Genomic DNA, 288358 nt, shown 5'->3' with positions numbered 1-288358 from the left:
TGGGGGCGATTTCCCTCATGCTGTTCTCCTGATAGTGAATAAGACTCATGAGATCTGACAGTTTTATAAGGAGTTTCCGCTTTCACTTGGCTCTCATTCTCTCTTTCTTGCTGCCATGTAAGATGTGCCTTTTGCCTTCTGCCATGATTTTGAGGCCTCCCCAGCCACGTGGAAATGAGTCCGTTAAACCTCTTTTTCTTTATAAATTACCCAGTCTTAGGTATGTATTAGCAGTGTGAAAATGGACTAATACATCATCCTTCGACAGATATGGAACATGATTCAGGCTTGATTAATTGTAATTCCTTCCCCCAGCCATGGAGATTGGCTCAGAGATGGACACAGCATCTTAGCCAGGCCAGCAAGAATCTTCCAGGACTTTTGGCATTATCTAGAAAGAGGTTTGTTCTTCCACTTGAGCCACTAAGCTGGTGGAATGTGAGCCTGGAGCTTTGACAACTTTGTCTCCATGTGTTTCCACCTGAGGACAAAGCCAGGAGGGTCTTGAGAGGTCACTTAAGACTCTGGCTATTGCTTCTTCTGAAGCTAGATGGCCTTCCCAGTGATATAAATTCATACATTTCCTTCTTTGCTTTAACTAAATTGAGTTTCTGTCACTTAATACAAAATCAGTGCTAATACATGATGATAAGCATATGCTACCATTTGTTAGTATCTACCATATGCTGCCATTTGTTAGTATCTACTCTATATATATATCTCCCCAGTGATATAAATGAATACATTTCCTTCTTTGCTTTAACTAGATTGAGTTTCTGTCACTTAAAACCAAATCAGTGTCAATACACGATGATAAACATATGCTACCATTTGTTAGTATCTACCATATGCTAAGCACAGTGCTAGGTACTTAGAGTGTCTCACAATTGTACTCTTAGTTGGGTAACATTCTGTTTTAGAACAGAAAAATAAGAACAAGATAGTAAGATTAAGCAGCCTGTACAAGGGGTTATTAAGTAGTTCAGGCTCCCAAGTCCATGCTCTTGTCACCCTATCCTGACAGTAGGCAATAGCTGAAGCATGGTGGGAAATGAAATTAGCATCAGAAGAATGAGTCACTTAGTAGTGACTTTGGATGTTCATTTACTTATTTCATAATACCTCGTGAAGTAAAGAATATGAACAAGATTGGCAAATGATAAGTCTATGCCAATTATTTTTTTAAAAAATAGCTTTATGGAGATATAATTAATATACCATATAATTTATCTACTTAAAGTCTACCATTCTGTGGGTTTTAGCATATCCATAGATATGTACAGACCTCACCGCAGTCAATTTTAGGACATATTCCTCACATCAAAAACCCTGTACCTTTTAGCTATCATCCCCATCTCTTCTTATTCCCCCACTCCCAACCTAGCCCTAAGCGATCACTGATCTACTTTCTGTCTCTATAGATTTCTTTATTCTGGACTTGCATATGAATAAAGACATATAGTATGTGGTCTTTTGTGGCTTCTTTCACTTAGCATAATGTTTTCAAGGTTCATCCATGTGGTAGCATGTATGAGAACTTCATTCCTTTTTATTATACCAATGATTCTTGACCTCTCTTGGGATTAAGGGGTCTTTTGAAAATCTGCTGAAAGCCAAACATTCCTCCCCCTGCAAACATACATATGTAACAGTTTCCAAGGCTTCCTAGATCCTTTGAAGCTCATTCACAGAACTCAGTATAAATGTATGAACATAAGTATCTCCAAAAGTCAGACAAGACTTTAAATGGCACTTCTTTTCAATGTGCTGTACTCTCTATGTGTGTGTAACTCTGGCCAAAATAGGCCCCACTAAAGCAGTATCTGTTAGGAGACAGCTTGCCTGGGAACCTAGTCCAAGCAGGGCCACTGGGTACACACCACCACAACCACCAACAGCTGCAGAAGTTCTTGATGGACTTTAGGAAGATACAAAAGGATTAAATGAGAATGACTAAACACACTATGAAATAAGAACTGTGTACAGTTTACTATATAATAAACACATACAGTATGTGTGTGTAATAGGTTATAAATGATATACAAAGGGTTCTGGTAAGAGTTTCCAATTCCTCTTCACTAGTTACTGGTGAAATCTTATCAGGTGTGGCTGAGAAAATAATCTCTTTTCTGGATGAGTTGGAGTTCTGTTGATCTGTGGTTTCCCATACTGTCCCTGTAATCCAGCAGCCTGTACTTGGAATGTGTGGCTTCTATGTATCTGGGCCATTGGTACCATCAGAGAATACTTCTTATCCAATAGTTAATATGGTGGCTATCAGATAATTGAAAAAATTGGTTTAAGAGGAGAATTACATAAGAAAAATATATGTATTACCCATAACATTTTATTTTTACTTAAAACATATTAGGTTCATATAAGCATATGAAAGTGTGAATAGTCTACTATTTCTGACATTCCAAATAGAACTTTCATGGGTTACAACCTGAAATGAAGATCTTTATTTCATACAGGTTTTCTGATCAGGGTTCTAAACCATTTTACTTGCATTATCAGCTACACCCATATTGCATCACCTACATTTTTTTCAATTTTTGTTGTTGTTGTTGTTGTTGAAGTGGACCAGAACTTAAAGGCATTTGCTCTAGAATCTGAATACAGAATCTGTTTCTAGGTTTTTTCCCCTCTAATTTTTTTTTTTTTTTTTTTGAGATGGAGTCTCACTCTGTTGCCCAGGCTGGAGTGCGGTGGCACGATCTTGGTTCACTGAAACCTCTGCCTCCCAGGTTCAAGCAATTCTCCTGCCTCAGCCTCCGGAGTAACTAGGATTACAGGTGCGTGCCACCACGCCTGACTAATTTTTGTATTTTTAGTAGAGATGGTGTTTCACCACATTGGCCAGGCTGGTCTCAAATTCCTGACCTCAGGTGATCTGTCTGCCTTGGCCTCCCAAAGTGCTGGGATTACAGGCTTGAGCCACCACACCCAGCCCAGACTCCTCTCTTAAAGGAAGCCTTTGCAGAATTCTTTTCTACTACAACTAAATTCCTCCTAACATAACTATTAGCATAGCTATTAAAAATCATCAAGTTGGTCAGTTACCTTCAGTGGATTTCTTCCTAACTACCCTCCTCACTTCACACTGCTCATTCAGGTCAGACCTGTCAGGGATGTATGTGCCAAGACCCACCTTCTCAGGGTGGGATGTGATCCTCACATGGCTGTATTGCATGCCTCTGCCCTGTCTTTGTGACCTGAGGCATCTTCACTGTTAATTTGTCTACAGATATTAAGATATTTCTGCTTCTTTTCAATCTTGCTGTCACCACCTTGGTCCAATCTACCATTGTCTCTATTCAGATGTCTGCAGACTTCCTTCCTGTTTCCCAGAATCCTGTCTGACTCAACCCAACACATTCTTTTTTTTTTTTTTTTTTAATATATACTTTAAGTTCTAGGGTATATGTGCACAATGTGCAGGTTTGTTACATATGTATACATGTGCCATGCTGGTGTGCTGTACCCATTAACTCGTCATTTATATTAGGTGTATCTCCTAATACTATCCCTCCTCCTTCCCCCCATCCCATGACAGGCCCCGGTGTGTGATGTTCCCTTCTCTGTGTCCAAGTGTTTTCATTGTTCAATTCCCACCTATGAGTGAGAACATGCAGTGTTTGATTTTTTGACCTTGTGATAGTTTGCTGAGAATGATGGTTTCCAGCTTCATCCATGTCCCTACAAAGGACATGAACTCATCCTTTTTTATGGCTACATAGTATTCTGTGGCGTATGTGTGCCACATTTTCTTAATCCAGTCTATCATTGATGGACTTTTGGGTTGGTTCCAAGTCTTTACTATTATGAGTAGTGCTGCAATAAACATACATGTGCATGTGTCTTTATAGCAGCATGATTTATAATCCTTTGGGTATATGCCCAGTAATGGGATGTCTGGGTCAAATGGCATTTCTAGTTCTAGATCCCTGAGGAATTGCCACACTGTCTTCCACAATGGTTGAACTAGTTTACAGTCCCACCAACAATATAAAAGTGTTACTATTTCTCCACATCCTCTCCAGCACCTGTTGTTTCCTGACTTTTTAATGATCGCCATTCTAACTGGCATGAGATGGTATCTGGTATCTCATTGCAGTTTTGATTTGCATTCTCTGATGACCAGTGATGATGAGCATTTTTTCATGTGTCTTTTGGCTGCATAGATGTCATCTTTTGAGAAGTGTCTGCTCTTATCCTTTGCCCATTTTTTGATGGGATTGTTTGTTTTTTTCTTGTAAATTTGTTTGAGTTCTTTGTAGATTCTGGATATTAGCCCTTTGTCAGATGGGTAGATTGCAAACATTTTCTCCCATTCTGTAGGTTGCCTGTTTACTCTGATGATAGTTTATTTTGCTGTGCAGAAGCTCTTTAGTTTAGTTAGATCCCATTTGTCAATTTTGGCTTTTGTTGCTATTGCTTTTGGTGTTTTAGTCATGAAGTCTTTGCTCATGCCTATGTCCTGAATGGTATTGCCTAGGTTTTATTCTAGGGCTTTTATGGTTTTAGGTCTAACATTTAAGTCTTTAATCCATCTTGAATTAATTTTTGTATAAGGTATAAGGAAGGGATGCAGTTTCAGCTTTCTACATATGGCTAGCCAGTTTTCCCAGCACTATGTATTAAATAGGGAATCCTTTTCCCATTTATTGTTTTGTCAGGTTTGTCAAAGATCTGCTGGCTATAGATATGTGGTGTTATTTCCGGGGGCTCTGTTCTATTCCATTAGTCTATATCTCTGTTTTGGTACCAGTACCATGCTGTTTTGGTTACTGTAGCCTTGTAGTACAGTTAGAAATCAGGTAGCATGATGCCTCCAGCTTTGTTCTTTTGGCTTAGGGCAATCCAACACATGGCAGTCACAGTGGGTCTTTCTGAAATATGAATCTGATCATATCACTTTCCTTTTAAAGTGGATTCTTCAGCACTTCTCATTCTCTTAGAGACCAGACTTTTCAACAGTACCCTTCAGATCCTTTGTAACATGGCCTCTTCTACCCTTCCAGCCTCCTTGTGTCACAATACTCTTCACTCACTCTTTATGTTTTAGCTATTTTCATCTTCTTTCAGTTTCTTGTGTATCCTATACTCTTCTCTACCTCCAGATCTCTGGTTCCTTCTGGAACATCACCTGCATTGTCACTAAGTTGTCCCAGGGAGCCCTTCTCTGACTGCCCCCTGCCCCCAGCCTAAACTCCCACAGCATCCTATACTACCCCCTTTTTAATGTTCTTCAGATGGAGAGTTCCTAGTCCAACAACTGACTCTCCCAATAGACCTTAAGATCCATGAGGGCAAGAGGTATGTTTGTTGTGATCATTACTGTATCTGCAACCCAGTATCTGACACTCAATAGATGCTAAAAATTATTTGTTGGATCAGTAAATGTATATCACACTCTTCTCAGTTATTTATCTTTGAATGGGGGTCTCTAGGTAACACAGAACCCTAACCTGTAAGCACCCAAGTAGGCTAATTAGTAAGGAAACTTTTCATCTGCCCACTAGATTACAATGGGGAACTAGGAGTCTTGCATGCCACCAAGAACACGTTTTGAATTCATCTGTTCCCAGTTCTCTTATCTTTATATCTCAAATTCATCAACCTGTCTAAAGAGTCCTGGGTTCATTCTCTTGAGAAGGTTCTGGGGGATTCCATAGTTTAATTTACATTTGTATCTGCCACCTGTAGAGCCCATTAAAGATAAAATGACAGTGGCAAGAACATGGCTGTGGAGAAACTTCCTGAAATCTGCCAGCGATTATAGTCAGAGTGACTTCAGTGTTTTTTTAATGTTTGGATCTCTTGGCTCTCCATGAATGTAGTGACCTTGTGGTGACTTCCACCTTTCATTCAAAACTGACTTAGAGACAACTTGGGTTTCAAAGACTATAGCGATAACTTTAGATGTGGGACTTGAATTTCCTTCTCTGTGCGCTCACCTGTTTTTTGTTTATAGCTACACACATTTTTCTTTTCTTTTTTTAACCTGGAAGAGGAGAGGCATTGTTTCAGGTATTTCAAACAAGGTTGAAAAATGTCTACAGTCAATTCCCAGGAAAAATGACCCTTTCTGTCTAGTAGTCTCTCTTATTTTAGTTCCTTGTATTTATATGAATTTTCTTCCTTCTCTTGTACTTCTTGATTTTCATGAAATGTGTACCCAGTACCTACCTGGTCATGAAATCTGTACTCAGTATGCTCTCTGGCCAACTACTTCCTAGTCCCCTGAGAACACAGCCAGTCACATTTCGGAGGGATGGAGAAGCATCTCCTCTCTCCTGCCATGCAGACTGACTTCAGTCTCCTCAACATCATTTCAGTCAACTCTAGTCTTAGGCTTTGACATAATGTAACCGCCCAATGTGTTCACCTTGCCCGCTGCCTAGACAGAGCTGATTTATGAAGACAGGGGAATTGCAATAGAGAAAGAGTAATTCACAGAGCCAGCTGTGTGGGAGACTGGAGTTTTATTATTACTCAAATCAGTCTTACTGAGAACTTGGGGATCAAAGTTTTTCAGGATAATTTGGTGGGTAGGGGGGTCAGTGAATTGGAAATTCTGATTGGTCAGGTCTGAGATGAACTCATAAGGAGTTGAAGCTGTCCTCTTGCACTGAGTCAGTTCCTGGGTCAGGGTCACAAGACCAGATGAGCCAGTTTATCAATCTGTGGTGCCAGTTGATCCATTGAGTGCAGGGTCTGCAAAATATTTCAAGCACTAATCTGAAGTTTTGCAATAGTGATGCTATCCCCAGGAGCAATTTGGGGAGATTCAGAATCTTGTAGCCTCCAGCTGCATGACTCCTAAATCATAATTTCTAATCTTTTAGCTAATTTGTTAGCCTTGCAAAGGCAGTCTAGTCCCCAGGCAGAAAGGGGGCTTGTTTTGGGAAAGGACTGTTAACATCTTTGTTTCAAAGCTAAACCATAAAGTAAGTTTCTCCCAGAGTTAGTTTGGCCTATACCCAGAAATGAACAAGGACAGCTTGGAGGTTAGAAGCAAGGTAGAGTTAGTTAGTTCAGATCTTTCACTGCCTCAGTTATAATTTTGCAATGGCGGTCTCAACAATGTGAGGCTATATCTTTAAAAGAGAAGGTAAGTCACAAAATAAAGTATAACCTTATATTTGCAATGATAATTGAAATGAAGTTGCTTTGGTATAGTGAAGACTAATTTTTCACTTCATTTTCCATTGTAGGGCCATCAGTAACTTCCTGTATCTTCTTTTTAGCAGACATCCTTGACCACAGAGGAGAAACTGGCAATTTAAAAACAGCCAGATATCTGGTGCTATTTCAAAGTCATAATAGAGACCTGTGATACCTTGCTGTGGTGTTAGACTCAGTTTATGTCTTCCATCTTCCTTTGGTAGACAGAAGAATTACTCTGGTTTATGATGAATTTTGTATATGTTTACTGGAAAGTGTTCTGTCTTAAAGACACTTTTCTTTTTTATTTATTTATTTTTATTTATTTTATTATTATACTTTAAGTTCTAGGGTACATGTGCACAACATGCAGGTTTGTTACATATGTATACATAGAAACTTTTCATCAAAGCCAAAAGCACATTGCAGGAAGATGCCCTGCATAGACCTGTGTGTGCTTGTAATGTGGCAAATTTCAGACATCGGAGAATGTGGCTTTCTCTTGTGTTTGAAAGTGCAGAGAGTTTTATGGATTCCCAGATGCCAGGCTAAGGACAATTAATATATAGTCTGTTGGCCTCAATCATCTCTAGCTATTCATCACCCGATGATACACTCAACCATGTTCATGAGTTTAAAGAATCAGAAAGTGAGAAAAGGGTAAGGGCAAATGATTTGAAAGACATCAATGGAAGCTAATTTCTAATTGGTGCTATCATTTAGGTTTATGACAGTTCTTCATAAACCACTATGTGTGTGTACAATGCATCAGAGACTTCTCACACCAGACCAAACCAGACTAGACAGAGTTATTTCACACAGTAATCACAAAACATTCCGATCTTTTGAATATAAGGAGTCAATCTATTGTAACCTCCTCTGCAAACACTGTTGTATTTATTCTTTCTCTTTTAATGCTTTGCACTTAACCTGAATGGCTTCTTTTATGTGTTCAGTTTGACAAAACAGGATATAGAAAGCATCATTTGATTTTTAAATTTCCATTCCTGGGTAGGTGTTTTGGTTATTAAAAAAATAGCTCAACCCTATTTGTTTGAGACATATATGCAGGTAAATGGGTACATTTATTATTTATTTATTTTTATTTATTTTATTATTATACTTTAAGTTCTAGGGTACATGTGCACAACATGCAGGTTTGTTACATATGTATACATAGAAACTTTTCATCAAAGCCAAAAGCACATTGCAGGAAGATGCCCTGCATAGACCTGTGTGTGCTTGTAATGTGGCAAATTTCAGACATCGGAGAATGTGGCTTTCTCTTGTGTTTGAAAGTGCAGAGAGTTTTATGGATTCCCAGATGCCAGGCTAAGGACAATTAATATATAGTCTGTTGGCCTCAATCATCTCTAGCTATTCATCACCCGATGATACACTCAACCATGTTCATGAGTTTAAAGAATCAGAAAGTGAGAAAAGGGTAAGGGCAAATGATTTGAAAGACATCAATGGAAGCTCATTTCTAATTGGTGCTATCATTTAGGTTTATGACAGTTCTTCATAAACCACTATGTGTGTGTACAATGCATCAGAGACTTCTCACACCAGACCAAACCAGACTAGACAGAGTTATTTCACACAGTAATCACAAAACATTCCGATCTTTTGAATATAAGGAGTCAATCTATTGTAACCTCCTCTGCAAACACTGTTGTATTTATTCTTTCTCTTTTAATGCTTTGCACTTAACCTGAATGGCTTCTTTTATGTGTTCAGTTTGACAAAACAGGATATAGAAAGCATCATTTGATTTTTAAATTTCCATTCCTGGGTAGGTGTTTTGGTTATTAAAAAAATAGCTCAACCCTATTTGTTTGAGACATATATGCAGGTAAATGGGTACATTTATTATTTATTTATTTATTTATTTATTTATTTATTTATTTTGTCCTTCTGTTTCCCTGTCCACATTTGTGTTTGTAGATCTGTGTCTCTGGAGATCCATTCGCTCAGCCATCAGATTAAGCAGACACCCATGGTTTACAATGGTAAGCAAGCCCATGTAGTTAAAAAAAAAAATGTTGGTGAGCAGGAAGAATATACAGAGGTATGAGTCTGCATTGAACAGAGCAGGAGCAGCTTGCCCAGGGAAGTCAGAGTCACACCAGGGGTGTGGCGGGAGCATCTACCACAGGATGGTTGTGTCTACCAGGGTCACTAATTATTTTGCAGTCAGAAAGTGCCTGGTGAAAGGCTTAAAGGAGAAATTCAATGCAGTTTCCTTTTATCTGCCTCTCCAACTGATGTCTATACAGAGCAAACAGGGCTCCCCAAATACGCCAGTCTGTTTCAGATACACAAGATTAAGTAGCTAGTGACATTCAAGACCAATCGGCCCACCCAGGAGGACTGAAACCAGTGGAAAAGCTGTCAGATTTCGCCTTTTTTCCATTAATCTTAAAGCTTTTCAGTGGTGCCAGGTCGCATCTCCATCAGACAAGCTGCGAAAAGTGTCCTGCAACTTTCTACACCCCCAACCGCCACACCAAGGAGAGTAACCCCTTCATTGCTGAGCTGATCTCTTAGGATATAGGGGATTCGTTTCATGGCCAGAAACAGATCTTCACTGGCTCCACTGCTTTTCAATACTAGAGGAAGCTGGAAGCAGAAGGTGGGGTCCTTCTTCCTTACAAGTTCGTAGCTGGTCCACTCCCTGGAGGCTGTGCCACACAGACCCCAGAAATCAGCTGCCCTTGAGAAGAGATGGCTTTAGGGGTGACCGTGGGACAACTAAGGAAACAAGTGTTCCCCTAGTAGTCTGGAAGCTTCACCTACCTGACACAGTGCGTGGAAGGAGAGAGGGAAAGCCAGAGGGAGAGAATGCAGGGAAAGATGAGGGAAAAGAAGAAAGAAGGTGCAAATAAAGAGAATGAAGTATGAATTTGTAATGGTCCTTTCCCCATGCCTCATTTTAAATCCCTTTGGAAGCAGGTGATGACCTGGGCAAGAGGTCACCAATAAGGAGCAAAGGGACCCACCAGCCACTCTTAAGCAGGGTGCCTGCTGAATCAGGATTTCCAAGGCTACAGCCAAGTGCCTGACTGGGGGCTGTGTGTGCAGATGCCACAAGACAGACAAGACTGAGGATGCAGGCGAGCATTTCTCCGTGTAGTCATGGGTGGGAGAGGCCGGTGGCTTCCAGAAACCCAGCTTTGCCTTTGGAGGCAGAACTCAGAGACCTGCTGGCTGGAGGGGGCCAGGGTCTTTTCCTGCTTTCTATTTACCCCCGAAAGCCTTTTCTGTGGTGTTTATCTCACTGTCAGCCTGAGTCTACCCCAACAATAGGTGTCTGAGACAGCTGTGGGCCCAGTTCCTACAGCTGGGGTTGATTTATACCAGCAGGTATAGACTGATCCCGTTCAAAATCGAAACTCTGGCCTCACTAAAATCTTTCACAGCTCACATAGTTTTAATACACACACACACACACACACACACACACACACACACTTAGTTACAAATCACCCATCCTTGAGCAGCATAGATCACTCTCTGGATGGGTTATCTTTATCTTGCTCCTGTTAGTAGGTTTGTGCTTCCCCCAGCTCCCACCCCACCCCAGATGGCTGCTGGCAGCAAGGCCTCAGCCTGTTTCCCATGTGCAGGGTTTATAAAATAGACCTCTGGGTGACTTGTTTTAGGGCAACTTTCCGTACAGTCCCTAGACTCGTTTACATATCTTTTGTTACATCAAAGAAGTCACCCTCCACAGCAGTCCTGGGGAACTAGGCCATCACCCAGAGTTATAGCATCACTTATACATTAAAATGTTAATAAGCATAAAACTATGCAAAGGTAGACTTGTGGTATTGTCAGTCTCACCTCACCTGTAGGGAACAAGGGAACAGATGTGCCACTGTTGTGTGTATTAATATCTTTTCTCAAAGGAATATTAACTCAGAAGGAAACAAATAGGCATAATTATATCTAGGCATAATGACATATATATTGAATACTACTACCTTTGTCAGTATTATGCAACCACATTTATCCTAACTGACCATTGTTGAATACTTTGATAAACACCCGCTAGAAAAAAAGGTGCCCAGCACAAGACTGTGCATAGAGTTGATGCTCAATAATTTTCCAATTTATTATGTGCATGTCCTGACTAGTGCATTCATTATACAAAGCACTTAGGTATTTGTATGGAATGTAAATTCTAGTATCAGCATCATCAACCCTCTAATATTACAGTTAAGAAAAAGATAAGGACTCCCACAAAGGGAACTTAAAACCCTGAGGCCAGGTGTTTTGTCTAGGAATTTAACAGAGGCTTTGTGTGATAAGGGTCTTTCTAGGAAGGGCCAGCACTCAAGATTGTATTACCATTACAATGGCAAAAACCTCAATTACTTTTGCGACCTATATAATCACCCTGCACGGCTGCAGTCCCGTCTGTGTTGCTGGGCCAGCAGATCATGCTGCTTAACATCTACCCCACAGCATCTCAAACTGAGGACACAGGAGATCCCAGATAGATAACTGGTGAAGGAATTGAATGAGCATCTGAGAAGGTAGCCAGCTTCTGGACACAGGTGGCCAGCAGGATATCTCCATAGGAGCAGCCTCTACTACCTTTTGCTTTTAAATGTGTGAACACATGTTGGCACTCTTGCAGAAATTCAGAATTGGGCCAGTACTGCTTCCTGTTAAAAGGAGAAAGCAATCACTCCTTAGCTGCTGGTGACTGGGGAAGAAAGGTGAAGGTCCTGACTCTGCCATGTGTGGACCTCCCCACACAGACCCTTACACAGCAGGTTGCTACAATTGCCTCCTCACCATAGAAAGGAAAGAGAAACGGGGCAGCTTTCTTCTGTCATCTCTGTCTTCATCACAGGCCCTCACATTGACAGCTACTCAAAGGGCTACTGTACCTTGCTAACCAAACTCTTGGGCCCTTCCAGGTGGATAATAAGATATTATTTCTTGATCACTCAATATAGGATTTGTATGTTTTGGCATATGTGAATTTAATGTCAGTGTTATAACTTTCTCAGCGATTTCCAAAGAAATCTATGGTTTAACTTTATTTGTATTATGAAAGGAAAAAAGTTGTAAGCAGTATAGATTTAGAAATAAAGCAGTGGGAGTGGAAAAGCCAGCAGCCTAGCATCACTTGTTTAAGACTCTTTCTACGATTGTGAAGAATCTGCACTTTTCCAGAACTTGTCTCTTTTACCTCCCTTCCACCTCGTTCTATATTTTGACCTTTCATGACCACACCTCCTACCATCTTTATAGTCTATCTTGTGTGGGTAGGGACCTGTTTTGGCCAGATCCAGAATCATCTGGCTCCTTCCCTTTCTTGGTTCTTTTTACTTTACATATTATTCTGAGCATGGCTCACCCCTCAGCTCCCTTCTTACCTTCTCCTAATCATAGTCACAGGACAATTATTGTCAGAAAGAACATCTAGTTTTAATCACATTGAAATATGCAGTAACATCCAGTTGAATAATTTTCAATAAATCTCTACTAGGAATTGAGCTATTTTTGCCCTTAACTTTCTTGATAGCTTCCTCAGATAAGCAGCTCATTTAAAATAAAATGTGTTGGGGGCATTTGGAAACCATCCCTGCCCTCAGCATCTTCTAGGCCAGGCCTCGACTTCCAAGGCTTATCATATGCAAGTTAGAAGTTTCAACTGATAACTTGATGGAACAGGAACAAATGGGGCAGGGCTTCCAGATAAAAGGCCTTAGCCAGCCTGGGGTCCTCCCTGAGGGTGCTGATACAAGTTGGATTCTTTATTGCTCACATGAAACAGCCTTTATGGTCCACACACTGAGCCTCCACAACGATGGATTTTCAGTCAACAATCTGAGGGGGTTATGGTATTTGTTAGATGCCTTAAATGTATATTTTCTGGCAAAATCGTTTCTGTCAAAAGTCAGGATAAGTCAAGGGATATTCTTGAGGGGAATTTAACGCAATGGAGAGGCTTTCAACATTTCAAAAAGTGTTGGCAGTAAAACATTTGTTCATAATAAGAGAGGAACATTTAAAAATATTTAAAAGTGCATTTGTTTAGTTGGCAAGAAGTGTTTCAAACTAATTGACTCAGTTGGATCTGAAGAAGTTAATAAAAGGGGTTTTTGAGGGTGAATATGCCCAATCTGAAACACAAGTGACTTTAGGAGCTTGCAAATGCTATCCCTATGTTAAGCACCTAGATCACCAGAAAACTTCATTTTTGTATTATATTTCTCTGGCCCTAGAGACTCAACTTTACAGAGTCAGTCTTTAAAAGATCTTGAGAGACTGGACGTGGTGGGTCACTCCTGTAATCCCAGCACTTTGGGAGGCCAAGGCGGGCGGATCACCTGAGGTCAGGAGTTTGAGACCAGCCTGGCCAACATGGCAAAATGCCATCTCTACTAAAAACACAAAAATTAGCCGGGCATGGTGGTGCTTGCCTGTAATCTCAGCTACTTGGAAGGCTGAGGCAGGAGAATCACTTGAATCCAGGATGCAGAGTTTGCAGTGAGCCGAGACTGCACCATTGCACTCCAGCCTGAGCAAAAAGAGCGAAACTCCATCTCAAACCAAAACCAGAAAAGTTTGAGATAAGCTGTGGGGGTTGTGGGGGTGGAAGGGAGGTGGTATAAGAAAGGCGCCGCTCTCTTTCTCTCTCTTTATATGTGTCTGTGTGCACTCAGAACTGCCTCAGTGAAGTTGCTTACTGCCTCATACCTAAGTGTAGTTCAGGAGCAATAAAAAGTTTGTCTAGCCTCCTCTGAGTAGACATCAAGAATGATATAATCCACTGTGTTTTGCCTTAGACTTGAGCTTGCTAGCATCTAAAGCCAGGATTTGGGCTCCATTGCTGTTATCTTTCTTTGCCAGAGCTGCTTGATATGATTTCCCTCTTTGAACTTGCTCTTGGTCATGCCAAGGTACTGATATATCTGTTCCAATGCTTGTAGTGACCTTACCATCAAGACTTTGCATGTTATCTGTGGTATATAGAGTGTAAACATGCTAGGAAGTGTTTGGATGGATTGGAAGGATTCTGAAACCACTTCTTTTGCTTTAGAACAAAAAACATCTAGAACTATGTGCTGTGGAGTACCTGGAGAACCTTCCAGAGGCCCACACAGAAAAAGACCTTTGATTTGGTCACTGGAACTGCTCTCAGCATACAATAGTCCTAACCTCCTTTGGCTGCTCTGCCTCTTTGACTCACTTCCTGACCCAGACTTCCATTTAGAAAGGAAAACGATGTTTCTGGTCTTTTCCCAATAGGCTGTTCTGCCTGGTTGGCTGTTTAAAGATGTGGTGCTTTGTGATGTGTTGCATCTCAGGGCATCTTTGAGGCATTTCTCCTGACCACCCTGCTTGCAGCTGCCTACTTCCTCTCCCCTTCCAACAGCTGTTCTGATGTCCTGCTGTCATCCTCTCTGTGTACAGCAGACAAGCAGTCTCGCTGCAGCTAGCATCCATCCTGTCAGTGTCGGTGGGCTGGCTGCATTCCAGGACATGAGTAGACGGATACAAGAGGACAAGCTTGGGAACCAAATGTTGGCAAGGGAATGGAATGAACACAAAGCCCTTTGCTAGTGATCATCAAGGAGGGGTGATAGGAATATCTCTCTCAGTTGATGACCTTTGAATTCTCAGTCTCTGGAAGAACTTTGACATCCAAGGAGCCTTTGTGGGATAATGTCCCCTAAAAGGAATCTTTGTGTGATAGTGTCCTTTAAGGGCACATGTTTTCTTTAAAGGCTTGTTGTTTTGCAAACTCAGAAAGGTTTCTCCTAGCTCGAATAAGCCTGTGGCTTCCCAGCAACCTGGACTTAGCCCCTGTATATTCCAAAAGCAGTGATCATAGAATTAGACAAGCGAAGAAGCTAATATGATGGTGTACACAGTTTGTAAGCATGTGTTAAACTTCAGGGTAAGGAATGTGTAAAGTGGAGAAGAAGTGGCAGCTTATACCTTTCTACCCATCTTTCAGGATGAACTGAGAGTACTCATGTTCCTTTCCTTTCAAAGCTGGCACAAGGAAAATTTTGGAGAAGAAATTGGAGGTCATGCCACAAATCCGGAGCTGGGGAACCACATGCTGTGGTGGAAATAGGAGCACAGGGGCTAGATTTCCAGGACATTCTGCAGTGGGAGGTGGATGGGACATTGTGATAGCTTTAGTTTTCAGGAAACAGGAATGAGAAACAGATGGAAAATGGTGAGACAAATGCAATTGACATTTGTCACTTTTGGCTACCTAGTATATGAACTACCTTTTGTGTTTGAGAAATTTCCTCTCTAAAGACCAGAAAACCCCCTTCACTAGCCCTCCTTGCAGCTGAAGTGTAGGCGTGTACCTTAGGGTGGATCCCTCAGATGCATCACCGCAGCCTTTGAACAGGGAGCCAGTGGCACAAAGAAGCAGAAACAGGAGAGAACCCATTTGGTTGTAGAGGGGGCAATACTGCCAACATTCAGCTCCCCGTGTTCCATGGGAACTGGAGAGCCTCACTGGTCTTGGGTCTCTGCTCCCAGCTGTCTTCTAAGCCCAGTGTTCTTGAAGAGTTTGTGAGCTACCTCATATCCTTTGAAAAAAGTGTATTTTCTGCGTAAGTCAGACATAGTTTCTGTTGCTGGCAAAATGAAACTTCAAAATGAAACCAGAGCTGCCTCTGACTCTCACCCCACATATTTGGATCAAACTCAGATATCCTACAACAGCAGCCTTCTGATGCCCAGGCCTCAGTTCTGAACTTTGGAGGCTACAACCTGGCCTGCTTATAGACCGGGGACCAAATGAAGGTAAAGAGGAGATGGGTGAGGAGAGGACTAGCTGGCAGGGACATATGATCTGGTCAGGGAACAAGAATAAGCAAGTGGCAGCACTAAGGGTTCAACATAGGAAGGGTCTGAGAAGATTGAGGTGTGGGCAGGGAGGCGGGCATGGTTTGTGACTCTGCCAGATTCAGAAGGTTGGGGATGAGGGACTCACCCTGAGTTGTGTTTGCCCAGGAGGCCCAGACTGGCTGAGCAGGGCAAGCCCAGGGTAAAAAGAGAAAAGTATGCCAGTTTTCTAGATGAGGAAGGCAATGTGTCAAAATCTCTCACTTTGGCTGAATCCTAGAAATAAAAATGGGCATTAATGAAAACACTGTTCACATTTGAGTAAAGTCTGTTGTTAATAACAAAATACCAATGTTTCTCCCACGGGAGAAAAGCAGAACTCTATGAAAGACCATGTTCTCTTCTTTCCTGTGCTTTGGGGGCTAATGTTGATAACTGGGGTTTAGCACATTAAAGAATAAGCCATGCAACCCACCATCTGGAGAATCTATGCAATTGCCCTTCAATCGGAGCTGACTGTACACACACACCTTGAGACCTAAACAACCTAATAGCACCAGATAGTTCCGTAGGAAGCAAATTAATTAGACATTTCTCTAAAGATATAGTCCAGTTGGGGTTAAAAGTTGGAAAAGTCCTTTATAGTACTGGGGGCAAAGGAACCAAGGTTGTATTTGAAGTAGAGAGTGGTTGAAATTACGGCACAACCTGCAGGCCAGGCAACATTCTGGAGTTTTGTTTTAGGCTAAGGATAGGTGCTTGGTTACCCAGTTGCTGGAATTAGTACTCCAGCTACCTATACAGCCCTCCAATATTTAGAAGAGTGGCCCAGGTATTAGGAAGAGCATGGCAGAGACTTATGAATTTTCAGAGGTAGAAGAATTCATTAATTTATCTACGCATTTGACAAATACTTACTAAACACTTTATACACTTTCTCAGCGTGAAAATTGAGATAATGCTCTTATTTAATCCACACAATAGCCTGAGATAGAGCTATTTGTTATCCTCATTTTACAGATGAGGAAACTGAAGCAACTGTTCAAAAAGAGGATATCAAAAAGAATAGGCATTAATGATGTTATCAGAGCTTCTTTCTAGGGAATCTCAGCCTCACTTCGTGGAGTATGACCAAAGGAAAAAAATAAGGCTCTCCACGTACTTTCTTGGCAGTCAATGAGGGTCAGGGTTGATTTTGTATCCCTAAAATGTCACATGAAGTTCATAGGCACTTTCAAAGGGGCAGTCTAGCAAGTAAAAAGTAGATGTGGGGAGGCTGTGTGGAGTCTATTGTTTGGGTAATCTTTTCCAAACAGTAGGAATATACCAGCTTGTAAAGATTTGCCCACTTAGCTTCAAGTCTCTCTGAACACATTTCCCTCTGCTCTATGAATAGATGGAGACATACAAATGGAACTCTTTTGATATTCTTAAATGAAAAACATGATATGGAATAGCAGATAAATACAAACAATTTCTTATCCAGCAAAGAGCTCCAGAAATATTTTGACTTCATTTAAAACAGTTATATAAATATGTGCTGGTGGAATTTTTTTCTAAACCAAATACCCTGAAGGATTTTAGTTGTCTATATACAGCTTCTTGCTTGTGGAAAATGTTGACTTCCTGGTTATTTTGACTTGTTGTGTTCACCTGAAATTTTGCTTTTGCAAAGTAGCTTTTCTTATGGTTTAGTGGCATTGCCTGTCCAGTGACAGGAAGTGGTGTTCTTATTGGGACTAATGTGTGTTATGGCCCTAGAACCAGCAGAATCTACTCCTGCTTTTTTCCACATTCTTCTTTCTGTAGAAGAGAAGGGAATGGGATCCCACATGGCATTCACTGCCTTGGGCATACCGAGATTTCGTTGCAAAAGGAGAAATAGCACCAGCAACTAAGCATTTTAGCCCATTTTATTTTACTCCTTCTATGATTCTTTGCCACTTAGCAATGCCAGTCAATTGATTTGGGACTGGAAATACATTTCTTCTACAATCTTCAAGTTTTCTTTTATAAGAACATAACTTTCATCTGATACTGTTTCCCACTACTCTCCTTTCAAATGTCATATTTGTGTCAGTCCTTGAAAGCGAACTGAGTTGAGTTCTCATGGCCCATAAAAGAACATATTCAAAATGTATCATTTTCTTTATGTCACAGATAAAAATAAGATCATTAATTGTATATAAAATTTCCATATGATTAAAAAATTTTAATTTTGCAATAATTTATGTTAGATTTCCATTAAAGTTGCAAGGAAGGTACAAAGAGTTTCCGTATGCCTTTCACTCAGTTTCTCCTAATGTTAACATCTTACATAATCATGCTACCATTTTCAAAACTGAGAAATTAACATTGGTATTTTGCTGTTAACAACAGACTTTACTCAAATGTGAACAGTGTTTTCATCAATGCCCATTTTATTTCTAGGATTAAATACACAGGATACCACAGTGTATTTAGCTCAAATGTACTCTACAACTTTATCAAATTCATGTATTAGTTTTAACAGTTTTTTGATGGAGACTTTAGAGCTTTCTATATATAAGATCATGTTGTCTGCAAGTCAAGAGCAGTTTAATTTCTACCTTTCTGATGTAGGTGCTTTTTATTTCTTTCCTTTCCCTGATTGCTCAAGCTAGGATTTTCAGTACTATGTGGAGTAGAAGTGGCAAGAGTGGAGATCCTTGTCTGCAACCTCCACCACCCAGATTCAAGCAATTCTCTTGCCTTGGCTTCCTGAGTAGCTGGGACTACAGGCACGTGCACCACACCCAGCTAATTTTTGCATTTTTAGTAGAGACGGGGTTTCACCATGTTGGCCAGGCAGGTCTTAGACTCCCGATTTCAGGTGATCCACCTGCCTCAGCCTCCCAAAGTGCTGGGATTACAGGTATGAGACACCACCCCTGGTTGGTTTATGATACTTTTTAATGTGCTGTTGAATTCAGTTTGCTAGAATTTTTTTGAGGACTTTTGCACCTATGTTCATCAGGGAAATTGGCCTGTAATTTTCTTTTCTTCTAGTATCTTTGTCTGACTTTGATATAATAGTAATGCTGGCCTTGTTCAATAAATTGGGAAGTATTTCCTTCTCTTCAGTTTTGGGAAAAGCTTGAGAAGGATTTGTATTCTTCTTTTTTTTTTTTTTTTTTTTTTTGAGACGGAGTCTCGCTCTGTCACCCAGGCTGGAGTGCAGTGGCGCGATCTCGGCTCACTGCAAGCTCTGCCTTCCGGGTTCCCGCCATTCTCCTGCCTCAGCCTCCCGTGTAGCTGGGACTACAGGCACCAGCCACCTCGCCTGGCTAGTGTTTTTGTATTTTTAGTAGAGACGGGGTTTCACCGTGTTAGCCAGGATGGTCTCGATATCCTGACCTCGTGATCTGCCTATCTCGGCCTCCCAAAGTGCTGGGATTACAGGCTTGAGCCACCGCGCCCGGCCGGATTTGTATTCTTTTTGCTATTGTGTAGAACTCAGCAGTGAAGCCGTCCAGTCCTGGGCTTTCCTTTGATGGAAAGCTTTTTATTATTGATTCAATTCTCTTACCCATTATTGCTTTGTTCAGGTTTTCTTCATGATTCAGCCTTGATAGCCTGCATGCATCTAGGAATTTATGTTTTTTCTACGTTTTCCAATTCATTAGTGTATAATTATTCATAATAGTCTCACAATTATTTATACTTTAGTTGTAATGTCTACTTTTTCACTTACAACTTTGAGTCTTCTATTCTTCTTCTATCTAAAAGTTTGTCAGTGTCCTCTTTTTGAAAAACCAACCCTTAGTTTCATTGATCTTTTCTAGTCTCTATTTCATTTATTTTTGTTGTGATCTTTATTATTTCCTTTCTTCTACTAACTTTGAGCTTAGTTTGTTGTTCTTTGTCTAGTTCCTTGAGGTGTAATATTAGCTTGCTTATGTGGCCTTGTTCTTTTTGATGTAGGTATTTACTGCTGTAACATTACCTCTTAAAAGTGGTTTTGCTGCATCCTGTAAGTTTTGCTATGTTTTATGTCTACTTTCATTTATCTTAATGTTTTTTCATTTCTTTTTAAAGTTCTTCTTTGACCCATTCATTGTTTAGGAAAACGTTGCTCAATTTCTATGTATTTGTGAATTTCCCAAAATTTCTCCTGACATTTAGGTACTTTCCTACCATTGTGGTAAAAACATGATACTTGATATGATTTAAAACTTCTTACATTTTTAAGACTTGTTTTGTGGCTTAACATATGATCTATCGTAGATCATATTCCATGTGTGCTTGAGAAGAATATGTATTCTGCAGTCATATGAAATGTTCTATATATGTCTATTAGTTTTATTTGGTCTAAGGTATAGTTTACATTTGATATTTCATTACTGATTTTCTGCCTGAATGATGAGTCCATTGCTGAAAGTGGGATGTCAAAGTCCCCCACTATTATTGTATTATAGTCTTTCTCTTTCTTCAGATCTATTAATATTTGATTTATATAGTTAGGCACTCTGATGCTGGGTGCATTTATATTAACAACTATATATTGTCTTATGAATTGACCTCTTTATTATTATATAATGAAATTCCTTGTCTCATTTTACAGTTTTTTTACCTTAAAGTATATTTTATTTGATATACGTATAGCAAATCCTGTCTCTTTTGGGTTCCAGTTGCATGGAATATCTTTTTCTCGTTTCTTCACATCTTCGGTTTGTCCATAAAGGTGAAGTGAGTACTTTGTAAGTAGCATATGATTGAGTCCTGCTTTATCCATTTATCCATTCTATGTATTTTAATTCAAGAGTTTAATTCATTTACATTTAAGGTAATTATTGGTATGTAAGAATATATTACTGCCATTTTATTGTTTTTTGAGTGTTTCCTTGATCCTTTGTTCCTTTCTTCCTCTCTTGCTGTTTTCCTTTGTGATTAGGTGAGTTTCACTAACAGTATGCACTGATTCCTTACTTTTTATCTTTTGTGTTTCTTTTTGTTGTTGTTGTTTGTTTTGTTATTTATTTATTGATATTTTTTATTATACTTTAAGTTCTAGGGTACATGTGCACAATGTGCAGGTTTGTTACATATGTATACATGTGCCATGTTGGTGTGCTGCACCCATTAACTCATCATTTACATTAGCAATATCTCCTAATGCTATCTCTCCCACCTCCCCGCACCCCATGACAGGCCCCAGTGTGTGATGTTCCCCTTCCTGTGTCCAAGTGTTCTCATTGTTCAGTTCCCAACTATGAGTGAGAACATGTGGTGTTTGGTTTTCTGTCCTTGCAATAGTTAGCTGAGAATGATGGTTTCCAGCTTCATCCATGTCCCTACAAAGGACATAAACTCATCCTTTTTTATGGCTGCATAGTATTCCATGGTGTATATGTGCCACATTTTCTTAATCCAGTCTGTCATCGATGGACATTTGGGTTGGTTTCAAGTCTTTGCTATTGTGAATAGTGCTGCAATAAACATACATGTGCATGTGTCTTTATAGCAGCATGACTTATAATCCTTTGGGTATATCCCTAGTAATGGGATGGCTAGGTCAAATGGTATTTCTAGTTCTAGATCCTTGAGGAATCGCCACACTGTCTTCCACAATGGCTGAACTAGTTTACAGTCCCCAACAGTGTAAAAGTGTTCCTGTTGCTCCACATCCTCTCCAGCACCTATTGTTTCCTGACTTTTTAATGATCGCCATTCTAACTGGTGTGAGATGGTATCTCACTGTGGTTTTGATTTGCAGTTCTCTGATGGCCAGTGATGATGAGTATTTTTTCATGTGTCTGCTGGCTGTATAAATGTCTTCTTTTGAGAAGTGTCTGTTCATATCCTTTGCCCACTTTTTGATGGGGTGGTTTTTTTCTTGTAAATTTGATTAAGTTCTTTATAGGTTCTGGATATTAGCCCTTTGTCAGATGAGTAGATTGCAAACATTTTCTCCCTTTCTGTAGGTGGCCTGTTCACTCTGATGGTAGTTTCTTTTGCTATGAAGAAGCTCTTTAGTTTAATTAGATCCCATTTGTCAATTTTGGCTTTTGTTGCCATTGCTTTTGGTGTTTTAGTCATGAAGTCCTTGCCTATGCCTATGTCCTGAAAGCTATTGCCTAGGTTTTCTTCTAGGGTTTTTATGATATTAGGTCTAACATTTAAGTCTCTAATCCATCTTGAATTAATTTTTGTATAAGCTGTTAGGAAGGGATCCAGTTTCAGTCTTCTACTTATGGCTAGCCAGTTTTCCCAGCACCACTTATTAAATAGGGAATCCTTTCCCCATTTCTTTTTTTTGTCAGGTTTGTCAAAGATCAGATGGTTGTAGATGTGTGGTATTATTTCTGAGGGCTCTGTTCTGTTCCATTGGTCTTTATCTCTGTTTTGGTACCAGTATCATGCTGTGTTGGTTACTGTAACCTTGTAGTATAGTTTGAAGTCAGGTAGCATGATGCCGCCAGCTTTGTTCTTTTGGATTAGGATTGCCTTGGCAATGCAGGCTCTTTTTTGGTTGCATATGAAATTTAAAGTAGTTTTTTCCAGTTCTGTGAAGAAAGTCATTGGTAGCTGAACGGGGATGGCATTGAATCTATAAATTACCTTGGGCAGTATCGTCATTTTCACGATATTGATTCTTTCTATCAATGAGCATGGAGTGTTCTTCCATTTGTTTTTGTCCTGTTTTTTTTCATTGAGCAGTAGTTTGTAGTTCTCCTTGAAGAGGTCCTTCACATCCCTTGTAAGTTGGATTCTAGGTATTTTTTTCTATTTGAAGCAATTGTGAATGGTTGTTCACTCATGATTTGACTGTCTGTTTGTTATTGGTATATAGGAATGCTTGTGATTTTTGCACATTGATTTTGTATCCTGAGACTTTGCTGAAGTTGCTTATCAGCTTAAGGAGATTTTGGGCTGAGATGATGGGGTTTTCTAAACATACAATCATGTCATCTGCAAAAGGCGTCAATTTGACTTCCTCTTTTCCTAACTCAATACCCTTTATTTCTTTCTCTTGCCTGATTGCCCTGGCCAGAACTTCCAACACTATGTTGAATAGGAGTGGTGAGGAGGGCATCCCTGTCTTGTGCCAGTTTTCAAAGGGAATGCTTCCAGATTTTGCCCATTCAGTATGATATTGACAGTGGGTTTGTCATAAATAGCTCTTATTATTTTGAGATACATTCCATCAATACCGAATTTATTGAGTTTTTTAGCATGAAGGGCTGCTGAATTTTGTCGTAGGCCTTTTGTACATCTATTGAGATAATCATATGGTTTTTGCCTTTGGTTCTGTTTATGTGCTGGATTACATTTATTGATTTGTGTATGTTGAACCAGCCTTGCATCCCAGGGATGAAGCCCACTTGATCATGGTGGATAAGCTTTTCGATGTGCTGCTGGGTTTGGTTTGCCAGTATTTTATTGAGGATTTTTGCATTGATGTTCATCAGGGATATTGGTCTAAAATTCTCTTTTTTTGTTGTGTCTCTGCCAGGCTTTAGTATCAGCATGATGTTGGCCTCATAAAATGAGTGAGGGAGGATTCCCTCATTTTCTATTGATTGGAATAGTTTCAGAAGGAGTGGTACCAGCTCCTCCTTGTACCTCTGGTAGAATTCAACTGTGAATCCGTCTGGTCCTGGACTTGTTTTGGTTGGTAGGCTATTAATTATTGCCTAAGTTTCAGAACCTGTTTTTGGTCTATTCAGGGATTCAACTTCTTCCTGGTTTAGTCTTGGGAGAGTGTATGAGTCCAGGAATTTATCCATTTCTTCTAGGTTTTCTACTTTATTTGCATACAGGTGTTCATAGTATTCTCTGATGGTAGTATGTATTTCTGTGGGGTTGGTGGTGATATCCCCTTTATCATTTTTTTTTGTGTGTGTGTCTATTTGATTCTTCTCTCTTTTCTTCTTTATTAGTCTTGCTAGTGGTCTATCAGTTTTATCTATCATTTCAAAAAACCAGCTCCTGGATTCATTCATTTTTTTTGAAGCTTTTTTGTGTCTCTATCTCCTTCAGTTCTGCTCTGATCTTAGTTATTTCTTGCCTTCTGCTAGCTTTTGATTGTGTTTGCTCTTGCTTCTCTAGTTCTTTTAATTGTGATGTTAGTGTGTCAATTTTAAATCTTTCCTGCTTTCTCTTGTGGGCGTTTAGTGCTATAAATTTCCCTCTACACACTGCTTTCAATGTGTCCCAGAGATTCTGGTATGTTGTATCTTTGTTCTCATTGGTTTCAAAGAACATCTTTATTTCTGCCTTCGTTTCCTTATGTACCCAGTAGTCATTCAGGAGCAGGTTGTTCAGTTTCCATGTAGCTGAGTAGTCTTGAATGAGTTTCTTAATCCTGAGTTCTAGTTTGATTGCACTGTCATCTGAGAGACAGTTTGTTATAATTTCTGTTCTTTTATGTTTGTTAAGGAACTTTATTTCCAACTATGTGGTCAATTTTGGAATAAGTGCGATGTGGTGCTGAGAAGAATGTATATTCTGTTAATTTGGGGTGGAGAGTTCTGTAGATGTCTATTAGGTCTACTTGGTACCGAGCTGTGTTCAGTTCCGGGATATCCTTGCTAACTTTGTATCTTGTTGATCTTTCTAATGTTGACAGTGGGGTGTTAAAGTCCCCCATTATTATTGTATAGGAGTCTAAGTCTCTTTGTAAGTCTCTAAGGACTTGCTTTATGAATCTGGGTTCTCCTGTATTGGGTGCATATATATTTAAGATAGTTAGCTCTTCCTGTTGAATTGATCCCTTTACCATTATGTAATGGCCTTCTTTGTCTCTTTTGATCTTTGATGGTTTAAAGTCTGTTTTATCAGAGACTAGGATTGCAACCCCTGCTTTTTTTTGTTTTCCATTTGCTTGGTAGATCTTCCTCCATCCCTTTATTTTGAGCCTATGTGTGTATCTGCATGTGAGATGGGTCTCCTGAATACAGCACACTGATGGGTCTTGACTCTTTGTCCAATTTGCCATTCTGTGTCTTTTAATTGGAATATTTAGCCCATTTACATTTAAGGTTAATATTGTTATGTGTGAATTTGATCCTGTCATTATGATGTTAGCTCATTATTTTGCTCGCTGGTTGATGCAGTTTCTTCCTAGCATCGATGGTCTTTACATTTTGGCATGTTTTTGCAGTGGCTGGTACCGGTTGTTCCTTTCCATGTTTAGTGCTTCCCTCAGGATCTCTTGTAGGGCAGGCCTGGTGGTAACAAAATCTCTCACCATTTGCTTGTCTGTAAAAGGTTTTATTTCTCCTTCGCTTATGAAACTTAATTTGGCTGGATATGAAATTCTGGGTTGAAAATTCTTTTAGTTAAGAATGTTGAATACTGGCCCCCACTCGCTTCTGACTTGTGAAGTTTCTGCCAAGATATCTGCTGTTAGTCTGATGGGCTCCCCTTTGTGGGTAACCCAGCCTTTCTCTCTGGCTACCCTTGACATTTTTTCCTTCCTTTCAAGTTTGGTGAATCTGAAAATTATGTGTCTTGGGGTTGCTCTTCTCAAGTAGTATCTTTGTGATGTTCTCTGTATTTCCTGAATTTGGATGTTGAACTGCCTTGCTAGGTTGGGGAAGTTCTCCTGGATGATATCCTGCAGAGTGTTTTCCAACTTGGTTCCATTCTCCCCATCACTTTTAGGTGCACCAATCAGATGTAGATTTGGTCTTTTCACATAGTCCCATATTTCTTGGAGGCTTTGTTCGTTTCTTTTTACTCTTTTTTCTCTAAACTTCTCTTCTCACTCCATTTCATTCATTTGATCTTCAATCACCAATACCCTTTCTTCCAGTTGATCGAGTTGGTTACTGAAGCTTGCGCATTTGTCCTGTAGTTCTCGTGCCATGGTTTTCAGCTCTATCAGGTCATTTAAGGACTTCTCTACATTGGTTATTCTAGTTAGCCATTTGTCTAATCTTTTTTCAAGGCTTTTAGCTTCTTTGCGATGGGTTTGAACTCTTCCTTTAGCTCGGAGAAGTTTGATCATCTGAAGCCTTCTTCTCTCAACTCATCAAAGTCATTCTCCATCCAGCTTTGTTTCATTCCTGGTGAGGAGCTGTGTTCCTTTGCACGGGGAGAGGCGCTCTGATTTTTAGAATTTTCAGCTTTTCTACTCTGTTTTTTCCCCTTCATTGTGGTTTTATCTACCTTTGGTTTCTGATGATGGCGATGTACAGATGGGGCTTTGGTGTGGATGTCCTTTCTGTTTGTTAGTTTTCCTTCTAACATTCAGGACCCTCAGCTGTAGGTCTGTTGGAATTTGCTGGAGATCCTCTTCAGACACTGTTTGCCTGGATATCAGCAGAAGAGGTTGCAGAAAAGTGAATATTGCTAAACAGCAAATCTGGAAGCTTTGTCTCAGAAGGGTACCCAGCCATGTGAGGTGTCAGTCTGCCGCTGCTGGGGGGTGCCTCCCAGTTAGGCTATTTGGGGGTCAGTGACCCACTTGAGGAGGCAGTCTGTTCCGTCTCAGATCTCAAACTCCTTTCTGGGAGAACCACTACTCTCTTCAAAGCTGTCATACAGGGATGTTTAAATCTGCAGAGGTTTCTGCTGCCTTTTGTTTGGCTATGCCCTGTCCCCAGAGGTGGAGTTCACAGAGGCAGTCAGGCCTCCTTGAGCTGTGGTGGTCTCCACCCAGTTCGAGCTTCCCAGGGGCTTTGTTTACCTATTCAAGCCTCAGCAATGCTGGGCGCCCCTCCCCCAGCCTTGCTACTGCCTTGCAGTTAGATCTCAGACTGCTGTGCTAGCAATGAGGTAGGCTCTGTGGGCGTGGGACCCTCCAAGCCAGGCATGGGATATAATCTGGTATGCCATTTGCTAAGACCCTTGGAAAAGTGCAGTATTAGGGTGGGAGTGACTTTATTTTCCAGGTGCTGTGTGTCAGTTTCCCTTGGTTAGGAAAGGGAATTCCCTTACCCCTTGTGCTTCCTCGGTGAGGCAATGCCTCGTCCTGCTTCAGCTCTCGTTTGGTGGGCTGCACCCACTGTCCTGAACCCGCTGTCCAACATGCCCCAGTGATATGAACCCAGTACCTCAGTTGGAAACACAGAAATCACCCATCTTCTGTGTTGCTCACAGTGGGAGCTGTAGTCTGGAGCTGTTCCTATTTGGCCATCTTGGAACTGCCCCTTCTTTTGTGTTTCTATTAAATATTTTTGTTTTCTGGTTACCATGAGGCTGACATAAAACATGTCATAGTTTCAACTGGCTGTTTTGAGATAATCACTTTGATTGCATGAACACATTTTGCACTTTTATTCAACCCTCCTCAATTCTTTTGTTGTCACAACTTACATCTTTTAGTATTGTGTATCCCTTAACAAATTATTGTAGTGATAGTTATTTTAAATATTTTTGTCTTTTAATCTTCTTACTGAAGATATAAGTGATTTATACACCACCATTACAGTATAAGTGTATTCCAAATTTGGTTCATTTTTTCTTTTCTTTTTTTTTTTTTTTTGAGATAGAGTCTTACTCTATTGCCCAGACTGGAGTACAGTGGCATGATGTTGGCTCACTGCAATGTCTGTCTCCCTTGTTCAAGTGATCCTCCTTCCTCAGCCCGCCTAGTAGCTGGGATTACAGGCACTTGCTACTACGCCTGGCTAATTTTTGTATTTTTAGTAGAGACGGGGTTTTGCTATGTTGGCAAGGGTGTTCTCAAACTCCTGACCTCAGGTGATCCACTTGCCTCAGCATCCCAAAATATTGGGATTACCAGCATGAGCCACTGCACCTGGTGGGCCATTTCTTTTACCAGTGAACTTTATACTTTCCTATTTTTTGTGTTACTTACTAGCATTCTTTTCTTTCAGCTTGAAGAACTCCCTTTAGCATTTCTGGTAAGATGAGTCCAATGGTAATGAATTCCCTCAGCTCTTGTTTGTCTAGGAAAGTCTTTATCACTTTTTCTTTCCTAAAAGACAGTTTTGCCAGTTAAATTATTCTTGGTTGAGAGGATATCCCCTCCTCCCGCCCATCCAGCATTTTGTATATATACCATCTATTCTCTCCTGGCTTATAAGGTTTCTGCTGAGAAATCCACTGCTAGCCTTATTGGAACTCCTTATATGTGATATACTTCTTTTCTCTTGCGACTTTCAGGATCCTATCTTTGTCTTTAATTTTTGGTAGTTTGATTATAATATGTCTTGGTGTAGTCTGCAATTTTGTTTGTATTGAATCTGATTAAAAACCTTCGACCTTCCAATATCTAGATATTTCTGTCTTTCCCCAGATTTGGAAAGTTATTTGCTATTATATTTTTAAATAAACCTTCTTGCCCTTTGTCTTTCTCTTCTACTTCTTGAACTCCTATAATCTGAAACTTTGCTTTTTTGATGCTATCCCATAAATTCTATAAACTTTTTAAATTCCCCTTTTTTCTTTTTCCTTTTGTTTCTCTCACTGGGTAATTTCAAATGTCCTATCTTTGAGCTCACTGATTCTTTCTTCTGCTTCATTGAGTCTGTTATTGGAGCTCTCTATGGAATTTTCAAGGTCAGTTATTGTGTTTTGTTAGCTTTCAATTTTTTTTATAGTTTCCATCTCTGTTAAACTTCAAATTTTGTTCATATATTGTTTTCCTGATTTTGTTTCATTGTCTATCTGTATTCTCTCATAGCTCACTGAACTTCTTAAAGATGATTACTTTGAACTCTTTGTCAGGCAGTTTGTAAATCTCTGTTTCTTTAGGGTCAGTTTGCTGGTGCATTATTTTGTTCCTTTGGTGGTGTCATGTTTCCCCAATTGTTCTTGATCCTTCTGGTTATACATCAGTGCCTGTGCAGACTGGAAAACTCTTTTTCTGGGAAAACTCTCCACCAATCAGTCTGTCCAGAGATTCTGGGCAGGGCTTCTGACATGGTCTGCAGGTGGGCTTGTGCTGGAATCTTATGGCAGGTTGACCTAGGTGCCTGTGTCAGCAAGTAGGTGGGCCTGGTGTCTCCATCTCTAGGGCTAGGACTGGAGCCTAGATCCACTGGGATGGATCTTTTGATTGAATCTGCAGGGGTGGGCCTGGAGCCTACAGGGGCCAATCTGAAGCCTGGCTATGCAGGGGTCAGCCTGAAACCTGAGTGTGCAGATGCCAACCTGAAGCCTGGGGATATGGGGTCATGCCAGCCTGGGGGTGGTTTGGAACATGGGGCCACTGGGGATGGCCTGGCGCTGGGGTGTTCAGATCAGAGCCTGAGTCTGTGAGGGCTGACCTGGTGCTGGAGTTTGCCTGGGGTGGGGCAACTGTGATGGGCCTAGGGCTTCTGGGTCCAGCCCATTCCTGGGGCCAGTCTGGAACCTGGAGCCACTGGGGTCAGCCTGGTTGTAGGGGAGGCCTGGAGGCTCAGTCTGTGGGTACTGACCTGAAGTCTGGGGCTATGAGGACCTGTCTGGCACTGGATTTTACTGGGGCAGGCCCAGTGATGGGGTCGAAGGCAAAGTCCAATGCTCACTTCCCTCTCTTTCCTCCAGGTATCTCAATTCACCTGGATTCAGGAAGGGATGATGTGAGTAATGTGTAACTGTCTTTCTTATCCTCTTCAATGCATTGTTTCTTATTTCTGTGTTATACCCAGGTGCTGTAATCTCCTAATTTCCTCAGCTCTGCGAAGGTGTTTTTATACATGTTATTCAAATTGATGTTTTCTGGAAGAATGAGTGCTGGAGAGTCCTATGCTGCCATTTTGCTGATGTCTGTACTCCTGTTTAGTTATTGAAATTACTGATGTGGTTTGATTCATTTTTAAATTTTAATGTGTGAGATTTTATATATACACACACTGCTTTTTTTTCCCTTCTTTCTTGCTGTTACATAGATTCATTAAGGTTTTCTTATTTTGTCTTCTCTCCCTCTGCTAGTTTAGAAGTCTCTTTTTCTATTATTACAATATTGTTCATTTAAAAAATGCATACTTGTCTTAACAAAGTCTAAAGTTAATATTGCTTCCCTCCTCCTGAGAGTTAAACTATTCACTAATCCCCATCTTCCATATTATTGTTGTCTAATATAGTAGTTGCACCTTGTTTTCAACCCTCTCAAATTAGCCCTTATTTTTATTAACAGTCAATGCTGATTTGTATATACTTACAGTTATAAATGTATTAATTCATCATTGTTCCCAGCTTCTTCCTTGGTTCTTAAAAAAGGTCATGCGTTAGTGGTTCCTTCAGAAAATGGTTCTCAAACTTTGCTTGAAATCTTATTCATTTCTCTCCAGTCTTGAATGATAAGTATAGAATTTTGGATAGTTATATTTTATCTGCATTTGAAGAAATTTTTATATTATCTTCTGGCTTTTGATGTTGCTGATAGAACATCTATTATTATTATTATTATTATTTTTTGAGATGGAGTCTCGCTCTGTTGCCCAGGCTGGAGTGCAGTGGCCGGATCTCAGCTCACTGCAAGCTCCGCCTCCTGGGTTCACACCATTCTCCTGCCTTAGCCTCCTGAGTAGCTGGGACTACAGGCTCCCGCCACCTCGCCCGGCTAGTTTTTTGTATTTTTTTTAGTAGAGACGGGGTTTCACCGTGTTAGCCAGGATGGTCTCGATCTCCTGACCTCGTGATCCGCCCGTCTCGGCCTCCCAAAGTGCTGGGATTACAGGCTTGAGCCATCGCACCCGGCCCTATTTTAATTATTTTTAAGGTAGGAAATCTATATTTCCCTTCTGGTTGTTTTGAAGATATTCTTTTCTGTTTGACATGTCTAAATGTGAATGTCTTTGTATTTATCCTATTCAAGACCTATGCTTCTTCAAACTGAGGACACATCTCTTTAACCATTTTGAAAAATTCTCAGATATATTATTTTCAGGCCAAGTGTGGTGGCTCAGCCCTGTAATCCCAGTACTTTGGGAGGCCAAGGCAGGTGGATCACTTTAGGTCAGCAGTTCGAGACCAGCCTGGCCAACATGGTGAAACCCCATCTCTACTAAAAATACAAAATTTAGCTGGGTGTGATGGCAGGTGCCTGTAATTATAGCTGCTCTGGCAGCTGAGGCGGAAGATCGCTTGAACCTGGTAGGTGGAGGTTGCCGCAAGCTGAGATGATTCCACTGCACTCCAGCCTGGGAGACAGAGTGAGACGCTGTCTCAAAACAGTTTTCTATATATATAATTTTCAAATATTCTATTCTTTCTGCAACTCTTGTGGCATACATATTGAGTATTTTAAGTCTCTCCTTCATTTCTTTTAATATTCTTTTATATTTTTGACATCTTTCTCTCTCTGCTTCATTTTGCATAATCCTCAGACAGATCCTCAGATAGATCCTCAGATCTATCCAACAGTTCACCAATTCTTTCTTCAGTTTGTCTAATCTGCCTGCTGTTTAGTCTTCCTATAAATGTTTTTTCTTTGTTTCAAAGTCTTTTCATGTATAGAAGTGATATTTGGTTCTTTCTCACATCTTTATATTCTTTGTACATAGTATTTTTTAAAGTTTCTCTTCTTTTTTAAAATCACCATAATAATTCTAAACATAGCTATTTTATATTTTCTTTCAGAATTTTCTATTATCTTCAGAAACTTTAATGCTAATACTTGTGTTTGTTGTGTCTCCTTATGCTATGTGCTTTATAGTGAACTGTATCCTCATATAGTTTAATTTCTTTTCATTATGAGTGCATCTTTATCAGTGGTGTGTGTGTGTGTGTGTGTATGTGTGTGCGTGTGTATAGATATTCAACATGCCTGGGTTGTAAAGATACTGCTACAAGAGGAGTGTCAGTTGTTCAGGATTCCTTTGAACAGTAATTTCTCATGGAAGCTCTCTTCCCCTAGAGCCTTAGGCGAATTTATCTCTATTTCTTTAGATTGGGAGTGTAGCCCTTTTCATCATTGTTTCAAAGAAAAGGTAGTCTTTCCAGGGTAGGAGGGCTTCAATTCTAGATTGCCATCATCTGTAGGCCCATGACCTCATTTAATCCCATCTGAACATTAACACTCTCTTCCTTCTACCACCTTATGGGAGGAGCGTCCCAGCCACTGCTGACAACTCAAGCTATAAGTTCCTCTTTTGTTTCTGGCTGAGGACTTGTCTTTTCTTTTTTCATTCAACTATTTAGTTAATGTTTTGTATATATTTTTTTCTGATCTGTTTATGCATTTATAGCTGAAGAAGGGTGTCTCTTATCTCAATCTGTATTTTGTGGAAACTGAAAATTCCCTAATTACATTTGGGTGAGTCTTACCTCTCTTTGTACCTATTGTTCAGACTATTTCTAAAATCTCTAAATCTTTGTGAAGCCTTTCTAGTTTTTTCAAAAGAGTGTTTTTATACAAATAGCTAACATTTAGTGAGAACTATGTACTTGACTAGAGTCTGAGCACTCTACATTTTCTGTGTAATCTTCACAAAATTCTATAAGTTCATTCATACAATTATTATCCTGATTTTCAGATGAAGATAATGAGGCATTGAGAGGATACATTTTTTCAGGGACACACAGCTATTGAGTGATGGGTGCTAGGATTTAAATCCATGTCTGTCTGTTGCCAGAGTGCCCTAACTCCCAATGTGACTAAGTCTTTAGGGAGGTAATTATAGTTTAATGAGGTTATAAGTGTAGGGTCCTAATAAAACAGGACTGATATCCTTATAAGAAGAGAAAGATACCAGGAGTACATGTACAGAGGTAAGGCTCTGTGAGGACACAGTGAGAAAGTGGTCATCTACCAGGCAAGGTGAGAGGTCTCTCCAGACACTAACTCTTCCGGCACCTTGATCTTGGAATTACAGCATCCAGAACTTTGAAGAAATAAATTTCTGTTGTGCCACCAATTTGTGGCATTTTGTTATGGCATCTCTAGCTAACTAATACATGCTCCTTTCCTTTCTACCACAAAGTATTTGAACACTTAATGTATAATATTCTATCTAAGCAAAATACAATTCAAGCAAGTGTATTAGTCCATTTTCACACTGCTATAAAGATACTACCTGAGACTGGGTAAATTATAAACAAAAGAGGTTTAATTGACTCAGTTCCGCATGGTTGGAGAGGCATCAGGAAACTTACAATCATGGCGAAAGGCAAAGGGGAAACAAGACACGTCTTACATGGTGGCAGGAGAAAGAGAGACAGTGCAAGGGAAACTACCACTTTTAAAACCATCAGATCTCATGAGAACTCCTTCACTATCACAAGAACAGCATGAGGGAAACTGCCCCCATGATCCAATCACCTCCCTCCATTCCCTCCCTCGACAGGTGGGAATTACAATTTGAGATGAGATTTGGGTGGGGATACAGAGCCAAGCCATATCATCAAGTAAACACTGAAAACAAACTACCCATCAATCAGCCTGAACTATATATACAGTGAGGAAATTTACATTATTGTGACATAGAACATATCAACAGTGTAGCCAGATACGTTCAAAAGCACTAAATTATTTCTCGAATTTTGAAGTTACATGGAAATCCTTCACACAGCAAGTATTCTGAAAGGATGAAAACTAGAAACAAGCAATTTTCATTTATAGACATTAAAATAATTATTTTTTAATAAGTCACTGAGAATTTAACAAATTTAAGATTTCATAAAAGTAAATGGATGTTCTCTTCTTCACTTAGGGGCTAGTCCAGTGTACCAGTGAAGACAGCTGCCTTTAAGTGCATATATTTTGAATATAAACTATGTGAGCAAGAATCTGACTTCTAGCCAGTCCTTGGTCATGGAAATCAGGCCTAACATATGTCGAGACATTTATAGCTTCCCTTCAAGTTGGAGTAATTTAAGTTCTGTTGATTTGACTTACTGCTAAGGAAGTTTCTTCACCAGAGATCAACACTTGTATGTTCTTTAGAAACACAAGCCATTTCTACCCAAAGACTGCGATTTGCTTTGCATTGAATGTAGCTAGGAAGAGAAAAACTCCAGTTTCTTTATTCTAAGACCAGAATTGGTTTTGAGTGGGACTTGAATGCTGGTGCTGTGTAGCTAGAATAGAATACATGCCAGTCGTTCACATTAGTAAATTGTCTCTGGTGAAGATGCTTTTCCAGGTGGAAACATGTTTTCATGAAGAAGGAAATGTTTTTCTTTTTGTAAAGCATGGAAAGATTTCATCTTAATCAGAAATTTTCTTAAGCTTGGGCTTGCTTTTCCCTCTTTGCTCTGTGTCCTAGCTGATGCTCTGCTGCAGAGGCTCCTGGGTGAACTTTGGTCTGTAGTAAACACTCTCCTGCCACTTCTCATTTGCTCTTCACCTCATGATTCCTCTGGCTGCTCCTTGCTTTTCTCCCTGGAAGCTGGTTCTCAGAAGCTCTGTCATGTTTTTCTTTACTGCTTGTTGGACACCTACAAGATACTCCTGGGCCAATAATTTACAAGACCAAATGACATAATCCTTGACTCTAAGGGCCTAATGGCCTCAAAGGCCTGAGCCAACTGGCAGAAAAATGACATTTGTGTTCTTCTGAAGTGTTTATACTCTCCAGAGCACTGACTAGTCCATTGACATGGTCTACATCTTTCCCCTCTAAATAGTTCACAATGCAGCACCAAGATTTGGTAATGGAGCCAGATCTAGCTTAGAGGGAACTATCATTTGCACTGAGAAAGACTCTTTGTTTTGTTTTGTGGTACATTTTCTATGGAGGAGAGGGCTTCGAACACAAGTCATAAATAAACCTAGACAACAATCCCTATACAATAAGTAGAAATTATGGTCTCTATCAACATTCATGAATAATGAGGCAGATACGTGGTATGATTTTGAAAGTGATTTTAAAACTCCTAAACAAATACTCTAATCCCCTAAATATTGATGCTCCACTTGCCCCAGTGCCTGATTTTCCGCCATGAGTTAGCTAAGGAAACAGACTGGATAATGAGAAGCCAGGTCATGCTAGGGTGTTTTGGACACTTAGGCCTGATCAGAAAGTGGTAAGTAGATGATTTTTTGTTTTTGGAGGGGAGGGACTGAAGGTGGAGTTCATTTGAGCAGGGAGTTGGTAGGCGGGTAAGTGGTAAAGAGTAAGGAAAGACACAAAAGGGAAGAAGAAAATATGTCAACAGGCTAGAGTAAGATCTTTCAAAAGCTTAAATGCCAGAAATAAATGTAAAAATATTTATAAAACACAAAATATTAAAATAGCCTTTTTTTTTTTTTTTTTTTTTTTTTTTTTTTTTTTTTTACATATTCTGGTTGCAACATTCTAGAAAGTACATCCAAGCTGGATAAACTTTTCTCTTTTTCACTGGTCCTCCCTTGCTGATGCTGTCACCCAGGACTAGGTCAGTGTAGTGGGCATTCATAGAAGGGAAGTGTGTCTGCTGATGTACAGGACACAGTGTAGGTCCTTAAGCACTGCGCAACGTGTAGTTCCAGGGAGTCCCGTTCAGAAGGGCTATGATATGAATGGCTGCCCATGGAGTCATGCAACATGGAGGCCCTAGGATTCAAGCTCTGATTAAGATTGACTACACTGAACAAAGTGTAGTCAGAAGCCTCTGCCATAGACTCACTAGAGCACTTGTTAAAATGCAGATTCCTACAGGTTTAAACTGGGTGGGAGTAAAGGAGAGCTGGAATTTCAATATTAAAATAGAATTCTTGAGCTCCCTGGCAACACATGGTAACTACTTTTACATGAAGTTATTACCTGCTGCTTCCCTTTTTCCCCCAGGAAAGCTCCAAGTGAGAGAGGCCTGAACTTCTGCTCTGGGAGCCAGTTCTGGCATGGCCTGCCCCAGCATCTGGTCAGCCACCTGCAGCCATTCCATATTCTGACCTAAGCCAAAAGAGCACACAACCCATGTCAAAGAGCTATATCAGGAGCTCTGGAGCACAAGGTTTTAAGATTTGAGCCTCAATTCCAGCTTTGCCACTGAAGTAGTTTGGATATTTTTCCCCCAAAATTTCATATTGACATTTGATCCCAGTGTTAGAGTTGGGGCCTAGTAAGAGGTGTTTGGATCATTGGGGCGGGTCTCTCATGAAAGACTTGGTGACCTCCCCATGATAATAAGTGAGTTCTCACTTTATTAGTTCTTGTGAGATCAGATTGTTTAATAGAGCCTGGTCTCGCCTTCCTCTGTCTCTCTTCCCCCTTTTCTTGCCATGTGACATGCCCATTCCCCTTTGCCTTCCACCATGATTGGAAGTTTCCTGGGGTCCCTCACCAAAAGTGAAAGCTGGTACCATGCCTGCGGAACAATGAGCCAAATAAACCTCTTTTCTTTATAAATTACCCAGACCCAGGTATTCCTTTATAGAAATGCAAACTGGCTAAAACATCTAACTGTATGGTACTATTTAAATTCATAAAATTTCTCTGGACATATTTTCTTGTGTGCTTGATTGGAGTTTAAGTCAGAATGCAACTTCCACGCCTTGATCTAAACCACCTCTCTTTTTTTAAGTTATGAGGGTGAAAAAAGTACACCCCATAGGTCCAAAATTCAGAAACTCCTGGAGACAAATGTGTTTTGAATTCAGAATCTGTTGTGTTTTTTTGAAATGTAATATAATGTGTATATATTATGCAGTACCTTTAGCAGGGTCTGAGCAGGATCTGTAATTAAATATGTTAATTATTTCTATAGCAAAATATGTGAATGTTTGCCATTAATGTGATAAAGCTATAGATAGTCTTTATTCAGGTTTTGCTGCCAAATTAGATATGTCGAAAACTTCAAAAACCCTTCTAGATTTTAGAAAATTTTAATTTTGGAATTTTAGGATAAAGTATTGTAGACTTTTACTAATGCCAATTCTTTTTGTTTTGCATAGAATTGTTTTATTCAAGTCAAATTTACATAGCGTAAAACACACAAATCAGTATATAAGGCTTTTGACAAACACATATACCTATATAATACACACTTCCATCACTCTATAAAGTTCCTTTCTAGGCAGTTCCCATCCCCACTCTCTAAGAGACAACCACCATTCTGCTTTTTCCCCAAAGATTAGTTTTGCCTGATTTGATAAGTGAGCTCATATACCATAGTATTTATTTTATAAATACTATGTGTCTGGCTTCTTTGACTTACATTTTTTAAGTTCTTCCATATTGTTGTGGAACAACAGTTAATTCTTTTTTAAACTACTCAGTAATATTTCCTTATATCAATATACTATAAATTATTGTCTATTTTTCTGTTGGGGCTAGTACGAAGAAAACTGTTGTGATAATTCTCTTTTATTATTATTATACTTTAAGTTCTAGGGTACATGTGCACAACATGCAGGTTTGTTACATATGTATACATGTGCCATGTTGGTGTGCTGCACCCATTAACTCATCATTTACATTAGGTTTATCTCCTAATGCTATCCCTCTCCCCTACCCCCTCCCCGCAATGGGACCCGGTGTGTAATGCTCCCCTTCCTGTGTCCAAGTGATCTCATTGTTCAATTCCCACCTGTGAGTAAGAACATGAGGTGTTTGGTTTTCTGTTCTTGCGATAGTTTGCTGAGAATAATGGTTTCCAGCTGCATCCATGTCCCTACAAAGGACATGAACTCATCCTTTTTTATAGTATTCCATGGTGTATATGTGCCACATTTTCTTAATCCAGTCTGTCACTGATGGACATTTGGGTTGATTCCAAGTCTTTGCTATTGTGAATAGTGCTGCAATAAACATATGTGTGCATGTGTCTTTATAGCAGCATGACTTATAATCCTTTGGGTATATCCCCAGTAATGGAATGGCTGAGTCAAATGGTATTTCTAGTTCTAGATCCTTGAGGAATCGCCACACTGTTTTCCACAATGGTTGAACTAGTTTACAGTCCCACCAACAGTGTAGAAGTGTTTCTATTTCTCCACATCCTCTCCACATTTCTCCACAGTACCTGTTGTTTCCTGATTTTTTTAATGATTGCCATTCTAACTGGTGTGAGATGGTATCTCATTGTGGTTTCTCTGATGGTGAGTGATGATGAGCATTTTTTCACGTGTCTGTTGGCTGTATGAATGTCTTCTTTTGAGAAGTGTCTGTTCATATCCTTTGCCCACTTTTTGATGGGGTTGTTTGTTTTTTTCTTGTAAATTTGATTAAGTTCTTTATAGGTTCTGGATAGTAGCCCTTTGTCAGATGAGTAGATTGTAAAAATTTTCTCCCATTCTGTAGGTTGCCTGTTCACTCTGATGGTAGTGTCTTTTGCTGTGCAGAAGCTCTTTAGTTTAATTAGATCCCATTTGTCAATTTTGGCTTTTGTTGCCATTACTTTTGGTGTTTTAGTCATGAAGTCTTTGCCCATGCCTATGTCCTAAATGGTATTGCCTAGGTTTTCCTCTAGGGTGTTTATGGGTTTAGGTCTAACATTTAAGTCTTTAATCCACCTTAAGTTCATTTTTGTATAAGGTGTAAGGAAGGGATCCAGTTTCAGCTTTCTACATATGGCTAGCCAGTTTTCCCAGCATCATTTATTAAATAGGGAATCCTTTCCCCATTTCTTGTTTTTGTCAGCTTTGTCAAAGATTAGATGGTTGTAGATGTGTGGTGTCATTTCTGAGGCCCGTGTTCTGTTCCATTAGTCTATATCACTGTTTTGGTACCAGTACCATGCTGTTTTGGTTACTGTAGCCTTGTAGTATAATTTGAAGTCAGGGAGTGTGATGCCTTCAGCTTTGTTCTTTTTGCTTAGGATTGTCTTGGCTATATGGGCTCTCTTTTGGTTCCATATGAACTTTAAAGTAGTTTTTTCCAATTCTGTGAAGAAAGTCAGTGGTAGCTTGATGGGGATAGCACTGAATCTATAAATTATCTTGGTCAGTATGAATGCCAGCTCTTATATCTTAGCTAAAGCCTGTATGTTTGGTACATTATACATTTGTGAAGTTTGAGGATAGAGCATTGAAGTGGAATACAGGTGCCAGTGGGCCACAGCATCATGGTTATAAGAACAGTACTGCAGCTTAAGTTCACAAGCCCTGTCTTGCCTCTAATAGACTGTGACCTTGGGCAAGTTTATTAACCTCTTTGTACCTCACTTCTCCCACCTGTAAGTCATAGAGTTGTTGTAAGGATGAAATAATCTATTATATTTTAGGCACCTAGAAGACTGCTTGGCACATAGTACTCCACAGGTGTCAGTTTTCATTATCCTAGGAATTGTGCTAACTTGTTTTATTTGCTTATTTTTATGTAGGGGTGGGGCCAGGGAGATGAGGTCTAGAAAATGAGAGATTATTTGACAGAGGGCACTGGTCAAACCATTCTCCTCCTTGTATTTGTCCCCCAGTCCTGCTCCAGGTATACTGTTTGGTAACCCCTTTCTGCCCATCTCTGTGCTTGACTCCATCTATGAAACTGGAAATGTCATTCTACTTACTGATAAGATTATGTAAAGGAAACAGATTGAATTTTTAGAAAGGGAATTATTATTTCCTTGAAAGGCAAAGCTGTATTTATGTCACTAATTTTAGCAATCTATGGGTTTCTGGGAAAAATTAAGCAAAGTAGGGGCCTGAAGGACCTGCCTTGTACTTAAACTATGTGTCTAATCCAAATGAATTCAGATTAAACAATGAAAATGTTTAACTGAAGATGAAATGTAGTGAGTTTCCACGAACTCACTTATCTTCCCCACAGCCCAGGAAACTGCATATAATTTTAAAGCTCACAAGCCAGAGGTTCGTCCTTCCTCCTAATCCTAAGTTTTATATGGGTTGTGACTCATGTGGCCACTGAAGGCAAATCACTGATTTATATTCAGCAAGAGCAGAATATAAATCGGCTCCAAACCAGAGCTCTGGGTGGAAGCTACAAGCTAGGCTGAGTAGCATGTAAGCATTGGACATGGTTTTAGTCTCATTGAGAGGATGTTTCTTCTCAATCTGATATTTATGTGATGAAAGTGTTTTCTTTTTTCCTTCCTTACAGAAATGCAGTTCTCACGTTAAGTGATTGGTAAGCACCATAGCAGCAGATGTTTTAATTTACATATGCACCACAATCTAAAGCTTCACTTCTGCCACATAGAATCCAGTCATTTGCTGGAGTCTTTCAAATTTATTTCTTAAAAAAAAAAAAAAAAGACACGAAAAATACAATTACACTGAATGGGTATTATTCTGCCTGAGGAATAAGGATTGCTAAAGGAAGATATGAAAAGAGGGTTTTCTTTTCATTAGTAAATTCCAAAAAATTTGCTTACCTTCTCATCACTGCCAGACATGACAAGGCCTTTGAAATGGAAAAAATTCTTTCTGTGGTTTTAGATCAGCCATTTTTAACCCCCTTTGCTGCCTAACTTAATTAGATTTTCCTTAAAAAGTATTGCCCTAGGCTAAATATTTGTATGCCAAGTATCAGCCTTTAGCATACTTTCACTATGAAATTGTTAACCTCTGAGAAACTTAATAGAATTTTAATTGTACTGATGCTTTTGGGAACTCCTATAATAGGCTTTGATCCCCTTCTCTGTCTGTAACTTCCCTGGGTTTGATTTACATTTATTTTAACCAAGGTCATTAATTCATAACCTTATGAATCCCCACCCACAAGAAACCACAGTCACAACCTAAAGAATCTCTGATTCAATGATTTTTAAACACTCTGTAAATACATTACAAACTCTTAATTACCTACAAAATTAATTTATCCATTATTGAAAGATACTTTCTAATGAGGTAGAAAATAACCAAATCACTATTTTCTAGGATAGTTGGGCAGGCAACAATGCAAGAAAGCAGTAATTTTGATTTTGAAAAACAATGTTTGCTTTTTTAAATGACCACAGCTAAGCAAATCTGCTAGTGAAATTCCACCAAACAGTTGCTTGCCCCTTGGTAAATCAATTAGCTTAGACCTCTATCATGAAGGTGTCTTTTGGTTCTAACAAGTGACCATAGAGGTAAAGTATTTCTTTACATCCTTCTAACTCTAGGATGGGATTGTACAGATCTTGAAGAAAAAGCAAAGCTGTATAAACCTACTTGTAGTTAGAACTGTCCCTAACCCTTCAAGATGGATCGGACTGCATGTGATGGCTCACGCCTGTAATCCCAGCATTTTGGAAGGCTGAGGTGGATGGACCACGAGCTCAGGACTTCGAGACCAGCCTGGCTAACATGGTAAAACCCCATCTCTACTAAAAATACAAAAATTAGCTGGGTCTGGTGGCATACACCTGTAACAGCTACTCAGGAGGCTGAGGCAGGAGAATTGCTTGAACCCGGGAGGCAAAAGTTGCAGTGAGCCAAGATTGTGCCACTGCACTCCAGCCTGGGTGGCAGAGCGAGACTCTGGGGAAAAAAAAAAAAAAAAAAAAGAAAAGAAAAGAAAAGAAAAATGAAGGAGAAGAGAGGGAGGAAGGGAGGAAGGGTCGACGTTGGCTCACGCCTGTAATCTCAGCACTTTGGGAGACCAAAGTGGGTGGATCACTTGAGTTCAGGAGTTCCAGACCAGCCTGGCCAACATGGTGAAACCCCATCTTACTAAAAATACAAAAATTAGCCAGGTGTGGTGGTGTGCACCTGTAATCCCAGCTACTCAGGAGGCTAAGTTGGGATCCGTTGAACCTGGGAGGCGGGAGTTGGAGTGAGCCGAGATCGCGCCATTGCACTCCTCATGGGAGACAGAGCAAAACTCTCTCTCTCTCTCAAAAAAAAAAAAAAAAAAAAAAAGGGCTTTTTGCCATGTTTATATAAATTATTATGGCAGTATCACCATGATATATTTTTGTCAAAAATGTTAAACCTGAGTTTTGCCAAACCTTAAGACTGAACTTTCAGTTTATAGAAAATATGGGGAGCCAGGCATGGTGGTGCATGCCTGTAGTCGCAGCTACTTGGGAGGCTCAGCTGAGGATCCCTTGAATCAGGAGCTTAAGGCTGTAGTGAGCTGTGATCTTGCTGTTGCACTCCAGTCTGGGTAACAGTAAGATCCTGTCTCAAAAAAAAAAAAAAGCTGCCCGTGGACGCCGCCGAAGAAGCATCGTTAAAGTCTCTTCTCCCTGCCGTCATGTCTAAGTCAGAGTCTCCTAAAGAGCCCGAACAGCTGAGGAAGCTCTTCATTGGAGGGTTGAGCTTTGAAACAACCGATGAGAGCCTGAGGAGCCATTTTGAGCAATGGGGAACGCTCACGGACTGTGTGGTCATGAGAGATCCAAACACCAAGCGTTCCAGGGGCTTTGGGTTTGTCACATACGCCACTGTGGAGGAGGTGGATGCAGCTATGAATGCGAGGCCACACAAGGTGGACGGAAGAGTTGTGGAACCAAAGAGAGCTGTCTCAAGAGAAGATTCTCAAAGACCAGGTGCCCACTTAACTGTGAAAAAGATATTTGTTGGTGGCATTAAAGAAGACACTGAAGAACATCACGTGAGAGATTATTTTGAGCAGTATGGGAAAATGGAAGTGATTGACATCATGACTGACCGAGGCCGTGGCAAGAAAAGGGGCTTTGTCTTTGTAACCTTTGACGACCATGACTCCGTGGGTGAGATTGTCATTCAGAAATACCATCCTGTGAATGGCCACAGCTGTGAAGTTAGGAAAGCCCTGTCAAAGCAAGAGATGGCGAGTGCTTCATCCAGCCAAAGAGGTCGAAGTGGTTCTGGAAACTTTGGTGGTGGTCGTGGAGGTGGTTTCGGTGGGAAGGACAACTTCGGTCGTGGAGGAAACTTCCGTGGTTGTGGTGGCTTTGGTGGCAGCCGTGGTGGTGGTGGATATGGTGGCAGTGGGGATGGCTATAATGGATTTGGTCATGATGGAAGCAATTTTGGAGGTGGTGGAAGCTACAATGATTTTGGCAATTACAACAATCAGTCTTCAAATTTTGGACCCATGAAGGGAGGAAATTTTGGAGGCAGAAGCTCTGGCCCCTATGGCGGTGGAGGCCAATACTTTGCAAAACCACGAAACCAAGGTGGCCATGGCGGTTCCAGCAGCAGCAGTAGCTATGGCAGTGGCAGAACATTTTAATTAGGAAACAAAGCTTAGCAGGAGAGGAGAGCCAGAGAAGTGACAGGGAAGCTACAGGTTACAACAGATTTGTGAATTCAGCCAAGCACAGTGGTGGCAGGGCCTAGCTGCTACAAAGAAGACATGTTTTAGACAAATACTCATGTGTATGGGCAAAAAACTCGAGGACTGTATTTGTGACTAATTGTATAACAGGTTATTTTAGTTTCTGTTCTGTGGAAAGTGTAAAGCATTCCAACAAAGGGTTTTAATGTAGATTTTTTTTTTTTTGCACCCATGCTGTTGATTGCTAAATGTAATAGTCTGATCGTGACGCTGAATAAATGTCTTTAAAAAAAAAAAAAAAAAGCCAAAAACAATGTACAAACCCCTTTTTTGGATTCAAGTCCCAAATATTAACTGTAGAATTAAATTTGGTGGTGGTGGTAGGGAACCATTGGGGAAATCTGAATATGAACTAGATGTTAGAGTATAATAAGGATAAAATGCTATGATGTCTGGAATTTTCTTTAAACAACTTGAACAATATGCTACCAAATAATAGCAAAATATTATCTGAATATGAACTAGATGTTAGAGTATAATAAGGATAAAATGCTATGATGTCTGGAATTTTCTTTAAACAACTTGAACAATATGCTACCAAATAATAGCAAAATATTAATTTCAGTTGAAATAAGGCATACGGGGATTCACAATACCAGTCTCTCTAGTGATTATTTGAAAGTATTCATAATAAAGATTAAAAATAACACTTGAAAACATATGAAAGAAAAGAAAATTCTACAGCTTTTTTCAGAGACATACTTTAATTTCTTTATACCACTCATAGTCAGGATGTGTTTGTATAGGTAACCTAACTCTCATGCTCTTTCCCTTTGATTCTGCTTCCTATGAAAATATATAACAAGTAGGATTATAATTTGTGTTCTTGAAACAAGTGTTCCATGGACCCCTGAATTTCCTTGAGACCCTTTCAGGAAATCTATGAGGCCAAAATTCTTTGGATAGTAAGAGTAAAATGTTATTTGCTTTTTTATTGTATTGACATTTGCATTAATAGTGCAAAAACAATAGTGGGAAGTTGCTCTTTGAAAATTAGGTTTCCCTCAAATAATATATTCAAACATTATGGTCATAATTAGCAGTTTTTTAAACTAGAAAAAACACGTTTGTACTATTTGTATATAATATTAAATATTCTTTAAAGGAGAGGAAAACTGCTGGTATCTGAGCATGAGAGAGAGAGGCTGGGGGGAGATTTTTTCGAAACCATTTGAGAATAAATTACATATGTCATGGTCATTTACTCCTAAATAATTCAATATGTAATTCCCATGAGTATTCTTTCACAATTATGGTACCTTTGTCAATGTTAGTAAATTTAACTTTAATTATAATATTTTAACCTAATCTCTCTGCATTCCAATTTTATCAAATGAATACTAATGCTCTTTGAAATATTTTACCCTAGTCTAAGATCAGTGTTATATTTAATTGTCATGTCTCTTTAGCTTCCTTTAATCTGGAATATTTCCATAGATTTGTTTGTATTTTCTGACACTTTTGAAGAATATATCTCCTCTTCCTTTAATTAAACATTCCTCATTTTCAGTTTGTCTGATGTCTGATAGTGTGTCCTCAGGGTATCAGAACTGGTGGTATCTGATGTCCGTCTGACTTTCATTGGTGATGTTATTTATTTATTTATTTATTTTTATTATACTTTAAGTTCTAGGGTACATGTGCACAATGTGTAGGTTTGATACATAGGTATACATGTGCCATGTTGGTTTGCTGCACCCATCAACTCATCATTTACATTAGGTGTTTCTCTTAATGCTATGCCTCCCCCAGGGCCCACCTCCTGACAGGCGTGTGATGTTCCCCGCCCTGTGTCTAAGTGATCTAATTGTTCAATTCCCACCTATGAGTGAGAACATGCGGTGTTTGGTTTTCTGTCCTTGTGATAGTTGGCTTAGAATGATGGTTTCCAGCTTCATCCATGTTCCTGTAAAGGAAATGAAGTCATCCTTTTCCATGGCTGCATAGTGTTCCATGGTATATGTGTGCCACATTTTCTTAATCCAGTCTATCGTTGATGTACTTTTGGGTTGGTTCAAAGTCTTTGCTATTGTAAATAGTGCCTCAGTAAACATACCTGTACATGTGTTTTTATAGTAGCATGATTTATAATCCTTTGGGTATATACCCAGTAATGGGATTGCTGGGTCAAACGGTATTTCTAGTTCTAGATCCTTGAGGAATTGCCACATTGTCTTCCACAATGGTTGAACTAATTTACACTCCCACCAACAGTGTAAAACATTCCTATTTCTCCACATCCTCTCAAGCATGTGTTGTTTCCTGACATTTTAATGATCACCATTTTAACTGGCATGAGATGGTATCTCGTTGTGATTTCGATTTGCATTTCTCTGATGGCCAGTGATGATGAGCATTTTTTCATGTGTCTGTTAGCTGCATGAAAGTCTTCTTTTGAGAAGTGTCTGTTCATATCCTTCACCCACTTTTTGATGGGGTTGTTTGTTTTTTTCTTGTAAATTTGTTTGAGTTCTTTGTAGATTCTGGATATTAGCCCTTTGTCAGATGGGTAGATTGCAAAAATTTTCTTCCATTCTGTAGGTTGCCCGTTTACTCATGATAGTTTATTTTGCTGTGCAGAAGCTCTTTAGTTTAATTAGATCCAATTTGTCTATTTTGGCTTTTGTTGCCATTGCTTTTGGTGTTTTAGTCATGAAGTCCTTGCCCATGCCTATGTCCTGAGTGGTATTGCCTAGCTTTTCTTCTAGGGTTTTTATGGTGTTAGGTCTAACATTTAAGTCTTTAATCCACCTCGAGTTAATTTTTGTATAAGTTGTAAGGAAGGGATCCAGTTTCAGCTTTCTACATATGGCTAGCCAGTTTTTCCAGCACCGTTTATTAAATAGGGAATCCTTTTCCCATTTCTTGTTTTTGTCAGCTTTGTCAAAGATTAGATGATTGTAGATGTGTGGTGTTATTTCTGAGGCCTCTGTTCTGTTCCATTGGTCTATATCTCTGTTTGGTACCGGTACCATGCTGTTTTGGTTACTGTAGCCTTGTATAGTTTGAAGTCAGGGAGCATGATGCCTCCAGCTTTGTTCTTTTTGTTTAGGATTGTCTTCGCAATTTGGGGTCTGTTTTAGTTCCATATGAACTTTAAAGTAGTTTTTTTCCAATTCTGTGAAGAAGGTCATTGGTATCTTGATGGGAATGGCATTGAATCTACAAAGTACTTTTGACACTGTGGCCATTTTCGTGATATTGATTCTTCCTATCCGTGAGCATGGGATGTTTTTCCATTTGTATGTGTCCTCTTTTATTTCCTTGAGCAGTGGTTTGTAGTTCTCCTTGAAGAGGTCCTTCACATCCCTTGTAAGTTGGATTCCTAGGTATTTTATTCTCTTTGTAGCAATTGTGAATGGGAGTTCACTGATGATTTGGCTCTCTGTTTGTCTGTTAATGGTGTACAGGAATGCTTTTTTTTTTTTTTGAGACAGAGTTTCACTCTGTCACCTGGAGTGCAGGCTGGAGTGCAGTGGTGCGATCTCGGCTCACTGCAAGCTCAGCCTCCCGGGTTCATGCAATTCTCCTGCCTCAGCCTCCTAAGTAGCTGGCACTACAGGCACCTGCCACGACGCCTGGCTAATTTTTTGTATTTTTAGTAGAGATGGGGTTTCACCGTGTTAACCAGGATGGTCTTGATTTCCTGACTTCATGATCCACCTGCCTCAGCCTCCCAAAGTGCTGGGATTACAGGCATGAGCCACCTCGCCCACCCGGAATGCCTGTGATTTTTGCACATTGATTTTGTATCCTGAGACTTTGCTGAAGTTGCTTATTAGCTTAAGGAGATTTTGGGCTGAGACGATGGGGTTTTCTAAACATACAATCATGACATCTGCAAACAGGGACAATTTGACATCCTCATTTCCTAATTGAATACCCTTTATTTCTTTCTCTTGCGTGATTGCCCTTGCCAGAGCTTCCAACACTATGTTGAATAGGAGTGATGAGAGAGGGCATCCTTGTCTTGTACCGGTTTTCCAAGGGAATGCTTCCAGGTTTTGTCCATTCAGTATGATACTGGTTGTGGGTTTGTCATAAATAGCTCTTATTATTTTGAGATAGGTTCCATCATTACCTAGTTTGTTGATAGTTTTGGCATGAAGGCTGTTGAATTTTGTTGAAGGTGTTTTCTGCATCTGTTGAGATAATCATGTGTTTTTTTTCGTTGGTTCTGTTTATGTGATGGATTATGTTTATTGGTTTGCATATGTTGAACCAGCCTTGGATCCCAGGGATGAAGCCAACACGATCATGGTGGATAAGCTTTTTGACATGCTGCTGGATTCCGTTTGCCAGTATTTTATTGAGGATTTTCACATCGATGTGTGTGTGTCTCTGCCAGGCTTTGGTATCAGGATGATGCTGGCCTCATAAAATGAGTTAGGGAGGACTCCCTCTTTTTCTATTAATTGGAATAGGTTTCAGAAGGAATGCTACCAGCTCCTCTTTGTACCTCTGGTAGAATTTGGCTGTGAATCCTTCTGGTCCTGGACTTCTTTTGGTTGGTAGGCTATTATAGCCTAAATTTCAGAGCCTGTTATTGGTCCATTCAGAGATTCAACTTCTTCCTAATTTAGTCTTGGAGGGTGTATCTGTCCAGGAATTTACCCATTTCTTCTAGATTTTCTAGTTTATTTGCATAGAGGTATTTATAGTATTCTCTGATGGTAGTTTGTATTTCTGTGGGATCAGTGGTGATATCCCCTTTATCATTTTTCATTTTGTCTTTTTGATTCTTCTCTCTTTTCTTCTTTGTTAGTCTTGCTAGTGGTCTATCAATTTTATTGGTCTTTTGAAAAAACCAGCTCCCGGATTCATTGAATTTTTTGAAGGTTTTTTGTTTCTCTTTTTCAGTTCTGCTCTAATCTTAGTTATTTCTTGCCTTCTGCTAGCTTTTGAATGTGTTTGCTCTTGCTTCTCTAGTTCTTTTAATTGTGATGTGAAGGTGTCAAATTTAGATTTTTCCTGCTTTCTCTTGTGGGCATTTAGTGCTATAAATTTCCCTCTACACACTGCTTTAAATGTGTCCCAGAGATTCTGGTACGTTGTGTCTTTGTTCTCATTGGTTTCAAAGAACATCTTTTTTTCTGCCTTCATTTCATTATTTACACAGTAGTCTTTCAGGAGCAGGTTGCTCAGTTTCCATGTAGTTGAGTGGTTTTGAATGAGTTTCTTAATCCTGAGTTCTAATATGATTGCACCATGGTCTGAGAGACAGTTTGTTGTGATTTTTGTTCTTTTACATTTGCTGAGGAGTGCTTTACTTCCAATTATGTGGTCAACTTTAGAGTAAGTGCGATGTGGTGCTGAAAAGAAAGTATATCCTGTTGATTTGGGGTGGAGAATTCTGTAGATGTCTGTCAGGTCCACTTGTTTCACATTTGTGTTCAGGTCCTGGATATCTTTGTTAATGTTTTGTGTCATTGATCTGTCTAATATTGACAGTGAGGTGTTAAAGTCTCCCATTATTATTGTGTGGGAGTCTAAGTCTCTTTGTAGGTCTCCAAGGACTTGCTTTATGAATCTGGGTGCTCCTGTATTGGGTGCATATATATTTAGGATAGTTAGCTTTTCTTGTTGAATTGATCCCTTTACTACTAGGTAATGGCCTTGTCTCTTTTGATCTTTGTTGGCTTAAAGTCTGTTTTATCAGAGACTCGGATTGCAATGCCTCCTGTTTTTTGCTTTCCATTTGCTTGGTAGATCTTCCTCCATCTCTTTATTTTGAGCTTTTGTGCATCTCTGCATGTGAGATGGGCCTCCTGAATACAGCACACTGATGGGTCTTAACTCTTTATCCAATTTGCCAGTCTGTGTCTTTTAATTGGAACATTTAGCCTATTTACATTTAAGGTTAATATTGTTTTTTTTTTTCCTTTTTTTTCTTTTTTTTTCTTTTTTTTTTTGAGACGGAGTCTCGCTCTGTCACCCAGGCTGGAGTGCAGTGGCCGGATCTCAGCTCACTGCAAGCTCCGCCTCCCGGGTTCACGCCATTCTCCTGCCTCAGCCTCCCAAGTAGCTGGGACTACAGGCACTGCCACCTCGCCCGGCTAGTTTTGTATATTTTTAGTAGAGACGGGGTTTCACCGTGTTAGTCAGGATGGTCTCGATCTCCTGACCTCGTGATCCGCCCGTCTCGGCCTCCCAAAGTGCTGGGATTACAGGCGTGAGCCACCGCGCCCGGCCTAAGGTTAATATTGTTATATGTGAATTTGATCCTGTTATTATGATGTTCGCTGGTTATTTTGCCCGTTAATTGATGCAGTTTCTTCATAGCATTGATTTTCTTTACAATTTGCCATGTTTTTGCAGTGGCTGGTACCAGTTGTTCCTTTCTGTGTTTATTGCTTCCTTCAGGAACTCTTGAAGGTAGGCCTGGTGGTGACAAAATCTCTCAGCATTTGCTTGTCTGTAAAGGATTTTATTTCTCCTTCACTTATGAAGCTTAGTTTAGCTGGATATGAAATTCTGGGTTGAAAATTATTTTCTTTAAGAATGTTGAATATTGGTCCCCACTCTCTTCTGGCTTGCAGAGTTTCTGCCAGGTGATCTGCTGTTAGTCTGATGGGCTTCTCTTTGTGGTTAACTCAACCTTTTTCTCTGGCTGCCTTTAACACTTCTTCCTTCACTTCAACCTTGGTGAATCTGACAGTTATGTGTCTTGGGTTTGCTCTTCTCGCGGAGTATCTTTGTGGTGTTCTCTGTATTTTCTGAATTTGAATGTTGGCCTGCCTTGCTAGGTTGGGGAAGTTCTCCTGGAAAATATTCTGAAGCGTGTTGTCCAACTTGGTTCCATTCTTCCCATCACTTTCAGGTGCACCAATGAAACGTAGATTTGGTCTTTCCACAAAATCCCATATTTCTTGGAGCCTTTGTTTGTTTCTTTTTACTCTTTTTTCCCTAGCTTGTCTTCTCACTTAATTTCATTAATTTGATCTTCAGTCACTGATACTCTTTCTTCCACTTGATTGAATTGGCTATTGAAGTTTGTGCATGTGTCACGTAGTTCTTCAGCTCCATCCAGTCATTTAAGGTCTTCTCTGTACTGTTTATTCTGGTTAGGCATTTGTCTAATCTTTTTTCAAGGTTTTCAGCTTCCTTGCGATGGGATCGAACATCCTCCTTTAGCTCGGAGAAGTTTGTTATTACCGACCTTCTGAAGCCTGCTTCTGTCCACTCATCAAAGTCATTCTCCATCTAGGTTTGTTCCATTGCTGGCAAGGAACTGCTATCCTTTTGAGGAGAAAAGGTGTTCTGGTGTTTAGAATTTTCAGCTTTTCTGCTCTGGTTTCTCCCCATCTCTGTGGTTTTGTCTACCTTTTTTCTTTGATGTTGGTGACCTACAGATGGGGTTTTGGTATAGATGATATTTTTGTTGATGGTGATGCTATTCCTTTCTCTTTGTTAGTTTTCCTTCCAACATTCATGTCCCTAAGCTGCAGGTCTGTTGGAGTTTGCTAGAGCTCCACTCCAGACCCTGTTTTCCTGGGTATCACCAGCAGAGACTGCAGAACAGCAAATATTGCAGAACAGCAAATATTGCTGCCTGATCCTTCCTCTGGAAGCTTCATCCCAGATGGGCAGCTGTCTATATGAGGTGTCAGTTGGCCCCTACTGGCAAGTGTCTCCCAGTTAGGGTACTCGGGCCCGGGTCAGGGACCCACTTGAGGAGGCAGTCTGTCCTTTCTCAGAGTTCAAACACCATGCTGGGAGAACAACTGCTCTCTTCAGAGCTGTCAGACAGGGACATTTAAGTCTGTAGAAGTTGTCTCCTGCCATTTTTTCAGCTATGCCCTGCCCACAGAGGTGGAGTCTAGATGCAGTAGGTGTTGTTGAGCTGCGGTGGACTCCACCCAGTTCGAGCTTCCTGGCTGCTTTGTTTACCTACCCAAGCCTCAGCAATGGTGGGTGCCCCTCCTCCAGCCAGGCTGCCACCTCGGAGATCGATCTCAGATTGCTGCACTAGCAGTGAGCAAGGCTCCGTGGGCATGGGACCCACCGAACCGGGCATGGGAGAGAATCTCTTTGTCTGCCAGTTGTTAAGACCTTGGGAAAAGCATGGTATTTGGGCAGGAGTGCCTCGTTTTTCCAAGTCATCTGTCACAGCTTCCCTTGGCTAGGAAAGGGAATTCCCCTGACCCCTTGCACTTCCTGGGTGAGGCAATGCCCTGCCCTTCTTCAGCTCACCCTCCATGGGCTGCACCCACTGTCCAACCAACCCAGTGAGATGAACCAGGTACCTCAGTTGGAAATGCAGAAATTACCCATCTTCTGTTTTGATCATGCTGGGAGCTGCAGACTGGAGCTCTTCCTTTTCGGCCATCTTGGAACACTGCTCTGGTGATGTTAATTTTGATCATCTGATCAAGATGTTTTCTGATTCTTCACTGTGATAATTACTGTTTTCACTTGCAATAAAGGAGGAACCTGTGGAGAGACAGTCTAACACCATGCAAATATCCTTCTAGTCATCAAAATGTCTCTCTAGATTTAATATCTAGTGATGAATTTTGCCTGATCCAACCTTATAAAAATGGCTTTCTTAAGGTATAATCTGCATGCCATAGAATTCATTTTTTATACATGTCCAATTCAATTAATTTTAGTACATTTACAGAGTTGTACGGCCATCACCACAATCTAATTTTAGAACATTTTCATCATCCCAAAAAGAAATCTTGTGCTCATTTGCACACTATTTTTCACATTTTATAATTTCTTAAGGTAGAAAGTTAGATTATTCAAAAATTTTCTTCTTTGTAACATAGACATTTATAGTTATAAATTTCTCTCTGAACACTGTATTAGCTATATCCCATCAATTTGGTATGTTGTGTTTTTTATTCAGTTCAAAATATTTTATAATTTCCCTTGTTCTTTGTTTTTGATCCATGAGTTATTTATACATGTGTTGTTTAATTTCCACATGTTTGTGGGTTCCCCAAATTTGCTGTGGTGATGATTTGTAATTTCGTTCCATTGTGGTCAGAGAACATTCTTTGTATAGTTTCAATACTTTTAAACTGAGGCTTGTTTTTATTACCTATGTGGTCTATCCTGGAAAATGTTCCAAACACATTTGAGAAGGATTTGTCTTCTTCTATTGTGGATGGAATGTTCTACAGACGTCATTTAGGTCAGTTGGTCATATAGTGTTGTTTAAGTCTATTATAGACTTTATAATTTTCCATTTAGTTGTTCTACTCATTGTCAAGAGTAGGGCATTGAGATCTCCAACTATTGCTACAGAATTGTCTATGTCTCCCTTTAGTTCTGACAGTTTTTGCTTCATTCTGGAGCTCTGTTGTCAGGCCAATATATACATTTATTGTAATATCTTCTCAATGAACTGACTGTATTTTAAGATACTTCTTTTTGTTTCTAGTAACAGTTTCTGTCTTAAAGCCTATTTTGTCTGATATTAGTATAGCCACTTAGTTCACTTATGCCTGCTGTTTGCTTGGCATATCTTTTCATAACCCTTTTTTTTAAACCTACTTTAGAAAAAAACCCTAAAGTATGTCTCTTGTAACATCATAAAACTGAATTTTGCTTGTATTTTTGTAATCGAGTCTTACAACCTGTGCCTTTACTTTGGAGTGTTTAACTCATTCACATGTAATGCCAGTATTGATATAGTTAGGCATATGTCTTCCATTTTGTTATTTGTTTTCTACAGGCCTTCTATCTTTTTGTTCCTCTATTTCTCCTCTATTGCCTTGTTTTGTATTACATGATTATTTTCTAGTATACCATTTTAATTTCTTTCTTAATTTTAAAAATCAATTTTAAGTCATTTCCTAATGGTTCTTCCAAGGGCTTACAAGATACACCTTGTCAGAATGTACTTCAGTTTATAGGAATGTAATTCCAGTAAGATAGAAAAATTTTATTCCAATATAGTTCCATTCCCTCTCCACATCTTTGTGCTATTATATACATACAAAAATATAGCATTATAAATATTATTTGAGCTCGGCCTGGTGGCTTGCACCTGTAATCCCAGCTGTTCAGGAAGCTGAGACAGTAGATTCCTTGAGGCTAGGGGCTCGAAACTAGCCTGGACAACACAGTGAGACCTTGTCTCTAAAACATTCTAAAGATTAGCTGGACATGGTGGTGCATGCCTGTAGTCCCAGCTACTTGGGAGGCTGTAGTGAGAGGACTGCTTGAGCTTATGTTGAGCCATCCTTGCATCCCAGGGATAAATCCCACTTCATCATGATTTAAACTCCCTTCTAATGTGCTGTTGAATTTAGTTTGCTAGTATTTTGTTGAGGATGTCTACATCTATGTTCATCAGAGATACTGGTTTGTAATTTTCTTTTCTTATAGTGTTCTTGTGTGGCTTTGGTGTCAGGGTATTGCTGGCTTTATGAGTTTGGAAGTATTTTTTCTTCTTCAATTTTTCAGAAGAGTTTGAGAAAGATTGACATTTATTCTTTTTTGAATGTTTAGTAGAACTCATCAGTAAAGCTGTCAGTCCTGGGCTTTTCATTGCTGGGAAGTTTTGACTACTGGTTCAATATCCTTACTCATTATTTGTCTGTTCAGATTTATTATTTTTTTCATTATTCAGTCTTGGTAGGTTGTACGTTCTAGAAATTTGTCCTTTTTGCTTAGGTTTTCCAATTTTTTGGCATATAATTGTTCATATCAGTCTCTTATGATCCTTTGTATTTCTGTAGTATCAGTTTTAAAGTCTCCCTTTCATTTATAATTTTGAGTTTTCTTTCTTTTTTTGTTAGTCTAGATAAGGGCTTGCCAATTTTGTTTATCTTTTCAAAAAACTGTAATTGATCTTTCTACTGTTTTTCAGGTCTCTATTTTATTTAATTCTGCTCTAATCTTTATTGTTTTCTTTCTTTGTTAATTTTGAGCTTACTTTGGTCTTCTGGGTCCCTGAGGTATAAAATTAGGTTGTTTCAAGATTTTTTTTTTCTGAATGTTGGCATTTATCACTATAAACTTTCCTCTTGGAACTGCTTTTGCTGCATCCCATAAGTTTTGGTGTGCTGTGTTTCTATTCTCATTTGTCTCAAGATGTTTTTGATTTCCCTTTTGACCCATTTGTTTAGAGATGTGTTAATTTCCCATTTATTTGTGAATTCTCAGTTTTTTCTCTATTTCTAGTTTCATACCATGGTAGAAAAAAAAGATACTCAATATGATTTCAAACTTCTTAAATGTGTTAAGACTTGTTTTGTAGCATAACATATGATTTATACTGGAGAATGTTCTTAAGATTATGTTTTCTGCTGCCGTTAAATGGCATGTTTTGAATATTTCTGCTACGTCTATTTGGTTTATATTGTTTTCTAGTCTACTATTTATTGATTTTTCTGTCTGATCTGTCCATTGTTGAAAGTAAAGTATTGAAGTCCCCCACTATTATTGTGTTGCTGTCTTATTTCTTCCTTCAGTTCTATTTATTTGCTTCTTATATTTAGGAGCATAATTTTGGGTTCATATATATTTATAAGTGGTATATCCTCTTGATGAATGGACCCCTTTATCATTATATTATTATTTTGTCTCTTGTGAGAGTTTTTGACTTGAAGTCTATTTTGTCTAATATAAGTATAACCACACTGCTCTGTGTCCTTAATGCTAAAGTGAGTGCTTTTTAATCCATTCAGTCACTCTATGTCTTTCGTTTAGAGAATTTAATACATTTTCACTTAAAGTAATTATTGATAGTTAAGGATTAATTTTGCCATTTCGTTGATTGTTTTCTGACGGTTTTGTAGTCCCTTTGTTCCTTATGCTGTCTTGCATCGTGATTTGACAGTTTTTTTTGGTAGTGATAATGGTTTGATTTGTTTCACTTTATATGTCTACTACAGGTTTCTTTTCCTTTGTGATCACCTAAAACATCATATAACAGCCTGTTTTAAGCTGACAACAACTTAACTTTGTTCACAAAAATTCTACACTTTCACTTCTCCCCCATTTATGTTTTTGATATCACAATTTACATATTTTTATATTGTGTAGCCATTAACAAAGCATTATAGCTAGAATTATTTTTATGACTTTCGTCTTTTAACTTTTATACTAGAGTTAAAAATGATTACATACCACCATTACAATATTACAATATTCTTGATTTGACTATATACTCAGTGTTACCAGTGAGTTTTATACTTTCATATATTGTCTTTTTTAAAAAAATAGTTATTTTTCTTATGGAGACCATCTCTAGAATCTAGGAAGTCTCTGGGTCTGAGGGATGGAAAGTTCTTCCTACTATGAATGAGAGTGGACTCTTCCCCTCACTCCCAACTGAAACCACCAATACCCAGAATCTTCTAGAATTCTGACTTAGAGTCCTTGTTATAGAAGACCTTGTTGCTATGGAACATGAAACTGTGTCTGTCAGATGGCGAGATTCCCTTAAGAGCCTTAAATAGCCTTGAAAGTACACCGGGACAGTTTGCAATGGAATTAAAATTAGAAGTGAATATTTTTGGTTCCCTTGAAGCTTTCTGGGAACTCAAAATTATTAAGAGTCAGGGACAGTCCAGAGGAAGAGCATCTGCAAACATGGGTTCCTAGAAGTACAGACGGACGTGGCTTTTTGTAGAACTTGGTTGGGAGCAGTGCCTCGTGTGAGCAGAATGGCCTGGCTTGGCCAGTGCTTCCCGGCAGCACGCGGCTCTGCCGGCCTCCAGAATTTCCCCGTTCTGAGCTTGATGCCCCTAGCCTGTCCCCTACCTACTTCGTCCCCTCCCCTCTAGCCTTCTCACAGGGGTGATTGCTACCTCTCTCTTTTCTTAGGCCTACGCAAGTTTTAGGGAGTTCCCAAGCATTGTCACAAGGCCAGTGTGCTGGAGGCCAGTGTGCTCGCTGGGCAGGATGGCCTGGGCTTGTGTGTGGACCGAGGGCTCTCCTGGGGCCTTCCCTTTTCCCAATCACTGTCTGAGCCACAGAAGCAGTGCACTTATTGTATGTCTGTTCTTAACATAGCTTCTCTTTCTACATTAAAAAAAAAAAAATCATTATTGCATTTTGGAAAGCAGTGCTCATCAAAAGCAACTTTTAAAACTTATTTTATTGTTCCTTTAAATGTTCTCTCCCGCTGAAACTGCCCTAGAGAGGCTAGCTGCTACTCTTTCATTTCCCCGCATCAGGATATTCACCACCTCACTGAGTGGAGATGACTCCAGATGTGTTTAAAGACTGGATAATTGGCCGGGCGCGGTGGCTCAAGCCTGTAATCCCAGCACTTTGGGAGGCTAAGACGGGCGGATCACGAGGTCAGGAGATCGAGACCATCCTGGCTAAGACGGTGAAACCCCGTCTCTACTAAAAAATACAACAAACTAGCCGGGCGAGGTGGCAGGCGCCTGTAGTCCCAGCTACTCGGGAGGCTGAGGCAGGAGAATGGTGTAAACCCGGGAGGCAGAGCTTGCAGTGAGCTGAGATCCAGCCACTGCACTCCAGCCTGGGCCGCAGAGCGAGACTCTGTCTCAAAAAAAAAAAAAAAAAAAGAAGACTGGATAATTTACCTATACTGTGTAGGAAATTACCTCCTTAATTACCTGGTAGAATTGTCAGCAGACATGTTCATCCGATGATAGTACTGCAGTTTTCTATTAATAATTTGCAGAGTTTTATCTAACCTACACTCATGTGCAGATTTTTAAAAGTGTTAAAATGTAACTGATCAGTATTGATCAATCATTGTCTTGATTTTTTTTACAGTGTATATTTCTAATAATATTTTTTAAAGCCAAGAGAACTGGTTGAATGAGTGTTTATTTTCCTGAAGGCATTTTTAAGATAAACCTTCCTAATGGCCTGTAAACTTTGCATATGTATGTAGTTTGATACATATTGTCACATTTGAAAATCTTGTGAGTTGTAACTGGTTTTATACAAAATATCAAATAGTGGATATTATTTAATTAAATATTAATGCTGAACAAATTTATTTTTAATTTTTATTTTTCCATAAGTTATTGGGATATTGGGGTATGGGTAGTATTTGGTTACATAAGTTCTTTAGTGGTGATTTGTGAGATTTTGGTGCACCCATCACCCAAGCAGTATACACTGCACCATATTTGTAGTCTTTTATCCCTCACCCCCTCCTACCCTTCCCCCCAAGTCCCCAAAGTCCATTGTATCATTCTTATGCCTTTGCATCCTCATAGCTTAGCTCCCACATATCAGTGAGAACATATAATGTTTGGTTTTCCATTCCTGAGTTACATCACTTAGAATAATAGTCTCTAATCTCATCCAGGTCACTGCAAGTTCTGTTAACTCATTCCTTTTGATGGCTGGCTGCATGGTATTCCATTCTGTGTGTGTGTGTGAGATATATATATCACACACACACATATATATATATACATATATATGTATATATATACACACACATACATACACACATATATATGTGTGTATATATATACACAAACATACATACACACATATATATGTGTATATATATATCACAGTTTCTTTATCCATTTGTTGATTGATGGGCATTTGATTGGTTCCATGATCTTGAAACTGTGAATTGTTCTGCTATAAACATGCATGCACAAGTATCTTTTTAAAATAATGACTTCTTTTCCCCTGGATAAATACCTAGTAGTGGGATTGCTGGATCAAATGGTAATTCTACTTTAAGCTCTTTAAGGAATCTCCACATTGTTTTCCATAGTGGTCGTACTGGTTTACATTCCCACCAGCAGTGCAGAAGTGTTCCCTCTTCACCGCATATATGCCAACATCTACTGTGTTTTTTATTTTTTATTTTTATTTTTTGATTATGGCCATTCTTGCAGGAGTGAGGTAGTATTGCATTGTGGTTTTCATTTGCATTTCCCTGATCATTAGTGATGTTGGGCATTTTTTCATGTATTTGTTGCCATTTGTATATCATCTTTTGAGAACTGTCTATTCAGGTCCTTAGTCCACTTTTTGATGGGATTGGTTTTTTCTTACTGATTTGAGTTCATTGTGGATTCTGGATATTAGTCATTTGTTAGATGTATAGATTCTGAAGATTTTATCCCACTCTGTGGTTGTCTGTTTACTCTGCTGACTGTTCCTTTTGCTGTGCAATACTCCTTAGTTTAATTAGGTCCCAGCTATTTATCTTTGTTTTTATTGCATTTGCTTTTGGGCTCCTGGTCATGAAATCCTTGCCTAAGCCAATGTCTAAGGGTTTTTCCAATGTTGTCTTCTAAAATTTTTATAGTTTCAGATCTTAGGTTTAAGTCCTTAATCCATCTTGAGGTGATTTTTGTGTAAGATACGAGATGAGGATCCAGTTTCATTCTCCTACACGTGACTAGCCAATTATGCCAGCACCATTTGTCCATTTGTTGAAAAGGGTGTCCTTTCCCCACTTTATGTTTTTGTTTGCTTTGTCAAAGATCAATTGGTTATAAGTATTTGAGTTTATTTCTGGGTTCTCTATTCTGTTTCATTGGTCTATGTGCCTGTCAATGCTGTTTCTATACCAGTACCATGGTGTTTTGGTGACTGTGGCCTTAAGTATGGTTTGAAATCAGGTAGTGTGATGCCTCCCGATTTGTTCTTTTATCTCAGCCTTTTTTGTCTATGCGGGCTCTGTTTTGGATCTGTATAAATTTTAGAATTATTATTTATAATTCTGTAAAGAATGATGGTGGTATTCTAATGGGGATTACATTGAGTTTGTAGATTGCTTTTGGCATATGGTCATTTTCACAATATTGATTCTACCCATCCATGAACATGGGATGTGTTTCCATTTGCTTGTGTTGTCTGTGATATCTTTTAGCAGTGTTTTGTAGTTTTCCTTGTAGAGGTCTTTTGACTCCTTTGTTAGGTATATTCCTAAGTATTTTATTAATTTATTTTGCAGCTATTGTAAAAGGGGTTGAGTTCTTGATTTGATTCTCTGCTTGGTTGCTGTTGCTGTATATAAGAGCTACTGATTTGTGTATATTAATCTTGTATCTGGAAACTTTGCTGAATTCTTTTATCAGTTCTAGGAGTTTTCTAGAGGAGTCCTTAGGGTTTTCAAGGTAAACAATCATATAATCAGCAAACAGTAGCAGTATGACTTTCTCTTTGCCAATTTGGATGCCCTTGATTTCTTTATCTTGTTGAATGCTCTGCCTGGGACTTCCAGTACAATGTTGAAGAGGAGTGATGAGAGTGGGCATCCTTTCTATTTCCAGTTCTCAGAAGGAATGCTTTCAACTTTTCCCCATTCAGTATTATGTTGACTTTGGGTTTGCCATAGATGGCTTTTATTACATTATGTCCCTTGTATGCTGATTTTGCTGAGAGTTTTAATCCTAAAGTGATGCTGGATTTTGTCAAATGCTTTTTCTGCATCTGTTGAGATGATCATGTGATTTTTGCTTTTAATTCTGTTTTTGTGGTGTGTCACACATTTATTGACTTGCATGTGTTAAACCATCCCTGCATCCCTGGTATGAAACTCAATTAATCATGGTGGATTGTCTTTTTGATATGTTGTTGGATTTGGTTAGCTAGTATTTTGATAAGAATTTTAGCATCTATGTTCTTCAAGGATATTGGCCTGTTGTTTTCTTTTTTGGTTATGGTCCTTTCCTGGTTTTGGTACTGGGGTGATGCCAGCTTCATAGAATGAATTGGCAAGGGTTCGTTCTTTCTCTGTCTTGTGGAATAGTGTCAAAAGGATTGGTATGAATTCTTCTTTGAATGTCTTGTAGAATTTTTCTGTGAATCCATCTGGTCGTGGACTATTTTTTGTTGGTAATTTTTAAATTACTATTTTAATCTCTCTGCTTGTTATTGGTATGTTCAGGTTATCTAATTCTTCCTTATTTAAGCTAGGTAGGTTGTATTTTTCCAGGCATTTTTTCATCTCTTCTAGGTTTTCTAGTTTATATGCGTAAAGGTGTTCATAGTAGCTTTGAATGATTTTTTGTATTTCAGTGGTGTCAGTTGTAATAGCTCCTGTTTCATTTCTTAGTGAGATTATTTGGATTTTCTCTGTTGTTTCTTGGTTAATGTTGCTAATGGTCTATCAATTTTATTTTATCTTTTTAAAGAACCAGCTTTTTGTTTCATTTATCTTTTTTTTTTTTTTGGTTTCAATTTTATTTAGTTCTGCTTTGATCTTGATTATTTCCTTTCTTCTGCTGGGTTTGGGTTTGGTTTTTTCTTGTTTCTCTAGTTCCTCAAGGTGTGACCTTAGATTTTCTGTTTGTGTTCTTTCAGACATTTTGATGTAGGCATTTAGGACTATGAACTTTTGTCTTAGCACCACCTTTGCTGTATCCTAGAGGTTTTGATAAGTTGTGTCATTATTGTCATTCAGTTTGAAGAATTTTTAAATTTTCATCTTGATTTCATTTTTAACCCAATACTCATTCAGGAGCAGGTTATTTAATTTCCATGTATTTGCATAGTTTTGAAGATTCATTTTGGAGTTGATTTCCAGTTTTATTCCACTGTGGTGTGAAAGAGTGCTTGATATAATTTCAATTTTCTTAAATTTACTGAGGCTCATTTTATGGCCTATCATATCATATGGTCTATCTTGGAGAAAGCTCCATGTGCTGTTGAATAGAATGTGTATTCTGTGGTTGTTAGATGAGAGGTTCTATACATATCTGTTAAGTTCATTTATTCTAAGGTATAATTTAAATCCATTATTTCTTTGTTGACTTTCTGTCTTGATGACCTGTCTCATGCTTTCAGTGGAGTATTGAAGTCTCCTACTATTATTGTGTTGCTGTCTATGTCATTTCTTAGGTCTATTAGTAATTGTTTTGTAAATTAGAGAGCTCCCGTGTTAGGTTCATATATGTTTAGGATTGTGATATTTTCCTGTTGGACAAGGCCTTTTACCATTATGTACTGTCCCTCTTTGCCTCTTTTTACTGCTGTTGCTTTAAAATTTGTTTTGTCTGACAAAAGAATAGCTATCCCTCCTTTCTTTGGGTATCTATTTGCATGAAATGCCTTTTTCCACCCCTTTACTTTAAGCTTATGTGAGTCCTTATGTGTTAGTTGAGTCTCCTGAAGGCAGTAGATAGTTGCTTGGTGAGTTCTTATCCATTCTGCAGTTCTGTATCTTTTAAGTGGAGCATTTAGGCCATTTACATTCAATGTTAGTATTGAAATGTGAGGTACCATTGCTTTCATTGTGTTTTTTGTTGCCTGTGTACTTCAGTTTTTTGTTTTTGCTTTTTAACTTGTATTTTTGTTTTATAGGTCCTCTGTGATTTATGCTTTAAAGAGGTTCCGTTTTGATGTGTTTCCAGGATTTGTTTCAAGATTTAGAGCTCCTTTATGCAGTTTTTGTGGTGGTGGTTTGGTAATGGTGAATTCTCTTGGCATTTGTCTGAAAATGACTGTATCTTTCCTTTATATATGATACTTAGTTTTGCTGGATTCAAAATTCTTAGCTGATAATTATTTTGTTTGAGGAGGCTGAAGATAGATCCCCAGTCCTTTCTAGCTTGTAGGGTTTCTGCTGAGAAATCTGCTGTTAATCTGATAGGTTTTCCTTTAACGTTACCTGATGCTTCTGTCTCACAGCTCTTAAGATTCTTTCCTTTGTTTTGACTTTGGATAACTTGATGACAGTGTGCCTAGGTGAAGATCTTTTTGCAATGAATTTCCCAGGTGTTCTTTGTGCTCCTTGTATTTGGATGTCTAGGTCTCTTGCAAGGCTGGGGAAGTTTTCCTCAATTATTCCCCCAAATATATTTTCTGGACTTTTAGAATTACCTTCATCCTCAGGTACACTGATTACTCTTACATTTGGTTGTTTAACATAATCTCAGACTTCTTGGAGGCTTTGTTCATATTTTCTTATTCTTTTTTCTTTGTCTTTGTTGGATTGGGTTAATTCAAAGACCTTGTCTTTGAGCTCTGAAGTTTTACTTATTCAATTCTATTGCTGAGACTTCCCAGAGCATTCTGCATTTCTAAAAGTGGGTCCGAAGTTTCCTGAGTTTTTCATTGTTTTTTCTTTAAGCTGTTTCAGTGAGTATTTCTCCCTTTACTTCTTGTATCCTTTTTTGGGGGGGTTTCCTTGCACTGGGCTTCACTTTTCTCTTGTCCCTCCCTGATTAGCTTAATAACTAATCTCCTGAATTCTTTTTCAAGTAAATCAGGAATTTCTTCTTTGTTTGGATCCTTTTCTGGTGAAATAGTGTGATTTTTTGGGGGGTGTTGAAGAGTCTTGTTTTGTCATTTTGCCAGGGTTGGTTTTCTGATTCTTTTTCATTGGGGTAGGCTCTGTCAGAGGGAAAGTCTAGGGCTGAAGTCTGTTGTTCAGATTCTTTTGTCCCATGGGCTCTTCCATTGATGTAGTATTCTCCCCTTTTTCCTATGGATGTGGCTTCCTGTGAGCTGAACTGCAGTGTTTGTTGTCTTCCTTCTGGGTCTAGTCACCCAGTGAATCTACCTGGCTCCAGGCTGGTATTGAGGATTCTCTGCACAGAGTCCTGTGACGTAAGTTGTCTATGAGTTTCTGAGCTGTGGATACCAGCGCCTATTCCAGTGCAGATGGCAGAGGGTGCAGTGGACTCCATGAGGGTCCTTAGCTTTTGTGGTTTAATGCTCTATTTTTGTGCTGGTTGGCCTCCTGCCAGGAGGTTTGTGCTTTCCAGAAAGCATCAGCTATCGTAGTTATGGAGAGGGACCGGTGGTGGGCAGGGCCCTGGAACTCCCAAGATTATATGCCCTTTGTCTTCCACTACCAGGGTGGATTGGGAAGCACCATCAGGTGGGGACAGGGCTAGGCATGTCTGAGCTCAGGCTCACCTTGGGTGGGTCTTGCTGCAGCTGCTGTGGTGAGTAGGGGTGAGATTTCCAGGTCACTGGAGTTGTGTACCTAGGAGGATTATGGCTGCCTCTGCTGAGTCATGCAGGTTGTCAGGAAAGTGGGGGAAAGCTGGCTGTCATAGGCCTCACTTAGTTCCCATGCAAACTGAAGGGCCACCCTCACTCCCACCATGCCCTCAACCCTGCCTGCTAAAAGCCCCAAGTCTGTTTCCAGGCAGACTTTGAATATATTATCCCATTCTGCAGGTCTGCACAGTTTCTGTTGAGAAATCTGCTTAGTTTCTTAAGGGGATTTTGATTGCATGAAATGAATTGCTTTTCTCTTGTTGCTTTCAAAATTCCCTCTGTTATCAACTTTATTTGTTTGTTTATTTATTTATTTATTTTTGAGATGGAGTCTTATTCTGGCACCCAGGCTGGAGTGCATTGGTGTGATCTTGGTTCACTGTAGCCTCCACCTCCCAGGTTCAAGTGATCCTACTGCCTCGGCCTCCTGAATAGCTGGGATTACAGGTGCATGCCATAACACCTGGCTAATTTTTGTATTTTTAGTAGAGATGGGGTTTTGCCATTTTGGCCGGGCTGGTCTCGAACTCCTGACCTCAAGTGATCTGTATGCCTCAGCCTCCTGAAGTGCTGGGATTACAGGCATGAGCCACTGACTTTTGACAATTTGTTTATAAAATGTCATGTTGAAAACTTCTTTATGGTGAGTCTATTTGTAGTTCTTTTGGCTTCATAAATCTAACTGTTCATATCCCTCCCCAAATTTGGTAATTTTTTTTCATTATTTTAAAAAATAACCTTTCTATTCCTTTATCTTTCTTTGCTCCTTTTGAGGATCCCACTGTGGATATGTTGGTCAATTGATGGTGTTTCATAAGTTCCATAGGCTTTCTTCATTGTTTTTCATTCTTTTTTACTTTGTTCCTCTACTGAATAATTTCAAATGACCTGAATTTAGTTAGCTGATTCTTTCTTCTGCTTGGTCAATTCTGCTGTTGAAACTGTTGTATTTTTTAGTTGAGTCATTGTATTCTGCAGCTTCAGAGTTTCTGTTTGGTTCTTTTTTATTATTTATATCTCTTTGTTAAAAAAAATTTTCATGTATTGTTTTCTTGATTTCTATAGTTGCTTATCTGTGTTCTCTTATAACTCACTGAACTTTTTTTGTTATACCTTTTTCTAAAATTCAAACTTTATTTATTAAATCAAAAAATTAAAGAAGGAAAAATTACAACATTAAATCTTAGAATAAAATAATTGATTATACATGCAAAATAGCATAATTAAAAAATTCTTAGTAAAAGCAAAAAATTCTACAAATATAGTAATCAATGAAAACATTAGAAATATTTCAATAAAGGTAAAGTTAAAAGAGGGAGTGGACTGGCCTCTCACAATTCACTACTGTGTGAGATGTCTGGAAGAGAAAAAAAAAACAGGAAAGAAGCTGATTCAAACAATCTGAATTGTAGTTATTCACAGAAGACATGGATGTAAACTAGAAAAGCAGGATAATCTATTTTAACTTTCAGAACATGAACTGTTAGGATAACAACATACAGAAAATTGGGTAAATGCATGGTCAAAATACTACTCTTCAGCAGTAATAGGGGAAAAACATCAGGAATAACAACAGCATAACATAGACAATCAACATCTATCTTGACTAGCAAATGTACCAAAAAATGCATTTTCTTTTTTTTTCATTTTACCCAGTTCTTTTATCTCCTTTTATTATACTTTAAGTTCTGGGACACATATGCAGAACATGCAGGTGCTACAGTGGTTTGCTGCACCCATCAACCTGTCATCTACATTAGGTATTTCTCCTAATGCTATCTCTCCCCTAGTTCCTCATCCCCTGACAGGCCCTGGGTGGGATGATCCCCTCCCTGTGTCCATGTGTTCTCACTGTTCAACTCCCACGTATGGGTGAGAACATGTGGTGTTTGGTTTTCTGTTTGTTCCTGTGTTAGTTTGCTGAGAATAATGGTTTCCAGCTTCATCCATGTCCCTGCAAAGGACATGAACTCATCCTTTTTTATGGCTGCATAGTATTCCATGGTGCATATGTGCCATATTTTCTTTATTCAGTCTATTATTGACAGGCATTTGGGTTAGTTCCAAGTCTTTGCTGTTGTGAATAGTGCCGCAGTAAACATACATGTGCATGTGTCTTTATAGTGGAATGATTTATAATCCTTTGGGTATATTCCCAGTAATGGGATTGCTGGATCAAATGGTATTTCTGGTTCCAGATACTTAAGGAAATACCACATTGTCTTCCATAACTAATTTACACTCCCACCAACAGTGTAAAAGTATTCCTATTTCTCCACATCCTCTCCAGCATCTGTTGTTTCCTGACTTTTAAATGATCACCATTCTAATGGACGTGAGATGGTATCTCATTGTGGTTTTGATTTGCATTTCTCTAAGGACTAGTGATGTTAAGCACTGTTTCATATATTGGCCGCATAAATGTCTTCTTTTGAAAAGGGTCTGTTCATATCCTTTGTCCACTTTCCAATGACAAAAACCACACAATTATCCCAACAGATGCAGAATAGGCCTTCAATAAAATTCAACACTCCCTTCGTGCTAAGAACTCTCAATAAACTAGGTATTGATGGAACGTATCTCAAAATGATTAGGGTTACTTATGACAAACCCACAGCCAATATCACACTGCATGGGCAAAAGCTGGAAGCATTCCCTTTGAAAACTGACACAAGACAAGGATGCCCTCTCTCACCACTCCTATTCACCATAGTGTTGGAAGTTCTGGCCACAGCAGTCAGGCAAGAGAAAGAAACAAAGGGTATTCAAATAGAAAAAGAGGAAGTCAAATTGTCTCTGTTTGCAGATGACATGATTTTATATTTAGAAAACCCCATCATCTCAGCCCAAAATCTCCTTAAGCTGATAAGCAACTTCAGGATACAAAGTCTCAGGATACAAAATCAATGTACAAAAATCACAAGCATTCTTATATACCAATCATAGACAGAGACTCAAATCATGAGTGAACTCCCATTCACAATTGATACAAAGAGAATAAAATACCTGGGAATACAACTTACAAGGGATGTGAAGGACCTCTTCAAGGAGAACTACAAGTCACTGCTCAAGGAAATAAGAGAATACACAAACAAATGGAAAAATATTCCATGGTCATGGATAGGAAGAATCAATATCATGAAAATGATCATACTGCCCAAACTAATTTACAGATTCAATATTACCAATGACTTTCTTCACAGAATTGGAAAAAACTACTTTAAAGTTCGTATGGAACCAAAAAAGAGCCTGCATAGCCAAGACAATCCTAAGCAAAGAGAACAAAGGTGGAGGCATCATGCTACCTGACTTCAAACTATACTATAAGGCTACAGTAACCGAAACAGTGTGGTACTGGTACCAAAACAGATACACAGACCAATGGAACAGAACAGCGGCCTTAGAAATAACACAACACATCTACAACCATCTGATCTTTAACAAACCTGACAAAAACAAGCAATGGAGAAGGATTCTCTATTTAATAAATGGTATTGAGAAAACTGGCTAGCCATATGCAGAAAACTGAAACTGGACCCCTTCCTTACACCTTATTCAAAAATTAACTCAAGATGGATTAAAGACTTAAATGTAAGACTTAAAACCATAAAAACCCTAGAATAAAACCTAGGCAATACCATTCAGGACATACGCATGGGCAAGGACTTCATGACTAAAACACCAAAGGCAATTGCAACAAAAGCCAAAATTGACAAATGGGATCAAATTAAACTAAAGAGCTTCTGCACAGCAAAAGAAACTATCAGCAGAGTGAACAGGCAACCTACAGGATGGGAGAAACTTTTTGCAATCTATCCATCTGACAAAGGGCTAATATCCAGAATCTACAAGGAATTTAAATAAATGTACAAGAATAAAAGCTCACTGAACTTCTTTAACATGATTATTTTGAATTATTTTTCAGGTAATGCATAGATTTTCATTTATTTGGGGTCAGCCACTGGAGATTTATTTTGTCTCTGGTGGTATCACGTTTCCTTGATTTTTTATGTATGTTTCTTGAAATTTGCACCGCTGTCTTGGAATTTGAAGTAGTCACTTCCTCTAGTCTTTACTGACTGGCTTCAGGAGAGAAATATCTTTACCAGTCAGCCCAGCTAGAATCTAGGGGTTTCTCATACCTTTTATCTGGATGTGCTTACTCCACTACTCCTTTGTTTTCTCTTGAAGGGGGCATCTTAGGATTGTGTGCTTTCTCTCAATATTCACAAATCTAATAGGGGGCTGAAACTCTCTTGCTTATGTATCATAGGATAGTGCCCTTGAATGTTTAAGGTTTTGTGCTTTTTTCCAACTAAGCAGAGTTGAGTTATCAACTTATATCCATGTGAATTCTGTGGAGAAGTGCATGCAGTGGTTATGGGGAGAAAGAAAGTGGTGCACAGTGCTGGGGGCACTTGTTGGCTAGTTAGCAGGAGGTGGTCTCCCAGTAAGGTGTCTAAGAGCTTGTGGTTAAGCTCTTAGGTCCATGTGTCTGTTAATAGAACCTGTGCTGATTCTTGAGATCTGCATGCTTGTTACTGTGATTCCCTGTCCCTTTTCACTGCTCCTAGTTGTCTTCAGATGATTTAGCTATGTTGATCTCAGTGTTCTGGGTAGGCAAGGTAGAAGTGGGTCTCTTGGACAGTGTCTCATAAGACTAAGGAACTTGGGCACTTATTTCACTCTCTTTCCCAAGAAAGAAATTGTAGATTAAAGGGGTCTCTGTTGGCAGAGTTGTGCTACCTGAAGGAGGGGTGATGCACATAAAGTGAAACTGTTCTTTTTACCTTCTATGCATCTATACTGGGATTTTGTGGCTCCACTAGCGTGGTGGAACCTCTGAGTTGGACTATCTGCATCACATAAACATATTCTTGTTCATGGGTAGGTTGTTAAAATCAGTGTTTCTGTGGGGGCTTGAAGACAGGAACCTCCTATTCTACCACCTTCTAGGTGTCACTTCTTTGTTTTAAACAATGTCCCTGCTTTTTTCATGTTCTGTTGCTAATAAAGTTAACCCTGTCAGGCAGGGTCAAGGAGCTGCCACTCTTACATCATGCTATATCCATCCTGGATAGACCTGTCACAACACAAGGCAGAGCCATGAGAGTAGGCATGGGAGCTACTGCTCTTCCCAACCTGCTGCAGCCTCTCCTGGGGTGACACCTGTGTGCTAGGTCTGGAACTGCTGAGGGTGGATGGTAGCTACCAGTCCTCACGGCCTGCCCACCTGCATAGTATAGAATTTCTGCAACATGGAGATGGAGAAGATAGGAGCAGCCCCTGGCATGAATGACAGACTCATACTTTTCTTACTGAGATGCAGCAGATTTTCTTGAGCAGATGTTTCTCAATTTGTTATATACCCTGTGGTCAGGGTATATAGACTTTATTTTTTATTATTAATTAATTTATGTATTTATCCAATTTTATCACTTTCTTTGAGAAGAGGATCTGTTAACTTTCTCATATAGGCATTTCAGAAGTCCTGCTTCTTAATGAAATCTTGCCTATAATGATTGCAAATTGCTGATTTTCCAATTCTAGCATTCTTTCTATATTTACCACTCAGCATTTGGCATTTTACAAGCAAGAGCCCTCACCTCTTCCCCATTCTTTGTCTCTATTTATTATCAGTATAGAATCATGAGTTCCTATTTTTCACTCCAATGGTTTATGTTTTGTTTCTGCTTAATTTTTTCAGATTTGACAAGTGGCAGTCCCTTTAATTTGGATCCTGTGTTCTTGTTCATTATCTTTTTGTAATGTATTCTTGCTTTCTGGAATATCAAGATGTTCTAGGCTTATTTCATATTACCCTGCCCTAGCCTTAAACTCAGTCATTTTTCTGAGAAGCTCTAGTTCATTTCAGGGAGAGATGATATTACAGACCAAGATCTTGAGCTAAATGTGCTATAGTTATATTGAAGTGTCTTTGTTCTTGCTCTTAGGTGGACAAAATTAGGAAACTTATGTATATGTAAATATACAAGTATACAGATATACATATACATACTTTAGAAATGGGTTTACGTTTATACCTCCAATTCCAATTCGCCCCACAAAAGTTCTTTCTTTCCTTTCCACATTCCATATTAGTTTGTCCCTTCTTCTTCAATAAAAAATCTGAATCTCAATATGTATCAATACATTTATTCTTTTGTTCAATCTTATAATACATCCAAATTTGTTTCAGAATTTTGTTGCCCATACCACTATATTTTAAAGTGCTACCAAAAAGAATTAAGGATTTCTTTGAAATTCTCTCCCACTATCCCACCCAATCCAAGACTGGGTAAAAAGTCAAATAGTGGGTACAAAGTAACTTGGATAAATTCATTCTTTTTTTCCTCTTCATTGTGGCTTTGGTATTCATTTAAAATACATGTGGGATCATTTGGTCCAGTTTGCTTTACATTTTAGGACTTCTTTTTTTTTCTTCTCACTCCTATTGATTTAATTTTTTAAAAACGTAGAACATTAGCATGCTTCCGAGAATCAAAATAATACTAAAAGATGTATTTGGAGAGGTGTCACTCACTCCCATATCCCTTCTGCATGTTTTCATCCCATCCCTTTAGTAGGTAAAGAGTTTCATTGTTTCCTGGTTTTGTCTTTTTGTTACACAAAAGGCAACACTAATATGTATGTATGTATGTACGTATATATATACACACACAAACACATCTGTGTCTCTGTGTGTATGTATATGTGTGTATATATACTGTATATGTGAAAATATTCATACCATATCAGTTCATATGAAATTTTTTCTCATTCTTTTTTAAAAGCATCTATATGATACCCAGTTGTGTAGATGTTCCATAGTTTATTCATACAACTTCTTATGCTTAGATGTTTAAGTCATTTCTAACATTTTTCAATTACATTAATGCTGTAATCAGTTTGTATTTTTTTATTTTTGTATTTTTATATTTTCTGGAGGTGTATTTTAATATGTGTTGGAGTTGTATCTTCAAGATAAATTCTTACAAGTATTATTATAAATTCCTACAGGTATGTCTAAGAGTATACATAGTTGTTATCATTTAGCATTCTCACCAACAATGTACAAGAGTGCCTGTTTCTCTGTAGCCTAAACAACAAAGTATATCATCAAGCTTTTAAACTTTTGCCTGTCAGCCAAGAGAAAAGTAAAATTTCAGGACAATTTTAAATAGCGTTTTTCTTTATTATGATTACAATTACATCTTTACCTACATTTAAGGGCCATTTTTATGCCTCTTCCTGTGAATCATCTGTTCATGACTTTGACTCTTTTTCCATAAGATTTTTTGGTCTCTCTCTCACCAATTCTTAGAAGTCCTTAGTACATTAGAAATCAGCTATTGAACTACAATCTATGTTGCAAATATTTCCCCCAGTTTATTTGCTTTTTAACTTTGATTATGGTTTATCATCTCAAATATTTATATTTTTTATGAGGTCAAATGTATTATTTCTTTTATTACATCTGCATTTCAAGTCAGTTAAAAAGCCTTGAATTATAAGTAAAAAGCCTATTTTTACTGAGGCTATAGAAAAATTCACTCATGGTTTCTTCTAAAACTTACATAATTCCTACCTTCCTTCCTCCCTCCTTCACTGCCTCTCTCCTTCCCTTCCTTCTTATTTAGATCTCTGATCCATTTGGAGTTTATCATTGTGCATGGTATGAGGAATGAATCAAATTTTATCTTTTTCAGTTGTCCTAACACCACTTATTAAAAAGATAATCTTTGTCCCAAGCACTAAGAGAGATTACTTCCACCACATATTAATTTTTATATATAGGTGGTTGTATTAGTCCATTCTCACACTGCTATAAAGAAATCCCTGAGACTGGGTAATTTATAAAGAAAAGAGGTTTAATTGGCTCACAGTTCTTAAGGCTATACAGGAAGCATGTGGCTTCCACTTCTGGGGAGGCTTCAGGAAACTTAGAATGATGGCAGAAGGTGAAGGGGGAGCAGGCACGTCTTACGTGACTGGAGCAGGAAGAGAGATGGGAGATGCTAAACACTTCTAAACAACCAGATCTTATGAGAATTCACTCACTAGAACAGCACTAGGGGGATGGTGCCACACTATTAGAAACACCCCCATGGTCCAATCACCTCCCACCAAGCCCCACATCCAGCATTGGTGATTACATTTCAATGTGAGATTTGGGTGGGGGCACAGATCTAAACCATGTCGTTTGGCCCCAGTCTCTCCAAAATCTCATGATTTTCTCACATTTCAAAATACAATCATGCTTTCCCAGTGGTGCCCCAAAGCCTTAACTTATTCCAGCATTAACTCAAAAGTCCATAGTCCAAAATATCATATGGCACAAGACCAGTCCCTTCTGTCTATGAGCCTGTAAAATAAAAAACAAGTTGGTGTCTTCCAAGATACAATGGTGGTATAGGCATTGGGTAAATACTGCTGTTCCAAAAGGGAGAAATCAAAAGAAAGGGGCTACAGGCCCTATGCAAGTCCAAAACCCAGCAGGGCAGTCATTAAATCTTAAAGCTCCAAATAATCTCTTTTGACTCCGTGTCTCACATCTAGGACACACTGATGCAACAGGTGTGCTCCCAGGGCCTTGGGCGGCCCTGCCCTATGGCTTTTGCAGGGGTCAGTCCCCATGGCTCCTCACATGGGTTGGTGTCGAATGCTTGTGGCTTTTCCAGACCCATGGTGCAAGCTGTTGGTGGCTCTATAGCATTCTGGGATCTGGAAGATGGTGGTCTTCTTCTCACAGCTCCACTAAGTAGTGCCCCAGTGGGGACTCTGTGTGAGGGTTCCAACCCCACATTTCTTCTCCACAGTGCCCTAGTAGAGGTTCTCCATGAGGGCCCTGTCCCTGCAGCCAGTTTCTGCCTCAATATCCAAGCTTTTCCATATATCCTCTGAAATCTAGGTGGAGGCTCCCAAGCTTCAACTCTTGTACTCTGTGCACCTGCCAGCTTAACACCATGTGGAAGCCACTAAGACTTATGGCTTGCACCCTCTGAAGCAGCGGCCTAAACTGTACCTGTGCCCTGTTGAGCCATGGCTGAAACTAGAGTGGCCAGGATGTGGGAGCAGTGTCCTGAAGCTGCACAGGGCAGTGGCCTATGAAACCATTCTTCCCTCTAGGCCTCCAGGCCTGTAATAGGAGGGGCTGCCTCAAAGGCAAGCTTTGAGACCTTTCCTCATTGTCTTGGCTATCAGTACTTGCCTTCTCTTTGCTTATGTAAGTTTCTGCAGCCAGTTTGATTTCCTCCCCAGAAAATAAATTTTTCTTCTCTACCACATGGCCAGTCTGCAAATTTTCCAAACTTTCAAGCACTGTTTCCCTTTTAAATGTAAATTCCAATTTCAGATCATTTCTTGCTTACACCTATAAGCGTAGGTTGTTAGAAGCAGCCAAGCCAAATCTTGAACACTTTGCTGCTTAGAAATTTCTTCTGCCAGGTACTCTAAATTATCACTCTCAAGTTCAAATTTCTGCAGATTCCTAGATCAGGGGCATAATGCCACCAGGTTCTGTGCTAACACATAACAAAAGTGACCTTTGCGCCAGTTCCCAAATACGTCCCTCATCTCCATCTGAGACCTCCTCAGCCTGGACTTCACTGTCCATATCACTACCAGCATTTTGGTTACAACAATTTAACAAGTCTTTAGGTAGTTCAAAACATTCCCTCATCTTCCTGTCTTCTTTTGAGCCCTCCACATTCTTCCATCCTCTGCCAGTTACCCAATTTCAAAGCTATTTCCACATTTTCAGGTATCTTTATAGCAATGCCCTACTCCTTGGTACCAATTTTCTTTTATTAGTCTGTTCTCACATTGCTATAAAGAAATACCTGAGACTGGTTAATAAACCTCTTTATAAATAAAAGAGGTTTAATTGGCTTACAGTTCTGCAGACTGTACAGGAGGAATAGCAGTTTCTACCTTTGGGGAGGCCTCAGGAAACTTACAATCATGGTGGAAGGTGAAGGGGAAGCAGGCATGTCTTACATGGCCAGAGCAGGAGGAAGGGAGAGTGGCGGGAGGTGCTAAATGTTTTTAAACAGCCAGATCTTGTGAGAACTCACTCACTGGAACAGCACTAGGGGCATGGTGCTAAACTATTAGAGGCTGCCCCCATGAGTCAATCACCTCCTACCAAACCCCACCTCCAACATTGATGATTACATTTCAACATGAGATTTGGGTGGGGACACAAATCTTATATCCAAACCGTATCAATGGTCTATTCTGGATTTTATATTCTATCCCAGTAGCCTATCTATTCATGTTCCAGTGCCAAATTGTTTTAGTTTTATAGAGGCTTTGTAGTATGCTTAAATATCTAATAGGAGTATATCCTCCCTCACAGTTTTCTTTTGTTAGTGTTTTTTAAAGCTATTCTTATGTGTTTGTTTTTACATACAAACTTTATGATCATATTATTTAGATCCATAAAAAGTTTATTAGAATATTGAAATTTTTACTGGAATCAGATTAACTTTATAAATTAATTTAGGAAAAACTGACATCTTTATGATGCTGAGATATCCTATTAAAAAGGATAATTTCTCATTTATTCAAGTCTATTTTTGTATCTTTCAGAAATATTTTATAATTTTCTTCATAGAAATTTTGGATATCTCTTATTAAATTTATTCCTAAATATTTTATCTTTACTCTTCTTTATTGCTACTATTATGATCAGGGTTCTCTTGTCTATTATATCGTCTAACTGGTTATTGTTTGACCAGATGAATGCTATCAATTTTTTGTGTTAAACACATAACATTTGCCATTCTATCATTTTGTTGTTGTTGTTCCTGAGACAGTGCAGTAGCACTATCTCAGCCCACTGCAACCTCTACCTTCTGGGTTCAAGCGATTCTCCTGCCTGGTCTCCCAAGTAGCTGGGATGACATACATATGCCACCATGCCAAGCTAATTTTTGTATTTTTAGTAGAGACTGGGTATCGTCATGTTGGCCAGGCTGGTCTTGAACTCCTGGCCTCAAGTGATCCACCCACCTTCGCCTCCCAAAGTGCTGGGATTACAGGTGTGAGCCACCATCCCCAGCCTACCATTCTGTCAAGTTTTAAGTATACTGTTGAGTAATGTTAAGTATGTTCACATTGTGGTGAAATAGATCTTTTTCGTCTTGCAAAAATCATTTTTGGTCTTTACCACGAGAGCCTTGTTGAGTGTCTTTGAGATAAACCTGAAGAAGTAGGGTGGCCCACTGAAACTATAGTCTTAAGGAAGTTCTCATTCTCAAGCTAGTCTACACTCAACCTCCAGCAATATGTCAAAATTGTCTTTTAAATGATCCTGCCAGTTTATGTCTTCAGCAACTTTTCTAGGTAAGCTGATCTTGGCCATGACTCTGGATTTGCTTGTCTCTTTAGATCTCAAGGTTGTGGTTTACCTTGAAATCTACAACTTTTCTTCAATCCATCAGAGAACTTCAGTTGGTCTAGGTGGTCGAGTATTCTAGTTCTCTCTTGTAAGGATGGAATGATAACTCTTAAGCTCTTTACATGTTGGACCTAAGGCCAGAAGTCCCTCATAATTTTTGAAAGCATAAAGTGGTTCTAAGACCAAAATGCTTGAGAACCCTTGCAATATGCTATTATTAAATTCTCTTTTTTTAAAACTTAAAGAAATTTAAAATACAATCTACCTTTTAGCATTTAGCTATTGCTGTTATCCTGTCTGGAATTTCATCATTCTAACCATATATCTCTTTGAGAGTTGTATTCTTAAGCAAAGTGTGACATGGACTTGAGCCTTCAGAAGCTTAACTGAAGCAGTTCTTCACTTACTCCATTTTAACCTTCATTTAATATGCAGTGACATTATATTATACACTCTTAGGAGTCTTTTCATACTGTTAAATATTTACTTAATTCATACTCATCTCTCATCTTATTGTCCTCTATGATCCTTTTTTCTTTTTCTTTATCTTTTTTCTTTTTTCCTTTTTTTTTGGAGACAGGGTCTTGCTCTGTCACCCAGGCTGGAGTGCAGTGGTGCAATCTCAGCTCACTGCAGCCTGAACCTTCTGGGACTACAGGCATACCACCATGCCTGGCTAATTTTTGTATTTTTCATAGAGGCGGGGTTTTGCCATGTTGTTCAGGCTGGTCTTGAACTCCTGAGCTCAAGCAATCTGCCTGCCTCAGCTTCCCAAAGTGCTGGGATGAGGTGTGAGTCACCGTGCCTAGTCTGTTTTCTTCTTTCTTGTGTAAAGTTCAGTCATTCCATGTCTCACATGTGTGTAATTTGTATTTTCCAAGTGTAATGCTTTGTGTGTCGTTGGATGAAATGCCATTTGTAAGTAGGACTAAAGCATACTATTAATTGTGGCACATATTATTTTAGGCTGATGTGGAAATCCCTAGGAGTCATTTGAGGGTGTTATATTTTCACAATGTTTCCCCCATTTAGGATTATAAACTGGTATCAAGAACACTTTTGTTTGGTGTTCATATTCGTAGGCTTTACTTTAAATGTTAATAACCCTTTGAGATTGGTTGATTCGTGCTTTTGTCAATCACTCTCACACTTAAAGGAAAAGAATCTACTTATGAAGATATACTACAAACTTCTGACTTATCAATTAATGAGAGTGACTAAAGTGCAACTATTTATGAATTCTTGCACTGTTAGCAAGAACAAAATGAAAATGACATTCATCCTGAAGAGGTAACTGTTTAAATTATGAAGATAAACTGAAATTTACCTTGGGACTATCTTCTTTGATTTTAACAAAACATAATTTTCTTCCTTCATACATACTTTATCAAGATTTATAAAATCTTCAAATTTAAACTCATAAACTTTTAGGAGCTGATAGTTATGTATTGATATTGAAAAATATCAGCAGATATTGTATTGTAACTTGTTGTTGGCATTTTTCTCTAGATAAAAAGATTTCACTTGAGTAAATTTGAGTTAGATACTGTTAATGAAGTGATACGATATCACTTTATATTCATACATTGTTTCCAACTCATTGCTTATCAATAAAACAATCAATTCAAGAATTAATTAATACAACAGGTTGTATTTTTGGGAAAAACCCTCAAACCATGCTTTTCCCTCTGCTCTCACACCACAACAATCACCTTTGCATAAGACCTCTGATGAAATGTGTGGGGGCTTTTCCCCACACACCAAGCAGTGGACACCAGCTTGGGTGTTCCCCAGAGATAGAGACAGATTCCACAGGTTGACAACTCAGTCCCACAAGACCACTCCTTCCTTCCTACCAGTCACATGTCTGCACTTCCAAAACTTCTGATTGACTTCAAGTTGGGGCTCCCGAGAGCCCCCCTTTGAGTTCAATTAATTTACTTCAGCAGCTTACAGAAGTCAGGGAAACACTTATGCTTACCAGTTTATCATGATGAATATCTTAAAAGATAAAAGTAAAGAGCCAGGTGGAGAGATACATAGGGTGAGGTCTGGGACAGTCCTGAGTACAGGAGCTGCTGTCCTTGTGGGATTGGAGGTTTGCCACCCTGCAGGCACGTAGATGAGTACATCTTCCTGTCAACCGCCATGTGTTCACTGCTTTGGAAGCTCTCTAACCCTGTTGTTTGGGCCTTTGATGGAGACTTTATTGATTGTCCATGATTGAAGTAGGGACAACTGTGTCAAAATGTGATTCAACAAAAAGAGTATTATCTAAACCCAGTGCATTAGTCTGTTCTCACACTGCTATAAAGAACTACCTGAAACTGGGTAATTTATGAAGAAAAGAGGTTTAATTGACTCACAGTTCTGCAGTCTGTATGGGTAGGCTGGCTGAGGAAGGCCTCAGGAAACTTTCAGTCATGGTGCAAGGCAAAAGGAAAGCAGGCATATCTTCACATGAAGCAGGAGAGAGATGGTGAAGTGAGAAGTGCTACACACTTTTAAACAACCAGATCTTGTGAGAACTCAATCACTGTCATAAGAACAACAAGGGGGAAGTCTGCTCCCATGATCCATTCACCTCCTACCAGGCCCCTCTTTCAACACTGAGGATTACAATTCAACATGAGATTTGTGTGGGGACACAGAGTCAAACCAAACCATATTACCCAGCAATGCCTGCCTGTTCAGATTCTTCTTGGCCTCTCTGTGTAACATTCCTTTCTCCAGAATATGGGGCAGGACCCTCTCTGGAATAAGGGTCTTATGACCTACAATCAGGTTAGATTCCTTGTTTGGATAGGAGAAGGTGAGAGAGAGAGAGAGAGATATTGATTGGTTGATTCTGTTTCCTGAGATCTGTTTCTGAGGCTTAAAGCACCCCAACATTATAATAAAAGACTGTAATAAAGGTTATGGGAGCTATGAGCTAGGAACCATGGATGAAAATAGATGTGTGTATATATATAAAAAATATACATATCATATATATCTCACAGGTCACTAGGTCTTTATTCTCAATTATAAATACAACTTTGAATGTTAAACTGTACATTATTTAAATTCTTCTCATATCTGTAGACATCTTGCTTTATCTTTCTATCTCACATTAAGGTTTAAAAAATTACTAAAATAGAAATCTTAGCAGACACACATAAATTTAACCTAATGCCTGGCCACATGGTAGAGAGTCAAATAACATTTAATGAATGATGTAAATTTTCATGAATAAGAAAGTGTCCAACATTTATTAAGCATCTATTAAGTGCTTATTTATTCAATGTCATTTGATGAGGACACTAAGGCTCAAATTGGCCAAGTACAGATGGCACATCTGAGATTTGATCTAAGGGTTGTCTTGCATTAGAATGTCATGTTTTTGGCTTTCTTCCAAAGGGGAAATTAAATCTAATAAACTTAACTTTTTACTGTATTTACTTATTTAGTTTAGACTTTTCTTGGCTCAAACAGCCTCACTTTGTTATAGTGACGTCAAAATGGGCATGTGGTCATTCTAAGAACTATTCAAAAGAACAGAGAGTATGAGGTTTCATTTTGATGAAAAGATTGGTTTTGTAAACTTGTTTTATTTTATTTAAAACAGAGACAGAGTTTCGCTATGTTGGCCAGGCTAGTCTCAAACTCCTGACCTCAAGCAATCCTTTTGCCTCAGCCTCCCTAAGTGCTGGGGTTATAGGCAGGAGCTACCATGCCTGGCCACCATAGCTTTAATTATAGGTATTTAAAATCCTTCTGAAAAGTAATGCTTCATGTAAATGCTGATAAGTATGATACTACCAAACAAAGTTGGCAGAGATTAGCAGCTTGAAGAGTGATGTGGTTCTGGAACATTTTTTGTGATTTTATTTTCTCATATTTTGGATTATCTAAATGGATCCTAAATGTAATCACAAGTGTCCTTATAAGAGGGAAGCAGAATGAAATTTGACCTGAGGAGGGGAAGGAGATGAGAAGACTGAAACAAGATGCTACTGGTTTTGAAAATAGAGGAAGGGGCTACAAGCCAAGGAAATGAAGCTCTAGAAACTGAAAAAGACAGAAAATTCTCCCTTAGGGCTTCTGGAGGAAGTCAAGGTCTCGCAACACTTTGGTTTTGGCCAGCGAATGATTTTGGACTTGTGATCTCTAAAACTGTAGAATGTTGTTTTAGGGCACCAAGTTTGTGGTAATTTGTTACAGCAATGACAAGAAACTAATACAAAGACTAAATGACGTTTATACTTATTATCAGGACTACATTGTCTTTATGAAGTTACATCTAATTTTGCTCATTTCTGACATTCTAGTAATCTTGATCTAAAAACAGGAGGGGTGAAAACTGTAGTTGGTGCAAAAGTAATTACGGTTTCAGCCTGTGAATTTTAAATCATAAATAGGTTCAAACACATCTTTATTAATCAAAATAGGAACCATTACAATGAACACATTTTTTTCAATGAGAAATAAGTTTGTTTATTCCTGTAGGGTAAAAATCCATGCTTTGGGATTCAACAAACCCTTGGGAAGCATTTTCTGCCTCCAGCTGGTTGTGGAAGCATTTTTGCTGCAAAAAGTTGTCGAGGTGCTTGAAGAAGTGGTAGTCGGTTGGCGAGAGGTCAGGTGAATATGATAGATGAGGCAAAACTTCAGAGCCCAATTCATTAAACTGTTGAAGCATTGGTTGTGCAATGTGCAGTCAAGTGGTGTTGTGGAGAAGAATTGGGCTCTTTCTGTTGGCAAATGCCAACTGCAGGCATTGCGGTTTTTGGTACATCTCATTGACTTGCCGAGCATAATTCTCAGATGTAATGGTTTTGCCAGAATTCAGAAAGCTGTAGTGGATTAGAGAGGCAGCAAACTACCAAACAGTGAGCGTGACCTTTTTCTGGTGCAGGTTTGGCTTTGGGAAGGGCTTTGGAGCTTCCTCTTGGTCTAACTACTGAGCTGGTCATCACTGGTTATTGTATAAAATCCACTTTTTGTTGTACATCATAATTCGATTGAGAAATGGTTCATTGTTACCGCATAGAATAAGAGATGACACTTCAAAATGATGATTTTTAAACTTTTTGCTCAACTCATGAGACACCCACTTATCAAGCTTTTTCACCTTTCCAGTTTGCCTCAAATTACAAATGACCACAGAATGGTTGGCCTTTAGTTTTGAGGCAACTTCTTGTGTAGTTGTAAGAGGATCAGCTTCGAAGATTTCTTTCACCTTCCGACTGGTTGTGACAGCTTCCGACAGCCAGCCACTATGCTCCTCATCTTCAAGGCTCTGGTCTCCTTTGCAAAGCTTCTTGAACCACTGCTACATTGTACGTTCATTAACAGTTCCTGGGCCAAATGAATCATTGATGTTGCAAGTTGTCTCCACTGTTTTACGACACATTTTGAACTCAAATAAGAAAATTGCCCAAATTTGCTTTTTGCCTAACAGCATTTCCGTAGTCTAAAATAAGTATAAGATAAACAGCAAGTGATAAGTCATTAGCAAAAAATTAAAGTGAGAAACGTGCATTAAAATGATGTATAACATAACCACAGTTATGTAAGAATGTATTTGAATATTAAACAGCAAATTTCAACAGTGCAAAAACTGCAATTACTTTTGTACTACCTAATATCTTTTCCTTGCCCATCATAAGGGTCATGACTGATACCCCATAACAAAAGACAGATTAACAAGAGAAATACATAGCTTTATTTAACAGTGTTTTACACGAAGTAGGAGACTTCAGAAATGAAGACCCAAAGACCCAAGGAAAACTGTGTACTTTAATGCTAAGCCCCATGAAAGGAGTAGACAGTTGTAGAGAAAAATGATTGGAAAAGAGGGTATGATCTAATAGTAATAACTTTGGGAAACATAAAAAGTTCTTTGTTAAGATTCTTCTTGGCCTCTCTGTGCAGTATTATTTTCCCATGGGATGGCAGGAGAAAAGGGTCTCGCTTTCAGGGAAGGTAGGTCAGAGAGTGACCTTTCTAGATTTCATGGCTTGCTTTAGGGGTAAGGATTTTTAGTTTCTATGACCACTTCAGGGAAGAGTTCTGGTTTTTATGATATGCCTTGGGGGAGAAAGGAGGATGTAAGGAAGATTCGAGAGACCTTGTTTCGGATGCCCTTCCAATCTTTTTCAGTTCAGAGAACTCAGCATGTGCCAAGGCATCCACACTTGGAGTATCATTCTCTGAACATTGGTGGCACCGATCAATCTATAAAGAAGTGTGTAGCCCTGAACCTAAATACAAGTTTTTTCATTAAAAAATCCTTTATTGGCCTTCTATTCCTTATTTATCACATCTTCCTCTTTGTTTACCAGAGATATTTTCCCCCCAGAGACTGTCCTTGGCCTCTCTTCTCTTCCTCATAATCTTGCCTCTATTGTCCTGTTTACTGCCATAGCTTTAATTTTTACAGTACAGCCAATGCTCTTGGTCAGTTTGTTAGGCTTCAGACCCACATTTCCTGTTGTCTGCTATGCATCTTCAGCTGGCTAGCTCATTGGCATTTTGTATTCAATAAAACTAGAAATGAATTCATCTTGTCATGCATTGATTTATAAATGGAAAGCCAAGTCACACCAGAAAACAAATCCTTCATCAAATAAGATATGTTAAGAATTTTGTTTTGTTTTGTTTTACACAATAATGGAAAACTCCAAAAGTATCATTTTATTCTTTTGTTTTTGTAGATTTTAATTTTGAGTAATATTTCTTCCAATATTTCTTCACTTTGCTTTGCTCCACATGGGCCATCCTAGTCATGGTGCAAATGACTGCAGTAATGGAAAATCTGACTTTTAGATCATTCTGTATATATATTCTAACAATATGATCTTCTCAACCAAATAACCAATTAATCCAAGTAACTTGAGACAGAGTACTCTGATTTTATCTGCTCTATAATTTTTATTCTGAAGACAAAAAGAATCAAATAAAAACATCTTGAACTTTACCTGTAGTTTGTTGCTGGTGGTATTAGAGAGATAATTTTAAAAAAAAGAATCTATGGTTCAATAGTAATTAACAAAAACAAACAATGATGGCAACAACAAAAACCTAATGAGTCCAGTCAGTAACTGTAGAAGAAATGATAGCATAGAAAACCACCATCTTACAACCCTCAGTAATACCTAATTCAGGCAAGGATAATCAAAAAATGTTAAAACAATTTGGCGAAATTTTGTGGGGAATCAGGATTCATGAAATATCAAAGCATCAACCCTTAGATTACATAATGTATTATGGAGAAATCTGGCATGTATCACTTTAACTGAGTGATCAAACTTAACATCAGGAATAATTACTGCCTTTATGTGCCTCCAGAAGGGACTCTTTGAGAAAAACATATTACATATATAATATTCTTACCAAAAATACTTAACTTGAGTCTAATTATGAGGAAACAACCAGAGGAACCTAAATCGCAGAACATTCTACAAAATGACTAACCTTGGATTTCTTAAAAATTCTGAATATCATGAAAGAAACAAAGACGTAGATGAAGTGTTCAAGATTAGAGGAGAATAAACCCAATGTATGATTATGGATTGGATCTTGTATTTTTAAAAATTGGTATATAGTATCAGGGAAAACTGGGGAAATCTGGCAATTCCCCCCCACCTTCTGTCTATTTTATTTTATTTATTTATTTTTTTACTTTAAGTTCTGGGATACATGTGCAGAACATGCAAGTTTGTTACATAGGTATACATGTGCTGTGGTGGTTTGCTGCACCCATCAACTCGTCATCTAGGTTTTAAGCCCACGTGCATTAGGTATTTGTCCTAATGCTCTTCCTCCCCTTGCCTCCCACCCCGCAACAGACCCTGGTGTCTCACGTTCCTCTCCCTGTGTCCATGTGTTCTCGTTGTTCAACTTCCACTTATGAGTGAGAACATGCAGTGTTTGGTTTTCCGTTCCCGTGCTAGTTTGCTGAGAATGATGGCTTCCAGCTTAATCCATGTCCTTGCAAAGGACATGAACTCATTCTTTTTTATGGCTGCATAGTATTCTATGGTGTACATGTGCCACATTTTCTTAATCCAGTCTATCATTGATGGGCATTTGGGTTGGTTCCAAGTCTTTACTATTGTAAATAGTGCCACAATAAACATATATGTGCATGTGTCTTTATAGTAGAATGATTTATAATCCTTTGGGTATATACCCAGTAATAGGATTGCTGTGTCAAATGGTATTTCTGGTTCCAGGTCCTTGAGGAATTGCCACACTGTCTTCCACAATGGTTGAACTAATTTACACTCCCACCAACAGTGTAAAAGCGTTCCTATTTCTCCACAGCCTCTCCAGCATCTGTTGTTTCCTGACGTTTTGATAATCACCATTCTAACTGGCATGAGATGGTATCTCATTGTGGTTTTGATTTGCATTTCTCTAACGACAGTGATGATGAAGTTTTTTTCATATGTTTGTCAGCCACATAAATGTCTTCTTTTGAGAAGTGTCTGTTCACATACTTCACACACTTTTTGATGGGGTTGTTTTATTTTTTATTGTAAATGTGTTTAAGTTCCTTCTAGATTCTGGATATTAGACCTTTGTCAGAAGGGTAGATTGCAAAAATTTTCCCCTATTCTGTAGGTTGCCTGTTCACTCTGATGATAATTTTTTTTTTGCTATGCAGAATCTCTTTAGGTTTAATTAGATCCCATTTGTCAATTTTGGTTTTTGTTGCAATTGTTTTTGATGTTTTAGGCATGAAGTCATTGCCTATACCTATGTCCTGAACAGCATTGGCTAGGTTTTCTTCTAGGGTTTTTATGGTTTTGGGTTTTACATGTAAGTCTTTAATCCATCTTGAGTTAATTTTTGTCTAAGGGATAAGGAAGGGGTTCAGTTTCAGTTTTCTGCATATGGCTAGCCAGTTTTTGCAGCATCATTTATTAAATAGGGAATCCTTTCCCCATTTCTTGTTTTTGTCAGGTTTGTTGAAGATCAGATGGTTGTAGATGTCTATTGTCCTGTGTATCTGTTTTGGTACCAGTACCATGCTGTTTTGGTTACTGTAGCCTTGTAGTATAGTTTGAAGTCAGGTAGCATGATGCCTCCAGCTTTGTTCTTTTTGCTTAGGATTGTCTTGGGTATATCAGTTCTTTTTTTGTTCCATATGAAATTTAAAGCAGTTTTTTCTAATTCTGCAAAGAAAGTCAATGGTCGCTTGATGGGAATAGCATTGAATCTGTAGATGACTTTGGGGAGTATGGCAATTTTCACAATATTGATTCTTCCTATACATGAGCATGGAATTTTTTTTTTACATTTGTTTGTGTGTTCTCTTATTTCCTTGAGCAGTGGTTTGTAGTTCTCCTTCAAGAGGTCCTTCACATATTTTCTAAGTTGTATTCCTAGGTATTTTGTTCTCTTTATACTAGTTGTGAATAGGGGTTCACTCATGATTTGGCTGTCTGCTTGTCTATTGTTGGTGTATAGGAATGCTGGTGATTTTTGCACATTGATTTTGTATCCTGAGACTTTGCTGAAGTTGCTTATCAGCTTAAGGAGTTTTTTGGCTTAGATTATGGGATTTTCTAAATATACAATGATGTCATCTGCAAACAGACAATTTGACTTCCTCTCTTCCTATTTGAATACCCTTTATTTCTTTCTCTTGCCTGATTTCCCTGGCCAGAGCTTCCAACACAATGTTGAATAGGAGTGGTGAGAGAGGGCATCCTTGTCTTGTGCCAGTTTACAAAGGGAATGCTTCCAGTTTTTGCCCATTCAGTATGATATTGGCTATGGGTTTGTCATAAATAGCTCTTACTATTTTGAGATATGTTCCATCAATACCTAGTATATTTTAACATGAAGAGATGTTGAATTTTATCGAAGGTCATTTCTGCATCTATTGAGATAATCATGTGGTTTTTGTCATTGATTCTGTTTATGTGATGCACTACGTTTATTGATTTGCATATGTTGAACCAGCTTTGCATCCCAGGGATGAAGCCAACTTGATTGTGGTGGATAAGTTTTTTGATGTACTGCTAGATTCGGTTTGTCAGTATTGAGGATTTTCGCATCGATGTTCATCAGGGATATTGGCCTGAAATTTTCTTTTTTTGTTGTGTCTCTGCAAGGTTTTGGTACCAGGATGATGCTGGCCTCATAAGATGAATTAAGGAGGAGTCCCTCTTTTTCTATCATTTGAAATAGTTCCAGAAGGAATGGTATGAGCTCCTGTTTGTATCTTGGGGTCAATTCAGCTGTGAATTTGTCTGATCTTGGGCTTTGTTTTTTGGTTGGTGGACTATTAATTACTGTCTCAATGTCAGAAATTGTTATTGGCTTATTCAGGGGTTCGACTTCTTCCTGTTTTAGTCTTGGGTGGGTGTACGTGTCCAGGAATTTACCCATTTCTTCTAGATGTTCTAGCTTATTTGTGTAGAAGTGTTTATAGTATTATCTGATGGTTATTTGTATTTCTGTGGAATCAATGGTAATATCCCCTTCATCATTTTTTATTGTGTCTATTTGATTCTTCTCCCATTTCTTCTTTATTAGTCTAGCTAGTGGTCTATCTATTTTGTTAATTTTTTTCAAAATACCAGCCCCTGGATTCATTGATATTTTTTTGAAGGGTTTTTCATGTCTCTATCTCCTTCAGTTCTGCTCTGATCTTAGTTATTTCACATCTTCTGCTAGCTTTTGAATTCGTTTGCTCTTGCCTCTCTAGTTCTTTTCATTGTTATGTTAAGGTATCGATTTCAGATTTTTCCAGCTTTCTGATGTGGGCGTTTAGTGCTATCAATTTCCCTCTTTTTTCTTTTTGAGACTTTTTTTTTGAGACAGAGTCTTGCTCTGTCACCCAGGCTGGAGTGCAATGGCGTGATCGCGACTCAATGCAAACTCCGCCTCCCAGGTTCACGCCATTCTCCCGCCTCAGCCTTGAGTAACTGGGACTACAGGCGCCTGCCACAATGCCCAGCGAATTTTTTTGTATTTTTAGCAGAGACGGGGTTTCACTGTGTTAGCCAGAATGGTCTTGATCTCCTGACCTAGTGATCTGCCCGCCTTGGCCTCCCAAAGTGCTGGGATTACAGGTGTGAGCCACTGCGCCTGGCCTCAGTTTCCCTCTTAACACTACTTTAACTATGTCCCAGACATTCTGGTATATTGTCTCTTTGCTCTCACTGGTTTCAAAGACGTTCTTTATTTCTGCCTTAATTTCGTTTTTTACCCAGGAGTCATTCAGGAGCAGGTTGATCAATTTCCATGTAGTTGTGTGGTTTTGAGTGAGTTTTTAATCCTAAATTCTAATTTGATTGCACTGTGGTGTGAGAGACTGTTTGTTAAGATTTCTGTTATTTTACATTTACTGAGGAGTGTTTTACTTCCAATTATGTGGTCAATTTAGAATAAGTGCCATGTGGCACTGAGAATGTATATTCTGTTGATGTGGGATGGAGAGTTCTGTGGATGTCTATTAGGTCCACTTGATCCAAAGCTGAGTTCAAGTCCTGAATATCTTTGCTAATTTTCTGTCCCATTGATCTGTCTAATATTGACAGTGGGGTGTTAAAATCTCCCACTATTAGTGTGTGGGAGTCTAAGGCTCTTTGTAGGTCTCTAAGAACTTGCTTTATGAATCTGGGTGCTCCTGTATTGGGTCCATATATATTTAGGATAGTTAGCTCTTCTTGTTGCACTGATTCCTTTACCATCATGTGATGCCTTTCTTTGTGTTTTTTTTTTTTTTGTTGTTGTTGTTGTTGTTGTTTTTAATCTTTGTTGGCTTAAAGTCTGTTTTATCCGAGACTAAGATTGCAACCCCTGCTTTTTTTTCTTTTCATTTGCTTGGTAATTATTCCTTTATGCCTTTATTGTGAGCCTTTGTGTGTCTTTGCCTGTGAGATGGGTCTCCTGAATATAGCACACCAATGGGTTTTGATTCTTTATCCAACTTGGCAGTCTGTCTTTTAATTGGTATATTTAGCCCATTTACATTTAAGGTTAATATTGTTATGTGTGAATTTGATCCTGTCATCATGATGATATCTGGTTATTTTGCAGACTTGTTTATGTGGTTGCTTCATATTGTTGATGGTCTTTACAATTTGGTATGTCTTTTTGCAGTGGCTGGTACCGGTTGTTCCTTTCCATGTTTATTGTTTCCTTGGGGAGCTCTTGTAAGGCAGGCCTGGTGGTGACAAAAATCCCTCAGCATTTGCTTGCCTGCAAAGGATTTTATTTCTCCTTCACCTATGAAGCTTAGTTTGGCTGGATATGAAATCCTGGGTTGATAATTCTTTTCTTTAACAATGTTTAATATTGGCCCCTGCTCTCTTCTGGCTTGTAGGGTTTCTGCTGAGAGGTCTGCGGTTAATTTGATGGGCTTCCCTTTGTAGGTAACCTGACCTTTCTCTCTGGTTGCCCTTAACAGTTTTTCCTTCATGCCAACCTTGGAGAATCTGATGATTATGTTTCCTGGGGTTGCTCTTCTCGAAGAGTGTCTTAGTGGTGTTCTCTGTGTTTCCTGAATTTGAATGTCAGCCTGTCTTGCTAGGTTGGGGTAGTTCTCCTGGAAAATATCCTGAAGTGTGTTTTCCAACTTGGTTCCATTCTCCCCATCACTCTCAGGTACACCAGTCAATAGCAGGTTTGGTCTTTTTATATAGTCTCATATTTCTTGGAGGCTTTGTTCCTTTTCATTCTTCTCTAATCTTGTCTTTATGCCTTATTTCAGCAAGTTGATCTTTAATCTTTGATATATTTTGTTCCACTTGATCAATTCAGCTATTGATCCTTGTGTATGTTTCACAAAGTTCTTGTACTGTGTTTTTCAGCCCCATCAGTTCATTTATGTTCCTCTCTAAACTCTAGTTATTCTAGTTAGCAGTTCCTGTAACCTTTTGTCAAGGTCCTTAGCTTTCTTGCCTTGGGTTAAAACATGCTCCTTTAGCTCACAGGAGTTTGTTATTTTCCACCTTCTAAAGCCTGCTTCTGTCAATTCATCAATCTCATTCTCTGTCCAGTTTTGTGCCCTTGCTGGAGAGGAGTTGCCATCATTTGGGAGAGAAGAGGAATTCTGGTTTTTGGAATTTTGAGTGTTTTTATGCTGGTTTTTCCTCATCTTCGTGGATATATCTACCTTTGATCTTTGAGGCTGGTGACCTTTGGATGGGGTTTTTGTGCGGTTTTTTGGTTGTTGTTGTTGCTTTCTGTTAGTTTTTTTTTTTCTATCTAACAGTCAGGTTCCTGTTCTGCAGGTCTGTTGCAGTTTGCTGAAGGTTCATACCAGACCCTGTTCACCTGGGTATCACCAGTGGAGGATGCAGAACAGCAAAGATTGCTGTCTGCTCCTTCTGCTGGAAGCTTTGTCCCAGAAACCTGATGCCAGCTGGAGCTCTCTTGCATGAGGTTTCTGTCGACCCCTGTTGGGAGGTGTCTCCCAATCAGGAGGCACAGGGGTCAGGGACCCACTTAAGGAGGCAGTCTCTCCCTTCGCAGAGCTGGTGTGCTTTGCTGGGAGAATCGCCCTTGTCGGGATCAGCTGCTCTCTTCACAGCTGGCAGGCAGAAAAGATTAAGTCAGCTGAAGTTGCGCCCACAGGCACCCCTCCCCACAGGTGCTCCGTCCCAGGGAGATGACAGTTTTATCTGTAAGCCCCTGACTCAGGCTGCTGCATTTTCTTCAGAGATGCCCTGCCCAGTGAGGAGCAGTCTAGATAAGCAGTCTGGCCACAGCTGGTTTGACACGCTGTGATAAATTCTGCCCAGTCCTAAGGAGACTCCTAGTCTCCTTAGCACTGTCAGGGGAAAACCACCTACTAAAGCCTCAGTAATGGCAGATGCCCCTCCCCACTCCAAGCTGCATCATCCCAGGTCAACTCCAAACTGCTGTGCTGGCAGTGAGAATTTCAAGCCAGTGGTTCTTAGCTTGCTGGGCTCCATGGGAGTGGGACCCACTGAGCGAGACCACTTGGCTCTCCTGGCTTCAGCCCCCTTTCCAGGGCAGTAAATGGTTCTGTCTTGCTGGGGTTCCAGGCACCACTGGGGTACGATAAAAAAAAATTTCCTGCAGCTTGGTGCCTGCTCAAACAGCCACCCAGTTTTGTGCTTGAAACCCAGGGCCCTGGTGGTGTAGATTCATGAGGGAATCTACTGATCGGGAGATTGCAAAAACCATGAGAAAAGCATAGCACCCGGGCTGGGTAGTACAGTCCCTCACAGCTTCCCTTGGCTGGAGGAGGGAGGTCCCTTGCACTTCCCATGTGAAGCGATGCCCCATCCTGCTTCTGTTCACTCTCTGTGGGTTGCACCCATTGCCTATCCGGTACCAGTAAGATTAACTGGGTACCTCTGTTGGAAATGCAGAAATCACCCACCTTCTAAGTTGGTCTCACTGGGAGCTGCAAACCAGAGCTGTTTCTCTTCAGCCATCTTGGCCCCTCTTCTCTCCATCCATTTAAAAAAATTGTGACAATTGTTATTGTAGTGAGTAAAGAATAATGTCTTTTTTTTTCCTGAAGAGATACACTCTGAACTATATTTAGAAATGAAATCATGATGTCTACCTTACTTTTATTTTAATTCATGTATGTAATTTTTAAAAATAATTTCAACTTTTATTTTAGATCCAGGGGGTACATGTCCAGGTTTATGGTACATTGCATAATGCTGAGGGTTGGGGTACAAATAATCCCACCATTTAGGTAGTGAATATCGTACCCAATAGGTAGTTTTTCAGCCCATTTCCTCTCTTTTCCCACAGCTCCAGTTGTCTCTAGTGCCTATTTTTCCTATCTTTATGTCCATGTGTACCTAGTGTTTAATTCTCACAAGTGAGAACATGTGGCATTTGTTTTTTTGTTCCTGCATTAATTTGCTTAGCATTAATTTGCTTAGGATGATGGCCTCTAGCTGTATCCATGTTGCTGTAAAGGATGTGATTACATTCTTTTTATGATTGTATAGTATTCCATGGTGTATATGTACCATATTTTCTTTATCAAATCCACCGTTGATAGGCACCTAGGTTGATTCCGTGTCTTTGCTATTGCGAATAGTGCTGCAATGAACATATGAGTGCATGTGTCTTTTTGATAGAGTGATTTACTTTCCTTTGGATATATACCCAGTAATAAAATTGCTGGGTCCAGTAGTAGTTGTGTCAGGCTCTTTGAGAAATCTCCAGATTGCTTTCCACAATGACTAACATACTTTAGATTCTCACCAACAATGTATAAGCATTCCCTGTTCTTTGCAGCCTTGCCAGCATCTTTCTATCTTTCTGACTGGTGTGAGATAGCATCTCATTGCGGTTTTTATTTGTCTTTCTCTGATAATCAATGATGTCAAGCATTTTCTGTTTATTGGCTACTTATATGTCTTTGAGAAGTGTCTGTTCATGTCCTTTGCCCACTTTTTAATGGGTTTGTTTGTTTTTTGCTTGTAAATTTAAGTTCTGGGTATTTGACCTTTGTCAGATCATAGCTTATGAATATATTCTCTCATTTTGTAGATTGTCTGTTTACTCTGTTGATAGCTTCTTTTGCTATGCATAAGCTCTTTAGTATAATAATGTTTCATTTGTCAATATTTGTTTTTGTTGCAATTACTTTTGAGGACTTAGTCATGAATTCTTTGCCCAGGCTATTTCCAGAATGTTATTTCCTAGGTTTTCTTCTAGAATTTGTGTTCTTTGAGGTCTTACATTTAAATCTTCCTAACACTGCGAATTTTGTGTATGATTAAAGGTAGAGGTCCAGTTTCATTTTGCTGCATATGGCTAGCAATTATTGAACAGTGACTCATTTCCCCATTGCTTATTTTTGTCAACTTTGTTGAAGATCAAATGCGTTAAAGTGTGTGGCTTTATTTCTGGGTTCTCTATTCTGTTCCATTAGTCTGTGTCTGTTTTTGTACCAGTACTATGCTGTTTTGGTTACTGTAGCCTTATAGTTTGAAGATGAGTAATGTGACCTCTGCCTTTGTTCTTTTGGCTTAGGCTTGCTTTGGCTATTTGGGCTCTTTTTTCATTAAATATGAATTTTAGAATGTTTTTTTTTTCCTAATTCTGTGAATAGTGGCTTTGATAGCTTGATAGAAATAGCATTGAATTTGTGGATTATATTGGGCAACATGACCATTTAAATGATACTGATTCTTTCAATCTATGAATATGAAATGTTTTTCCATTTGTTTGTGTCATCTGTGATTTCTTTCTGCAGTGTTTCGTAGTTATCCTTGTAGAGCTCTTTCACCTTCTTGTATACCTTACTTTTAAATAAGACAGAGTGCATGAGAGTGTGTGTTTTCCAATGCACAAATAGAGAGGGAAGGCAGGGAGGTGAAAAAATGTGACAAAATGTTTACTAGTAAATTTAAGTGATAAATGAGTGATCATTTACAACATTTTTATAATTTTTATGATAAAATTGAGGGAAATTATGGCTTTAAAGTATCTTAAAATGCAATCAGTAACCTTTAGATAGGAGAAAGTCTATTGATATAATACATTATGATTACCAAGTGTCATTATTGCCATACTTTGTTCACAATATCAGCATTGTGTACTTCTTACAATAATAAAATGTCCTGGATTTATTTTTCTTAAATGCCTTGACAAGTGGAGACATGGAAGCTTCTTACTAGTTGTAGTAGTCCCAAAACTGCCATAAATCTCAGCATTCAGTTTCCTCAGCCTAGATCCACACCTAACTGGAGTTGAAAGAACAGATGTAATCATTTCTATATTTATGGGTAATCAATTAAACTACAAATCAATCTGCCCCCATGATTCAATCGCTTCCCATGAGACCCCTCCTCTAACACTGGGAATTACAATTCGACATGAGATTTGAGTGGGAACACAGAGCCAAATAATATCAACACGTATTTTAAAGAAACAATTTTAACTTTTTGGGAGGGTGGGCCAAGATGGTTGATTAGAAGCAGCTGCAGTCCGCAGCTCTCACAAAGAGGAATAAAAACAGTGAGTGAATTCTGCACCTTCAACTGTGGAATCCAGTTTCTTGCAAGGAACTGACTAGGTGGACAGCTCAACCCATGGACAGCAAGGAAAAGCAGGGTGGGGAGATATCCCACCTGGGAGAGGCACAGAGCCAGGGGAGCCTACATTCCCAGCCAAGGGAGGTGGTGACTGATTGTGCTACCCCACCTGGGAAAGCATGCTTTTCCCATGGATCTTTGCAGTCCACAGATCGGGAGATCCCCTTGTGAGCCCACCTCACCAGGGTCTTGGGTCCAAAGTACAGAGCTGTGGTCTTGGCAAGGTGGCTGCTTGGGCACACACAGAGACCCAGGAGCTTTGCATACCCTGGTCTTGGGAATTCTGGCAAGGTGGGAGATCCATTTGTGCATTCCCATAGGAAGGGGGCCAAATCCAGGGAGCCACGAGGTGTCATTATGTAGGTCTCACTCCCATGGCACCTCACAAGTTAAGGTGCACTGGCTTGGAATTCCAGCTGGCCAGCAGCAGCAGGCTGGAGACTGCCTGAGGTGGATCTCTGCGTTTGAGTTGACAGTTCTTGCTGGCTGGCTTTGGGGAGTCTAAGCAGTCCATATTGGAAGGAGTTCCCCACAACATAGTACCGCTACTGTGCCAGATCATGGCAAAACTGCTTCCTTAAGTGGGACTCTAACCCATCCCTCCTTACCCGGCAGGGCCTCCTTGTGGGAATTTTAGCAACTCCAGCCAGGGTTATATGGACAGAACTCTGATCTCTCCCTGGGACAGAGCCCCTGCAAGGAGGGCAGCCACCATCACTACAGTTCAGTTGACTTAGTCTTTCTAGCCTGCACTCTGGAGAATCTGGGTGGTCTGGAGGAGGCAGGGTTCCCCCCAGTGCATCTGTTCTGCCAAGGGGCAGTCAGACTGCTTTTTAAAGCAGCTCCCTGATCCCAGTCCTCCTGACTGGGCGAGACCTCCCAACAGGAATCTCCAGATACCTTCTATAGGAGTGTTCAGGCTGGCATTGGGTTGTTGCCCTACTGGGGTGGAGCTGCCAGAGGAAGGAGCAGACTGCCATCTTTGCTGTTTTGCAACCTTCACTGGTGCACACCTCCAGGTGTGGGAGGAACTGAGGCAACAATAAGCTGGAGTGGATCCCCAAGAAACCACAGCAGCCCTATGAAAAAGTGGCCTGACTGTTAAAAGGGGGGAAAACAACAACATCAACAAAAAGAGACCTCATTAAAACCCCATTCAAAGGTCAGCAACCTCAAATATTGAAAGTAGGTAAGCCCACAAAAATGAGAAAGAATCAAAGCAAAACCCCTGAAAACTAAGAAAGCCAGCATGCCTCTTCTCCTCCAAGTGACCATATCACCTTACCATCAGGGGCACAGAATTGGGCTGAGGCTGAGATGGTTGAATTGGCAGGAATCTAATTCAGAAGGTGGATAATAACAAATTTCGCTGAGCCAAAGGAGCATGTTCTAACCCAATGCAAAGAAGCTAAGAATAATGATAAAACAGTACAGGAGCTGATAACCAGAATAGCCAGTTTAGAGAGAAACATAACTGACCCGATGGAGCTGAAAAACACAAAAAGAAAACATCACAATGCAAGCACAAGTATCAATAGTGGAATAGACCAAGTGGAGGAAAAAAATCTGAGCTTCAAGACTATCTTTCTGAAATAAGACAGGCAGATAAGAATAGAGAAAAAATAATCAAAAGGAATTTTAAAAACCTCCAAGAGCTATGGGATTATGTTAAATGGCCAAGCCTATGACTGATTGGGCTACCTAAGGAGATGGGAGAACAGAACTAAGTCGGAAAACATACTTTAGGATGTCATCCAGGAGAACTTCCCCAGCCTAGCAAGATAGTCCAACATTCAAATGCAGTAACTTCAGAGAACCTCTGTAAGGGGTTCCTCTCCATGAGAAGATCAACCCCAAGACACATGGTCATCAGAATCTCCAAGGTTGAAATGGAAGAAAAAATGTTAAGGGCAACCAGAGGGAAAAGCCAGGTCACCTACAAAGGGAAACCCATTGACTAACAGCAGATCTCTCAGCAGAAACCTTACAAGTCAGAAGAGATTGGAGGCCAATAGTCAATATTCTTTTAAAAAGATTTCCAACCCAGAATTTCATATCTGGCCAAACTAAGCTTCATAAGTGAAGGAGAAATAAGATCCTTTTCAGACAAGCAAATGCTGAGGGAATTAATCACCACCAGACCTGCCTTGTAAAAACCCCTGAAAAAAGCACTAAATATGAAAAGAAAAACTGTTACCAGCAGCTACAAACGCCCCCTGAAGTATACAGACCAGTGACACTATGAAGCAACCACATAAACAAGTCTGCAAAATAACCAGCTAGCATCATGATGACAAGATCAGATTCATACATAACAATATTAACCTTAAATGTAAATGGACTAAATGCCCCAACTAAAAGATACAGAATGGCAAGCTGGATAAAGAGTCAAGACCCATTAGTATACTGTCTTCAAGAGACCCATCTTACATGCAAAAACACACATAGGCTCAAAATAAAGGAATGGAGGAAAATTTACCAAGCAAATGGAAAACAGAAGAGAGCAGGGGTCTTGATTTCTGACAAAACAGACTTTAAACCAACAAAGATCAAAAAAGACAAAGAAGGGCATTTATATAATGGTAAAGGGTTCAGTTCAACAAGAAGAGCTAACTATCCTAAATATATATGGACCCAATACAGGAGCACCCAGATTCATAAAGCAAGTTCTTAGAGACCTACCAAGAGATTTAGACTACCACACAATAATAGTGGGAGACTTTTAACATTTCACTGACCGTATTAGATCATCAAGACAGAAAATTGACAAAGATGTTCAGGACTTGAACTCAGCTCTGGATCAAGCCGACCTGATAGATATCTACAGGACTCTCCACTGAAAAGCAAAAGAATATACATACTTTTCATTGCCACATGGCACTTACTCTAAAACTGATCATATAAACAGAAGCAAAACACTCCTCAGCAAATGCAAAAGAATGGAAATCATAACAAACAGTCTCTTAGACCACAGTGCAATCAAATTAGAACTCAAGTTTAAGAAAGTCACTCAAAACCACACAACTACAAGGAAGTTGAACAACCTGCTCCTGAATGACTCCTGGGTAAATAATGAAATTAAGGCAGAAATCAAGTAGTATCCTGAAACTAATGAGAAAAGAGAGACAGCATATCAGAATCTCTGTGATGCAGTTAATGCAGTGTTAAGAGGGAAATTTATAGCACTACATGTCTACATGAAAAAGCAAGAAAGATGTGAAATCAACAACCTAACATCATAACTAAAATAACTAAAGAACCAAGAGCAAACACCAAAGCTAGCAGAAGACAAGAAATAACCAAGATCAGAGCAACCCATACAAAAAGACAGCCCTACACAAAAAGACAACCCTCACACAGAAATAACTGAAGGAGACAGAGACACGAAAAACTCTTCAAAAAAATCAACAAATCCAAGAGCCAGTTTTTTGAAAAAAAAAAAATAAAATAGATGGCTAGCTAGACTAATAGAAGAATCAAATAGACACAATCAGAAATGATAAGGAGATATCACCACTGACTCCACAGAAATACAAATAACCATCAGAAAAATACTATAAACACTTCTATGCAAATAAACTAGAAAATCTAGAAGAAATGGATACATTTCTGGATACATACACCCTCCCAAGATTGAACCAGGAAGAAATTGAACCCCTGAATAGACCAATAACAAGTTCTGAAATGGAGGCAGTAATAAATAGCCTATCAACCAGGACCAGATGGATTTATAGCTGAATTGTATCAGAGGTACAAAGAAGAGTTGGTATGATTTCTACCGAAACTATTCCAAACAATTGAAAAAAAAGGGACTCATCCCTAACTCATTTTATGAAGCAAGCATCATCCTGATACCAAAACCTGGCAGAGATACTACAAAACAAAGAAAACTTCTGGCCAATATCCCTGATGAACATCAATGCAAAAATCCTCAATAAAATGCTAGCAAACCAAATTCAGCAGCACATCAAAAAACTTGTCCACCACAATCAAGTTGGCTTCATCCCTGGATTGCAAAGCTGGTTCAACACATGCAAATCAATAAATGTAATTTATCACATAAACAGACTAAACATAACATCATATAAACAGAACTAAAGACAAAAGCCACATGATTATCTCAATAGACATAGAAAAGGCCTTGGATAAAATTCAACATGTCTTCATGTTAAAAACTCTCAATAACCTAGGTGTTGAAGGAATATACCACAAAATAGTTAGACAAACCACAGCCAATATCATACATAATGGGCAAAAACTGGAAGCATTCCCCTTGAATCCAGCACAAGACAAGGATGCCCTTTCTCCCCACTACCATTCAAGATAGAAAGTCAAATTATCTTTGCTTGCAGATGACATGATCCTGTATCTACAAAACCCCATCATCTCAGTGCAGAATCTTCTTAAGTTGATAAGCAACTTCAGCAAAGTCTCAGGATACAAAAACCAATGCACAAAATTTGCTAGCATCCCTATATACCAGCAGCAGGTAAGCAGAGAGCCAAATCAGGAATGAACTCCCATTCGCAATTACTACAAAGAGATTAAAATACCCAGGAATACAGCTAACAAGGGAAGTGAAGTATCTCTTCAAGGAGAACTACCAACAACTGCTCAAGGACATCAGAGAAGACACAAACAAACGAAAAAAATATTTCATGTTTGTGGGTAGCATGAATCAATATTGTGAAAATGGCCATACTGCCCAGAGTATTTTATAGATTCAATGCTATTCCCACTAAACTACCATTGCCATTCTTCACAGAATTAGAAAAACCTATTTTATATTTCATATGGAATCAAAAAAAGAGCTTGTATAGCCAAGACAACCCTATGCAGAAAGAACAAAGCTGAAGGCATCATGCTACCTGACTTCAAATTATACTACAAGGTTACAGTAACCCAAACATCATGATACCAGTACAAAAAAATGACACACAGAAATGACACAATGAAACAGGATAGAGAACTCAGAAATAAGACCATGCACCTACAACTATCTGGTTTTTTAGAAACCTGACAAAAGCAGTAGGGGAAGGATTACCTATTTAATAAGTGGTACTGGGAGAACTGGTTAGCCATATACAGAAAAAATTAACTCAAGATGGACTAAGGATAAATATAAAACCCCAAACTATAAAAGCTTTGGAAGAAAATCTAGGTCATACCATTCAGGACATAGACAGGGGCAAAGATTTCATGACAAAATGCCGAAAGCAATTGCAACTAAAGCAAAAATTGACAAATGGGATCTAATTAAGCAAAACAGCTTCTGAACAGCAAAAGAAACTACCAGAGTGAACAGACAACCTACTGAATGGGAGAAAAATTTTGCAATGTATCCATCTGACAAGGGTCTAATACCCAGAGTCTACAAGAAACTTAATCAAATTTACAAGTAAAAACAACCCCATTAAAGTGGGCAAAGGACATAAACAGACACTTCTCAAAAGAAGACATAAATGCAACCAGCAGACATAGATGAAAAAAGGTTAACATCACTAATTATTAGAGAATGCAAATCAAAATCACAATGAGATTCCATTTCATTACAGTCAGAATGGTGATCATTAAAAGTCAAGAAACAACAGATGTTGGCAAGGTTGCAGAGAAAAAGAAATGCTTTCTCACCATTGGCGGGAGTTTAAATTAGTTCAACCATTGTGGAAGGCAGTGTGGTGATTCCTTAAAGATCTAGAAGCAGAAATACCATTTGACCCAGAAATCCTATTACTAGCTATACACCCAAAGGAATATAAATCATTCTCTTATAAAGATAAATGCATGCATATGTTCATTGCAGCAGTATTCACAACAGCAAAGACATGGAATGAACCGAAATGCTCATCAAGGATAGACTGGGTAAAGAAAATCTGGTACATATACACCATGGAATACTATGCAGCCATAAAAAGGAATGAGATCATGTCCTTTGCAGGACATGGATGAAGCTGGAAGCTGTATCCTCAGCAAACTAACACAGGAACAGAAAACCAAACATCACATGTTCTCATTTGTAAGTGGGAGCCGAATGATATGGACACATGGTTGGGTAAAAACACACACCAGGACTTGTCAATGGGGGCAGGAGGAGGGAGTGCATGAGGAAGAATAGCTAATGGATGCTGGGCTTAATACCTAGGTTATGGGTTGATCTGTGCAGCAAACCACCATAGCACACTTTTGCCTATGTAACAAACCTGCACATTCTGCGCATGTACTCTGGAACTTAAAGTTGAAAAAAAATAATTCTAAACATAATTAACAATACAAAGCAGTATACGCCAAGCACCAAACAAATTGTTCTGTTAGTTCTGTAAGAATAGTTCAAAAGGGCTAGATTACTAAGGATTGCTTTGTTGTATGCTGATATAAGTAGGTTGTTATTCAAATGTAAACTCATTCTCTTTGAAATATTTGTGGGATGGCTTTTTTTTTTTTTTTTACTTAACACAAATTTATTGCTCACAGATTTAAAGGCTGGGAAGGCCAATATCAAGGTGCAAACTGATTTATGTTCTAATCAGGGCTGTCTTCCAAGCTTACAGAAAGTTATGTCCTCACATGGTGAATAGAAAGAGTGATTTCTCCTCCTTTTCTTATAAAGCTAATGTCCTATCAGATTATGACCCCAACTTCATTACCGTGTTTAACCTTTTCATTTAGCTTTTAAGATATTTTTAGGCAGACGCTGTTTCAAGATAGCCAAATAGGAACAGCTCCGGTCTGCAACTCCCAGCATGATCGATGCAGAAGATGAGTGATTTCTGCATTTCCAACTAAGGTACCTGGTTCATCCCACTGGGACTGGTTGGACAGTGGGTGCAGACCATGGAGGGTGAGCTGAAGCAGGGTGGGGCACTACCTCACCCAGGAAGCACAAAAGGTTGGGGGATTTCCCTTTCCTAGCCAAGGGAAGCTGTGACAGACTGTACTGGAAAAATTGGGATACTGCCACCTAAATACTGGGCTTTTCCAATGGTCTTAGCAAATGGCACGAGTAGGTTGACAAACTGGCCAGGAAGCTTGAACTGTGTGGAGCCCACCGCAGCTGAATGAGGCCCACTTGCCTCTGTTGACTCCACCTGTAGGGGCAGGGCATAGCTGAACAAAAGGCAGCAGAAACTTCTACCCTGTCTGATAGCTCTGCAGAGCACAGTGGTCCTCCCAGCAAGGAGTTTGAGCTCTGAGAACAGAGAGACTTCCTCCTCAAGTGTGTCCCTGATCCCCATGTAGCCTAACTAGGAGACATCTCCCAGTAGGGACTAACTGACACCTCATACAGCTTGGTGCCCCTCTGAGATGAAGCTTCCAGAGGAAGGATCAGGCAGCAATATTTGCTGTTCTGCAGCCTCTGCTGGTGATACCCAGGCAAACAGGGTCTGGAGGGCACCTCTGGCAAACTCCAACAGAACTGCAGCTGAGGGACCTGACTGTTAGAAGGAAAACTAACAAACAGAAAGGAATAGCATCAACATCAACAAAAAGAACATCCACACCAAAACACCATTGTAGGTCACCATCATCAAAGACCAAAGGTAGATAAAACCACAAAGATGAGGGAGAAACCAGAGCAGAAAAGCTGAAGATTCTAAAAACCAGAGTGCCTTTTCTTCTCAAAAAGATTGCAGCTTCTTGCCAGCAATGGAACAAAGCTGGTTGGAGAATGACTTTAATGAGTTGACAGAAGCAGGCTTCAGAAGGTTGGTAATGACAAACTTCTCCGTCCTAAAGGAAGATGTTCGAACCCATAGCAAAGAGGCTAAAAACCTTGAAAAATGATTAAATGGCTCACTAGAATAAACAGTGTAGAGAAGACCTTAAATGACCTGATGGAACTGAAAACCATGGCACGAGAACTGCATGACGCATGCACAAGCTTCAACAGCCAATTACCTCAAGTGGAAGAAAGGATATCAGTGATTGAAGATCAAATTAATGAAATGAAGCAAGAAGAGAAGCATAGAGAAAAAGAAAGGAAAAAGAAACAAACAAAGCCTCCAAGAAATATGGGACTATGTGAAAAGACCAAATTTACGTCTGACTGGTGTACCTGAGAGTGATGAGGAGAATGGAACCAAGTTGGAAAACACTCTTCAGGATATTATCCAGGAGAAATTTCCCAACCTAGCAAAACAGGCCAACATTCAAATTTAGGAAATACAGAGAATACCACAAAGATATTCCTCAAGAAGAGCAACCTCAAGACACATAATTGTCAGATTCACCAAGGTTAAAATGAAAGAAAAAATATTAAGGTCAGCCAGAGAGAAAGGACAGGTTACCCACAAAGGGAAGACCATGAGACTAATAGTGGATCTCTCAGCAGAAACTCTACAAACCAGAAGAGAGTGGGGGCCAATATTCAACATTCTTAAAGAAAAGAATTTTTAACCCAGAATTTCATATCCAGCCAAACCAAGCTTCATAAGTGGAGAAATAAAATCCTTTACAGACAAACAAATGCTGAGGGATTTTGTCACCACCAGGCCTGCCTTATAAAGAGCTCCTGAAGGAAGCACTAAATATGGAAAGGAACAACCTGTACCAGCCACTGCAAAAACATGCCAAATTGTAAAGACCATTGATGCTAGGAAGAAACTGCATCAACTACAGGGCAAAATAACCATGAAAATCATAATGACAGGATCAAATTCACACATAACAATATTAACCGTAAGTATAAATGGGCTAAATGTGCCAATTAAAAGACACAGAATGGCAAATTGGATAAAGAGTCAAGATCCATCAGTGTGCTGTATTCAGAGACCCATCTCACATGCAGAGACACATAGGCTGAAAATAAAGGGATGGAGGAAGATCTACCAAGCAAATCGAAAGCAAAAAAAAGAGGAAGGGTTGTGATCCTAGTCTCTGGTAAAACAGAATTTAAACCAACAAAGATCAAAGAGACAAATAAGGCCATTATATAATGGTAAAGGGATCAATTCGACAAGAAGAACTAACTATCCTAAATATATATGCACAAAAATACAGGAGCACCCAGATTCATAAGGCAAGTCCTTTGAGACTTACAAAGAGACTTAGACTCCCATACAATAATAATGGGAGACTTTAACATCCCACTGTCAACATTAGACAGATCAAGACAGAAGGTTAACAAGGATATCTAGGGCTTGAACTCAGCTATGTACCAAGCAGACCTAATAGACATCTACAGAATTCTCCACCCCACATCAACAGAATATCCATTATTCTCAACACCACATCGCGCTTATTCCAAAAGTGACCACATAGTTGGAAGTAAAGCACTCCTCAGCAAATGTAAAGGAACAGAAATTACAACAAACTGTCTCTCAGACCACAGTGCAATCAAATTAGAACTCAGGATTAAGAAACTCACTCAAAACCATACAACTGCATGGAAACTGAACAACCTGCTCCTGAATGACTACTGGGTAAATAACGAAATGAAGGCAGAAATAAAGATGTTCTTTGAAACCAATGAGAACAAAGACACAATGTACCAGAATCTCTGGGACACATTTAAAGCAGTGTGTAGAGGGAAATTTATAGCATTAAATGCCCACAAGAGAAAGCAGGAAAGACTTAAAATCAACACTTTCACATGAAAATTAAAAGAACTAGAGAAGCAAGAGCAAGCAAATTCAAAAGCTAGCAGAAGGCAAGAAATAACTAAGATCAGAGCAGAACTGAAGGAGATAGAGACACAAAAAAGCCCTTCAAAAAATCAAGGAATCCCAGGAGCTGGTTTTTGGAAAAGATCAACAAAGCTGATAGACCGCTAGCAAGACTAATAAAGAAGAAAAGAGAGAAGAATCCAAAAGATGCAATAAAAAATGATAAAGGTGATATCACCACCGATCCCACAGAAATACAAACTACCATCAGAGAATACTATAAACACCTCTATGCAAATAAACTAGAAAATCTAGAAGAAATGGATAAATTCCTGGACAGATACACCCTCCAAGACTAAACCAGGAAGAGGTTGAATCACTGAATGGACTAATAACAGGCTCTAAAATTGAGACAATAATTAATAGCCTACCAAAAAAAAAGTCTAGAACCAGATGGATTCACAGCTGAATTCTACCAGAGGTACAAAGAGGAGCTGGTACCATTCCTTCTGAAACTATTTCAATCAATAGAAAAAGTGGGAATCCTCCATAACTCATTTCATGAGGCCAGCATCATCCTGATAACAAGGCCTGGCAGAGACATGACAAAAAAAGAATTCTAGACCAATATCTCTGGTGAGCATTGATGTGAAAATTCTCAGTCCAGCAGCACATCAAAAAGCTTATCCACCAAGATTAAGTTGACTTCATCCCTGGGATGCAAGGCTGGTTCAGCATACACAAATCAATAAATGTAATCTATCACATAAACAGAAGCAAAGACAAAAACCACATGATTATCTCAATAGATGCAGAAAAGACCTTTGACAAAATTCAACAGCCCTTCATGCTAAAAACTCTCAATAAACTAGATATTGATGGAATGTATCTCAAAATAATAAGAGCTACTTATGACAAACCCACAGTCAATATCCTACCGAATGGGCAAAAACTGTAAGCATTCCCTTTGAAAACTGGCACAAGACTGGGATGCCTTTTCCCACCACTCCTATTCAACACAGTGTTGGAAGTTCTGGCCAGGAAAATCAGGAGAGAGAAAAAAATAAATGGTATTCAATTAGGAAAAGAGGAAGTCAAATTGTCAATGTATGCAGATGACATGATTGTATCTTTAGAAAACACCATCATCTCAGCCCAAAATCTCCTCAAGCTGATAAGCAACTTCAGCAAAGTCTCAGGATACAAAATCAATGTGCAAAAATCACAAGCATTCCTGTACACCAATAACAGACAAATAGAGAGCCAAATCACGAGTGAACTCCCATTCACAATTGCTACAAAGAGAATAAAATACCTAGGAATCCAACTTACAAGGGATGTGAAGGACCTCTTCAAGGAGAAATACAAACCACCGCTCAATGAAATAAAAGACAAATGGAAGAACACTCCATGTGCACGGATAAGAAGAATCAATATTGTGAAAACAGCCATACTGCCAAAGGTAATTTATAGATTCAATGCCATTTCCACCAAGCTACCAATGACTTTCTTCACAGAATTGGAAAAAGCTACTTTAAATTTCATATGGAACCAAAAAAGAGCCTGCATTGCCAAGACAATCCTAAGCCAAAAGAACAAAGCTGGAGGCATCATGCTACCTGACTTCAAACTATACTACAAGGTTACAGTAACCAACACAGCATGGTACTGGTACCAAAACAGAGATATAGACCAATGGAACAGAACAGAGCCCTCAGAAATAATACCACACATCTACAACCATCTGATCTTTGACAAACCTGAGAGAAACAAGAAATGGGGAAAGGATTCCCTATTTAATAAATGGTGCTGGGAAAACTGGCTAGCCATATGTAGAAAGCTAAAACTGGATCCCTTCCTTACACCTTATACAAAAATTAATTCAAGATGGATTAAAGACTTAAATGTTAGACCTAAAACCATAAAAACCCTAGAAGAAAACCTAGGCAATACCATTCAGGACATAGGAATGGACAAGGAGTTCATGACTCAAGCACCAAAAGCAATGGGAACAAAGCCAAAATTGACAAATGGGGCCTAATTAAACTAAAGAGCTTCTGCACAGCAAAAGAAAGTACCATCAGAGTGAACACGAAACCTACAGAATGGGAGACAATTTTTGCAACCTACCCATCTGACAAAGGGCTGATATGCAGAATATACAGAGAACTTAAGCAGATTTACAAGAAAAAAATCAAACAACCCCATAAAAATGTAGGCAAAGTGTATGAACAGACACTTTTCAAAAGAAGACGTTTATGCAGCCATCGGACATGAAAAAATGTTCATCACTGGTCGTCAGAGAAATGCAAATCAAAACCACAATGAGATACCATCTCACACAAGCTAGAACGGTGATCATTAAAAAGTCAGGAAACAATAGGTGCTGGAGAGGATGTGGAGAAATAGGAACACTTTTACACTATTAGTGGGAGTATAAACTAGTTCAACCATTGTGGAAGACAGTGTGGTAATTCCTTAAGGATGTAGAACTAGAAATACCATTTGACCCAGTGATCCCATTACTGGATCCTTTGAGTTTGTACTCAAAGGATTATAAATCATGGTACTATAAAGACACATGCACACGTATGTTTATTGTGGCACTATTCACAATAGCAAAGACTTGGAACCAACCCAAATATCCATCGATGATAGACTGGATTAAGAAAATATGGCACATATACACCATGGAATACTGTGCAGCCATAAAAAATGATGAGTTCATGTCCTTTGTAGGGACATGGATGAAGCTGGAAACCATCATTCTGAGCAAACTGTCACAAGGACAGAAAACCAAACACTGCATGTTGTCACTCACAGGTGGGAATTGAACAATGAGAACACTTGGACACAGGGTGGGGAACATCACACACTGGGGCTTGTCATGGGGTGGGGGTGGGGGGGGCAGGGGATGGCAAGGGATAGCATTAGGAGAAATATCTAATGTAAATGAGTTAATGGGTGCAGCAAACCAACATGGCACATGTATACATAGGTAACAAACCTGTACGCTGTGCATATGAACCCTAGTAGTTAAAGTAAGAAAAATTTATGTTGACTAATTAAAATTGTATATATTGTGTACAACAGGATGTTTTAAAATATGTATGCATTGTGGAATGACTATACCAAGCTAATTTACAAATATATTACCTCACATATTTATCTCTTTTTTGTGGTAAGAACACTTAAAATATACTCTTAGCAATTTTCAAGAAAATAATACATTCTTATTAACTATAGTCACCATGTTGTACAATAGATCTCTTCAACTTAATTCTCCTAGCTAAGGAAATTTTGTATCCTTTGACCACATTTCACTGGTTTCTGGTAACCAGCATTGTACTCTGCCTCTATGAATTCAACATTTAATTTTTATTGCACTAAAAAATTAATTTTATGGTGAAAAAACACAGAAAATGACATGGAAGCCATAGTTGACCTCTAACTAAAAACTGAGTATATTTGAGGTACGTAGCATCATGTTAAGGGATACACATAGATAATAAAAAGGCTACTATATGGAAGTGAATTATATCTTTCACCTCATATAGTTAGACTATTTGGGGTTTGCTTTTGTGGCAAGAACAGCTTAAAATGCCATTTAACATTAATCCCATATACAGTAAAACTTTATTACTTATAGTTTGTTACCTGTAGTCCTCATGTTGTACTTTAGGTCTCTAGACTACTTCATCCTTCGTATCTGAATTAATTAAGATGATCATGTGTGTTTTTATCTTTCATTCTGTTAATGTGATGTATCATAATGTGATTTCATGTATGTCAATAAAAGGGTTTGGAAGTATTTCCTCTTGCTCTTTTTATTGGAGGAGCTTTAAAAGTATTGACATTAACTTTTCCTTGAAGGTTGGGTTCAATTTAGATGTAAAGTCACTTGGTACTTTGCTTTTCTTTGTTGGGAGGATTTGTTGTTGTTGTTGTTGTTTTGTTTTGTTTTGAGATGGAATCTCACTCTTGTTGCCCAGGCTGGAGTGCAATGGCATGATCTTAGCTCACTGCAACCTCCACCTCTTGGGTTCAAGTGATTCTCCTGCCACAGCCTCCTGAGTAGCTGGGATTACAGGTGTGCACCACCACTCCTGGCTAATTTTTATATTTTTGGTAGAAACAGCATTTCACCATGTTGGCCAGGTTGGACTCGAACTCCTGACCTCAAGTGAGCTACCCGCCTCAGCCTCCCAAAGTGTTGGGATTACAGGTGTAAGCCACCATGCCCAGCTGCTGGGAAGTTTTTGACGACTTATTTAATTACTTTTTTATTGGTCTGTTGAGGCTATTTCTTCCTGTGTCAATCTCAGTAAGTTGTATTTTTCTAGGGATTTATCCATTTCTTCTAGGTAATCCGATTTGTTTGCAAATAATTGTTCATAATAATTTCTTATGATGCTTTTTGTTTCTGAGGCATCTGTCATAATGTTATTTTTTATTTTATGTGCATCTCCTCTCTGATTTTCTTAGACTAGCTAAGGGTTTGTCAGCTTTTTCAAAAAACAAGCTGTTTTATTCTTTCTATGGCTTTTCTGTTCTCTATTTGACTTATTTCTGTTCTGATTTTTATTATTTTCTTCCTTCTAAATTTGGGTTTAACCTTTTTCTAGTTTCTTGAGGTGTAATGTTAGACCTTTTGGGATCTCTCTTCTTTTATTTGGGCGTTTATTGCTATATATTTTAATGCAAATTTTTATTGCCATAGAACTGGTTTTGTTGTATTCCATAGGTTTTGGTATTTTGTGTTTCCATTGTTGTTGTCTCAATATACCTTAAAATTTTGGTTTTGATTTTTTTTCTCATTGCTTTTTCAGGAGCATCTTGTTTAATATCCACTTATTTGTGAATTTTCCAAGATTCCTCTTGTTATCAATTTTTAGTTACATAACATTGTGGTCTGAAATACTAGACATGATTTTGATTTTAAATTTGTGAGGACTGCATTGTGGCTTAACATATGCTCTATCTTGTCAAATGTTCCTTGTCGCTGGAGAAAGAAAATGCATATTCTACTGCTGTTGGATGGAAAGTTCTGTATATGTCTATTAGACCCATTTGGCCAAAAGTACAATTCAAATCCAGTATTTCCTTATTAATTTTCTATTTGGCTTATCTATCAATTGTTGAAAGTGGGGTATTGAAACCTCCTACTATTATTGTGTGCTACCTATTTCTCCCTTCAAGTCCATTAATATTTGCTTTATGTACTTAGGTGCTCCAGTGTTGGGTGCATATATATTTATAATGGCTATAATGGCTATTCCACTTCATTATCTGATCCCTTTATCTTTAAATAATGACTTTTTCTCATGACATTTTTTTATTTGAAGTCCATTTTTATCACATATAAGTATAGCCACCTCTGTTCTCTTTTGGTTACTATTTGCATGGAATATCTTCTTCTGTCCTTTCACTTTCAGCTTATGTGTGTCCTTAAAGCATATGTGGGTCTCTTGTAGAGAGCATATAGTTGGATACTGTTTTTGTTTTAATCCATTTAATTACTTTATATCTTTTGATTGGAGGATTTAATCCATTTACATTCAAGGTTATTATTGATAAGTAACAACTTCCTATTTGTATTAGTTCATTCTTGCATTGCCATAAAGAAACACTAGAGACTAGGTAATTTATAGAGAAAAGAGGTTTAATTGTCTCACAGTTCTGCAGGCTGTACAGGAAACATGGGGCTGGCATCTGTTCAGCTTCTGAGGAGGCCGTAGGGAGATTTTACTCATGGCAGATGGAGAAGCAGGAGTGAGCATGTCACATGGTGAAAGCAAGAGAGAGAGAGTTGGGGAGACAAGATGCCACACTTTAGAAGGACCAGATCTCATGAGAACTCACTACTGCAAGGACAGCACCAAGCCATCCCACCTCCAACACTGGGAATTACAATTCAACGTGAGACTTGGAAGGGGCATATATTTAAACTATATCACTGTTACTGGTTGTTTTGTAGCTCTTTTATTCCTTTCATCCTCTCTTATGGTCTTTTGATGTCACAAGTTACATCTCTTTATATTGTGTGTTCTTTTGACAAATTATTTTAACTTTAGTCATATTTGACCATATTGACTTTCATACTAAAGTTATGTATGATTTACACACCACCATTATAGTATTTTAATATTCTGGATTTGACTATGTATTTATCAATATTAGTGAACTTTACACTTTCATATGTATTCATGATAGTAATTATCTTTTCATTTCCACTTGAAGAACTCCATTAAGCATTTCTTGTAAGGCAGGTCTAGTGGTAATGAATTCCCTCAGCTTTTTCTTGTTTGTGAAAGACTATCCTTCATTTCTAAATGACATCTTTGCTGGGTATACTATTCTTGGCTAGCAGGGTTTTTGTTTGTTTGTTTGTTTGTCTTTGAATGTATCATTCAGTTCTCTCCTGGCCCACAGGTTTTGGCTGAGAAATCCACTGAGAGTCTAATGGAGATTCCCTTACATGTAATTTGACACTATTCTCTTGCTGCTTTTAAAATTCTCTTTGACTTTTGACACTTTGAGTATATGTGCCTTGGGGAAGACTTCTTTGAGTTCAGTCTTTTTGGGAACTTTTGAGCTTCATGGAATTAAATGTCCAGATATTTGCAAAGATTTGGGAAGTTTTCAGCCGTTATTTTATTCCATAAACTTTCCGTCTCCTTTTTTGTTCCTTTTCCTTCTGAAACTTCCATAATGTGGATGGTGGAAGTTTAATAATATCATATACATCTGATAGGCTGTTTTCACTCTTTCTCATTTTTTTTTTTGTCTCTTCTATTTCAAAAGACCTGTCTTCAAGTGCATAGATTCTTTCTGTTTGATCTAGTCCGCTGTCAAAGCTCTCAAATGTATTTTTTATTTAATTAATTGAATTCTTTCATGCCAAGATTTCTATTGGGTTCTTTTTAATGATATCTATCACTTTGTTAAATTCCTCATTCAGGTCATGAATTATTTTCCAGATTTCTGTGAATCGTTTATCTGTACCCTCCTATACCTTGCTAAGTTTCCTTAAGATCCTTACTTTGAATTCCTTTTCAGGCAATTTGTAAAATTTTTCTTAACCATGAACACCGCATATCTTTCCATTTATTTGTGTCACCTTCAGTGTCTTTTATCAATGTTTTATAGTTTTCAGTGTACAGACCTTTCATCTCCTCTATTAAATTTACTCCTTGTATTTTATAATTTTTATGGCTTACATGTGATTATTCTCCTGATTTCTTTTTCGAATAGTTTATTGTTAGTGTTGAAAATACTACCAGTTTTTGAATGTTGATTTTGAATTCTGTAACTTTACTGAATCCATTTATTCTATTTTTGGTCAAGTCTTAGGCATGTGTACACACACAGAGTCATGTGCCACATATAATGTTTGGGGCAATGATGAACCACATACACAACAGTGATCCTGTAAGATTACAACAGAGTTGAAAAATTCCTATTGCTTAGTTATGCTGTAGCTATAATAATACAACACATTACCCACGTTTGTGTTAATGCTGGTATAAACAAACCTAGTGAGCTACTAGTCGTATAAAAATACAACACGTGGCCGGGCACGGTGGCTCACGCCTGTAATTCCAGCACTTTGGGTGACCAAGGCGGGCATATCACCTAAGGTCAGGAGTTTGAGACCAGCCTGGCCAACATGGTGAAACCCCATCTCTACTAAAAAATACAGAAATTAGCTGGGCGTGGTGGTGCATGCCTGTAATTCCAGCTACCTGAGGGACTGAGGCAGGAGAATTGCTTAAGCCTGGGAGGCGGAGGCTGCAGTGAGCCAAGACTGTGCCATTGAACTCCAGCCTGGGCAACAGAGTGAGACTCCCTCTCAACCAAAAATACTTAAATATATATATATATATGTATGTATATAGTATGTGTGTATATATATACATATAATATATATCTCACAATTAGGGACAGTACATAATACTTGATTATAACTATGTTAGTGGATTTTGTATTTACTCTATTATTTTAGAGTGTACTCCTATTTATTAAAAAGAAATTAGCGGTAAAACAGCCTCAAGTAGGTCCTTCAGGAGGTATTCCAGAAGAAGGCATAACAGGAAATGACAGCCCATTTATTATTACCCTTGAAGACCTTCCAGGGACAAAATGTAGAGGTGGAAGATAGTGATCATTGATGATCCTGACCCTGTGTTGGCCTAAGTTAATTGTGTGTCTGTGTCTTTGATTTTAACAGTTTAAAAAGTAAAGTAAAAATAACATTTTAAAAGTAAAAGCTTATGACACAAGAATATATGAAAGAAAATATTTTTGTAGCATTATACAATGAACTGATTTCAGCTAAATGCTATAAGTCAAAACATTTAAAAAATTAAGGTTTATAAAGTTGCCATAAACAAAAGCTTGTTGAAGGAAAAACATGTTCTAAAAAATTTAGTGTAGGTTAAGCGCACACTGCCTATAAAGCTTGCAGTAGTATATGGCAGTATACAGTAATGTCCTAGACCTTTACAATCATTCACCATTCATTGACACCCAGAGCAACTTCCAGTCCTACAAGCTCCATTCATGCTTAAGTGCCCTATATAGGTATACCAACTTTTATCTTTTATACTATATTTTTACTGTATCTTTTCTATGTGTAGATATGTTTAGATACACAAATACCTCCCATTGGTTTACAATTGCCTACTGTATTCTATACAGTACCATGCTGTACAGGTTTGTAGCCTAGGAGCAATAGGCTATACTATATAGCCTAGGTATGTAGCAGGCTATATACTATCTAGGTTTGTGTAAGCACACACTATGATGTTCAAAGATAAAATTGCCTAATGGCGACCCATTTATCAGAACATATCCCTGTCATTAAGCAACACATGACTGTGTGTGTGTGTGTGTGTGTGTATGTGTGTGTGTGTGTGTGTGTGTAGAGACAGAGAGATTGGGGGCGGGAGGTGTGGAGTGAGTCTGCAAAAAAAGTAAGGACAATTTAGCTTCTTCCTTTCCAATTTGGATGTTATAATTTTTCTCTTGCCTAACTGATCTGGCTACAACTTCTAATACTATGTTGAATAGAAGTGGCAAGGGTGAACATCCTTGTCTTGTTCCTGATCTCAGGAAAAAAGCTTTCAACTTCTCCCTGTTGAGTATGTGTTAGCTGTGAGCTTCTCATGTATGGCCTTTATTATGTTGAGGTATATTCCTTCCATACCTAATTTGTTGAGAGCTTTTATCTTGAACAGATGTTAAACTTTGTCAAATTTTTTTTGACACCTGTGGAGATGATCATATGGTTTTTGTCCTTCAATCTGTTACTGTGGTATATCACATTTTTAGATTTACATATGTTGAACCATCCTTGCATCCCAGGGATAAATCCCACTTGATCATGATTTATGATCCTTTAAATGTGTTATTGAATTTGTTTGTAAGTACTTTGTTGAGAATTTTTACATCTGTGTTCATCAGGGAAACTGGCCTGTAATTTTCTTTTCTTTTTTTTTTTTTTTTTTTTTTTTGAGAGGGAGTCTTGCTCTGTCGCCCAGGCGGGAGTACAGTGGCCGGGTCTCAGCTCACTGCAAGCTCCGCTTCCCAGGTTTACGCCATTCTCCTGCCTCAGTCTTCCGAGTAGCTGGGACTACAGGTGCCCGCCACCTCGCCCAGCTAGTTTTTTGTATTTTTTTAGTAGAGACGGGGTTTCGCCATGTTAGCCAGGATGGTCTCGATCTCCTGACCTCGTAATCCGCCCGTCTCGGCCTCCCAAAGTGCTGGGATTACTGGCTTGAGCCACTGCGCCCGGCCAATTTTCTTTTCTTATAGTGTCTTTGCCTGGCTTGATATCAGGGTAATGCTGGCCTTGTAAACTGAGTTGGGAAGTATTCCCTCCTATTCAGTTTTCGGGAAGAGTTTGAGGATTTATATTAATTCTTTAAACGCTTAGTAGAACTCAGTAGGGAAGCCATCAGTTACTTGGATTTTCTTTGATGGGAGATCAATTTTCGTACTCATTATTGACTTGTTGACTTTTTTTTTTTTTTCTTTACTGTTCAGCCTTGATATGTTGTATGTGTCTAGGAATTGATTTACTTCTTCTAGGTTATCCAATTTGTTAGTGTATAATTATTCACAGTGGTCTTTTATGATCCTTTGAATTTCTGTGATATCAATTGTAATATGTCCCCTTTGAGTCTTTTTTTCTTAGTCTAGCTAAGGGTTTATAAATACTATCTTTTCTATTGTTTTTCTAGTATCTACTTCATTTCTGTTCTGATTTTTATTATTTTCTCCTTCTACTAACTTTGAGTCTAATTTGTTCTCCTTTTTATACTTTCCTGAGGTGTCATTAATTGAGATCTTTCTTCTTTTTTGATGTAGGCATTTATTGCTATAACCTTCCCTCTTAGAACTGCTTTTTGCTGCATGGTATGTTTATGTCCAATTTCATTTGAAAAAAAAAAATATATATATATATATTTGAGACAGGGTCTTGCTCTGTCACCCAGGCTGGAGTACAGTGACATGAATATGGCTCACTGTAGCCTCAACCTCCTGGGCTCAAGTAATCCTCCCAACTCAGCCACCTGAATAACTGGGATCATAGGCACACACCACTAGGCCTGGCTAATTTTATTTTTTGTAGAGTTGGGTGTATGCCCGTATCAGCCATATTGGCCTGATATGCTCTGTTGCCATGTTGCTCAGACTGGTCTCGAACTCCTGAGCTCAAGCAATACTCCTGCCTTGGCTTCCCAAAGTGCTGGGATTAACAGGTGTGAGCCATTGTGTCTGGCGGAAGGTAAATTCCCCTCTTAATTTCTGTTATTCATTGGGTGTTCAGGAGCATGTTGTTTTATTTCCAGGTATTTGTCTGAGTTTTAATACACTGGCTAAATTATTACCATACAGCTGTATGGTAATATATATTTTTATAATTGTATACATAAAGAAAACCCACTACATTTCATATGTTGGCCATCTTAAGCCTTACTTGACTAATATATGTTTTAATAATTACTATTTTACAATTTTATTTCAGATGAAAGGTAAACTTTAAGAAATAAAGTAAACCTGTTAAGAAGTTACCCATTTTTACTGGACCCTTTCCTTACACCATATACAAAAATTAACTCGAGATCGATCAAAGATTTAAACGTAAAACCCAAAACAACTGAGTTTTTTGAGTTAAAAAACCCAAAACCCAAATGAGTTTTTTTTTTTTTTTTTTTTAGAGACAGGGTCCCACTATGTTGCCCAGGCTTATCTTGAATTCCTGGGCTCAAGTGATCCTCCCACCTCAACCTTCCAAAGTGCTGGAATTACAGGCATGAGCCACTGTGCCTGGCCGGAAGTTATGTTAAGAGCACTAGTTGAAGACAGTATTTTATTTACTTTTGGCTTTGGGATGATTTTTTTTCCTTCAAGTTCAGGGATACATGTGAAGGATGTGCAGGTTTGTTACATAGGTACACGTGTGCCATGGTGGTTTCTGCAGATCATCCCATCACCTACATATTTTGCCCAGCATCCATTAGCTCTTCTTTCTGATGCTCTCCTTCCCCCACCATCACCAATAGGACCCAGTGTGTGTTGTTGCCTGCCATGTGTCCATGTGTTCTCATCTATCAGCTCCCACTTGTAAGTTACAACATGCAGTGTTTGGTTTTCTGTTCCTTTGTTAGTTTGCTGAGGACAATGGCTTCCGACTCCATCCATGGCTCTGCAAAGGACATGATCTCATTCTTTTTTATGGTTGCATAGTATGCCATGGTGTATATGTACATTTTCTTTATCCAGTCTATCATTGATGGACATTTAGGTTGATTCCATGTCTTTGCTATTGTGAATAGTGCTGTAATGAACACACACATGCATGTATCTTTATAATAAAATGATTTATATTCCTTTGGGTATATGCCCAGTAATGGGATTTCTGGGTCAAATCGGATTTCTGCCTCTAGGTCTTTGAGGAATCACTACTCTGTCTTCCACAATGGTTGAACTAATTAAACTCCTACCAAGAGTGTGAAAGCATTCATTTTTCTCCACAACCTTACCAGCATCTGTTGTTTTTTGACTTTTTAATAGTAGCCATTCTGACTGGCATGAAATAGTATCTCACTGTGATTTTGATTTGCATTTCTCTTGATGATCAGTGATGCTGACCTTTTTTTCATGTTTGTTGGCTGCATGTGTGTCTTCTTTTGAGAAGTGTCTTTTCATGTCCTTTGCCCACTTTTTAATGGGGGTTTTCCTCGTAAATTTAACTTCCTTGTAGACTCTGGATGTTAGTCCTTTGTCAGATGGATAAATTGAAAAATTTTTCTCCCATTCTGTAGGGTGTCTGTTTACTCTGATGATAGTTTATTTTGCTGTGCAGAAGCTGTTGGATCCCATTTGTCAATTTTTGCTTTAGTCGCAATTGTTTTTAGCGTTTTTGTCATGAAATCTTTGCCCCTGCCTGTGTCCTGAGTGGTATTGCCTAAGGTTTTTATTGTTTTGGGTTTTACGTTTAAATCTTCGATCGATCTTGAGTTAATTTTTGTATATGGTGTAAGGAAAGGGTCCAGTAAAAATGGGTAACTTCTTAACAGGTTTACTTTATTTCTTAAAGTTTACCTTTCATCTGAAATAAAATTGTAAAATAGTAATTATTAAAACATATATTAGTCAAGTAAGGCTTAAGATGGCCAACATATGAAATGCAGTGGGTTTTCTTTATGTATACAATTATAAAAATATATATTACCATACAGCTGTATGGTAATAATTTAGCCAGTGTATTAAAAGCTGAAATAAATGTAAAAGACCTCCCCCTTTCCTACAACCAATGGTATCCATTAAAGTCACCATTAAGAATTTCTTATATATCTACTCTAAAATATTCCAGGTACATATACGTAAGCATCTGCTGCCTCACCTCACCTCCACGTTATCTACTATTCTTGGTGTTTTTCACTTAGTAATATACCTTGAACTTCATTCCAAAAAGCTAATATACTTTTTTTGTTGTTTTAAATAGCTGTATCATACTCTTGAACTCTATTCCCCCTTTAATAGATGTTTAGATTGTTTTGACATTTTAGCTACTAGAAACAACTTCACAATAAACATCTTTGGACATTTACCTCTGTATATCCCACAAGCTATTTGCCTATAAGTGCCCTTTTCAAATTAAATGGAATATGAAGTTAACAGTTTGAAAAAAGGCTGCCAATATGCTCTCCAAAACTGTGTCAATGTGCTATTGTTTTCTGAAATGCAGTTATAAGAAAATATATATTTAGTTTATAACTTTGGAAACATCAAGTAACATTAAAAATCCTAAGAAATCGACCGGGCGCGGTGGCTCACGCCTGTAATCTCAGCACTTTGGGAGGCCGAGGCGGGTGGATCACGAGGTGAGGAGATCGAAACCATCCTGGGAAACCATCCTGGCTAAAACGGTGAAACCCCGTCTCTACTAAAAATACAAAAAAATTAGCTGGGCGTGGTGGTGGGTGCCTGTAGTCTCAGCTTTTAGAGAGGCTGAGGCAGTAGAATGGGGTGAACCCAGGAGGCGGTGGAGCTTGCAGTGAACAGAGAATGCGCCACTGCACTCCAGCCTGGGCGACAGAGCAAGATTCCGTCTCAAAAAAAAAAAAAAAAAAAATCCTAAGAAATCATCTGACATTGACTCCATTAGCTATTTTTAATTATTTTCATAACTAAAAATAGAGTATGAGTTTTGCAGACAGACAGACATAAGTTCAAGCCCCAGATTTGGCACTTAGGACTTGCGTAACTTTAAGATATAGGGTCTTACTCTGTTGCTCAGGCTGGAATGCAGTAGCTCACTTTAGCCTTGACCTCCTGAAGTGAAGTGATCCTCCTGCCTCAGCCTTCTGAGTAGCTGACTACACATGAATGCCACTATGCCAGGCTAATTTATTTTTTAAATTATTTATTTATATATTTTCAGAGATGGAGTCTTGCTATGTTGCTCAAGCTGGTCTCAAACTCCTGGCTTCAAGTGATTCTCCCACCTCAGTCTTCCGCATAGCTGGGATTACAAGCACGAGCCACAGTGCATGAGCTGTGTGATCTTGAGCAGACTATTTAATCATTTTTAGCCTTGATTTTTGTCTTTTCTTTGCAAAATGGGTAAAATAATAGTTCGTGCTAATAGGGTTACTATGAGGGTTAGTATACGAAGTGTTTTTTGAATAGCCAAACAAAGCATGTGTTTAACTCATAATGTATGACCTAAACGGTTAACAATAGAAGCGTATATCTACTTATATTTCAAAAAAAACCAGTGAATATTACAAATCCCCGTGAATGAACTGATTATTTTCTCTGAGTCTTAATTCCTAAGAATATGGAATCTTCACCTGAACTCCTCATAATCAGAAAGTGTTGATTTCTGGGCAGAGATTACTATGAAATGCAATTCATTCAGGCTCAAAGTACTTTAGTAAATTATAAAGTAGTAATTAAAAGAAGAGAACTTTAATAATGATGAGATAGGGGTTTAAGTTTATAAGACTGCCATGTTATTGTGTACTTCTCTATCTATGATAAAACCATTTCCAAGACAACATTTTAATAATGTTGGCTAGTGATTTATAAACAATATTAACTTGAGAATGGCTATAAAAAGCAAATATAAAACTTCAATGTTGCAGCTGATTTCAAGCATTCCTGTTAATAGATTCTAAGTACCAAGATTTCCCAGAGGTATGATCACCTCAAATGTTCTCTCTCTATAGGAAATTGAAACATGCCCAATTTGAGACATCAAAAAACATTTAAAATAGACACCACAAAATGTATCTGTAGTTTAAAGGTCAAATTTATTAGGAGATTAAGCGATGTGTATTATACATGGACTATAAATACTGCACAGCTGACTTTATTCACAGTCAAGCACAGATATAGTCAGTGCCAACCTATTTTGTGGATACTCTTGTTCTTTTGTTCCAAGAAAAGTTTGCACCATAAGACTTGGACTTGGGTTTTGGAACCTTCCTCTCTTCAACGTCATAGCTCCATCCTAGGAGGAAAAAACAAAGACAAATCCACAGAAACAGAATTAAAGAGGATACCTGAAAAGCACAGCAAGCAGAGGCTAGCTTTTGTAACTCAATGTTCACTTATCATCAAGAGTATATGTCAACACATCTGAGATACACTTACTATTTGTTCCCTTATAATCCTCTATGAGAAAAGGTGCCAAAAGATTGCCTACAGATTATTTACCATATCTCAAGTTAAAGATGTAAACTATGATTCAGTTTCTCCTTGCTCAATTACTGATATCTATGTATTAATTACATTAAAATTTCCATTGCTCTATGTGGTTTAACAAAGGACTTTAAAAACAGTTGCAATGAAGAGCGATGAACAACATAACCAACCTCACTATTCTTCCAAAAACTGGTTTCTTTATAAGAGTTTGGAACTCTTCCAAAGGGATATAGAAAAATATGTACGTGTGTGTGGGTGCGTGTGTGTACTACATAGTTGAAGTGGACCATGAGAAGTTACTTAGGTTACTGATTAAACTCAAAAAGATTTTCAACATTTATTTCAAGGGCTATCTGCACTAATGGGACTCACATGCGAGTACCCAATAAACGGTGCAAATTGTTAGGCCTGACTAAAGGCCCACTAGATCAGAATCTTGGGTGGGGACCCAGGAAACTACACTTTATCAATTCCAGAAGATTTTTATGCATACAAAAGTAAGGGCCACTAATCAAAGCTGTCTATTCTCTTCTGAGTATTTATATTTTCCATCCAAAGTCATTCAGCATTTTGTAGTTTTGAAAACTGGGTATATGTATGTCTACATTTTCTGCACTAAGTTCTATTCTGTATTTCTCCTAAAACATGGGAAACAAATCAACATCCTCCCCCTTAAAAATATAATTAAGTCATTCTTTTATTCCCTAAGCTAGGCAACTCCTATAACATTCACTTTTCTTCATAAAATCCATTTTCCCACACCTGTAATTTATTCTCTCTTAGGACTTTATTCAAAGAACTCATCTTGAAATATCTAATTCATGGTTGTATCACGCAGTCAGTCACATATAAAATGTCCAAAATGTGATTATTATACGGTCTAATTAAGTGAGCTTCTTGATCTTGGTGAGTATAGTACTTTCTGCCACAAAGCTTACATTTCAATAGTCCCTTAGTTAGTACTCAGTTTTACCACAAAAGTTAAGCCTATGAAACTCAACTCATCAAAGTATACTACTGCTACTGTACACAAGGGAAAGTAACAAGATTTAACAGAGTATTTTAATGTAAACTTTTAATCTACTTTATCCATAACAGAATATTACATTCCCAACTGCTGGAACTCCATCTCCAAAGAAAGTCCAATAACTATAAGGAAAAGGGGAAGCAGGAAAGCAAATGAAACATCAGAATCCAGGAGAGAAAATATTAATTTACTTGCTCAACATAACCTTACTTTCACAGAGTAGAAAATATGTTTTGAGAACTTTCTTATCCATTAAAAAAAAGTTACCAAGCTGTAGCTTACCTTAAGAGAATCTGGACTTATAAAGTATGAACATAACAAGTAGTTATCTCCATTTCAAAAAATTTACTAAAGGTCATAAGAAAAGTTTGTATTTCATAAGGCTGTCATGAGGATTAAAGTACATGTCTTGTACTTCATAAGGATGTCATAATTCATGTAAAGTGCTTAGAAAGCACCTTCACTTAACATTTATTGAGTTCTATGAGAAAGAACTTTTTTTTTTTTTTTTTTTTTGAGGCGGAGTCTCGCTCTGTAGCCCAGGCTGGAGTGCAGTGGCCGGATCTCAGCTCACTGCAAGCTCCGCCTCCCGGGTTTACGCCATTCTCCTGCCTCAGCCTCCCCAGTAGCTGGGACTACAGGCGCCCACCATCTCGCCCGGCTAGTTTTTGTATTTTTAGTAGAGACGGGGTTTCACCGTGTTAGCCAGGATGGTGTCGATCTCCTGACCTCGTGATCCGCCCGTCTCGGCCTCCCAAAGTGCTGGGATTACAGGCTTGAGCCACCGCGCCCGGCCGAGAAAGAACTTTTATATGAAGTAATATTATCCCCCTTGTACAGCTGAGTAAACTGAGGCTCAGAGAGATTAGGTAACTAACGTAAGGTCACTCAGCCAAGAAGGGACAGAATCAGGATTTAAACACAGCTGGCCAGATTTTGGAGGCTACGCCTTACCTATTATGCTACACTGTCTCTTGTGGTTTATAGTAGGCACTCAATAAATGTTAAGTATTATTTGGTCCTCAAATTTGATTCACAACTTCCTAGCAACATGTCTCTATATAAATTTCCATTACATTAGAGCCCACTAAATTTGAATTTGTGATGTTTCGGGTATAGCTAGCTATAATCTAACCTAGTTATTAACTACAGAAATGGGTTTTGGTAAGCAAATTAATACTGTGATCTGAGCATAGTAACTTTAAAATTATAAACTTCTTAAGCACTTCCCATATTAACAGGCGAACGATGCTGATAATTACAAAAAATATTCAATTTAATAAAGGAGGTATAACAATATTTACCGAGCATTGCCATTCATTTGATAAATATTATTGATTGCCAACTCCATGTCAGAGACTGTTTTTAGACAGTGGAGGCAGACTAGTGAATAAAACAGAAAATTTTCCTGAACTTCTTGAAGTTAGTAGGGGAAGAAAAGTTAGTAAGTATATAGTATATTAGGTGCTAATACAGTAATACCTAAATTTAAAATGTGTATTACATCCTAGTAAGTACTAAGGAGAAAACATTTTAGATGGGGTATACAGGGGAGTCCTCCCTCCCTGAGAAGTGGGCAGAGAAAAGTAACTGCAAAGGCCCTGAGGCAAGAGCATTCCTGGTGCACTAGGTAGTATGTTCTAGTCCCCATGCTGAGTGCTTGAAATGTATTTTTATTGAAATTTTATGTATGGAGTTTATAGGTTGCATGGCTATAAGGAAGGCATTGTATATATCTTAATTTTACATTAACTTAAAAAAATATAGAGAAAATAAACAGCCTAAGGTCACAGGGCTAATAAGTGGCAAAACCAGGATTTTAACCCAGACGGACTTTAACACCTAACTACTTTATTAATAAAACTACATGTCTTTTTTTTTTCTTTCTTTTTTTTTTTTTTTGAGACGGAGTCTCACTTTGCCACCCAGGCTGGAAGTACAGTGGCGTGATCTCAGCTCACTGCAAGCTCTGCCTCCCGGGTTCACGCCATTCTCCTGCCTCAGCCTCCCGAGTAGCTGGGACTACAGGCGCCTGCCACCACGCCCGGCTAAGTTTTTGTATTTTTAGTAGAGACGGGGTTTCACCATGTTAGCCAGGATGGTCTTGATCTGCTGACCTTGTGATCTGCCCGCCTCGGCCTTCCAAAGTGCTGGGATTACAGGTGTGAGCCACCGCGCTTGGCCTAAAACTGCATTTCTTTAAAAATATCCTGCAATTACAAGTTTTATCTATTTCATTCATTTCCTTTTATTTGAAAAAATATGTTGAAAAGACTTTTAAGAATCCCTGGAAAATAAATCTATGTTCTACATATGCTCTCCCACAATTGTGAGGAAGGAAATGGTTTCTAGATTCTGTATTTGGTTATAATGACAGCTGGAAAATTAACCCAAGACCTCTATAATCTTTTCTTGCCAAATGATAGCTAAGAAACCTAAATCTCTCTCCTCTTACTACCTCCCAACACACACTCAGCAGGTCAATAAAGACATTAGGAAAGAAACTGCAGAAATGAGAAAGCACTCAAGTATCTAGGAACCAGTAATATACACACAAACACAAACCTGATAGTCACTTTCTCATTCACTCAATTACCCTTTCAGCCACCAGGGAGAATTCTCTGTACTACATCAGATCTCAGACACAGATCTAATATCTATTCTGGTTACGCAGTTTCAAAATGTGGTCAGGGTCACTGCAATGTGAGAAGAATGAAGTTTTATACACATAAAAGAACAACTGGTTTGGGTTTTCTCCTGGTAACTAAGGAGTGAGCTGGCTCCTGGGAATTGTGAGCCAGATTACAGTTGCTGTTGATGGTGATAACAACAATAAATAGAAGTATCATGACAGGGATTGGAATGTGAATGGGCAAAGCACCCTGTGAAAAACAAACAAAAATACACACAGAAGCAGCCTGCATTTGCTAATAGGATCCATCTCTATATAATTACCACTGACCACTCATGATTGTTAGGATGTGTAGGGCAAAAAATTTATTATCTTCCCATTTCTCTGTGATAAACAACTTTGTTTCCAAAGTTGTACATGCAACTGTGCTTCCCTAAACGCAAAGGAGTATATGAGGAAGTCCAATGACAATTCACAATAGAGACTAAAACTAAAGTAAGAATCCACGTACATCTTTGGATTTTCTATTCATTATTCAGAAAACTTTTCTACTATGTAGGGCTGTCATCATAATAAACATTTGCTGTTTTTTGAGATACTGTTAAGAATCTGATCACATTTCCAAGCATCCTCCTCCAAGGTGTTTATCTTACAGTGCCTGGATGAACAAATTTACTGGTCCTACTATACTCGAATATAAAGGTTACCTGAGCAAACAGTGAAGTTGAGCTAAAAAGATAAAACTCTAAGAATAAGAACACTTGAAAGGACATTAAGCATGTGTGCTTAAGAATAGGTAAGTTACACAAATTATACTCATCTTTCCTACTTCCTATTTGAAACTTGTTGCTAAAAAGAAAGAATATATTTTGCAAGAAATAAAATATAGATATTAAACGTTTAAATTTCTATAACAATGCCTTTTTTTAACCCTAAAATATATATACATATATATATACTTTTAAAGAAAGAGTCCAAACTTGTTTTTCTGAATGGGAACATGGAAGTGAAAATACTTGCACTCTCCAAAGAATGCTTATATAAAATGAAGGTATAGTCTACAATCATAATGGTCCCATATGTTGTCCTGTAGGGTACTGAAAACCAGCCCCTTGCTCTTCCCAGCTGTGAAACAGAAGAAGATCAAAGCTATGGAGTCCAAGGCAGCTGCCCCAGGGATGGGTAAAGCTTCCAGTGCTGCCGTCACTTCCTAGAGGACAGGAGCCATATGGCACAGATTTGCCACAAACCCAACTACCAACACCTAAATGATGAGAAGCTGACTCCCTTTGCTGTTTCACACACTGAAATGCTTTCACAAAAATAGCTTGAACTTTAAGCCCTAGTATCATTTCCCTTTGGAAAATGCTGTAGTAAACTTAAAATGTGATCTTTAACATCCCATGCCCATTTTTTTTTTCTGAAATATGCCAGTTTATTTTGTAGATCTCCATATTGTGGTTGGAATATTCTATTTCCTATGATATAAATGGTATAATCTTTTCAAATGCCAAAAATCCCAACCTCTGAACAAAACCAGGCCACAATTAACTTATGAATTCCACATATAAGACAGAAAAATAAAATCAATTCCATTCATTTTTATGCAGAATCATTTCGTTTATGGTTCAGTAATACAAAAATACAAACATCCATCAGTTCTTTTATTGCTTGTGAAATGTTTTACCTTAACCTTGATTGACGTTCTGTGAAAGGTCTTTCTTCTCTAATAACTTAATCTCAAACCCTGACATCAGTTTGGAAGTGAACAGCTAAATGATTTTTCCTACTCTCCATTTGTGCACTGAACAAGAACTACCACATAATTTGGCACAAACTGACGTAACGGACAGTCACTTCCAACTGAAGCATGGGATCAGAAGCGCAAAGCTTTGGGAGGCCAAAGCAAAGTACACTGGTACTTGGCAGGTTTCTAGATTCTTCACCAGGCTATGCACCCATATTATATCTGGCTGAAAGCAGAGCATAACCCTAACATATAATTTTAAGGAGGAGAAAAGAAAAATAGCTTTTTAGGAATTTCACTTTAAAAGTATCTTTACTTTGGGGATTCTGGGCAAGATGGCCGAATAGGAACAGCTCCAGTCTCCAACTCCCAGCGCGAGCGACACAGAAGACCGGGGATTTCTGCATTTTCAACTGAGGTACTGGGGTCATCTCACTAGGGAGTGCTGGACAATCAGTACTGGTCAGCTGCTGCAGCCTGACCAGCGTGAGCTGAAGCAGGGTGAGGCATCGCCTCACCTGGGAAGTGCAAGGGGGAAGGGAATCCCTTTTCCTAGCCAGGGGAACTGAGACACACAACACCTGGAAAATCGGGTAACTCCCACCCCAATACTGCGCTTTAAGCAAGTGGGCACACCAGGAGATTATAACCCACACCTGGCCGGGAGGGTCCCAAGCCCACGGAGCCTCCCTCATTGCTAGCACAGCAGTCTGCGATCTAACCGCAAGGCAGCAGCGAGGCTGGGGGAGGGGCGCCCGCCATTGCTGAGGCATAAGTAGGTAAACAAAGCTGCTGGGAACCTCGAACTGGGTGGAGCTCACAGCAGCTCAAGGAAACCTGCCTGTCTCTGTAGACTCCACCTCTGTGGACAGGGCACAGCTAAACAACAACAAAAAAAGCAGGAGAAAACCCTGCAGCCGCAAACAACTCTGTCTGACAGCTTTGAAGAGAGCAGTGGATCTCCCCACACAGAGGGTGAGATCAGAGAAGGGACAGACTGCCTGCTCAAGTGGGTCCCTGACCCCTGAGTAGCCTAACTGGGAGACATCCCCCACTAAGGGCAATCTGACACCCCACACCTCACAGGGTGGAATACACCCCTGAGAGGAAGCTTCCAAAGTAAGAATCAGACAGGTACACTCGCTGTTCAGCAATATTCTATCTTCTGCAACCTCTGCTGCTGATACCCAGGCAAACAGGGTCTGGAGTGGACCTCAAGCAATCTCCAACAGACCTACAGCTGAGGGTCCTGACTGTTAGAAGGAAAACTATGAAACAGGAAGGACACCTATACCAAAACCCCATCAGGACGTCACCATCATCAAAGACCAGAGGCAGATAAAACCACAAAGATGGGGAAAAAGCAGGGCAGAAAAGCTGGAAATTCAAAAAATAAGAACGCATCTCCCCCTGCAAAAGAGCGCAGCTCATCGCCCGCAACGGATCAAAGCTGGTTAGAGAATGACTTTGACGGGATGAGAGAAGAAGGCTTCAGTCCATCAAACTTCTCAGAGCTAAAGGAGTAATTACGTACCCAGCGCAAAGAAACTAAAAATCTTGAAAAAAAAGTGGAAAAATTGACAGCTAGAATAATTAATGCAGAGAAGGTCATAAACGAAATGACAGAGATGAAAACCATGACACGAGAAATACGTAACAAATGCACAAGCTTCAGTAACCGACTCGATCAACTGGAAGAAAGAGTATCAGCGATTGAGGATCAAATGAATGAAATGAAGCGAGAAGAGAAACCAAAAGAAAAAAGAAGAAAAAGAAATGAACAAAGCCTGCAAGAAGTATGGGATTATGTAAAAAGACCAAATCTACGTCTGATTGGGGTGCCTGAAAGTGAGGGGGGAAATGGAACCAAGTTGGAAAACACTCTTCAGGATATCATCCAGGAGAACTTCCCCAACCTAGTAGGGCAGGCCAACATTCAAATTCAGGAAATACAGAGAATGCCACAAAGATACTCCTCGAGAAGAGCAACTCCAAGACACATAATTGCCAGATTCACTAAAGTTGAAAGGAAGGAAAAAATCTTAAGGGCAGCCAGAGAGAAAGATCGGGTTACCCACAAAGGGAAGCCCATCAGACTAACAGCAGATCTCTCGGCAGAAACTCTACACGCCAGAAGAGAGTGGGGGCCAATATTCAACATTCTTAAAGAAAAGAATTTTAAACCCAGAATTTCATATCCAGCCAAACTATGTTTCATCAGTGAAGGAGAAATAAAATCCTTTACAGATAAGCAAATGCTTAGAGCTTTTGTCACCACCAGGCCTGCCTTACAAGAGACCCTGAAGGAAGCACTAAACATGGAAAGGAACAACCGGTACCAGCCACTGCAAAAACATGCCAAAATGTAAAGACCATCCAGGCTAGGAAGAAATTGCATCAACTAATGAGCAAAATAACCAGTTAATATCATAATGACAGGATCAAGTTCACACATAACAATATTAACCTTAAATGTAAATGGACTAAATGCTCCAATTAAAAGACACAGACTGGCAAACTGGATAAAGAGTCAAGACCCATCAGTCTGCTGTATTCAGGAGACAAATCTCACATGCAGAGACATACATAGGCTCAAAATTAAGGGATGGAGGAAGATCTACCAAGCAAATGGAGAACAAAAAAAAAGCAGGGGTTGCAATCCTAGTCTCGGATAAAACAGACTTTAAACCATCAAAGATCAAAAGAGACAAAGAAGGCCATTACATAATGGTAAAGGGATCAATTCAACAGGAAGAGCTAACTATCCTAAATATATATGCACCCAATACAGGAGCACTCAGATTCATAAAGCAAGTCCTTAGAGACTTACAAAGAGACTTAGACTCCCATACGATAATAATGTGAGACTTCACCACCCACTGTCAACATTAGACAGATCAACGAGACAGCAAGTTAACAAGGATATCCAGGAATTGAACTCATCTCTGCACCAAGCGGACCTAATAGACATCTATAGAACTCTCCACCCCAAATCAACAGAATATACCTTCTTCTCAGCACCACATCGCACTTATTCCAAAATTGACCACATAATTGGAAGTAAAGCACTCCTCAGCAAATGTAAAAGAACAGAAATTATAACAAACTGTCTCTCAGACCGCAGTGCAATCAAACTAGAACTCAGGACTAAGAAACTCACTCAAGACTACTCAGCTACATGGAAACTGAACAACCTGCTCCTGAATGACTACTGGGTACATAACGAAATGAAAGCAGAAATAAAGATGTTCTTTGAAACCAATACCAGAATCTCTGGGACACAGTTAAAGCAGTGTGTAGAGGGAAATTTATAGCACTAAATGCCCACAAGAGAAAGCTGGAAAGATCTAAAATTGACACTCTAACATCACAATTAAAAGAACTAGAGAGGCAAGAGCAAACACATTCAAAAGCTAGCAGAAGGCAAGAAATAACTAAGATCAGAGCAGAACTGAAGGAGATAGAGACACAAAAAACCCTCCAAAAAATCAATGAATCCAGGAGTTGGTTTTTTGAAAAGATCAACAAAATTGACAGACCACTAGCAAGACTAATAAAGAAGAAAAGAGAGAAGAATCAAATAGACGCAATAAAAAATGATAAAGGGGATATCACCACCGACCCCACAGAAATACAAACTACCATCAGAGAATACTATAAACACCACTACGCAAATAAACGAGAAAATCTAGAAGAAATGGGCAATTTCCTGGACACTTACACTCTCCCAAGACTAAACCAGGAAGAAGTTGAATCCCTGAATGGACCAATAGCAGGCTCTGAAATTGAGGCAATAATTAATAGCCTACCCACCAAAAAAAGTCCAGGACCAGATGGATTCACAGCTAAATTCTACCAGAGGTACAAGGAGGAGCTGGTACCATTCCTTCTGAAACTATTCCAATCAATTGAAAAAGAGGGAATCCTCCCTAACTCATTTTATGAGGCCAACATCATCCTGACACCAAAGCCTGGCAGAGACACAACAAAAAAAGAGAATTTTAGACCAATATCCCTGATGAACATCGATGCAAAAATCCTCAATAAAATACTGGCAAACCGGATTCAGCAGCACCTCAAAAAGCTTATCCACCATGATCAAGTGGGCTTCATCCCTGGATGCAAGGCTGGTTCAACATTCGCAAATCAATAAACGTAATCCAGCATATAAACAGAACCAAAGACAAGAACCACATGATTATCTCAATAGATGCAGAAAAGGCTTTTGACAAAATTCAACAGCCCTTCATGCTAAAAATGCTCAATAAATTCGGTATTGATGGAACGTACCTCAAAATAATAAGAGCTATTTATGACAAACCCACAGCTAATATCATACTGAATGGGCAAAAACTGGAAAAATTCCCTTTGAAAACTGGCACAAGACAGGGATGCCCTCTCTCACCACTCCTATTCAACATAGTGTTGGAAGTTCTGGCTAGGGCAATCAGTGAAGAGAAAGAAATCAAGGGTATTCAGTTAGGAAAAGAAGAAGTCAAACTGTCCCTGTTTGCAGATGACATGATTGTGTATTTAGAAAACCCCACTGTCTAAGCCCAAAATCTCCTTAAGCTGATAAGCAACTTCAGCAAAGTCTCAGGATACAAAATTAATGTGCAAAAATCACAAGCATTCTTATACACCAGTAACAGACAAACAGAGAGCCAAATCAGGAATGAACTTCCATTCACAACTGCTTCAAAGAGAATAAAATACCTAGGAATCCAACTTACAAGGGATGTAAAGGACCTCTTCAAGGAGAACTACAAACCACTGCTCAGTGAAATAAAAGAGGACACTAACAAATGGAAGAACATACCATGCTCATGGACAGGAAGAATCAATATCGTGAAAATGGCCATACTGCCCAAGGTTATTTATAGATTCAATGCCATCCCCATTCAGCTACCAATGACTTTCTTCACAGAATTGGAAAAAACTGTTTTAAAGTTCATATGGAACCAAAAAAGAGCCCGCATTGCCAAGACAATCCTAAGTCAAAAGAACAAAGCTGGAGGCATCACGCTACCTGACTTCAAACTACACTGCAAGGCTACAATAACCAAAACAGCATGGTACTGGTACCAAAATAGAGATATAGACCAATGGAACAGAACAGAGTCCTCAGAAATAATACCACACAGCTACAGCCATCTGATCTTTGACAAACTTGAGAGAAACAAGAAATGGGGAAAGGATTCCCTATTTAATAAATGGTGCTGGGAAAATTGGCTAGCCATAAGTAGAAAGCTGAAACTGGATCTTTTCCTTACTCCTTATACGAAAATTAATTCAAGAGACTTAAATGTTAGACCTAATACCATAAAAACCCTAGAAGAAAACCTAGGTAGTACCATTCAGGACATAGGCATGGGAAAGGACTTCATGTCTAAAACACCTAAAGCAACGGCAGCAAAAGCCAAAATTGACAAATGGGATCTAATTAAACTAAAGAGCTTCTGCACAACAAAAGAAACTACCATCAGAGTGAACAGGCAACCTACAGAATGGGAGAAAATTTTTGCAACCTACTCATCTGACAAAGGGCTAATATCCAGAATCTACAAAGAACTCAAACAAATATACAAGAAAAAAACAAACAACCCCATCAAAAAGTGGGCAAAGGATATGAACAGACATTTCTCAAAAGAAGACATTCATACAGCCAACAGACACATGAAAAAATGCTCGTCATCACTCGCCATCAGAGAAATGCAAATCAAAACCACAATGAGATACCATCTCACACCAGTTAGAATGGCAATCATTCAAAAGTCAGGAAACAACAGGTGTTGGAGAGGATGTGGAGAAATAGGAACACTTTTACACTGTTGGTGGGATTGTAAACTAGTTCAACCATTATGGAAAACAGTATGGCAATTCCTCAAGGATCTAGAACTAGAGGTACCATATGACCCAGCCATCCCACTACTGGATATATACCCAAAGGATTATAAATTATTCTACTACAAAGACACATGCACACGTATGTTTATTGCGGCACTATTCACAATAGCAAAGACTTGGAATCAACCCAAATGTCCATCTGTGACAGACTGGATTAAGAAAATGTGGCACATATACACCATGGAATACTATGCAGCCATAAAAAAGGATGAGTTTGTGTCCTTTGTAGGGACGTGGATGCAGCTGGAAACCATCATTCTTAGCAAACTATCACAAGAACAGAAAACCAAACACCGCATGTTCTCACTCATAGGTGGGAACTGAACAATGAGATCACTTGGACTCGGGAAGGGGAACATCACACACTGGGGCCTATCATGGGGAGGGGGGAGGAGGGAGGGATTGCATTGGGGAGTTATACATGATATAAATGATGAATTGATGGGTGCTGATGAGTTGATGGGTGCAGCACACCAACATGGCATAAGTATACATATGTAACAAACCTGCACGTTATGCACATGTACCCTAGAACTTAAAGTATAATAAAAAAAAAAAAATTATGCAAATGCTCAAGGATGTGAAGTAAAATGTGAAGATGATGAAGAGGGTAATGGAAGCTGAAAGGACAAAGCAATATATAAAGTAAAACTTTCCTGTATCAGATTAAAATTAGATGACACACTGCAGAAATTATTGAACTAAAAGACATAGCAATAGAATCTGTCCAAAGTGAAGGACAGAAACCAAAAGATTGGGAAAAAGAGGAATAAATCCTCATTGTCATGTGGGGAAATATTACAAGATCTAATGTATGAGTAATGAGAGTCCCAGAAAGAAAAGAGAGAGAGGAAGGGATCAAAAAATTTGAAGAAATAATGGCCAAACTTTTTCAAAATGTGATAAAAATTATAAACTTACAGAAGAAGTTCAATGAACCTGAAGTGGGGTAAACACACACACACACACACACACACACACACACACACGAACATACCAAAGCATGCTACAAATAACTGAAAATCAATAATAAAGAAAATCTATAGAACAGCTAGAGAAAAAAAAGACGTATGAAGTACAGAGAAGGAAAAAAAATACAGAAATGACTACAGATGTTTCACCCCCAAATATACAGGCTTGAAGTAAGTGGAACATTTCACTCTGTCACCCAGGCTGATGTGCAGTGGCGTGATCATGGCTCACTGTAGCTTTGACCTCCCTGGGTTCGGGTGATCCTCCCGCCTCAGCCTCCTAAGTGGCTGGGACTACAGGTACACACCACCATGCCTAGCTAATTTTCTTTCTTTCTTTCTTTTTTTTTTTTGACATGGGGTTTCACTATGTTGCCCAGGCTGGTCTCAAACTCCTGGGACCAGCCTGGCCAACATGGTGAAACCTCATCTCTACTGAAAATACAAAAATTAGCCAGGTGTGGTGATGCACGCATGTAGTCCCAGCTGCTGGGGAGGCTGAGGCGGGAGAATTGCTTTTACCCAGGAGGCAGAGGTTGCAGTGAGCCGAGATCATGCCTCTGCACTACAGCCTGGGTGACAGAGCAAGACTCTGACAAAAATAAATAAAAAAATTTAAAAAAATCCCTACTATTTGATGTCTGCAAGAAAAACACTTAACATTTCAAGTGGGAGCTTCAGAGGACACCTTGGAGAGAGGCCTGTTGGCTGGTCTGAGCCCTTCAAATGGAGAGCTCTGGGTTCGTTTCTTTCCTACCTTGAGGGTTTGCATCCAGTTTTTGTTGGGAAAAGGTTCTGGTGAAAAGACATAAAGGTGGGAGACCCCTGGGCAGTGAAAGTGTTCAAGTTGCTTCCACAGTTCTTGTTCTCTGTCTCTGAGCAGTTCTCCAGCTCCTTTGAGTCGGCCTTGTGGATCCTCATAGCTGCCCCAGCTTAGGAGTAGCCTGGCAGGAGTTACCTGCCCCACCATTTGACAGACCGAGCTGTCCCAAAGAGTTGCCACTGGCCACATGCAGCTACTGAGCACTTGAAATGGGGCTAGTGCTAACTGAAGTGTGTGGAAGTGTAAGGTACACACAAGATTCCCAAGACTTAGTATGAAAGAAGGCAAAATATTTCATTGATACTTTTGTTATATTGATTACATGTTGAAATAATATTCTGGATATATGGGATTAAGTAAAATATAACATCAATGAAAAAAAAAAAGTCAGGAAACAACACGTGCTGGACAGGATGTGGAGAAATAGGAACACTTTTATACTGTTGGTGGGATTGTAAACTAGTTCAACCATTATGGAAAACAGTATGGCAATTCCTCAAGGATCTGGAACTAGATGTACCATATGACCCAGCCATCCCACTACTGGATATATACCCAAAGGATTATAAATCATGCTGCTATAAAGACACATGCACACGTATGTTTATTGCGGCACTATTCACAATAGCAAAGACTTGGAATCAACCCAAATATCCATCTGTGACAGACTGGATTAAGAAAATGTGGCACATATACACCATGGAATACTATGCAGCCATAAAAAAGGATGAGTTTGTATCCTTTGTAGGGACGTGGATGCAGCTGGAAACCATCATTCTTAGCAAACTATCACAAGAACAGAAAACCAAACATCGCATGTTCTCACTCATAGGTGGGAACTGAACAATGAGATCACTTGGACTCGGGAAGGGGAACATCACACATCGGGGCCTATCATGGGGAGGGGGGAGGGGGGAGGGATTGCATTGGGAGTTATACCTGATATAAATGACGAATTGATCGGTGCTGACGAGTTGATGGGTGCAGCACACCAACATGGCACAAGTATACATATGTAACAAACCTGCACATTATGCACATGTACCCTAGAACTTAAAGTATAATAACAATAATAAAAAAAAGTATCTTTACTTTGAAATTACCAATTAGATATATAATATGGGGGTAGGGTAGGGTAGGGCAGGGGGTAAATGGTTCAGAATAACGTAAAAGTATCCTAGATCTTTAGAAAATACTATGGAGAAATAACAGCAGTTTTGGATACACTGCAAAGCAAGTCTTCCCATGAAGTTTCTATAAAGTGATTTAAACAAGCAAATAAGGTGAAAACATGAGGCACCTGAAATATTTGTTAGATTAGTAGTACCCTACAGCTGCTGTAGCTGTGATACCTCTCAAACCCCAAAATACTGCTTTGATGTGACAGTCAATGGCCCCTTGAAATTTTATCTTTTCAAATAACATACTTGTTATGTAATATTACTATTATTTTCAAAGCAGTAGTTGGAACTATTCAGCATTTGCCACAAAACAAACCAAGGTAGTAATCCACTACTCCAGCTGTTGTGTTCCAAAAGTACATCTGAAAGTCAGTCATTAGAAATTTAGAACACATTTTTCTGGAGAAAAAAACTACACAAATAGCCAAAAACCACGCCCAGAGATTTGCAAGCTACTCATATGGATTCTCAGAATCCTATTTAATCTATAATATACCAGGAATGTCACTAAGCCACCATATATAATTCTCTCTAGCTCTCGTGCGCTCTCTCGCTTGCTTGCTCGCTGTCGCCCTTGCCTTAGCAGTATTTTCCTAGCGACAGACAGGATACGGGATTAGACACTGGGAGGAAAAAGCTATGTATATAAAAAAAAATCTTTCGTGAATTCACCTATTAACTGAAGTTTGTGACTCCTAAATCAACACCCATGGTGCTTCTGTGGTCATTTGTGACATGTGGAGAATGCCAAAAAATTTGAGTCCTGTAACACACATTTCTAAATGAGGGGAAGCAGGATAATGCTCTGCCTTCTTGTTTCAGCTCTCATACTGTAAACAAGCATACTTTCTGTGCTCTATTTAGTGCCAATTTTTTGCATTTCTGTGCTGCTTTTTGGTAATTTCACTGTTTAAAATGGTCCCCAAACATTGTGCTGAAATGTTATCTAGTGTTCCAAGAAAGCTGTGATGTGCCAATACGTGTTTCAGATAAGCTTTGTTTAGGCATGAGTTACAGTGCTGTTGGTTGTGAGTTCAATGTTGACGAATTAACTATTAAATAAGGTGTTTTTAAACAAAAACACACATAGAAAAAGGTTATGTACTGGTCAGATGACAAACTATGTGACCAGAGGCCTGCAGGAACCTAACCATGTATATCCCCAGGAATAAGAATTCTTGCTAATTTAGTGTTTCATAGTGACTTTAAAGAACATAACTGTGGGGCCTGGCACGGTGGCTTGTGCCTGTAATTCCAGCACTTTTGGAGGCCGAGGCAGGCAGATCATGAGGTCAGCAGATCAAGACCATCCTGGCTAACACGGTGAAACCCTATCTCCACTAAAAATACAAAAAATTAGCCATGCATGGTGGTGGGCACCTGTAGTCCCAGCTACTTGGGGGGCTGAGGCAGGAGAATGGTGTGAACCTGGGAGGTGGAGCTTGCAATGAGCCGAGATTGAGCCACTGCACTCCAGCCTGGGTGACAGAGCGAGACTCCATCTCAAAAAAAAAAAAAAAAAAAAAAAAAAAACCAATAAAAAAACCCCATAACTGTAAATAAGGAGAATCAACTATAATTGATAGATATATAAAGTCTGTCCTCTCTCATAGCTTTGAGTCCCCTCTCAACCCAGTCCTGGAAAAATCAGTTTTGTCTCAATTTGCAATTCATCTCAACATTTCTTTACCCTACATAAATTTGTGCTGTTTGACTTGTCCTTTGAACTGGTTATAACATTTGCCCGGCACCCTTACATCAGATGAGTAAAATCCTTCAATACATGTTTATTGTATATCTATGCTAGAGTCAATGTATTTTTTTCTGGAAAATTTCTTTTAACAATTTTGGAGGTCCCCTTGAGACATCTTATAGATTTATCGACCAAATGCAGGCAAACTTCTTCATCAAAGAAATGGTATACCTTATGCTTAAGCCTGCATACCTCTTTTCTTGGTTCTAAAAGGTGAATCTAGCAGCAAGAGAATTCTGCTGACTCTGGTCTTTTGCTCTCTACTAATCTGGGGAATTGGTTTTGCAATCTGACCATCTGATGATCCCCGTAAATGGACTAATGGTTTATAGAGGTCTATTCTCTGTTGGGTAGGAAAAAAATGGAGAATCTAGTTTGTTAATCTATTCTATTTTGGACTCAAATCAATTAAGAATTTGTACTCAGAAAAGAACAGCTCTTTGGTATTTCATCATTTTGTATTATTAATGGCTGAAAGTTTAGAAATGAAGTTATAAACTCTGTGTGACTGTATGTCTATCAATGTCTGTACAGAGAAAAGCCTTATTGTGCATGTATTTGAGGCTTTTCTACCTTTAGGTGGCATTGATGAATCAGATTATAAAGTCTTTTTAAGGAATTCTGTTCTGATTAGCTTATAGAGAAAAATAAGTGATTATGTAAATTTAATCTTAAAAATTTTCAGAGAAGAAGAAAATGGAACTTCTAATACGTTCAGTGTGCTAGAAATTTTTAAGAGTACTTAAAAAGTACTCTTAGAGCAACTAACAAACATTTTGAGACTTCAAGTTCATATCGTGTAGGTAAATCTTGACAAACAAGACTAATAATTTTGGTTTAATAGAACAGCAAGGTTTTCTCTGGTTTATCAATGTTAAATATACAAACAGACTTTTATTCCACTTGTGTATTTTTTACTTATACATGTTTACTGATCAAATAAGCCAGAATTACTTGTTTAATGTTTAGTCATGAAATATGTAAACTTATGATTAACCAAAATGATTCATTATTGACAACTTTATTTCAACAATAATTATGTTTTGTAATACGTCACCTTCAAAATTAATTTCCAAGATCGTCAAGTAATTAATATTATTAGATATCCAGATCTTTTACTTATTTTTTTAAATTATTTTTTAAGACTAGTGGAGTCAAGCTGTGGGAGTGGAAAAGGAGTTAACGAAATCTGTAACCGGTTGTGATCAATTAGTTGTGAACCCTAGATCTCTTCTAAGTAAGACAGAATACTAATCCATTGATAATGATAGGGTTCAGGACATGCTACCCTAAAATAATGGCATCTTGGCATTTGAAGAAACGGAGAAGGCCACTCCGACCTCCTCCCACACTTGTACCTTGAAGTAGACCATAAAATAATTCCCTGGCCTTCCCATGGAAGAAATCGTAAGACATTCATGTGCCCTATAACCCAGAGGCAAGGAATATTACAGAGGGATGGACTTAAGAGAAGAATCTGAACAAACAGGCCTGGCTAAGTTCTCTCTAGTTTATTACTATTGGATCACACCTTCTTTATCCAGTCATATTTCCACACACAATGTACTTTTTCTTCAAATTTAGCATAAAATACACAAGTATTCCTGTTTCTTTGGGTTTTCATTTCTGAAGGGTCCTGTATCACATAAAATTTACATTAAATATGTGCTTCTCTATTTTTAACTGTCATTATAGGAGACGAACCTATGTGATGGGTGAGAAAAGACATATTTTCTCCACTATAATTACTAAGCAAAATTTTAAATGTATATACTCTTGCTACTTATTTTCATATGCTACAGAGAGGCTGTATCTCTGGGTTCGTTAGTGAACATTTTCATTTTTGCCACCTGCAGAAGTTGGAGTATAAGGAATGCATATAGCTATAGAAAGTTATATGTATTTATGAGATCTGCTAGTCTACTAAAATGTTGATGTGTAACCATTTTCAATTATCCATCTCCCAGTTTCTCTATGGAATCAGTCACTTTGGTTAAAAGATACATATAAATGAAACTCGAATAGGAGAAATGGTGGCAGAGAGGTAAAACTCTGCATGCAAGGTTATGAGATATGTTTTTGTTTATTAAAGGAAAAAGAGAATAGTTATGTCTTCAAGTAAAGTGACTGTGCCAGAAAGAGAAAGAGAATGCTAAGAGCTAAGGTTCTTTACCATCATATTACCTTCTATGTTTAAGTTTTATTGTGACTTTGCAGTGAGTGGCCACATATCATTTCTCAGGTACCTGTGATTCTATATCTATCCTAACTGTTCACATCTCCTGACAACTTTTGATATTTACCTTCCCACAACTGAATCCTAAATGTAAAATAAAACTTTCAGGATATCATTGCACCTAGAATTATCTTTGAGATTCCCTAGAGGGTCTCTGGAAAATTACAAAGATATATTCTTTCATTTTGTGAAAACAGAGGTGCTAAAAATAATTAGGTTTATTTTATATGCTATAATTAACGAGCTACTTGGGAAGAGTTGTCAGCTATGAGAAAAGTTGATCCTTAGCCATCCCAAGGTTAAATTTCATGGGAAAAGTGTTATTAACCAAAATTTATGCTATATGGTAAGTTCCTGGGGAATTATCAATGCCTTCACTGCTCAAGATGTGTTCTATTTACCTAAGTCCTTGTACTGCTTTGCCCAACAAATAATTACAGTATAGTTTATCAGTCATAATTTGTTATTTTTAATAAAAATATTAACTTGATTGCATCTTTACTTCTGTAGTTTAAGTATTGCATCTTCTAGGCCAGTAAATGTCAACTGGAAATCAATGTCACTTCTCTGAGTTTTATTAATATACCGATATTTAGGACATACTCCAGACTTAAATCTTTTTACTTGATATTTATATATTTTAAATATATGCCAAGCATATTCATGTTATGTTTCAGTATTATTATGACGTATCTCAAGATTTTTTCTCCATAAAAGAATATGTTCATTTTTATAAATCAGATGAATATTCACTGTCTTTGAAAATAGGCTTAAGTGACCACATTACCAGATATTTTGCTGAAAACGTTTGTGAATTAAGTTGCATTATTCTTGCTATGAACTCTTAACCATATATTTCACTTTAATTTTTTTTTTTTTTTTTTTGAGACGGAGTGTCTCACTCTGTTGCCCAGACTGGAGTGCAGTGGCGTGATCTGGGCTCACTGCAAGCTCCGCCTCCTGGGTTCGCGCCATTCTCCTGCCTCACCATTAATGGGCCAAGCATGGTGGCTCATGCCTCTAATTCCAGCACTTTGGGAGGCTGAGGTGGGTGGATCACCTGAGGTCAGGAGTTCGAGAATAGCCTGGCCAACATGGCGAAACCCCATCTCTACTAAAATACAAAATATTAGCTGTATTAGCTGAGCATGGTGGCGGGCGCCTGTAGTCCCAGCTCTTGGGAGGCTGAAGCAGGAGAATCGCTTGAACCCAGGAGGTTGAGGTTGCAGTGAGCCAAGATCGCGCCATTGCATTCTAGCCTGGGCAACAGAGTGAGGCTCTGTCTCAAAAAAAGGAAAACAAAAAAGAAGGAAATAAAATTACCAGTAATGTTACTTACAGCCATTTTGTCTTTTATAATCTACAAATAGTTTTTATTTTTTTGGTTTTACTCTGATGCTTCCTGGCAAGCTCTTGCAATCAGCTACAGGACAGAGTGCTTTATCTTCAACAAAGAAGGATTGTCTCAGAACCCTGCGGAAATGGCCCATGCCAGATGCTTTGAGGGTACAGGCTTTTGATGCCATCACTTAATTTTAAGACCATACAAGTAGACTGAGTCAGGATATCCAGAGCTCTAGTCAAGAAGCAGATACATTTATGATCCAGTAGAACAAGTAATAATTATATAGGACTGAAGAACTAATGAGGATCGATCATAATTTTATGTTTGGAATATTGCTGATATTGTCTCAATGTATTTTTTGTACATGTAAGAAAGCTCTCTTTCCTCTTAAGGTATCTATAACTCATTACAATTTAGTAGAGTTTACTTTGTAAATTGAAATATTTGTAAATAATATATCACTCTCCATGACTCCTCCAGAATTCAGAAATTCGAATTGAATATTCTTATTTTCATGACAATATAGTTATTTGCATATGTCCAATAACAATACGTCCTTCTGGGAAAAGTGGCCTTGCACTTGGCTTATAGGATTCCCAGTCTTATGGTAGCAAGGACTCTTAGGATATTTTGGAGATCTTGAGAAAGGAGGAATTTGCCCAAATTAAAAGGTAATACCAAATAAATCTAGTGGCAAGTTCCCGGCATGGTTTCCTAGCTCAAGAGACTTAAAAGTCCAATCAGAGATTCCTTGTAAAAACTTTCACCAAAGCAAACAAGAAAGCAAGCATATATGACAAATTAACACTCTTGCTACACCTATGTAAATAATAAGGCTAACTATCATATCAATCTTATTTCGTGATCACAAATAATCTCTTGCTGAGATTATCTCCTAATCAAAACGGAGAAGGAATAGAAAAATAAAAATTTTTGTTTCAATGGAAAACTATGCATTGTTTCTAGCACACCCTTCCCCTTCCAGGTCAGATTTCAGATCAGTTCCTTATCTTTTAGCTACCTGGCAATTCTTTTTAGGTTGTACACAATTGATACACATGTAATTTCTGTCCTGTGTTCTACTTAATAGACCTCTCCCACCAAAACCCAATTTTGTCTCTATTTGCAATTCACTACATTTCTTTATCTCACACGAATTAGTGCTGTTTTGACTTTTACTTTGAACTGGTTATGATATCTGCCTTGTCCCCTTATATGAGTAAAATAAATTCTTTTACTTGCATTTTATACCTATATGAAAGTCATGATTCTTGCCTTTGAGTTTTTGTTTTGTTTCGTTTTGTTTTTTTAAAAGATACATGGATGTGAGGTTGAGACCCTCATAAGAAGTTACATTAGGTGGAAGCCCAGACCTCACTGATGTTCACTTCCGGGATAATTCTAAGTACTAAGCTACATCTCCAATTATTTCTTTCTTTATTTTCCTGGATCCAGGGCCAGACCTGTTTCCTTCCCTGCTTCTACCTTCTATTACTTCAGAGGCGGGTTTTCCATCTCAATAGAGCCACTATGAACAGAATGCAGTTTCACAGCTTGTCCTCAGCCCTCCTATTCCTGAAAGAAACCTTCCTTTATTTTGAGAATTTCAAAGAGTTTTTATAGCTAACAACAATGAGAAAAACACAGGGGGTAAAATGACATACTAGAGAAAAGTCACAAAGTTTAAAATCAGATCAAACGGGGGAAAAAAGGCCATTTCTGGTTTTCATTAGCATGTAAATGGTAGTAGATTCTAGTCTTCCACCTCCTCTCTCCATGATGTAGCTTCCTCCACCCCATCCTTCTACCCCATCACTTACTATATAACACAAGGAAAGACAAAAGCCACATGGGTGAGAAAGGTGGGTCTTTTTAGTACACAAAGAACTGAAGTGAGGTTCATCTACATTTCAGAGGAAACCCCAGATATTCTTTTTCCCTCTTTACAAAGAAACGTTATCATTAAAGAGTTCCTTTGGAATAGATGCTGAGCTTAAGATGTTTAGGATGAGGCCCTGAGGTTAAGGCTAAAAGAATCAGGGGTTATTTAGATTTGCTTTATGTGTCAGTATGTTTGGGGACATGGTAGTGGAAAAAGTGAGAAAAAGAAGTCATAGGGAACATTCAATCTTTTCTTCTTTTCCATTCTCCAATTTCAGAACACCAGCCTTCCATAAGAAGTGAGGTAAAGAAGAGCGAGCTATGCGAAAAAGATATAAGCTGAGGGGACAGCTGCAGAAATTATCAATAGCAGGAGAAAGAGAACTTCTTTTCATCTCAAAAATGAGAGTATTCTTATATAAAAAGATGAGCCTGCATTAATACTTTATTTGGTTAAGAACTGAAAACAGATGATTAATGGGGGAACTTGTGTACTTACAGAGATACTATAGGTATATAGTACATCCCTACACTATTATCCCTCCCTATTATCTCCACTATAAAGATACTATAGAAACTTACAGCATCTCTAGAGTACACTATATAGAGTATATATAGTTTATTATCTCTATATACAGAGATACGATCTAGATAGTATATATAATATATATAATATATAGTCTAGAGATACTCTATAGTCTATTCCATGTATCTATATAGTAAATATATATAGTATCTCTATATTATTTTATAAGTAACAAGAGTTTCTACATATCCTTAATTCATTCTAGGTAAGAGTACCTGAAGAACAGAACTGTATTTCTTAAGAAGTATTACATTTGAACTTTTCCAAGTTGGATATGATTTTCCTGTTTCTCACATTTACTATAGGAATTATTTAATGAACTATTTATACAGAATATTCTATTTACATAGAATATATATATAATGTATATCCTGTATATTGCTAAATATATCAGTGCTGTTCAGTAGAAATATGTAAGCCATACATAAGTTTCTAGTATCCACATTAAAGAAATAAAAGGAAATATGTAAAATTAATTTTAATAATTTACTTAGTCCAGTATTTCTAGATTATCACTTCATGTAATAAAAATTGAGATATTTTGTTTTTTTCATACTAAATCTTTGAAATCCAGTGTGCATTTACACTTACAGCACATCTAAATTCAAATTAAACACACATCAAGAGCTAAAATCACATGTGGCTAGTGGCTACCATATTGGATTCGTGTAGATCTAGATTATTATTTGTTAATGTCTACTAGCATCATAGTATCAGGAAAACCATTGGACTTGGAATCTAGAAGGTTAGGTGTTGTCAGAAGCAATGTGACTGATCTGGGGCTTGTTTTGTTAACTTCTCTAGGTTTCGATATCCTATCAAAGGGAGAGTTTAGAATAAGTAACATACAGTTTGGAAGCAATTCAAACATTATGAAATCATCATTTTATGTATGTTTCAATACACTTCTGGATGCTAAACCTTAATAAACTCAGGATAAACTCCAAATTAACTTGACAGGAAAACATTCATTAGTTGTATTTTACAAACACACTAAAATGTAATAAATTGTTAATCATCCTACTATAGTTTGCTTTCTTCAGGTTTCTAATTACAGGGAATTAACAGATTAACAGTTCTTCTAAAAAAACAGTAAGTCACCAAATTAAGGTGATTTAAAGAAAAGTTTAAAGCATAATCTGGAGAATCATTTACAACATTACTAAATTTGCTGTTAAAATTCACCAATATTTATTGAGCACATTAAAATATAAATAGGACTTGTTTTCCCTGGTAAATTCTTATAATCCAATAGGCAGGATAAAATATTACAGTTTGAGTGTAAGAACCATGCCTTATTTAACTATCCCCAGAGCCTAGCCATACAGCGCTGACATAAAATAGGATGTGTTCAACATGCTTCTGACTGAGTGCAGTACAAAAAAGGTAAAAGAGAAAACCATACTATAAGAGCCGCAAGAAAGGAACAAATTACTGTGAAAGTTAACAGGAAGAAAGAGGAGTTCATCCAGTAGTAGATGGGAGGTGGAAGTGAAGGAGGGGAATAAGAAAAGGGATCAAGAAATGAGATAGCATATGAAATAGACTTTGAAGACTAGGTTGGAGTTTCATAGGCAGGCATAAGAATGAGAACAGTATTAATGAGTTTGTAGAGGGAGGAAGGTGTATAGCAGGTTTGGAATGTAAGGGCAGAAAGTAGAGTTGGAACACAGTAAGATAAAACTTGTTAGTGCTTTGGTAATAAGTTGGTGCCTATACTGTGAAGAACTTTGAATTATCAGTTGAGGAATTTGTCTATTAAACATAGACTTTTGAAGATGTTTGAATAAAAGGTATTTTGGGACTTATACAAATGTCAGAGTATTGAGGCAGTATACATAACAGTTTAGACTAGAGGTCACCTAAAATTTTCTGCAAAGGGCCAAGTAGTAATTATTTTTAGGCTCTGGGGCCATATAGTCTCTATTACAACTACTTTTCTACCACTGTAGCTGAAAAGCAGACATAGACCATATATAAATGAATAAACACGACTGTTCAAGAAAAACTTGTTCACTTCCTTCTAAGTATGTCAGTGACCCTGTTACTTAATGTTACTTAATGTCTCTAAACCTGTTTCCTTGAACAATTAAATGGAGATAATTGTTCCTGCTTCAGAGAGTTACTAAATGAGAATGAAAAGCACTTAGCATAGTGCCTAGCTCATGATTTAGTGTTTATGTTACTTTCTGTGGTGATAATACTTATCACCCAAGTCTCAAAATATAATTAGAGGGCATTAAATATGTTTTGTAAGGCTGGGTATAGTGGCTGACGTCTGTAATCCCAGCACTTTGGGAGGCCAAGGCAGGTGGATCATCTGAGGTCAGGAGTTCAAGGCCGGCTGGTCAACATGGTGAAACCCCCGTCTCTTCAAAAAAAAAAAAAAAAAAAAAAAAAAAAAAATTAGTTGGACATGGTGGTGCATGCCTGTAGTCCAGGAAGCTGAGGCAGGAGAATCGCTTGAACCTGGGAGGTGGAGGTTGCAGTGAGTCGAGATCACGCCACTGCACTCTAGCCTAGGTGACAGAGTGAGACTGTCTCCCCACGCCCTCCCAAAAAAAAGTTTTCCAGAAAACAACTGAATCTGAAAATCTTACTCCCCTTATTGTATTGATTTTCTACAATCTTTAATGTCAAGGGAAACCACCATGCTCATGACTTCTCTTTTTATTTGACATTTAAAAGGGAAATGAAAAAACTAAGGTGATGCAAGGTAGGCTTTTATTTTCAGAATAGTCCCTGAATTGATATACAAATAATCAACTGTATATCAAATACAACTGATATTTGATTTGTATATCAATTATCAAATACAATTTGATAACTGTCAAAAGCTAATATATTTTTAGGCTGCATTAATATAAAATATAATTTGATAAGTGATATAGAAATCATCTTTTGTGTAGGAATGTGGCAGTTTTACCCTAACTTCCTATTTCTAGATACTACTGAAAGGAAAGCACTAACGCCCATAAATGTATAACCTTTATCATATTTTACTGTTAACACAGAATCGGCTGTATTAACAAAAACTCATTTTCCCCTAGACTGCATATGAGTAGGGCACTGGGCTAGATAGCAAAGAAATAAAGACATATATGAACTAGCCCATGGGCTTTAACATCCTTAAGTCTATAGCTTTTGAACATTACCCAATCCAACTTCTCATTTCAAAGATAAAGAAATATGCTTCTAAAAGGCTAAGTGTACTGAAGCATGACTTGTTCAAGTTCTCCTGTGAGGCAGACCACTGTGGAATGAGATTCTTAGTTACCAGCCTCTTAATCCAGTAGTCTTTACATATTGGTGCATCTGAACTTTTTTTTTTTTTTAATGCCTTAACTTATCAGAACATTGGTTCACTCAACCTTCAGTAGCACTAGCTGACAACAAATGACTTAGCTGGGGGATAGGGAGGATCCATTTGTATGTCCTTCACTACTATTTACCTACCCAAGAGGGGCAAATCAGAAGGAAGGGGATGCTGTGGAATTTGGAAAAGATCCCCCACCTCCACTTCTGTAATGCTTCAATGGTGTTTGTTTAGATCTTGCTTCCACTGTAGCTGAAGAAACAGGCTTTATCTATTTAAAGACATAGAATGTTATACATTAAATAAATAAGGCAGATCATAAGTACTACAGCGAAATCAAGAGTGGAATAATCATTGAGGCCGTTTCCAGGGGATGAGAATGGTTTCAAATTCTTGAGTAAAGAAATATGTTTCTTTCTATTTATTTATTAATTACTTTTTGAGACTGAGTCTCACTCTGTCACCCAGGCTGGGGTGTAGTGGTATGATCTCAGCTCACTGCAACCTCCGCCTTGTGATTCTCCCGCCTCAGCCTCTTGAGTAGCTGGGACTACAGGCGTGCACCACCACGCCCAGCTAATTTTTGTATTTTTAGTAGAGACAGGGTTTTGCTTTGTTGGCCAGGCTGGTCTCCAACTCCTGACCTCAAGTGATCCACCCACCTCAACCTCCCAAAGTGCTGGGATAACAGGCATGAGCCACTGTGCCTGGCCAGAGAAATATATTTTAGAAAGTCATTTATTCCATCAGATATTGAGTGTCCATTATATGTCAGGTTTTGTGCTAGGTGCTAGGCACAAAGCAGTAACCAAGACAGGACATAGTTCTGCTACTTTATAGGTTAAAATTCCTGATTCACTGTTAGCCTACAATTTTATGTCACTAACCACTAGGCTTTTTAAAGTTACACTTTCTATAGACTTTGATAGTGTTCCTCAATTTTCTTTCCTGGGGAGGTAGAAGTCAGATGAGAAAGCCACTTGATTTTAATAGGAACAGTGGTGAGCTCACACCGGCAATTCACATGGCAACTGTAGTTATGCAGTCCTTGTGACCACTTAGAGAAAGACTAACCAGGGATTTAACAATTTAACTAGATTTCCTGTTATTAAACTCACATCACAGACTTCAAATGAATAATTTTCAAAGTGTCGGACATGAAATATGGTAAGCTGAAAAGATAAAAAAAAAATGGAACTGTTTTCCATAACTATGTTACAGTTTAAAAAGAGAGCAATGTTATTTTAAGTCAAAATAATATTTTAAAAGACCACTTTTAAGAACAATTATGTAATTAAGACTTGGAACTTGCCAAGAAAGTATAAATAAGGAATTGTACTTAAGAACCTTATAAAAACAGTTTTTTAAAGTCTATTAATAACATAATAGGATATATTTATATACTATCATATACTTGACTATTTGTCAGGCCCAATCTAACTACGCACTTTTACTTTTATTAACTCATTTAATCCTCATAGTAATTCTCATTGCACATATGGGGAAACAGAAGTACAAAGTCATACAGGTAGTGACTCAACACAGATTCAAAGGCAGATAGGTTGACTTCAGTCTTTTAATCATAAGCTATACAATACTAAGTGGAAAAGAAAGCAAATATGTTAGATTATAACCTTTATAGGGCTTTCACATTTGTATGTCAGATATGTTAGACAACACTAATAATCTCTTATTTTTATATACTGCCTTACAGTAACAATGCACTTAGACAAATTCAATTTGACAAACTAGAATAACAGGATACATTAGGTACAAATGTTTAGTAGTGCATTTGAATCTAAGGAAGACAAACAGCAGACATACTGGCTGGAGGGAGATGAAGGTCAGAACTAATAGTTATCAAGTAGAGTATCCATTATGTATCAGCTATCTCCCGCTTCATGAGGTAGGTATCCTTATTTCAACTAAGAAACATTAAGTCCATTATGAAACTAATCCAAAATCATATAGCTTCAAAGTGGCATAATCAAGATTAGAATCCACACTAGTCTGACTACAATACTTCCTTTCACTATATTATGTTGGCTTAACAGCAGAAAATAAGGAAAAAGGAAGACATTTTGCATTTTTGTTGACAGCAAGATCAATATAACCCAATGATGTTAGGTGGCTGCCCCAAAAGTGAATATACTCTTAGGCTGCATTAATATTATTATACAGTTGAGATTAGGCTTGGTATTAGGCCCACCATATCTAGAAAAGTAGCAAATGTGGGCATTTAGGCTGAAGGGAAATTTTACAGGCAATATGACAATATTTTCAAATAATTGAAGAGTTATTAAATAGATTAATAATAGACTAGATTTCGGCATTGCATTTTGGCTCAAAGAACTTAACTGTAAATGGAGGTGTCAAAACTGGACTAGGCTGCCATATATGTTCAATTAAGTTTAACCAAATGTTAGTAATTTCACAGACGAATTCATAAACAAGGTAGGTGTTCAGTAGTTTCATTCCCTGTCTATACTTCAAATTAGAGCACTTTGTCTTTTACATGTTAGATGAATATTCCAATTTAGGTTTTTTTTTTTGGAGGTGGGTGTTCTGACGCAGATTAAAAAGTCTGAAACCACTGGATTGGATATATTAAATATTAGATACATTGAAAGCACTGGATTTCAACTCAAATTCTGTATACTTGACTGATTTTAATTAAGGTTAAGAACATAAAACCATATCTTGACTTTGTCAAAAACAGACCAAACATACCATTTTTTTCTGCAAAGGAAACTGCATCTTCTTTAGTACGGAAGGTTAGAACCATGTTGGATAAGGGATCAGCCCTGTAAGAAACAATTTTTTTCCAAGGTTTAACATTAAGCTTTGGCTGAGAAACAAAATCAATATTTAAAATAAAATAAACAGCTACTATAAAATCAAGTAAGTACATTACCAATGGAATATTTTATTTGTAATAATCTCTTTAAAACTGTTAGTTGGAATACCTTTTTCTGTGTTAAATTTGGGAGATTTTCTAATATGTATTGTCAAATAATAAAATTCATAATTGCAAAGGCATTCAGTTAGCCTTTAATAATTTTATTCAACTCTAAAAAAAAAATCTGAGATGAATTAAAAAAACCCAGGAAGATTCTTAAATGGAACTTAAAATTTACTATCAAGATTACTGATGTGTAAAATTGCTAGTACTATCATTACCCAAGAAAATGCAACAACACATTCTTGTTTTTTTTTTTAACTTCTTCTGAGTCTCCTTTTTGAAGATTATCCACTCTTGACAAACCTTCCATCACTAACAATATTCTTTTAAAGCATTAAAAAAAAAAAAGCTCCAAGATCTGACATCCAATTGAATTCTTCAATGTAGTATAGTATAGTGTTAAATGTTTACAAATCTACATAGGCTCTTTAGAAAATCCAACTTCAAGAAATGTCACTTTTATTTTTTTTGTTGTTTAATTTTTTTTTTTTTTTTTTGAGATGGACTTTCACTCTGTTGCCCAGGCTGCAGTACAGTGGTGTGATGTGGGCTCACTGCAACCTCTGCCTCCCAGGTTCAAGCAATTCTCGTGCCTCAGCCTCCTAAGCAGCTGGGATTAGAGGTATGCACCACCACACCTGGCTAATTTTTGTATTTTTAATAGAGACAGGGTTTCACTATGTTGGCCAGGCTGGTCTCAAACTCCCAACCTCAAGTGATCTACTCGCCTCATCCTCCCAAAGTGCTGGGATTACAGGCATGAGTCACTGTGCCCGCCCCACTTTTATTCTTACAACAAGGTAGAACACTGTTTGCTACAAATGTTTATTGTGACTCTCTCAGAGGTGAATAATATAGCATTCTATGAAACATTGTTTAGAAATGTGGAAGTAAAAAATATAGAAAGGAGGATTCAAAAGGTAATTTGGATAGTGGAAAGATATGAGAAGAGAATAAATGGGGAGTACCTTTCACTAACAGGAAGACCCACAAATTACTGCTGCCAAAGTTCTGGTCACAGACCATGGTTGCTACTCTGAGATTCCTATAGTTATATATATTCTTATCATAACCCACCCCCTACCCTTTGTAAGCAAAAGAGCTTCATATGGCTGGCTATATTAGTACTAACATCATAATTTTATATTGGTTCCTCCTTTTCAAAGCACACACGATTTTCCAGTTGATAGTTTACCTATACATACTGAGAACAGAAGTGTCAACATAAATATGATGCAGTAATATGTTAAGTGTTGACAGGCACACTGGCTTAGTTGAGAATAAGAAACAAGACAGAAAAAATTGCAGGAAAACTTAGGAGCCAGGAGACCAGAGCTCTGTTTCCTGCAAAGACGGTATAGCCTGTATTATTATCCTCACTTTATGAATACATACATATAGAAATCAAATAGTAACAACTTATATCCATTGTATCCAATAGTAACAACATTCATCCACTGGAAGAAGCCACTATTCTTCCAGCCATTCAGTTTCTACCCTTCTCATTCTCCTTCATTTCCTGTATTTTGCAGTTCTTTTCTAGGTATGCTATCACCACCAGTTTAAGCTCTTTTTCATTCTTCCCATAACCCCATCCTAACTAATCTTTCTGCCTCCTTGACTCCAATCCATCCTTCACCAAGATTAGTCTTCCTAAAGTTCAAATCCCAAACTTACTCACTGCCCAGTTCAACAATTTCAAATAGTTTTCACTGTCTATCACATTAACTTCAGGCTTCTACCCTGGCATTTAAGCACTACTATAACATGGACAGAACTACTTGCTAGCCTTCTTTTTAATTACTCCCCTGAGAAGTAACCAACCAGTCAAATCAGGTTGCTAATTGTTTTTATATAAATAAAGGCTGTACTTTACCATCAGTTCAATTTGTTCCTTCCTCTTGGAATACTCTCCTATTATCTGTATATGGAAGTCCATCCAAATAATCCCTCATGGTTCACTCTGAATACCAACTTATTCCATGAAGTCTTTCATATCCTACCCTCCTCCAACTGTATATAATCTCTTTTTCAACCTCCACTAAATATAATTTGTGCTTTTATTTTTAGACTTTATTTGCTCATTTCTCAATTACTGAAGTTCCAATTTGAGTAATGGCAGAATATTATATCAGATTTATCTGTCTAACTATAAATTCTGGACAAAACAGAAAAATAATTTTCAGAGACCAGAGAGTGACTAATAGCAGGAAAAAAACTAGGGTTTTCTTTTAAAAAGGGAACCACAATGGATTTAGATCCTACTTTATACGGTGTTTCCCATAAGGTATTCTCTAGTCTAGACAAGCTAGGAGCATCGAGAACTCAAGCAGAAAGTCGTAATCTTAGTGCAAGGTGCCTGGAGATGGAGTCCAGGATTGCCAGAGCAGCTGGAAAGGAGTAATCCACAGAGCAGGGAGCTTTTGAACTGTACATGACTGAGCAAGGCTTCAAAATGATAGCTGGGAAGGCTGAAAGAACTGAGCAAAGATTTCAGGAGCTGCCTGTTACAAGAGAGACTGAGTCTGAAGGGAGAATGTGGGTAAACACCTTGTGCTTTCCATCAAAACTTCAGAAAGGCCGTGCCTTTTTATTTTTTAACACTAGGTTCCAAGACTAAGGGTAAAACTGAAACAGATCCACTCCAACAATGCATAATCCTCCACAAGTTCAAGATGATCTGTCAATAATTTCACTGTCTGTTGGAACAAAACTTATCAAGTTGCTACTGTCATTAATTTGAGAAACATTAGGGATCAGATAATTAATATTGTTGTTATTTCTTAATATACATTGTTTGAATATTAACTAGTGACTAATATTTCAGGGACTAATTAGCATATTAGAAAGTCACATATCCACTAAAAGATATATACGAGATTCTTCATTTTAGTACTATATTATACATAATAATCCAAACAAATTTACACAAATAACCATCAACAAACAGTGTGCAATGGATGAATCTCACAAAGTTAAGCAAAAAAGCCAGTCACGAAAGAGCACATTAAGGATGATTCCCTTGAAGTGAAGAAAAAAAAAAAATAGCCAAAACTAATCTATGTTGTCAGAAGTCAGAATTTTCAGTGGTTACCTCTGGAAGGCTGAAATCCGAAAAAAAGCATGGGATGAAATGGGAACTTCTGAGGTACTGGAAATGCTGTTTCTCAATCTGGGTACTACTCACATGCATATGTGTTCAGGTTGTAAAAATTCACAAAGCTGTATGCTTCTGATCTGTATACTTTTCTTAATGTATATTTCAATAAAGTTTAAAAAGCAATATTAAGCCTGGCAAAATAATACATTGTATCTGTTCATATTTCCAAGGTTGATTTTAGGTATTTTTCCTCCAATATCATTTTCATATACTTTACTACACACTAATGAACATCAGTAAACCAATAAAATGATACCAAAAATTGTTTCATAATTATAATGTCCAACATTGGTTGGCGAATTGCTTTTTGTTCTACACCATAAAACAGATTTTGTGAAGATACCTACCATTTGTGAATTTCAATGATCATTTTCTGCTTATGAGCAAAGCCTATTTAATATTATTCAAAACAGATCTAAGTATCAATACAATATAAAAATTAGCATTATAAATATCAACTGACTCTTGACTTTACCTAAGAGAACTATTCATGCATAAAAGATATTGGTGAAACATTTTGGCACCGAGAATTTTTCTTAGATGCCCTCTGAATGGCACAGAACAGCAAGTGAATGACTTTCTTCTTGGGAAGCTTAGCTTATTTATTTATTTTTTTAGTTTAAGTATTATCAATAGCAGTTATAAGTGGCTCTAAATGCTGTTAGTTTGATTAGCACCATTCAGAAATATCAGGTGGTTATCTTTCTGCAAATAGCAGACATATATAATGAAGACCATAGAGAAAAAATATGTAATATTAAAACCAATATTTTAATAAATACTTTTGTTGTTATTTTAAAAATATTTCTGATGTAAGAAATGCCAAATAGCTGGGAAAAATATATATATACATATTCTGCTATAGAAGTTACGTGTGCATACTCCCTCCACCCTCCATCAGGCCAATTCCACTGATTGGGTGAATGCAAAAATGTTAAATACATATTACCAAACACATATTACTTAAAAATAGTAAATCCATATCCAATTATAAAACATATAATTGGATTAGAAAATACGTAACTTAAATTCACTACGTCAACAGATTAAAGAAGAAAATGCCCTTCAATAGATGTTACAAAAACATTAAAACTCAATACCCATTCCTGATTTTTAAAAAATTATTGGTAGATCAAGATTAGAAAAGAACTTTGTCCATTTTAGTATATCGGAAACATTTCTGCTAAAAAATGAAAAGGCAATAAGGATGTTGAATATCATAACTAATATTCAACTTTACAAATTCCAGCCAATGCAACAAGGCAAGAAAGAGAAATTGGCTATAAGGAGAAAACAAACTGCCACTATTGTTAAATTATACAACTAGAAAATCAAAGTGAATCCCTTGAAAAACCATGAGAACTAAAGAGACAGTACATAATGTGGCTTATATGCAAAATCAACTTTAAATATTAGCAATACTCAACTAGAAAATGTAATGAAGAAACTTCATCTGAAATAGTGATAAAACTAAAATATCTAGGCATAATTTTAATAAGAAATGTGAAAAACTTATACTAAGAAAATCATGACATTTCACCAAAAGACATATGAACTTAAATATATGCATATACATACAGTGAAAAAAGTCTGGAAGGATATATACCAAATTGTTGTGGGGGCTTCTATGGAGGGAGGGGGAGTATACTGGTGAGAGGGTAGTAAGCAAGAGAGGGAGAGGAGTAACTGGTAACATTCCTGGTTTATATGTTATATATGGAAACATATATCTATAGCTTAAATCTAAAATGCAAACACAGTCATTTACTTGTTCAAAAGTCAGTAATGAGATGAAAAGTAGACAGAATCTTTATTTAAATTTAATTAAAAAAACCTGCACGACCTGATTAAAGCAAATTTTAAAAGTGCCTTGGCAATGTGTTACAACGTAAAGGGGAAAGATGATACAGACAATACTTCCATTTGCTACTTACTCATCATCAAAAAGAACTATCTGCCAACCTAAGTAAGATGTCCACTTTGATGACTTAAGGCTTGAGGATCAAGTGATGAGAGAATTTGCAACATCTGCATTAGTGCATATCTCTGCTTAAACTGTTTGACCTTCTATGTCCTCTACGATGTGGAACAAATCCTTGTTTCCAGAAGCTGAATGACAGATTCATAATTTTCCAATGAAAAAATATTTTTAAAATTTAACACAGAAGTCACATTTTCAGAATGTGATTAACACAAAAAGTACTGAGTCCAATGATCACTAAGTTTCAATGACCAGTGTACACTAATACAGCTGAGGAAAAATAAATCATTTTTAGGTTTAATCAAAATTAAAGTCCTGCTTACAGAAATAAATGAAAAGTAAGTATTTACTAACCTAAAATATAAAAGACTGTAAAAAAAATGAGATTAATAACCAATAGTTATCTTTGGCAACTCGCTACAATATTAAACAAGGATAAGTCATGTTCTCTCCGTGCAACAGGATCAAGGAGATTTAAAAAGTAAAAACACTTGGGTCAAACTCAAAGGATAATTTTGCACCTTAAGATATTTTTCATATTTACACAAAGATAAATCTTTTACCTTTGAGTTCTAACATTTAAAGACTCGGGTAATTAAAAGAGCATAAGAAAAGCTCCACTTTGGATGAGAGAAGAAATGTAAATACAGTACTTTAAAATATGAGTTTAGAAATCTAAAAACAAAGATCAAACACATTTATCTTAAAATCCTACATGTGAACCAAAGTGGCCTTTCAAAAAAATACTGTAGATAAGCAGATAACAATGAAATGTATTCAGTATATTTTTAAAAAATAAAACGATGTTTATAGTCACGAGGCCCATTTTCACAATGAGGATCCTTCCCCTCAATCCCCACTGAGGAAAACATATGGGAAGACACTTAAGATTTCAAATTTCTGTCACAATATTACCATTGTAACTTTGTAAAATTACCTCTTCCATTAGCACTGCCTCTGCTGCTCAATGAAATGTGTCCTTTCCTGTGTATTTAAAAGCAAGATAAAAAAAGAAAAAAAAAATCCTTCCAAAGGTATATAAAAATAATCTCTGCAGGTGTTACATTTGTCATATTTCTTATACTGCATACTTCTAATCCTCTGTAATACTCTTACATCAGCAGGGTTAGATATCTGTTAAATCCCCCAAGCCATTCCATCAATATGATAGACCTAGACAGAATTATCTATCAGTTAGAAGAAATGAATAAAGTTAAGCCCAAGATCCCCTAAATTAGGAAACCTTGTGGCTTTGGAAACAAATATAGTCTAGGTATAGGATGGATAGTCATTTCTCTTTTAGCATATCCTAAAATCATTCCTTGACCACGGCAAAAAACACATGAAAATATTAACATTCTCTTTTCTCCATTAAATATAGTAATTCTCCTGATTAAAAAAAAATACAAGTCTATATGAACTTATCTAGCCAGGTTTAAAGTATTTTATATTTTGAATATTCTACATATTAGTATTACATATATAATTGTAAAATAAAATATAAGCAGGCTGAGAACCCAAACTATGGTCAACCCATTAATTTATCTGGGACTCAGGTTTATTTTTTAGTTAAGTGATAAAATTTAATTAGATGATCACGAAAAACCTTCAGCTTACAATTCCAGCAATTTTATAAAAAGCTTTAAAATATCTCACAAAAAGAAGTCAGAATTCAGTATGTTCAAGCAATAAAATTATATACTATTTTTGTGTCATTAAAATGCTAAAAAAAGAGTAGCAATTCTCTATTCTAATCAAATCAAATAAGTAAATATTTTAAATAATAATTTTTTCTTATATTTTTTCATGCTACTCGTTTCTTAACATCAGAACAAAAAGAAGTAATGAATATTTTTTAAAAATATTCAAGATTCAAAATAATGTCTCAGATAAACCAATTGCAGACAGGGTCTATTGCTTCAAAAAACGTTTTACTTTGGCAAAACTACGTTTTGAAAAGAACTTTACCTCCCAAACATGTAGTATATCTCATTTTCAATCAATATGTAATAAAAACAGCATTTCCATATTTATGCACAATAGGTTACAGTTTTGTCTTAAAGCATCAGAGTATTAAATCACTACATATTTCAAAATTTAATTATGCTATTTCCAGACTAAGCAATACTATAATAATGATTGTGTGAACCTTTGTACAAGCACAGCAAAGTAAAACTTTATTTATTTAAACAACCCACTGATGGGCTTCAAGACACAGTATCCCCAAAATATGGCAGCTTGGCATCTGAGAAAACAGCAGAAGCAGGAAGGTCTCTCTGACACTCTCCCCTGAAGTAGGACATAACAGAATTATCTGACCTTCTGAAGTCAGTCCTAAGACCCTCATTCCAGAACTGTCCACCCTGTAACAGGAGGAATGGAATGTCCTTATTTCTGAAGACACACAGACACAGACAAGAATCTGAACAAACAGGTCTGGCTAAGTTCTTCCTACTTTATGATCATTAGATCATAAACTCTGTCCAACCATCTTTCTGTATGACTGTCCACTCTTCCTCAAAACTAAGCACAAAAATACACAGATTTCCCTGTTCTTTGGGTCTTCATTTCTGAAGGCTCCTGTATCACATAAAACGTACACAAAATGAAACTGTATGCTAGAGTCTCTTGTTAAACTATCTTTTGTTACAGATATCTCAGCCACAAACTTTGCAATAGATGTAAGGAAGATATTACTTTTTCTCCTCTATACCACTCAAATCTATATTCTTATATAAATATTTTACCCATAAACAATTTAGAGTATATAAGGCACAAGTACTCAAATAATCATTTATTACTGAATGTTGCTGGGAATGTATTACAACAGTGAGTCTGGGGAATAGATGAACATGTAAAAATCTCATGTGATTGAGAAACAGTAATCATTAACATTTCAATCACTGGATAGGGACAAATTTTTTACCTTATAAATTCCTTCAGCTTCTAGAAGCCTGTGGTTTACAAAATGACTCCATATATTATGTGAAACATAAAATAAAAAGGATACCAACACCTACTCCTCAAAAGAAAACATACAAATGGCCAACAAACATGAAAAATGCTCAACAGCACTAATCATCACAGAAAGGCAAATCAAAACTACCATGAGATACCATTTCATACCAGTCAGAATGGCTATTGTTGGCAAGGATGCAGAGAAAAGGAAATGCTTTCCATTCTAATGGTGGGAATATAAAGCAATTCAACCCCTATGGAATACAGTATGGAGACTTCTCAAAGAACTAAAAACAGAACTACCATTTGACCTAGCAGTCTCACTACTGGGTATCTAACCAAAGGAAAAGAACTCATTTTATCAAAAAGAAACCATTCATAATAGCAAAGCCAAGGAATCAACCTAAGTGTCCATCAACAATGGATTGGATACAGAAATGTGGTACATAAAGAAAATGTGATAAATAAACATCATGCAATACTATGGAGCAATAAAAAAGAATCAAATCATGTCCTCTGCGGCAACATGGATGAAGCTGGAGGACATCATCCTAAGTGAATTAATGCAGAAACAGAAAATCAAAATACTGCACATTCTCATTTGTGAAAGCTGAACGATGGGTACACATGGATATAAAGATGGAAACAATAAACACTGGGAACTCCAATAGAGGGGAGGGGGAAGGGGGCAAGAGTTGAAAAACTGCCTATTGGGCATTGTGTTTACTATTTGGGTGATGAGTTCACTAGAAGCCCAAACCCCAGCATCACCCAATACATTCACATAACAAATCTGCACATGTACCCCCTGGATCTAAAATTTAAAAAAGAACAAAAATATTCAATTACATATGAAAGGCCTTAGACTAAAGGGCAAAATTTCCATGAACAGGGGGATATTCTAAATCACTTTATTATGAAAGCAAACACAAGATAGAAAGAAAATATAGATTCCTATCGTTTCTGATATAAGGAAAGGTAATCCCCAGAGAGCTTCCCCTCACCTATGCCATAATCAACTATCTAGAACAAGTCACGGACGTAGCCATACCTTATGGAAGAGGATGATTAGAGTTGTAACAAAAAAGCAAACATCCTGGGACATCTTAGAATTCTATTTACCACAACCACCCTTGTACAAAAATGTGATCTAACATCTCACATTGGTAGGGATATTGCGTTTTTGTAAGGAAAAAAAAACAATCTCAGAAAGTATTCTCCTTGATACTGGGGCTTTTAATCCTCAGCATCTTCTACTTTTGGGAGGCCAGAAAATTCTTTCTTGGTTGCAAAGGAGGGCAGTCCTGTGTCTCATAGCACTGCCATTATTAACTAGATGTCAGCAGAAGCCACCACTTGTTACAACCAGGAATGTCTCCACACACTGGCAAATGTCTTAAGGAAACAAAAGCACCCTCAGTTGAGAACCACTGCTTTTGTCTATACATGACCACACTTACAGATGCAGGCACCACCAGGAATCTCTTGAAACAGTAAGGTGCATTGGGAAATCTGACCTGGTATTTATTCTTTGAAGTTAGAGTTAATGGGAGACTTCTGTTTTCTTGACAAGCACTGAGAATATACAACCCACCAGAGCAAGATTACTTAGGAAAATTATCTTATGTATGAAAAAGTTTGGAAGCCAAATGTTCCTCCATCTGTTGTTTTCCAGAAACTGGGTAGATTCAGTTTTCCATTTGGTAGTTCCCTTTCTAACAATTTCCAGGCCAGGTATTATACTACTTTTATAGGAGACATGACAACCATGGGCTTCGAGGGAGATGAGCTGATTCCATCCCTTCCTTATAACTATGATGTGGCGGCCTCATCTCACATATACAGATTCACTCCAAAGACTAAGTTGGATAAGTATCTATTTCTCAGCTTTATTACCAGTGAGTGCTCCAGACTCTACCTAGGTGGTATGATAAAGCAGAATATTCTTAGCAAAGTGTTTCATTTTGGTTCTCTTAATTTGATAACACACTGAATTATAACTAATCTTATAACAAATTTGTAGATCTGTAGAAGTACATTTGTATTTTTGTGATGTTCTAATTGAATTTGTATTGTTTGACTTTTTTTCTCATTTTAATAAATGAACTAAACTGCAACATAAGAAAAAACTAAAAAATTGTGCCTATATATAATTTGCCTAATAAAATAATTATATTTAAACTGCAACATGATGTTTCCTAAAAAAAAGTCTCCCAAGTAATCAACAGGAAATGATGTTGCATATTATACTTTTCTAAAACAAGACAGTCTACATTTTCTAATTTAAGTTTATAACTACCTTCAACTGGAGACTGGACACATATAATGTTCTAAGAGTTTCAATATGAATGACAATTTTCTAGCTTAACTGCCTAATGTTTTCTCTAATGTCAGCTTTTTCAATTTAACTAGAATCAGCCCTTCTATTTAACATTTGGGCCCTAGTCCATTATGGAGAATTAGGTCACTGACTTCATTAGTACCACAAGAATTTATTCCAACACACTGTTAAAAAGCAATTCAATGGCCGGGCGTGGTGGCTCACACCTGTAATCCCAGTACTTTTCGAGGCTGAGGTAGGTGGATCGCTTGAAGCCGGGAGTTTGAGACCAGCCCGGGCAACAAAGCGAGGCTCCATTTCTACAAAAAGATAAAAAAAATTAGCCAGGAGCTGTGGCATGCACCTATATTCCCAGCTACTTGAGGGATTAAGGCGGGAGGACTGCTTTATCACCCAGGAGTTCAGGGCTGCAGTGAGCTAGGATCACATCACTGTACTCCAGCCTGGGCAAGGGGGCGAGACCCCATCTCTAAAGAAAATAATAATAATAATAAAATGTAATTTATTAATCACAATATCTCAGGAACTTACAAGTTTCCCTCAAGTTAGCTAATTTCTAAATTCACCTAGTTCTTACCCCTCCCACAAACAAAAAAGATATATATAATATATATATATAATATATTACAAAGAAGTTTACTGTAATTTTAAGACAAGTTAGTGTCACTATATTATAAATACCATTCATACAGTATCTTGGATAAAACAGTATTCCCCCTTATCTGAGGAGGGGGGACAAGTTCCAAAACTCCTAGTGAATGCCAGTAGATGCTTAAAATCACGATAGTACCAAATCCTATATTTTCCTAAACACACAGACCTATGATAAAGTATAACTTACAAATTAAGCATAGTAAGACATTAACAATAAGTTGTAAAAAAAACTGAACAATTATAATGATATACTGTAAGAAAAGTTATGTAAGTGTAGTCTCTCTCCATCTCTCGAAATATCTTATTTGTACCGTCCGTTGGATAACTGAAACCGTAGAAAGCAAAACTGCAGATAAGGGGGGACTACTGTATACATAGCTTTGAGTTCCATAACAGTGCTCTCAAATTCAGTCATTTTTATCTAATAAGTAGTACTCTGAAAAAGACTATGTCACAGTTTATTGTGCTAACAGCACAGCATCAAAAAGTACTGTCCTAAGTATACTGTACATAAAGGAGTTTGAAATCATATTTAAAATAAAAATTTACATAGAAAAAGAGAGCTGACAATATTCACATTAAACTAAAGTACTCACGTTGATGCCCAACCCATCAAAGGATTTTCCCATCGCTCCCTGGTATCAAACTCCATCTTCCATTTCTTTGTGTTGTTTACTCCAGACTGCATGTTATTGCGAGCAGGAACAAAGATCCTGACTTTTCTAGTTTTTATATGCTCTTCTGGAACGCCAGTTAAAGTAGTGAGATCCTACAGAAAAACAAGCCAAAAAAAAAAAAAAAAATGTTTCAAACAGCCTACATACTCACTAATGTACTTTTGTTGTTTCCTATATTCATACAACTCCATTCAGATTTGTTCATAAATTGAGAGAAACTTTCTGGCTTATTTCACTACCATTCTGATACTTTACAACATAAATTGCTATTTAGATACCTGTAAATGGTTTATTAGGGGGAGGTGGTAGGAGACAGTGGAAAAGGATTGTAAAAAAATTTACGCCCTTTTGTCCAACAAAGCATTGGTATTTTCTGAAGAGACTGTTTGCTAGGAGAAGAGCCTGTAGTCAACAATGCTCTTACTTTGTGAGCAAGTGTGAACTAGTCAGAGGAGAAAAAATATAAAGGAAATATGAAAAGGGGATATAAAAAGTATATCTTTATTTGCATGTTTATTTAAATCTTAAATAGAAGACAATCTGTTATTTATAGTTTCTGTGTCAAGTTGCTTACCCACAAGGCATTACCTTCAGAGGGAAACCTGAACTTTTTGTAAACAATTAAAATTAACAACTTTAATTAGCATTTTGATGTATCTCCCTTTGGTGAAACCTACTAGAGAAGTGATACAATCAAACATATTCTGCAAAAGTAATCCCAAACAGTGGCACAATTCTTGCCAAAATGTGAGATGAAATCAATGGTAACTTTAACTCGATTTTCCTATAATGTTACCCAGTAACAAATGCTCATTTTAAAAATGCACAGAATTTTGATGCCCCAGAGTAGATACATTTATCAAAATATAGTGGCAGTCAGGACACAAATTAGTAAAGTAATTCAGAGTTTAAAACCTATTTATGCCTACTGTTCCATTATTGGAACGCTAAGCATGTGGGAGTTATTTATATCCTACTGCTCAAGGCCATTGCCAAGGTCTCATTGCAAACATTCAAAAAATTGCAACCTCAGACATAAATGGGTCAAACCTCCATTTAGTAATGGTAAAATACTTTATGTGATCACAGTAAATCATACTGGGGTCAACCATATGCTTAATAATGAAGCATTTTAAAATCATGGTTCACTTACGTAAATTTTGGATAACTTGGTAAAAACAAGAGTTAACATAAAAATGATTATACTAAACTTGTGAAAACTAGAAAATGTCTGTGAATTTTTATGTCATTATAATACACACTCTAATGAAGACTAATGTTTATTTGTAGTTTCAATCTATCAATGCTATGAACCAAATAATTGGCAAGAATACTTAGCTGCAGTATGTACTAGTGGGAAAAACACTTAAGCACATTTCTGACTTGACTAGTCTCTCTATCCACAAGATTAAAAACCAGTTCTTTAAAGTTATTTTAGTTGGCAACCAATCCTCTATTTAACACAATACCTTTCCACCTGCATCAATAATTAGGTGTGGCTACTTTGTCACAGCTTGTCTGTTTAGAGAAACTATCAAAATTATCCATATAAATATTTACACAAATATGTACTTCTAATATGTGCCTACATTTATTTATTTTTAAAGTTTCTCTATATCTAGGTTAAAGTAAAAACAAAATGAGTGAAGTTGGCACATAATTTTTAAAGGTGTGAAATATTTTAATTGGTAATTTCTAATATTCAGGTTCAACTTCAAAAAAAGTTTAAGCATTATTACATTTAACGACTTCCTGAAGCATATATGTCTCTACTTAAGAGCTTAAGTGGCTCAACTCCTGGGAAGTCCTCAATGTTTAAATCCTCCTTTGAATTCACTGTAATACTTGCAATCTGCCATAGTAGTTTATTATTTAATATTATATACAGCTTAAGCTGGGTATAAACAAACATTATAAGCATGTTATAGAATTATGGGGTGGGGCATCTTTTCCAAATTCCAAAGCATCCCCTCTGTTCTGAGCTGAGTTCATAAAAGCTGGAGCTGTAAATTATGTCTATTTTTAGAACTATATGAAAGGAAACACATTAAACTCTTAACACTAGTTACCTCAGGAAGATTAGAGGAAACACTTTTACTTTACCTACTTCTATACTGTGATACATATATGTCAAAGTGATTTAAAAACTTAAGATTTTAAACGTTTTCAAGTTTTGAAAAAAATTGAAATAGTATTTCTTGATTTATACTATAAAACAATATTTGATCTACCAAGTAGAAAGGACAGTATAAATTTTAGGATAGAAAACCTTTTTTAAAAAGTGTCTACACAATGTTGCTAAGCTATTTATATTTTGAACTCATAACTACCAAACTTCCATGTCTCCTCAAATTACGGCAATTATTTGATATCTTCCCGTAACTTAAAGTTGGCATTTGAACAAGTGGGTTTCTGATTTTGAGAACCCAAGTTGTCATGACACAGAATCACTGTTTTTGCATGCAGAAGACATGTAAGGTACTACAGCCCAGTTGAGCTGCTGCCAAAGACAGAATAAAGAGGCTTGGCATCTCTCATATACTTGACACCTAAAGGGCACAGAGGCTCTAAAATTCCTAGTCCTTGTAGGCACACTCTCAGTCTAGACAACCTGATTTCTCACACTTTAAAAATGCATCACGACACCCTATTGTTATCATTTCATCCACACAGCTTCGGCAAGTGACAGAAGAACCTGTTCTTTAAGTGCATTTCAATGGGTTAAAGCTCCCACTCCAAGATTCCATGAAAACAATGTAACATTTGAAAAGAACTATGAGGCACTATGCTGAACTCTACTTGTGTCTTCAATGCTTTGTGTGGTTCCCTCTAAATTCTCACGGAGCTACCTGAGATCTAACTTTCACAAAAAAAATTTAAAATCTGCAAACTATTTAAATTATATTGAACTAATTGTATTCTTTATGGATTTCTACTTTTGTATGGCAATATGGATCACCTGTGAGTTTTTGAAACCTATTTAGAAAAGCTAGAAATGCTTTGGAGAAAGACGTCACTATTGCCTTTTACAAATTTCTCATTTTACTGGTAAAACAGAGATAAATAATTTATAAATAATAATTCAAAAAACGAAATCACATAGGTATGAAACGCCTTCAAGCTGGCACCTGAAGAACCTCAAGACTCACCAGTTAATAATTATCTATAAATTCTAATAAAACAAGCTACTCCATAAGTAATATACACAGATTTATTGAATTTTAAAACTTTTAATTGTTGAATAGTTGGGTCAAGTATGAAACCTATGTTTCCATTATTAATGTCATTATCCTAATAAAGTTTCAGAAATACAACCTTATGTACAATATGCTATTTTAATAAATGACAACTAATAAGTCAATGATAATTCAAAGATTAAGGGCATTCAAGTCAAAATTTGCTAATGGAAAGATGCATGTCATAATTCCAAAGTTCATTCTTTCAATACTGTATCTTCAACAATTTTAAATTTTGGAGGAGATGATAGCTGACCCGCCATTTCACAAGTCTACATAAAGGAAGAGGAATTTTAAAAATCACTATGAATGTACCAGTATATGTATATGAACTTTATTCTTTCAAATACCAATTTCCATGATAAAATATTAGTTTTCCATATTAAAATTGTATGATTCGGTTATCAACTGTCTCTATTTATCTTCTGTGAATTCAACTTTTTTTTTTCTTTAACAAAGGAAGCAGGGAACAAGCAATGGGAAGTTGGTGTCAAAATGCAGAAAAACCTCCCAGCAAGCTTCTTGCAACCACCCAGGATTTAGAGTCTTGCTGGCTGCTCTCTTTTCAATACCAGAATTTCACACATTTCAATGACTATTATGACTTCAAAGAATCAAATTTTCATCATTGTCCGTCATCTGCCGGTTGATTTGTATAAAGGAGTTCTTCTGCATGCACTCCAAACAAAAGCCTCCTTACTTTTGTGGCTATATATCAAGTTTAAAAGTTTTGTTTGTGACAGTTGTGTCTTTGGTAAATTAGGGTAACACTGAAGGAGTGCAGCTGCTCTGCAGGAACCTCCTTTTTGGCACCATTTCACTTAAATAAAAACTGAATAATTAGCTTCTGCCTTTATTAAACCACAAAAATGCCACTGGCCTTAGTAATTACTTCCGGTTGCCCCACCCACTTAACCTTAACAGTTTACACTTGTCATAAAGAGAAATAAATGTAAGGTTTTTGCACTTTGGGATGCATTTTTGCTAGATCTCTCAGTATACCCAGAAAATCCAAAATTTTTACCATGCTTTTCCTAGTAAGCTCATTAAATTGCATGTTAGTATGAATCAATGCTGAAAAGTTACTTTAGTAGAGTACATACTGAAACATTAAAAATACTGCTTATAGAAACTTGTTCTATTGCAGACTATTAGTTATTTACAGCTAAAACTAATCTAAATTTGATGACTGAATTTATATTCTATTTCAACCAAGAAAGATGTTAAAAGAAAAACAAGTCTTAAGCCTGTAATAAAAACTTTCTTTCAAGTAACCCACAGATACTTAAAGCAAGAAACTCATTAAAGGTCTCATAAATAAGGACATTTTACAAAATAAATTTTATAGTTTAAAAAATATAAAGAGTTGGCAGATAGCATTATCATATCTATTTACTTACTGTGGAAGAACTTGAACACTTCTAAAAACTTAGGGGCCATAAGGATTCAGATATAATAAAAAATATAAAAATAAATTTGAGTTGTGCCAGTAGAACCAACTTTTGTTTGTTTGTTAAAGTAACAAATTGATGTTGGAGTCCAACCAGGCAATGAATTAAGTGTTGGAATGTGACATCTGTTATATTTTGCATACTGGGCAAAATTATTGTCGAGCCAAAAGTGTAGTTTAAATGAAATGCTGTGGATAATATGATAGAAATAGTTCATGCAAATGATGCTACTGATCACATAAGGAGTAAAAAACTAATAAGTAGAGACATGTTTTTCAATCTCAAACTATTTTTACCACTCCTAGATCCTTCTGAGCAGGAAAGCCCTGGCTAAAAGCAAAGGGCTGAGTCAAAACTGGGTTGGAATCCCAGTTCTCAACTTTGGGCAAATTAATAGACCTCTCCTTTTTCATCATGTATAAAATCAGTTTGCTATGCTAAAATGAGTACTAAATAACATATGTGAAGTGCTTACCTTCGACAACAAAAAGAATGTTTCTCATTTATTCGATGTATTTTTAGCACCTACTACATATTAGACACCGAACACAATGAGCAACAGTGAAAACAAGATCTCTGTCCTCAAGAAAATAACAATTAAACATTTTTTAAAGGACATTCTCTGTCCAACCACACTGGCTCTTAGGGAAGTTTGTAATAAAGATCCTGGTCTTTAAGGGGATTCTGTCATCTCAACCTTAGCTGCTTGGTCAGTCACTTAGTTAATGTCACAGATTAATGTGTGCGTGATTTCAGGCATGCCATGTTTCATGGGAAACTGGAGATCCATAACCACTAAAACAACAGAGGTCTTTTCTTTCTTTTTGCCTATCTTTGGAAAGGGTTGTCTCCTCCCAATTTCATGTTAAAATTTGATCCCTAATGTTGGAAGTGTGGCCTAATGGGAGGTGTTTTGGTCATTGGAGCAGATATCTCATGAATGGTCTGGTGCTGTCCTTGTGGTAATGGGTGAGTTCTTGCTCTATTAGTTTCTGCAAGAGTTCCTCCAAGAGCTGGTTGTTTAAAAGAGCCTGACACATTACTTCTCTCTCTCGCCTCCTCTATCACCATGTGATCTCTGCACAAGCCAGTTCACGTTCACCTTCTGCCATAAGCAGAATCAGCCTGAAGTCTTCATCAGAAGCAGATGCTGGCACCAAGCTTCTTGCACAGCCTACAGAACCATGAACCAAATACATTTCTTTATAAATTACCCAGTCTCAGGTATTCCTTTATAGCAACACAAATAGACTAAGATACTGCCCACATTGGCTCCTTCCTCTTCCTTCAGGACCCTTTTTTCCATTTTCTTCTGCTCCCCTTTCCTCCTTCTGATCTTCCATAAAGTAACTTTGAATCTTGATATTTTCCCCTTCAAGCTCCTACTTTGCCATCCTTCTGTCTACCCCTGCCGGACTCCCTCTCTTTCCACTCCAGCCCCTCAGTAATTTGAACTTCAAGTACCCCTACTCTCCAGGGATTCAAGGTATCCCAAAAGCAACCACGTAAGGCTGAGAAGAGGAAAAAAAAAAAAAACTATCTGAAAACAGAAATGGATGTTTTGTTCACTTAGATGGACTTTGGGGAAAGACAACTGCTAGATGTTTCTTCAGTCACTCACTCACCTAAAAATTTCATCCACAGCCTCCATAAGAAAAATCTTTGATAATAGGCAAAAATATGTTACAAAACTCCTCCTTGGAAAAAACTTACATTCTTTTTCTGTGCCTTTGAGATGCAAATTTCCTACCTGTCTTCTCTTGAACTCAATAGTTATCTTTTAGAAATACAAACTTCAGGGAGACAACTGTTACTAAAAGAAAAAAAGGGAGAGGAAGAAGCAAGTTTAAACATAAGTTTAACTATTTAGTTTCTTTGCTTCTATGGTATTTTTGATAATTGCCTGATTTTTCAACAAGAAAAATAAAATGATGCTTAGCTTTGCTTAATGTCTCAAGAAGTTGTCATGAGCAGTTTGAGTATAATTGTTGAGCACAAGTAAGTTAAATAAATATAACTGGAGCAAAATTTGTAAGTGAACTTTTCAATAACATTTTATACAAGATGTCAACTTAAAAAGAGGTTCCAAAATCTTTTTGGTAACTTGTAACCTCAAAGTTATACTTAAGTAAGATTAAGTAACAGATATTCATTAAACGTCTAGGTCATTTCTTAGTAAAATAAATTTGAATTTATTAATTGCTGAACATAAATTTGAATTTATATACTTTTGGCATATTGTTTTTATACACTATAGAGTATCTAAACATATTTAGTCTGTTAATAAAAATGAGAAATTGTACTATAAGGAAGCATGTTTCTAGAAATCATAATATTAATCTACAGAATATTATCATATGACAGTTCACAATTGCTAAGTATTAAAATTCTAATATATATATATTGTTTAAGTTACAAATTTAGAAGGGTGAAGAGAAACAACTTTTATACAAAAAAATATGCAATAAAGGATGTATTTTTTGGTAAGAGAAATTCTAAGGCATGAGGATATATTTTCCATTATGGGAAAAGAGAGTAAATTAATTCCGTGCTAAAGTAAAATGAATGGTTTGCCAGAATAAGAGAAAAAAGCAGGAAGAAAAAGCAGTTGGATATTTGTTTCAAGACTAAAAAAGGCTTATGGAAAAGGAATCTTGGGGAAAAAACATCTTATCTCATGTGGTCAAAGATGGCTGAGATCGAATGAATTCATTTACATAGTTTTATTAAAATTAGCTATAGCTATAGTATTAATAGTACACTGATGCAAAACTAGAAATTTGGTTTTCTCTGTTAAAATGACAAATTTTCCTGGAGTACTGGTCTAAGAAAGTGAAGGTTTTCCGTTATCTGTTAAGTAACTGGCCAAATAAACAAAGATTTTGTGTTTTATCAAGATTTTTTTAACTTTTAGATTCAGGAATTTTAGATTCAGGAATACAAGTGCAAGTTTGTTACATCAGTAAATTCATATCATGGGAGTCTGGTGGACAACTATTTCATCACCCAGGTACTAAGCATAGTACCTAATAGTTATTTTTTTCTAGTCCTCTACCTTCTCCCACCCTCCTACCTCAAGTAGGCCCCAGTGTCTGTTGTTCCCTCTTTGTGTCCATTTGTTCTCATTATTTAGCTCCACATATTTATAACTATGTAGTTTTCTGTATTTGCCTTTAAAATCTTTTGTCACTGGTAATGTTTCACAGTGCCCTATGGGCCTACTTAATCAAACGCTTTAAACCTTTAGACATTTTTTTACTTCTTAAAGTAAAATTCTTATTTTTATACAATATAGTTACTTGCACAAGTTTAGGAAGAATCTGTTCTTGTAACAGGAAATTGTGTATTTACTGCTTATACTACCAAGGCTTTGACTAGAATGTCTTTTAAACCTCTAATTTTGGAACTTTCCAGAGGGTCCCTGGAAAGTCTCAAAGGATTTGTCTCTCAACCTGTTGGAGATATTAATTAGGCTTAGTTGATATGTTAAATTATATGGGAAGGACTGTCAAATAATAAGTGATGTTCAGACTTCTCAAAATTATTATCTATGAGTATGTTATTAATGAGCGTTCCATAAATTATTTGACATTTCAAAAATTCTGGTATGTTCTGGTGTAATGCTATCGGTCATAATTCTGGCTAGTATGTTAACATTTTGTATACCAAAAAACTGCCAAACTTCCTTGCCAACTGCATCATTATGATAATGAACAGTCATCAGACTTTTAACCACGGCCAGTTTAAGTCTTCTGTCATTCATAAGACAGTTACTATATATTTTGATTCTTTTCTGAAAGTGTTTGCAGTGAGCTGTAGTTTAAGTTGTCTCATCTTCAAGAGGATTAATGAAAAAGACTGACAAGTACTCTGGAACACAGATTTCTGGTAACTTTAAGATTATACCATTGGATTGCATAAGAATTTCCAGAACTCGAATGTAGAAACTAATGGGTTCGTGAAACTGCTCATCAAGATCAAGCAGAACAAGAACTAATTACATGAAGGTGAATGACTCATGAGGATAACTGTTTGTTTGTCTGAAACACTGCGGGTCTTTAATGTTTTGTTTTCCAGATTTAAGGAAATTCGTTTTTCTTTTCTTTTAAGCTATCTATATAGCTTACAGCAATTTGGTAAAGTATACTTTTATAAACAAAAATCGAAAAAATTCTCTCCCTGTATAATCCTTCTAGAATTCAGGAACTATTAGCAAGTATTCTTATTTTTATATAACATAGTTACTTGCACAAGTTCAGAAAGAATCTGTTCTTGTAACAGGAAATTGTGTATTTACCGCTTATATTACCAAGACTTTGATTAGAATGTCTTATTTTCAAATACAACCAAATAACTTTAAGAAACTAAGTTTGACTTTATGGAGCCAATAAAAACCCCTTATGGGTTAAAAAACTGGCCTGGTAACCAGAATACATGGTTGTATGGTTGCCTTACAGCTAGGTGAGTAAGGAATGCCACTTCTTGGAAGGCCCAGGAACCTCAGGATATTTGGGGACCTCAAAGAGGAATTCACCTAATCTCTAGGAATGCAAAGTCTTATGAAGAGTCCTTGGCTTGGCCTTCTAGTCTCGAGAGGCTTTCACAAATTCAATCTGAGACTCCTCATGAAAAGTTCCAACAAAACAGCCTTAAAAAGAGCCTATGCTGCACTTAATGTAAATAATCAGGCAAGTGTATTAGTCTGTTCCCACATTGCTATACAGAAATACCTAAAACTGGGTATTTTATAAAGAAAAGAGGTTTAATTGGCTCACAGTTTAGCAGGCTGTACAAGAAGCATGGCTGGGGAGGCCTCAGAGAGCTTTTACTTTTCACTGCAAAGCCAGAGCAGGCATCTTCATGTGGCTGGAGCAGAAGGAAGAGAGAAGCAGGCAGATGCTACATACTTTTAAAAAACCAGACTCATGATAACTAATTTACTTACTATCACTAGACCAGCACAGACGGGATGGTGCTAACCTATTCAAGAAGGACCACCACGATGATACAATTATCTTCCAACAGGCTCCACCTCCAATGTCGGGGATTACATCTCCACACGAGATTTGGTAGGAACACAGATCCCAACCATATCACTAAGTTTAGTATGATTAAACTTACTTTGAAAACAAATTAGTCTTAGTTTGATTATCTTTGATAAAAATGATGACTGTAGAAAGAAAAATTATGTTTTAGAAAAAAACTATAGTGCACCTATTAGATCCTAGCACATTGTTTTTGAAGTTTTGTTATTTACCTACAAACTGGAATGAATCCTAAATTCTTCTGGTTTCTTCTAATATCTAGCAACAGTTGTCCAAACTAATATTTCCAGTTTTCTCCCAACCTTTGACTTGGAATTACTGAAATTAAAACTTCCCTTTTCCTGAAGTCTTATAAACTGAGGCTGGATAAATTGATAGAAACTTCAGAGAAATCACAACAACTCATGTGTAGACAACGTTTATGACATTCAAACTGCAAACCAGGAAAATCTATCAGACTGCCACTGCCTGTAGAACTTTGGTTTTTTAAAAAATCTGTTAGCTGGATACAGTGACATGCGTCTGTAATACCAGCTCTAGGGAGGCTGAAGTGGGAGGACTGCTTGAAGCCAGGAGTTTGAAAGCAGCTGGGGAGACCCCATCTCTTTAAAAAATAAATAGTAAGTAAAACATTTGTTACGCTTTTTTCTTGTTAATCTATCTTTTGTTGTAGCAGTGTCAGTCATAAACTTTGCAATGGATATTCAAAAGATTTTCCCCCTAATAGTAGTATATGATTTGACATATGACATAACCAAATCAAGTCTACTAAGGAACTATTTTATGATGAATGCAATTTTAGAAAAATGATATAAAAATACAATTTTTCCCCCAAATAAGAAAAATCTATTGGAACACCTTTTTGCATTTTCATAAGGAAAACTTAAAAATCTTAATTTTCTAAGTTCAAACTTTGGAACAACTGAAATTGTTGAAAAATATGCTTAACAAATCAATTAAGGATCAATGCCTTGATGAAAACCAGTATGTTTAACAGAAGCATTTTGAAAATTATTTAACTAATGTATTTTTTAATACTTACAATTACAAAAATGTAACATTTAATAATTTCAACTTTTTAGCAGCTAAATGGATTTGCTTTTTAACCCAATACTTCAGGATTTTTAAAAAAAATTTTTACTTGTTTATTTATTTTGAAAAAGGATCTCACTCCATCACCCAGGCTAGGGTGCAGTGGCATGATTATGGCTTACTGCAGCCTTGAGTTTCTGGGCTCAGGTGATCCTACCACCTCAGCCTCCTGAGTAGCTAAGACTACAGGCACATGCCACCATGCCTGGCAAATTTTTTGTATTTTTTTTGTAGAGACGGGGTTTCACCATGTTGCTAGGCTGGTCTTGAACTCTAGCAATCCACCTCCTGCTGAGTAGCTGGGATTATAGGCATGAGCCACCATGTCTGGATGGATTTTTTGGTTGGTTGGTTGGTTGATTATTTATTTATTTATTTGACAGAGTTTTTGCTCTGTTCCCCAGTCTGGAGTGCAATGGCGTGATCTCAGCTCACTGCAACCTCTGACTCCTGGGTTCAAGCAGTTCTCCCACCTCAGCCTTCCAAGTAGCTGGGATTACAGGCGCCCGCCACCTCACCTGGCTAATTTTTGTATTTTCAGTAGAGATGGGGTTTCACCATGTTGGCCGTGCTAGTCTCGAACTCTTGACCTCAGGGTGATCTACCCGCCTTGGCCTCCCAAAGTGCTAGGATTACAGGCATGAGTCACCACACCTGGCCGGATTTTTCAGATTTTTAAATCATCAAGTCATGTACCTATTTTAGGATACCTGGCAGCTTTTCAGAAGCTATAATAAAAGGTGGGAAAAAAAAAAAAAAAAAAGTCTGGCCATTAGGTACCTGGAACTTATATAACATTACCTTTTGCAAAGAACCAATCTAAACCAGATAAGGTGGCATATGTCTGTAATCCCAGCCACTTGGAAGGCTGAGGCAAATCAACTGTTTAAGCACAGGAAATTTTAGACCAGCCTGGGCAATAAAGCAGGACCCACAGGGAAGGAAAAAGGTAAGAGGGACAGGAAGGAGGAAGGGAAGGAAAATAAAGGGAAGCCAAGAAAGAACAGAACAGAACGGAACCAATCTATTATTTCTTAATTAAATAGTACTCTTCATCTCCTGGTAATAAATTAAAAAGACTAAAGAACATATAGCATACATTAAGAATTATGAAAACAAAAGGTATGGCAGTAAAGAGCTAAAGATGAAATAATTCTTAAATAAACAAACATCAGGACAAAGGGCCAGAACATAAATTTCCTAAAATCAAGCAATGATTTAAGCAATAAAGGAACTTAATTATATCTGAAAAGGACATTGGAAATAAGAGAAAATAATGGATTGAAAACTGAATGCTTATGATTTAATAATGAAATATTCATGAGGCAATGATGTGCAAGTCAAACTAGATTGCAAGAAGGCATATTAAAAAAGTGTAAGGGGATTCCTTGTCAATTTAGCATAAGAATAAAAAACTATGCAACAGAAGTTTCCTTTCTGTTGTTAAGAACTGGTCCTAGCTCAGTTGCCTGAATATACTATTAAAACCAGGGAAGCACTAAGTAAGCAAATATACACAAACCTTAAACATTATATTATAATGCAAGAACGTACATGTGCATTCTTTTAATAATCTGATTTGGGCCATGCCTTTTGAGTATAGGTCCATTTATCAGAATCCCAAGTGTTGTTTTTTCCATAAACCATCAAGAAAATACGCCATCTACAATTTATAGTTTTGGTTTTGTAAATGTGAAGTGAGAATACAAAAATGTTTGTGAAATAATCTGAGTCCAAAATCTGTCCAGAATTTAATGATTTCCTTTTACACCACACACAATCCTTTTACAACTGCCTTACTCGACATACTTGACAGGAATTATTAGTACGGGGGAGACAAAATATCTTTTCTTCTGCTCATCTTAGGTTCATGGTTGAGGGTCCCAAAACAAAAGACGGTTTAACAAGAGAAAAGCATACAAATTTATTTAATATAAGTTTTATGTGACACGGAAGGCTTCACACGGAAATGAAGACCCAAAAAAGAGTTAAACCTGTGTGTTTTTACGCGTAGGCTAGATGAAGAGTGGGTAGTCAGAAATATGATATGACAAAGCGGGTGTGAGCTAATGGTAACACACTGCAGAAACTTAGCAAGGCTTTTTGTTCAGATTCTTCTCTGTGATCCTTTATCTTCCTCAACATATAGGTAAGGCACCTCTCACATAAAGGTTGTATAACCTGCTTCAGGGAAAGGTCAAAAAAATCCTTCGTTTTACAACCTACCTCATAAGAGACAGGGAGCAGGGAAGGTCAGATTGACCTTTTGCTTCTGCCTTCTTCATAAAATATTCAATATGCCAAGTCGCCATATTGTGGGGTTGCAAGTCTTGAATACTATCATTAGAAATTCACCTTTACCGTCTTCTCAAAGTATCCAACAGAACTGTAACAGAAAGGACTCTCTTGTCCTCATATAAGCAGACTGTAGCACTCAATTACATTATGAATTACAATGTCAAGTATAACTGGCAGACACAGGTATGGAAGTAAGCTTGCTGAGTCTTGAGAAAGCATACGACTCAATGACAGAGCTGAAGTTTGGCAACATACCAAAATGAAGCCTTAATTAAACTATATATGTAGTATGTCAAGGGTGTTAGTAGGTATGTTTTATAAAGAATTGAGAACATCAATAACTGAGCACATTTTTAAAGGTTGGTTTAAAAAGTAAAGATTCATTAACAAAGCCATTGTTGCAAAAGAACTGTCACAGTGTAGTACATGGATCCTGCTGCAATCTATAATGGTATCAGGCTACCACTCTTGCCTTTTACAAACTATAAAACTAGGAAAGTTATTTTAAGCAACTATTTTCAGATACTGGACAACCTGATGACAGAAAGCACAGCACTGTGATCTCTGAAAGAAGGAAAACTCAAGATGTAGTACTATAATTGTCTCAGCTTTATGCATGAGGGCACATTTCAGACTATGGTACAGAGAGGTAAATCCCAAGCAGAACAAAGCAATCTCACAGAGCAGAAAAGGTAGGGATCGGCATTCAGACATGCTGAGTCAAATGACATTTCTGAGGCAGAGTTCTGAAGACGAGTTAAGCAAAAAAGGAGTTTCAGAAATCTGCACAGTCTTTGTCTACAATGTGAGTCTGTGAAGTAGGACAAGCAATGAGAAGTTCTAACAAGTCAGAGTGAAGATTTTGCTGAACACTGGGCATTAAATTGAGACACAAGAAAGGTAAAACATAAGAAGCGGAGCAACTCTATGACCGCCCATACAATGCTTAATATCAATCACTAAAAGGATTAAGCTGATCAGCAGTAGTAGACTGCTGAAACAAAATTAAACGCTGTATAAAGGAAGACAATAAAATCTAGGCTCCCAGTAACAAACCAATCAGAACATCAATTACACACTTAAAAATCATTAAATGTATTTTCTGGCAAGATGGCCAAATAGGAACTGCTCTGGTCTGCAGCTCCCAGCGAGATGGGCGCAGAAGACGGGTGATTTCTGCAGTTCCAACTGAGGTACCTGGTTCATCTCACTGGGACTGGTTGGACAGTGGGTGCAGCCCACGGAGGGCGAGCCAAAGCAGGACGGGGCGTTGCCTTACCAGGGAAGTACAAGGGGTCGGGAATTTATTTCCCTTTCCTAGCCAAGGGAAGCCATGACAGACTGTACCTGGAGGAACAGTACACTGCAGCCCAGATACTGCGCTTTTTCCCATGGTCTTCTCAACTGGCAGACCAGGAGATTCCCTTCGGTGCCTGGCTTGGCGGGTCCCACGCCCATGGAGCCCATCAAAGCTAAGATCCGTTGGCTTGAAATTCTCGCGGCTAGTGCAGTAGTCTGAGATCAACCTGGGATGCTGAAGCTTGGGGGTGGGAGTGGAGTCCGCCATTGCTGAGGCTTGAATAGGCAGTTTTACGCTTACAGTGTAAACAACGCCACTGGGGAGTTCGAATTGGGAGGACCCCACCACAGCTCAGCAAGGCAGACTGCCTCTCTAGATTCCACCTTTGTGGGCAGGGCATCGCTGAACAAAAGACAGCAGTCCCAGTCGGGGACTTATAGACAAATCCCCGATCTCCCTGGGACAGAGCACCTGGGGGAAGGGGGAGCTGTGGGCAGTGTCAGCAGACTTAAACATCCCTGCCTTACAGCTCTGAAGAGAGCAGTGGTTCTCCCAGCACAGTGTTTAAGTTCTGATAATGGACAGATTGCCTCCTCAAGTGGGTCCCTGACCACCGTGTAGCCTGACTGGGAGACACCTCCCAGTAGGGGCCGACAGACATCTCATACAGGAGAGCTCCGGCTGGCATCTGGTGGGTGCCCCTCTGGGACAAAGCTTCTAGAAGACGGATCAGGTAGCAATATTTGCTGCTCTGCAGCATCCGCTGGTGATACCCAGGCAAACAGGGTCTGGAGTGGACCTCCGCCAAACTCCAACTGATCTGCAGCTGAGGGGCCTGACTGTTAGAAGGAAAACTAACAAACAGAAAGGAATATCATCAACATCAACAAAAACAACGTCCACACCAAAACCCCCTCCATAGGTCACCAACATCAAAGACTAAAGGTAGATAAAACCACAAAGATGGGGAGAAACCAGTGCAGAAAGGCTCAAAAACCAGAACGCCTCTTCTCCTCCAAAGATTCACAACTCCTCACCAGCAAGAAAACAAAACGGGACAGAGAATGAGTTTGATGTCAGAAGTAGGCTTTAGAAGGTGGGTAATAACAAACTCCTCCGAGCTAAATGAGCATGTTGTAACCCAACACAAGGAAGCTAAGAACCTTGGAAAAAGATTAGACGAATGGCTAACTAGAATAACCAGTGTAGAGAAGAATATACATGACCTGACGGAGCTGAAAAATGCAGCAGGAGAACTTCAGGAAGCATACACAAGCTTCAATAGCCAAATCTATCAAGCTAAAGAAAGGATATCAGTGACTGAAGATCAAATTAATGAAATAAAGCGAGAAGACACGATTAGAGAAAAAAGAATGAAAAGAAACGAACAAACCCTCCAAGAAATATGGGACTATGTGAAAAGATCAAATATACATTTGATTGGTGTACCTGAAAGTGACAGGGAGAATAGAACCAAGCTGGAAAATACTCTTTAGGATATTATCCAGAAGTTCCCCAACCTAGCAAGGTAGGCCAACATTCAAATTGAGGAAATACAGATAGCACCACAAAGAGACTCCTCGAGAAGAGCGACCCCAAGACACATAATTGTCAGATTCACCAAGGTTGAAATGAAGGAAAAATGTTAAGGGCAGCCAGAGAGAAAGGTCGGGTTACACACAAAGGGAAGCCCATCGGAATAACAGCAGATCTCTCAGCAGAAACTCTACAAGCCAGAAGAGAGTGAGGACCAATAGTCAACATTTTTAAAGAAAACAATTTTCAACCCAGAATTTCATATCCAGCCAAAATAAGCTTCGTAAGTGATGGAGAAATAAAATCCTTTACAGAAAAGCAAACGCTGAGAGATTTTGTCACCATCAGGCTTGCCTTATAAGAGCTCCTGAAGGAAGCACTAAACATGGAAAGGAACAGCTGGTACCAGCCACTGCAAAAACATGCCAAATTGTAAAGACCATCAACGCTATGAAGAAACTGCATCAACTAACAGGCAAAATAACCAGCTAGCATCATAATGACAGGATCAAATTCACACATAACAATATTAACCTTTAATGTAAATGGGCTAAATGTGCCAATTAAAAGACACAGGCTGGCAAATTGGATAAAGTCAAGACCCATTTGTGTGCTGTATTCAGGAGGCCCATCTCACATGCAAAGACATGCATAGGCTCAAAACAAAGGGATGAGAAAGGAAGATCTACCAAGCGAATGGAAAGCAAAAAACAAACAAACAAACAAAAACAACAACCAGGTGTTGCAATCCTAGTCTCTGATAAAACAGACTTTAAACCAACAAAGATCAAAAAAAGACAAAGAAGGGCATTACATAATGGTAAAGGGAGATCAATTCAACAAGAAGAGCTAACTCTCCTAAATGTGTATGCACCCAATACAGGAGCACCCAGATTCAAAAAGCAAGTTCTTAGAGACCTACAAAGAGACTTAGACTCCCACACAATAATAATGGAAGACTTGAACACCCCACTGTCAATACTAGACACATCAGCGAGACAGAAAATAAGAAGGATATCCAGGACTTGAACTCAGTTCTGGACCAAGCAGACCTAATAGACATCTACAGAACTCTCCACCCCAAATCAACAGAATATACATTCTTCTCAGCACCACATCGCACTTATTTTAAAATTGACCACATAATTAGAAGTAAAACACTCCTCAGCAAATGTAAAAGAACAGAAATCACAACAAACTGTCTCTCAGACCACAGTGCAATCAAATTAGAACTCAGGATTAAGAAACTCACTCAAAACCACACAGCTACATGGAAACTGAACAACCTGCTCCTGAATGACTACTGGGTAAATAATAAAATGAAGGCAGAAATACAGATGTTCTTTGAAACCAACGAGAACAAAGACACGATGGACCAGAATCTCTGGGACACATTTAAAGCAGTGTGTAGAGAGAAATTTACAGCACTAAATGCCCACAAGAGAAAGCAGGAAAGATCTAAAATTGACACCCTAACATCACAATTACAAGAACTAGAGAAGCAAGAGCAAACAAATGCAAAAGCTAGCAGAAGGCAAGAAATAACTAAAGTCAGAGCAGAACTGAAGGAGATAGAGGCATTAAAAACCCTTCAAAAAAATCAATGAATCCAGGAGCTGGTTTTTTAAAAAGAAACAAAATTGATAGACTGCTAGCAAGACTAATAAAGAAGAAAAGAGAGAAGAATCAAATAGATGTAATAAAAAATAATAAAGGGGATATCACCACTGATCCCACAGAAATACAAACTACCATCAGAGAATACTATAAACACCTCTATGCAAATAAACTAGAAAATCTGGAAGAAATGAATAAATTCCTGGACACATACAACCTCCCAAGACTAAACCAGGAAGAAGTCGAATCTCTGAATAGACCAGTAACGGATTCTAAAAATGGGGCTATAATAGCCTACCCACCAAAAAAAGTCCAGGACCAAAAGGATTCACAGCCGAATTCTACCAGAGGTACAAAGAGGAGCTGGTACCATTCCTTCTGAAACTATTCCAATCAATAGAAAAAGAGGGAATCCTCCTTAACTCATTTTATGAGGCCAGTATCATCCTGACACCAAAAACCGGCAGAGACCAAAAAAAGAAAAGAAAATTTTAGGCCAATATCCCCGATGAACATCGATGAGAAAATCCCCAATAAAATACTAGGAAACCAAATCCAGCAGCACATCAAAAGGCTTATCCACCACGATCAAACTGGCTTCTGCAAGGCTGGTTCAACACACGCAAATCAATAAATATAATCCATCACATAAACAGAACCAAAGACAAAAACAACCTGATTATCTCAATAGATGCAGAAAAGACCTTCGACAAAATTCAACAGCCCTTCAAGCTAAAAACTCTCAATAAACTAGGTATTGATGGAATGTATCTCAAAATAATAAGAGCTATTTATGACAAACCCACAGCCAGTATCATACCGAATGGGCAAAAACTGGAAGCATTCCCTTTAAAAACCAGCACAAGACAAGGATGCCCTCTCTCACTACTCCTATTCAACATAGTATTGGAATTTCTGGTCAGGGGAATCAGGCAAGCGAAAGAAATAAAGGGTATTCAATTAGGAAAAGAGGAAGTCAAATTGCCTCTGCTTGCAGATGACATGATTGTATATCATGAAAACCCCATTGTCTCAGCCCAAAATCTCCTTAAGCTGATAAGCAACGTAGGAAAGTCTCAGGATACAAAGTCAATATGCAAAAATCACAAGCATTCCTATACACCAATACCAGACAAACAGAGAGCCAAACCATGAGTGAACTCCCCTTCACAATTGCTACAAAGAGAATAAAATACCTAGGAATCCAACTTACAAGGGATGTGACAGACCTCTTCAAGGAAAACTACAAACCACTACTCAACAAAATAAAAGAAGACACAAACAAATGGAAGAACATTCCATGCTCATGGATAGGAAGAATCAATATCGTGAAAATAAGCATACTGCCCAAAGTAATTTATAGATTCAATGCTATCCCCATTAAGATACCACTGACTTTCTTCACAGAATTGGAAAAAACTACTTTAAATTTCATATGGAACCAAAAGAGCCTGCATAGCCAAGACAATCCTAAGCAAAAAGAACAAAGCTGGAGGCATCATGCTCCCTGACTTCAAACTATACTACAAGGCTACAGTAACCAAAACAGCATGGTACTGGTACCCAAACAGAGAGACCAATGGAACAGAACAGAGGCCTCAGAAATAACCCCAGATATCTACAACCATCTGATCTTTGACAAACCTGACAAAAACAAGCAATAGGGAAAGATTCCCTATTAATAAATGGTGCTGGGAACTGGCTAGCCATATGTAGAAAGCTGAAACTGGATCCCTTCCTTACACTTTATACAAAAGTTAACTCAAGATAAATGAAAGAGTTAAATGTAAGACCTAGCACTATAAAAACCCAAGAAGAAAACCTAGGCAATACCATTCAGGACACAGGCGTGGACAAAGTCTTCATGACTAAAACACCAAAAGCAATGGCAACAAAAGCCAGAACAGACATATGGGATCTAATTAAACTAAACAGCTACTGCAGAGCAAAAGAAACTATCATCAGAGGGAACAGGCAACCCACAGAAAGGGAGAAAATGTTTGCAATGTATCCAATTGACAAAGGCTAATATCCAGAATCTGCAAAGAACTTAAACAAATTTATGAGAAAAAAACAAACAGCCCCATCAAAAATGGGTGAAGGATATGAACAGACACTTCTCAAAAGAAGACATTTATGCAGCCAACAAACTTATGAAAAAAATGCTCATCATCACTGGTCATTAGAAAAATGCAAATCAAAACCACAATGAGATACCATCTCATGCCAGTTAGAATGGTGATCATTAAAATATCAGGAAACAACAGATGCTGCAGAGGATGTGGAGAAATAGGAACGTTTTTACACTGTTGGTGGGAGTGTAAATTAGTTCCACCATTGTGGAAAACAGTGTGGTGACTCCTCAAGGATCTAGAACTAGAAATACCATTTGACCCAGCCATCCCATTACTGGGTATATACCCAAAGGATTATAAATCATGCTACTATAAAGACACATGCACACTTTATTGCAGCAGTGTTCACAACAGCAAAGACTTGGAACCAACCCAAATGCCCATCAACGATAGACTGGATAAAGAAAATGTGGCACATATACACAATGGAATACTATGCAGCCATAAAAAAGGATGAGTTTATGTCCTTTGCAGGGACATGGATGAAACTGGAAACCATCATTATCAGCAAAGTAACACAAGAAGAGAAAACCTAACACCCGCATGTTCTCACTCATAAGTGAGAGTTGAACAATGAGAATACATGGATACAGGGTGGGGAACATCACAACCCGGGGCCTGTTAGAGGGTTGAGGGCTAGGGGAGGGATAGCATTAGGAGAAATACCTAATGTAAATGATGAGTTGATAGGTGCAGCAAACCAACATGGCACATGTATACCTATGTAACAGACCTGCACGTTGTGCATATGTACCCCAGAACTTAAAGTATAATTTTAAAAAAGTCATTAAATGTGTATGTAAAAGGGAAACAATTACAATAACAAAACAATCAATAGAAATAGGCCCTGAAACAATGTAGATTTATAAATAACTACTATAAATATGTTTAAAGATTTAAACAAAAAAGATGGACAAAATGAGTGAACAGTTCAAAAATTTCTGCAGAAAAATGGAAACTATATTAAAGAACTAAATAGAAATTCTAGTGCTGAAAAATATAATATCTAAAATGATAAATACTGTAAGGGATTAATAGAAAACTGGACACCAACAGAAGAAAAGATCATTAAATTTGAAGACAGGACAATAGAAACCAAATTGCACTACATAGTGGAAAAAGACTGGAAATAAAATAAACTGGGCCTCAGTGACTGGCTGGAAAATATTAAGCCACACAATATAAGTGTTATACTTACAGAAGAGGAAAGTCTGAAGCAGAAATGGTTTTTGAAGAAAAATTTCCAAATTTTCCAAATTTTAAGAATATTAATAAAAAATTCCAAGAATCTTAATGAACCCTAACCAAGATATACGTAAAGAAAACCACACAAAAACATAGTACAACGAAATTTCTAAAGTTTAAAGATACAATAATCATCATAAAAGTAGTCTTAAGACACTTTACCTACATGGTAATGATGTTAAAAGAAAACAAGTAACTGTAATCCCAGCACTTTGGGAGGCTGAGGCAGGCAGACTGCATGAGCTCAGGAGTTCAAAACCAGTCTGGGTAACATGGTGAATCCCATTTCTACAAAAAATAAAGCCAAAACTATCTGGGTATAGTGATGTGTGCCTATAGTCCCAGCTACTCAGGAGGATGAGGTGGGAGGATCTCTTGTGCCCAGCAGGTCAAGACTGCAGTGAGACAAGATTGTGCCACTGCACACAGTGAGACCCTATCTCAAAAAACAAAAACAAACAAACAGAAAAAACACACCAAATAGCAACAACAACAAAAAATCCAGAAAAGACTGACAGCTTTTCCTCTAAATGAGAAAAAAGACAATGATGCCCACTTTTACTAATTCTATTCAGTGTAGTATTGGAAGTTCTAGCCAGAGCAATTAGACAAGAAAAAGAAACAAAAGCCATCCAAACTTGTAAAGATGTATAACTATCTCTGTTCCCAGATGACTTACGTGAAAAACCCTGAAGATTTCACCAAAAATACCTGTTAGAGATAATAAACAAATTCACCAAGGTGGCAAATATAAAATCGATATACAAAAATCAGTTATGTTCTATACACTCACAATGAAAAATCTAAAAAGTAAATTACAAAAACAACCCCATTTACAATAGCATAGAAAAGAATGTAATACTTAGGAACAAACGTAACTAAGAAAACAAAAGATCTGTACACTGAAAACTACAAAACACTGTTAAAGGAAATTAAAGACATAAAGAAGCGGGAAGGCATCCTGTGTTCATCAACTGGAAACGTCAGTATTGTTAAGATGACAACACTACCCAAATCAATCTACAGATTCAATGCAATCCCTATCAAAAAGTGACATTTTGGGGTAGAAAAAGAAAAATCCATCCCAAAATTCATGTGAAATCTTTGTTTCAAAACAATCTTGAAAATGAAGAACAAAGCTGGAGAACTCACAAATCCCGATTACAAAACTCACTACAAAGCTACAATAACTAATGTGGTACTGACAGAGAACAGACATATGGGCCAACGAAATAAAATAGAGACCCTAGAAATAAACCCTTGCATATACAGCCAATTGGGTTTTTAAAGTAGTGCCAAGACCATTCGATGTGGAAAGCACCAACAAATGGTGCTGGGAAAACTGGATATCCAATTCTAAAGAATGAAAATGAATCCTTGTCTTACACCATATACAACAGTTAACTCAAAATGGATCAAAGGGCTGGGCACAGTGGCTCACGCCTGTAATCCCAGCACTTTGGAAGGCTGAGGCGGGCGGATCATGAGGTCAGGAATTCAAGAGCAGCCTGACCAATATGGTAAAACCCCGTCTCTACTAAGAAAACAAAAATTAGCCGGGCATGGTGGTACGCGCCTGTAGTCCCAGCTACTCGTGAAGCTGAGGTTGTAGTGAGCAGATATTGAACACTGCACTCCAGCCTGGGCAACAGAGGGAGATTCCATCAAAAAAACAAACAAAACAAAACAAAACAAAAAACAGATCAAAGACCTCAATGGAAGAGCTAAAACTATAAAACTTTGAGAAGGAAACATAGGAGGAACTCTTCTTGACAGTGAATTTGGCAAGGAATTACTGGATATGACAATAAAAGCATATGCAATAAAAAACTACAGATAAAACAGATGTCATTAAAAGTAAAATTTTTTTTGCATCAAAGTCCAGAATATACAGAAAATTCTGAAAACTCAACAAAAAAACAACAATCCAATTCAAAATGAGCAAAGAACCTGAATAGACATTTCTCCAAAGATATATAAATGGCTAATAAACACACAAAAAGATGCTCAACATCACTAATTTATTAAGAACATGCAAATCAAAACCACACTGAGATACTACTTCACACACATTAGGATGGCTATTATAATGAAAATGGAAAATAACACGTGTTGGTGAGGATATAGAGAAATTGGAAACTTTGTGTATTGTTGTGGGAATGGAAAATGGTGCAGCCAATAGGGAAAACAGCATGCAGTTCCTCAAAATGCTAAACATATAATAACCACATGATCCAACAATTCTACTTTGAGGCATCTTCCTAAAAACTTGACAGCAGAGATTTGAACAAATATTTGGACATCCATATTAATAGCAGCATTATTTCTAATAGCCCTAGAAACAATCCAAATGTTCCATGATCCATAAACTAAGTGTGATATACACATAAAATGGAACTATTATATATAGCCTTTAAAAGGAATAAAATTCTGACACATGCTATAACACAGAAAGTATAATACAGGTTATGAGGAACAGGGGAGAGCATAAAGGATAGTTACTATTTAATGGGTACAGAGTTTCTATTAGGGATGATGAAAAAGCTCTGGAAATAGATAGTGGTCATGACTGCTCAACATTATGAATGTGGTTAATGCCACTGAATTGTGCTCTTAAAAATGGTAAACTTGGTGTGCAATGTATATTTTACCACAATTTTTTAAAAAGGAAACTGGAATGACATTTTTAACTCATTTCAATCTTCAACCTAGAATTCTATATCCAACGAAAAGGTCTGCTATGAACTGAATGTTTGTATTCTCCCAAAATTTGTATAGTGAGGCCGTAATCCTAAATGTGATGGTGTTTAGAAATGGGGCCTTTGAGAGGTAATTAGGGTTAGATGAGATCATGAGAATAAGGCGCCCTTATGAGAAGAGACACGACAAAGCTCACTTGCTTTTTCTCTCTCTCTGTGGCCATGCAGACCCATCAAGGAGGTGGCCTTCTACGAGCTAGGAAGAGAGCCCTCAACAGAAACGACCATGCTGGCACCTCAACCTTGGAATTCTAGCCTTCAAAACTGTTAGAAAATAAATTTCTGCTGTTTGAACCACCCAGTCTATGGTATTTTGTTGTGGCACCCTGAGCTAAGACAAGGTCTTTCAAAAGTGGAGTCAAAATAAAGGAATTTCCAGATAAACAAAAGCTGAGAGATTTTTGCCCAACAGAACAGCACTGTAAGACATGTTAAATAAGGCTCTTTAGGCTAAAGGAAAAGGATACCAGATGGAAATTCTATCTATATGAAGTATAATAATTAAGAGTAACAAAAATGAAAAATTTGTGAGTAAATACAAAAGATTTTTCTTCTCACTTCTAAATTTATTTAAAAGACAACTCTTTAATGCAAAAATAATAATTTACTATGAGGTTTATAACAAATATGGAAGTAAAATGTGTGTCAACATTAACAAAGGACTGGAGTGACAGGTGGAATTATTGTTTTAAGGTTCTTATGTTACATATAAAGTGATATATTATTAGTTCATGGTAGACTATGAAAAGTTAAGGATGCATATTGTAATCCCTAAAGCAACTGTAAAAAAAAAAAAAAGAAAAGAAAGAAAAAGGAAATTAGATAGGACAAATAGAAAACAAGCAGCAAGATGGTAAATTTAAACCCAATTATATCAATAAATATTTTGCACATAATTTTTTAAACACAAAATTAAAAGACAGAAATTGTCAAACTAAATAAAAAAGTAAGGTCCACATGTGAAGGCCGTAATCCATCACATTTAGGATTACGGCCTCACTATACAAATTTTGGGAGAATACAAACATTCAGTTCATAGCAGACCTTTTCGTTGGATATAGAATTCTAGGTCGAACTTTAAATATAAACTCACAAATGAGAATAAGATGTACCATACAAAAAAAAGAATAAGAAAACTGAGGCAGTTATATATTATTATCAAATTCGACTTCAGAAAAAGGAACAGCATCAGGATAAAGAGGGACATCACGTAAGGATAAAGCAATGACTTATCAACAACACACAACAATTTTCAATGTTGATACACCACCCAACAGTGCAGTTTCAAAATAAGTGAAGCAAAAAAGTGATCCCACACACACAGGAAAGATATCACTTATGGACTGAGATGTTAACTCTTCTCTCTCAAGAACTAACAGAAAATGTGGACAAAAATATTGGTAAAGATATACAAAATGTGAGTAACACTATCAGTCAACTTAAAACTTAATTGAAATTTTTGGAACACCAAACTCAAAAACTGAAGAATGCATATTCCTTCAAAATGTACATGAAACATTCATCAAGACAGACTATGTACTAGGTGACAAGAAAGTCTCAAGAAATCTGAAAACTGAAATCATAAAGTATGTTGCTGACTACAAAATTAAATCCGAAATCAGTAATAATGTAGTTCACCAAATAAATGAAGATAAGTACTATAGATATTTCAGAGGATGATGTTTACCTTGCATTGTTCTGGAAAGGCTTTATAACAAAACAAAAACATAGACTGAATATAAGAATAGGGAGAAAGTTTCATAACTTCCTCAGATACATTATTTATGCCACAAACTCTGCTATAATGCATTATAAAATAATAGTAATAGTAACAGTGGTACTAATGTAGTAGCAGCAGCAACAGTTAACGCTTATGTAGCACTACCTGCTATGCATTGGCCTGGTATTTTACAGAGATTTGTGATAGAAATCTCATCAACCAGCAATATCCACCAATTTATAGTACAATGATACACAAATTTACAAGTTGATCCTCAGGATGTACTAAGCCTTGAAGTACTTCTAAATCAATGTTACATCATTAATGTGTTAAGTATTTTTATTATACTCTAATTCTTACATATATGGTATTTATCTATTAGGTAGAATTTGCTACACACCCCCTGTGTCAGAGTCTGAAAAGCATCCACAGAACTAGGTCATGTATATTAAAAATAAAGCCGTATCTCTGAAGTTACATTGAGTTAATTGGTAAAATCCTCTCTAAAGTATTCTGTATCAATTATCTCTAGGTACCAAAAAATATTTAAAATGTTGATACTTTTTTGTTTTCTTACATTTTTTGAGATGGGGTCTTGCTATGTTGCCCAGGCTGGTCTTGAATTCCTGGGCTCAGGCAATCCTCCCACCTTGCCACTGTGCCTGGCCTAAAATGTTGATACTAAACCCTTCAATTTAGTAATCTCACTTCAAAGAATTGATTCTAAAATAAAGATGTCATCAAAGATTAGACTTAGGTATAAAGATGTTCATTCTAGCATTGCGTATAGTTGCAAAACACTAAACAACCTGCAATACAAAAGCTGCACGATGGCTGAGGTATTATGTTACAGCCATACAATGAGAAATTACACATTCATTTATAATTATGCTTTTGAATAATTTCAAAGAAATATAGTCACATTATAACAAAGTAAAAAAACAGGACAAAAAACTATAAAACAGTTTGTCTTACATATAAATAAATTAGATATTAGTGTGTTTAAATATTCGTATAAAAAAGAAGTAAATTCACCAAGACTGAGATTAAGGTGATTTTAACTTTCTTCATTACGCTTTCTTCATTTCCAAATTAATGTTTCCACAACATGTGCATATTACTATGCTTTAAAAAAATTTTTTTTATTGGTAACAAAAATTGATATATTTATGAGGACTACAGGCACCCGCCACCACGCTCATCCTTTTTTTTTTTTTTTTTTTTCCCTGTATTTTTAGTAGAAACAGGGTTTCACTATGTTGGCCAGGCTGGTCTTGAACTCCTGACCTCGTGATCCACCCGCCTCAGCCTCCCAAAGTGCTGGGATTACAGGTGTGAGCCACTGTGCCCAGCCTCTAATGTGATTTTTGGTATGTCTATGCCTTACTATTAAAACCTATTATTATTATTATTATTATTATTATTGGAGATATCTCATTCGGTTGCCCGAGCTGGAGTACAGTGGCATGATCTTGGCTCACTGCAACCTCCGCCTCCCGAGTTCAAGCAATTTTCATGTCTCAGACGCCTGAGTAGCTGTGACTACAGGCGCGTGACCCCACAACCGGCTAATTTTTTGTGTTTTAGTAGGGACGGGGTTTCACCATTTTGCCCAGGCTGGTCTTGAACTCCTGAGCTCAGGCAATCCGCCCACCTCAGCCTCCCAAAGTGCTAGGATTACAGGTGTGAGCCACTCTGCCCAGCCTAAAAACCAGTAATTTTTTAATCACACAGGGTTTAATGGCCAAATGTAATAATAGGAATAAGTACTTTGGAAACTTCCTTGAATGAATACAGTTTCAAATTTCCACCATTAAAAATAAATTATAAATGACTAAAGAAATTTCTCACTGGAAGGACAATTATATAGCAATACATCTATCTACCAATTAAAGAATTACATAGTTGATTGTCAGAAACTGTATAATGAGAGAGAATATCATAGATGATATTAGTGCCACAGGCTGTTAGAAAAGGCAAGTTACATGACAAAAATCATTACCAACTATACATGTACATACATATACACACATGACTGACATAGGACCACTGTGAGGCCAACATTGGGCTCCCAGGTACCCTAGAACTCAGTACCTGCACTGCAGATTTGATTCACAAGAATGGTCTCCATAATAATTCAAAACTGATTAAGAATAATAATTATAATTCCAGTTTGCTTCTCTCTCCATGCTAACAACTCCAAGTAGCAAAAAAAGGGAAGAAAAACACTTTTTACTGAATAATGAACAAAAATGTGTTATTTATTTATTTTGGGGGCAGGGTCTCGCTCTGTTACCCAGGCCAGAGTGCAGTGGCATGATCACACCTCATTGCAACCTCAACCTCCTGAGTATTAATAGCACAGCTCCTGCCTCAGTCTCCCGGGAAGTGAGGACCACAGGCACGCGCCACTACCCTTGGCTAATTTTTGTTCTTTGGTAGAGATGAGGTCTCCCCATTTGCCTAGGCTGGTCTCAAACTCCTGGGCCCAAGTGATTCTCGCACCTCGGCCTCCCAAAGTGCTGGGGTTACAGTTGTGAGCCACTGCACTCAGCCTCTCCTCTTGTTTAGTGTTGGTATTCTCAATTAACTTTCAAAACAAATATAAAAAGGTATGTTCATTTTATAAGATGAGGACACTCACAGAGGTTAAATAACTTGCTTCAGGTTATACAGCTAAAAGAAGAGATGACTAAAGATCTAAGGCTGTATTTATAATTAGTCCATGATCTTGCCAATATCCCATATATCTCACTAGAGTGAACATTTCAAATAATGTAATAATGTATAACCCATTTCTTTTTCAGTTATTAAATGTCTCTAAAAGTCCTATATATTTACAAAAGAGGAAATATGACAATTTAAAAAAAAGGGCTTAGAGGGTGGGGCCACCTTTTGTCTCTTCCCACTAGTTCTGATATTGCTCCTTAGTAATTTTGGGAAAGTGAGAGAAAGAAGAAAAATGATGAAAGGAACAGAAGTATGGAATAAAAAGAATGGAAGGAAGAAGAAAATGGGAAGAAGAAGAGACAGGGGAATGGGGAAAAAAATGACAGCCAAAGAATGACACAGAAAGCCAAAACTGGAGAGAGACAGAAGGGAAGGCAGGAAAAATGAAAAAAATGGGAGGGAACAAGGGGGTATCAGGAAAACATGTAGCCAGAAAGGGAGAGAGAGATGACCTACAGCTACATAGCAAAAGACAGAGAGAGAGTCAAAAGACAGAGGGAAAAAGCCATACAAACTGCAAAGAGAGATTTCAAGAAGCAGAGAGAAAGAGGGGGGAGAGGAGAGGCAGAGCAAGAGGAAGTGGAGTCAAAGTTAACATGAAGACAGACAACTATCACCATCAAACCATGCCACTGGCAAAAGCAAGGTGCAGAACTCAAATGTATTTGAAGCTATCAGCACCAAACTGGTGGACAGCACCTCAGCGAATTTATTCTTATCTTCCTTTACCACTATGACAAGCCTGTAACATTTTTTCCCTTGCTGGAGAAGGGGGCAGGGCAGAGAAAGAAGGGCTATGGAGAATTAGAGAGATAAGTTTATTATTCCTGGTCCCAATATTGCCTTTCTCAAAAAGCAATTTCAAATTCAGAAGATTCCTTAATAGAAAAAAAAAAAATTCACCAAATTGTTATATCATATATAAAACTTATGCAAAGACAAAAATTAGGTTCCTTCAAATAAAAACGGCAGCAAACTAACCATTTCCTTTGAGCTTCTTTAAAGTTGCCCTTAACCATAATAGCTTAGTAATTTTCTAGCTTTTAGAATTAAATCAGATCAAACCACTTTTGTACTTAGAATTATATAAAGGCTTCTTCTAATTATAATTCAAATAATATTCAAATTTCTTACTATGGGCCTAAAGGGCCTTCTTACCTGATCCAGCTCCTGCCCACACCTCTGATCTCATTTTACATCATTCTCTTTTCTTGTTATGCCATATCTTTCCATCTGTTATTTGACTACTACTAGCTACACTTTTGGTCACTAGTTTTTCCCTTTACTGAAAATGCTCTTACCTTAGATTCTCACATAGCTGCTTCTTTCTCATCAATTCAGATCTTAACTCACACAGCACACCATCTCAAAGTGGGTTTCGTTGACTGCCCTACTTAAATGACCCCTATTTCACCCAAACCCCAGCTATTCTCTGTCTCATCACCTAGCTTTGTTTTTTCCATAATATTATCTATGAAAAATTCGATAATTATTTATGAATAAAGTTAGCATATGCTTAAGCATGAGAATATAAGCTCTAAGGACATGGATGTTGTGCTTTGTTCATAGCTACATCCCCATATGCTTAAAAAAATTGAATGAAGGAAGGAAAGTATAGTAATATTTTACATTATAAATAAGAGACAAGCAAAAAATCTCTTGAATGATCTTCACAGATTGTCCTAGATGAAAACTACTAGACCGAGAGGAGTTTTAATCTCAGAACAACCTAGGCACAGGCTATAGCAGTCATATTTGAATGTTTAAGATATTATAATGCATACTAAATCAGAAATCTGGTTTTAATTCTTTGGATGTCAAATCTTAAACTACCCAATTAGTTTTAAAAATTATCTTTAATTGATACATCTTAACACAATATATACTCAGTAGTCACTGGAATAGATGTACATCAGTACACTAATCAGATCCTCAGTTCTTTAAGTTAGCATTCTCAGTCCAACATTTTGGTATATTTCTGCATCCTGTATGTTGTTTAGAGAAAACCAAGTTTATTTTTCATGTCTATTTTATTGGAAGCATTAACATTTTAAAAACCCTCATCAACTAACATGCAATATGCTGAAAGCCTTTAGAAGTAAAGTATTAAACATGAAACAACTACTGAAGAAAAAGCCTATTCACGTTTCTAGAAAAGTATGCCTTATAAAGAAGCAGCTTTGTGGAGACATAGTATACTGCATACAGTAAAACTTCCGTATCACTGCCCTATTTTTCAAACTTCCCCATCTTGTAAAACATGAATATCTCACATACTTGCAGGTGGTATTTTGAAGAACAGAATAGAAGCAGAGACTAGGTCATATAAAATTAGAAAGCCTGAACACAGAAATAGAATCAAAGTTTTCTAGTTTCAAATTTTAAAGTCTACATTCTCCTTTCTTTTGCTCTAATTCTATTCTGAGATACATGATATAAAAAGAAAACATAATTGTCACCAAAAGATGCTACTTCTATTTCTCTACCTCCTCTCACCCTACCTTCATTGAGAACTTACTACAAAATGATATAAGGCTTTAACAAGTTTAAGTATTTGGATTAATTCTTGGGTTATAAAATTATCTAGCAAGCTGGCTAATTCAAAAGCTATAACTTTAAAAACAAAGTACTATTTACTACCAAAAAGACCAAAACAAAACAAAAAAACCCAAAACCAAATTCAAATACAGTGTAAAATAAAGCATCAGGTATCTATCTGCATACACTAACATAAATTTGATGGTTTCTTTACAATTACATTCAGTTAAATGAAAAGTATTAGATAAGCAATTTTCAAGGAGATAATGTACAGTTTATGTACTTCAAATTCACTAATGAGTAACAGACTAATAATATATTTTCCGATATAAATGAGTACTCTCTAGAATATGACAAAAAACCTAAACTTAAAATCCAAACAAATAAAATATTATCAATTCTATTTTCTTGAGAGCCAAAGTTTCCTATATAATAACATGCAAGAATTTTAAATTCTTGAAAGCAAGTGCCAAGTACTATATACAATTTCCATACACAGCAGGTAGTAAAGCAAGAAAAGAACTGACACAGTTACTCTCCTTAAAAGAGACATACAATGGAGAACTGTTACACAGCACTAGTATACTACAGGTCTATGCATTAAAGATGTTGTGGCTATTAACAGTTTAAACCTTTACTGTATTTTGCTAATTGGTACATAGAACTTTAAACCTTTTGAAACACAAAACATTTCAGTCAGTTCAATTCTCCAGTATTGTTCAAGTATTCCAAGTAGGAACAAAGAGGAAAATAAATCTGCTTTAATTGCTGAAGAATCACAGATAATAGAGATGGCTGAATACTGTAGGGGAAAGAGCTTTTATTCCTTAAACAATTTAAATATAGAACGATCGTTCTCTAAGTTTTAATGGTTCCTGTCTGTATATAAAAACTGTAATACTTAACATTCATTTTCTTTGTGATATTTAGTAAATCTAAGATTATATAGCTTGATACTACATAAAAACATTTCAATAAGCATATATTTTAAACAACAAAGTTCTGCAGAATTTTACTTAGCTAAAGAATTTAGAAATAATTACATTTGAAAAATAGTAACTGACTTGATTTAATGATCATCATAGTTAAATATAACAGGTTTTAAAATCGTATCAAGTAAAGTAGAAAACATTCATTTTAAACGATTAACTATTTTGATAAACTTTCAACTATTTAAGAGCATGTTTTATTTATAAACATAAAAACAAACTTTTAATATTAATTCATGTTTATAGATATATGTCATGAGATTAAAAATATGAAATACAATGTAATAATCTTCCAAACATGTAAAGCAATCACTTTTTTTCTGATTATTTACTGATTAACTTACACAAAAAGTACAAAAAAAAGAACTTTCCTTCTAGCTTCAAGAAGTCTTAACGTTTTTTCATTACTTGAGTCTGGTATTTTTCAAAATCAATCTCTCCTACACACACACACGACAGTACTAAAAAAGGAACAATTAAGGAATGACCATTTCACTATGAAATCTACACTTCCAAAATCACTAGTCATTACTTCTTCCTTAGAATTTTAAGCAACAGTATTGCTGCAATCTTAAAGGCTATTCATCCTTTTCTTTTTTTTTTTTTTTTTCAATAGCTTGCGGGTAGTGTAAAAACCGACACAGGGAAATACATTGTAAAAAAAACAAAAAACAACAAAAAACACTATATTTGCTTTTAAAACAAAATTTATTGCAACAAACATTTATCTTTAGTCATGATTCTTCTCTTTTTATATTAGAAGTTTAAGTAAAAGAATAAAAATAAGCATTTTGTAGGATGAAACACTTGAAGAAACACTATACATATTTAGTGAAAGTCCTAAAGAAAAAAACCCACACGCTAAACTGCCACCATGGTAGGTTCTCAAAGGCTGCTATTCTTTGATGTAAAATGAAATACTACTTAGTGAATAAAACATAAAAAACTCCTGTCTACCCTTCAAAGAGACATATCCTTTGACCCAGAGCTCCAGACTAAAGCCTTGAAATTTTTGCACAAGAATGCTGCGTGAGTAAAGTCCAGACAAAACAGACACTTGAGATGCTAGAAAGCTGTATAACCCCAATTGCAGACACTACCCCTTCCAATAATCTAGCAGAGATAGCACTGCCATACACCAAAAGAAAGCAATCTCACCAAAAGAAAACTGACCCCTTAGAAGGGAAAAAAAAAGTAAATAGTCAAAGCAAAAGTAAGCCTTTAACTTAGGGTTATCTTTTTGTGTAGGTCACCTCTTAATTATCAATTTTTAATTCAAGTTAGCAGACTTATATAAGTTTTCATCTATAAACTTTTAATATGTCAGGAAGAAAAAACAACATAAATAAATACTTGTACAGCAACTGTAGTTGTTTTATTTTCGAAGGCTTGCAAAAACCATTCAATTTTACAAACTTCTTAGAATAAGTTAAAGTAATAAAAACATTTTTAACTATTACAAATTGACAAAAAAAGTTGTATTAAATAACCTGCTGCTGCTTACAGACATTCTAAAACAGCAATATTAAAACCTCATCGGCTGAGCATGCTACCAGTACTGCGTGCTAATTAATCAAACAGCGATTTATTTATCACAAGCCTCAGCAAGTACCAAAGTTTAAGTGCTGTTTAACTGCTATTTGGAAGAAATTTTCAAGTAGCAAAATACAACTAATTCGCAACATTCAGAATACTGACAACATTTGTTTTACATACACACCTGATTTTTAAATAAAGATATTAGAGTGTTAAAAATGTCCAAAGTATTAGGATTTTACATTAATAGCATTGTGTTATAATTTCTCAAGAAAGTTTTGAAATAATAGATGTCCTTCACCACTCCACATACCTCCGAAAGATTTAAGTTTTACAGATTGCTAAATAAAGTTTCCTTTTTCACATACATTTAAATTGAGGATGCATATCTAACTATACTACCTCTGTGAAAGTTAAAACAGGCGGTGCTTAATAGTTTGTAAACAAAATAACTCAATATATAAATGAAACCAATTTAAAGTGTCAATACAACACTGAAGCATAGTGCCTGGCACATGTAAGTATTTATTAAATAAATAAACGAAGAATGAAGGAAAGATAGCAGCCAACATGATTTACATAAAAACAATATATTACTGTCTAAACTATTAGAGCTTATTTTGTGTCATTTTTAATAAGAAATTGAAACTACTCCTATATTTTTGGAGGGTATTTTTCTATTTTCTCAGTAATATTTTAACTGCACTAAACAGTTATATAAGGTAATTGTCACAAACAAGGAATCAGGGTGTAAAAAATGGGCTAAAAAATGATTAGAAAGCAAATTGAAGGTATACCTATGTAGGACTAATTTATATTTTGGTTGTTTTTTAGGGGAGTACCTACTTAAAATCTTTAAAGAGCATTGCAAATTTAACTTCTCTCTTTTCTATAGCTGAAGTGAATATAAAAAAGACAACATGTTCATTGGACTTGGGTATTCATCAAATGTCCTGAAAGGAGACTGAGGTGGAGGGAGGCATAAAGAAAAAAAGTTACCCTCATAATAAAGCACAAAGGCAAAGACATTCTTCACCTAACCTCCATGGCACAGCTCCTCCTGCAACAAAAACCAAGGGCCAAGCAAACAACCATTTATAAGATCTCCTTAGTATCTGTAGGAAGTATCATATATTAGGAAATAATGGTACAGCCCACAAAAAGTTTTTTTTTTTAAGCATTGTGCTTCTAAACATAAGCTTACAGGATTATTTTCAGATGCTGTTGTCTACTCTTTTGATATTTACATTCTTGTTAGTTTCAAGAGTAAAAAGATTAGTTAGCAGTTTATACATAACAAACTAAAATTGACTAATTAGAAACACAGAAAGTACTCTGATACCATATTCTTTATTAACAATAATTCAGGATTTGCCACAATTTTATTATCTGAAGATTTGTACTCAACAGTGTTAACGTTGTATATAGTTCCAAAATGAAAGAATGGATTCTTGCACTAGAAAATGCTAGGCAGACTTTTCCTTTCTACATTTTATGCCTAAAAGAAAGATAGGATACATGTTGTTGATATATAATTGATGTTCAGAAAAAAAAAAAAACACACAATTTTTTTCTTCGTATTTATATTAGCACTGATATCCACAAAGTACTACAAAAATTCTTGTAATTTATTATATACTGTATAGAAAATTCTAAAAAGTAACAGTAAAAAAAAAAATAAACTTTATTGGGTAAGACGTTCTTTGAGTGACTCTGTGAATATGATAAAAATGATGATCATATACTAAAAATGGATGAAAAGAAACACAACTTGATAACAGCACACATAAGAAAGAACCTGAGGTTTTAGCTCTCCATGAAATCCACATAAGAAGTATGACAACCTAAATTTAAAGTTGCCTTACTAGAACTGCTATGATTAAAAGGAATAAAGGCAATAATCCCCACCACAACCTGCACCACATCTGTAGTATGAAAAATTCTGGCAAAAACATTTTAAAAGAGATTCAGTCAAACTGAATGGCAATCAAGATGATTAACTGACTGGAACTCATATGAAATAAATAAAGCCCTGACGATGTTTAACCCCAAAAAGAGAAGACTTAGGAGAATGATTCGCAAGCTTTTTGATGTTGAGATTCCTTTATACTGTTAAAAACAAAACTACTGGGACTCCAATGTTTTGTTTATAAAAGATATAGGCATACCTCACTTTATGAACTTTGCTTTACTGTGCTTCACATATTAATGGTGCTTCGTTGGTTTGTTTTTTTTGTTTGTTTGTTTGTTTGTTTCAAATTTAAGGACTCTGGCAACCCTCTGCTGAGAAGTCTACTGGTGTGTGCTCACTTCAAGTCTTTGTGTCACATTCTGACAATTCTCCCAATATTTCAAATTTTTGCATTATTATATCTGTTATGGTGCTCTGTGATCAGTGATCTTTGATGTTACTATTGTAACTGTTTTGGGGTGCCACAAACTGCGTCCATATTAGATAGCAAACTAAATTAATAAAGGTTGTGTGTGTCCTCCACTGACAAGCCATTTCCTCATACCTCATCCTTTCCTTGGGTCTCTCTATTCACTGAGACAATAATACTGAAATTAGGCCAGTTAATAACCCAACAATGAGTTCAAGGGAAAGGAAGAGTCTCCTGTCTCTCACTTTAAGCAAAAATTTAGAAATGATTAAGCTAGGTGAAGAAGGCATGTCAAAAACCTAGAGAGACCAAAAGCCAGGCCTCTTGCACCAAACAGCCAAGTTGCGAATGTAAAGGAAAAGTTATTGAGGAAAGTTACAAATGCTATTCCAGAATGATAAGAAAGCTAGACAGCCTTATTGCTAACTGGAGAAAGTTTCAGTGGTCTGGATAGAAGATCAAACCAGCTACAACATCCCCTTAATTCAAAGTCTAATACAGAGCAAGGGCCTAAGTCTCTTCAATTCTATGAAGGCTGAGAGGGGAGGAAAGCAGAGGTTGGCTCAGGAGGTTTAAGGAAAGAAGCCATCTACATAACATAAAAGCGCAAGGTGAAGCAGCAAGTGCTGACGGAGAAGCCACAGCAAGTGATCCAGAAGATCTAGGTAAGATAACTGACGAAGGTGGCTATACTAAACAACAGATTTTCAATGTACAGCCTTGTATCAGAAAAAGATGCCAGTTAAGACTTTCATAGCAAGAAAGAAGTTAATGCCTGGCTTCAAAGCTTCAGAGGACAGGCTGACTCTTAGAGGCCAATGCAATTCCAGTGCTCACTGACCATTCTGAAAACCCTAGGGCCCTTAAGAATTATGCTAAATCTCTTCTGCCTCTGCTCTATAAATGAGTAACAAAGTCTGATGGCAATACAGCTGTTTACAGCATGGTTTACTAAATATTTTATGCCCAGTGTTGATACCTACTGCTCAGAAAAAAGATTATTTTCAAAATATTACTGCTCACTGACCATGCACCTGGTAACCCAAGATGGAGATGTACAAGGATGTCGTTTTCATGCTTGTTAACACAACATCCACTCTGCAGCCCGTGGACCAAGGAGCAATTTTGACTTTTAAGTCTTATTATTTAGGAAACACATTTCATAAGGCTATTGCTGACATAGAGAGTGATTCCTCTGATGGATCTGAACAAAGTAAATTGAAAACCTTCTGGAAAGGATTCACCATTCAAGATGCCACTAAGAACATTTGTGATTCATAAGAGATGAAAACAGCAACATTAGCATGCGTTTGAAAGAAATTGAGTCCAAAACCTTAAACTGGGAGAACCTTTCCCTCTCTTTCCTCTTCCTCCTTCACTTCCCACTTATTGTCACCTTATAATATTCACAGAGCACTTGGATTATGGATCTGAACAGAGAAATGCTTACAGATAATCATTAACCAACATGCCAATAACTTATACTTAAAGATGGGATGGAGTTGTAAAGTGCTTTTATAATACAATATAATTGTTAAAGGCAAGGTTGACTCTTTGTTTTATTTTGACATGGTATGTCCTGAAATAAATATTGATTTGATATGGAAAAACAAAAACAAAAAAGAAAGAAGTTGAATCCAACCCTCATGAATGACTTTGAAGGGTCTAAGACTTCAGTGGAGAAAGTCACTGCAGATGTGGTAGGTGGAGCCTAAAGAAATGATTAAGTTGCTACAATCTCATGATTAAACTGGAACAAATGAGAAGCTGCTTCTCATGCATGAGCTAAGTCGTATCTTGAGATAGAATCTACTCCTCATAAAGACTGTGAACGTTATTGAAACGACAACAAAGGATTGATTATTCCATAAACTTAGCTGATAAAGCAGCAGTGGGGTTTAAGAGGCTTGACTCCAATTTTGAAAGAAGTTTTACTGCGAGTAAAATGATATCAAACAGTGTCACACGCTACAGAGAAATTTTTCATGAAGGGAAGAGTCAATCAGTGTGTCAGAGTTCATTGTTGTCTTATTTTAAGAAGTCACCACAGCCACCCCAACCTTCAGCAACCAACACCCTGATCAGAGTCAGTAGCCATCAACATGGACGCAAGACCTTCCACCAGTCAAACGATTACAATTCCCTAAAGGCTCGGCTGATCTTGAGCATTTTTGAGCAATAAAATGTTTTAAAATTAAGGTATGTACACTATTTTTTAGACATAATGCTATTGCACACTTAGCAGACCTCAGTGTGATAGAAACGCAACTTTTATATGCACTGGGAAGCCAAAACAAAATTTCATGACTCACTTTAATGTGGTATTTGCTTAACTGTGGTGGTCTGGAACCAAACCAGCAATATCTTCAAAGTATGCCTGTATATCCATAGATATCTATCACATAATAAATTAAAATGAAGAAGAAAAATAAATTTAATTTAAAATAAGCCAGTTATGTAATAATATAAAGATTTTAATTTTAAAAACTCTATTTTCAAAAACTAAAAAGTGAGAAGAGTGGCACTCATTTGCATTTTGGCACTCGTTTGAAAATTTAATATCTAGCTTAATGGAGGACAGTTGAATTCTAACATCTGTTCTCGCATTCAAACCGTTTTGGTGGATTGTTTCCATTGCAATATATGAAGGAAACTCATTATCATACATATATGTTGTTAGAAAAAGGAGTAAAATTTTGATAGCCTTAATATTTTCATACTTGATTACCTTAAAAATCCATTGTTCTATTTTGTACTTTAAAGGAAATGTTTACCCCATATGCATGATTTTATATCAGGCACTGGCCATATGAAAAATACTGGTTGACAGAGGTATATAGATAGTCCAAACGTTAATATATTCTGTTACACAGTATCAAAAATCACATCCATTACCAATCCCGCTAGAATAGTCTTTCTTTTTTTTATATAATTTCAATTTTTAATTTTGGATTCAAGATGTACATGTGCATGTTTGTTACCTGGGTGTATTTTGTGATGCTGAGATTTATGGCAGCTAAATCCCATCAACCAAGTACTGAGCATAGTACACAATGTTAGAATTTGTATAGAACTTAAATCTGCCATTGATGTGATTGAGCTTGACATCTTTCTAGTATTTAAAGACTGTTCCGGGAGGGAGAGATGAGCGCAAGGGTTCAAATACTAACACTGCATTTGAAATGTATCATGGGCAACACTTCCTTGAAGTGACAGGTTCATTTTCAAGAAAATGTCTGCCATGTACAAAAAAAATAACCAATTGGGCCGGGCGCGGTGGCTCAAGCCTGTAATCCCAGCACTTTGGGAGGCCGAGACGGGCGGATCACGAGGTCAGGAGATCAAGACCATCCTGCCTAACACGGTGAAACCCCGTCTCTACTAAAAATACAAAAAAAAAAAAAAACTAGCCGGGCGAGGTGGTGGGCGCCTGTAGTCCCAGCTACTCGGGAGGCTGAGGCAGGAGAATGGCGTAAACCCGGGAGGCGGAGCTTGCAGTGAGCTGAGATCCGGCCACTGCACTCCAGCCCGGGCGACAGAGCGAGACTCCGCCTCAAAAAAAAAAAAATAACCAATTGATTTCAGCTGGAAAACCATAGTGACATTCTGGCCTGATCTACAGTTTTTTATTAAAAAAACGAAAAAGTATGGTTGTATTTGTACTGAACGTATACCTCCACTTTTCTTGTCATTATTCTCTAAACAGTACAGTATAACAGTTACATTGTATTAGGCATTATAAGTTTTCTAGAGACGATTTAAAGTATATGGGAGAATATGCATAGTTTATATGCAAATACTATGCCATTTGATATGAGACTTGATATATTTTGCATATTTGTCCCTGCCCAACTCTCATGTTGAAATGTAATCCTCAATGTTGAAAGTGGGGACGGATGGGAGGTGATTAGGTTATGGAAGCAGATCTCTCATGCATAGCTTAGTGCTGTCTTAGTGATAGTGAGTTCTTATGGGATCTGGTTATTTAAAACTGTATGGTAGCCGGGCACAGTGACTCATGCCTGTAATCCCAGCACTTTGGGAAGCTGAGGCAGGTGGATTACCTGAGGTCAGGAGTTTGAGACCAGCCTGGTCACCAGGGTGAAACCGTCTCTACTAAAAATACAAAAATTAGCCGGGCATGGTGGTGGGTGCCTGTAATCCTAGCTACTGGTAAGGCTGAGGCACAAGAATCACTTGAACCTGGAGGTGGAGGTGGCAGTGAGCTGACTTCGAAGAATCACTTGAACCTGGAGGCGGAGGTGGCAGTGAGCCGACTTCGCGCTGCTGCACTCCAGCCTGGGCGACAGTGAGACTTTGTTTCAAAAAAAAAAAAAAGGAGGAAAAAAAAGTGTATGGCACCACCCCGTCCCTTGCACATGCTTTTGCCATGTGATGTGCCTGCTCCCGCTTCACTTTCCACCATGAGTAAAAGCTCCCTAAGGCCTCAGAAGCCAAATAATGTTGGTGCCATACTTGTACAGCCTGCAGGATCATGAGCCAATTAAACTTCTTTTCTTTATAAATTACCCAGTCTCAGGTATTTCTTTCTTTATTTTTTATTTTTTTGAGACAGAGTCTCGCTCTGTCGCCTAGACTAGAGTGCAGTGGTGCCATCTTGGCTCACGGCAAGCTCCGCCTCCCGGGTTCACGCCATTCTCCTGCCTCAGCCTCTCAAGTAGCTGGGACTACAGGCGCCCACCACCATGTATGGCTTATTTTTTTTATTTTTAGTAGAGACGGGGTTTCACCATGTTAGCAAGGATGGTCTTGATCTCCTGACCTCGTGATCTGCCCGCCTTGGCCTCCCAAAGTACTGGGATTACACGCGTGAGCCACCGCGCCCGGCCTCAGGTATTTCTTTATAACAATATGAGAACAGTCTAACACAGGACTTATGCATCCATGGATTTTAGTACTTGAGGGGAGTCCTAGAACCAATCCCCTTACAAGTACTGAGGGACAATTATTACTTCAAGAAAGATATAACAAAGCTGGGGAAAATCTATATAGGGCAAGAAAATTCAACAGTATGCAACCAAATGACATAATTAAAAATACCAAACCAATCCAGTCTGTCTACCTCTCTGATATGCTTCATAGCACTCTGTTTAGGGCAATGTATTACTGGCTGACTCACTCATTCTTCAAACTAGAAAGAAGAGAACTTAGAAGAGTTATTAGTGAACTCTAAAATTTGAAAACTATAGAAAAGGCAACCTCCTGAGAGTTAAAAAGGATGTTCATAGGAAAAATTAAAATAATAGTGCTCTCATTAATGAATACACAGGATGTGAAAATCATCTTCACCTCATACACACATAACTGCCTCATTTCTTTTGTTTTGTTTTGTTTTTCAGACGGAGTTTCCCTTGTCGCCCAGGCTGGAGTGCAATGGCGCAATCTCGGCTCACTGCAACCTCTGCCTCCCAGGTTTAAGCAATTCTCCTGCCTCGGCCTCCTAAGGAGCTGAGATTACAGGCACTCGCCACCACGCCCAGCTAATTGTTTGTATTTTTAGTAGAGATGGGGTATCACCATGTTTGTCAGGCTGGTCACGAACTCCTGACCTGGTGATCCGCCCACCTCAGTCTCCCAAAGTGCTGGGATTAATGGCATAAGCCACCATGCCCGGCCCCTCATTTCTTTTATACTTGACTAAGCAACTGAAGTTTGATTAACATTTAAAGAATAGGTAGATGGTGACTGGATGAAGACCTCGGGGTTAGTAAAAAGCATCCAGGTAGAGTGAATAGGAACTCCAAATGCCTTAGAAGCAGGAAAAAGAACAGCAAGTTGCAGGCTTGATGTGGTTAGACCACAGAATATAAAACACAGTGGTATAAGATAAACCTAGAGAGGAAGGCAGGAGTTAAATCATGCAAGATGTCAAAGGCCATGTTAGGATTTTAATGTTTACTCTAAAGGCAATGGAAAGCACCAAAGGACGCAAAGAGGGTGACAATACCAGCATTTCAAAGACGATTTTGGCCATCCTAAGAAAAATTAATCAGATTAGGATTAAAGAGTCTAGGGAGATCAGGTAAGAGACCACTGTAGAAATCTAGGTGAAAGATGATGTAACCTAGATCAGGATGATGACAATGTCAACAGGTAGACCTAAGAGACAATTTTAAAATAAAACCAGTCAGCATAAGATGTGAATTTTCCAAACTGTCTCTATTTACTTATACATTTATTTGTCTGTATCTTTAATGGTATAAATAGAAATTTAAGTGTGACCTATTACTTAGATTATGTTTACAGGCTCAAAGTTTAGTGATAAAATACTGTACAATAATAAAGGGGGTAGCTAAGAAACACACCTATATATCTGATAATGATAAACCAGATATAAAATGAAAAGCATATATATACAATTACTCAATTCTATCAGAAGTTTTGGAAACATTACAAAATGTATGCTATTGAAGCAAAAATAAAGTTGCATGTAAAGTAAAAGACCACACTCTAAAAAATTTTATAAGTGATGGCTGCCAAAATTCTGTTTGTTACTGATTTACAAAAGATTATTACTCATTTGTTGTTAGTCTTGCTAGTTGTAATCTCTCATACATATGAAGAAATAAAATGTGTGTGTGTATGCATATACACATATATACATACAGTGACAATAAATGTTGTATGCTTCCAGGAAAACCTAATATACTTAGTTTTATATAGTACTAGCAAGTATCTCACAACTTAAACAGGAGTGTAACAGAGAAAATAAAAAGCAAAACATTCATTACAAAAAGTAGTGAATGTTCTGCTAGTTATAAACACCACAAAAATGAAAGCCTTTCATGATTTTAAATGTATTAATATTTGCATATGATTTTATTTTTGTATATAATGCTTAATATAAATTATCTTTTGATGACAAATATTTCTTCTTAAAATTTAAGTATAATCTAGAAATTCAAATTCAAACCACTTTCCTGAAAACTTGGAACACCATACTGAATATCTATAGTACAAAAATGACCCTGAAGGCAGAACCATAGCAGTGTGTAGTAGAAAATCCTTACCAATTTTTCATCAACTGTTATGAGTTGTGTGTCTTGAGTCTGGTCCTGTGCCAATCTCCGTGTGGAAGGGCTCAATGACCTGCAGTGCAAGACTTTAAGTTAAAAAAGGATCCAGGCAATGAGAGGAGAGACAGACAAATCTTACATAAACAAGCTACTTTAACAATATCTGTCTTATTTAAAAAAAAAAAAAGGAAAGGAAAGAAAGAGAAGAGGGCACAAAAGTCCTTTTTCTCTGCAATTAGTTCTGTCTGCTGAGTTTTTGGCAGACTCACTTGACAGTTCACAACAGGCTGCGCTTTATGTCAGTCTTCAGGCTCTCTGTCACAGAAAGGCCACGAGTGACAACTACTGTACTGCTGCCTATGAGTGTACAGTGGCTGATTTGTCACGACCAGCCAGAAACATGCAAAGCTATACCAATTGTTCTGGAACACTGATTCTTAAATGGATGGCATCAGAAATGAAAAGAAAAAAATCCCAATCATAATAAAAAGTTTCTTCACTCTAATTTCACACCAAAAGTACTTTACATGGGAATGATTTGTATAATTATTTTAACTAATGTTATTAGTTTAGTCCTGTAGCCCATTCACAAAATGGGAGAAATAAAATTGGTTAAAACGAAAATATCAAGTTAGAAGTAAAATGGACAGAGAATCTAGCCCCTTTATATTAGCATTTTCCTACTGTCACTCCAATTACTTAACATTAACAGACGTTTCATGCACACATTGTTGTTTACACTACTGAATGTCATACCTATCCCTGACTGTGCTATGGCATTTTAGCATCTTAAAGAGTTTTCCAAACTATTAGGCTATCTGATATAGATTTCTCTTGCAAAAAAGTAAGTATATACAACTATGGCTCAAATTTCCACCCCAAATATATGGATTTGGTACTTCCTTTTTTTAACACAATATATTCACTATCATAGTTTTTTTTTTTTTTTTTTTTTTTTTTTGAGGCGGAGTCTCGCTCTGTCGCCCGGACTGGAGTGCAGTGGCCGGATCTCAGCTCACTGCAAGCTCCGTCTCCCAGGTTTACGCCATTCTCCTGCCTCAGCTTCCTGAGTAGCTGGGACTACAGGCGCCCGCCACCTCGCCCGGCTAGTTTTTGTATTTTTAGTAGAGACGGGGTTTCACCGTGTTAGCCAGGATGGTCTCGATCTCCTGACCTCGTGATCCGCCCGTCTCGGCCTCCCAAAGTGCTGGGATTACAGGCTTGAGCCACCGCGCCCGGCCACTATCATAGTTTTAATGTAACATAATAATCAATAATTGACAAAAATAATTGACACAAATAGTTGAACTTTTTGTGCTATAAGTTCAACTTTTGATAATGTGTACACAGTCATATAGAAAACCTTCTTAGTTATAATTTAAAGATAACATAATACAAGAGGCTTTACTGCTTTATGAATCTAAACTATGTGTCAATTATTTCCCAAATTTAAGGTATTATGTAATTCTTTATCATTGTAAATGCCCCACTCAGAAATACACCTAAACAAAATGTACTAACATGGAAATAACTTTAGATGATTTACACAAAGTTAAAATATATGTCCTGGTTGTTGTATTAAAGTATAATTAAGCACCTCTTAATATCTATTTTATTTTGGAAATCATTAAGGTCAATAACATGGCAATAAAAAATTTAAATACTTTAAAATCCACATATTACAAGACAAACATTGGGTAATGATAACTCATGAGAACCTGAAATAGCAGAAAATGTCATCACAGTTTCTAAATACAGTAAGGAGTTCCCCCTCATCCTTGTAGGATACATTTTAAGACGCCCAGTGGATGCCCAAAGCTGTTGATAGAACTGAACCCTACATACACTGTTTCTTTAATACATACACACCTATGATAAAGTTTAATTTACAAATCAGGCAATAAGAAATTAACAATAATAATAAAACAGATCAATTAAGTAAAATAAAGGTTACTTGAAAACAAGCACTGCAATACTGAGACAGTCAATCTTATCACCAAGATGGCTACTAAGTTTCGACTAACACAGGCAGGTATCCTATACAACCTGGATAAACTAGATAAAGGGACGATTCACATCCTGGGTAAGACAGAGTTGGATGGCATGAGATTTCATCACACTACTCAGAATGGAGCAAACATTAAATTCATGAATTGTTTTGGGAATTTTCCACTGCATATTTTTGGACCACAGTTGACCGTGGGTAACTAAAACTGTGAAAAGCTACACTATATTTTCTCAAATGAAGACACTTGTTAGATAAAAACAGTACAAATTATTAGGTAGATTAAAACTCTACACCCATTTTGTGCAATTTTTTACTGCAAAGGGGATTTAACTTACAACAATTATGTCATAATTGTTTAAGAAAATCTTAGTATGTATTAGTTGTAATCCAAAGTAAAGTTCTTAATTTATAAAACCATATATAATTTATTTTAAGGATAGGTATACTTTAATAATTTTAGGTTAACCTCCAACTTATTGTAATAATATAGTTATATAACATCTTTTATAAACGTGAAATCATTATAAACGAACTGATAAAAATTTATATCAAGCTGTATGTAAAAGACAATAAAAAGGGCAAAAATGTTAAGTAAAACAATCCTACCATAAAGTTAAAACTCACAATAAAAATCTGTGGTAAAAAAATTTTTTTAAGATAGGTTAGACTGCAAAGAGGGATTTTAATTTTTATTTAAAATATATGTATATATTTCAGAAAAATTTGCCTAAATTAAAATGTATATATAATGCGTGCTTGTGTAAGTTGCATCATGTGATAAGTAACTACCCTCTAAGCAGAAAACAATTATTAAAGGACTCAAATATCAGATGTGGAGAAAAGTTTTTCTCCAATTCTGGATAGTTAAGGTAGCAACGAAGGTCCAGAGTCAACTATGAACACAGCATTTGATAAATTATACCTACTGGGCTTGGCACAGTGACTCACACCTGTAATCCCAGCACTCTGGGAGGCTGAGGTGGATGGATCGATCACCTGAGGTCAGGAATTCGAGACCAACCTGGTCAACATGGCAAAACCCCATCTCTACTAAAACTGCAAAAATTAGCTGGGCTTGATGGGGCATGCCTGTAGTCCCAGCTACTCAGGAGGCTGAGGCAGGAGAATCACTTGAACATGGGAGGCAGAGGTTGCAGTGAGCCGAGATTGCACCACTGCACTCCAGCCTGGGCAGCAAAGTGAGATTCTGTCTCAAAAAATAAATAAATAAATAAAAAATAAAAATACGCCGGGCGCAGCGGCTCACGCCTATACTCCCAGCACTTTGGGAGGCCGAGGCGGGCGGATCACCTGAGGTCGGGAGTTGAAGACCAACCTGACCAACATGGAGAAACCCAGTCTCTACTAAAAATACAAAATTAGCCAGGCATGGTGGTGCATGCCTGTAATCCCAGCTACTCGGGAGGCTGAGATAGGAGAATCACTTGAACCCGGGAGGCGGAGGTTGTGGTGAGCCGAGATCGTGCCATTGCACTCCAGCCTGGGCAACAAAGAGAGAAACTCCATCTCAAAAAATAATAAATAAATAAATAATAAAAATTATACCTACAAAGTATAATCTATAGTAAATTTTAGACTATGCATGAATTACATAGTAAATATCTGTTTGTTGATTAGCCTGTAAGGAATGTCACATCAGTGAAATGGTATATGTAAAGAAAATACTAAGAGTACAAAAACCTTGCTAAGAAAAAAAGATACAAGGCCTACAAAGTATAAAGAAAAAAATGACAGAAGCTATTACATAAAACCAAAAACATCAAAACTAAACATACAGTAAGTGAAGTGCAAGACAGACAAGAAGAAAATAATACAAAATAGAATAGTAAGGAATCAACATCTAAAAGAGGTAAAAGAACTCCTACAAATAAGTAGAAATAAGTAGGGCGTCATTTCTAAATTTTAAAAGATGAACTAGAACAGCAACAAAACAACCCAATTAGAAATGGGGAAAAGACCTAAATCAACATTTATCCAAAAAAGATATACAAATGGCTAATAAGCACATGAAACAATGCTCAACAGAACTAATTAGAGAAATGCAAATCAAAACACAATGAGATAGCATTTTACTCCCTTTTACAACATTTTAGTATATAAAAAACAGAAAATAAGTATTAACAGAAATGTATAGAAATTGGTACCCTTATGGGAATATAAAATGGTACTACTACTATGGAAAACGGTATGGCAGTTTCTCAAAAAATTAAACTGAATTATCCTATAATCCAACAATTCCATTACTGAGTATATACCTAAAAGAACTAAAAGTGGAGACTCGAATAAATATTTGCACACCAATGTTTATAGCAGCATTTTTCAGAATAGCCAAAAGCAAAAATATCCAAAATATTAATAATCATATTTTACTGGTCAATGTACCAAACAGTAGTAAGTGTTCATGTCGAAACAATGACTAATGTGTAATCATTAGAAAATAAATGGTAATTTTACTTACTCTGCTGTTTAATACTCATTTTTGACAAACTTAAAAACATTGTTTGCCTCATGGGTTTGCCTTTATTTTTGTCCATCTATTTGTTTTGTTAATTTGCCCGTTCAAATTTCCAGGTTTGTAAAGTATCATTCTTAATTCTCAGCCCAAAGGATAAACTCTGAGGGTTGTGATTGTGATTATCAATTACCATTACTAGTCAAGGTAATTATAAGCGTACAAGCCATTTATTCTGTTTTTCTGTATAAGTTTCCTGAAAAAGAGATATCTTGAAAATGAAAATCAATAAACCTTATTCCTAATCCTGGTTTTTATCAATAAACCTTATTTCTAACTCTGGTTAAGTAAAACAATTTGGTAAGATTTTTGTCTTTCTTATTGTGTTGTCTTTTACATACAGCTTGATAACAATATGAGATAAATTTTTATCAGTGTATTTGTTTATAATAAATAGCTCACATGTTTATAAAAGATGTTTTGCTGTAGATCAGAAAAATCTCAATTCTTCTGCCATTATATTTTATTTTTTGAAAACATAAAATGAGGAACTTCTTGCTCTAAAGTTTCTTCTAGTGATGGCAGTCTATTTGATTCTAGTAAGTGGAATTGACAATAGTTCTACTTTGTTTTAATAATCCCCTGTAGAAATGCTACGCAAGAATCACCCAACTCACATAATAATCTGTTTTTCTTTAAAAAATCTTTCAAAATCATATATATACACCACCTTTTCTTTCTTTCTTCATCTATCAATGAACATTTATTTTGCTACAAACATTCATGTGCAGGTTTCTGTGTGGACATTAAGTTTGCCACTCGTTTGGGTAAATACCCAGGAGCGCAACTGCTGATCATATGTTAAGACTATGTTTTAGCTTTGTAGGAAACTGCCAGACTGTCTTCCAAAGTGCTGTACCATTTTGCACTGTCACCAACAATAAATGAGACTTGTTCTCTTCATCCTTGCCAGCATTTCGTGTGGTATTTTGGATTGCAGGCATTCTAACAGGTGTGTAGTACTATTTCATTGTTGTTTTAATTTGTAATTCCCAAATGATATATGATGTTGAACACATGTTCATATGCTTATGTGTCATCTGTGTATCTTCTTTGGTGAGGTGTCTGCTTAGATCTTTTGCCCACTTTTTAATTGGGTTGCTTGTTTTCTTATTGAATTTTAAGAATTATTTGTTACTGGATATGGCTTTATCACCTAGGCTGGAGTACAGTGGCATAACCATGGCTCACTGCAACCACGACATCCTTGGCTCAAGTGATCCTCCCACCTCAGTCTCCTGAGGAGCTGGAACTAGAGGCACACACCATCCCACTTGGCTAATTTTTTGGAGTTTTTTGTAGGGATATGGTTTCACTATGTTGCCTAGGCTGGTCTTGAACTCTTGGGCTCAAGCGATCCTCCTGCCTTGGCCTCCCAAAGCGCTAGGATTACAGATGTGAGACACCGAGCCCAGCCTAAGGGACCTTTTTAACATTCTGGAAAGACTGAGTAAAAGAAAAGAAGGCCGGGCGCGGTGGCTCAAGCCTGTAATCCCAGCACTTTGGGAGGCCGAGACGGGCGGATCACGAGGTCAGGAGATCGAGACCATCCTGGCTAATACGGTGAAACCCCGTCTCTACTAAAAAATACAAAAAACTAGCCGGGCGACGAGGCGGGCGCCTATAGTCCCAGCTACTCGGGAGGCTGAGACAGGAGAATGGCATGAACCCAGGAGGCGGAGCTTGCAGTGAGCTGAGATCCGGCCACTGCACTCCAGCCTGGGCGGCAGAGCAAGACTCCGTCTCAAAAAAAAAAAAAAAAAAAAAGAAAAGAAAAAAAGTAAAAGAAAAGAACCCACAAATGCTTTGTTTAAATTAGAGAAAACAATACTGAAGAAAATTTATTTAAAATCTCTTTAGAACACCACAAATGCTTTTATTCTCACTTAAATTTTTTGCAATAATTTCTAATCTTCATCTACAGTACTGAATACTATCTTAAAATGTTCAGCTGATCAAATCAGTAAAAAGTAAGCATCTCCTGCTCATAGAGGAGGAAAAAGTAAGGATCCCTTTTCTTATTCTTCGGAATCGCCAGGTAGAACTATGGTAGGAACTAACAGCAGTTGTGCGTCTGGACACAGTCAAGCCCAAAACTGAAACTAATCCTTTGAGAGTCATCCAACAGATTAAAGAAAGATTTGTGCAAGAGGGATAAGGGTAATTATGTTCACATAACAGACTCTGAAATGGAATTGAGGAGTAATAAGCAGGAGAATGTGGGCAAGATACTGGAGGATCGTAACAAAGAAACTGGAGGGTGTGATAGAAAATGTAACGTAAAGGAGAAAGAAATGTATCTACATTTATAGCAATGGGTTATCAAAATAAACATACATGAGGTAAAAATAAGAAGAATAAGAAATAAAGATGTCATGGTGATGACAGTAATTATATTACAAAACACAACAAACATATGAAATGTTCACATGTAAGCAGGTCAAATCATTGAGCTACCTTGGCCACAAAAGAGTATGTCTACTGGCTTGGAATGCTTAATGGAAGAAACTGTGTTGCTGTCCTTTGACATGTCTTATTACTAACTGGAAGCAATTTACCACAAATATGTCAATTATTAACTTATAAATTAAATACAATAGTAATACAAATCCTAATAGAATCTGTATAAAATTAGGTGATTCTCATGGGGAAGAAAAAATTCATAAAAAATAACCAAGGAAATTTGAAAAATAATACAGTAAGATTTCCTTGCCAGATAACAGACTACTGTAATTAAAATATCATTGTATATGCCCAGGCACAGACATATACATCAAATAGTACAGATCAGAGTACAAAAACAGACTATGTAGATGTATAGATTTATTACATAATAAAAATACAATTTTAAATCAGTGGTGAAAGGGTGGACTATTCAATAAATAACATTGAGACAACTGGCCATCCTTTCATGGAAGCATAAAGTCTGAATCCCTTTCTAAAAGAATTACATCATATACTGAAGAATTCCAGATGGATTTAAAAATCTACGCGCATATACACACACACACACACACACACACATACATAAAATGCAATGTGTGTGTAGCTGTGTGTAAAAAATACGGGGATAATATATAAAAGAGGTTTGTTTTAATAACTTTTGAGTGGTTAAAGTCTTCCAAATTAAGGCAAAATCTCCACAAACTAGAAATGAAAAATAATTTCTGATCAACAAATTCATATAAAGGAAAAATCAGAGTTAATAAGTAAAACATACAGTAAGGACCAATCTATAGAATACATAAAAAATGTTTACAAAGCAAAAGCAAAATCATTCCAAAAAGGGAAAAGGAATGCAGACGATATGAGCACAATAGATATTAATATTAATACCAATAATCACTTTAAATGCGAAGAGTCAAAATACACCAATTAAAAGAGAGTTATCAGAGTAGATTTTAAAAAATAAGACACAACTACATGTTACTGAAAAGAAACTCATTTTTAATTATAAAGACACAGATTAAAAGTAAAGGGATGGAAAAAGACATAGCATGTTTTAACACTAGTCAAATCTTGCTTCAATAGCTATATTAATCTCAGACAAAGGGGACTCCAGAACAAGAAAAATTAACAGGGATGAAGAAGGCATATATAGTGATAAAGGGATCAGTTCTCCAACAAGACATAACAATAGTTAGTGTGTATGTACCTAACAAGAAAATGTCAAAATATGCTATGCAAACACTGATGAAACTACAAGGAGAAACGCATTATTATTGTTGGACACTTCAACATTCTTCGAACAATAATTGAAAGAGCCAGTAGGCAGAGTATCAGTAAGAATATGGTTGAACTAAACAGCACAATCAATTAACTGGATATAATTGGCATCTGTCAACTGCTTCATCTAACAATGGCAAAAGACTCATTCTTCTCAAACTCAAGTGAAACATTCGCCAAGATGGGCCACATTCTGAGACATAAAACATACCTTAACTAATTTAAAAGAATAGAAACCACACAATGCAAGCTCTCAGTCAGCAATGGAATTAAACTAGAAATCAGTAACAGAAAACTAGAAAATCTCCAATTACTTGGAGATCAAACAACACACTTCTAAATAATTGATGGGTCAAAAAAGTCTCAAGAAAAATTTTAAAATATTTTGAACTAAATGAAAATGAAAATACAATGTTCAAAATTTGTGGGATGCACCAAAAACAGTGCTTAGAGAAAAACTTATAGCTCTGAATGCATATATTAGAAAAGAAGAAAGGTCTAACTAAATAAAATAATCTAAGCTTCCACCATAGGAAACTAGAAAAAAAAAAGGGCAACATAAACCTAAGGCAAGAAGAAGACAAAAAAATTACAGTAAACATCAATTAAATTGTAAATAAGAAATTGGTAAAGAAAAATAAACAAAACCAAAAGCTGTTCTTTGAAAAGAGCATTAAAACTGATAAATCTTTAGTCAGGCTAACAAAAAAGAGAAAGAGAGAGGCCGATGAGAGAGAGAGACAAAGCCCTAATATATAAAATGAAACAGGTGTCACCGCTACTGAGACCACGGACATTAAAAAAATAGGGAAATATTATGAACAACTCTATACCCACAAATTTGATAACTTAAATGAAATGGGCTAATTATTTGACAAACAGGAATTACTAAAAATCTTACAAGGAGCAATAATCTGGACAGGCCTATATCTATTAAAGATCTTGAATCAATAACCTTCCAAAAAAAGAAAGCATAACGTCCAGATGGTTTCCTGGTGAATTCTACCAAACATTTAAGGAAGAAATGACACTAAATCTCTACAATCTCTTCTAGGAAATAGAAGCATGTAGTAACTCATTCTATGGGACAAATATTATCCAAACATCAAAACTAGATAAAGGCATTACAGGAAAGGAAAACTATAGACTAATTTTCTTATAAATATACATGCAAAAATCCTTAACAGATATTAGCATGGAATTCAACAATGCATAAAAAGATTTATATACTATGACCAAGCAGGATTTATTCCAGGTATGATTTTAAAATTCATATGGAAAGACAAAAGACTCAAAATAGCCAACACAATACTGAAGAATGAAGTCAGAAAACTGTTATTACCTGACTTTAAGGCTTACTACACACTGCACAGTTATAGTAATCAAGACTGTGGTATTAGCTATAGAATAAATAGATGAATGGAACAGAAACAGACTATTCGAATATAGTCAACTGATTTCTGAGAAAGAAACAAGGGCAATCCGATAATGGCAGTCTCTTCAATAAATGATGCTGGAACAACCAGACATCCACATGCAAAAACTTAATCAAAACAGTGACATTATACCTTTCACAGAAATTAACTGAAAATGGCTCATGCACCTAAATGTAGGAAGCAAAACGATCAACTTCTCAAAGATAACATAAGAGAAAATCTACGTGACCTTGGGTTTGGTACTGAGTTTTTAGATACAAAGGCAAAAACATGATCCATGAAAAATAAATAAGTTGGACTTCATTAAAATTAACAGCTTTGGCTCTGTGAAAGATACTATTAATACTAAAAGAATGAAAAGACAAGTCACATGCTAGGAGAAAATATCTGCAAAACATATATCTGATAAAGAACCTGTATCTACAATAAACAAAGAACTCTTAAAACTCAACAATGCCGGGTACAGTTGCGCACACCTGTAATCCCAGCATTATGGGAGGCTGAGACAGACGGACCACTTGAGGTCAGGAGTTCAAGGCCAGCCTGGCCAACAATGATGAAACCTGCCCCTCCCCGCTCCTCTCTACTAAAAATACAAAAAATTAGCTGGGCATGGTGGCACGTGCCTGTAATTCCAGCTACTAGAGAGGCTGTGGCAGGAGAATCACCTGAACCTGGGAGGCAGAGGTTGCAGTGTGCCAAGATTGCGCCACAATGCACTCCACTGGGCAACAGAGCGAGATCCCGTCTCAAATCAACAACAACAACAACAACAAAATTCATCAATAAGAAAACAAACAACCTTGCCAACTGAAAAGTGGGCAAAAGATCTAAACACACATGGCCGGGCGCGGTGGCTCAAGCCTGTAATCCCAGCACTTTGGGAGGCCGAGACGGGTGGATCACGAGGTCAGGAGATCGAGACCATCCTGGCTAACACGGTGAAACCCCGTCTCTACTAAAAAATACAAAAAAAAAACTAGCCGGGCGAGGTGGCGGGCGCCTGTAGTCCCAGCTACTTGGGAGGCTGAGGCAGGAGAATGGCGTAAACCCGGGAGGCAGAGCATGCAGTAAGCTGAGATCCGGCCACTGCACTCCAGCCTGGGTGACAGAGCAAGACTCCGTCTCAAAAAAAAAAAAAAAAGATCTAAACACACACCTCACCAAAGAAGATAAACAGATGATAAATAAGCATATGAAAAGGTGCTCAATATCATATGTCATTAGGAAATTATAAATTAAAATAAGACACCACTACACACCTATTAGAATGGCTAAAATCCAAAATACCACACCAAATGCTAGAAAGGATGAAGAGAACAGAAGTCTCCTTCACTGCTGGTGGGAATGTGAAATGGTACGGCCATTTGGAAGACAGTCTGGCAATTTTCTACAAAATTAAAACATAGTTTTAACATATGATCAGCAACTGTGCTCCTAGGTATTTACCCAAATGAGCTGAAATCACATGTTCAAATGAAAACATGCAAAAGAATGCAAGGGAAATGAAAAAGAAAATCATAAGATACCACTTCACATTCATTAAGATAGCTATTATCACCCCCAAAAAAACAAAAAACCAAGCAAATAAAAAGTAGCAAGTACTGGCAAGGATGTGAAGAAAATGGAACAGTTGCTCACTGCTGGTGGGAATGCCATTATAGAAAATGGTAGGGTGATTCCTCAAAATATTTAAAATGAAATCATCATATAAACCAGCAGCTTCACTTTGGGATTTATATTCAGACAAACTAAAGCAGGGACTAGAACAGATATCTGTACACTCATGATTATAGCAGCATTATTCACGGCAGCCAAAAGACAGAAGCAACCCTACTGTCCATTGGCAGATGAATGTGTAAACAAAATGTGGTATATACATACAACTGAATATTATTTTGCCTTAAATGGAAGCAGATTATGATATATGCTACACCATGGATGAACCATGAAGACACTGTGATAAGTGAAATAAGCCAATCACAAAAGAATAGTATAAGATTCTATTTATATGGTGTATGTGAAGTAGTCAAACTCATAGAAATAGAAGGTAAAATGGTGGTTGCCAAGGGCTTATGGGAGAGAAGAATAGAGAATTACTGTTTACTGGGTGCGGACTTTAGTTTTAGAAGATGAAAAAGTTCTGGAGGTATCTGATGGTAATGGTTGCACAACAATGTGAATGTACTTTCTGCCAATTAATTATACTCAAAAATATTTAAAATAGTAAATTTCATAGTATGTATAAACCATCACACTATTTTAAAAAGAGCATGCCTTGTGAAGAAACAGACAAATCCTGGTTTACAACACCAATAAAGACACATACGCAAAAGTTTGTCAAAGACGAAGATTCACAATTGCCTAGAGACAGCCTCTTCACATACATACATAAAAATACTATGTTTGAATCTATTAACCACTCATCTTCTTGGAAAATTACAGAAGTCCAGAATAAAGCTGTTGAACTTCAATATGATTATTCATTTGTACTGCCTCATGGAACACATTTTCCCAAATTATACACTTTTTAAAAACTACTAGTGCTTGTCTATGTAATACAAAATATGTGAGTTTTTGTTATATGTCCTACCAATTACTAACCTCTTGATTTTTTAGACTTTGCATACTATCATTATTCAACATGTTTTACATAAAAATAGTTGATAATTATGAATCTTTATTAATAGATTTATGTTATAAGCAAGCACATAAGAGCAAATCTTAAATATACTTATGAAAATGTAACAAACAAAACACAAGGAAAAGGATTTCCAATTAACTAGTTTACTCCTCTACTGGACATTTTTGGCTAAACTGTCTAGGTCACCTTTCAGCAACAAGATCCTTAATTCAATCAAAACAGGATTACTTCAAAGTTACTTGGCATATTTTTAAAAAAAAATCATTCTACCCATCAATCATGCGTAATTCTGTATATTCCTCAAAAGGCTTGTCAGTCATTCCAGCTGGGCACCCATATTCCAGTTGTTCTCTGTATTAGTCAGGGTTCTCTAGAGGGACAGAACAGGATATATATACACATATAGATATGTAAAAGGGAGTTTATTTTACATATATACATACATATATATGTGTGTGTATGTGTAAAGGGGAGTTTATTATTAACTCGCATCATCACAAGGTCCCACAAAAAGCCATCTGCAAGCTGAGAGCAAGGAAAGCCAGCCCAAGTCCCAAAACTGAAGAACTTGGAGTCTGATGTTTAAGGGCAGGAAGCATCCAGCACTGGAGAAAGATGTATGGCTGGGAGGCTAGGCCAGTCTAGTCTTTCCATGTTTTTCAGCCTGCTTTACAGTCTAGCCACACTGGCAGCTGATCACACCCAGATTATGGGTGAGTCTGCCTTTCCCAGCCCACTGACTCAAATGTTAATCTCCTTTGGCAACCCCCTCACAGACACACCCAGGATACGCTGCATCCTTCAATCCAATCAAGTTGACACTCAGTATTAACAATCACATTCTCCTTCTAATCGTATTTTGAGACTACACTCCCATTGCCACTTCTTGGTTAGTATAGGAACGTAACTTACTTAAATTAGTGAAATACGAGGGGAAATGACATTATCCAGCAGTAGCTTTAGAAGTCAATGCGTGACTGCCTCTTTTCCTACATCCCAGTAACCAACAGTGGTTAGTCTGAGCTCCCAAGTGAGGATACAAGGAGTAGCATTCCTGACTGTCCCACAAGGGAAATGCAGCATGAACAAGAAATAAATCTCTGTTATTTTAAGCTACAGGTATTTTGGGGTTTAGTATCCTGACTGTTACAGCTTGATAAGCAATTCTCTATTCAAGTACTTCTCTAGGGACTACCTACCACATGAGAATTTAAGTTGTACGATGTCTGTTTTACACTGACTGAGGTTGGGAGTGTTACAGCTTGAGAGTTTACTATTTTCAAATGAATCAAGATGTTGCTTTTAAAAACCTACATTTTGGTCTTTAAGGGCAGAATAATTTATTTCCTTACGTTTTTGAAGGTCAGAAGGTGTCAAAAAGCCATTAGATGATCTGCTTCACAACTGCTCTAATGCTACTGTGTCATCTTGGACAGATCACCTCCTAATTTTTTTTTTTTTTTAAAGATGGCTATGCGTTTTCTCTTCACTTTGATGTATTCCAACTTGTCACTTTTTGCGTCAGTTTAGGATTCTTTTGGTCTAAAACTTCTCTGTATCAGTCCTAAAACCACTGAGATTACGTTTGTATTAAAAAATATATTAAAAATAAAATAAAAAGTGAATTGAAAAAGAAAATATGGTGAAAATATAAGGCACGACATTTCATTGTTTGGCAGTATTACATCAAAGGGAAAGCTAGTTGGTATAAGTTGAACACTTCAATTCAAAAATAAAGTGTCTAAGAGTGGTATACTTGCAAACAGACTGACATAGTTTTTTAAAAGACTGATGATCACATCATTAAGAATAATGAATACATGCAGAAGAAAACAAAAATCACCAGCATTCATATATTTTTCACTTCATGAAACAAACTGGAAAACAGTCACGTACTAACTTCCGAGTTAGACTCATGAGAAAATTCTAGATCTGCCACTTAAGAGCAATATGATCTTGAACAAATTATTTCACAACTCTGCACTTCAATTTCCTCATCTGCAAAAATAAGGATAATAATACCACAAAGAAATACTGGTAGAATTAAATAACTAGTTAAGTAATTGGCATGAAGTAGCTGGTGTGCGGAGAAACAAATGCTCACTTCTTTCCCTCTAGTCACAAGCAGGACCAATTCATAGGAAGGCAAGAGAGGAAAGAGAACCCCACTGAAGGCTCAGATGATTGTTAACATTCTTGAGCAGTAAAGGATTTTTAAATAAGGGTATGTATAATATTTTGTAGACATAATGCTACTGCACACTTAATAGTCTTAGAGTGTGGTGGAAAAATAACTTTTATCACTGGGAAAACAAAAAATTTGTGACTCGCTTTACCATGGTATTTGCACAATATAGTGGTGGTCTGGAACCAAACCTGCAGTATCTCCAAAGTATGCCTGTACAACAATCACTTACTAATAATTGGCCTCTCTGGCTCTAGTCTTCTCTTCCTCAAAGGCACCTTCAACCTAAACAAGTAATTATACTCAATCATGCGACTCTTTTGGTTGAAATCCTTCATTGACTGAGTGGTAATTTATCTTAAAAAATTGAAGTATTGCCAGGCACGTTGTCATGCCTGTAATCCCAGTTCTTTGGGAGACCGAGGCCGGTGGATCCCTTGAGCCCAAGAGTTCAAGACCAGCCTGGGCAACGTGGCAAAATCCCGTCTCTACCAAAAAAAACCCACAAAAATTAGCTGGGCATGGTGGCACGTGCCTGTGGTCCCAGTTACCTGGGAGTATCACATGAGCCTGGAAGGCGGAAGCTGCAGTGAGCCATGATCACACCACACGCTCCAGCCTGTGAGACAGAGCGAGATGCTGTCTCAAAAAAAAAAATTATTTAGGGATGGAATATGGAATACCATGGTATTTACAATTGACTTTCAGATGGCTTAGATCAATATATGTGTTTGTCTGTTGCTCATCTATTCACAGATACTCATACATACGCATTTTGCTCATTTATATATATATATATGCAAAATCAGCAAAATGCTAACCTACTAACCATGTTAAATCTAGGTGGTAGGTTTATATATTCACTGTACTCCACTATTCTGCATGTGTGAAAATTTTAATGGAAAGTTAAAAAATTGAAAGCAAAATGAAAATTATCATTAGTATGCCTCCTCTGTGGAAAAATATATTTTCTTAAATATGCATAAATGGACTCTAAGCATAAGAAACTAATAATGATTTTTTGGGAGTGGGATAAGCAGTGGTAAAAGAGCAGATGGGACAGAGAAGGAGACCCTCAGAATTTATTTTATATATATATATATAAAACTCGGCCGGGCGCGATGGCTCATGCCTGCAATCCCAGCACTTTGGGAGGCCCAGGCAGGCAGATCACTTGACGTAAGAAGTTCGAAACCAGACTGGCCAACATAGTGAAACCCCATCACTACTAAAAATATAAAAATTAGCCGGGCATGGCGGCACATGCCTGTAATCCCAGTTACTCGGGAGGCTGAAGCAGAAGAATCACCTGAATCCGGGAAGTGGAAGTTGCAGTGAGCCAATACTGTGCCACTGCACTCCTGCCTCGGTGATAGAGTACGACTCTGTCTCAAAAAAATAGAAGAAACAAACAAACACACAAAAAATTCTATGACTGCATTATTCAAGATATTACACTGAAGAGTAATGTTGACTATATTTTTGCTTATGACATGATTATGGTGAGGATTAAATCAGATAATGTACATTAAAACCTTAGTAAGTGCTTGGCACTTGGTCAAGGCTCAATGAATATAGTCCAGCTGTTGAAGTAAGAAAAATAATCTTCAAGCCGGGCGCGGTGGCTCAAGCCTGTAATCCCAGCACTTTGGGAGGCCGAGACGGGCGGATCACGAGGTCAGGAGATCGCGACCATCCTGGCTAATACGGTGAAACCCCGTCTCTACTTAAAAATACAAAAAACTAGCCGGGCGACGAGGCGGGCACCTGTAGTCCCAGCTACTCGGGAGGCTGAGACAGGAGAATGGCGTAAACCCGGGAGGCGGACCTTGCAGTGAGCTGAGATCCGGCCACTGCACTCCAGCCTGGGTGGCAGAGCAAGACTCCGTCTCAAAAAAAAAAAAAAGAAAGAAAAATAATCTTCAGTATTAACAGTACAAGTTAATTTTAATCAAACCACAGAGATGGCCAGTCATACTCTCTAGAAGTGGCTATTTATGAACATGAACTTCAAACAGCGTTATCAAAATGTAGATCAAAGGGCTTTTCTGACTGGCATAAATAAACACTGAAATTATTTTCCTTTAATGAAATGAGTAGTATTTGAAATATATGGTTGGCTAGAAAACCTGCTTGGGCACCACTAGACAAGCCTGTACGATTTAGCAGGCACAGGAGCCCAGACTTTTAGAGTAACACGCACTGTTTAGAGCTCCATTTGGACCTAGGATTTACTACTTGGTGGAAGATACTGTTGCCTGATCTGACCAGTTCTGCCGTCAGACTACTACTGTTATTTAGCTTTAGTGAACTAAGATTCTCGTCATGGGGCCTATGAACCACCTCTTCATGGAGGACACCAAAGCATGGCTTGACTAGACAGGTGACCATTCCTATAATCAGAATATGTTCTCTACCTCATCTTTACTGAGCCAAGGTATCACCTCGTAGAGCTGCTAAGAAACTTAAATGAGATGTAAATGTTAGGCATTTAAGTATAGTTCCTTACCTATTCCAAGAAAAATTATTAGCAATGATCATTATAATTACTTCTGAGAAACTAAAGTTGCTAGATTACATTCAACTAAAAAAAGGGTTCAGATTAAAAATAACTAAACAGGCTGGGCGCGGTGGCTCACGCCTGTAATCCCAGCACTTTGGGAGACCAAGGAGGGTCGATCACCAGGTCAGGAGTTAGAGGCCAGCCTGACCAACAAGGTGAAACCCCGTATCTACTAAAAACACAAAAATTGGCCGGGCGTTGGTGGCACATGCCTGTAATCCCAGCTACTCAGGAGGCTGAGGCAGGAGAATTGCTTGAACCTGGGAGGCGGAGGTTGCAGTGAACCGAGATCACGCCACTGCACTCCAGCCTGGGTGACAGAGTGAGACTCTGTCTCAAATAAATAAATAAACAAACAAACAAAGTGCTGGGATTACAGGCATGAGCCACTGCGCCCAGCACAAACATTTTTATAGTGGTTAGCTTAATGAGTAAAATAGTCTGCTTGTTATTCAACTTATGCTTTTACAGGCCTTCATACTGTTTAGGAAAAACTCAACAATTATTTATTATAAGATTGATTCAAATCAAGTTGATAAAACTGTAGGCCACTAGAACAGAATGAGTAATCAAAACTCCCACTGGCTTCCCTTATAAATTATTAATAGTTACCTAAAAGCCTAAGTCAATGACTTTTTAATAAATACTACCAGAATTATATAGGCAATTTGCCTTTAATCACAAAAATCTAATCAACAAGAAAATGAGACACAAAACCAGTACTTCTTCAACTGACTTTTCATAATATCCCATAATTTAAAAATATTCACCTAAGATTTTTTAACTTTAAAACATTTTTGGCCAGGCACTATGGTTCATGTCTGAAATCTCAACACTCTGGGAGTCTGAGGTGGGTATATCACTTGAGGTCAGGAGTTTGAGACCAGCCTGGCCAATATGGTGAAACCCCATCTCTACTAAAAATACAAAAATTAGCCGGGCATGGTGGCGTACACCTGTAATCCCAGCTACTTGGGAGGCTGAAGCACAAGAATCACTTGAACCCAGCAGGCAGAGGATGCAGTGAGCTGAGATCCTGCCACGGCACTCGAGCTTGGGCGACAGAGTGAGACTGTCTCAAAACAAAAACAAAAACAAAAACAAAAAACATTTTTAGTTATGCTGGTAAATATCCAGGCAATAAAATACTCTAAAGAGAAGTTTAAAAGATCTAACAAGAGTTAATATTTATTACAAATTGGCATACCTATGTTTAAAAACTCATTTGAGGCCAGGCATAGTGGCTCATGCCTGTAATCCCAGCACTTTGGGAGGCAGAGGCAGGTGGATCACCTGAGATTGGGAGTTCGAGACCAGCCTGGCCAACATGGTGTAACCCCATCTCTACTAAAAATACAAAAATTAGCCGGGCATGGTGGCAGTTACTCAGGAGGCTGAGGCAGAAGAATCACTTGAACCCAGGACGCAGAGGTTTCAGTGAGCCGAGATCGCACCATTGCACTCCAGCCTGGGCGATAAGGGCGAAAATCCGTGTCAAAAAACAAAAAAAAACAAAAAAAAAAAAAAAAAGAAAAGAAGCTCAGTTGAACTCTGTCAACCATATATATCTAAGAACGTATACCAAGATTCTGATTCCTATTCTCAATTCACCAAACATCTACTATGAAATATCTATTATGTCTTACACACAATGCTAAACTCAATAATAACTTGCTTTCAAGATTTTACAGTTTATTGCGAGAAGGCAGACATATAAATAATAATTTCAATGCCAATAGTTTGAATGCAAATGGTAATTTCTATGAAAAAGGTACATATGAGGTACTTTTCTATGCATGGAGAAATAACTGTGCATTGGGGAGTGTGAGGTATAGTGAGATGCAGCAGGACTGTAAGGAAAAGCTTTCTTAACAATGTTGCCTGTACCTATCAGATACTTTTGTTTTCACTGATCATCCAAGGCTCCAAGATTGAAAAGGGAATTAAACATTTAGCATATGACTTGAATTCTTTCACACATTTTGTACTTACAACCACGGTCATAACTTTTAAATGTAGGTACAGTACCACATAACCAGTAGCTTAAATTTTGGTTGAAAAGCCATGAATTCTTCATCTTGCCAAATTTATTTCCACCAATGCTTCTTATTTTGCCACCCATCAACTCCCAGTTATTGAAAGAATAAAATGTTAACAATATCTACAATATTTAAAAATCCCTTAAACTCTAGTTAATTCCTATTTCTGAGCTGCTTTTATTTCCAAAATACATAGAATTGAACAAATTTAGCCAAACAAAATCATGTGGTATATTTAATGCAGACTATAAACAGAATGTATAATTTTCTATTTCAAAAGTCTGGGTTTATACTTCATATCAAGCACTCTGCTATTCTAAAATCTATAACATAATAGCTATGCAGCTATTTATTACAGAAAAAATTACAATTGGCAATTACTTACATTTGCAATACATGTCCATTCCTTCATGAACAACTTTGGAGTTTTAATAACCCAAATCACATGGAAAGCTGTCTTTCTGACAGAATTCCACATATATATTTTAGTAAATACTGCCATAAGATAAAGTCTGCAATAGTATTATTCAATAGTATGAAATAAGAAACATAATAAAGTTATAAAAGTCATCATTTTTTGGTAATCTCTGACATTGTCCATGATGGCTACATTTAAAACCCAAATAGTTATTTCATAAGAAAAAAAATATATAAGGTCGGGTACGTTGGCTCACACCTGTAATCTCAGCACTTTGGGAGGCTGAGACGGGCCGATCACGAGGTCAGGAGATCAAGACAATCCTGGCTAACACAGTGAAACCCTGCCTCAACTAAAAATACAAAAAGTTAGCCAGGGATGGTGGCAGGCGCCTGTAGTCCCAGCTACTCAGGAGGCTGAGGCAGAAAAATTGTGTGATCCCAGGAGGCAGAGCTTGCAGTGAGCCAAGATGACACCAATGCACTTCAGCCTGGGCAACAGAGCGAGACTTCGTCTCAAAAAAAAAAAAAATATATATATATATATATATATATATATAATTTTTTAATATATATAAATGCAAATAATTGTATTATAAATGCAAATATAAAATACAAATGCAAATATAAAAATACATTTTTATAACAAATGCAAACAATAAAACAATTTATATATATTATATATATAATGCTATACTGCTTATGGAGATGCTGCTATGCATTAGTTTTAAATTTCTATGATTCCATAATCAAATTAGTCCATAGATGTTTACCAAGTATCTATCATATGAAGTATCTATTACATGCTAAGTACTGTGTTATCCTATAAAAACACACAGATGAAGAAACAGTTCCTGACCTTGAAGAACTTAAGTCTAAGGAGAAACAAAGACAAGTAAACAGGCCATCACGATGAAGCATATAAGTACAGCAGGTCTTTGAATAATATCAGCTTGTTCAAGTTCATTTTGTTATATGTTGATGAAAAAGAAAAAAAGAAATTAATTCCCGGCCAGAGTGTGTGAAATTTGCACATCCTCCTCATGTTCACATGGGTTTTCTCTGGGTACTCCAGTTTCCTCCCACATCCCAAGGATGTGCATGTGAGCTGAACTGGCATGTATACATGGCCCCAGTCTGAGTGAGTGTGGGTATGTATGAGTGTGCCCTGCAATGTGACGGCATCCTGTCCAGGGCTGTTTCCTGTCCTGTGCTCTGAGCTATCAGGGCAGGCTCTGGCCACTCCTGACCCTGAACTGAAATAAATGGGTAAGTATCTTACTTGTTTTTATTCATCTTTCTTAAATGCGTATATAGCTCACTTTTATTTTATTTTATTTTATTTTATTTTATTTTATTTTATTTTATTTTGAGATAGAGTCTCACTCTGTTGCCCAGGCTGGAGTGCAGTGGCACGATCTCGGCTCACTGCAACCCCTGCCTCCCGGATTCACGCCATCTTCCTGCCTCAGCCTCCCAAGTAGCTGGGACTACAGGTGCCCAACACACCCAGCTAATTTTTTGTATTTTCAGTAGAAACGGGGTTTCACCGTGTTAGCCAGGATGGTTTCAATCTCCTGACCTCATGATCCGCCTGCTTCGGCCTCCCGAAGTGCTGGGATTACAGGCGTGAGTCACTGCGCCCAGCCCTAGCTCACATTTATTTTAATGATTAATATTAGAAATCCTTGGGCCTTTATTTAGAAATGTGATGTTTTTTTTTTAACTCGTTTTATATCAATTAGCCTATGGTTAAATTGGTTTTGTTTATACATTGTTTCCCTTAAAGTAGCAGTTTCCAAAAACATAATGATGAGGTAACAGAGGGTGCTCTAAGACTTCATAGATAAGTACTTAATCTAAACTTGTGAGTTCAGACAATGCTCCTCAAAGAAAATGATGGTTAAACTGCCACCTGAAGGATAAACAGGACTTAAATAGGCAAAGGGTGTTGCGGGTAGGGCAGGGGCAGAGAAGGCACAGATAGGAAAGCAGAAGACATAGTCGAGGCAGACAGAGTCTTAATTACAGAAGAGAGAGAAAACATTTAGGGGTTGCAAGCAGTTGAGAAATACTAAAATATAGAGTTTATGTACAGCTGGAGATTGGGTCAGAAGGGGACTGATGAAAGTATGAATGCCAAAGAATGAAGTGAGCAGGGAATACGAAGAACTCTGTGGCACATGTTGGGAAGTTCAGACTTTTGCAACATGTACCCAACATGGAGAACAAACTGAGACTGATGACAGGGAGATCAGTTAGGAGGTAGGATGACAGTAATAGCTGCAGCAAAGATGGAAATTGATTCAGAGTTAGGAAAATGAATACTAGAATTTAATGACTAGGTGATATGAAGCCTAAGAGAGGAAGGAGAGATGGCTTAGAGTTGGCTTAGACAACTGGCTAGGTTTTGGTGACAACTACTAAAAAGGAAAATAAGTGTAGCCGGGCACAGTAGCTTACACCTGTAATCCCAGCACTTTGGGAGGCCAAGGTAGGCAGATCACCTGAGGTTGGGAGTTTGAGATCAGCCAGACCAACATTGAGAAACCCCATCTCTACTAAAACTACAAAATTAGCCGGGCGTGGTGGCACATGCCTGTAATCCTAGCTACTTGGGAGGCTGGGGCAGGAGAATCGTTTGAACCCAGGAGGTGGAGGTTGTGGTGAGCTGAGATCGCGTCATTACACTCCAGCCTGGGCAACAAGAGCAAAACTCTGAAGGAGGGAAGGAGGGAGGGAGGGAGGGAGAGAGGGAGAAAAAAGTGAAGTTGTGGAGGAAATCATGATCATAACATTGTTTCAGGTATGCTGGATATGAGATGCCTGTCCAAAATCCAGGATGACAATGTCTTGGTTAGATTTAAGCACCTAGAATTCATGGAAAAGATACAGAATCATATCTTTCATGAACAGCAGGCCCTAAAGTCAGTGTTAGGCAACAATTGCAAATAGCAAAAATCATCTTTGGAAATTCTAATTTAGGAAGCTCCCCTCCAAAGGAGAACCACATACTGTCTCTTAATAAGCCAGTCATCTAGCACTAGGAACAAACTACCATTTCTTTAGGTGAGTCCTAAATGATCAATAAGTAGAAAAATAAGAGTACTAACTTGCATTTTTAACTGTTTTTTAAAAATTCTCTACCCATTTGTAATTGTCATGTAGATGTGTTGAATTTCTTAAGTGAAAAGTACATATGACACAAATAAATCATGTACATTTAGGCTTTAATGTATACAGATGGTAAATGAAGTCATGGTGGATAATTAGATACAGGGAAAGTATATTAGTTTCCTATAGCTGCAGGAACAAATTACTACGAAATTGGTGGATTGAAACAACACACATTTATTACATTTACTCTCTTATAGTTCTAGAAGTCAGAAGTTGGAAATCAGTCTCACAGGGCTAATATCAATGTATCAGCAGGAATGGACTCTTCTGGAGGCTCCAGGGGAGAATTTGTTTCTTGTTTCTTCTAGCTTTTAGAGACTGTTGGCATTCTTTGACATGTACTCACATCATTCCAATCTCTGCTTCCAACTCTACACTGTTTCTCTGACTCCACCTGCATCCTTCTTATAAGGACCACTGTGATTACATCAGGCCCACCAGGGTAATCTTCCCATCTCAAGATCCTCAACTTAATCACATCTGCAAAGCCTCCCTTCCTTTTTATTTTAAAGAGATGGGGTCTTGCTTTGTCACCCAGGCTGGAGTGCAGCGGTGCAATCACAGCTCACTGAAGCCTCTAACTTCTAGGCTCAAGCAATCCTCCTGTCTCAGCCTTCCAAGTAGCTGGGACTACAGGCACATGACACCACACCAAGCTAAATTTTTATTTGATTTTACTTTTTTGGAGACAGGGTCTTGCTATGTTGCCCAGGCATGCAAAGTCCCTTTTGCCTTTTCCCCTTTCTGGGGATGAGAACATGAAAATATTTGGTGGTGGATGTGTCATTATTCAGCCAACCACAGAGAATATAGAAAAATAATAAAGGTACTGGTAATTGTCTAGTGTGTAAATTGGATGGTGGGTTCACAAGAATTCATTTTGCTATTATGGTTCCTAACATACATATGATACATATATTCATGTGTATATAAAATATTATATAATTTGAAACATTTTAGAAAGAGTAAAAAGGTACAAATCAAACTCTTAAGAAACAATGATAGTTCAATGAATGGGCAAAGATAATGTATAATCAAAGAAAACTGAGACGGAGTAAAGCCAAAATAGAAGTCAAGGGAAGAATCTTTCAAGAATGAGACAGTCATCTCCTTGGATGGTAAAGGTCAAGTAAGATAAGAACCGAGAAGAATACATTCAATTAGCAACAGGGTCACCGCTGACCTTGATCAAAGCTATTTCAGTGGAATGGTAGATGCCAAAGATAGATTGTTTTGGGTTGGGGAGTGCATGGGGGGGTCACAATTTGGAAAAAGCCAGGTGCACAAAATTCTATTATATATTTATGCATAAAATACTGCAAATAAATAAGACGAAATCCAGGATGTTCTGATAAACCAAAACAAGAAATTGGAATCTAGGTAAGATTTACCAAAAAAAAAAAAAAAAAAAGGAAGAAAACAGAAAGAAAAAAAGTAGGGAGGGAGAAAGAAGCAAAAAGGAAAAGAAAGAACCTACAAAAGAAAGAATAATGATGATGCCATTGCGGAGGAGCAGGACAGTGATGATAATGTTCTTTTTATGATTTTTCAGGCACTTATAGCATATGCCAAGCACTGTACTATGTATTTTATATACTTTACAAAACAGGAATTATTACGTCCATTTTACGGAACAGGACACAGAAACAAGGAAAGCACAGAGTTAGGAAGTATCAGACCAGGAACTCAAATGTAGGTAGAGCTGACTCTAAAACCTGGGTTCTTAACTAGTCTGCTAGACTGACATGACAGGTCCAATACAGTAGCTCAAGTATGAGAAGGCTAAGAAAACAGCCTAACAGCATGGCTAATATCATGAACCAACAGAAAATTTCTAGAAAGTAGTATTTCCCAAAGCTAGGGTCAAGGACACTGGTAAGAGACTATTAAGGGAGTTGGCCACAACAATAATTTGAACTTAAAGCCAAAAAACTAAATCTGGAACCAAAATCAAAAACTTGAGCCTTAATAAGGGGCCACTTACAAGCAGTAACTAAGATGGACATAAACCATGGACTTCATCAGCAACAGAATAACAATGTTTAAAGTCTCAGCTAAGGAAAGAAGAATCTAAAAATTGTTAAATAAACTCAGATGCATGTTGCATCCATTCTAGTATAAACTACACACTAAAATGGTATGCTGAAACAGTAATAAAATGGAAGACAAGACTGCCACAATGATAATCAGTCAGAGATGAAAGTGAGACAGGAGCAAGACTAAAAGGCAGTTGTTGAAGAAAATTCTCTTAACTACCCTAAGTCTTTTAGACAGTATCATTGAAGAGAAAATATATGCTCATCCAGAGAATCAGATCATCTAGGTTACCAAATTCAAAGAAAACTGTAGGTTGATCTTTGTTAGCTGGGATGTTATACACAATCCCAGGTCAACGACCCTGGCACATGGCATAGGAATATTCTGCTATCATGAATTCTTTAAACATAACATTATATAGAAGAAGCTATCTCTTTCCATGAGAACTATTATTATTTATAGTTAAGTGAGTTGGAAGATCTCAATTTCCAAATCCTCTGTCATATCCTTCAGAACAGGTGAGTAAAACAAATTCCAGTAAGGGTGAATTCTTCTACAACCTGGGAAAATATCAGAATATAATATAATTACCAAGAGACTATCTAAAATGAGATGTTTACTTTAGTGAGATGAAACAATATACCTAACGTAATTACCTCAATGCCTAAGTGCTCAATAAACAATAGCTATTAGATCCCTTACCAGGGCCAAAAAAAAAGGCAGGTTATGGAGACTCTTTAGTTATGAGGCTCCTGTAACAGACATCTTTGATGCTCATGTCACACTCCCTTGGCCCACAGCTATAGGAGCTCATACTCCCATTATCGTCTAGCATCCCACCTCAAGTGAACCCATTATGCCTCAGCATCTTCAGAAGCACAAGTATAGTTTAAAGCACAGAAGAGTTAACACCTTTAATCAAAGGGGAATGAGAACTTATGAATAAATGGTCAAGCCTTCCACCTTTCAAATGGGTAACACTGGGTAGCATTCTACACACTACTCAGGTTTCTCTACTGCTCACAGCAACAATTGCAACATCATATTTTTTTGTTCCCTGTCTCACTCCCCAGGCTTTTCACTACTACTTCCCAGGTAAGCTCTCAAATAAACCATCTAGGCTTATGTCCTGGTCTCAGACTCTACTCAAAGAGAAGTCAAACTAAGATGAAGTCCTACACAAACCCTGAGAAATGAGTATTTGGCCTTTGCTTGAACACTGCTAATCCTCAAAATAGATGTTCCAAGAGCATACATCCTAGTCAAGTCTGTAGAAATGCAGCCTTTGAAGCTAGAAAAGAAATACAAATATCTGTTGAATGGGTGAACAAATATTAGCAAAGTCTCAGAATTCATTAGAAAAAAAAGTAGAAGGTTAACCCATAAAATATACACAAACTTTATTCGTTCCCTGAAGATAACACTACACAAAATATTCCTGTTCGAAATTTTTGACTAGGAGGTCCCAGCTTTTATTACATCTCACTCTCAAGGTTCCTATGATCTACATTCATACGATACAGCAGTATAAGAAGAACTACAAACATTGAGTATTTTTTGTAAACCCTTAGTCTGTTTAATCTGACTCAAATCAAGTATTTCTCCAGGATTTTTAAACTTGGTATCAAAGAAAGGAATTTTCAGTCCCTCCCTGGTAATAAAGCTATGGAGATATAAACCTGAAAAAATTTGTATCAGTTACAGTTTCTACCACATTGGAAAAAACAATCGGAAATAGTAGCTGTCATTCAGAGACAGAGACAAATTAGAAAAACAGCCTGGTGGCTTTCTAGCTCAGGTCACTGAGACTAGCTAGGTGCACCCTTACCCTTTCCATTGTTTGGTAATGTAAACAATTCTCTCTTCTTGCCTAAGCCAGCCATCTGAGATTTTAGGTTTCTGTCACTTGTGAGAAAGGTTTAACACAAGAACTTAAACACGAGTATAAACAAAACACTGTATGAGACCTAATACTATCTATGGAAGGGCTACAAAGCCTGGGATCCATCAATCCCCCACTCTGATTTTATATATATGACTGTATCTATTTCTAGAAAAAAGTCACCAAAACTTCCATCAATTACTCCAAATAGATCTCTGACCTCTACACCCTCTCAAAGAAGATTTATTGTTTGATGGTCAAAACCAGTGACTCAATGTATTTTTCTGCCTCTGCATCACTTACATGGGCAACATCTTTTATTTAAAGTCATGATTTTCAACCACAAGTACATGTATTGTGAAACCCTTTCTCTATGCCATTTCCATGATTATGGTATGTGAATTCCTCCCTTTCTCCCACCACAGTTGAGAATCAACTGGTTAAGAATCTGATCGTATAAGCTAGGCACGGTGGCTAACGCCTGTAGTCCCAGCACTTTGGGAGACAGAGGCAGGCAGATCACTTGAGGCCAGGAGTTTGAAACCATCATGGCAAAATCCCCATCTCTACCAAAAACACAAAAATTAGCCAGGCATGGTGGTGCACACCTGCAATTCCAGCTACTCGGGAGGCTGAGGTACATAAATCGATTGAACTCAGGAGGCAGAGGTTGCAGTGAGCCAGTGAGCCGAGATCATGTCACTGCGCTCCAGCCTGGGCGACAGAACAAGACTCTGTCTCCAAAAAAAAAAAAGAATCTGATCATATAAATAATATTTTGAGTCATTTTAGATCCTTTAATCCATTCAGATGTGCTAAGATGCAAGAAATGTTGGAGTTTAGCTTTAAAAATAATCCATCCTAGGATGGGCTTGTCCTGAGTAAAATGTAGCAAACACACTCTATCCTGTATTTCCCACTGAATGCAACCATAAAATCTGGAAAGGATGCATGGAGCAGCTGTCTGAAGGCTCTGAAAAGGAAATAGCAGGCAGATCAGGGAAAATCATCAGAATTCGAAGGACCACCGAAGCAGCAGTGAGTCTGAAACAGCTTTTCCCTTGAATGTTCCCAGCCCGAACTTAAATGCGGCTGGAAACATGAAATGAGCAATTCTCCAGGAGAAGCACTCTGCCTCAAGGAGCAAGAAATGAAACGAATGCTCAAAGAAATGATAGAAAATCCCCATTTTCTTCACTTTTCTCTCATACACCATGAATCAGCCATAGGCAATCCTATAGCCACATGCAGTGGCGACAATGGAAATGTGCAGGAGCCAAAAATCTGAAGGGGGGTTCTTCCTCTATGTCCGTTGGAGCTGTGGTTCTGAAAAGGTGGGGCCAACACCCATTGCTTTTCTGTTTTTTCTTTCTCTGTCCTTTAGTCCCTTAGCCCCTGATTTAGGTACAACTACAGTGTAAGGTAATGATAGCTACAATTTTCTGGATAGACACTGATAAAGGAAACTTCAGGGAATTGGGTTCTCAGAACATAAATATAAACAAAAAATAAATAACAACAACAACAAAAGAAAGTCTCCAAATACATGGAAATTAAACAAAACACCTCTAAATAATCTACAGATCAAAAAGGAAGTCTCAAAAGAAATAAAATACTTTGAACCAAATGAAAATACAACATACCAAGCCGGGTGCGGTGGCTCAAGCCTGTAATCCCAGCACTTTGGGAGGCCGAGACGGGCGGATCACAAGGTCAGGAGATCGAGACCATCCTGGCTAACCTGGTGAAATCCCATCTCTACTAAAAAATACAAAAAAAAAAAAAACTAGCCGGGCGAGGTGGCAGGCGCCTGTGGTCCCAGCTACTTGGGAGGCTGAGGCAGGAGAATGGCGTAAACCCGGGAGGCGGAGCTTGCAGTGAGCTGAGATGGAGCCACTGCACTCCAGCCCGGGGGACAGAGCGAGAATCTGTCTCAAAAAAAAAAAAAAAAAACGAAAATACAACATATCTAAATTTGTAACATGAAACTAAGCAATTCAAAAAAAAAGATGAAGAAAAATTTCCTAGCTCATTTTATGAGTCCAACATTACCCTGATACCAAATCTAAACACAGTACCAAAATAAAAAAGCAACAAACTACAGATCAGTATCCTTCATAAACACATATGTAAAAATCTTCAACAAAGCACTAGCAAACCAAATATGTCAGTATATGAAAAGAATTCAACAACACAACTAAGTGGGGTTTATTGAGAATGCAAGCTGATGCAATATTTGAAAATCAATCTACCATATTAACAGTCTAAAGAAGAAAAACAAGACTACATCAATTGATGCATAAAAGGCATTAGACACATCCATTCATGACGAAAACTGTTAGCAAAGCAGAAGCAGAAGGGAACCTCCTCGATCTAATAAAGGGTATTTCTACAAAAAACCTTTAGCTAACATTATACTTAAAGGTGAAAAACTGAATGCTTTCCCTTAATATTGGTAAATGAAAAGAATGTCTGCTGTTACCATTCTTAACATCTTCCTGGAAATAAAAAAGAAATAAAAGACCTAGTGATTGGAAAGGAAGAAACAAAATTTATCTATTCACAGACTGCATGATTATTTTCTTAGAAAGCCCAAAGAATCTACAAAAAATTGATATAACTTGATGTAACAAATAAATGTGGCAAGGTCTCAGGATACAAAGTCAACCACAAAAATCGATCACACTTCTATATACAGCAATATACAATTTGAGAATAAAATTTAGGCTAGATGCAATGGCTCGTATCTATAATCCTAGTATTCTGGGAGGCTGAGGAAGGAGGATCACTTGAGGTCAGGAGTTTGAGACCAGCATGGGCAGTATAGCAACCTATCTCTACAAAAAACTAAACTAAACTAAAATAAAATAAAATAAGAAAATTAGTCAAGCTTAGTGGTACATGCCTATAGTCGCAGCTACCTGGTAGGCTGACTTGGGAGGACTGCTTAAGCCCAGGAGCTCAAGGATGTAGTGAGCTATGACTGCATCACTGCACTCCAACCTGGATGACAGAGCAAGGCCCTGTCTCTAAAAAATAAAGAAAAGAAAATTTTAAAAGCAATGCTCTTTACCATAGCTCCCCCAAATTGAGCTACTTAGGCATAAATCTAACGAAATATATACAGGATCTGCACGTTCAAAACTACAACACTGATGAAATAAATAGAGACATACCATGTTTATGGACTGAAAGATTCAACACAGCAGAAATGTCAACTTTTCCCAAATTAATCTATAGATTTAATACAATACAATCAAAATCATAGCAGGATTTCATAGATATAAAAGAGCTGAATCTAAACGATGGAAGGGAACTAAAATAGCTACAATTTTGAAAAAAGAAGGATGGGCCAGGTGCAGTGGCTCACAACTGTAATCCCAGTACTTTGGGGAGCCTAGGCAGGAGGACTCCTTGAATCCAGGATTTAAGACCAGTCTGGGCAACATAGGGAGGCACCCATCTCTAAAAAAAAAATACAAAAATTAGCCTGGCATGGTGGTGTGCACCCGTAGTCCTGGCTACTCAGGAGGCTGAGGTGGGAGAGAATCACTAGAGTCCAGGAGGTCGAGGCTGCGGTGAGCCATTATCATACCACTACCCTACAGCCTGAGTAACAGAGCAAGACTCTGTCTCTTAAAAAAACAAAACAAAGGCCGGGCACAGTAGCTCACGCCTCTAATCCCAGCACTTTGGGAGGCCAAGGCAGGTGGATCACGAGGTTGGGAGTTCAAGACCAGCCTGGCCAGCATGGTTAAACCCCATCTCTACTAAAGATACAAAAAATTAGGTGGCATGCACCTGTAATCCCATCTACTTGGGAGGCTAAGGCAGGAGAATCCACTTGAATCCGGGAAGTGGAGGTTGCAGTGAGCCAAGATTGTGCCACTGCACTCCAGCCTGGGCAAGAGGGCGAGACTCTGCCTAAAACAACAACAACAAAACAAAAACTTCAAGAAGAAAATACAGAAAAAAATCTTCACAGCCTGGGGTTAGGCAAAGAGCTCAACAGTAAAAGCACAATCATTAAAAGGAAAAATACTAGTAAACTAACTTCATCAAAATTTAAAACTTTTACTTTGTGAAAAATAATGTTAAAGAATGAAAAAGAAAAACTACAGATTAGGAGAAAATATTTGAAAATTACATATCTGATTGGTAGAGTTCAGGACATGCTACCCCAAAATGTGCCACCTTGTAATACTGGAAAACGTCCAAAGTAGGAAGGTACCTTTGACCTTCTTCCCACATCCCTTCTTTTCTGAAGTAGGTTATGAAATCTAGGATTATCTAACCTTCCCTATAAAACTCTCATGTGAGAGGTGTCTTCCCTATATCAGAAAGAAAGGAACACTGTTATCTCTGAAGACAAATGGTCCACCACAGAGACGAACCAGAACAAACTGGCTTTGCTGTTTCCCCCAGCTTATTACCATATACCAAATCCCCTTTGTTCTATCATATTTCTCCCTGACTATGTACTCTTCACCTAACCTAAGCATAAAAATACACAAGTTTAACTGTTTCTTTGGATCTTTACCTCCTTATGAAAGCTCCCATGTTACATAAAACTTACACTAAATACATTTGTATGCTTTTCTCTTCTTCAACTGTCTTTTGTTGTAGGGGGCTCAACCATGAACCTAGAGAGATATATTGTTTCCCATACATGACAAAGAATTTGTATCCAGAATATTTTAGGAACTATAAAAGCTAAACAATAAGAAAATAACATGATTAAAAATGGGCAAAAGACATAAACAGATACTTCACCAAAGTTCAACATCATCTGCCATTAGAGAAATGCATATTAAAACCACAATGAGTTAGCCATCGTACATGTACAAATCAAAACCAGAATGAGATACCACCTTATACTCACTAGGATAGTTTTAATGTCAAAAAGATGGATAATAACAAAGTTGGAGAGGATGCGAAGACACTGGAACCCTCATTCACTGCTGGTGGGAATGTAAAACAGTACAGCCACTTTGGAAAACAGTTTGACAGTTACTCAAAAGGCTAAATATAGAGTTATTACATTATCCTGCAATTCTACTCTGAGGTATACACCCAAAACAATAAAAACATATGTTGACATAAAAACTTGTACCTGAATGTCCACAGAACACTATTCATAGAGCCAAAAGGTAGAAACAATCCAGATGCCCCTTAAAAATAAAATGTGGTTTGTCCATACAATAGAAAACCATTCTTCAATAAAAAGGAATAAAGTACTGGTACATGCTACAACTTGGATAAACCTTGAAAACATTATGCTAAGTGAAAGAAGCCTGTCACAAAAGATGGTATATTATATGAATGCATTTGTATAAAATGTCCAGAATAAGCAAATCAACAGGGACAAAAAGAAGGTTAGTCATTATCTAGGACTAAGGGAGAAGTGACTGCTAATGGGTACAGAGTTTCCTTCTGAGTGATGGAAATGTTCTAAAATTGTGGTTTTGGTTGTACAATTCTGTGAATATACTAAAACCCATCAAATTGTACACTCTATATGAGTAAATTTTATAATATATAAATTATAGCTCAATAAAGCCATTCCAAAATAAAAATCCATAATAATACCATTGAAATACCATTGAAATACCATTAAACACCTACTAGAATGGCTAGTAGGTGTTCAATAATACCATTGAAATACCATTAAACACCTACTAGAATGGCTAAAATAAAAAATACAGCCAGGCACGGTGGCTCACGCCTGTAATCCCAGCACTTGTGGAGGCCAAGGCAGGCAGATCACGAGGTCAGGAGTTCGAGACCAGCCTGACCAACATGGTGAAACTCCGTCTCTACTAAAAATACAAAAATTAGCCAAGCATGGTGGCGTGCACCTGTAATCCCAGCTACTCAGGAGGCTGAGGCAGGATAATCACTTGAAATCGGGAGGCGGAGCTTGCAGTGAGCCAAGATGTTGCCACTGCACTCCAGCCTGGGTGACAGAGCAAGACTCCGTCTCAAGAAAAAAAAAAAAAAATACTGACAATACAAATGTTACCAAGGACGCAAAACAACTAAAACTTTCATATGGTGCTGGTGGAAAGCAAAATGGTACAACCACTCTGGAAAACAGTCTGACAGTTTCTTATAAAGTTAAACATATACTTAGCTATGACCCAGGAATCTCCTACCCAGGCATTTACTCTAGAAAAACAAAATCATAATTCACATAAAATCCTGTATGCAAGTGTTTACAGCAGCTCTATTTACATGGCCAAAAACCAGAAATAATTCATATGTCCTTCAATAGGTAAACGGATAAACTGTAGTAACTCCACACAATGGAATACTACTTAGCAGTAAAAAGGAACAAACTATTGATACATGAAACTTACATGAAGTTCAAAGGCTTTATGCTGAATAAAGACAATCTCAAAAGGTTATATACTGGCCGGGTGCGGTGGCTCAAGCCTGTAATCCCAGCACTTTGGGAGGCCGAGACGGGCGGATCACGAGGTCAGGAGATCGAGACCATCCTGGCTAATACGGTGAAACCCCGTCTCTACTAAAAAATACAAAAAACTAGCCGGGCGAGGTGGCGGGCGCCTGTAGTCCCAGCTACTCGGGAGGCTGAGGCAGGAGAATGGCGTGAACCCGGGAGGTGGAGCTTGCAGTGAGCTGAGATCCGGCCACTGCACTCCAGCCCCAGCGACAGAGTGAGACTCCGTCTCAAAAAAAAAAAAAAAGGTTATATACTATATGACTACATTTATATTACAGTCTGAAAACTGTAAAACTATAAAGATGAAAACATAACTGTGGACAGGGATTACAGCGGTCAGGGAAGGATAACATGAGGGAGTCTTGGGGTAATGAAGTCTTTTGGTATTCTGTACCCTGAAACAATACAGTAAAACAGTTATTTGCATAATATTACACTGTATTCTGTACTATGATTATGGTGGTGGTTACACATAACCCATACATGTGTTAAAACTCTAAGAAGTGTACACCAAAAGGGAAACAGTTAACTTTTCTTTATAATTTTAAAAATAAAATAAATCCAACCTAGAGTCAACTTTTTTTCTTAATTCAATCACAGCTCATGAAACTATCATCTCTGATAATCTCATTTAAACAAAAGTACAGTATATAGTTCAAAGATCAACACTGACAAAATGGAAAACATCCTAAAGGGTACCAAGAGGTAGTAAAGCATCAGGAAATTTGATCATTAATAAAGAGTAAACAAACTGGACATGCTAAGCCTGGACCACAGACTTGCAGGGAGAATGAGTGACGACAAATGTCTTCAATTATCTGAAGGGCTGACAAGTGTATACGGGGTTAAACTTGTTCTATATTGTTTCAAAGAAAAACATCACTTACCAGTAAGTCTAAACGTACAGTGTGCTTTCTGGGGTTATCAGAAAGTCATCAAACTTCCTCAACAACTAGATAATCAAGAAGCAGGAAGTTCTAAAGATTCTTGCATTAAACAAAGGATTGGACTTAATGATTCTAGAGTTTTCTTCCAACTTAAATATTACATAAATCTATGAACTATAACTCTAGAGTTAACCTACAAAGATAGAAGACACTGAACATCTAAAAAGGCAATCTTTCCTGTCAAAATATCACTTTTTATTGCACAAAAGTAAATATTACAAAGCACTTTAAGTTTCACATTTTTTAAAAGGTTGAATACAAGATCTGAACAAAAACCCCTATTATGAAATGTTTTTTATTTCCCCAAATCTCATTTGTACTATGAATATTAAAATTAAATTCAAATTACAAATGTCTAAGTCTAATCTTATTAGACTTAAAAGGCAAAAGTCATAAATTTCATGCAAATTTCTGTAAGTATATTGAAGAGATCATTTGAAAAAGAAGTACTCTTTCCATACAAAGAGTGGTAGTCCTCAAAAGAGCCAAAACATCTGTATTCACTTTAAAGCTCATCAAGACAGACTGACATTTTTAGGAGAAGCATATGGCTTGCTGAACAGTCATCTAGAACAGAATCTTTTGTCTAGCAAGCCCTATTCAAGGACCATTTACTTATGTATGAAGTGGCTGAATAAAGGAAAAAACGTATTTTTGAGTCCTAGAAAACACAAAGACACAAACTCTTCATCTAGCTTTGTTTAAGAATACAGAAAACATACTGCAAAAGCAGCCAGATTTTACTCCCAGAGATAGTTCTCTCAACATTTGAAACAATTCAAACACAAAAGAATAGAGAAGCATGAAACTTTCTTAGAGAACTACAACCAGCCAAAGACCACCTCCCTAAAAAAGCCTTTTCCATTTTAAAAGATAAAACACTTTCTTAAAATTTTGAAGGGCAGAGTTCAACAGCTGTGCTATATTAAACCTGAGCCCTTCCAAAAGGAAGAACAAGAGTCTCTGGAGAGATAGTAATATGGCCTGCTTTCTCCAAAATTATCAAAATGCCTTTTTTTCCCTCTAAGGAAACTTTCTCCAAGAAAATATCTCTTATGTGCATGGGTCAAAAGCATAAAACTTAATTTAGAATAGAAAAATATGCAAAAATGGAAGAATTTTTGTTTCTGGAAATCTCCCTGAACTTTCTTCCAAGGAAAAATGTATTTCCTAAGTCTTACAGGATATAATATGGAAACTTCTTTTTTTTTAAAATCAGTTTTCAGCCCTAGCTTCCCATTAGAATCACCATAGAGCTAAGCCTCAACCTAAACTTACTGAACCAATATAGACTGGGGACAAGGCATCTGAATTTTTTAGGCACACAACAGATAATTTTGATGCACAAGGGTTTAAAAACCAGTGAACTGAAGAATGAGCCTATAAAAGAAAAATTAAGTCTAGTGAGTACAGACAAGAAGAAAAGGTCACCTTTGAGCAACTAACTAGTTCTAAAGAACCTAAAGTAGTATTTACCTACCAAAATACTCAGTAACAGACAACAAAATAGAACTTGAAACAAGAATTCAGAATTGTTGAATTAAAAGAAAAAAATTAAAATAGTTTATTAAACTATTCAAATATTTAATGAAAGTTGTTGTGAAGAACATGGTCACTGCATAATTCAGGTTCAACAAGGTTCCATCAGGATCTTTGGACTTCTACAAGCTAGAAAAGTCACGAGAGCTCATATATTAAATATAATTACTTGTTAACCTTAAAAGAGCTCAAGTCTTTAATCACAAACAGTAAACTTCTGTCATCATCAGAATTTCATTAAGCATACTTGGTTTTACACAAAATTCTAATAGGTTTAGTTGGTTGACATTCAAATCCATAATAAATGAAAAAGGGGTGCTAAAACTGCTACAGGGAAGCAGACCAGTTAAGGAAGAATATAACACTATTAAAAAGCAGACATGAGAACTCAGAAAGCATAGCAGACACTTAATCCTTCCTAAAGGCCACAGAATACAACTGCTTTTCCTAATGATTACTGGAATCAGTAAGAAAACAGAAAAAAAAAAAAAGTCCAGTATATCTTGTTTAATATATGCATTATATATTTTTTAAGAGGGTAAAAAAGTATAAGTCACCTATGGAAAGACCCTCATCAAAAATAATTACAAAATTTAGGGGGAAAAATCATTAGCTTAAAAAAATAAACAACTAATTATGCATTTGGTAACTCTCACTGTATAAACGGAACCATGGAGCAACAGTAAAAATAAGAGTATTCCATGGTCTCTCAAATAAAGAAGACGCTTTGCTAAAAGGCAGAAAAAACAGAGAGGACATTAGGGTTTGAACTGATTACCAGACATAATACTCCTCACTGCAAAAGTCAACATATTCATTTAGACTGCTATATCAGACTACAGTTAACCCTCTGCATCCGTGGGTTCCACATCATGAATTCAACCAACCTCGGATTTAAAATATTAAAGGGGGCTGGGCTCGGTGGCTCACGCCTGTAATTCCAGCACTTTGGGAGGCCAAGGCGGGTGGATCACTAGGTCAGGAGTTTGAGACCAGCCTGACCAACATGGTGAAACTCCATCTCTAATTAAAATACAAAGAAATTAGCCAGGCGTGGGGGTGCGCGCCTGTAATACCAGCTACTTGGGAGGCTGAGGCAGGAGAATTGCTTGAACCCAGGAGGCAGAGGTCGCAGTGAGCCGAGATCGCGCCACTGCATTCCAGCCTCGGTGACAAAGCAAGACTCTATCTCAAAAAAAATAAACAATAAAATAAATAAATAAATAAAACACTCGGCGGGGGGAATAACTGCATCTGTACTAATCATGTACAGTCTTTTTTCTTGTTATTTCCTAAACAATAGAAGATAACAATTATTTACAAAGCACTTACATTGTATTAGGTATCATAAGTAATCCAGAGATGATTTAAAGTATATAGGAAGATGTGCAGAACTTATATGCAAATACTACACCATCTTAAATCGGGGACTTGAGCATCCATGGATTTTGGTGTCCTTGAGGAGTCCTGGAACCAATCATTTCCTGGCAATGTAAACTTAAGTAATTTCACTTCTGTACCTGTTTCCTCATCTGAAAAACGAGGATTACAACACCTGAGTTGATAGGATTACTGTGGGAAACACATGAGACAATACAGGTGAAATCCTTGGCACAGTAGCTGATACACAGTAAATTAAAAGTAAATGTTACTTGGAATTAATTTTACTCAGAATAAACCATTCTCAGCTTCTATCAAGGGATATATTTTGGAAGCTCTTCCATTTGAAATTGTTTGTATTCAGTACAGACAATATGTATTCTGTCTAAATTCTATGTATACCTCACCCCAAACAGATCTCTTCTAGCAAGTATTATACAGGAACCAAGTTGCTCCATCTTTCTCCATTAAGTTCCATGTATTACTAACTTTTTTTTTTGGAGTCTTGCCCTGTCACCCAGGCTAGAGTGCAGTGGCGCGATCTCGTGTCACTGCAACCTCTGCCTCCCAGGTTCAAGCGATTCTCCTGCCTCAGCCTCCCGAGTAGCTGGGATTACAGGCACCCGCCACCGCACCCAGATAATTTTTGTATTTTTTAGTAGAGACAGCGTTTCACCATGTTGACCAGGCTGGTCTCAAAATCCTGACCGTATGATCCACCCGCCTCGGCCTCCCAAAGTGCTGGGATTACAGGCGTGAGCCACCGCACCTGGCCGTATACTAACTTTCTAAAACTTCACAAAGTTACTCTTACTCCAAAAAAGTTCTCATGTTCCAAGGGTACCCCTTCCCAAATAGATTCATTTCCTCTTGCATTTTTAAATTTGAATACAAAAGTGTCTGAACATTGTCAAAGTGTATGAGTACAAAATCTATTCATAAGACAACTTCAATCCAAAAATTAACAGAGTTCTAGGTGAATATCCTACACTCAGACAATTGCAAATAATTAGAAAGAATATGTGTTGTATATAGTTTATATTCATATTTATGTAGGTTAGTGCCTACCTGGCTATCGCTGATGGGGCTATCAAAAGAAACACTGTGTAATGCTCCCTGCTTTTCCTCACAACCACTCATCTCTAAATATGTATTTATTCATCTGTAAGATAAGCATTTACCTGCTACATGCAAGCCATTACACTAGATGCCATGAAATACACAAAAATAAATAAAAACGTGGTCACGTCCTCAAAAAGCTTGCAACCTCACTGCTGATATATGCATTCATGTGCTAAAACCTGTGCAACTGCAAATATGCGTGTATATAAAATAGAGTCAGTATAGGTTGTAATGCTGAGGTAACCAACAACCAAACACCTTTGTGGCTTACAGCAAAGGTTTATTTTTCACTCAATTTATATTTTATAAAATCTTGCAACAAGAATCAGTTTCTGCTTTGCGCTATGTAGTCTACAATCCAAGATGTGGGCTAAAACAGCAGACCTCACCTGGAGTACGCCTACCTCACATCAGAGGGAAAAGGAATATGACAAAACACAGGACAGCTCTCAAAGCTCCTGTTTCACATGGTATATATCATTTCCACTAACATTTCACTGGATAAAGCAAGTCATTTGGCCAGTGGTTTTTGGATATGTAATCCGGTTACACATAATGGTAGTGAATACTTTGAATAATAACACAATCTATCAAAATACTTATGACCAAGATTAAAGAAATGAAAAATATTCAAACTATTCAAACCAATAATAAAATTACCATTTATCTAGGGAAGGCTTACTATATGCCAGACATTACATATTAAAATATTTAATTTTCCGGTTGGGTACGGTGGCCATGCCTGTAATCCCAACATGTTGGGAGGCCGAGGCCGGCGGATCACTTGTGGTCAGGTGTTCAAGACCAGTGTGAAACCCCGTCTGTACTGAAAATACAAAAATTAGCCGGGTGTGGTGGCAAGCACACCTATAGTCCCAGCTACTTGTGAAGGCTAAGGCAGGAGGATCACCTGAGCCCAGAGGATGGAGACTGCATTAGCCAAGATTGTGCCACTGCATTCCAGCCTGAGCAACAGAATGAGACAGTGTCTCAAAAACTAATAATAATTTTTCTAACAAAAATTAAACGAAGATGTCTGCTACTGATGAAAACTGACTAAATATGGGCATTTGGAAAGAGGAAAAGAAACAAACCAAACCTATCAGAAAACATATTAGAAACCTTTCAAGCTCTCAAACTCTGGCTTGAATGTGTTACAAAGATAGCAAAAATAGCTGCCCCTCGGAGAGGAATTCATTTAGTTTATCTGAAGTAGAAGCGAACCTATTGGTCTTAAGTGTCCTAAATTTGAGCTTAGCCTATTTCCCAGCAAGCTGTTAACATACACAGAATTCTTGTCAACCTTAAGGACTGCTTACTAATTGGACAGTCCAAATTCAATTCCCCATCGAATTGAAGACTCAATTTCATGCTACCTTATATAATTCTGAAGAACGAAATACAGCAACAGAATAAAGCCTGTTTTATCAGGACATAAAAGAGGCCTCATAAACAGGTCCCATACACTCAGTCCCCACCCGTAATTAATTAAAACCCTCTGGTGACTTAACACCCTAAAGACTTGTTTGAGGAAAACACAAGACCTAGTAAATACTGAGGTGAGATAAATAGACACGAAGATACTTAAATAAGTGAATAAATAATAACATCACTGCATCAAATATCTTAAGTATTGCTATTTTAAAATACAGTGCCATTTCATCTGGCTGATAAATGCATTTAGAATAGTTAAATTTACCCTGGAAAATCCCTTAGGAAAGTCAGGGAAAGTAACGATAAATGTAGACAACTTAGGGACGTCATCCAGGCACTCTGGGAGTGACTCACCCATCATCCCAGGACTCTGGGAGGCCGGGGTGGGTGGATTATCTGAGGTTAGGAGTTTGAGACCAGCCTGGCTAACATGGTGAAACTCCGTCTCTACTAAAAATACAAAAATTAGCTGGGCGTGGTGGCGGGCACCTGTAATCCCAGCTACTCGGGAGGCTGGGGCAGGAGAATCGCTTGAACCTGGGAGGCAGAGGTTGCAGTGAGCTGAGATTGCTCCACTGCACTCTAAACTGAGTGACAAGAGCGAAACTACATCTCAAAAAAAAAAATGTAGACAATTTAACCCGTTTTTTTCCCTTCTCACATTCAGTACAGGGAAATGAGAAGCACATGGAAACAGAGACCAACACTACGGCACAAGCTCAGTGAGTAACTAGATCAGGTGAATCACTCACATTAGATCAGGTGAATCACCCACATTACTTAATTTTTTCTCTTGTGTGTATACATTGTTGCATTCTTTGTTTTGCTTTTTACTGATGATATACTATAATTGAATTCATATGTTAAAGTAGCAGCTAACAGCATCCTTTTCTTCAGTTCCCTACTCCACTCCTTACCTTATTAATTCCACTTCTCATATTCTACTCAAATGATCTGAAATGTTACATGATTTGCAAATGTTTTTCTAAGCATTACAGTAAAATGAATTTTAGATGTAGATTTTCCCATTAATTGGTTCTTTCTACTCACCTTTTTCAGATCCTCATTACTATCAAATCATAATGGAAAAAGAATGCTTAAGGACGAAGAACAAACAATATGTAAGGGAGAGGGTCTATAAATCTCCCTCAAATTACAAGCAATGAACATGACAAGCTCTTGGGGTAACAATGTGGCACAGAAAACAAATAAATGTGTTAATTTGTATTTAGAAAATGTCTTCCTTGGCGTTATGCTAAGATTTTTTTCAAGATTAAATGATTTATTTTCAAATCTCTTACATTTGCAAGCAAAAACTCTTAAGTTTGGATATGCAGTAATAATTATCATCAGAGTTTCAAAATTCTAATATCATCTTAACTTCAATTACTATAATTGCTGATAAAATGGCTGTGACTTAAAATTACAGCCATGTTTTGATTAGCCATAAACCAGTGGTTCCATCAAACGTGTTTTCAGTTCTGGGGCTACCATGAATACATTATTGTCTGGGAATGCATAATTAATCCCTATAATGTGTACGGAGGGAAGGGCTAATCTTGGTCACCGCTGTATTACTCTAAGTTAACCAGTGTTTTACCTTAACCAGTATTTTACCTTAGAAAAATACTCAACCCAGGCTGACCAACATGGTGAAACCCCGTCTCCACTAAAAATACAAAAATTAGCCAGGCGTGGTGGTGCGAGCCTGTAATCTCAGCTACTCAGGAGGCTGCGGCAGGAGAATGCTTGAACTCCGGAGGCAGAGGTTGCAGTGAACCGAGATCGCGCCACTGCACTCCAGCCTGGGCGACAGAGTGAAACTATATCTCAAAAAAGAAAAGAAAAAAGAAAAATACTTTCCATATATGGAACACTTAACTACAAACATCATTTGCCTTTCCCTAATCTTAGCACCCTTACTTTTGAGTGACTATATTCCATGTAATCGTTTTACTAAAGCTTTCAAGCCTTTTCATAAGCCACGGACCCTACTGGGACACTCTCTTCTTTTCCACTCAACACCCATTACTTAAACCTTAATAAAACTCATCCTTAAAAATTCTTCCGAATTAACTCATCCTAATTCTCTGCATTCCATTTATATTTATTTAACACTAAATCAATTAGCATTCCATTAGACTTTCTTTTCAACTTTTAACCACTTGCATCCCCCTCCTACCCCCTTCAAATCTCTCCATCCAACCTTTCCAATCTTTGTTCTAATATGTGTGCGTATGTACGTATAGTAGTACTATAATAAAACTCTGGACAATTCTGAAAAACAGAAAATGGAAGGTTAATACAGCCGAAAAAAAATCATCACAAAAATGTTTCAAGGAAACACAGTAACAACTCAATCAACTGACAAGTGAATCTGACAATACTTTGGAAGAGTACTACTTTAGGTTCTCAAGGACGCAAAGAGCTCTCAACAACTCAATTCAATCCCTGAATTATTGTGAGGCTTTAACAAAATCCCTAGAAAACCTCCGGGCATTACCACCAGCCTTTTAAAAATTACCTTCCAATATTACTAGCAGTGATATTTTTACTAACACTGAATTCCAAACAAGTTTTCCTCCCAAGCAGACTGATGAATAAACAACCTTCCTATGCAGAAACCAAATTAAAACCACTTAAAACCGTGGAAGGAATACGTGATTTAACCCTTCTATAAGGACTAGAGTGGTGCGTGGGCAAACAGGTGACAAATGGAAGGGATGCAGAAAGTAAAGACAGAAATCAGTGAGACACCTCCCCTTCTCTGAAGGCTAAGGTTCAGCTTGCAGCTCCGGCGGCAAATCCTTCCCACGGACCCTCTCCCTCAGCCACAAGCCAAAAGCTTCCAGAAAACCACAGGTCCTCCTCCCCGGCCTCTCACCCACGCCCTCACTCGCCTGGCCAGCGCCCATTGATAGCAGACAGTCCCTAGTCCGCCCGACCTCTCCCGGGAAAAGGGTCAGCAGAGGACGCTTTCCCCGAGGCCTCCTCCAGAATTCAGCCAGCAGAGACTCCGCAAAAATGGAGGGACCCAAGAAGCTTGAAGAAAAGTGTGACAATTCTGTTACCTGGTCGGAACCCTGGAAACGGAAAGGGCAGCGACAGCCACTACCCTTCGCCACAACGCCTTCCTCAGCGCCACTGACATTGAGACCGCCGCCATCTTGCTGCAGGCAAACACCAGCATGAAAGGACGGATCACTGCAAGGGACTAACTTCCTTCGTTCTCAAGCTAGTGCAATCGCAATGTTGCGAAATTCTGTGGGATTTTATTTTTCTTTTAATACTGAGGCTTAAAAAAAGAGGGTAAACGTTTAGTTGAAAGAATTAAGAAGAAAAATGTGTGAGAAGAAATGCAGAAGTGCATTAAATGTAAATATTACCGCCATAAAGTGTAATCTTTACTGCTTGTTAGGACTGGTGTTTTACAATGATAATGAAAAGATCAAAAGATACTTGCATATTTAAACACCTGCAAGTCGTAATTTATTGAAGAAGTTAGAATGGTTGGGGCTGAGCCCACTGGAAAAGCCGGAGAGCTCTTTGGGTCCTTTAGAATCTAAAGTAGTACTTTTCCAAAGTATTGCCAGATTCACTTTGCAAGCCCTCAGGACAGGGCTGCATTCAGTTTGATGTTCTGTAGTTGTAATGTTCATATTTTCCAAACGAAAAATCTAGATACATGATCTGGCAAAGGATTATTTTTTGACATGTAGATTTATATGAAGAATCAATAGAACATAATATTTGATGTCATTGTTTCCCCAGTAAATCCTGAATGGGTGTTCATAATCCATAGACATGACGAATGATATTAATGCTCCATGCATATACAACAAAAATTATCTTCCAATACAAGTGTTAGAAACATGTTTGTATTGTGGACTTCTGACCTTAAAGAACAATGATTAACTGAATTATATAAAATAAAAAGCAGGTTAGTTTTGGGTTTTGTTTTTTAAGAAATTTGTTTAAAGAGTTAGTACTTTCCTGCTTTTAAAATGAAGCACATGAAAGCATAACCTTCATTAAATAAATAGGAACAACAGGAGGATGGGGAATGACTTCGTTTGGCGTTATGGGTTAAAGGAAAACCCAGTACATAAGGGAAAGGGAGAAAGAAAGAAAAAAAGTCATACTCGGGGAAAGAGAAATGCACAGGATGAAAGAAAGCAAGGGAGAAATGCCTCAGAGAAAATTTTCTTTTAAACTTTTCATTTTGAAATAGTTATAGATTCACATGAAGTTGCAAAGACAGTACAGAGATGTCTTGTGTACCTGTTTCCCCCAGTGATTACATCTCGTATAACTCTAGTACAGTATCAAAGCCAGGAAACTGGCATTGATATAAAGTATTTGTATAGTCCTATATCATTCTATTACATATTTTGTGTAACCACCACCATGATCAAGATACAGAACTATTCCACCCTCACAAAGATCTCCCTGGTGCTAACCTTTTTAGTAACACCTGCCCTCCTAACCCTAGTGATCTCTGTTTCTGTTTTTATAATTTTGATATTTTGAGATGTTATATAAATGGACTCATGCAGTACGTGGCCTTCTGAGATTGGCTGCTTTCACTTAGCATAATGCACTTGAGACCCATGCAAGTTGTTACATTTATCAATAGTTCATTCTTTTTTTATTGCTGAGTAATATTCCATGGCATGGATGTACCACAATTTGTTTAACCATTCACCTATTGCAGAACATTTTGGTTGTTTCCCATTTGGGGTTATCACAAGTAAAACTGCTGTGAATAATTGAATATGGGTTTTTATGTGGACAGAAATCTTCATTTCTCTGAGATAAATGCCCAAAAGTGCAATTGCTGGGTCATGTGATACATGTATGTTTCCTTTTTTAAAGAAATTAAAATCTATTTTCCAGAGTGACTGTAACATTTTACATTCCCTCCAGCAATGTATGAGAGATCCAGTTTCTCCATATCCTCACCAGCATTTTCTATTATTGCTATTTTTATTTTAGCTGAGCTAAAGTAAATAATAAATGTGTAGTAATACCTCATCACAATTTTACATTTATTCCCCTGGTGGCTAATAATGTTGAATATCTTTTCATGTCTTTATCTGCCATCTGTAAATGGCATTCAGTTAAATATCTTATGTCTTTTGCCCTTTTTCTAATTAGTATTATTTGTTTTTCTTCCTGTAACATTCTGAGAGTTCTTCATATATTAGATGTGTCTTTTGTCAGATGTATGATTCACAAATATTTTCTTCAATCTGTAGTTTGTATTTTCATTCTCTTAACAAGATCTGCCACAGAACAAATATTTTTAATTTTGATGAAGTCCAGTTTATTCATTTTTTAAATTTATGGATTGTGCTTTTGGTGTCATGTCTGAGAACTAGTCTCTAATCCTACATCCTAAAGATTTTGTCTTGTTTTCTTTCAAAGGTTGTTTTAGTTTTACCTTTTACATTTAAGTCTATGGCTCATTTTGGGTTCATTTTTGTGAGTTAAGTTTTCCATTAACAGGTGTGAGGTTTCGATTCAGGTTTTTGCTGGTGGCTATCCAATTGCTCTAGCACTACTTATTGAAAAGTTTAGCCTTCTTCTGTGGAGCACCTTTTGCACCTTTTGCACCTTTATCAAAATATCAGTTGGCCATACTTGTGTGTGGCTATTTCTGGGTTCTCTATTTCAGAGAGAAGTTTTAAACCCAAGGGTGGCTTTGGTGTCTGGGTGAATTTTAATAAAGATTTCCTATGTCAAGAAGTAACGGGATGTGTCCCAGTGTTCATAAGAGCAACTTACTAAAGCCCTGTTACTGGCCCTATCAACCAAAGCTCAACCTCTCCACCTACCACCTATTCTAGTCCCCAACTTCCATGGATCTGAACTCCCCAGGAAAGCCCCCAGTCTCTAGTCTCTTTGTCTTTCATGCAGTCTATAATCCAACATCAGCATTGCCAGCACTCCAGTGGAATCTTTGATTCCCTTCACCTTCTGCTGGATTCCCTCAGCTGCCCATTCCTGAGGTCCTTTCGGACCTTACATACAGGAACGAGGTCTTAGAATGGAACATAAATAACTTGATATGTGCATTTATTTGTTTATACTATCTCACCTATACCACAGGCTGTACCATTAACCTTAATAGAATGTCTAGGTCCAAGTGCCATTTTTGTTATTTCAATGTGCTGCCCCAAAAGATGTTAACTACTGGAGTCCACTTCTTTGCCTCTTCTGTAGTTATCTTCCTTGCCCTTCAAATCACAGCTGTGAGTCATATCCTTCAGAGTCACTCCCCATAGTAGAAATTATGTTTTACAGGCATTTTTCACCTCCGCCATCCTTGCTGACAGAGCCTAACTCCAATGATAGACACTAAAGTTGCTCTATGTTGGCTTTCCCATGAGCTCCTACAGCTAGCACATGAACATGTCCAAAGCCAAAGGGATCTGAAATCCCTTTTGAGAAAAAAGACTTCCGGGAAAAAAAAAAGACATACAAGAAGAAATACATCTTTTCCTGCCCCTGAATTCAGTTGTATGAGAACATAATACCTAGTATTGTGGCATCTTCTAAACTTGAGGGGACAAGCATAAGAACTTAGCTAGCAAGAAGAGGTGGAAGAATAGAGAGAGGAAAATAGTCTAGGGCTTTGTTGACATCATTGAGCCAATCCTGAACCGACTTCTAAACCAAATCTGATGAAAATACCTCCAAACTTCCTGTTACATGAGATAGTAAATGACTTAATTGTTTAAACCTCCATTAGATATTCTGCATCCAAAAACATCTTTTCCGATGCTCTTATGTGAAAAGTACTTCTCTGACTTCCCTTTATGTCAACTCTTTCTGTAGAGTCTCCTAGCATCATATCTTCCTTCTTCATAGCACCTCTCATGCCTCAGTTTTAACGCACTATCATTGTCACTTTCTCTACAATATAAAGTAAGTTATCTGAAGACAAGGATAGTATCTGATTTTGATGATCAGATAGTAGCCTAGTCCCTCACATATAGTAGGCTCCAAAGGATGTATGGAATAAGTGAATGAAACTAACTGGAACTTTTAAAATGTCAAAAAATGAAAAAAACAGTGCTATCTCTATTTGCTATTTTTGCTTAGGAAAAGCTCGTACAAATTAATGTGATTGATCTCTTGGGTCTACAGATCTTATTAGTTTCTAAAATGTCATGTTCGATCAGTTTCTGTTTCCTGAAGAACTTAGTGAGATATTGGGGATAGGAGCTCTATGTTGCTGGCAAGATACCCGAAAACATAAATTTACCTTTTACTGGGCTTGCATTAAAAAAATGTAATAACCTCTTTCATTTCCTTTTTTCTTACATTTCAAATAAGGATATAGACCTGAGAATAGAACAGAAATAATTTGCTGTGTGCATTTTTTTCATAACTTCAACCAAACTATACCTTCTATCAGCAAGCGTAGTAAAATGCCTATGTCCAAATACTGTTTTATTATTTCAAATAGGAGTATTAAAATGTAAATTGACTTTACTTTTTGCTTGCACTTCATCCATGATGGCCAAAAGAAACATTTATCTTAGACTTTTTGATGGCATATGAAAGTTACAGTGGATCCGAGGTTGTCTGTTTTTAATTTTTCCGCTTGCATATGGGTCTTTAGTAAAGCATTCAGAAAAAAATAAATTAAAACCAGACATTTCTATCAAAAGTTTCACATACAATCACTATAGACATGACAAAATTCCACCATCACTTTATTGGCTACAAACTAATTTTTTTAATCACATCTCATTTTTCACTGCTAATTTATTTGAAAAACTTAATACTTTCTCATCTTATAAAATTATCATGACATCTAGCAGTGCAGCTGAGGTTTTGGCAACAAATGAAAGAATTTCTACCTATAGTGAAGATCTGTCACTTGAAATTATTTTTGGAAAACAAGAGGTACAAATAATCAAATTCTTAAGAACTCAAGGAATTTTCCCACATAAATTTCAGGACATACTTCATCACCCGCTGGAGTTTCAGCCCTAAATTTTCAAATGTATATAGGTCATTCTCAAACTTAACATATACAAAACCAAACTCATTCTATTTCTCCCCTTTCTCTTGCCCCAAGAAAATCTGTTCTTTCCCTCAGTATCTCTGCCTTGGCAAGATATGTACTATCATCTTTCTTCTAATACATGTCATCAACTGTAAAAGGCTCCATTATTTTCTGTACTATTAAGAAAGAAAAAAACACAGCAATTGAACCATAACATAGCACTAATTATATATCTTGATTTCAGAGAGGTAAACTGTGGGAAAATGCATATTTTAGAATCAAAGAAATATAGTAATTGTCTGCCCCAATATATTTTTCCCCCTTTTGTTGGTAATATAACCTGTTATTTTATTTTATTTTTACTGGTTTCTGGAATAAAGACTTTATTTTTCAGCCTCTTTATAGCTAGGAGTAGCTGTGTAACTAGGTTCTGGCCACTGAAATACAAGGGGGCAGTATCATGCGACAACTTCTGGGAAACTTCCTTTAAATACAGATAAGAGTCACACTTCTTTTCCCCTCCTTTTACTTCTTTTATCCTGCTGCCTGGAGGTAAGTGTGAAAACTCAGATCGTGAGGACAATATCTATACTTAATGATGAAAGAATAATGATGTGGAAGAAGCCTGGATCTCTAACCATCATCTGATTCCATAAGAAATGCCAATCCTTTGATCCTACCACCATTTTCCTGTTCTCCACTCCTTTGATGAGGACCTTCTTCTTTTACCCAGGTTCAATGCTATGGCCAACTATTATACTGCTGCTCATGACTCTCCTATCTGTTTCTCTCTCTTTTTTTTTTGGACTCAGCAAAACTGCCACCTAAATTAAATCCAACTCTCTTTCTATTCTGCACCTGCACCCATATGAGTGAACAGGACTGGAGACAAGTATCAAACCATACTGATTTGTCTCACTTGACCATAAACTTCAAGTTGGCCATATTGCTACTTGGCAATTATATTAAACTTCTTTGCGTTCTTATCCCATTAATTTTCTCACTTTATTATGTGGATCTTTTTTTTTTTTTTTTTTTTTTTGAGACGGAGTCTCGCTCTGTCGCCCAGGCTAGAGTGCTGTGGCCGGATCTCAGCTCACTGCAAGCTCCGCCTCCCGGGTTCACGCCATTCTCCTGCCTCAGCCTCCCGAGTAGCTGGGACTACAGGCGCCCGTCACCTCGCCCGGCTAATTTTTTATATTTTTTAGTAGATACGGGGTTTCACCGTGTTAGCCAGGATGGTCTCGATCTCCTGACCTCGTGATCCGCCCGTCTCGGCCTCCCAAAGTGCTGGGATTACAGGCTTGAGCCACCGCGCCCGGCCTATTATGTGGATCTTTCACACCTTGTTCTCTCTCCTCTCCAGCTCTCAATTCTTGCAATGACTTTCCTACTGAGAAAAAGTAGGAGCAATCAAAAGAAGACTTCTTCAGATACTCACTACCTTATCACTTGCCAGCAGCTGCACTCACATACTCTACCTTCCCTCCTGTTATCGAATATAAATTATCCCTCCCTCTATTTAAAGCTAGTCCCTCCACTTGTGCACTAGATATTATCCCATCCTGAACCACCTGTATAAGATCTTTCCAGTAAGTCCGCCCTGTAGAAGAAAGTAGGAGAAAATCTTTAGGACCTAGGGTTGGTGAATCGTTCTTCAACCTCATACCAAAAGCAAAATCTATACATTTTAAAAAATGGATATAGCTGGGTGCAGTGGCTCACACCTGTAATCCCAACACTTTGGGAGGGTGAGGTGGGTGGATCACCTGAGGTGGGGAGTTCGAGACCAGTCTGGCCAACATGGTGAAAACTCGGTCTCTACCAAAAATGCAAAAATTAGCTGGGTGTTGTGGCACACACCTGTAATCCTAGCTACTTGGGAGGCTGAGGCTGGAGAATAGCTTGAACCCAGGAGAAAGAGGTTGCAGAGAGCCAAAATCACACCACTGCACTCTGGCCTGAGCAACAGAGTGAAACTCTGTCTCTAAATAAATAAATTAATTAATTAAAAACTGGACTTCATCAAAATTAAAAACATTTGTTCTGCTACAGATCCTGTTAAGAGGATGAAAAGAGAAACTACAGATGGAAGAAAATATTTGTGAACTATGTATTGACAAAACTTGTATCTGGAATATATAAAGAACTCTCAAAATGTAACAAGAAAAAAAATCAAATATTGCCATTTAGAAACTGGGCAAAAGATACAAGACGTTTAACTGAATGGAATATACAGATGGCATACAGGCACATGAAAAGGTTTTCAACATTATTAGCCATTAGAGGAATATAAGTTAAGACCATGATGAGACATCACTACACACTTACTATTTATTTTACTCTACCTTCAAAGTAAAACTAGAATATGACCACTTCTCACTCTATTGCTAGCACACAGGTCCATGCTACTATCATCTCTTGCCTGAAATGTTGCAAATCTTTTAATATGTCTCCCTACATTCATCCTTACCCACTTATAGCATATTCTCAATACAGCTGCCACAGTAGTCTTTGTAAAAATATAAGGCAATTCATTTCACTCCCTTGCTCAATACCCTCCAGTGGGTCCTAGCATCAGAGTTGATCTCTTACATCTGCTATTACTTTTTTCTTCCTCTCTCTGTTGTTTTCTTAAACATGCCAGGCAAGTTTTCAGGTTAGGGCCTTTGCATGGATTGTTCCCTCTACCTAGAATACATTTCCCCCATATCAACATGGCTAACACCCTCCATTCTTTAAGTCTTTGATCAAATGTCACCTTTTCAGTGAGGCTTTCCTTGACATATATATCAGTCAATGTCTCGTAAGGAAAACAGAAACTGCTTTAGATATTTCAGAGGACATCTAATTTAGGGGAATTGTTTAAACAGGTGATGGCATTTCTGAGGAACTAAACAAGGAAGCGCATGAGGCAACTCAAATATTAGAATCAGCAACATCTGCTATCACCCCTAAGTGCTGATACACCACAGGGAAAACTGGTGTTACCAGAGCTCTAAAGCTGGGGTAGCCAATGGGATTTGAAACCACAGCAAGGGCTGCTTAGCGGGAGTTGGGATCAGGGAAGGAGATGCTGTCTAACAGGAACTAAAATCATGGGGAAAACAATGCAACCACTGACAAGGATAACCCCACCCCAAGCAGGGTGAGGAAGGATAAGTAATCCCAATTTACTCTCCAATCTGCCAGTGCCTCCCATTAGCTAATGCAACTAGAAGCCAGAAGTCAAGAGAACTCAGGGGAAGTTGTATCTTATAAATGGCAGAACAGGGAAAGGCAGGGAAGGAATCCGATAGCAAACTGGCAGAAATCCAACAAACCACCTTATCCAAAATTGTAAGCTCCCAATCTTCACACCCATCACTTACTACCAAACCCCTTACTCTGCTCCACTTTCTTATCTATCAGGACTCATAGTTGTAAACAACAGAAACCTACTGTGGTTATAAAAAGAAAGTTATCCAAGATCCCAAATAGCTCAGTCAGTGGAGCATCAGTAAAGGAAGTTACCGAAAACATACTGAGTGGGAAATCGAATCACAAGAGGTCTGAAGAACTGAGCTAAATTTTAAAAGGGCAAAGGCAGAAAGCAGGACCAAAGCCAAATTATGCCACAAAAGGTAGTTCAGTGAGGACTCTAGTATTGTGTTAAATACAGGATGCACAGCTTCCTAGATGCCATATCTGGAACCAAGACCATTGCTGTCCATGAAAACTATGCCTGCTGCCACAACTACTGCCACCTATCTCCACAGCGGATCCTTCACTGCCCTGGACACCCAGTGGCTCCCTCTCCAAAATCCAAGGCAAGTATATCTCAATGCCTGAATCTGGGTCACATGCTTATATCTTAGCTGCACAGGAGATGGGAAAGGGGATGGGTCATTTTCAGGTTTCTTGGTAAGAGGCAGTCTTTACCTCTTGTCAATATCCATAAGATGGTACTTTCCCAAACCTACAAATGGGATTTACATGCAGGGCAGTCAAAAAAATTACAAATGTTCACTGCATCCTTGTATGTACCCAAAATGCTATCACTTTTCTCTCTTGGATATCCTCTATGAAATCTTATTTTTTTAGAAAATTCCAACGCCATCTTGAAGACTTAGGTTAATAGTTGCTCTTTCAGTTAATGTCCCCACTCCCACCCTCCAAGAAGTATCCATCAGTCTTTTCTTTTTGCCATCATTATATATTATATAAATTTCCTCCATGGCACTATATATATATATATATATATATATATATATATATTTGAGACAGAGTCTTGCTCTGTCAACCAGGTGGGAGTGTAGTGGCACGATCTTGGTTCACTGAAATCTCTGCCTCCCAGGTTCAAGTGATTCTCCTGCCTCAGCCTCCTGAGTAACTGGGATTACAGGCATGTGCCACCATGCCCAGCTAATTTTTGTGTTTTTGGTACAGACGGGGTTTCACATGCTGGCGAGGTTGGTCTCAAATTCATGACCTCAAGTGATCTGCCCACTTCGGCCTCCCAAAGTGCTGGGATTACAGGCATGAGCCACCACACTCGGCTGGCACTATTTTTTAAAAAAACTAGTATTATATACCTACTATGCCCTGGACATAATAAGGGCTTTACATATTTTATTTGATCTTTAATAATATACTCAGGGATTTACATATTTTATTCTATTTTAATTTTTAATCACATAGTAAGGGCTTTGCATATTTTATTTAATCTTTAATCATCTCTAAAATGTAAGTATAAATATTTTCTTTGTGTTGCAAATGAGAATATTGAACTGCACAAAAGATAAAATGACTCACCCAAGCTGGATACTTCCAGAAAGCAAAAAAGACAAGATATGAAACCCAGTCCACCAGAATCCAGTATATGAATTTTTAACCATATGAGAGATACACTTCTTTAAAAACAAAGAGCGTGTGTGTGTGTGTGTGTGTGTGTGTATACAAATAAGAAACAAGAATGGCAAATGTTGATAATTATTGAAGCTTTTGATGAATATATAGGTATTAATTATACTTTTTTTTTATTAACACACACATACATATACGCATATCTTCTTCAAACTTGTTTTTTTCCTGGAGTATTTCAAAACAAATCTTGGTCATATATTTTACCCATTGATCAGCAGAAGCTTACGAAATTCACACTAGGATCTTGCCATTAAAATGACTTAGTTTTGCTCAATTCCTACATAGTAGTTTCCCAATGCCAAAATCCTATGGAACTAGAATCAAATTGGTTCATCTTGGGTCAAATTTCCACCCCTGTCAATCAGCAGGACTGGTGGTAGCACTGATTAGATATGGCTGCCGAAGCCCATCCCTTCAGAAGAGAGCAATGCTAAAGGAAAGTGTATGTGCCAAGTAAATAGCCCAACTTTTGCCTAAGAGGTTTTATGTTGCTCTTGAACCCCTAAAAGAAAAAAAAACTTTAAAATGTTTGTTGACAGTGAACATAATTGGGTTAATTTATTATAAATAAGACTGATGTTATACCTATAGTAATTTGTGACTTAGGTAGCATTCGTCTCTGGTACATTTGATTTCCTTGTATTAGCTAACAATTGCGTTAACAAATAAACTCTAAATTCTCAGTGACTCATCACAATAAAAATTTATTTCTCTGGCAGCCAGGTGCTATGGCTCTCACCTGAAATCCCAGCACTTTGGGAGGCAAAGAGAGTCGGATCACTTGAGGCCAGGAGTTCAAGCCAGCCAGCCTGGCAAACATGGCGAAACCCCCTCTCTACTAAAAATACAAAAACTAGCCAGACATGGTGGCAGGTGCCTGTAGCCCCAGTTACTCAGGAGGCTGAGGCCTGAGAATCGCTTAAACCCAAGAGGAGGAGTTTGCAGTGAGCCGAGATTGTTCCACTGTATTCCAGCCTGGGTGACAGCGAGACTCTGTCTCAAAAAAATAAAAAAAATATTTCTTACATGTCAGTAGAGTTGAGGGTATTCCCTATCAGGCCAGAAAACTAGGCTCCATCCTTCTCCAGGTCCTTGGAGATCTTTCCATTCAATAAGCCAAGGAGAAAAGATGCCATGCAGGTTGTGTGGAAAGTTTTTATGGATGAGACTTGGACATAGCATATATCACTTCTACTCGTAGTCCATTAGTCAGAATTCAGTCATACAGTCACACATAACTGCAAGGTAATTCTGGGAAAATAGCATATCTAGGTGCCTTGAAGGAAAAGGAAATGAACTTTGGTTAACACATAAAAGCCTCTGCCACAGCCTGCTCTTCTGATCACCCAACATCCTTTTACTCTTTTCTCCTTACATGCAGAAAACACTCACCCTCTTCCAAAGACAAACAAACCAAAGTTTAAAGCAGACACTGCATCTACACATTGTCTGTGTAGATGTGCCAAATTGTGGGCTACCATGATCCAGAAAAGGACAAGTTTTATGAACTCCCACTGCCATCCACATATTCACTCAAATTACAATGGTGGAATTGCAATACACATATCTATTTAGGAAGGAAAAGAATTAGAGATACCCAGCTCTCATTGATCTTTGCAATATTTACTTATTTATTTCAATTTTTTTTTTTTGAGATGGAGTCTCGCTCTGTCGCCCACGCTAGGGTGCAGTGGTGTGATCTCGGCTCACTGCCATCTCCACTTCCTGGGTTCATGCCATTCTCCTGCCTCAGTCTCCTGAGTAGCTGGGACTACAGGCACCTGCCACCACACCCAGCTAATTTTTTTGTATTTTTAGTAGAGATGGGGTTTTACCATGTTGGCCAGGCTGGTCTTAAATTCCTGGCCTCAGGTAATCCACCCACCTGGAGTGACAGGCATGAGCCACCGTGCCCAGTCAATCTTTGCAATTTTGGAATTTTGCTGGGCAGGCATTATGAAGGTTCTGAACCTTAACCAGACCTTCATTCTCTTCTCTGGTAGGAAGTCCATTATCCATTGTTCTCTGTGGTTCCTAGATCCTGGCCTCTAGGAAGGATGTGCTTGTCTTTTTTTTTTTTTTTTTTTTTTTTTTTTTTTTTGAGGCGGAGTCTCACTCTGTCGCCCGGACTGGAGTGCAGTGGCCGGATCTCAGCTCACTGCAAGCTCCGCCTCCCGGGTTTACGCCATTCTCCTGCCTCAGCCTCCCGAGTAGCTGGGACTACAGGCGCCCGCCGCCTCGCCCGGCTAGTTTTTTTTTGTATTTTTAGTAGAGACGGGGTTTCACCATGTTAGCCAGGATGGTCTCGATCTCCTGACCTCGTGATCCGCCCGTCTCGGCCTCCCAAAGTGCTGGGATTACAGGCTTGAGCCACCGTGCCCGGCCCGGATGTGCTTGTCTTATATCCTCCATAGATACACCCGAAATGTGTCCCTCTTGGTTGTGGCCCATGTTTACTGCTTGCTCCTAGTGTGCAAGTTTGGGCTTGTGATTATATTTGTAGCAGGAAAAGCCACAGACAAAACCCCTCAGACACCGAGTTAAAGAAGGAAGGGGTTTATTTGGCCAAGAGCATCGGCAAGACTGCTGTCTCAAGAGCCAAGCTCCCTGAGTGATCAATTCCTGTCCCTTTTAAGGACTCACAACTCTAAGGGGGTCTGCGTGAGAGGGTCGTGATTGATTGAGCAAGCAGGAGGTGCGTGACTGGGGGCTGCATGCACCAGTAATCAGAACAGGGCAGGGATTTTTGCAATGCTTTTCCATACAATGTTCGGAATCTATAGATAACATAATCGGTTAGGTCAGGGGTCAATCTTTAACGACCAGGCCCAGGGTGCGGCGCCAGGCTGTCTGCCTGTGGATTTCATTTCTGCCTTTTAGTTTTTACTTCTTCTTTCTTTGGAGGCAGAAATTGGGCATAAGACAACATGAGGGATGGTCTCCTCCCTTATATTGACAATTCAATTCCTTCAGAATCATAGTAGATTTCTGATTTATGTGCTTTTCCGTCAGTTCCATGTGTCAGTAACCATATCCAAAAGTCCTTAGACTTCAGGACTTCATAGCTTTCAGGCCTCTTTTTTTTTTTTGAGACGGAATCTCACTCTGTCACCCAGGCTTCAGTGCCGTGGTGTGATCTCGGCTCACTGCAAGCTCCGCCTCCCGGGTTCACGCCATTCTCCTGCTTTAGCCTCCTAAGTAGCTGGGACTACAGCTGCATGCCACCACACCCGGCTAATTTTTTGTATTTTTAGTAGAGGTGGGATTTCACCATGTTAGCCAGGATGATCTCAATCTCCTGACATCGTGATCCGTCTGCCTTGGCTTCCCAAAGTTCTGGGATTATAGGTGTGAGCCACCGTGCCCGGCCAGGCCTCATTTATTTCTTTACTTCCTTGACCCTTATGGTGAATAGTGATCCAGGTAAATACAGCTAAGAGATTCCTTGCGGGGCAGAGACAAGACATCTTCACCAAGCTTCTTCCCAATTGCACAAACATCATGAGTAGATAAATGGTTGTGTTTTAAACTACTAAGCTTCAGGTGGTTTGTGACACAGCAGTAGGTAACTTTATCATGATATGCCTTTTCCTCTTCTCTTACCTGGCCAGCTAACTTAAAGGCACTTAGACTTTGGGTAGGAAGGCCACACTTGTAATCTGTTTATTTGGCTCAGAGTAAGTTGTATTAATACCGTTAATATTAAGGCAGAAGCAACAGTTACAAACCATGACTATCCTGGGCAAACTGGGACATACAGTCACCTTACGGCCCTTTGTTGCTCAAAGTCTTTTTTCCCCAGTGTCATCTTCTATTCCCTAAAGTTTAAAAACAGTCAATTTTTCCAGTCCTTTGAGGAACCACATTTCTAGCCTTTCTTTATCCCTTTTATTTCTGTTTGCAAACCAGTCCATTCTTTTCTAAGCACATTTATCTCTTGTGATAGCTTGTTAAAAGCAGTCAGTCTTATTTTTTCCAGTCGCTTCCACTGATGCTACAAGTTCTGTGGTTCTTTCAAGTTCTCCTTGGAGGCAGCTTTACCATGCGTTTTGCTTCTGGACATCATGATTCTCTATCTTTCCAGCCTGCCATATCCATTTCCTCATTGTTTAATGCCCAGCCACTAAAACCAGTGTCACAAAATGTCTTATATTCAGCAGTGCTTCACTTTCAATATGAAATGTGTAATGGTTCAAAAATGATATATACACATTTTTTTTTCTTTCACATGAAATCCAATCTAAGTATTCCTGATTGGTGATTCTCCTCTTAAGTGTTTCTGGAATGTGTTCCAAGGCTCTTTCTACTTTGTAGTTGAGTCCTCTTCATCCTAAGTTTTCAAACTCACCATGTTCTGAGCAAGGCTGGAAGGTGAAAAAGGGGCATAAAGGAGAAGAGACTTTTATGGACCAGACCTGGCAGTGCAGCCACATCCTATTAGCTAAATGCATCCTATCAGCTGAAACTCAGTCACATAATTACACCTAACTGCAAGAGAGGCAGGGATGTGTGGTCTAGCTGTGTGCACAGGGGAGAAAAAAACAAAAAAGAAAGAAACAGGCTTTCTGAAAGCCAGCCAGTCTCTGCTAACCTAGGTCACAGAAGTAAGAAGATTTGCTCAGTTCGTAATTATTAACCCATTAGAAATAAAAGCAAATTTGTGAATAAATTTCAGTAATCTAAAAAACATTGTGCATTGAACTTTAGGAGGTATTTTCTCTTTGCATTTGAGCATATATGTGGCTGATACTCTTGAAGTGTCTCTCTAAGCAAATAACATGCGCTGTACAGATTTCATTCCTGCAAGGCCAGGAAACTGCTCAGTTTTGCCATCTAGTCTCCTCCTTTGGAACCGTTTGCAAACTAATCCAAAGTGTATCACCTTTCAAATCTTCGTTGGAGCTAAATGTGCTATTTCAACAAACTTATTGGCTTGCAGATAAACATAAAGTAAGTATAAGATGTAATAAAATAATCAGCATAGAATCAGAAATCAGCTGGTTCACTTCCTCTAATTTTCAAATGATTGTTTTGTGTTTTTTCCATTTTACTGTAGATGCTTGGAGTTAACAAGCATGAAAAAAATATTTTTATGAAATAAAAAATAGTGCTGAAAATAAAGAATTGACTATACAAAAAAGGTACTACAAAATGTTAATAGTTCAAATCAATTTTGAAAAATGGCTAAATCTGTTATCATTTTTATTAGAATTTTTTAAAATAAAGAGCATGATAAGAGCTGTCAACAGTTTCTCCAAACAGATTAGACTTGTTTTTTAAAGTCTTAAAACCTAGTTATGCGTGAAGCTAGCATTTTGTTTGCTGTGTCTTCTCTTTTCTCATTCCTTGAGAGTTTCACTAAGACTGTACATCCTTTCAGGCCTTAAAAATTGAGCAGTAATAGTCAATAGATTATATTACCAGGAGGTGTATTAATTTCTGGAAGACATCAAGATTCCAAAGCTTGCCTTGAAATCATCAGTTAATCACGTGGCCCAATTGCAACAATTGAGGAAAGGAGAATGGAGCTATCCCATGCCACTAAAAGGCTTAGCATACTAATGGCCCTTTGACATTACCAGCCATTCAAAAATCAGACTTTGTCATGCTGAAGAATAGACCACTCACCCCCAACAGGAAGCATTGGGGAGGCAAACGTGACAGTAATTCCCTGTCAGATAAAACCGAGGTATTGTTTTGGATTCCATCATATGTGAAAAGAATTACCCAATCAAAAATTTAAAATATTCTCTCTTTACATGTTAGTCACTCTGTATTAGAGTTAAGTATTTGTGACAGATTAAGGTTAACAGTTTATAAAATTTTTGAATGGGTTATAGAAATTGGAATATGGTCACTTGCTATATTTTGATAATCTAAGTATTGCTAAAGATTATAGATACATCTGTGGAAGGAGAAAAATGAATCAAGATTCAAGTATTTTATATGTTTTATTAGCTAGTAGAAGGCAGGATATAGTGTGAGAAAATAAAGCATAGCAGGGTATAATCTGCTTAGAGTTACTTTTCTCCATATTTACATAGTTTTAAATGACCTTGTATTAACATGCAACAAAACACTAGAAACAATTCAGTAGAAAGCCAGCATAAAAACCCAGTAATGGTCCATGGAAACTTAGGGAGGTGGGGGGACTCACATTAACACATCAAAACTAATTTGAAGAGGATTTAATTGATCTGTGGGTTGTCAAAGGAAGACTTCAGCTTGTAAATTACAAGTGGGTGTCTGCTCATTACCTTTTTCCTTTTGAAAATAGAGTGAAGAGACATAATCTTAGTGTTTTATCTGTTTTTATTTATTTATTATTTCCCACCTTAACTATGAATGCAGTGCCCTATTTTGCCCAATTATCTTTTGTTTGAATCATTTTTCAAAGGGGGAAATATTTATTTCAGGGTGATTATCTCTTGTTCCATGAAAGAGGAAAAAACAGGTTCAAATCAGGGAGACTTCATCAAAGAGACTTGTAATCCCTATTGTGTCTGTGTATTCTTCCCATCAATTTAGAGAATGTGATAAATATCTCTTTGAATCAAGCATTGGCACTTACTTTTTCAGGCGCCAACAATTTAAATGTTGTGCAAAAATAGGATATTCAGATACAGTAATTTACTACATTGAGTCGCTTTTGAATGTTAAAAAAACACTTGTAATTCTTTTTAAAATGCCCCCTTTGCTAGAAGTACTTAATTTTTTTGTATAACTTTTATTTTATAACAACACTATGTTTTAGGGGGAAAAGAGAAATAAAACAAGATCATTCTTTGTGACTCAACACGTTTCACTGAACCCAAGAAATGAATAATTGCAAAAGAATAAGAAGTCTTTTAAAGTTTATTTAGCTCGGAAAACATTCCCCAGACTGTCAGCTGCAGTTTCACTCTCCTGCAAAAGCAATTATTGTTTTACAGTTTTTGAACAGAACAGGTTTACAGCAACATGGAATTTATTTTCTTGATTGCTCAATTATCACAAATTTTAAAAGATTAATTTTCAAATTTTAATTTTGTTGTCCTTATAGTATTGCCAAGTTTCCACATGGTTTTAATTTAATGTTTATCAATTGGTATGTTTATTACTCCATTCCTGTCTCATCTTGAGGTATACTGGATAATTATTTTCTTCCTTTCAAAACAAAAACAGTGATAAAGGTTACTGGTAGATTTTGAGCTATCTAAAGCCTTTATTATAAGTTTTTCCTTTTTAATTTTGACGATTGTGAGAACAGTTTTCTTAAGAGAAAAAGTGCATGTTTTAAAGAATAACATTATTATCTGGGTACAGATACATATTAGAAATCATGTTTTATCATCCTGGAACAGGAAGAAAAATACCTTATTTAAAAATTAAAGTTAATATTGTGAGTGATTTATGACCATCTAGGGGCTTGTTCGTTTGCTAGTAAGCATCTGTAAAAAAATTACAAAAAATCTGTAGTAAAGGTGTAATATTGACAGAATACCAGTAAGATCAACAGAAACAGTCTTTTGAAATAAAAAAATTCAATTTTATTCCTGATTTTCTTTTTGTGTACCAAAATTAAACCACTTAATGAGTCCTTAGTGACTGTTTTTTTTACCTTACCAATCCGTATTTTACTTTATTAAATACTATTTTAATTTTTAGGATGTTAAAAAAAGTAAAATAAACAATATTTTTTAAAGTAACAAAAAGTAAAATTGAACACCTTCTATGACATTCTCATCATGTGTTTCCATTCCCTGTTCTGTGATTTCCATCAGGTGGTGAGAAGCCCTGGGCAGAGCTGAAACCTTGTTACACAAGAGCAACTGGTCTGTCAATGATGCTGATTTTACAAACTGCACTTTGAAGACTGACTTGCTTCTTTAGCTGGGATGAGCACCCCCACTCCCTCAGCCTACCAGGCATGCAAAACCACAAGAAAAATGTGATCATCTTTTTCTTGAAACTCAATTTTACTCCAGAGTGGTTAATTTTAAACTTCATGTTGCATTAAAAATACATAATACTATGAAATACAGTGCAAAAATCTCGTATTTCTTTAAGTCAAACATATGGCAGTTCGAAACAATTTTGAAGTTGTGGAGACCTTCCTGATACCTTCTCAAGTTCATGCTTCTGAACTGTTAAGCTGTCCAAGTAGAAAAGCATGAGAAACCCTGAATTAAAACACAGAAATGTGAAATCTTTTTTTTTTCCTTCCTAATTGTATGGCAGCTACTATATGCACTGTTATCTTAGATGAGTTCTACTTACTCAAATTATAAACCATTTTGTCTCTGAAATATGGACTTAGAAAAAAAAAAAAAAAGAGAGAGAGAGAGAGAGACAGAGCCTTGCTATTTTGCCCAGGCTGACCTCAAACTCCTGAGCTTAAGCAATCCTCCCACCTCAGCCTTGTTAGTAGCTGGGACTACAGGCAACTTAGACTTTTGAAAAAGAGAAAACTCAAAACAAGATAAAGGCAAATGAAATCCAAATTGAGTGATGAATGGTATTTCAAGACTATTGTGTTACTGAGCCACATATAGGGAAGTAATGATGTTATTTCTTCTTGGGCTTTTTATTGTTTTGAAATCTTTTTCCTACTTATAAAATATTTTCCTACTTGTAAAATATTTGAAAAAATAAATAAAACCATATAGAAAAAGAAAAAGAAGGGATTAAAATTTACCTTAGGTCTTACCACCATGAGAGTAACCCTGATTATCAATGAATTATTTATTGGGTGCTTATCATATAACAGACATCTTTCTATGCACACATGTAAATAATTTTACATAAATACAAACATACCATACACACGCTGTTCTATTAATTGCTTTTCTGTAATAAAAATATGTCCCAGACAACAAATATATGTCTAAATCATCTTTCAATAGTTGTCTAGTATTCCCTTATGCAGTTCTAGACTACTTAACATAACTATTGTTGTTACAGCCTTTCTTAATTTCTTATCCCTACATCAATCCATTGAGACTGAAGCCTTCTCAAGTTTCCTCCAAAAATGAGTACTTCTGTTATTTCATGATTTTTTAACTGAAGAATACAACAGGTAGTCCTTGTATATATTTATGAGTTTATATATCCATATATGTACTTATGTGTTTGAAATATGTCTGTATTTTTTGTTGCTGTATTTTCTTTAAAATCTCATTCTCCATTTAATATAATTTCCTCTATAGGTCATGATAAGAAGACCCAAATATCTTTACCAATTCCATTGAATAATACATTATTTGCAAATGTAGCTTACACAAGTCCCCTGCTTATAGCAGAATCACTTACGTTGAAAGATGTCTTTCAGAACTGTTACCCCTGTCTTGAGAATGAATACACCTAACTAGATCTGAATTTTCAGTATAATTGCACAGCTATAGCATTTATTCTTTGGTTATTCTCATCCCTTTCTTTATGCTTCATCTTCTCATGGAGTTAGTCAGCCAAACTGAATTTCCTCTGGGGAAATTATATGCACATTTTCTGCATAATCTCTGGAGGTTCAAGCTTTGAGGATCTTTGTACATAATGGAAGAGGAGAGTCCTTTGACTATAATTGTCTTAATCCTTAAGATGTTTTGTGTGTCATGAATGGGGAAGCCATCATTTCATCTAAGGCTTCCTGAGACAGGATCTGTAAGATATTTGCTTCTCAGTGATTTTATTGAGTAATGCAATGAATAGGTGAAGTTCATAATCACTAAATAAGCACATGCTAAATAAATTTGCTGTAACTACATTTTAAGGTCGATTGGTGCTCTCAGGTTATATCTGGTCATACATGATAACATTTCATACTGAAAAAGGATTTGCTTGTTGAATTAAGTGATTTTTTTAAAAGTTGATGATAAGGGTTAACATTCTACTCCTAGCTAGATTTGGCACATTAAAATATTTCTTACTCCAGAGGGAATTTTAATTTTGTTGACAACATTTTACCTAGAGATAGTCTTTTCCTTAACAATTATTTTGTTATCAATATCTACGTTTTAAACCAGAGTTCATACAGGAGTCTGTTATAAATAGAATCATAAATTAATTTTGCACTGTATGAGGCTAGATTTAATAGACTCAAAGGAACAGTCTGCCCTTTGTTTTTTAAATTGTTTCCAAAAGAAAATTCATAGACTCACATTTATCCTTGAATTACTTAACCTGCAGAAAATTGTCAAAAATAATAACTGATACATTGAACAACATGGAAACCAAATGGAGGTATGGGATTTCTCTTTCTAGAATACTTCTCTTAAAAGAGGCTTACATTTCTTTAGAGTGCAGCTTCCCTTTAGTTAATAAAATTGAGAGGTGAAACCAGCTGGACTTTCTGGGTAGAGTGGGGACTTGCAGAACGTTTCTGTCTTACAAGAGGATTGTAAAATGCACCAATCAGCAGTCTAAAGCTAGGATTGTAAAATGCACCAATCAGCGCTCTGTAGTTAGTTAGAGGTTTGTAAAATGCACCAATCAGTGCTCTGTAAAAACGCACCAATCGGTGCTCTGGAACTAGCTAGAGGTTTGTAAAATGGACCAATCAGCACCCTGTAAAATGGACCAATCAGTACCCTGTAAAATGGGCCAATCAGCGCTCTGTAAAGCAATTTTTCTAGTTTTTTTTCTGTGTGTAAATTTTTATATATATTTAAATTGGAATCTTCTGTTGGTTCATACTGAAATGTATTTGTCTAAGACAGATTCCTATTATAGATGAGGAATTACTAGACAAGAGAACGAATATTTTTAATGGTCTTGATTCATGGCATCATATTACTTTGAACAGAGTTGTGCCAATTTATAACCTTACCAGTTGTGAGTGTGCATGCCTGGTTTGTTTTGTTTTATTTTTGTTTTTTACTGTCTTGCCTACATTAATATTTGTTTGCTTTGCTAATTTAATAGGTATGGTGGGCTAAATGGTGGGCCCATGTTCAAAAAGAGATGTTCACATCCTAATCCCCAGAACCTGTGAATATTACCTTCTATGGAAAAATAATGAATAATGCCTTACATGGCAAAAGGTGTAATCAAATTAAATGTCTTGAGATGGGGATTTATCCTGGATTATTTGGGTAGACCCTATATGCAATCTTGTGTATTTTTATGAGAATCAAAGGACGTTTTAAGACACACAGAGGAGGAGACAATGTGAAGACAAGACAGAGATTGCAGCGATGTGGCCACAACCCTAGGGATGTCATGTTGGACTAAGTATATGTGGGTATTTATTATACAGTAAAGGAGCATTCAAAATAGTGGAACAAAAGATGGGTTTTTCGTAAAGTAACATTTTAGCATTTGACTAGTCATTTAGAAAAGATAAGTCAAATTCCTATGTTTAGATCTTTACAAACTTGAATGATTTAAATGTAAAAGAACTTGAAGAAAATATGTGTATATATTTATATTTCATTGTTTGGACACTATTATAGAAACTGAAAATTGTATTAAGTCTTAGAACTTCCTTATGGTAATGAATACCATAAACAAGCTGAATGATAAAAAATTGCGAATCACAACACTTGTTGAAGAAGTAATAGCCATAATGTACAAATGAATAAGCCTGTAAAAATAATTCAATAGAAAAAAAATCAGTGATAGGCTTTAGCACTTGCATGTTATGTGAAGAGGCTCAGCTAGCAAATAAATGCAAAAATATATTCAACTTTATTAATAAGAGACATGTAACTAAAACCAACCGTAAAATACAGTTTCTACATCTACAAAGTTTGAAAAGATTAAAACAACCCATTGTTGTAGAAGGTGAAGGAAAATAGACCCTGTCATTCACTGTGGATGTTTAAATCACTAAAATTTTTCTAGAAGACAGTTTGCCACAGTTTATCAAAATGTAAAATGTCTATAAGCTGCGACCCATCATCTCAATTCTAGGATTTATTGCAAAGGAAAAATTGTGCAAATGCAAAATGATACATATATATTAAAATATTTATTCTGATTTTGTTTATTTTAGCATCCTCCCATCCCAATTCATTAATGTAGGGCTATACAAGAAAATTATGGTACAATCCTGTAGTGGAATACTCTGTGACCATTAAAAATTAATATATGATTCTGTATTGATTCATGAAAAAATATTTCCACAAGATTCTATCAGTGGAAAAGAAAGCATGTATAGAATGATCCTATTTATTTAAAATTGATTGCTAAGTATAGTACTCTGGAATAATAGTATCTGGAAAGATATTCACAAAATCAGCAGCAGTTATCCTTAGGTGTTGATATTCATATTTTGGATGCTTTCTCTTATTTGACTTTTTCTGTACTGTTTTAATTTTTAAATGAACCCATGTAATTTTACAAAAATATATAGCTACAACTATTTTTAATGCATAAGTAAGGAATGAAATAGCTTATGTGAAGACTAGAAGCAATTGCTATGTACTGAATTACAGAATTTTAGGAAACACTAACAGTCCAGGTAAAATTGGAAATCACGCATTTATTTTGTCACTGATGTTAGTGATGATACGGTATTCTCCAGTAGAGCTATGTGGCTTTACATTCTATATTCTAAAAGCACTCCTTTGAATATCATGGGCCAAATTTTATGAACTCAGATTATAGAGTTTTACTATAACCGGAAGTGTAAAGAGCATGCAGAACATGATGGGTGGGAATTACTCATCAGAAAGAGGAAGGAGACATTTTGCATAATGGGAGAAGAAGAGGCAAATTAGTAAGGAATGCAAGCAGAGAGAAGACAAGCATTAACTGGATCACTGAATAGAGATTTGGTGAGCCATCATTATGGGTCTTGGGCAAAGGAGGCATATGGCAAGATGATAGGAAGCCCAGATAGCTTGGGAAGAATCTGAGGCAATCCAGGTTTGTACTCTGCTTTCCTGACTTATCACCATGGCTCTAGAATGGTAGGTCAGCAAAAGCAGAGTGGGGATTCTAGAGAGATGGGCCTGGAATATTGTCTGAAGCCTATGACCTTTATATAGTACTTAGTGGTAGGAAGACGAGGTGCTATAAGGACTGGCAAATCAAAATGGCTTGAGTTGAGAAATGAAAGCTGGAGTTTATGGGAAACTTACACTGGAGGCCATGGTGAGGAGGTAGTCATCAGCAGAGGTGACCATGCAGGACCAGACACTCCTGGCAGATGCCAATGCCCACTACTGAGGAAACGGACAGACTTGCTGCCCTCTGTTGGAGACAGAAGAAGACCCGGAACAACACTGTCCAGTGGAAATAAAATGCAAGCTACACATGTGATTTAAAATTGTCTAATAGCCACACTTAAAGTTAAAAACCCAAAGAACAAAAAAAATCACACTTCATGTGCTCAGTAGCTGGATATCACTGGTGTCTACTGTATTGGACAGTGCAGATCAAGAGAACAGCAAATAGACCAATGATCCTTCTCCTTCCCATCATCATAAATACACAGAAGCTTCTCTACTCGGAAACAATGTTGGCAAGAGAGAGTGGGAGAGGAGACCTTCCAGCAGTGAGAAATACACCTGATGGAGAGTTAAAATTATGGATTGATAACTTTCAGCTAGAGGAATCAGTTATTTTTAAATAGACATTAGGATTTTTTTTTTTTTTTTTTTTTTTTCAATTTTCACTGGAAGTTGGAGACTTAAGAATAAGATGAGGGCCGGGCGCGGTGGCTCAAGCCTGTAATCCCAGCACTTTGGGAGGCCGAGACGGGCGGATCACGAGGTCAGGAGATCCAGACCATCCTGGCTAACACGGTGAAACCCTGTCTCTACTTAAAAATACAAAAACTAGCCGGGCGACGAGGCGGGCGCCTGTAGTCCCAGCTACTCGGGAGGCTGAGGCAGGAGAATGGCATAAACCCGGGAGGCGGAGCTTGCAGTGAGCTGAGATCCGGCCACTGCACTCCAGCCTGGGTGGCAGAGCAAGACTCCGTCTCAAAAAAAAAAAAAAAAAAAAAAGAATAAGATGAGGACCAGGCACCATGGCACACACCTGTAATCCCAGCACTTTGGGAGGCCGAGGCAGGTGGATCACCCGAGGTCAGCAGTTTGAGACTAGCCTGTCCAATACGGTGAAACCCCATCTCTACTAAAAATACAAAAATTAGCCAGGTGTGCTGGCAAGCACCTGTAATACCAGCTACTTGGGAGGCTGAAGCAGGAGAATCACTTGAACCCAGGAGGCGGAGGTTGCAGTGAGCCGAGTCTCACCATTGCACTCCAGCCTGGGGGACAAGAACAAAACTCTGTCTCTGTCCCCTGCCAAAAAAACAAGATGAGATAACTAAAAATAAAGAAATATGTAATTCTTGCACATTTGAGTAAAACGGTACACTTTAACCCTCATCACAAAATTTGAAAAATTGTTTTTTTACTGAGAGGAAGCCTAGCAATTATCAAGCATATTAAGAATGTCACTGTGCCTTCCACTGTATTTAGGCATAGTTCCCTGAAGCTAAGTCAGTATTGCTTGAATCCTCCAAATGCTTGTAACCTAAAGTCAAGACTACACAACACTAGCTGTTACAAACAAGTTGTGATAATTGAGAACTGGGTTTTTGGGGGTACAGGAGCTTCATAACGTTTGATTTTAAACAGCATGTCAGGACTACTGCAAAGCTTTAGGAAAGCCCTTCTCTGAGCTGTTTTCATTCCTGTATTATAGCCATCAGGCTCACTCTTACTTCTCTCCCTCCACTTGTGTGTGTGTGTGTGTGTGTGTGTGTGTGTATGTGTGTGTAAGACTTCATTTTCTTCAGAGCAGTTTTAGGTTAACAGCAAAACTGAGAGGAAGGCACAGAAATTTCCCACATACTCCCTCACCTCACACATGCATAGCCTCCCCAGTAGTCAACATCCCCACTAGAGCTGTGCATTTGTTACAACTAATGAACCTACGTTGACATAGCATAGCTACCCAAAGTACAAAGTTTACATTAGGATTCACTTGGTTTTGTACATTCTATGGGTTTGGCTAAATGTATAATAATATGGATCTGTCGTAGAGTATTTTATACAGAGTATTTTCGCTGCCCTCAAAGTCATCTGGGGTCTGCCTATTTATCCCTCCTCCCCCACCCTCCCAACCACCAGACAACCCCTTGCAACCACTAATCTTTTTATTGTCTCCATAGTTTGCTTTTTCCAGAATGTCATATAGTTGGAATTATACTGTACGTAACCTTTCCAGATTGGCCCCTCATGCTTAGTAATATGTACTTAAGGTTCCTACATGTCTTTTTATGGCTTAATAGCTAATTTCTTTTATCGCCAAGTAATATTCCATTGTCTGAATGTACCAGTTTGTTTATTCACTTACTTAAGGACATCTTGGTTGTCCCCAAGTTTTCCAATTATCAATAAAGCTGCTATAAACATCTCTGTCCCCAAATACAGAACATTGACAACATCAAATGCTGGCAAGGCTGTGGAACAATAAAAACTCTGATTTATTGCTGCTTTGAATGCCAAATGGTATACAACCACTTTGGAGACAGTGTGATAGATTTTTATGAGACTAGACATGCTTTTACCATACGATCTTTGCAATATGCAGTCTCCTTGGTAATTACCGAAAGGAGTTGAAAACTTACATCTACATCAAATCTGCCTTCACATTTTATGTTCCCCTATCTAGAATATCTTCCTCCTTTCTGATACCTTGTTCTATTCTGCTATAGTCTGAGTGTGTCTCCTCAAGTTCATGTGTTGAAAATTCAATCCCAATGCAACTAGTGTTGAAAGGTGGGGCCTTTTGGGAGATGTTTAGGTCATGAAGGCTCCACCCTCACGAATGGATTAATGCCACTATAAAAAGGGCTTGAGGGTATAAATTCTCTCTTGTACTCTTCTGCCATGTGAGGATATAATCTTCCTCCTCTCTAGAGGAACAACAAGTCACCATTTTGTAACCAGAGACCACATCTGCTGGTGACATGATCTTGGACTCCCCAGCCTCCAGAACTATGAAGGAATAAATTTCTGTTTTTTATAAAGAATGGTCTGTGGTATTCTGTTATAACAGCACAAAATGAACTAAAACATACCTGTATTTCAAGAACAATTTTAACTTCCATCCTGGTTGTAAACCCTAACTGGCCTCATTCAATTTAAATAGAACTTATTGGGTGTTTCACATTAAATGGCTAGACTTTGAGCTACACACTCTTTTGTTTTATTTTCCAGTTTCTTTATTTGGTGTCTTATCTCATCAGTGAATTCATGCTCTATTCATGGGAAAAGACTCTTACTTTCTTTATTTACCTAACACATTCAGTGAAGTGCTAACCTTGGGATTGATCCTCAGAGACTACTTTTTGCTTCAATTGAATCAACTCAGTAGTCTCTAATGATTCAATTTGAAGATTAAAGTAGCCAAATGTAGCCATTTTAATGTAGTCATTTTGTTAGCACAGGGTTACTGTTACAGAAAGGGGAGTCCAAACTGCAAATAGGTAATCACATGGAATTACATTCTGAACGCTGTATTGACAATTTTGATTTTATCTTCTTCAAATATTCTATGGCCAATAAATGTTCCTGACCTTATGTTTTCCAACCACTGTTCATAAAAGTGTTGATCATTTCTTGGCTGTAGTGAGGTGAAAGGATGATCACCATTTCTAAATACACTATATTTGCATTTATTACTTCCATTTATTCCTAGAAGATGCTCACCCTCCTCAAGCACTTTAACATAGAAAATTATTTCCATAGTTGATTCTTTTGGAGCACCTTCAGTTCTACAATACAACATGCACATCTTTTATCAATGACTATGGGCTGAAACTATTCACCAAAACATGAAATAAAGACTCCCATCTTTTTGGCTTCACTTTTACCATGCTCACGTAAAGAAACAAATTGATGTGTCCACTCAAATTGAGGCAAAATCAGAATGGTATATGATTATGTACTAGTAGTTGACTTATCAGGAGAAAAATGCCTACCAAAGCAGTATTCTGTGTGTTTTACACACACACACACACACACACATACACAGAGTTTTTTGTTTTTATTTTTTCTTTTTTGAGACAGAGTCTCACTCTGTCACCCAGGCTGGAGTGCAAGGGCGCAATCTCAGCTCACTGCAAGCTCCGCTTCTCGGGTTCACGCCATTCTCCTGCCTCAGCCGCCTGAGTAGCTGGGACTACAGGCACCTGTCACCATGCCCAGCTAATTTTTTTTTGTTTTTGTATTTTTAGTAGAGATGGGGTTTCACCGTGTTAGCCAGGATGGTCTTGATCTCCTAAACTTGTGATCTGCCTGCCTCTGCCTCCCAAAGTGCTGGGATTACAGGTGTGAGCCACTGCGCTTGGCCACAGTTTTAGTATAAAATACTTAAAAAGCAAAAGCAGTACAATACATCAGTACTATTCAAAGTGGTGTTCAAAGAGGTATGCTTCTAGTACTTTGTGGAGTCATTTTAGTGCTTCTGGCACATTATATTAGGTTGGTGCAAAGGTAATTGTGGTTTTTACCATTGAAGGTAATGGCAAAACCTCCAATTACTTTTGCACCAACCTAATAAGACAATAAACATCTAAATAAGGTTATAGCCTCAGTTTTGATTTTGGATTACTTTACAAAACCTTGAGCTTAGAGTTTATTTTTAATTATAGTGCTTTAATATTTGTCAGACATATGGCTTTTATTCTTGTCTTCCTATCTGGAGAATTTCAATGTTGATATTCTCCTGTTTAAACATAAAGGTGGTTACCTTTATGCTCCTGTTTCTGCTGAAATACTTATTTGACTCAAAAGCCTTCTTCACTTTTGTTAAAATGTTCAGTTCAAAAGGCATTTTGCTTGTTCACATAGACTAATTTAGCAATTGTGATTTTTGTAATCTAAAAATTGAGAATATTACTTCTTAGAGGTTTCAAGGGATGATTTAAAATGGATACTTTTCTCATGTGTGGGTCTAATAATGATGAAATTATGGGAATTAGTGGATTAGGCAGGAATACAGTAATTCTTAGGAGTGAGGAAGTATATACAAAAATCTATGTAATAGTGAATTATGTCAAAACTGAGTGCAGTTAGTAATTTCACAAATATCTATTGAGGGCTTGCTATATACTGGACACCATCTTAGGTGGTGAATGAGCTGTAACGAGAAACATAGACATTAGTCATAAACTTGGAAGTTTAGAATTCAGCAGTTACTAATATATTGATAATACAATGGATGAGATGAACTTACTGTCTCATATGACCAGAGGTTTGCTGATGTGAGCAATGTTCCTTAGTTATAAAAAATAAGACATTGATTTAAATTATTTTATATTTCATATTATATAAAAAGAATTCATGGATTGGATCAGATTTTACAACCCACAGTATTTAGCTCCATCACAAAGGAAGCATAAAATTTAAAGTTCTTGACTGGTTTAGGTGTTTAAAGTGCAGACTGGTGGCTTGAACCTTTGATTGAATTTCTTTTCAGCCTAATAAGGTTTTATAAGGAATGAATGCTTTTGGTAAAGCTGTCAAAATTAGGCTTAGGGAAAGTGCATCCTCTTCGTTATATCCATCTCATCCTTCACACATTTGCAGAAATGTGAGACAATTTTTTGTTTGTTTGTTTGAGGTGAAGTCTCACTGTCGCGCAGGCTGGAGTGCAGTGGCGTGATCTCAGTTCATTGCAAGCTCTGCTTCCCGGGTTCAAGCGATTCTCGTGTCAGCCCCCATCTACTCGGTGGGTGCCTACCACCACGTGCAGCTAATTTTTGCTATTTTTAGTAGAGATAGAGTTTTGTCATGTTGGCCAGGCTGGTCTGGAACTCCTGACCTCAGGTGATCCACCCGCCTCAGCCTCCCAAAATGCTGGTGAGAGGTGGCAATGTGCTAGCAGCCCTCACTCTCAGCGCCTCCTCTGCCTCGGCGTCCACTCTGGCGGTGCTTGGGGAGCCCTTCAGCCCGCCACGGCACCGTGGGAACCCCTCTCTGGGCTGGCTGAGGCCAGAGCCTCCTCCCTCTGCTTGCGGGGGAGGTGTGGACGAGGAGGCGCGGGCGGGAACCGGGGCTGCGCTTGCTGGCCAGTGTGAGTTCCAGCGGGAGCGGGCTTGGCGGCCCCCGCACACGGAGCGGCCAGCCGGCGCCACCGGCTCAGGGCAGTGAGGGGCTTAGCATCCGGGCCAGCAGCTGCCGAGGTTGAATCGGGTCCCCCAGCAGTGCTGGCCCCCTTGGTGCTGCACTCAAATTCTCGCGGGGCCTTAGCTGCCTCCCTGGCGGGGCAGGGCTTGGGACCTGCAGTCCTCCATGTCTGAGTTCCCCCGGTGGGCTCCCGTGGGGCCTGAGCCTCCCCGAGGGCGCCGCCCTCTGCTCTGTGGAGCCCTGTCCCATTGACAGCCCAAGGGCTAAAGAGTGAAGGTAAGGCTCAGGACTGGCGGGCAGCTCTGCCTGCAGCCCTGGTGCAGGATCCACTGGGTGAAGCCAGCTGGGCTCCTGAACCAGATGGGGACTTGGAGAACTTTTATATCTAGCGGGAGGATTGTATGTACACCAATCAGCACTCTGTAGCTAGCTAACCTAGTAGGTACTTGGAGAATTTTTCCCGCTAGCACTCTGTGTCTAGTTCAAGGATTGTAAATGCACCAACCAGCACTCTTTGTGTCTAGCTCAGGGTTTGTAAATACACCAATCAGCACTCTGTGTCTTAACTCAGGGTTTGTGAATACACCAATTGGTACTCTGTATCTAGCTAACTCTGTATCTACCTAACTAGCACTCTGTGACTGTCTAGCTCAAGGATTATAAATACACCAATCAGCACTCTGTCAAAATGGACCAATCAGCTGTCTGTAAAATAGACCAGTCAGCTCTCTATAAAATAGACCAATCAACAGGATGTGGGTGGGGTCATATGAGGGAATAAAAGCAGGCTGCCCCAGACAGCAGTGGCAACCCTCTCTGGTTCCCTTCCACACGGTGAAAGCTTTGTTGTTTCACTCTGTGCAATAAATCTTGCTGCTGCTCACTGTTTGGGTCCACGCTGCCTTAATGAGCTGTAAGACTCACCCTGAAGGTCTGCAGCTTCACTCCTGAAGCCAACGAGATCAGGAACCCACCGGGAAGAACGAACAACTCCAGATGCTCTGCCTTTAAGAGCTGTAACACTGGCCAGGCGCGATGGCTCATGCCTATAATCCCAGCACTTTGGAAGGCCGAGACAGGCGGATCACAAGGTCAGGAGATCGAGACCATCCTGGTTAACACGGTGAAACCCCGTCTCTACTAAAAATACAAAAAATTTAGCCGGGCGTGGTAGCGGGCCCCTGTAGTTCCAGCTACTCGGGAGGCTGAGGCAGGAGAATGGCGTGAACCCAGGAGGCAGAGTTTGCTGCCAGCCGAGATCTTGCCACTGCCCTCCAGCCTGGGTGACACAGCAAAGACTCCGTCTCAAAAAAAAAAAAAAAAAAAGAGCTGTAACACTCACCACAAAGGTCTGGAGGTTCACTCCTGACAGCGAGATCATGAACCCACCAGAAGGAAGAAGCTCCAGACATATCTGAACGTCTGAAGGAACAACCTCTGGACACACCATCTTTAAGAACTGTAACACTCGCCGCGAGGGTCCGTGGCTTCATTCTTGAGGTCAGTGAGACCGAGAACCCACCAATTCCGGACACAGTGGGATTACAGGCATGAACCACCACGCCCAGCCACAATTTTAAGTATTGAGAAAATAGGAGATTTGAAAAATGTTTTGATTCTTCATCTTTTATAGTAGTAGAAGTGAAGTATTAAGACTAGGATCAACTATGAGGTTGAGGGAGCATGTTATATTCATAGAAGTATCTCATACAATTATTATGTTCATACAAGATAAGTATCTCACAAAAATGTTGCAAGTTGTATAAACTCTTATAGTTCAGATAAAACTCTGTGAATATGACCTCCACTTTTCTGAAGCATATTGCAGATAAGCATAGAGAAGTGAAACTTGAATGAATTTAAACATTTAGAGTTTTTTTTTTTTTTTTTTTTTTTTTTTTTTTTTTTTTTGAGACGGAGTCTTGTTCTGTCACCCAGGCTGGAGTGTAGTGGCATGATCTCAGCTCATTGCAAGCTCTGCCTCCCGGGTTCATGCCATTCTCCTGCCTCAGCCTCCCGAGTAGCTGGGACTACAGGCACCCACTACCGCACCTGGCTAATTTTTTCTATTTTTAGTAGAGACAGGGTTTCACTGTGTCAGCCAGGATGGTCTCAATCTCCTGACCTTGTGATCCACCTGCCTTGGGCTCCCAAAGTGCTGGGATTACAGGTGTGAGCCACCGCACCCGGCCTAAACATTTAGAGTTTTTAAAATAGAATCACTCCTCTTTGCAGAAAGCAAGCATTGCTTTGAAGTCCTTTTTTTAAGTGTGCTCCATGTAGAATAAAAACTCGTAAAAAATGAAGCCAAATGAAATAAGTATCAGTAAACAGTGAAAAATAAATATCTGGGCCGGGCGCAGTGGCTCAAGCCTGTAATCCCAGCACTTTGGGAGGCCGAGACCGGCGGATCACGAGGTCAGGAGACCGAGACCACCCTGGCTAACACGGTGAAACCTCGTCTCTAGTAAAAAATACAAAAAACTAGCCGGGCGAGGTGGCGGGCGCCTGTAGTCCCAGCTACTCCGGAGGCTGAGGCAGGAGAATGGCGTGAACCCGGGAAGCGGAGCTTGCAGTGAGCTGAGATCCGGCCACTGCAGTCCAGCCTGGGCCACAGAGCAAGACTCCGTCTCTAAATAAATAAATAAATTAATAAATATCTGGAGAAATGGTTGATTAAGGAGCGTCAGGAATCTGTTTTCCTACCTAGATAACAACTGCACTGGCAGAATCTGTCTGATGTAACTCTTTTGGAACTCTGGAGTCCATTGAGGGCTTGCAACCTCCAGGAGAAGGCTTGGACCATAAATTGTGGTTAATTTCAGTCAATTTCAGCTCTTACTATAGTAGCAGCTACCTATCCTTCACCCCCAGATGGAGGCAGGCAATTGTGCACATGTTCATGAAGCAACCTAAGCATACTTTGTGGGAGCCAGAGTAGGGAAAATATCCTCCAAATATTAGGAATCTGTGTCCTGATAACGGACTGCATCTTATGATCACAGATGCAGACAAAGTTGGGCTGCCATTGATGTTGCACCTGCCCCCATTGCTGCAAGCCTCTCTCCCTGCAGCTGAAGTAACTGCCAGGAGATTTAAAGGAACTGTGCACCTTTTACCTCTTTCTTTCTTCCTCCCTCCCTCCCTCTCTCTCTCTCTTTTTCTTTCTTTCTCTCTCTCTCTCCCCCTTCCTCTCTTCCCTCCCTCCCTCTTTTCTTCTCTTTTCTTTTTTCTTTCTTTCTCTTTCTTTCTTTGTTTTCTTTTTTTTTCTTTTTGAGATGGAGTCTCACTCTGGCACCTAGTCTAGAGTGCAGTGGAGTGATCTGGGCTCACTGCAACTTCCACCTCCCTGGTTCAAGCAATTCCCCTGCCTCAGCCTCCTGAGTAGCTGCGATTACAGGTACACACTATCATGTCTGGCTAATTTTTTTGTATTTTTAGTAGAGACGGGGTTTCACCATGTTGGCCAGACTGGTCTCAAACTCCTGACCTCAGGCAATCTGCCTGCGTTGGCCTCCCAAAGTGCTGAGATTACAGGCGTGAGCCACCGCGCCTGGCCTCTTTCTTTTTATAAAGGTTTTTTGAAACCTCCCCATCCACCTTTATTTCTGTCACTTTCAACTTCTAGCAGCCAGACATTAAAGACCAGCACATTAAGATCAGGTATGGTGGCTCATGCTTGTAATCTCAGCACTTTGGGAGACCGAGGTGGGTGGATCACTTGAGGTCAGGAGTTCGAGACCAGCCTGGCCAACATGGCAAAACCTTGTCTCTACTAAAAATACAAAATTTAGCCAGGAGTGGTGGTGAGTGTTGGTAGTCCCAGCTACTCGAGAGGCTGAGGCAGGAGAATTGCTTACACCCAGGAGGTGGAGGTTGCAGTGAGCTGAGATCATGCCACTGCACTCCAGCCTGGGCAACAGAGTGAGACTGTCTCAAAAATATAAACAAAAACAAGGACATTCAAAAGCAACTGTATTCATGGAGTAAATTAGAAAGTACCTGTGCATACCCAGAGAATGGCACAGGCTCATAAAAATACCTTAGGCTGATCCTTGGCACAGAGAGAGCAGAGAGCAACAAAATAAAAACAATAGCAAAAATAATAACAAAAAGCAAACTCTGGGGAAAGGGGAAAATCTGATTTCCAGAGTTATCATGTTATTAGATTCCAGTGTTCAGTTTTCAATAAAACATCACAAGGCATACAAAGAAACAGGAAACTATTCAAAGGAAAAAATATAAATCAACAGAAACTGTCTGTGAAAAGGGCCTGATGGAAGATCTTCTGGACAAAGACTTTAATACACCATCTTAGATACTCAAAAAACCAAAAGAAGATGTGGTAAAAGTCAAGAAAACCATATATGTAATATAAATATTAATAAAGAGATAGAAAACTTAAAACCAAAATGAAACTCTGAGCTGAAAAGTACAATAACTAAAATAAAAGATATATTAGAAGGGCTGGGCACAGTAGCTCACACCTGTAATCTCAGCACTTTGGAAGGCTGAGGTGGGTGGATCATTTGAGGTCAGGAGTTTGAGACCAGCCTGGTCAACATGGTGAAACCTATCTCTAGTAAAAATACAAAAACTAGCCGGGTGTGGGGGCAGGCACCTGTGATCCCAGCTACTTAGAAGGCTGAGGCAGGAGAATTGCTTGAACCTAAGAGGTGGAGGTTATAGTGAGTTGAGATCATGACACTGCATTCCAGCCTGGGTGACAGAGTGAGACTTCATCTCAACAAACAAAAACAAAACATTAGAGGGATTCAAAGAAAGAGTTGAGGAGGGACAAGAAAAAAAATAATGAGTTTGAATATAAGACTGTGAAAATGATCAAGTTTGAGAAAAAAGAAATATTGAAGAAAAATGATCAAGGCTGGGAGTAGTGGCTGATACCTGTAATCCCAGCACTTTGGGAAGCTGAGGCAGGTGGATTTTGTGACCTCAGGAGCTCAAGACCAGCCTGACCAGCATGGTGAAACCCTGTCTCTACTAAAAATACAAAAATTAGCTGGGCATGATGACACATGTCTGTAATCCCAGCTACTTGGGAGGGTGAGATAGGAGACTCACTTGCCCAGGAGGCGGAGGTTGCTGTGAGCAGAGATTGTGCCATTGCACTCTAGCCTGGGCAATGAAAGCAAAACTCCATCTTAAAAAAAAAGAATATAAAAGTGAACAGAAACCAAAGGACTTGTGGAATACCATTAGGCAGATCAATGTATGCATTGTGGGATTCCAAGAAGGATAAGGAAAAGAAGCAGAACATATATTTGAAGAAATAATGGCTGAAAACTTACCAAATTTGGTGAAACTCATGAATATAAACTTCCAAGAAGCTCAATGAATTGCAAATAAAATGAACCCAGATATGCACAAAGACACATTATAATCAAACTTTTTAAAGAGAAAGGCAGAAGATAATTAAGAGAAGAGAGGACTTAACAAATCTACTATATATAACAGATGTGTGCAGAACATTCTACCCAAAAACATGGGATAAACTTTCTCCAGTGCACACGTAATACTTTCCAGAATAGATCATATGTTAAACCACAAGTTAATTGATTTAAAATGAAAGATACCATACAAAGCATTTTCCCTGTCCAAAACAGGTTAAAGTTAGAAATCCCTAACAGAAGTAAAACCAGAGTATACACAGATGTTAAGCAACATTAATCAAAGAAGACATCACAAAGAACATTAGAAGATATTTAGTCTTCAGTAAAGTTTCAGGGTTTAAAATCAATGTGCAGAAATCAGTAGCATTTCTATACATCAATAACTTTTAAACTGAGAGCCAAATCACTAACACAGTCGCTTTTAAAATAGCTACAAAAAATACTAAGGAATATATCTAGCCAAGGAGGTGAAAGATCTTTACAAGGAGAACTACAAAACATTGCAAAAAAAAAAAAAAAAAAATAGATGACACGAACACGTGAAAAAACATTCCATGTTTATTGATTGGAAGAATAAATATCATTAAAATGACCATAGTGCTCAAAGCAATCTACAGATTCAATGTTATTCATATCACACTACCAATGTCATTTTACACCGATTTGGAAAAAACTTTTCTAAAATTTATATTGAATCAAAAAAAGAGCCTGAATAACTAATGCAATCCTAATCCAAAACGACAAAGCCAGAGGCATCACATTATTCAACTTCAAACTATAAGGCTATAGTGACCAAAATAGCATGGTACTGGTACAAAAACCGACACATAGACCAATGAAACAGAACAGAAGACCCAGAAAAGAAGATGCAGACCTACAACCATCTGATTTTTTGACAAAGTTGATAGTAACAAACAATGAGAAAAAAGCTCCTTTTTCAATAAATGATGCTGGGATAACTGACTAGCCATACACAGAACACTGAAGCTGGACCTCTATCTTTCACCATATACAAAAATCAGTGTGGGCCGGGTGAAGTGGCTCATGCCTGTAATCCCAACACTTTGGGAGGCCAAGGCTGGTGGATCACCTGAGGTCAGGAGTTCAAGACCAGCCTAACCAACATGGAGAAACCCCATCTCTACTAAAAATAAAAAAACTAGCTAGGCATGGTGGTGCATGCCTATAATCCCAGCTGCTCAGGAGCCTGAGGCAGGAGAATCACTTGAACCCGGGAGGCAGAGGTTGCGGTGAGCTGAGATCACCCCATCACACTCCAGCTTGGGCAAAAAGAGTGAAACTCCATCTCAAAAAAAAAAAAAAATTGATGCAAGATGGATTGAAGACTTAAATGTAAAACTTAAAACTATAAAGACTCTAGAAGAAAACCTAGGAAGTAACATTCTGAACATTGGCTCTGGCAAAAACTTTATGACGAAGACTCTGAAGCAATTGCAACAAAAACAAAAATTGACAAGAGGAACTTAATTAATCTAAAGAGTTCTACACAGCAAAAGACACTATCAACAGAATAAACAGACAAACTATGGAATGAGAGAAAATATTTTCAAACAATACATCTGAAAAAGGTCTAATATACAGAATCTAGAAGGAACTTAATCACATCAAGAAGCAAATAATAAACTCCTTCATTTAAGAATGGGCAAAGGACATGAACAGACATTTCTTAAAAGGAGACATACATGCAGCCAAAGATCATATGAAAAAATGTTCCACATTACTAATCATCAGAGAAGTACAAAATAAAATCACAATGAGATAGCATCTCACACCAATCAGAATGGGTATTATTAAAATGTCAAAAATACAAAAGATGCTGGTGAGGCTTGCAGAGAAAAAAGAATGCTTCAACACTGCTGGTGGGAGTGTAAATTAATTCAGCCACTTGGGAAAGCAGTCTGGAGATTTCTTAAATATCTGAAAACAAAACTGTCATTTGATCAGCAATCCCATTACTGCCTATATATCCAAAGGAAAACAAATCATTCTACCAAAAAGATACACACACTTGTATATTCATTGCAGCATTAGTCACAATAGCAAAGATGTGGAATCAATCAAGGTACTCATCAATCGTAGATTGGATAAAGAAAATGTACATGTACAGCATGGATTACTAGGCAGCCAGAAAAAAAGAATGAAAGCATGTCCTTTGTAGCAACATGGATACAACTGGAAGCCATTATCCTAAAGTGAATTGATGCAGGAACAGAAACCCAATATCACATGTTCTCACTTTTAAGTGGGAGCTAGTCACTGGGTACTCATGGCCGTAAAGATGACAGCAATAGAAACTGTGAACTATTAGAAAGGAGAGTGAGGGAGGGAGGGAACAGGGGTTGAAAAAATATTGAGTAGTATGCCCACTACCTGGGTGATGGGATCAATCATCTCCCAAACCTTGGCTTCACACAATATGCTCATGTAACAAAACTGCACATGTATCCCCTAAATCTAAAATAAAAGTGAAAAAAAAAGAAAAAATTAAATAAATATAAATTAAATTAAATTTAAAAAAAATTTTAGATACCAATGAAGATGAAAATGCAACATACCAAAATTTATGGGATTCAGTGAAAGCAGTGTGAAAGGAAAAATTTAGAACCATAAAGACTTACATTAAAAGATAAGTAGAATCTCAAATCAGCAACCTAACTATACATCCTAAGGAACTGGAAAAAGGGCAAACAAAACCCAAAGGTAGCAGAAAAAAAGACGTAATAAAGATTAAAGCAAGATAATAGAGAATAGAAAAACAATAAAGAAAAGCCAATGACCAAAAGTTGGTTCTTCGAAAAAATCAACACAATTGACAAACTTTTAGCTAATTGAACTAAGCAGAAGAGAGAGGCCTCAAATTGCTAAAATCAGAAATGACAGTGGTATATTACTGATTCTCCAGAAATAAAGAAGATTATAAGAGGGCAATTATATGACAACAAATTGCAGAACTTAGAAGAAATGGACGTATTTTAGAAACACAAAACCTGGTAAGTCTAAATAACAAAGACATAGAACATTTTAATAGACCTATAAGTAAATATGTAAGTAAGGAAAGGAAAGCAAGAAAAGAAAATGAATTAGTAATCAAAAATCTGACAAGGGGCGGCCGGGCGCGGCGGCTCAAGCCTGTAATCCCAGAACTTTGGGAGGCCAAGAGGGGCGGATCACGAGGTCAGGAGTTTGAGACCATCCTGGCTAACACGGTGAAACCCCGTCTCTACTAAAAAATACAAAAAGCTAGCTGGGCGAGGTGGCTGGCGCCTGTAGTCCCAGCTACTCGGGAGGCTGAGGCAGGAGAATGGCGTAAACCCGGAGGCGGAGCTTGCAGTGAGCTGAGATCCGGCCACTGTACTCCAGCCCAGGCGACAGAGCGACACTGCGTCTCAAAAAAAATCTTACAAGGGAAAGTCCTGGATCTCATGGCTTCACTTTGAATTTTACCAAACATTTAAAGAGCTAATACCAATTCTTCTCATACTATTTCAAAAGATTGAAGAGGAGGGAACACTTTCCAATTCATACCTCGAGGCCAACATTACCCTGATACCAAAGCCAAAAACACTACAACAGAACAAAGCTGCAGACCAATATCCCTTATGAACATTGATGCAAAAAGTTTCAACAAAATACTTGCAAAATTGAATTCAGCAGCAAATTGCAAGGATTATCCACCATGACCAAATGGGATTTATTGCTGGAATGCAAGAGTGGTTCACATATGAAAATCAATCAGTATAATATAGCACACTAACTGAATGAAAAAATACACACCTGATAACCTCAATTGTTGCATAAAAAGCAGTCACAGTATTCATGTATTTTCATAACAAAAACACTCAACAAACCAAGAATAGAAGAACGTTACCTCAACATGATAAAAGCCATACATGGAAACACACAGCAAATATTGTACTCAGTGGTGAAACACGGAAACCTTGGCCAGGCATGGCGGCACACGCCTGTAATCCCAGCACTTTGGGAGGCCAAGGGAGTGCGGATCACGAGGTCAGGAGTAAGAGATCAGTCTGGCTAGCATGGTGAAATCCTTTCTCTACTAAAAATACAAAAAGTAGCCAGGTGTGATGGCAGGCGTCCATAATCTCAGCTACTCGGGAGGCTGAGGTAGGAGAATTGCTTGAACCCGGGAGGTGAAGGTTGCAGTGAGCTGAGCTGGTGCCACTACATTCCAGCCTGGGTGACAGAGCAAGACCCCATCAAAAAAAAAGAAAAAAAGACTGAAAGCTTTTCCTTTAAAATCATGAACGAGGCAAGGATGCCTGTTTCTACCACTTCTATTAAGTATAGTAGTGGAAGTTCTAGCCAGAGGAGTTAGGCAAGATAGAGAGATAGAAGGTATGCACACTGGAAAGGAGGAAGTACAATAATCTCTGTTCATTGGTGATAAAATATTATGTGATAAAACCCTAAAGATTACACAAAAACCCTGTTAGAATGAATAAATGAATTCAGCAAAGTGCAGTTCAAAGTGCAGTACAAATTCAATGCATAAAAGATTAGTTGTATTTCTATATACAATTAGCAATCTCAAAAGAATGTAATAAAAAGTTTCATTTCTGATAGCATGAAAAATAATGAAATAAAAATTATCCTAACCAAGGAGGTGAAGAACTTGTACAATGAAATTTTTATAATGAAAACTTGTATAATGAAAATTTTAAGACACAAATTAAAGAAATTCTAAGACATAAATAAACAGCAATGCATTACATGTTTATGAATTGGAAGGCTAAATATTGTTAAGATGTCAATACTACCCAAAGCAATCCACACATTCAATAAAATTCTTACCAAAATCCCAATATATAAATAAATTATATATAAATATATACATTATATATATAATATATATTATATATTAAATATATAATGTATATATTTATATATAATGTATTTTTATATATATTGGGATTTTATATATAATCCAAAGATATTGGGCATGGTGGCTCATGCCAGTAATCCCAGCACTTTGGGAAGCTAAGGTGGATGGCTCACCTGAGCCCAGGAGTTTGAGACTAGCCTGGCCAACGTGGCAAAACCCTGTCTCTACTAAAAAGACAAAATTAGTGGGGCATGGTGGCATGAGCCTGTAGTCCCAGCTACTCTTCAGGCTGAGGTGGGAGAATTGCTTGAACCTGGGAGGCAGAGGTTGCAGTGAGCTGAAATCATGTATATATATACATATATATGTATATATTTATATATGCACATGTATTATATATAATTATATACATATATGTAGAATATATATTATATATATGCAGAAATAGAACAACTCATTCTAAAATTCATATGGAACCTTAAGGGATCTTAAATAGTCAAAAGCAATCTTGAAAATGAAGAACAAAGTTAAAGGACTCACATTTCCTGATTTCAAAAATTACTACAAAGCTACAGTAATCAAAACAGTGTGGTACTGACACAAAGAGAGACATCTAGACAAATGGAATAAAAAGACAGCCCAGAAATAAATCCTTGCCTGTGTAGTCCAATGATTCTTGACAAAAATGGCAAGACCATTCAATGGGGAAAGGATTCTTTTCAATAAAAGAGTCTGAGGAAACTGAATATTTATATGTGATACCATGAAGTTAGAATCTTACCTAACACCACGTACAAAAATTAACTCAAAATGGATCAAAAACCTAAATGTAAAATCTAAAACCTTTAGAAAAAAAGGAAAAAAGCTTCTTGACTTTAGATTTAGCAATGATTTCTTGGATATGACACCAAAGACATAGGCAACACACAAAAACAATAGACAAATTGGACTTCACAAAAATAAAAAAGATTTGTGCATAAAAAGACAGTATCAATAATACAAAAAGGAAAATCACTGAATAGTAGAATATATTTGTAAATCATATTATCTGATAAGGGATTAATATCCAGAATATATAAAGAACTTCTGAACACAATAGCAGAAAAACAAATAACCGGATTCAAAACTGAGCAAATGACAAATATATATTTTCCCAAAAAAGACATACCAAAAGCCAATAAGCACAAGAAAAGGTGTTCAACATCACTAATGATTAGGAAAATGAAAGTCAAAACTACAATCAAATACCCCTCACACCCCTTAGGATGGCTACTATAAAAAAAATAGAAAGTAACAAGTTATTGGAAAAGATGTGGAGAAACTGGAACCCTTGTGTACTATTGTTAGGAACAATGTAAAATGGTACGGCTGCTGTGGAAAACACTATGACAATTCCTCAAAAATTAAAAACAGAATTACCATATGATCAGGCAATCCAACTTCTGAGTATATATTTAAGAGTTGAAAGCAGTCTGCAAGATATATTCATACACTCATGTTAATAACAACACTATTCACAATAGCTAAAACATCTAAGCAACCCAAGTGTCTATTTTTAAAAATTTTTAAATTATTAAAAAAAATCTTTTTGGCTGTGCATGGTGGCTCATGCCTGTAATCCCAGCACTTTGGGAAGCCGAGATGGATGGCTCACCTGAGCCCAGGAGTTTGAGACTAGCCTGGCCAATGTGGCAAAACCCTGTCTCTACTAAAAACACAAAAATTAGTAGGGTATGGTGGCATGAGCCTGTAGTCCCAGCTACTCTTCAGGCTGAGATGGGAGAATTGCTTGAACCTGGGAGGCAGAGGTTGCAGTGCGCTGAAATCATGTCACTGCATTCCAGCTTGGGCAACAGAGAGAGATTCCATGTCAGGAAAAAAAAAAAAAAATTGTGGGCACCTAAATGTCTCTGGATGGATGAATAAAAAAACAAAATGTGAAATGCAATATTATTTAACCTTAAAATGGAGGTAATTCTCTTTTGTTCTTTCCTACTTGTAATTTCAAGGGGTATTTGTACTGGTTTGTTGATATGATTTGGCTGTGTCCCCACCCAAATCTCATCTTGAATTGTGGTTCCCATAATCTCCACATATTGTGGGAGGGACTTGGTGGGAGATAATGAATAAAGAGGGTGGTTTTCCCCCATCCCGTTCTTGCCATAATAAGTTAGTTCTCATGAGATCTGATGGTTTTGTAAGGGGCTTTTCCCCCTTTTGCTCGGGATTTCTCCTTGCTGCTGTCAAGTGAAGAAGAATGTGTTTGCTTCCCATTCTGCCGTGGTTATAAGTTTCCTGAGGCCTCCTCAGTCATGCTGAACGGTGAGACAATTAAACCTTTCCTTCAAAAATTACCCAGTATCAGGTATGTCTTTATTAGCAACATGAGAATGGACTAATACATTTGTTATATGAGTAAATTGCATGTTGCAGAGGTTTAGTGTACAGATAATTTTGTCACCTAAGTATCAGCATAATATCCATACTTAGTTTTTCAATTCTAACCCTCCTTCCATCCTCTACCCTCAAGTAGTGCCCAGTGTCTTTTGTTCCTTTCTTTGTGTCCATGTATGCTCAATGTTTAGATCTTACTTATTAGTGAGAACATGCAGTATTTGCTTTACTGTTCCTGCATTAATCTGCTTAGAAGAATGGCTTCCAACTTCATCCATGTTGCTGCAAAGGACATAACCTTGTTCTTTGTTATGGCTGCATAGTATCCCCTAGGGTGTGTGTATCATGTTTTCTTCATTCAGTTCACTGTTGATTGGCATCTAGGTTGATTCCATGTCTTTGCTATTGTAAATAGTACTGGGGTGAATATATGCATGCGTGTATCTTTGCAGTAGAATACTGTATATTTCTTTGGGTATTTACCCAGTAACGGGATTGCTGGGCCAAATGCTAGCTCTATTTTAAATTCTTTGTGAAATCTCCAGACTGCTTTCCACAGTGGCTGAATTAATTTACACTCCTGCCAGTCGTGTATAAGCATTCTCTCTTCTCTGCAGCCTCACCAGCATCTTTTGTTTTTTGACATTTTAATAGAAATCATTCTGACTGGTGTGAGACGCTATATCATTGTGTTTTTCTTTTGTAATTCTCTGATGATTAGTGATGTGGAACATTTTTTCATGTGCTCTTTGGCTGTGTGTATGTCTTCTTTTGAGAAGTGTCTGTTCATGTCCTTTGCCCATTTTTAATGGGGATGTTTAATTTTGCTTCTTGATTTAAGTTTCTTATAGATTTTGAATATTAGACTGTTTTGAGATGCATTGTTTGAAAATATTTTCTCCTACTGTGTAGGTTGTCTGTTTACTTTGTTGATAGTGTCTTTTGCTGTGCAGAAGCTCTTTAGATTAATTATGTTTCACTTGTGGATTTTTGTTTTTGTTGCAATTGCTTTGAAATCTTTGTCACAAAGTTTTTGCTAGACCCAATGTTCAGAATGTTATTTCCTAGGTTTTCTTCTAGAGTCTTTATAGTTTTAAGTTTTACATTTAAGTCTTTAATACATCTTGCATTGATTTTTGCATATGGTGAAACATAGGGATCCAGTTTCAATCATCTGCATATGGCTAGCCAGTTATCCTAGTACATTTATTGAATAGGGAGTGCTTTTCTTCCTGTTTGTTACTACCAGCTTTTTCAAAAATCAGATGCTTGTAGGTGTGCACCTTTATCTCTGGGTCTTTTGTTCTGTTACATTGGACTATGTGTCTGTTTTCATACCAGTAACATGTTATTTTGGTTACTGTAGCCTTAAGTCAGGTAGTGTGATACCTCTAGCTTTGTTCTTTTTGCTTAGGATTGCTTTGGTTATTTTTTTGGTTCCAAATGAATTTTAGAATGTTTCTTTCTAATTCTGTGGGAAATGACATTGATAGATTGATATGAATAGTGCTGAATCTGTAAATTGCTTTGGGCAGTATGGCCAAAAAAGTGTAGGAAATGTTGACATATGCTACAACACACATGAAACTTGGGGACATTATGGCAAGTGAAATAAGCCAGTCCCCAAAAGACAAATACTCTATATTTCTCCTTATATGAAGAACTTAGAGTAGTTCAAATTATGGAGACAGAAAGTAAAATGATGGTTGCCATGGACTGGAGGGGTGTAGGAATGTGGAGTTATTATTTAGTAGATACAGAGTTTCAGTTTAACAGGATGAAAAGAGTTATGGAGATGGATGGTGGTAATGGCTGCACAACATTTTAAATGTATTTAATACTACTGAATTGTATAGTTAAAAATGGTTAAGATGGTTGCTGGGGTCTGCTAAAGTCTCTCAAATTTCATGTGCTGAAAACTTAATCCCCATTGTGGTGGTATTAAGAGGTGAACCTTTGGGGAAGTGATTAAGTCATGAGGGCTTTGCCCTCATAAATGGATTAGCGTCTTATAAAAGGACTGGAGGGAACTAGCTTAGTTCCTCTTACGCTTCCATTTCTTCTGCCTTGTGGGAACACAGCGTCTGTGCCCTCCGAGAATACAGTACCACGGCACCATCTTGGAAGCGGAACAAGCAACTCTCACCAGACACCAAACCTGCTTGTGTCTTGATTTTGGGAGTCCCAGACTTCAAAACTATGCAGAATAAATTTCTATCATGTGTAAATAACACAGTTTGGGGTATTTTGTTGTAACAACATGAGCAGACTAACACAATGATAAATTTTATGTTATGTATAGTCACCACAATACAAAATTTGAACAAGAAATGAACATTAACTGTTTGTGTTCACTAAAGTCAAGGGGATCATCTGAGTATAGTAAGCAATAGTCTCCAGTCAATAAAAATAAAATGGGCATGTTTATGACAGACCCTTGAGGGGCAAGGAAACACAAAGGAGAATAATGAGAATTTACAAAGAAGATCTCACTTTTTAGTATATCTACCTTGTTTCCACTTTCTCTGAAAATAACAACAGAGAAGTTCCTTGAGCATTTTAGAGCACGATTGGCATAGGCAACAGCAATCTCCCCATAGTGAGACCACAGGGAGATGGCAAGATTTCCTCAAATAACCAAAAGCATGGCCCACAGTGGTTGAATGGGTGACAGAAGCCAACAAGAAGAAGCTATCTCCCTGGGCTAAAGCACTTTAATCTTTACATGGAACCATAGTAATGCTCTCTAACTGGTCATGTCACTCGTCTTTCCTCTTCCTCAACTGATTCACCACAAAGCTGACAGAAAAATGTTTTAAAATTAAAATCTGATGATATCCTTGCCCTGCCTGAACACTTCAGTTGGAAACACTGCACATCAGATAAAATGTAAAATCCTAAGTTTCTGAAGGATCTGGCCCTGCTTAGCTCTGAGGTTCATTTTCTACCTTTCTCTTCTTCCCTCATTGAGTTTCAAATTCAATGATTCACCTACTTTTTCTCAAATAAACTGAGTTCTTTGATCCTTCACAGTATTATCACAAGGTTTTTCTGTATGCCTGAGAAAATCTTCATCATTACCCCCAGCCTGACCCAGGCCACTATTGCGTGACTGGTTCCTTCTCAACCTCCAAGTCTGAACTTCAGTGGCTCTCCAGTCTAGGTTAGGTTATATGTTATTACAGTATCCTATACTTTGTCTTTACACATATTACTTGTTTAAATAAAATTGCCCAGACCAACAGTAAGCTAAATAGAAATGTGATTTATTATGTATTTATTATTGTCTATCTTTCTCCATGATGGCAGGGACTGTGTCTAACTTGTTTATTTCTGAATTCTATGTACATTGTCCCTGACTCATAGTTGGTTCCTAATAAATATCTGTGAAGTGTAAATGCAGACGTGACAGGGATCAGTGGAAAATCTTGTCATTGTCTCCATGTTTTGCTTGAACCAGAACACAGCTTTTTGTTTTATGTACCAAACTTTAAGTCTAAATTATCTAAGAAATAATTAATGTTGTAGATTTTACCAAATACTTTTTGGGGAGATGAAGAGGAAAATGACATCACACAGATCACACAGAAAATCTTAATTTAAAATCTCTGTTAAACATCTCTGTTCTTCCCCTCACAGTTCCTTTTTGACTTGTTATCTTCCCCTTGACCCTCCAGACAGCCTCTCCAGCTTTACAGATCTTAGTCTTCACCACCCTGGTCACCATACCAAGAAAGGCTCTCTCTATTTTTTTTTTCTTATGTACAACATTTTAGCTTTCATCTTTGTACTAGGTTGTTAGCACTGCCATAACAAACTATCACAAACTTCATGGCTTAAAGAACAGAAATTTATTATTTCATAGTTTTGGAAGCAAGAAGCCCAAGATCAAAGTATTGGCAAGGTTGGTTCCTTCTGTGGGCTGTGAAAAGAAAAAAAAAAAAATACTCTTTTGTGATAAACTGCCATTTGACCCAGAAATCCTATTACTGGCTATATATCCAAAATAAAACAAATCATTCTACCAAAAAGACACATGTACTTATATAATCATTGCAGCACTATCCACAATAGCAAAGATATCGAATCAACCTAGTTGTCCATTAATGGTGAACTGGATAAAGAAAATGTAGTACATATACACCATGGAATACTAGACAACCATAAAAAAGAGAATAAAATAATGTCCCTTGCAGCAACATGGATACAGCTGGAGGCCATTATCCTAAGTGAATTAATGCCAAATATTGCAAGTTCTCATTTACAAGTGGAAGCTAAACTTTGGGTACTCATGGACATAAAGATGGCCACAATAGACACTGCAGACTACTAGAAAGGGAAGGGAAGGTGGAGGGCAAGGGCTGAAAAACTCACTGTGGGGTACTATGCTCACTGTCTGGGTGACGGATCATTCATATCCTAAAACTCTGCATCCATGTAGAAAACCTGCACATGTACTCCCTGAATCTAAACGTTGAAATTATTTTTTAAAAACTTAAAAAGTTTAAAAAAGAAGGTGTAGCTTTGTACAATTGTGTATAATTAAATTTGGATTCTTCTGCTGATTTGCATTGCTTTGTGAATTACAAATTGTAAACATGTTAATTGCCCACATTGCAAATAAGAATGTTTATAAGATTATTTTATATAATAATTTCTCAAAAAATTTTTTCACTTTAAACCTCTACATAATTTGGATATTTGGATCACTTCATTTCTTTCAAATCATTTTTCCTCCTTTTGAATATGCATAAGAAATAAATGCTTACTTTTATAAAAAGGGTAAATATTGCACTAAATAGCCTTGCTTTTATCTTTATTTTTCCTGGCATGGTGGCAAATGTCACACTTTCATAACTTTCATACATTTAGGAAGAAATTCTGAATAAAATATGCTTTGTAATAAAGTGTACAATTGTGTGAATAATCCTGAAATTTGGCAGGACAAATAGAGTGTTTCAAGTAAAAAGAGAGAGACAGAGAAAGAGAGTGTGTACAACCTCCAAGACTTATTTGCTTCTTATCTGATTTTGTAATTTAAATGAACATGATAAATTACGATATGATGGTAATGCATCAAATCATAAAAAGCTTTTATCTTTAAGATAAATTCTGTTACGTGGTAAGCCAAATTCTAAGATCGCGCCAGTCTTAGTCTTTTATGGCCAGTATAACAAATTATTATGGCCTTGGTGGCTTCACCAACAGACCTTTATTTCTCAAAGTTCTGGAAGCTAGA

At 37.8% G+C, this 288358-nt stretch overlaps 1 protein-coding gene, 1 long non-coding RNA gene and 1 pseudogene across 7 annotated transcripts; 2 read left to right on the top strand and 1 right to left on the bottom strand.

Annotated features, from left to right (window-relative positions):
- The first annotated feature begins 25826 nt into the window (after positions 1-25826).
- Positions 25827-50148, top strand: LOC117065112. Its single transcript, XR_004429822.1, has 3 exons — positions 25827-25858; positions 32682-32686; positions 50035-50148. It is a non-coding gene; the product is annotated as an uncharacterized LOC117065112 (long non-coding RNA).
- On the top strand, positions 41880-43135 carry LOC117065111 (annotated as a pseudogene). The gene has a single exon (XR_004429821.1). The product of XR_004429821.1 is annotated as a heterogeneous nuclear ribonucleoprotein A1-like (transcript).
- A 65576-nt stretch (positions 50149-115724) lies between the features above and the next one.
- NDUFS4 (NADH:ubiquinone oxidoreductase subunit S4) lies at positions 115725-241670 on the bottom strand. 5 transcript variants are annotated; one of them, XM_033179556.1, is made up of 6 exons: positions 241527-241670; positions 198915-198993; positions 156195-156367; positions 144273-144346; positions 142661-142714; positions 115725-115943 (listed from the first exon to the last, which is right to left on the bottom strand). In XM_033179556.1, exons 1-5 carry the CDS (start codon positions 241643-241645, stop codon positions 142686-142688), a joined length of 474 nt encoding a protein of 157 aa, XP_033035447.1. In that variant the 5' UTR covers positions 241646-241670; the 3' UTR covers positions 115725-115943; positions 142661-142685. The 5 variants fall into 5 exon arrangements, with proteins under 5 accessions (XP_033035447.1, XP_033035444.1, XP_033035448.1 ...); XM_033179553.1 differs by lacking the exon at positions 142661-142714 and having other exon boundaries at positions 241527-241669; XM_033179555.1 differs by lacking the exons at positions 115725-115943; positions 142661-142714 and adding an exon at positions 141709-141813.
- Positions 241671-288358: the final 46688 nt, after the last annotated feature.

Source organism: Trachypithecus francoisi, unplaced genomic scaffold, assembly GCF_009764315.1.
Source record: "Trachypithecus francoisi isolate TF-2019V2 unplaced genomic scaffold, Tfra_2.0 Lachesis_group2, whole genome shotgun sequence".
In the NCBI taxonomy this organism is placed as follows: Eukaryota; Metazoa; Chordata; class Mammalia; order Primates; family Cercopithecidae; genus Trachypithecus; species Trachypithecus francoisi.
This window is presented reverse-complemented; position numbering and strand designations above follow the sequence as displayed.

Coding starts and splice junctions, on each gene's coding strand:
- NDUFS4 (XM_033179553.1), bottom strand. CDS start 241,645: ATGCTGGTGTTTGCCTGCAGCAAGATGGCGGCGGTCTCAATGTCAGTG. Junction 144,347..156,194: donor TTGATGGGTTGGGCATCAAC/GTGAGTACTTTA, acceptor TGTTTCTTACAG/GGCTGATCCCTTATCCAACA. Junction 115,944..144,272: donor TTCCTTTGCAGAAAAAAATG/GTATGTTTGGTC, acceptor TTTTCCTCCTAG/GATGGAGCTATGACGTTGAA.